Genomic DNA, 212,430 nt, shown 5'->3' with positions numbered 1-212,430 from the left:
CACAATGAGATGGTCTGTTATCGCCTACGGAACCCAACAGTCGTCACAATCAGATGGTCTGTTATCGCCTACAGGATACACACCGAAAACTCGGTTTCGATTCCCCACACGTGTACAATGTGTGAATTCCATTTCTGATGTCCCTCAAGGTGATAATGTTAGAATATTACAAAAAGCACTGTAATAGCGCACACACTCCTTGTAACCCTGAACTCGTTGGGTAATAGACATCATAAAATATTACACTTGACATGAAATGGTTTCATTCTCAGTTGAATAGTGCTCTAAAATATTGACAAACCCAAATTTTCAAACAAACTTATTTTAACATATAATTTGCATGAGATCGGTTCGTTACTTGAAACCTTAAGTCTTATGTTAATGGAACAATCAGACTGAAATTAGAAATCAGTTTTTATCGTGCAAACACAACTGCGGAGGGTCTTCTTTCCATTATCGAGACAGACATGTAGCAAGAAATATGATTAATGGGAGACAATCGTGTATGTCATATTGACGGAGTGAAGCGCATTTCTTCTAATCGAAGACCGCATAAAATCATAATCTGCAGCTGGACACAATTTCAGTCGTCCTCTATAGGCCCTCTGTAAATCTTGAATTTAATGCGACAGTGAGTTAAATGCGGAAAGTGGTGTTTGTACTGTTCCATGTTAAGCACTAATGTGCAAAGTAACAAGCGTCTGAAAGAAAACGACAGCTCCGAAGTGATTTGAAACCCTTGTATAATACATATCAAAACAGAAAGCATATTTTGTTTAAGAAACGAACATCTTGATGATGCTTTGTTATTCCAGGCATCCTGTTTTCGTAAATAGAAATGTTTAATCAATGCCTTGTTCAAATCAATCTTTGCTATGCGGTGTGTCAATGTTTATAGGAAAAGTTGGTTATAAAGTCAACTAGGGTCGACTGGCAACGTCACTACAGTCATTCCACGAATCGTATGCTGCATCAAGGCAATAATTTTATTGATGTTACTTCCTTTATTAGGATGACTCGACCGTACTTTCGGTGTACTAGTATATTCCTACTACTTCGTCAGACAAGAATATACCCCGATACGTTGTGTCTCTAATATTCTTGCCTTTATGTGTATCGCTTCTAAATGTCATTCGAAGACTCTATACGCTGCATCAGTAGGCACTTGGTCCGACGTAAGGCTTCGAACATACAAGACCAGAAACAAGGCTGACATAATCGTAAATTGACGTGTGCTTGGTGTCATGTTGTCAACAAGTGATGCTCAACAAGTTGATGGTAAAGAGAATAATTATGTTCACACTGCATTGTTTTCAAATATCGGTCTAAACTATTTAATTACAACAACACTCACTTGTTCTTCAGTGCCAGCTACTGTAGTATGTATATATATGGACGTTTGTAGAGCGCAATAAAAACTCCACACCTGAAGGGCATGCTCTTTGCGCAACAGTAAATATGTACACTATATACAGATAGAAGTATTGTAAGTTTTAGTTGTGTTAAAGAATGCTTTAAGTCTTGATTTAAAGATGGATATGGAAGGCGATGACTTGACATGAAGAGGTAGTGAGTTCCAGAGGGAAGCTGCGTGTACACTGAAAGATCTGCCGCCAAAACTTTGCAACGTATTTTGGGACTCTGCGAAGACCTTTGTCTTGAGATCTGAGAGACCGTGCTGGAGAGTAGGGTGTTATAAGATCTTGCATGTAGGAGGGCAATGAACTATTTAGTGCTGAATGTACAAGAGACAATGTTTTGAATTTTGTTCTTTCTCGAATGGGAAGCCAATGGAGTGACTTAAGTATGGGAGATATGTGACTTCTGGATTTGGTTCTAGTGACAATTCTTGCTGCTCTGTTCTGGATCTTCTGAAGTCTGTCTAGCTGTTCAGAAGTGATTCCTGCACAAAGACTGCAGCAATAGTCCAGTCTGGATAAGATTAGGGATCTTGCCAGCGTGGCAGCAGCAGCAGTTGTTAAGAGATGGCGGATGGCGCCAATGTTCCTGAGATGTCATGTCATGGCAATGTGACTGCCACCACCATTTTTCAGACCAAACCTATACATGCCCATTGGACGATACATGACGTTGCCAGCTTCTGGTGTATGACACTGACGGAGAACATTCATGGTAGAAATATGAATATCAGGAAGACTATTACACAATGTCACAGCGTATAACTGCACACAAACAGTAAATCATGTATTTACGTGGAATTAGCCATCAAACATCATGCTTGAATATTCAGTGTATCAAATTCAATAATTTGCCTCGTTGGATGTGAGCCCGATTCGCCAAATAAACTGCTGTCCGATCAAATCACCTTGCCGAAATTTTGTTCGAAGTTTCAGATAAGAATGACGGTGGCTGTGACGGGTGATATCATTTCCTGTATAGATTAATATATACAGGATATTTAGACTTAAAACACTGTATAACTGAGGATGACATGATACGCTTAATTCATAACGCTATTTTTTTCTCAGAAAGGAAATACCCATGTCTCTTGTATCAATAATCAAACCGACCAATAATGAATTAATCCCACAAAGTGTATCCACCCAGAGCATCCCCATGAGTGTCACGTGTGTGACGTCAGAGATGACTTAAATGGTGATTGGTTGATCACCCTAGTCCCTTTCACAAAAGCTGAATGCTGGCTTGTTATTATAGATAAAATGTGTGAATAACGACATCTGGGGAGATGTCTTTGTGAAACATGTTTGTCGTCGTACAAACTGATCGTAGCAATACAAGGTGATGGTAACTCCCATACCATTGTTTTGTTGTTGCTATTTTCACGTTTAACACTGCATTGAGCAGTACTACGGGCTCACCTATGTGGAGATAATCGAGTCGGGACCAGACAGCCAAGTGATCAAAAGCATGAGCATAGATCTACACGGCCAGCCACGTGAGCGAGCCTGACCACCCGACCACCTAAGCACGGGCTGATTGCGTGTTCCCCTACACACTGATGACTAAAAAGGTGGCTTTTAGTGAGTGAATGTGTTTAATTTTGCGCCGCACTCAACAATATTCCGGCTCTAGGGCGGAAGTCTATAAATAACCAAGTCTGGTCAACAGCATGAGCATCGATCTACACAACTGGGATATGATGACATGTGTCAAGCAGGTCAGCGAGCCTGACCACCTGATCCCGATAGTCGCCTCTTTCGACAAGTATAGTCGCCTTTTGTGGCAAGCATGGGTTGCTAAAGGCCTATTCTTACATTGATCTTCGCGCATCTGTGTCATTTAAACAACAGTGGACGTATGTTCCGATGTGCGAAGCCATTTCTGGTGTCCACCGCCGTGATATTACTGGAATATTTCCTAGAGCTACGCACGACCTCAACTTACTCACTGAACCTCCTTATTTGTAGTACACATACACCCACGGTACGTTTACGGTCTCTTCTGAAGAGGTCGTTGTTCCTGCTGTCCATCACTGTTTTGTGTTTCTTCCACTGTGTTTACATGACTTCCAGTCGTAGTAATATAGATTAACCAGTGTTGGCTTTCCATGAAAGAACATGCACACTGTGTTTATAGACAAATATGATTACAATTCACGATTCAGACACACCTTCTTCGGCAATCGATCATTTTCATGGATCATGTTTAAAAAAATATAACACAGAACTGAATATTGACGGGTAAACACTGACTGGTCCTCGACGTTATACATCTATCCACATTGTGTTGGGCAGACCTATAGTGCTGTCTTGTTTTAGTTATTTGATTAATGTCTGCAGGTTTCAGGAGTTAAGTCAATTGTGCCAACATAATGGGGGTTTTGTGAGGACGGGAAACATAATAACTGTCGCACTGTTGAGTGTGAGCTTAATAGCCGATACGTGAGAGCATAAATATGTCACTTTGGCAGGGAAAAAGTGCACGGTGTACGCGACGTAGACACGAGGAGAAACTCGGTCAAAATGATTTCCTACAGGGAATTCCTTTGCCGGTCACAATTAATAATTACATCTATATCTCGTCTAACGGAGGAAATGCCAATCATACCTGCCTACAAATAGACATATCATCCGCTCAAGCCTACTATAATGCACTTGTACCAGTATTGTACTCTGTATATACTCCCGTATAACTTGAGTGAAGGGACGATTGTATTAGGCTTATGTTTTCAGCAATACTCTACTTATGCTTGTTTGTTGTTACGACCCGTGAAGGTCCGGAGTAGAATAGGTCTTCAGCAACACATGCTTGCTGTAAAAGGCGACTCAGCTTGTCGTAAGAGGCGACTAACGGGATCGGGTGGTCAGGATCGCTGACTTGGTTCACACGTCATCGGTTTCCATTTGCGCAGATCGACGTTCATGCTGTTGATCACTGGATTGTCTGGTCCAGACTCGATTATTACCAGACCGCCACCATATGGCTGGAATATTGCGGCGTAAAACTAAACTCACTCACTCATTTGTTGCTACCATGCACTAGCTCAGCTATACTATAATACACTTAGAATTGTGTTCTACATATTGTCACGATATCATATGCATGTTTGTTCCGTGTTACGATGCTCTTACTGATATCCCCTACCAGCATGTGAAGATTCGGGTTAGAAGGTCTTCATCAACTGTTTTACCCATGCTTGAAAGAGGCAACTAACAACATCGGATGATCAGACTCGGTTACTTGTTCGACACTTGTCATCGTATCCCAATTCAGTTGCGTAGATCATTGCTTATGTTAATAATCTCCCGATTGTCCTGTCCGGACTTGATCATTTACAGACCGTCGCTACAGAGCTGTCACATTGCTGTGTGCGGTGTAAAGCAACAAGCAATTATATCCCCATACGAGGGCGATTAATACGTAAACGGGTCTTGACCAGACGATCCAATGACTGCCATGAGCACTGGCCTACACAATTGTATACTGCACCATGAATGAATCAAATCGGCGTATGACCACCCAAGCACTTCTGGTGGCCCTCACGGCAAGCATCGGTTGTTGAAGACTAGCTCATTCATAATGACTGTACATGGACACCAACATTACGACTTCCATATAATGTAGATCCAAAGGGACGTTCTGAGTAATACGGGGCGGTGGAATAGACTAGTGGTTAAAGCGTTCGCTTCTCGCGCTGAAAACCCGGTTTCGATTCTCCACTTGGGTACAAAGTGTAAAGCCCATTTCTGTTGTCCCCTGCCATGATATTGCTGGAATGTTGCTAATATCTTGGTAAAACTAAACTCACTCACTCACTCGTCACCCGGGTTCGACTCCCCACTTGGCTACAATAATTGCGTGAAGCCAATTTATGGTGTCCCCCGCTTCAATATTGCTTTAATAATGATAAAAGCGGCGTAAATCTCAATTAACTCCCTCAAAACGATAAATATCGAGTGCTTACTATACATTCACTCATATAACCATGGCAAGACAATGACAGTTGTGTTTGGTATTCAAGGAGAGTGTATAATTGATGGAAAACGTGTTTCAGCTAAATTCTGACAAACCAAAAGAACGTTTTGCATGTTATGGAAAGGGCGTTATCTTTATTATAATGTTAACTTCCTTACAGTCTGAGTAAAATATAAACATATTATGATAACGCACATAATTTAAAAAGTGATTTTGATCTAAAGTTGAACTTTATCATGGAAACATAAATATAACCCAAACCCTAGCTGTGCTGTGAATATTCTTTTCATGTTATGCTTTCAGTTAACATCCGGCGGAAGCACGTTTTAAGTAAAGTAACAAGTACTTCTTTCCACAAACAATGTGGGAGAAAAATCAAGATATCCGCGATAAATTTTAAAATAGGAAATGCAATGTTCGAGTGTATGTTACACCATACAAGACTACTAAATCATTTGTTAGACATATTCATAACAGTAGCTGCCGAGCAGGACTATATGGGTTCTCAAGAATCTAATTGTCGTATGAGTAATACAAGGATACCAGCTTGAAACGATACAAGAATCTTTATCGAAACGTCGCATCATCTGAATAAGCTCGTCCTTATATTACTCCCCAACTTCTAAATGACGCCACTCAAGTTGTCGTATGAGGTTAGTTGGTTGGTTGGTATGTTGTCGGGGGTCTGTAAATAATCGAGTCTGGACCAGAAAACACAGAGGTCAACAGCGTGAGTATCGATCTGCGCAATTGGGATACAATGACATGTCAACCAAGTCAGCGAGTCTGACAACCCGATCCCGTCAGTCGCCTTTTACGACAAACAGAGGTTGCTAAAGGCCGTTGCTCGGGATATCAATCACTGGATTGTTTACTCCAGACTCGACTTTACACAGACCGCCTCCAAAGGACTTAAACATATTTTAATATTAAATACAAAAGACTTTTAAAACAATGACACATTACAAAACACAACAAAACACAAAGCCACTCCCGCTTTTCCACAAACCAACATCTGCGCTTCTACTCTCGTGTATCACAATTTATAATCAAGATGAAGAACCTGAGATTTGATGAGGGCCTACGTCATCGCCAGGTGAAAACATGCATCATTTACAGGTAACCTGCGTAATATACATATCCCATTGTCACTCAGCGTCTGTTGTTACGTGTTGATAACAGTCTTCAGTATGAGTTGATTGGCATCTTTCTGACATTTTCCATTTTTACAATGATTGTAATCTCTAAGATTGCCGATAGGGTAAAATGCATCTTAATCCCAGATACATGAACATTCCGCTCACACTGTGGCAAAGTAAAACAATATGTTTATGTTAATTCGACAAATCACACGGTGCCGTGAGCATTCTTCACATAATAATTTGAAATGTATGAAAAACAGTCGTAAAAGCATTCAAGTGTCCACCCTGCCCTCGCCATTCAACCTTCCTTCCTCGTGCGTGTATTGTTTTCTTCTGATTATCAATTTAACAACATACGTTATCTATCCAGCAACGCTGGATTCACCGCGAATTTAGAAAGTATACAGGTACACACACAATAACCGTCAGTTTCAAAAACGAACTGCTGTCTGTGTATATCTTAGCCAGATATTTACATAATTTCTAATATCAAGTTATGTGCAGTATTTTAAGTTTCTCGGGTTACCATACATTGTGACGCAATCGTCCATGTTTTCATTTTATATAAACTATTGGTCATTACATATTTTGGTCTCATGTGTAGTGTATTACAAACATTGTTTTTTTACTAAAAACATTACCGAGGGTTGACGCTTTATCATGTAAATTTAAATTTGAATTCAAACTTCAACACAGTATTGTCAATGACAGTGTAAGTCACTTGGGGCTTACAAAAAATACCAATTGAAGAAGACTAACAAACCTATCTATCACCAATGGGGGTATCACCCACGTGTAACTACTTAATGCTAATTCTCTTGTTTATGTCGTAACGGTGTTTCCGAATACCTTATCATTGAAAAAAAAGATTAAGAAGGTGAGCCGATCCTTAGCTCTCTCCCAGTTTTCTCGCCCTGAGAGTATTGAGTTTGTTATCTGCCCTTTGTGACGACAGACGCTCCTCTGTATCATTCCGCCTTGTTTTTGTCAGCACACATTTTACGCATATGTCACCTTATACATTATGCCATACAAGTAGACGTCCTGCCATAATCCCATCTGATGTTCAACTAACTCACCAAATCATGTGTGTTTGCACAACAACCACGGCAGCACGGAACTATATTTTGCCTCCGAGGTCGACCGCCTCTCTCCTCATCGCTCCGCTAATTACTCTTCTGAAGACCGCAATAGACTGTCGGAATATAGCGGCTGGACAGTCAGAAGTCCAGCGTTGTTTTCTTTGATTGGCTTTTCCTCCACGGACATATAACATGGCTTTTTAGCAGTTGATGATATTTACCTTCATTGTTTATGTGATTATGTGGGACGCAACACAACCTACCTGTATGTCGGAGCGTGCGAAAGCTTGGTGACAGGTTTACCTGCCAATATATTGTGGTCATCCCATTTGGAATGTAAACACCCAACATGGCTTCTAAGTGTCGAAAGTTTGTGCCTAACATTTTCAATAAGACGAAGTGTCAAAACTGCTTTGGAGCTAAGGAAAACCATTCCGCAGAGGCTTTGGAAAATAATAAGGTGAGAATATTATCGTAACCCACGATACGGAAAACGATGTGTTTGAATCGTATTCGCATGTGTCAGAATGTTTTATTGCATGTGCATTTCACATGTTGATTGTTTGTGAACTACGTGATCAGTAGCTGTTTCTATTGCAATACCCTCATAGCCAGCTCAATATACAACAATCGGTTTCATTCGTGTTAATCCTAAACAACGTGCTGTCAGCAGTTTGATGGGCGGTCTTATGTAAACAAAACAATATATTAACCTTCGTAATTGGAAATTTTACATAGTTGTACAAATTGATTCTGAATGATAATAAGTCGACCATTCCCATTGTTGACACACACTTGGAGAATGTTACACCCCGCGTATTAGTTAAACATTGTTATGAAAGGGGTGTGTTAACTTTGTATTTCACATAGGAGTGACATGTGCCTTTTGATATATGGCCTATCATAACAAATGAGTCAGTATATATATTCATTTTCACCTTAAACTGCTATCTCAGGGAATGTGATAACCATAATACCTTCACTGGTAGATGACTTAGATTTTCAAACCTTAGCTCATGTGGTACATGTTTCCTTCTTGTGATTGATTCTTAACACACATGAATATGTGCCTTGAAAATGCTGACGTACAAGATTACGTCTTTGCTGAATTGAATTTCCTTCTCTACAGAAGCTGAAACAAACAGATCATGGTCAGCCAGAGTACATGTAGATGTGTTGGGTTAAGAATTTGAACGTTTTACTACATCCCTACTCCATGGAAATAAGCACTTGACATGTGAACTATCAAAAATCTAAAGGCGTTGTACTTTCACAAGGTTTCTAAAGGTCACCTATGGGTGGAAATGATCTCTTGACTTACAAAAAATTCTTGAAGATAAAATGAAAAAGAGTTTGCCGAAAATGGGCTGCATGCCAAATGATCTTGGTTGCAGGGATGCACCAAGTGTGTCTCTCCTCAAAGGCGAGTAATTATTATAGCATAGTAGACATGCTAGAGACCATACGATGCGGTGGTGTCTACACCAGCAGCTTGCATTCCTTGTTCAGTTGTTGCTCCTGGACTTGTGCATTGTATGCTGTCACTGGAGGGCGCCAAAAATGTACCATTACATTAACAAGATGTTTCAAGGATACAGCACTTTGATCATGATGATGCTAACAAGATGTATTTTAAGAGACTCTGTCCTGTGATGTAGCTGAGAAAGTTTCCCTCAGCCTCTTAAAGGGACCCTCCATCCGTAACCCCTTTGGCCCCTTCTCAGGTGAAATGTGTTTCTATTTCTGAGCTAAATACATCTGTCTGTTATAATTTTTGGCAATATACACTACTGATGGATTGTTTTGGTACCACCTGGTTTCAGTGAATACAGTACATCACTTATACCAACAAACCTTATTAGTAAATGAATACCTGTTATCATATTATTGCTTGCAATATGCATGTACTTGACACTTTGGTGTGGCAATGAGACTTTATATCAACATAGTTTACATCATTGCTTTGATGATGCTGGTGGTAAGAGGGTCTGTTATTGAAGGGTATCATACTTTGATGATTACAGGGTAAATATTAAGGGATAAGTGAAAGGGGTAGTGAAAGATGTATTACAATGTTATGAGATCTGTACACAGCTGTATGTGAAGATCTGTTCCAACATTGACTGTTTTCTCGATAAGTCGGTGTTCATTAATAGCCTCAGAGTCGCATAATACTATGAAATGTTTATGGATGGACAACTTCATAGATGTGTAACAATGTTTCAGAGTACATTCATGCTACAGAAGGGCAAGCAGTATTCCTGACAGCATAAACAATAAATAAAATTGCCATACATAAATGTTTGTTGTCACCATTTACTTCTTTTGGAGAAGTCTGGTAGCTTACTGGTTGAGTTGTTTGCTTAAGGAGACTGCTCAGGTTCGATTCCCCACCCTGATATCATGTGTCATACCCATTATAAATATCTCCCTATGCTTATCAATGACTTACCACAGGCCATGTAGCTGCACTCTGGAAGCTTGCACTATGTACATATGAGATTGAGTGTCGCTCTTGTATGGTAATGGATAATTTAACCCTTCCACATTTTAATGTGACCTTCTATAGCAAGTCAAATGGGGCATAACCATTGTCCATTTTTTAATCTACATGTGAAGTTTATTGCTCAGAACCTGTCACAGGTGAAGTATTTGTGAACTACTTGTAACATGGACCAGGATCCTAATTTACATTCATCAGGAAAGTTACCTAAGCTATCTAAATGTATCAGTTTTCGTGTCCTGATGCTTGAGGGTAGGAGGGAATCAAACATTGTGTAACCAGGCTCATATATCAGTGGGGACTATGAAGAGAGGAGACTTAATCCTAGGGTTAGAAGTAGGCCTGTTTAATTCCTGATTTCACTGATAAATGCACCAAGACGATCACATGATATTTTCCTGGACCTGTTTGTCAGGTTTTAGTTGAAAGGTCGGTGTGTATAACGTCAGAGCGGATCTGACAGACACATCTGGTGTCTGACCTTTGCCTCACACTGACCCTTTCTGATGGCCTGGATGGTCAGTGTGTGGGAGGAGGGGAGATGGACACCCATGTGGGAGACATGTGGCGGTGGAGGGTATAGCCTGACCAGACTAACCAGAGACCATACATCGGTATATGGTCTCTGCACTGTCCAGCCCAGTTGGACTCTCTGACCAGTGTTAGTCTGTCTCACAGTCCCTAAACCACATTATTTTCCTACTGCCAGACCCTTTCAGCAGTGCTAAGGCTCAAAATGAAACAAAGTCTAGTTTTCCTCGGGTTCTGAATCTCTGGTCTCCTTGGGTCTCCCTGTTAATTTGCAATGTAAAATGGATTTGTAACTATAGTAATTATATATTTTCAGAGCTTTAGTGGAAGACCTCTCTCTCTCCTCTCTGTCTCTCTCTGTTTCTCTGTTTCTCTCTCTCACACACACACATTCTCTGCACTTGTGTGTGAGAGGGGTGGGAGATAGACAGCCGTTTTGGAGAATGAACACAGGCAGACTGTCTTTAGCATGTCAAGATTCTCTGAATGTGATCTGAATGTCAGTGAGTTTTATGTTACACGCATTTCAGTGTCTGTTTAGGAAATTTTACAAAAACTACTGGAAAAATGAAACTCACATTATTAATGTGTTTTTAAAGAAAAAATGAGAGAGTCCCGTTTCTGTAAGTGGAGTTGTATTTTTTTGTGTAAAAAGGTGAAAACGTCAGTTTCAGACGTTTCCAATGTAATGAGGTCCTGAAGTTACCTCTCATAACATTGTCGGTCTGTAAGTTAACATATCCTCCCTCACCTTGACATTTACAACATTTGTACAGCTTCATCCCTAGACTTACACAAGTCTCTAAGGTAAAAATAAATAGTTTAAATAATAATTTCTAAAAGATAATGACAATAAGCAACAGGATTGGGTCCTTAGATTCAATGTCTATTTATCTAGACTTGCTTCCTTAAAGGATAGAATTACAATACATCATGGGCTCAGCATTCAGTACAGCCTTGGAGCAAGTCTAGTTCATCCCCACACCTTACTGCCTGTCCTGCACATGTCTCCCCCATTCCCCAGCAGCATCCTTCACTGAGCACACTCTCTATGGGGCGCTGTCAGATGCATGTGCATTACATGTTCCCCTCTGGTTTGGGGCCCAGACAGATCAGGCCATGTTCCCCAGGACAGCTGTTTTTGTTGTATTGGAGTATCCAGCTTGTGCATCTGTTCTGGGTTATCGGGCCTCTCACTGATTAGTGGAGAGAAAACATATGTAAAGCGAAGGAGGAGTGTGCACAGGAATGGTCTTGTTGATAGATACATGGACATTTTTGTCAGCATTACACATGGATATATGTATCTTCTGAAATATATATACAGAAATATTTGCGTATCTTAGACACAAATACATGGATTCATGTTTTACTTAGATTGTTGTATAAGGTCACATGCAGCAATATCATTGCTTTATTACAGTATGAATTTTACAATGTCATTTAGATAGTGGTCAGATGTAACAGATGTTACATTTAGGATTACACATTCTCAAAGTTATGGTGGGTTAGGTGCATGACTGTGAGGATGTGGATCTGAGGCTCAGATATGACTTGACCTAACAAAAAGTACTAGAATCTGAAAAGGTGCAATGGCAAATATAGCATATGTTTATTATAGTGGTCTGTAAACATTTGTGTCTGGACCAGACAGTGCGGTGACTGACATGCACAGGGATATATACAACCATGATTATACAGTGTACTGGCATCAACCATGTCGATAGGCGTGACCACTTGATTCCGTTAGTAACCTCTTAAAACAAGCATGGGTTGGTGAAGATTATCTTCAAGTGGACAAAAAAACTAGAACAATGCTTGAGTAGTTGTGTCCTATGCACCCCATTGAGCAGAACGTCTGGTTGCCTCAGACTGTGTTGATGGTGTTTCCAATCCAACAGAGAAAGAACAATATCAATCTAATGTGCAGATTATAGTTAATTAGGAGCCTAGGTGATAACAATTTGATCCAACCAACTAGATCCCATGCAGACATTAAGCAAGAATAAACATACTTCAGTAACTAATACAAACTTTGTGCATTATATTCCCATTATATACTGCATTATAGGATTTAAGGACCACCCATTTGTTCTTAAGACTATAGTTAGTGTGTCATTATTCAGGACAGAACAGTATATATACCACAGTGATTATTTATGACATATTTGTATATCCACCAAGGGATCTTAGAAGGAATTGTTATCTAAAGTTTTTGTGAGGTGATGTAAAGGTGGTTTGAGATTTAGTTGATTACATGTACATATGCCACACTTGTGTGAGACTGTGTTTTTACTATCAATCACTGGTTTGATTTCTAGTCTGATTACTTGCAGAAACTTGAAGCCAATGGACATGGCAAAGAAAGGAATTTCATTTGTACACAACAGTATAATGTACACAAGTTTCAAAAAAGTGTAATTTCATAAAATTAAGAGTTTGTGTTTATGTATTCTGTTTAAAACCTGAAAAAAAACAGGGTTGTGTTTCTTTTCCTGTTAAAGTATATACAGGGAACCAATCACAGACTTGCTGAAATGAAAGCTTGACTTGCCGCAACTTGTTATTCAACTTTTGAACAAATAATATTATTTTTAGTCTATGCAAATGTACAAAATTTTGAAATTTCCTGTTCTAATTTGAGTTGTCTAGACAAGTGTTGGCTCAAAAGCTGCAGGTATATTAATGAGTTCCTTGATGAAAGTTAGAAAAAATACTTTCAAGAAGTCTTTATGAGTCTTATGTCATGCCAGGTTATCTGTGGGGAAAGATAATGAGTGTGGGGTGTTGTTGGATGACGCTAATTAATGGCTGGAGTGCACATCACATGCTGAGATGAGTACATGTAATCCTTGGGCTGTTATCAACATCTGTCATATTGTGGCAATATATGAAGATGCATAACACTCCATCTTCATGGTGTCTAACATGATGTATTTTACCGGACTTGTTACTGTGTCTGGAGATAAGTAGGCAACCAACTCCAATGCTGAGAGATTGTCTGGGTGTATTGATGGATGGTTGGGTAGCCTAGTGGTTAATGCATCTGCTCATCACACCGAAGGTCCTTGTTTTATCTCCCCCCGTGCTTACAATGTCTTAAGCCAATTTGTTTTGCCCCTCGTTTTGTATACATTGAACTTTTCTTATATCACTATGTAAAACTCATTATGAATTATTTATGACAAATCATACTAATTTTGTTTGTTGGTACAGTTCATGTCATAGTACCCATTGCCTGATTGGGATACTGCTGAGTGCAGCATAAAATTAAACTCACTCACTCTCACTCATGCATTTCGATAAAACAAAATTTTGCTGAAATGTACACGTTATCGTGAAGTGAAATTATTCTACCTGAACAAATAAGGAAATCAGACCATCCTGATTACATACTGAATAATCTAAGATAGAATATGTGTTTTGCTCAAACTGAGATGATGCTTTTAAATTCACTGCAGGGACAGTTGAGTGTACATATACTGGCATGTTATTCTCATTGTACACCACACTTAGTGTGAGTCAGCACCATGCCCTGGGGATATATCTGAAATATTGCCCCAGAGGTTCATATAGCTGGAATGACATAAATGTTTATTGACAGGACTGATCACCAAGGCTGTCAGCATCCACCCTGTTTATGGGTCATTTAAACATGATACACAAATTCACTGAAATGACCTATTTATGTTTAGAGATGGTACTGGGAGATAATACGTCAGTGTGACTGGGGTTGAGAGGCTTTGCAGTCAGAGAGCACATGTTAGAGTTATAAACACTATTAAGTTCGAGCACTAAGCTTTGATGGGAGGGAAATTAAATGATTTAGAAACATTAGATTCCTAAATATTTAGAAATGGATGTGATATGAATAATTTAGCTGATATGGAAACTGTAATATGGAAACTGTTAGTTTGGTAAATGTTGAGTGAGTCTGTAAATATTGCTTTAAGTCACATCAGCAATAGTGCTGTTATTAAAAGATGTATTGATTAAAAGTCTGGGGAATATTAATATAAATTAACAGTTTAATTATCTTGATTGACATTTTTGTAAAATATATTCAGGTTAGCTACATATTTATTCAGGAAAGCATAGAATTTAGAAATTTATTTTCTGTAGAACCTTTCATCATTTTCTGTTAACATTTTAAGTCTGTATATCATGGCATTCAAAATGTGTGAAGATATGTTAGACCTGTGTATATCACAGTATATAGGGGATATTGTTTTTGTATAGATAGGCCAAATCATTATAACAAAGTTAAGTTGTTTTGCAATGTTAACCCTTCATTTCAAAGGTTGGTGTGATAGTTAAAGCATACACTCATCATGCTGATGATCCGAGTTTGATTCCCCACATAGGTACAATATGTGAAGTCCATTTATGAGATGTTGCTGCAATAGTGCGAAAAGCGGAGTAAAACCAAACTCACTCACTCAAGCTGTACAGACTTCTGTGTGAATATGAATAAGAAACATTTTGGAACACATGTCATAGAGGTTATAGCTTATTAAAGCATTCAGTAGGTGATTCAAGCCTATATGACACTCACAAAAACAACCATACAGTCCTGTACAACTGACAGGAAAGGGGATAAACTCACTCACTCACCCTACAGTTTGATAGGTAACATTATCCTTGGTTGTATTTATGTTTAACAGCAGGAGATTCTCCATAAAAACAAACGCCAGATGACAGGGACTGTTTATGTGTGTAGTAATTGGATAGTCCTAAATTACACTGTTAATTATACACCTGGGACTTGCGGGGGGGGGGGGGGGGGGGGGGGGGGGATGTAACACGATACTGAAGCTTACTTTATTACACAAAAGTCCATAGGACCACCAGGTAATGATCAGTTACCAAACAAGTCAAATATTATGTGTAACCGTACTCCATCTTGGTAGCTACCTAAAGTCTTCCCAAGAACACTGCTTTGATGTTTAAGTAAATAAACCATGTGTGTAGAAATGTCTGCTTAATTACAAGATTTCTGAGATAGGAAGTGTGATGACCTTTTCATGACACAGATCCTATATGAGCGGACACTTCAACGATTCTGGCTTACTCAGCTTTGTGCTGTGTTTAAAGAATACTTTTGAAGGAGTGTTTATGTTCATATTAACATTAAGATCATATCTTAGTAGATTTGGGAATGTGATATTTAGGAGAGGAACAACATTGTAGAAAATGGTAGTGTCACCATTCTGAATATGCAGCTTTTCTGGCAAAATGATCTATTGGAATAGTTTCACCTTTTCATATTTTTACTGCATCTTCTTGTCTGTCACTTGAAGTCAAGAAATTCCAGGTTTAGCTATAAATCATTTTGTTGACATCCATGCCACATCAAGGCATGGGAAGGGAAATTTTTAAATTATACTGACAGTGACTGAACATTTTACATAAAAATGACACAATTTCATGCTGTCATTCTGTTGGTGGGTAGCCTGAAAGACAGTATGTTTACACGTGGTAGGGTAGCGTAGCGGTTAACACGTTCACTTGTCATGCTAAAGACCCAAGTTTGATTTCCCACTTGGGAACAACATGTGGAACCCATTTCTGATGTCCCCTGCTATGATATTGCTGAAAGCAGTGTAAAGTTACACTCACTCACTCACTCACCCACCCACCCACTCACTGTGTGAGACGTACCCATTATCGTTGTCATGGTCTTGTCCAATTTGTATCCTGTGGTTAGCCAAGTGGTTATGGCATTTGCTCATCACTGTGTTCAATTCCCAACATGGGTACAATGTGTGAAGCCTATTCATGGAGTCCCACGCTGTGATATTGCTTGTATATTGGTAATAGTGGCATGAAACTGAACTCGCCCACACCATTTATGCTGTCCCCCAGACCTTACTATGTATGTTTCCTTCTTGACTGTAATAGACATTGAGAGTTTGAGAAACTAAAATTGGATCAGTTTAGATAAAACCAAAGTGTCAACGGAAGATATTGTCGAAACTCCTAAGCTGAACGAGTGATAGAATATACGTTAAATGGGCTTCCCTTGAATGATGGTTATACTTGAATGGTTCATTGACACTTGGCAGGCAGCTAGTCTGGTTTGTGGGTTTAGCCATTCGGCAATACACTATTGTATTATATTGCCACAGTCACCCACCAAAATTATCCCGGATTTACCCTACGGAATGTGGAATGTACGAGCCAGTGAAGTATTCATAAAGTTTTCACTTGGGCTAAGAAAAGAACATAAAGAAGTTTAAGCCAAATATTAAATGGAATATGTAGTGCCCTCTCCTTGCAATGAAATATACTGCTTGAAAGAAGTTAAGGAACAGGATATGACAGATTACCTGGCTATAGACCTATAGGCCTCTTCATGGGAAAACATTCAAGTGTTAGTAGTAACTTCAACTCCTGTAAGTAGTATATTGTAGGGATATCATGCTGTGTTTTATGATCACAGTAAGAGACAATTGGACTAATGTGTCAGACTTGAATTGTTCGTAATTTCAATAAATTTTTCCATCCTCTTTTAAACTGTAATAGAATCATATAGAATTAGGATCTTAGCATCACACAGCATCTTAGCACAGTGTAATTGAGAACATGTGTAAAGTATTTGATAGGCATTTACAAGGTTATGTGGGAAACTTAGTTTTTTTTTAACAGTGTTTATCTGTACTCACACCAATTCGTCCGCACACCTGTACAAGATTGTAACTACACCTGTACAAGAGTTTAACAGTGAACACTAGTCTCCCAGACTCTAGAAAATATATTCAATAGGAGACCTACTCAAGTCAGGATTACCTGATTACAATGCCTAATTAAGGACTGTCATGGGCTCCATTTGAACATGTTTTCAAGAAAATATTTTTATCGTGTGTTTAAGTGAGATGGCATTATATTGGGGGCCGAAATATGGGTCTAAGAGAACATATGTATGAGGACTTTGATAGACATAAAGAAAGGGGAAGAGCATGAATTCAGGAAGCTTTTAAAGGATTTTTGTTGTATTGTAAAGTCTTTGCCTTGCCCGTTCATCTTTACAAAGAAGTTGTCATCCTTAAGTAGTGTCATGTGCTCTACATTTGCATGAGGGATGTCTCTGAAAGGCCATGATGAGCCAAATGTTCCATCGGCTTATTGTCGGATGTGATTATGACATATATTATTGATGTCCATGTCATTTATCATTGTCCAATGCATTAATTAATCATGATCAGAATTGGGTGCTCCTTAATTAGCACCTGTCTACCTGCTGGTGCCATGGGCTGGGCTATTGCAGATCTCTAGGTGGTTTAATTAACACAGAGTCAACAGTTCACTGATAGCTAATCAGACTTCATTAGAAGGAGAGAAATACTTGGATGGTTACAAACATGTGGATATTCAGACTGATTACTAACAATTAAGACATAGCTGATCATTCTCTATGGGACATTCTCAAAGGATATATTAAAAAGTAATTATCACTGAGTACCTTTTTTAATGAAGACAGCATTTAGGTTAATGTTAAGTTGATCCCCAGTTGTTTCGTGTTTTGTGTTTCAACATTGAAGCATTGTGGAATTTTACGGTACATGAATAAGAGTGATGTTTTGGCTAATTTAAAAGAAAATGCCAATGACATGTCATGCTTGGCTTTCATCTTGATTTCATCTTGACATACATAAGTGGTAGGATAGCCTGGTTGTTATAGCTTTCAGTCATTGTGCCAGATGTCATTTTTGCCTTCCCCACTGTGATATTGCTTGAATATTAAACCCAACTAACTCCCAGGGTAGAACAGGCCTTCAGCAACCCATGCTTGCCACGAACGGCGACTATCCTTGTCGTAAAGGTGACTAACAGGATCGGGTGGTCAGGCTCGCTGACTTGGTTAGCACATGTCATCGTCTCCCAGTTGTGCAGTTGATGCTAATGTTATTTACAGATTGCTGCCATGTAGATGGAATATTGCTGAGGGCTGTGTAAAACTAAACTCACTCACTCACTCACTCACTCACTCACTCACTCACTCACTCACTCACTCACTCACTCACTCACTCACTCACTCACTCACTCACTCACTCACTCACTCACTCACCCACTCACTCACTCACTTACATACAGTCATATGCAATGAAAATTTCAAAGAGTTTCAATGAAACACTGTATATTCATATCAACTACAAATATTGTGCCAATGGAGGTTTCAGAGTTTCAAGATTTGTCAGGATAGCAGTTGGCTGAATCTATTTGTGTAACGTGTCTCATGTTAAGTTTGGGAGACTTCTTAAGGTTTATGTTTAATCATGGTCTTGCAGGACCAACTCTGTAACACTTAAGGACTCATGGTCACTAAAGAATGTGTGTACCTGTCAGTATTTCCTGACCTCCGATTACAGTATTTACCGTGTTAGGAAAGCAGCTTTCAGCCTGTTTGTCCGTTAAGGAAAAAAAGCAGATGAGGAAGTTGTTTTGTCTATTGACCATGCAGTTTTTACCAGCTCCTCACTCCTGCAACATATGTTTCCTCGTTGATATGTCTTCAAGTCTTTACTTCAGAATGCCAGATAGTGTGAATGTAAGGTGATCGCTGTGATGTGCAGATTTGGTGCCAATTAATCCAGGCAGAGATGAAGGTGCAGTATCTCCCCAGGTGTTGAGGAGCTCCTGGGGTCATCCTTGGGAAGGGAGCTGAAGGGGTGAGGGATCCTGGCAGATGGGAATGGCTCTTTAAAGTTTACCATCTGCAGATAGTTAGATTATAAAGGTGAAACAGATCACCTGAATGAGACATCGGACTGTGAGAATCCTGAGTTTGAATGATGATTTCATAAAACTTGTGAAACATGTTGCCTGTGTGTACTGTCATGGTTATCAGTTTCAGCTGTGTCAACACCTGACTTTGGTTTCATCATGTCTTTAGGTTTTGTTAAAAGATTTTGGGATTGTGACGGCAGGTATATTAAGATTTTCAGTGCTTTTTAATTAACTGTCAACATATATGATGTACATTTCCATAAAACCCTCTTTATTCCATACTGTATATCTGTAGTATTATATGTTCTAAAATAATACCAACTGTACAAGAGATATTAACTCACTCTCTGCACAAAGTTGTTTGAAAAGACATCTGAAAAAATATGTTTGTTTAAGTGTCATTCTATAAGTTGGTGGTTTAGAGATGACAAAACTGTATTGATGATTAACATCTTTATTTTGACAATGGTGATATTTCAGTACAGATTCTTATGCTGTCGTTAAGCATATGCTTGAAAATGGTACAAGAATCTATCATCTGTAAAGTGTTTTCATGGAGATATATCCAAAAATATAGTTATTCTTAATGCTATACTGTTCATTTTGTGATAGGGATATGTCAGGTGTTTTTAAGCAATAGTTTGCCAAATATGAAAATCATCATAATATATCATGCAAAGTTTAATTATATATCCCTATCAGTGTTTGAGTAGTATTCATTGACTTTTATCTGTGATGTTCAGTCAGGACTACCAGGGACAGGATTATGCACACATACACCAATGCTGACCATTTAGGAGCAAGTGAAGGGATTAGACCTCACTTATGAGGTATTAGGACCATCCCAGGAGTGGGGTCCTGCTGTTCTTTTGTATGGAGGAACTGTTAGTTAATACACTTCAGGCAGTGCCATGTGTGTGGAGGTCCATAGAGCTTCATTACTTGTGAGGAATGTTAGTAAATATACAGATCTTGGACTTCCATGCTGAAGGAGGGTTTGTAAGACTTTGCACTCTTGACCTTTAGTAATTTACATATTACTCACCAACCTAAGCACCCTGACCTGGGTTTGAGTGGGATCTGGATGGGATTGATGTCAGGTGTGGGATTAGGGGTGGGTAGAATGCAGATGTTTTTTAGACATGAAATGTCTTGTGGAGTTTACCTGTGATTTACTCTAAAAAAAAGAGGGAGTGTTTTATGAGAGACATGTTTTTGTCAAAGTAGCTTTCTTAGCTTTGAAGTATTTCTTCCCAAAGCGCCTTTGAACATTTGTATTTTTTAATGAAAGAGGTCCATCGTGGGAAATAATAGTATAACTGAAAATAATGAAATTAAGATGTAGAACAGAAATGTAAAACTATATGTATTCTGGGGACATAGTTACTTCAAGTACGGAACGTATGACAAGTCATCCACATAGCATAACTCGTATTATATATGAGAATACAATTTCACAGTAAAATACAGATTCTTGTGGGGCATATGTTAAACATAAGCTGTATGTATTATGAATGATTAATTCATCGGAGCTGTGGTAATGGAGTCAAGGATGAACATCTCTTGTATTTATGAATAAAACATGATAAACAACAGAATAACTCAAAGTATTGTTCAGTTGATTCCCCTCTGTGTTTCTGATGCATGGACCCTCTGAATGAACCAGACTAACACCACTTCCTTCATTAAACAAGCATTGTCCATGTCCTATGCCTTGTTAAACTATACTGTGTTTATACTATTCATGAAACCCATGAACAAACACTCAAGACAAGCTGTACCTGTACAGCACAGGCACTCGAGTGTTAATTAACACTGATTGTTTAGACAGGCAGGCAGACAGGTGAGCTGCTGTAACAGGTGAACTCTCCCAAATGACCACTTAACCTTCCTAGTGACATGCAAGGGTTACCTTCCTTTTAATCTGGGTTGAACATCAACATGCTGTGGCTTTTCATGATTTGAATTAAACCTGCTTTCAGGGTTACTGTTCATTAACATAGTTGACATATAGTCATCAGTTACACAAAAACACCTTGGTTTGATTCTGTGCATTTCTGAATGCAGTTGTTGATTTGATAATGCCTTGAAGAACTGGGTTGGAATTGATCGTCAGTAACTCATACTTCTCAAAAGCAGCAATTAACTGTATATGTGGTGATCAGATTTGCTTTCTTGGTTGGTGTATAAACATCATATTCCATTTTTGTGGAATAAATTGATTATTTACAGGCGTCATATTGCTGAAATATAGCTGCGTGAGGCATCAAATAACACGCAAAACTGCTGCAGGAACATGAATAAGCCAGTGGATAGAGTCAGTGTTACCTGGTTATTCAGATGGTCAGGGTATATATGCCATATGGACACCTTATGAGAAAACCACCCTTTGCATCTTCCATAGTTTCATTGCTATTAATGCAAAGGAAGATAAGTGGGTGTGTGGGTAGTGCAGAAAGACTTCAAGGAAAGACATCAGAAAGACTTTGGTGAAACACCATCAGGATTTAGCAAGATTTACAGAAAGACTAAGGGAGGTCAAGTACATTAAGAAAGTCACTAGTTTCGAAGAAAATGGAATCTCACAAAAATAAGCATTCATGTTTGTGTCTTCTATTTGGAAACTTGACAAAAGCCATTGTTGCATTACTTTTGCTGTTCAGTATATTTACATGCTGACTGAAGGGAATTTCTTTGACTTTTTCTTTTTCGCTTTACTAATTCAATTCACGTTTTGGATTTGCCACTCATAGTATTTGATATTCTGACTTCAAAACCAGAGATTCACTTTCCTTATATGATAGTAACATGTAGGAAGAAGTGGATTAGTATACAGTAAAGCTTTTGATAGACATTGAAATCATATTTATTATCTTCTTGGGGATAGAATATTGTTTGGGTTCATTCATTTTCTACATAATCCATATGATAATATACCAGGTATGTTTCATTATTGAATGTTCTGCATCATGTCATTCTTGTGCTAACTAGCACCCCCTACTTCAACTGTTCTCCAGAAGTGTCATTTCGCTGTCTTTACCTGCCCACTTCACCTGGTCGTTGTTTCCTCTTAATCTGACCACAGGTCAAATTTGACCCCTCTTTCACCTGACCACAGGTTTATGACTGAGTTGTGTAGACATGAAGATTATAAATGTGGACAGAATCGTAAATTGGGCCTATGTACACATTATACATACACCAGCCTATGGAATGTGTGAGAAAGGTATTTGAGAGCACCTGCATATTAACTGTCCAGGGGCACCTGCTTAATGTATTGGCTGAACAGCTCATCAGTGTTCTTTTCCATACCTTGAAAGAAGAAAACAATGGGTTAGCTGGAATGTTGATGTTGCCATGGTAACAATTATATGCCTCTGACAGGTTTATTTCTCCCCAGTCAAAGATGTGTGGATTTGTAAGACTGGATTATTGTATTCTTCAGATGTAAATTTCAAGCCTTAAACTACTTTGGATTGTCTTTAAGCTGACTGTGTTATTCCTTGTTGGTTCTGTAGTCTGACCCAGATAAAGTTATATGATAGTGGATGTAGACTGTATGTGGACAAAAGATGGATGGTTTTCTTATAATTATTTACTAGATTAAGACATGGAGTTATGGATTTATGCCATATCGTTTAGATGTAACAAATAGTCTGCAGTAAAGCTTTCATTCATAGGCGTATTCAAAGGCTTGCGAAAAGGCAGATGAAGAGTGTACAAATATTAGATGAAAGATCTGTTTGACGACAGCAACAATTTGTTTCAAACAATATTGTGTCACCTCCCTGTGATATTTTTGGCAGTGGTCAGTGTTGCCATTGTCCCTTTTTCTCTCTTGACCTTCGCAAACACACTCCATGAGGTGTCGCCATGTTGTGTTACGCTGGCCGGCTTGTTCTCAACCCAAAACTCACACCAGAATGAAGTGACTGTAAGAGGAGAGGGTGTGACTAAATACCGATTGTCACACATTCAGAGATGAAACTGATTGGGAGAATGGCGTGACCTTGAAGATGACTGACTTGACTGTCTTCCTCCTCCTGTCAACATGAAGAATGACGTTGTTTTGTCAGTGTTCAATCAGCCTCTCTGGGACCACTCCGGCACTGTTGTAAAGAAATATACCATTTAAAAGTAGGAGAAATTGGATTCACAAAAATAATAAAATGCCAATGATGAAGCCAAGGAGGAAACAGATGAGGAAGAGAAATTAAGGAAATATGTGACAATTTTTTCCATTCCTTTGAAAAGGTTTCATACTTTTTCTCATATGCATTGGTATTGGCTAGTGGTATGCTTGCAAAATGGAATGTCCCCTACGTGTTTTGAATGGTTCATTTGTGAAAGTTAGTGCTAAATATTGTTGTAAAAGTATGAAATAAAAAGTGTTGAAAATTCAGTAGATCAACAATGTCTTTTGGTTTGTTTTGACACCTGTGTCAGTTACAACCAACAGATAGAATAACACGATTGTTTGAAAAAGAACTTGGACACTCAATGCCAGTAACTATTTGAAACAGACTGTTCTAGGTAGTTATGTGTGTTGTGGTGAAGTATGTTGAAAAACCAAAAGCCATTTCAACGTGGAAACAGCTCAGATGCTGTCCGGTTTACTTCATGGGACCTTGCATTGACTAGCGCTGAGTCTCTGAATATATATAGTTTTGAATTCTATCAGATAAACCCTCTTAAATTGAAAAGGAGCTCCAGTGTCCTGGGAGAACCTGAAGAAATCTAGGCTTGCTTCAGTTGGAGCTTTTGCATTGCAAAGATCATGGCTAGGATGTTGTGAAAATAATGTGATTCAGGGACTGTGAGACACTAGACATTGCATTGTGATAGGGCTAACTGATTAAGTGAGAGGGTAGAATGGTGGTGTACTTTAGTCATAGTTGTAACAATGTAAAGGAAAGTTTGCCGATATTTTAAAGGTAAGAGATGACCATACTGGTTGTTCGAAGGTTTGGACCTCCAATATAAAACCTAAGTCACTCACTCACTCTAAGCTGATGCTGCCACTTGCTTTAATGAGCAAAGGTGATGCATGTGTTATTACATACATGTGTAAGTGACATAGTTACTCCTGTATTTTGCTTAAAAGCATTTCACCTTCAAGCATTGGCTTAAAATTAGTCAGCCTGATTTGAAGTATTGATTTTTTTCGCAAAATCACCACATATAAAATTTATTCATTTTTACCCTTCTTGTAGATCAATGGAACTCTTTCCGTTATGCCATTCATGTCATATCTATTCGTTGGGTTGGTGTGACATGGCGTAAATATTGCCGACTCGACTCTCATATTCTACTTTTCCAGTCTAATGTTGCTCAGACATTAATATGGAAGTAGATCTCTAGACAAGTCCCTTGTAAATGTCAGACTGAAAATATAATCAAGTCACACTTGCAGGTGGAACTAAACATGGATTAAGTTCTCTCAATCACATATGTTTATGTGATGGTGGTAATAAAATTCCAACATGACTGCTAGAGATTACATTTCCAGGCATAATTCTTCAAAAGCATATTGGGGCAGTGGAGTGGAGTAGCCAGTTGGTAGAGTATCCTTGGCTTGTCACACTGAAGACTCAGGTCAATTCATCACATGGGTACTATGCATGAAGCCTATTTCTGTTGTCCCTGCTATAACATTGCTGGAATATTGCTAAAAGCGGCACAAAACTAAGCTCACTCAGTCATAAACATAGTCATGAACCAGGTTATAAGCTAATTCTTGAAACAGAAAACTTGTAGCTAGTAGCAGTTCCATTATACAGTAAAATCCTGATGAGTCGAATCCTGGCGTCTGGAATATTATGCCGAACTCTTAAGTATCTGTCTGTCCTGACCATTTTGCTACCATCATAGACATACTTATGTCTCAAATACATTGATAAGTTGAATTCATTATTTGGCCTTGTGATTCAATTCATCGGAATTCAGTTTTAGGTCAGACCAAGTTTATTTCTTGATTTACAGATTTTTTTTCACTGATTACCGGTGAAAGTAAGATTCCTTATAAATACTAAAAGTATTTTATTTTAGGCAATTTGTGAAGTCTATATGGGGCTAAGATCAGTCTAAAAGATTCTTGTAAGTGTACAATATTTGCCCCCCAAACCATTAAGATTTTATTTTTTTCAGTGGGGGGAAATTATTTTTAACTTTTTTTTTCTTATTCTGGATAAAGTACGGTTTACAGATGTGTAAAACATGACCTTACATTAACTATACATGCCAGATTTGACTTTGCTTGTATTTCTATGTGCATTTCTAATGTTGACCAATAAAATATTAATAAAATAGGGGAAAATATATACAGGTATGCATTAAACTCATTTGACAAAAGCATGCTTCAATATTTGTTGCACTGGTCAGTGCTAATATCAACTGGCTTGGTGATCTCCTCACTGTTACAATTGCCCATTCACCTGAGCTAGCATGTCAACCCTGAAATATACCCAGTGTATAACATGCATTAACCTCCCACCTCCTTGTCAGTTTAATCTGTTGGCATATATTGTGTGATATACACCAGGTTTTATTGTCCTGCTGTTGTCCCATGTCCCGATTCTGCCTCTTTCACAAAACAAAAACAAATATTTCTTCACTCCAAACAAAATACACTGAACAGCAAAAGAAACAAAAGTTTTGAAACAATTAGTTCTCATAAAAGTAAAAGGCTAAGTTGCATTTCTTTTGCCATTCATTAAAGATTCAATTTTTTGTGTATGAATTTTCCTTGGCCAGGTGACTGAGAGTAGATTCAGTGCTACCCTTATCATAGTCAATAAGTGTGGTTAACTTGTATGGGTCATTAAGGGATTATGTCAGGAATGTGCTATGGTGGCAGTTAGGCCACATGATTTGGTCAGGGATTATCATGCGTAATGTCTTATTTAAAGGAATGCTGTTTGGATATTTCTGAACTTGATTCCCTACTTATGTGTTATGTCATGTTGATCAAGACCTTGAAACCAAGACTTGTGTAGTACTTAAGTTTAATGTGACTTGACAGATGTGATTGGGTGTGTTAACAGAAGATCTGTGGTGTTTTGCCATGTGAATTTGATGTAGAATTTATTAGGTTTCAGTTTAGAAGTAGAAGAACAAGTGAAGTGAAACGCATGCATAAGAGTGTACCATTTGCACGCATGAATTTGCACGCATGAATTTGCACGCATGAATTTGCCAGTTTTGTTCCCAAATTCAGTGTGATTATTGTCCTTGGCTCCACACACAACCCAGAGCTTGTTAGTTTCCATAAGGTGCGTGTATCAATTTGAACAATCTCCCCATATTAGGCTGCTTTAAGTGATGGACTGTTTACTGTGGTGTTAAACCATATTTACTCATTAAAGTAATGTTGGCTGGAAATATATATTCTTTATGTTGACATGGGTGGCCCAGTATCCTGAGGTGGGGCAAACAGTTGTACAGGGTTACATTTCCTGGGCATGCATTCTAGGTTTGAATCCAGGTTAACCCTATTATATTTCTGGACACATAGTGACAACTTTTAACTGTTGTAGTATATAAACCAGTGTTATAACCCAACTCACTGATAAACAAGATATCAACCTACCATTTTCTGAAGTGTCAACATAATAAAAACTAGCTAACAGATTTGACGCCAGCAGTAGACTAGAGCTACTGTGGTTATTAGATGCCTGGTGTATAAGTGGTCATACTTCCCACTTGTTAGTAGAAGGCTGTATTCATTAAGCTGAGATGTCTGTACTATCAACACTTGAGGAATCAGTGCATGAACGTTGGTGAACAGCTATCAATAGTTTTGTACCCAGTGACAGAACTAAGGGTAAAGATGTCTATTGTAAAAGGCCATTGTGGAGCTTGGATTGAGTGGCAGTACTCTTTTCCCACCTCTAGAGGTAACTGATGAGGATGGGGAGGAATGTATAACATAAAGTCTCTAACCTATTCTTAAAGTCCTTTAAATCTAAACAAACGACCAGTTGCAGCTCTCATCAATATTACTTTATTATAGCCTTATACTAACAAATTGGTTGAAACAACATTACTGTCAGTGTATGCAATTACACTGGACTATTTGTTGTTCTTGTTTGACACTATGATCTTTGTACCACTGAAAATAATGTCAAACAAGACAGGGTGCTCTATTAACTTGAAAACATACTTTTATTGACATACTGTAATTAGTCTTATAACTGCTCTTTGTAGGTTTATGTAACCAAGTTACTTTTTGATTCTTTTGAAAAAGTTCATTTCCTTGTGCATTTCAGGCTTGGCAGTATTCAGTAACAGTAATATATGTTTTTGTATTTATAAGAAAGGATGAAATCAAGGCATAGTGAATTATATTCTCAGTCCCTTTAAAAACCTACATTATGTTTTGATGGCTTTCTACCCTTGTTCATAATGTGAACCGTTGAAAATATATTGATGTAGGATTAAATGATAAATGTGGTGCAGGGTTTGGGTGGGAGAGTGGCTGTCTTTTTCTTCTTCTTGCCTGACTGAATCCTGTTGCACTGAATTGAGGACAGAGACCTTGAGGTCTTCTACTGGAACCAATTAGCCTTTAGCTGGTGACCTCTGACCCTGTGTCTTGTCTGATGTGAAGCGAGTATTTTTCTTTTTATCAAGCAGAATTAACCTTTTAACTTCCCACATATAGCATGCTTGACAATTTAATCTCCACTCTTGAGCTCCCATCCAGTCAGATACAGTTTTATTAAGGGAACATGTAGAGTTATTGTCTGTGGCCTTGGCCATTTTGACAGACAGTGGTGCCTTGACCACTTCAGCTCCTTTGAAGTGTTGTATATTGTGCCTATCAGTGGCTACCTGATCATTTGGGTTCACAGTTGGTGTCTCATCATATTGAAAGAGTATGTCGTAGTGAAATGCTATTAGTGATAGTGAAATTGATGCTGGTAATTAATTTGTTTTAAATATTGCCATTGGTTTGCCATTGCAGCACAGTAGAACATTGTTCATTGTTTTAAAAGTAAAATCACAAGCTGAAAACATGAGTTATCTTCTGATCTTAACATAACACAAACAAAATTATGTGTTAAACCTTCTTAGGAAGCTTTTGGAAATGTTTGCTGAAAGCAGAATCTTTTGTATAGTGCCAGTGATAGTGTAAGGATTTGTTTACAAGTAATGATCAACTCCTCGATTTGCCTTGATACTTTTCATTGCTGTCAGAGAATAGTACCAGGTAATTATGTGTTTTAAAACATTCAGGATTTTGTAAAACTTGACCATATTATTGTTCTTTGAATGGCATTTAGAAGTGATACATGTGAGGAATAGAGTTTTATGGATGTCAGCTTCTTTGTTATCTCTTGTATTGTGTACCTGATCTGATGAAAAATGTACATTTAAGAAAATTCATTTACTTGACAGTCATGAGTACTGACTTGTGTGAATGATATATTGCCCTGACAATGTGTGAATGTCTCCTTATACTATGCCTATTGTAGTTATCTCATCTTTCAGTTTGGAGCTGAATGACAGGCCATCATTAATAAAGACAATGTCCAGACCTGGGGTTAGAGATTAGACAAGGGAGATAACTGTTGACAAGTCATGGTGATTACCTGGGGGGTACTTGATAGCATCACCTGACCTGGTCTGTCTGGATTGGCCATTGTCCTGGCCTGAACCTGTACACACCTGATAAGCTTGCATAAACAATACTTCCATCTTGATAGTATCACAATACACTATAGAACAGTGCCTGGGATTAATAGTTAGAATATGTTGTATCTAAAGAGTGGAGTCATCTGCTTTTAATGAGTAACTGATTTCACAAATACACGAGAGTCACCTTAATTTTCTTCCTGACAATTCAGTGCCTCGATTTTTGAAGCTCTCATAGCGCTAAGATAGTCCTAATAGCCATATACTGACACTAACTTGCGACTATCTTAGCGTCCATAGAGCTTTGGAAATCTAGACCCAGGGCAAGTTGTTGATGCTTCATCAGGTCAGAGAGTTAGGATACAGTCAGTAAAATCATAATCATCAGGAATGAGTTAACATGAGTAAAGTGTTTTTAGTTGTTATTGGTGTGCCCACTGCCACTAGAATCCTGTTTGCTAACGTGCCATTAATAGCCATATATCCACTGATTCAGTCAGACTGGGACCAAGCTAGCTGTTCTCAAAATGTTCATAGTCATATGAACTTCGTATACCCATTCTTAACACATTGGCTGTGGTCAAAGTTAAGAGGTTTTAGGGTTGTTAATGTTTCAAGATTGAGGCCTCTGGGCCTAGGTTTTGATGCTGTCTTAGCACTAAGATAGCCGTACATTAAGATAGTGCCATACAAAGCCATTAACTATGTTCGTTGTAAGAGATCTTAAAAAATCTGGGCCCTGGTCCATACAGTAATCTTTGTGCTAAAATATTAGTATCTACCAACATGTAATAAATAAAGTCTTAATTTTTTAAAAACATGTAATGAAATCATGCAAAAATGTCCTGGACCTTCTGCTGAAAATAAACGAGCAATGGCTAATTTATGATATTTCAAAGTCAGTCAGTTTTGTTTTGAGACAGGATCAGTCTGTCAGTATCCATGGTTTAATTATCCTAATGACATAGACAAGGTATTCGTATTTCACGCATGGCAAAAATTACAGCACAGAGGCCTATGTTGGATGTGGGCACCAGGCCATGGGGCATATGCTGTCTGTCTTTCTCCACCCTTCAGTTTCAAGCAGCACTTTTAGCTACACATGTGCTGTGTGCAAGCCTAGTCTCTTAAGATGTGAGAGCCTATGTATAATACCAGATTTACCTTCATTCCATGCCAATCTCCTTTTCAGCAACACTACATGAAGACTAAAGGGTGCATATAACCTCCCTCTCTCTCTCAGTCTCTCTCACTTTTTCTCTCTTTTTATCTCACTCGTTCACAATGAAGATATATAACATTTCCATTATGGAATTATATCATTAAAATTTTGAGATAAAATATCTTTATTGCAAAAAGAAAAAACAACTCATAACTAGATTTCAGGTACTATGTATTTGTCTGTCCACATGCTGTCTTTCCTGTTGAGAAATGCATTGCAAATCACTCTGAATTGATTCATTCTCTGTTCAATTAGATACACAGACTACCAGATTAATGGTTTTCTCCCAGATGTGTGATGTGGTTACATCCATACATATCATCCTAATGAACCATTGCACTAGGAGAGCAATATTTTACATACTTCATGTTTTTTTCATGTGAATGCATTACTTTCGTGATCTGAAATGGTCGTGGAAGAAAATAGTGTAATAAAAACGTTGGATTGATGGGAGTATGATTTATTACAACTGGCAAATCTGTCTGCAGTGTCAGTTGTTTTGCTATTTGCTTCATGATGGAGAGATGAAAATGATAACTGGGATAATATTCGGAATATTAAATATTGATTTTATTCTCAAGAATACATTTGATTTTTGCTTTGGGTAGTGGGGACAAAGTAATGTTTCTTCAACTGTCGGAAAAGTTCTAACAGACGTTTGACAAGAAAAGAAAGACAAGGGTGCTTTTGTTCTCCATCCAATCTGATGTGGTGATGCATATTATTCAGTCACTAACTCAAATGATCGAACTGAAAGATAGTTGTCAGGTGTTTTGACTTCATGGTGTGTGATTTTCTTTTGACTGTAGACCTGTGAGTGTACATTGATTAAATATGATCATCATTCTGTTCCTGTCTCTTATATACTCATCCTTCTTCAGCTCTGAAATTAAGGGACTTGTGGGTTCCTACAAAACTGGGGCATTCCCTTTTCGATTGATATATTTAACCCAGTACACTGGTTGAAGTTTCATGAATGGGAGTTATGATGACTCTCTTTAAATGTGTTGGGGAGTAATTTTCTAATTTTGTGAGTCATGAAGATATTTAAAAAAAAAAAATTATAATTCTTTTTTAACTTTGGAATAAAGCAAGGACTGTGAAGGCATATTGTGTAGCATTGTCCTCTATCTTAGTAAGTGATCTGATGCAGTGCATGGTGACTTAATTATGGTGGAATAGACAGAAAATATTACCTATCACAATCTAACTTATTGTTACATCAGGGTGGGTGGGCTAGCCCAGTGGTTAAAGTGTTCTCACATCATGCCAAAGACATGGGTTCGATTCCCCACATGGGTACAATGTGTGAAGCCAATTTCTGGTGTCACCTGCCATGATTTTGCTGGAATATTGTTAAAAGCAGCGTAAAACTAAGCTCACTCACTCACTCAAAGTCCTACTCTCTGCATATTTGTGAAACAAGACCATAGGGCATATATATGTCATCTCTGATACCCAAGCTACAACCTCAAATTGGTTCTTCACTGTCACAAATAATCTTTCATACAGACAATGAAACAATTATACACAATACAGCCAATGCAAGTCTAGAAATCTTGGCAAGTCAAGATTACCAGTTAGTCTGTCATACAGACCCTGAAACAAATTTACCCATTGCAGCCCATGCAAGTCTAGAATGTGTAGCACATCTCTGAGTTACCACAGTTTCAGGTCCTGAAAAAAGCGAAAATCTCTTGGTTCCTTTTTATTGTATTTTATTAACATAGTTTAAAAACTGTTCTTTTCTGTAAAATATGTTTAGTTCAAAGACAGAGACTAGATGTTAGCCTACATCACAAAGGAACAGCCTGGATAATACTTTATGTCATCTATTTTCTTCACAAACTCTGTGGTGATGTCTGAACAGATCTGACCAGCTCAGGTACCCAGATAGTTTGTCGTTTGTTCCTGGACATCACTGCCTGCCTGTGTCAACATCTGTGCAGATCTGGCTTGTCTATTGAACTAGGCTGTGGACCTGACCAGAATAGCTTGTCAGCTACTCATTTATTACAACCTGACATTCTCCTAGGGTATGATTAGTTGCTAATTTGACAGGAAGTAAAGTGGTCAGTTTTGGTTTATGTGTTGTAATATTACCATATTTTGCCCATAAGGTGCACTACAAGATAAAGGTGAAAAGGGTGGTATTAAGGATAATGTCAGTAGTCTAGAGTATGATGTGTTTTATCCTGAGATATATTGATGGAAGTTCGAGTGAACTGATCCAGCTAAGCTATATATGATGCAGGTGTTCTTGGTTTGTCACAAAACATTTCTCTTTTCGAGTGATTACGAACAAAGGAAATTTCAACCTTCATACCCTTTGGCAAGCTCCAAGTAATGTCAGCATGATGTATACTACTCAAGAAAAAATCTGGCCTGAATAGAAAATCTTGTACTCTTTGGTGTAGGATGTGTTTAAAGAGAAGAGAAAACCTTGCAATACCTGTGTAACAGGACCGCTAGTTCAGTGTTATGTGCTAGATAGGTGGAGCACAGTATGCAATGTGGATAGTGTCTGACCTTCACCAAGACAAAATGTCCATCAGTAGATGGTTTCCTTGACCAGATTAGCTGCAAGATGTTGACTGTGGGATGTAAAGTGCTCATGTTGAAAGGTGTCTGGGCCTTCCACCAAGGGTGTTCCCCTACAGATTAGCCAAGTGATGTCAACTCACTACTTGAGGGATAAGTTGACTAGTGCCAGAGTTGGTGAATCCATTTCAATTAAAGAGATTTGGGCCTGGATTTGTCCACTGCTCACCACAAAGCTTGGCCATATAGAACCAGGATGCAAGTAAATACCACATGGAATGTGTAAGTTGACTGTATTACAAACAATTCAACATCGGGCAGGAAGAGAGAAGACACGTGTTGACTCAGCAAGAAGTTGTGGGAATTTTGTCAATAGCTTTCACACCTGATCAGGTACTTTGTCCCCTCCCTCTTCCTGGACTCAATGTCCAGCAATTCCTTACATCTCTTGAACACACTATATAAACCTAAAGTGTGCTTCTCACTATGTATTAGGTCATCTCTTGTTTTCCCAGAATAACTGCATTTGAGGTTTTTGTTTTGAAGGGACAGGTTTTGCTTTTCGTTAGTAAGACCACCTCCCAGGGTTTACTTTTCCTAACTTTATATGAACATCAACATTCAAATGATACATGGATGTTTGAAATCAATTGAAAAAGATTGTCCAAGCTTAAAGTCACAATACAAAGGTTTTCTGTAGGAGGATTGGAACTGCAGTTCTCTCATCCGTAGGCAAACACTCTACCACATGACCACCGTGCTGATGAAGGTGGAGGGGTTAAATTATCTGCTTACAGTTACTATTATTAAATTGATTTTACACGCACTTCAGTTATTGTTATGTAGCTTCATTAAATGATCATCTACATTGTAATTACTCATCATTGGCAGTATATATGATAGAGAAGACACTTCTCCTTGGTTTTGGTAGACAATGTAAAACCATCGGGGTCGGGAAATCCCAACGGGCTCCACCCCTCTGGATTTTCATCCCCCTCCAGTTTTACATTGTCTACCAAATCTCGGAGGCGTGTTTTCTCCTATGCTTAACAATAATGGACTATGAAAATTTGTTACATGTATGTGTGGATGTAGTGTTCTATGATTCCTTACGTTGGTTTCATGCAGATATTGATATTGTAGTACTAAGATATTCCTCACCCTTAATGAGTTTGTGTCAGAATTGGAGTTGTATGTTTAACAGGTTACCATTCTGTTGAAGGGATGGTGGGGTAGCCAAGTGGTAAATGCATTCGCTTGTCACGCCAAAGTCTCGGGTTCGATTATCTGTTTGAGTACAATGTGTGAAACTCATTTCTGGTGTCCCCCATTGTGATATTGCTGGAATGTTGCTAAAAGCAGCGTGGAGCCATACTCACTCACTCATTCTGTTCAAAGAAAACTGTGTTTCATGTGTATTTTGAAGTCTGATCACAAAATTTTTGAAATTTATTAAAAAATCATTTCCATATAAAATTCTTGATATGGAACTATAGATATTTGAATAATATCACATTTCTTAACACCTTTTTTAAACAAAATATCAAACTATTTAAGGAAAGCTTCAGAACTATGCATGTTTTAAAACACATGAAGAGGTGTCAGCAATTCTGTGCAGCAGCCAGCATCTTTTTTTCACCCATTTTCATTTGGAGACAAATATTTGAACCTTTTCGCAAATATCACTTGTATTTGCTTTCTGGTGGTTTCCCTAAATTGGCTAAACTTTAGGTAACTTTCACCCAAACAACTGAAATGTCGCACCACCACATAGACATTGCCCAGCCTTGTCACAAGTAATGTGGTTCAGAGTCAGACAACGACTTCCAATGGTTTCAACTACATTCATTGCGCAGCTTTGTTTTTTGGCCTTTCTGGAAACAAGTCCTTTAGAGGCATGTTCTTAAAAGCAAATTTTAAGGAAATTTGTTAAAAACATAGCTTTCCTTCTATTTTGGTTGAAGATGTGACCTCCAACTGTGTAAATGTGAAATGAACATCCTCTTGTGTAATGTTACCTTGGTTACAGAATGTTATTTTGGAGTGAGGTATGATGATTTATCAAGTAAGGGTGTTGTAGTCAGTTTGATTTGTACTCCTAGGGGAATATTGTGTTTACCAGATTATGTATCACAAGTGTGTAATGGAATACACACATTATTGTTTATGTGTTGAGCCAGACACTATATTGCTATGTAATCATTTTTCATTTGATTTACACCCATATTAAGCTTACTTTCTCATGTCCATTTCTTGGCTTTTTTCAAAAGTTTTATGCTTGTTTGTTTTCCTGTTTACTTTGTTTTGTAGTCTGTGACTGACTATTAAAAGAATTTACTTTTATTATATTTTTGGTAACCACTGAAATGTCTTGGTGGACATCATGAGTTCCTGATCATGATTTGCCTTGACTGTATTTGTTTAACTTTCAAAATGACATATGGTCGATACATGGAGGACATATCCAGTCTTAATTCATCACTGAGGTAAATGGTGTTTCAAGTTATTCCTTATTCAGACTTGTATCAAATGTTCCTGTGCTTTTTCAAAGGTGCTGTTGACATGTCTTTTCATGTGATTATAACAAGTGCCACTGACAGTGATTCATAAACAAATGTGATTTAGTCTAAACTGTGCTATGCACTCTGCTTTTAGTTTAGATTTCTTTTAATTGTAGTTTTTCTTTTTCCTTGATATGATATTTGAGAAAAATAACCTGTAAACCATGCATGTAAACCTGTAACCATGCATGTAAACCTGTAAACCATGCATGTAAACACCTGTAATCTATGTATGTAAACCTGTAAACCATGTACGTAACCTGTATAACATACATGTAAAACTGTAAGCCATGTAAGTAAACCTGTGAGCTATGGATGTAAAAGAGTGATACTGTAGTCTAGCACTGTGAAAAAAATGATATTGATCTACTTGTCACTGGAATTCATTATCTAAACAGAAATCTCAAATACAATATAAGTCAGTGTATCATACATAACATAACCCGTGCCATGTTCAGCATCTCCCCATTAACCTTTATGAATGCATTGTGTCACAGTACAACAACAGAAACAATTGTTTCTTGAGTTGAAATTTACTTCTCATGTTTTATGTCAGAGTTGAAACACACACATGAAAATGGCCTCTTTGGCACTTGTTGCACCATACTGTATTATGTTAACCACAGTTAGCACAGCCTATTTGATATATAGTATTTCAGGTAAACACCGCCAGTCTGTCACAATGGCAAATGACGATAATAGATTATTATGACCGTTGAGTCTATTTCCAGATGGATATTTATTTACCAAGCATGCATGTCAATATGGTTAAGCCAACAAGGCATGGCACTGCTAAAGGTTATAGTTGAGGAAGCATGTGTGCTTCAGTGATTGGTGTGTATATCAGTGTGACTATTGACACTGACATTTGACTGGCCAGGTATCATGTAAACAAGGGTCCTGTCAGGAGGTTCTTGTCATGCACCTTGCACTGACCACCCAGGTGTAGGCAAGTCTGTAGGCTGGTCCCTTTTGTGTATGGCACTGCATGGCATGGAGTGGTTGGGGGTGGGGGAGGGGTGTGTGTGTGTTTACTCTTTGCAGTAGATTTGGAAAGATTTAAACAAAATGTTTTATTTTGATGTAGCTTTTGTAAGTGAAGGTTTTAACTGTTTTGATGGTAATTTAGTTCTTTGTTATGCTTGTCACCATGTTTTTTCTGCTCTTCAGTTGATTTGGAAAGATAAGAATAAAATGTATTTTTTAAGATGTGGATTTGCTAAGAATGGGTTAGAATTGTTTTGTTGGTAATATAGTTCTTTCTTATAGTTGTGTAAGACACGTTATATTTTCCATTTCCATACACTTTGAATGGATGTAGAATCATTGTGCTAATGGAATCCTTCTGAGATTAGGAAGGATAAATATATTGTATGTATAAATCCATTTGGGTTTGGGGAGGAATAGTTCAGACATTAGCCATCAAATATGAAATGACTCTATACACGGGGAAGGAAACCTTTCAAGATTTTCCTCTAGACCACAGGACCAGTAGTGGACAATGATTTACTAAGTGGACCTGTGTAGATTTACTTAACAATGCAAAATTCACTTGCCACCACTTGCCAAACTCGTGTATTGGTCCTGATGAATTTTAACTAGCCGGGCACCACAGGCCCAGCGTAAATTTTCCATGCTGATACATTATGTAAGACATAATGTACTTGATAATGTTATCTTGATGGAATCTTTCAGCATTTTCCCCAGAACCCTGAAGAATAAATGTTTTAGGAGTCCTGCTCAAGTCTAGACTGCCTCAGCTCAAGAAATTTAAGATAGTTATGGCTAGATAATGGCTTTTTGGACAGTAGTAAACAAGACAGCTTTACTCCTGAAATTATCTATCAGTCTAGAAAACTGAACATTTCAGACATGCTGTGCATAAGTGACAGGGAGTATGGTAAAGGGTTCATTCGAATTTCCTTATGTACTTCACTTGTCTCATTGTGTGAGTACATTTGATTTTGCTGAGAACTTTTATTTATTAGCAAAACATTTCATTTTCATTTTGTTGGTTTCAAAAGGTTGTGTACGATATATTTGTATTGTTCATGTATGTTTCATTTTTTCATTCTGATGAACAAAATATTTTTTTGGCTCAGAAACTCGCTTCAAAATAGTCACAGGGTTTCAGGAATGTAAACAATAGAACTACTTCATTGTGTTCTGAACACCTTAAAAATTTCAATTCAAGTAGCAGTAAAAACAAACCAGAAGCTGTAGGTATGCCGACAATGTTGAAGTGATTTTGCTGCTTAAGGTGGTGCAGAAGCAAGGTGACGCCACTATACGCACTGAAGTGAATGTAACAACGTTAAAGCTTTTCCGTGTTCTTCCCATTTGGTTTGATGTGCTGTGGGAATCAAAGCTTTGATAACTGTACGAGATGAAGATGTTTTAGCTTCTGCCTCATTTCATTCAGCATGTTTGCAGCTCCGTAATTAGCATTCAGTTGTCATAGTATGGCAGGAAGTATCAGCATTTAGAAGCAAGAGAATATTGATTCACTGTTTCTATTTCATTAGGAACTTGTCCGAGTTGTATTTAACTCAAAACACAACATGGAACTGAATGACAAACGTTTTTCAAATTTAATGCTGAACAAGATCTGAAGCAAGGTTATTTCATACCATGATGGGTCAATAGATAATATCAACATGGGGGAAATTGTTATAAGTGCGATCACTCACAGACAGGAAGTAGGCACTGAACAGACTGTGGCGGTTGACCACAGGAATCCACTATCATGATGCAGTCCGGAATGTTCCGTCAGTGGATGTGTGTCAGGACACACACCTGTACCATAGTGTGGATCGGCCCACACACTCACCAGGTCATGGCAGAATGGGCAGGTTCACTTCCAATTAGGGAAGGGCAGAATCAGTTGATTCTCGATGGATGTATCCTAACTGAATAAATACAGAACTACCCTGATTAAATCTAAAATCCAGAAACAAATGATTGTGCTATAATAGAGGATAATGAATGGCTGAAAATGGTGTTATGGCTGAAACAGATGGTGAATGAGTGAGCTTGTTTGTGGTTATTCCTAGCAATAATTCCAGCTGGCAGTAGTAGGTTGATAAAATCTATTTTGTATTATTTTTAAAAAAATTCAACCAATGTCTTTTGCACTTGATGAGCCAACCTTTGCTGCTGAGTTACACTCCATTTGCCCAGTGATGAATATATAAACAAATGAAGAGTCAAAAGATAGCAGATGAGAGCCATTAAAAGATAAATAAGTAAAAACCTAGAAAATATGTGAATAAACTGATAATGAAATAATAAAGTGGGAGACAAAAAAGTCATGCAGATATTATCATGTGAACTCAAATGGGACATTTCCACAATATCCTGACACTATACAAGCAGGATGTTTTTGATTTATGTAAGACTTATGTTTTCTGTTAGACTGCATTGTTTATTTGTCATGAACATAACGAATATGTTATTTGTTTCAGGCATCACGGAAAGTGTCAAAATGCGGATACTTGTTTGTGTCTCCAGGCTTCGACTTCAACAACCCCCTTGACAGAACTAGGGTAAGTTGCTTCAAACAATTTACCAAGCTAAACTAATGAGTGTCACAAAGTGAAATAATGACTTGTCTCATCGTATTCCCCATATCCATGGGGTGTCCTGGCTGTGAATTGTTGCTGGTAGTTATTTCTAATGCAATATAGATTTATTCAATGCTGTCAAGATCAATACCCTTCATTGTAAATAAAATGGAAAAATAAGAACTTTTAGTTTATTATTCCTTGACAGTTACCGTTGATTATTTGTCTCGCTGATAATTTAGGTTGTTGGTGTGTAATTGATTTTCCAAGTTTTATAAATATTGTAATATCACTTTGAAAAATTGTTTATCATTCTGAAAAAGCCTATCAAAGGAGACCCATGAAGGTCCAGTGGTAGAATAGGCCTTCAGCAACCCATGCTTGCCATAAAAGGCGACTATGCTTGTCGTAAGAGGCGACTAACGGGATCGGGTGGTCAGGCTCACTGACTTGGTTGACACATGTCATCGGTTCCCAGTTGCGCAGATCAATGCTCATGGTGTTGGTCACTGGATTGTGTGGTCCAGACTTGATTATTTACAGACCGCCACCATATAGCTGGAATATTGCTGTGTGCGGCGTAAAACTAATCTCACTAACTCACTCATTCCTATCAAGGTATTGTGAAGTGATGAGAATGTATGTGAATAACAGACCAAATGATCAACTGACAGACTGTGACAAACATTTAGGAAATGAATTGGATTGTGAACATATGTTGAATTTGGAAAAATTCCTGAACTATGTCAAAATTAGTTGAAAATGTATCACAAATTGTCTGTTTGGTCTGAGCACATAAACATTTTCACACAGACATGTAATCACTAGCATAGGTTTTGAGACCTGCAGGTAATCTCGGGCCAATACAAGCCATCCATGTGAGTAGTTTTTAAACTTTGTGAACTTATTTAAGTTCTACTGGGTCTGTTTTGAATTATGTTAAATTTATTGTTTTGCACCAAAAAACATGATGTTATTTTGTACTCTTGGAAACAGGAGCCACGTTTTCTTTATTAAAGTTCACTCCATATGTTCCACAAACCAATATTATTTTATACCACATGACCAACTAAATAACTGTATTGCCGACAGGATAAACTCCTCAAGTTGATGATAAACAGTTGCCCATGTTATCTGGTATGATTACCTGTCTGACATGTGGATGTGCTGTGTAGATCTACATGGTAACTGTTCCTGCAGGGCTGCATTCTACATGGCTAGCTGACTGCTTTATGTAGGGGTGAGATAAACTGTATATGCCATGGCTGTACCATCTTACATGTAATGAAGGATCATTGTAGGGGTTGAGATGAAATAGGAACATTAAGAGATGTTATCCTCATACCAACAGTTTAGATACACCTTGTCCCCTTCTGTTCTGTGATAAGCGTTTAATGATAAGCATAAATCTGTTCCCAGTTGTTACTCTTAGAGACCTTGAGTTATCTCTTTGCTACGATTAGCATATGTCAGTGTGAAGAGTTACGACATTGGTCTTTGGTCACTTTGAACAGGGTTACCCCTTTCACAACCAGTCAGTGCATTGTTGATAAGACGATCATCGCACTCACATTACTCATCCCATGGGCAAACCAATTGACATGATTTTGTAATTCATATACTTTAACATGATGTGAATAGGTGACATTAAGTCGCGAGAGACTAGTTGGATGGCTTGAGACTTAAGAATTTTCATTATCTTCTGTACTACCCCACATTGTAGCTCACTTGAGGTCTCGTTTGTCAGGTGACTGTTCAAAATAGCATTTATCCAGCACAAGGAATGGTGGTTTGATGCAAACATTAAATGGGTACTTTTGAATCTTTAGATGATATCCATGGTCTAACACACGACCATCATGGTTGATTGTCTTAATGTTGTTTCCTTTTCAGTTACGAATTGTTTATGTCAGACACATTTGTTTACTTGTCAGAGTCAAGGTGCTGCCGTCTTTCCTGAAATGTATACATAAAACATGTCATATTATCTGCTACAATTTCCTTTCATAATCTTGAGTATGTGTTTAGAGTATAAGTGTTGACAGGAGGGCGTATCTTTAGCTTCCACAAAATAGACGGACTCAGTCAGAATGTAATGTTTATTATATACAAGTGTTTCACACATAACTATTTGTTTACAAAAGTAATTGGCAGATTTACTATCTGCAATATTTCTAGTAAACTAAAAAATGCTATCATCTCTACCTGTTAAAATGTGTCTCATGTACTGTGTAAACAGATATGAATTATGTTTTGTCAGCTGTAAAAACATGTAGAAGTTTCAGTGTTTCCACATATTCTGTAAATGTTGAGACTGATACTGACAGAAATATGTTATGGGAAATAATCCTGTGTGTTTGCAGCATTCTTCTAGGTGTCTGTGCATATAGTATAGTTTTTTATACAGAGTAGCCTCCCTTTGTCATGCCAAGATCTGCTTATCACAAGCAGTCTCATGTTTGCCTTTTGTTGTGATCCTTTGTCATCAGTATTTTAACCACAAATGCAAGCATTTTTCAAAATGTCCTGAAGTATTCATGACATTGGTCCATCAGTCAGTTGATGAAATGTGGCGTTCTGTTTGAACAGATATTCCAGTCAAATACTTGACTGTTGTTTGAGTAATGGCAAAAACACATTGCATTTTGGCTAGTTGTAATTTCAAAAAGGAAGTCATTACCCTTTTTTAAACAAATGGCTTCAACAAAAACTAGTGAGTGATGAATGTTCTCTGACAGTTAAGTATTATCAACCCTAGGCAAATAGACATTTTAAAGTCATTTTACTTTTGAATTACAAACTATGGGAAGAAAATTTCCATTGTCATAATTTTGTGAACAACTAGCTTTGTCTCTTATTATCCTTATTTGATAGTAATGCAGAATCAAATTCCTATTTTTTAGTCAAACGTGTGCTTTGCTAGAGCTTCTTATGATTGTAGAAATATAAATACATTTTCTAAAATGTTTGTTTAGCAATTTGACCGATTATTGGCCCATAAAAGTGGACTTACCAGCAGAGGTGAATTCCTCAGCAGTGGTAAATTTTGCAGATTTGGCAGCTATATAAATCAACTCATTTTCTTTTCATTGTTGTTTTTAAAGAAGCTGCCAGTGAAAAAATACGACAAGGGTAATGATAAGAATGGTGTTGGTTTCCTGCCATTAATTATTTAACAACTCCTCTGGAAATATTGTATTTAAAAAATAGACTAGTTTCATCTTTAAAAATTTAAAGTTTCAGGATATTGATATCAGTATTTCCAGTCCTTTCTGTTTTCCTGTATTTTCTGTCATAAATATAGCATTATTTCTGAAAAAACAATACATTTGAGACTCAAAATATTGATCACAGGATTGTTCGGACTAGATTTTAAAACTATAAAGCATTAATGTTACTGTGTGTGGCAATAAAGTAACAAACACTGAAGTTGAACCAACAATACGATGAGTCAAGCACATCAATGGTTCTTGTGTAAGTAGATATTTATATATCGGACATCCTGATGTTATCTACTTGAACTGACATCTGTCAGAAACAGATTCTTGGTGACCATACAAGCAGGATGTAAAGAGCAGTTCATTCGTTTTGATTGCTTCTTACAGCTGTGAACATGGTTGTAAAAGTAATTTATACTGATTTGAGCAGATGATGTTTAATGAACAAATACATTTCTTCATTAAATGTAATTGATAGCAGGTTTTCCAGGATAAGCAGATTAAAAGTAGAACCAAATGAGATGTTCTCCATAGATTTCAGTGTGATAAATATTTTTGAAAATATGTTTGAACTGCTGTTGTGAACAAAGTATATCAGTGATCTTGCACATGTGAATTGATATCTTGTAAATGGTGTTTTTGGTGTCTGTGACTGAAATATAAAGCATATTAAACAGCCACACAAACATTTTAATGCATATTGTTACATTTGTGATGTAATTCTTTGTTTAATGCTTCTCTTGGGAATATTTCATCATTAGGATAGTGATCAGTAGTTAATTGAAACTAGACCAGACAATCCAGTGACTGACACTGTGAGTGATAATGTATGCATCAACCAAATACTAGAACCTAAACACAAGCAGAGTTTGCTGAAAAAAGTTTCTAACCGAAAAGTTTACCTTATTTTATCACAACTTCAACAATTCTAGTCTTTGAAGGGCATTTAGAAGTGAAATGCATAAGAATGAAGATTTTATGGATATCAACTTCTTTACATGAGAACACAACGTTTCGGAGTTAATGCTTACTCCTTCATTAGGTATGAAGGAGTAAGCATTAACTCCGAAAGTTGTGTTCTCATGTAAAGAAGTTGATATCCATAAAATCTTCATTCTTCAACAATTCTGTTTACAAAATTCCTGTTGTTTAGAAATTTGGAAATGACCTCTAAACAATACTCCCTCGTTTTAGTCGCTTTTACATCTCTCTCATCATACCACCAGCTTGTTACTGACATATGAGATGACCATCTACAAAATATTAGATTATTTTTAGAAGCAATAAACATTCCAATAAAGCATTCATCCTACTTGGAGCATACTGGTCATTCCATCACTATGAGGCTGTATGGAGAGTGCCTGATTTCAGGCCTGTGTAGGTGGATGGTTTAATAGCCTGAAGTGTGCTTCGTTTATCTTGAAATATGGCAAAGTTTCAGAATTGATGCCATGAGGCATTGCCTGACCTATTGTCCTCAGCTTTTTGTATAGGTTAGATGGTGGAGATAGTCAGCCTTGAGTTCTTGCTTCACAACTTTGTGGCATGCGATGGGGCAAAAGGTCTAACGATTTCATCTCTAGCTTTTAGGCTGGCTGTATTCATCTATGAGACTCTTTTTGTAAAACCTTTTTCATTTAAATGTTGCCCCAGATTGTGTTTGTATTTTTTTCTTTCTCCAAAAGTATAATTCGAATGTGATGAAGTTGATATAGCATGTTATGGTTATATGAAATATGGGTGAGACTATTAGTCTAATGTTAACATTAACCGAACAAATGATACAGTTACAAATTAAATACATATAATTTTTTTATTCATAACAAATCGTTATAATTTTCGTTTTGGTACTGAGAGGTGAATGTGAATTTGTTATGACTTACCTTTGTATGTTATAGTGATGGGTGCCACTTGTAAATGTTTCACCTGTTTGTGAACATCGTTCTATGGTTATTCATGAAGTCATGCTTAAGATCTGTTTGGAATCATACAGTGGACATACATTATAGTGAGAATTTTTCTTGATTTTGGAAATCGTATTTGTCTTTAACATAGAGATTTTCCAGGGTTACATCTTCTTGTTGTATTCATGACGACAACGTTTTAGGACTTGTTCTAACCCCATCATCAGGTAGAGCTGAACAGTAAGGCTCAACAGTTAAGCATTACATCATATAGCATCTTCTAAATGCCAGTCAAGCATCTAATTCTTATTTGTCTTGCTTGTTGTATCTTCTGAACATGTACAGACTCAAGTTATGAGCTCATTTCTAGATTTTGAATGGTAAATAACGGAACTGAGATGAACATTTTTTTGTAACATGCCATTAAGGTTAATAATAGACTTATTGCCATGCCCCCAACAGGATGTTGTTAAGTTATTCACCTGGCTAGTAACACCATATATTACAGCTGACAGGCAGTAAATGTACAACAGTGCATAGTTCAACAGCTAATGTATATTACCTCAGACACACATTCTCTTGCCGAGTTCTCATTTGTTTTCTTACCTGCTTTCCATATATAATTCATTGCATAATGGTTTAAGTAGGGAGTGATACTCCGTCTGGGGATTTGACAACATAACTAGCATTCCATTGTAAAGTATACCAAATCATTTCTCTAGATAGTTATCACTTCAGTCCTTTGTTTCTTTGTCTTGATGAGTGGTTCTTGCTTTTTTCATGGGATGGCCAAATGTCTCATAAAAACTTCAATACCGCTGGTGCCTTGGTATTGGTATGCCAAGGTAGATTCCTTATGCATAGACAACAAGCAGGGGTTGTGATGAGGGTTCTGTGGGATGGTTAGTGGTGTCATCTGTATCCATTATGGCCAAATGAAAACAATTGTCACGAATGTCTGTGAATGACATCACAGTGAATGACATCACAGTGACAACTGATTATAGTACTGAGCAGGAATAGATGTTGAGTGCCACTGAAGAGCAGTTGATTTACATGCCTTTTTCGTATTGCTCAATAAATAAAACATCAACTCTCGCTTGATTAGCTGTAGGGGATGTATTTTTGGAGGGACAGATCTTGTGAATTCCTTTCTGATTTTAAGTATCATTGAACAAAACATTAGTAACATATTGAATAATATAGATTTAGCAGACATAAACATAATAATTGAATTTTTCAAAACAGACTGACTCTCTTCTGCTACAGTGACTAAGGTTGACATAATCTGGAAACCAACCAATTCCTGAACTTGCTAACACTGATTTCATTTGTTTTCTTGCAGTTTTTCCCAACCATTATATCTTGTGCTTCCTGCTACATGTATTTCGTTGAAATGTAAAGTTCATTGTGTATATCCTCAAAATCAGCTTAGAGCAGTCGGGTAGCTTTGTGGTTAAAGTGTTCTCTCGTTGTACTAAACACGCGGGGTCAATTCTCTACACGGTAGAACATGTGAAGCCCATTTTTGGTGTCATCCGCCATGATATTGTTGGAATGTTGTGAAAAGTAGTGTCAAACTAAGCCCACTCACTCTAAATCGGCTTGGTCCTGAAAGTGTTAAAAGGCAAACCGGCTTGTTTATGATAAATGATTTTCATCCTCAACACAAGTCATTCTGATTAAGTTTTCAATTGGCCATGTCTCTTATGTAGATGCCTTGTCATCAGTTATATGTGTTATCACACTTTACAAGCTGATCACAGCCGTTATCTGCTGAAGATATCCTCTCCATTTCTTCTAGTGATAACAGTGTAGGGGCTATTGAAGGCTTACATCAACTGCACATGGAGCCCCTGCTTGTCAGTGCAATGTGCTGTTGATCATAACTGCCATGGTCTGGGGTGATGTGGCAGATTAAGCCCTACATAGTGCATTAAGAAAATCTTGATGATGGTTTTGACAAGTTCCCCCTCAGGAGAAGACAGAACCTTGCATTAACATAAACGTCTGCAGAGCAAGATTGTCCCCATTTGGAGTACTGGAAGAAGGTGCTCATTGGAAACAAAACATTCTTTAAGAGTAAATTACAACAAAAATGTCTAAGGATATTATGGCAGGGTCGAGGTTGAAATGTTTGTTATATCAGCACTTCGAAATAATCTCAGGACTTTGATGATTTCTGTGAATGATTGACAGTTATTCCAGTTTGACTCTAATAAATAGGTATTCATGACGCCATTACTTTCTTTTGATGCCTTTACTATAAGATGAAACCATAGGAGTAGGTGTGAATGAGTGAGTGAGTTGGGTTTTGCACCATTTTACCAATGTTGTCGCCATTTCACTATGGAGAGCGTAGAAACTGACATTTGGAGAAAAGTCTTGATTTGAAAATCCTGGAAGAAAGTGCTCATTGGAAACAAAACATTCCTGTTTAGATTTCAACAAAAACATCCAAGGATATTCTGGCTGGGTCAGTGATGGAATGTTTGTTATGTCAATACAAATAAGCTGAGAACGTTGATGGATATCTGTGATTGATTGATAAGTTCTTCATTTTGACAGCAATAATAATGAGGCCATTAACTATGGTGGATCCTCATACTTTAAGGAGAAGCCACAGGAGTAGATGGTTTTCACACTGTTTTTGCAATATTCTTGCAATATCATAGTGGGATGAGCCCAGAAATGGGCTTCACACATTGTACCCTATCAATGTACCTATCATACCTGATCTTCCATGTGATGAGCATACACTTGAACCTTTGGGCCTCCACACCTCCCCCATATGTGAATAATTGAGCTGTTATTGTGGAATCAACCTTCAGCTCATCTTGTGTCACCTTGTCAACCAAAATAAATGTAACAAGGATAAAGGTTTATTAGCCCTTTATGTTTTGACACGAAAAAAGAAAGACCTGTTTCTTGTAATTGTGTAGATCGGTTGTATCAAGCGAAGTTGTAACATGTCAAATAGTGAGTGGGTGAGTATAGTTTTACGCCGCACTACGCAACATTCCAACTATATTTTGGCGGTCTGTAAATAAGCGAGTCTGGACCAGACAGTCCCTTGATCAACAGCATAAGCAGTGATCTATGAAATTGGGAAAGGATGACATGTGTCAGTCAAGTAACTGAGCCTGACCATCTGAGCCTGTTAGTTACCTCTTACTGCAAGCCCACACAAGTCTAGATTTTTGCCCCCTGGGAAACCTATTTATTAGATTTTATTAAAATAGTTAAAAAGGCGGGGGGTTTTCACTGTAGAATGATGTTGTTTTTCTTTTCAGAGACAACATTTTGGTGAAGATGACCTGCACCAGATAGCTCAAGTTTTTTTTTTTACTTTTAACAAAGATATTGCATGTGGATTAATTAAACTAACCTCACTTATTTCACTTAAAGAGTTGAGTCCAAGACATGCCATGTGTGAGATAGATGTGTATGATAACCCTTACTCATTTTCCATGTTTTCCAGAGATGGCAGAGGAGATTCTTTGTGTTGTATGATGATGCCGAACTCACTTGGTCTGTGGACGATAATGTAAGTTCAGTTGCAGACTATTTTTGTTTCCTCTGTTTTTTATGTTTTTATGATTTTATACCATGTCATTATGGAAGTATCATTTTGATGAACATCTTGATTTTTTGACATCTTAACAAAATGTTATTACTGTTTCCATGATTTTATTTTTGAACCAAAGAAATATACAACTCAAAAGGTGTAAAAGAACATCTAGTTCTTTCATACAGTTATTGTCATGGAAATACCTGCATCTGTCAAAACATGATTCATTCATATTACTGTTATAGACGTGACAGAATGACTGTAGTTCCGTGAAACAATTGAGTCTTCCTTAGCCTCTCTTGAGAAGTATATACACAAGGTGAATGTTTCATGTGAGCATGTCACACCTATTGTTAGAATGGCAAAGGTGGATATTATTCAAACCACATACAAGTTTTGTCATGAGAATGTTGGAAAGTGTTTCTGGCTTTTAGTTACTTTTTGATTATATTTGTCTGAAGATGAAGGGATTGTGATGTGATGTTATGTTGCAGCCTGACACAGTACCACAAGGCACGATCGACATGAACAAGTGTTCCGATGTCCAGGAAGCAGAGAAGGTGACTGGCCACATCAACTCTGTGTCTGTCATGACCCCGGACAAGACCATCTACATCAAGGGAGAGTCGAAAGAAGAGTCACAATGGTAGGTGATGCAGTCTCTGACATGAACCTTCAGACAGTTTGGTTGGAATATTCCCTTCTTTCTTTGTCATGGATGTTGCACTGGTGTGCTCGATTATGGACAAAGTCTGGTGTGAATGCTCTCTTTCTCATCCATTTCTGGGGCAGTGGGTTAGATTAGTGGTTAAAACATTGGCTCGTCACGCTGAAGACCTGGGTTCAGTTCCCCACATGGGTACAATGTGTGAAGCCCATTTCAGATTGCTGTAAGGTTCCTTTAAGGTATTAACATACTATGTGACAGTGGTAGGTAGGCACTGGTCTGTTCAGTTGTTTATGGACTGTTGTGTGATCAGTTCATCAGTTTTGCAGTTTGTAATCTGTGAACTCTTGGATTATACCTCTCATCGCCATCATTAGAAACCCTATGGATTTGGGGCAAGAAAAGGTGCCTGGTAAATCATTTCTGGGCAAGACAAATAAGTGATTAACATCAAGAGCACACAGTCAGCCAGATCCTTATATTAATCACTTTAATCAATAAACATGAGATACTGGAAACCTATTCTGAACTGGAAGATTAAGAAATATGCATGAAAAAAACCCTAAAATGTCAGTTGAGTCCAGGTGAAGGTAAACCCAAGTATGTCTCATTATTGGTTTGTGAGCGAAACCTCCTAATGGCAAGAATGACCACTGTCCTATGCATGCAATCAAGATATCAATGATAACTGGTAAAGCTGTCTGACTCCACAGGGTTGTAGTAGGCCTGGTGGTGTCTAGACTGCTAGTTATGACAGAGACTATACAGAGGAAGACATGACCTCATATCAAGTTGATGGATTTCACGCATCTAGGCACTTCTGCCCTTCTGCAAAGACTTGGCTCCTGTCTGTAAAACATAAACACTTCTCAGTGCAGCATTAGGGGTATCTGATGTCAGGGAACCAGTTTATCTCTTTTCAGGAACTTTTTTCTCTCTTGGTGTAACAAAGAACTCAATCGTAGATTGTAATGCTGACTCATCATTCTGCTTCTTTTATTTTTCTTTCTTCAAAAGTTTATGTTCAACTTACTGTGGGGTCTTTCATCAAAACAATCAGCCATGTGATGTTGAATTTTATGTGAAAAAATGAATAGAGCTTTCATATTATATTTTTTATGCAGTAATAAAACTAATGAGAACAAATGCTCCTTTGTCAGAAAGAATATTTGTATGGTGTAATTTGTTGCTGGATTGCATGTTTGAAAAAAACTTTATCAAAAACGTATGATAAAAAATTAAATATAATTTGGCAGAGAGGAACTTTAAGTGTTTATATGAAATAATGATATTCGTTTCGTTTGAAGTTGGGAAGGTTAAACACTGAACGAATGTATACAATAAAACTGTTATGAGCAGGTTTGGGCGTTGTGAAAATGCAAAGGTTGTTTTTCAAAAGTACAAATGGGGATGTAATCATCTGCTTTACTGGAGCTGCTCAAGAGTGATGGGAAGAAAGGTATTACCATATGGCACAAGTCACGATCTTTATCACATGCTTTTTCAGCCCCCATTTTTGAAGGTAGATTATCTTTTGCTTTTACTGAAAGAAAACTACGAAAATGGCTGTTTGTAGGCATCTTGATAGTCCGAGATGCTGATGATTGTGTGTGATGATTCAGAGGTCTGAGTTCGCTTGCACCTTGCCATGACTCCATGTACTTAAGTTGGTTTCGCAGTCAACTGCTTGCTTTTGTGTTTGGTGCAATGACATTTTCTGTTTTTAACTAAAAATGTAATAAATATGTATCCCTTTAAAATAAAACTCTTTTGTACCCTGGACTTAAAATGGTCGTGAATGCAGAAAGTTATATGTCTAAAGTTACATTTTGCATTCTCTGCTAGCATGAAGGCAGTGAATTAGCCTAGTTTTTATAGCATTAGCTCATCGTTGACCTGGGTTCTATTCTCTACATGGGTACAATGTATGAAGCCCAGTTTTGGTTCCCCCTATCATTATATTGCTGTAATATTGCAAATGTGGCATAAAAGCAGGCTCATTCTTTGACTCTGCTGGTGTATGTTTTCATAGTTTATTGAGAACGTTTAGTGGCAGCAAGAGTTGTATACTCCCCAGGGAGTTAGGATTGGTAATATGACGTTGAGATTGATATCAAGTGATGGAGGGAAACAAATACCAGTGCCTTGAACAAGCATGGATATGTGCACTTTATGAATATCCCATAATTAGTAGTTAACCATTAAAATTGATAATGATACCAAGATTAGAATTATCACGGATCAGGCTGAATGAACAGTTAATTAAGAATCTGAAGATGAACATGAACTGTAGCATACAGATCTTTGTGTCAGATGAGTTTGGATAAAATACCAAACATATTTTAATAATTACTGTTTGGTTTCAGAATTTTACGTCTTGTTACAATGAACATGAGAGTGTCATCTAGCCGTACTATATTCTCCTGAACAATAGTTTTATTCTAATCTGTATAATTGAAACTTTAGGGTTCATATGCATGTCACACATCAGCTTTGATAAAATGCTTAACATATTTTCTGAAGTACTGGTTTTCTTTTGTTTTCACAACTTGATAATAGCATTGTGTTGTAATGAACATGTTCTCTGATTAACATGGTGCAATATTTTTATTCTGATGGCCTGGGCCCCGTTTCACAAAACGCTCGTAAGCCTAAGAACTCGTAACTTTCCTCGTAGCATTTACACCTCCTATGTTACAGTATGCCAGGTACAAAAGCTACGAGAAAAGTTACGAGATCTTAGGCTTACGAGAGTTTTGTGAAACAGTGCCCTGTGTAATTGATTTTGTGTTTAGTTGAGGACCAAAGAAGTTGAGGCGTACACCTTTGTGTCTGTCATGCATGGTGGAGGTATTTAATGGACCTGCTGGAGTTCATGGCCAGGTTGCTTTAGAAATTTTTTTGATCACAGAGCATGGGAAAGTTGGATGTGGATTTCATAAACTGCGTCTGTAGACATGTTTAAGACTGTAAATCAGCTGGATGCACCATCATTTTTCTCGTCAAATTATTATCACATTAACTGTCGCCTGTGGAGATGTGGGTTTAGTGTCGGTCTCCAGCAGACGATAATGGATCGGGGTAGTTAGGGTTAGTAAAGGCGTGAATTGTTACTCATTACGTCTATCACTGGATTGTCAGGTGACTGGAATATTGCTGTGAACAATGGACAGGAACATAATAACAAACAAATAATTTTTTTAAATCAGTTATGGGGTTTTTTTTAGCATCTGCGCATGGTTTTTTAAATATTGTCAGCTTCTGAAGGATGAAAGAAACTAGTTCATCATTGTTGGTTTCCAAGAGGAAACTGGAAACAGAAAATAAATATGGAATAGTGCTGTATTTTTGGTAGGTAATATTGAGAGAGTAAGGTGTAATTATGGGGTTAGAGCTTGGTAGGTACTGAAGTAGGGATGATTGTGGAAAGCAGGATTTTGTTGAGATGGATATAGTTTTTAGTTGGAGTTGGATTTTATCTGTCTAAAGTTTTGTTTTGATAGTAAGGTCTTGTACGGTGGAAATTTTGGTCAGTTTTACTTTAAGTCCTGATATCTATTTATTACACACATGCACCTTATTCAAATTCAAATGAAGTCAGTTGACATGAAAATACTGTAAGGTCAAGTACTGTTTGACACAGGCAGTTACACCCACACCCCTTCTCAACCCTACACCTCATACACATACACACCTTATCGATAAATCAAATTCAAATTCAGAAATACTTCAGCTGACAAGAAAACATTTTGTGAGGTCTAGTGATGCATGACTGATAGTCTTTTATCACTTTGCTTGTCAGTGATGGAAACCCTCCTGTTGAGATCACTTCAAAGCCTGACTGTGATCACATTGTATATGCCCTGTGGTCAGCCTCCGATGTACAAAATCTCCCACAAAATCCCTAACTGTTTTTAGTGGGGGCCAACACTGCAGGGGAGAGCTTTTATCTATTTCTCTGATAACCAAGTTGAATGCATTACCCTGTTGATTTTCTGTATCAACATTTCGCACCCCACTAGCAAAAAGTACTTGGGACATAGTGACAGTTGAATTTTTATCAGCTTTTAAAATTCAAACTTTATCATTGTTGAAACCACATTTTCTTTCAGCAGAGGGTCGTTAGGTTGTGGCTATTGTGGTGTTGTTTACTTTGGTGGAGCTAATGGCTTTACAGCAGGTTTGAATGTTGATAGTACAAATTTCTCTTCCAAATCTCTGGAAAAAAATATGATATGTTGACATCATTGAGTCATGATATCAAATATTTTGAATATGTAACCAGTGATACATTTTACTGAAGAAAACAACATAGCGAAATGAGGTTGGAGTGTATCCTGTGCATTGTTGTACATTACAGGCCAAACAGTACAGAGTATGTCAGTCATGATAAATAACACTATTGTCCTTTTGTCCTATTTGTACTTGGAAGGATTGTTTGTGCTCCCAGACACAGCAGCACAAACAGAATGCAGTGACACAAACAGCTGATGTCACAGCGGAAGACAACTTAATCAGAACATGATGCCACATCCCAGCTGGGGAATGGCAACTGATATAACAGTGGTACTTGTCATGAGACAGAGACTAGTATAGATGGGTATTTGGGACATGTAACATAATTGTTATGCTTTCTGTTGGTGCACAACTGCTTTTCTGTAGGACATTACATAGATGAAGATATAGTAAGAAGCTGTCAGGGCCATGAGTGAATTTAGTTTTACACCGCATTTATCAATATTCCAGCTATATGGCGGCGGTCTGTAAATAATCTAGTCTGGACCAGACAATCCAGTGACCAACAACAAGAGTATCGATCTGTGCAATTGGGAATCGATGACATGTCAGCCAAGCCTGGCCACCCTATCCCCTTAGTCGCCTCTTATGATAAGCATAGTTGCCTTTTATGGCAAGCACGGGTTAAAGAAGGACTATTCTACCCCGAGTCTCAGCCATTCCCTATCCACAATTCCATGTCTTGTCTCTGAATACATCCTTCATAAAGCCATCCCCTTCAATTTCTTCCCCACCCCTTCTACATTACAAGGGGTGGTGGGGTGGCTTAACAGTTAAAGTGTTTGCTCATCATGTCAAAGACCCGGGTTCAGTTCTCCTCAGGGGTATGTGTGAAACCCATTTTGGGTGTCCATCCTAGATATTGTTGTTTTTTTTCTAAAAATGGTGTAAAACCATTCTCACTCACTCAATTCCCTGACAATTTCATCTATCTCCAACTGCACACTCAGATTCTTCCATCCTTTGTGTAGCACTCTCCCTGTATCCAACCCCTTCTCATATCTAAATTCTGTCTGACATTCAAACTCCTTCCATCTCTCACCCAGAACATTCATGTTGCCACCTCTTGTCTTTCTCCCAACACCTTTCAATTTCCAAACCCTTTCCTCTTTCCAAACCCATGTCAATACAGCTAGCTTTGGCCTCAAACCTTTCCCTCTTTCCAAACCCATCTTAGTACAAACATCTTTGGCCTCAAACCCTTTCCTCTTTCCAAATCCATCTCGATACAGCCAGCTTTAGCCTCAAACCCTTCCCTCTTTCCAAATCTATCTCGATACAGTCATCTTTAGCCTCAAACCCTTCCCTCTTTCCAAATCCATCTCGATACAGTCATCTGTAGCCTCAAACCCTTCCCTCTTTCCAAAACCATCTCAATACAGTCAGCTTAAGCCTCAAACCCTTCCCTGTTTGCAAACTCATATCAGTAGTCATCCTTGCCCTCTTTCCAAACCCATCTGAATGAAATTTTACCTCCAATTTTACCCCCTACCCCTGACCCTTACCGATTACCTAAACCCAATCCCAATGCCAATCCCAGCTTTAACACTTATCCAGTCTCAGCCTTATGGACCTACTTCTAAGTTTCCTTGACATCTTCCTATGTATTCGTGTCAGACCACGATGACTAACTTCATCCTTCATCATAAGACAGTGTTTTGTTTGGGTCTAAAGGCAGCTTTGTTTGTGTCTAGTTTGTTGAGTTGAGTCATCCACACTGAGGCTTCTTCGTGCTGGTAGGGATTACCTACATACAGTCCACATTGTAGACTTACATTCTTACGAGCCCTAGTACTTGATGTTGTATTGTTTTCACTGGAGTCTGTTTCATTTCATTGTGTTACATAGTGCTTTGTGACTCAGGGGTTTTGATGGTGCAGACTGTGTGCTATTTTAGATGGTGAAGGAAAGCAGAAACAAACAAAAAATATTGCAGATTCACATGTGTTTCATGCTGTTTCTGTTACTGATTAAATCAGATAAGTTTTGTTAGACGCTTCAGTTCCTTTTTGCTCCACAACTGTTCTTTGAGTGTTTACAGATGAAATAATCTCATCTTGGTACATTTGGAAAGCAAACAAGCCAGGTTCTGACGCTGAAAAGTAAAATGCGTTTATGAGTAGACGTATGTAGAGGGCACACATGATATTCCATTACTCCAGTGACTGGTTCTAGAGTACACAGTGCAGTCATTGCACAGGCTTCACCTTGAAAAACTCGTGTGTTTTCTCATTAATTGGACTTGAAATAGTCAGCACTGTACCCCTGGGTGTCTAGTCAGGAGGGGCGGTAGGGTAGCCATCAGCAGAGATTAATTTCACTTGGCATGTATATGACTTATTTCATCTTTTTTATTGGATGTCATAAGGGTCATTTAGTAATAAGGTATTGGGGTAGTCTATTGGTTAAAACATTCCTCGTCATGAAGAAGACCTGGGCCGATTCTCTTTCTGGATACCAGAAAGGTACACAGTATTTCACGACTGACATAAAACCATGAAGATCCAGGCTAGAATTGGCCTTCAGAAACCCATGTTGGCGTTATAGGTGTCTAAAGGGTTTTTTGTTTGCTCAAACTTCCTGTCTTGGTTGACACATTTCATCATATCCCAGTTGTGTAGATTGATGCTCATGTTGTTGATCACTGTATTGTCTGGCCCAGATTCAAGTACTTACAGGCCGCTGGCATATAGCTGAAATATTGCTGAGAGCAGCATTAAAGAAACATTGACTGACATGAATGCCTCTAAGGATTCCATATCAAAATAAAACCCCATCATCATGTGCTTGCTGTGATGATGATTATTATTATCATTATTCTTGAGGTTCTAATTACATTGCCTGTGAAGATCCAAGTTAGAACTGATCTTCAGCAGCCCATGCTTGTTGTAGGAGGCAACTAACGGGTGGTCTGACTTGCTGACTTTATTGACATGTTATTGTATTCCATAGGCATAGATCGGTGCTCATGCCGTTGATCACTGGATTGTCTGGTCTAGACTCGATCATTTACAGACCGCCATCATGTAGCTGCAGTATTGCCGAGTGTGGCCTAACCCTATCTCATTCACTCTAGTCATAGTTCTGGACATCTGTCTTGAAGCTAATTTTAATCTAATTGATGCCATTAAAATTTTTTTTTCACTTTCCCCAACTGAATCACCGCCTTCATTTTTTGTGATGCTCCATTCCTGTCTCGTTAGGCCCTCATCTCCACTCTCATTAGCAGTGACAGGCATCTGCTTTCATAGCCATACAGCCATGGTATTCTCCTTCCCTGTTCGTGATTCATGTTGTTTGTGCAGTTGGCACTGGCTCTCCCTAGTAGGACAAGATGTAACATTTTTAAAATCTACCTCCACTCTGTGTGAGTAATGATGGTTATCACTGAAGATAAAGTACTTGCTGCAAGTAGTAGGCTGGTCACATTAGCTTGTTAGCACTAAGGCTGAAAAACAAAGATTCAATGCACACAGTTTTGTCAGCTTGTCAGTTAAGATCACAAGAAATTATAACCTTTAATCAAAAGTTTCTTTTGAAACTTTTTGCACCATTGTGGTGATAAACACATTTTTGTTAATTGTAGAGATTATAAAACAGTAGAGGTTGTTTCCCTTTACAGCTTTATCTGTGAACATGCATCTAAATGAGAGCCTCATTATCTGTAGTCGGTGTGGTTTGGAGCCTCTGTGATTGCTTTCACAAGTTAATGTGAGTTTGATAGCGTGCATTGATTGCATGTTCAACAGCTGTGGAGTGCAGTGTCTCCTGGTGCAACAGGTAGCAGTTCAGACAACCTGTGGCTGCAAGACAAGGGATGAGGTGCAACACATGACCGAACTCATAGTGAACTCAGTACATATTCAACTGCCATAAGTGAATGAGTTTAAGGGGACAAAGAACTTGACCTATCATAATATGGACATTAAATGTATCATGTATAGGCATGTATAAATGCAATTTCAACTGAACAGTCGGGGATAGGGAGGGACAGAGGAGGCTGAAGCAAGTACAGAAACAGATATGGGAGTCTAACCTTTGAGGATATAGGTGAATAGATTAAAGGGAGGTTAAATTGTGTGGCAGATCAGGAATAGATTGATGCAAGATTGAATTGTGTGTCACAGCAGGAATAGATAGAAGGGGACTGGAATTTGGAGAGCAGGACAATAACAGGAAAAGAATCCTAAATTTAAGGGATACAGGAGGAACGTAGGAAAGGAGGCAGAATTGTGTGGTGGAACAGGAATAGATCAAGGAGACTTTATTTTGGATGGCAGAACAGGAAAAGGAGACTAGATTTGGGGGATAACTGAGTGTCAGTGAGTAAAAGTTGAATTATTTGGCCGTGCATTAATAGAGGGAAGGAAGGCTGATGTTTTAGGGGTCAGATCAAGAAGAACAGAAATGAGGGAGGCTGTGTTGTGGGGATATAAGAGGTACAGAAGAAAGGAAGACTGGGTTGTAAGTGGGGGATGGGAGATGCAGAGAAGGAAGTGTGAGATGTTTAAGTGCACAGCCATCAGAAACAGAGAAGGGTACACACAGTATGGGAGGAAACACAGTACGGGAGTATGAACATCTTCTGCATTGCCTTGCTCTTAGCCTTTAGTCTTTGATCATGAAAAGCATGTGATCAAAGGAACATAGCATGTGTGAGAAACTCAGATAGGTATGTTATGTCATTATGCACTCAGAAAACCAGCTTCTGTCACTGTGAAACTGACTTGAAAGGTCTCATTGAAGAGAAGGCTGTGAAAAGGTAACAGATACTGTTGGCATATTTGTGCATCTTCCCAACTTGGATGTGAGGAAGCATGGTGTCATGTGTGCAGTGCTATACAGCAGATGTCAATGAACCTCAAAAAACACAAGACCAGTGATGTGGAGATATTATGTTTCATGTCACTCTATCTCAGCAAGAACTGCTTTAGAATTGCTAGTCATTGTGACAAATACACTTTGTGACATGTACACTTTTGCTTGTGGTTGCATGAATGCCCCACAATCTGGCTTCCTGCTGGCTTCCTGCAGTACTGGATAGTGGTGTGAACTGCAATGTACAGGATGCTATAGGTACATGCTGACTTCAACACTTTGATGCTGAAATGTCATGGTAGCTAAACATAGGGTGTGAAATTTACACAAGTCTACCTCAGCATCTTGCACAACAACTGTGGCAAGCATTGACGTGTGTCTATGACTCCATGAACAGACGTTAAAATGTGCAGGCAGGTAAATTAGCAGGCATGAAGGTGTCCTTTCAGGTTAACAATCGTGCAGTTGAGTGTGGGATGATGTGCTTCAAGGTGGGCACAGGTAAACATGGATGTTTGTACCAAGGCATGTGCAACAAGTCGGGATCATCTGAGAAGAATGAAAGTTGGTTTGTGGCTGTCTTGCTAAAACACAATAAAAAAAATCATTCAAAGACATTTGACCTTCACAGAACAGGGTCAATGACACATTGTATTTGACTGCCAACTTGACAACATCTGATCAGTTCTTGCATGACAACAAACACAAACCACTCAAGATTTGCTAAGGACCAATTCTTTCATGCAAGATGACGATTTTGGACTTTAACAAATATTGGATAGTATATTTAAACCACATTTTTATTCTGCTTCAGGATTGAATTTGTGTTTAATCTTAAAACATAAAATGCTGCTAATCAATATTTGTGATGGTGTTCAGATTTTTGTGTTAAAATTCGGTTTTTGGCCAGATATTTCACTGATAAGCACATTCAAATAAATGTCATTTCCACATCACACAAAGTTCTTCAGAATTTAAATGAAGGAGTCCGTCAATTACGTTCAGAATTCATTTCAGGTTTAAGCCTCCTAACTATATATAAAATCTGAAAGAAGCTAAGGATCACTTTATTAATTCATATTGAAGGGATATCTGTCATGCTGGATCAACTGTTGTGATATGAATAGCATTTGAACTTCTTTTGTGTAGCATATGCATTCATACAAGACAAGGTAATTTGCAAGTGTGAGATATAGGTTCATTACTACATGGTAATAATCTACTCAAGCATATAAGGATAAAACACTGTCATTGTGGCCGGGCTGGTAAACTACTTGTCTGGTGATGTGTGCCAAACAGTACTACGTTGTGATGTATCTCCTATCTACAGGGAACACCCTGAAAGGTCTTTGTGACATTCTGGACTTTTTCCAATACTTGCTTAAACATCACAGATAATTTTTATGCCTGAAAGCGTTGCTTCTAATATTCTCCATAATAAAAGGTCTCAGTGTGTGTTTTGAACCGATATCTTAGCTGCATCTAAAGCATGGGGTAATCAGTGTGGAATGGGGGTTTGGAACAGCTAGAGACATTCGTGTATTTGATAGGGTGTTTGTGTGAGGTGGAATGTCAGTTTTAGGGCAAGCAGTGTTTTGAGTGGTAATGATAGAGTCAGGGGCATTGTCAAGTGTGTATGGATGTGTGATCAATTTCAATTGCTGCTCCGATAATACCTGTCTTATGTGTCTGTGTTATTCCCTGGTGCAGACATTGATCCGGGGATTTAAACCCACACATGGGGCACCAGGATTTTGTGTTGTTAACATGAAGGCAATATATACAGGATAATGTGGTTTTGAAAGTAAATCATATGTTATCGATCTTTGCTCCTTTGTCTGACCTGAGACATTGAAATAGGATATAATCAAATGAGATTTGATAAGAAAATATTATTGAAATTTTCAACTGAATTGACTTCAACAGTAAATATTTGCTCATAATTTTGCTGTCAAATTTTTGTGGAGTAGTTGTGAAACTTTTACTAAAATTATTAATGATTTTAATCTGTACCCTTAGAGATCAAGGGTAGGTCCCTATCAACCAATGCTGATCATAAAATGCTCCCTAATGGATGAAGTTATAAGTTGGCTGCGAGTCGTTCACAGTATCAATCACCAATTTGTTTGTTTGTTCATTCCACATCGGTACTCGACTGTATTATATAATTCTCTGGATAAGTACCTTCTGACATTTTATTTCAAGTTAATGTTTACTGAATGAACCATGTTATTAACTTGGCACAATTGATTCATGTAGTCATATTGTTGCTGGGTCTTTGTACATCAGTACTGGGGACAAGTGAGGCCTTGTTCAACACATAGTGGACTGGTGTGAGATTCTATGGTCAACAGATTGGTTAGACTTGCCTTGTGGACAGCCTCATTACAACCTAATAACAGGAGACTGAGGTATAGCTGTGTTCTGAAGGGAATACTACCATTATATCTCTAAAATGTTAGATATTTTGGGTGCTAAAAGTAAGATGTTTTCAATGTAACCAATATATTCATTAGTGCTGACCATAATTTGCCATCCAGGTAACAGTTCATTTGAACATATTCCTTTACCAGTAAATATAACTGCTGAAACTGATCGCGTTTGTATCAAAGTTTTTAGAACAGAACAAATTTCACATCTATTGCTGCCCTTATCTTTGTTCTGATAGGTAAGCATTTGATGCTCCCAAGTTTTCAAAGTTCTGTTGTTGAGCATGTTCTACCTGAACATGTTTTATTTTATTCTTATAAGTAATGTGAATACTTTTCACAAAACAATGTGATCTTAATACTTTTACTCAGAGTGTGTGAATGTTTGCAATGTTTTACACGGCAAGTACCATACTCAGTCTATGAATAGACTTGAAGGTGTACAAAGCAAAAAAAAAAACAAAACGAAAGGACAAAGCAAAACCAGAAGCAACATAAAGCACATAGCAGGGAGGTATGATTGAGATACGATGAAGCTTGGTATATAAGGGCACCTGATGCAGATGGGATTTACCTGTGTTGGCTCACTTCATTCCCTTCACGTCCCACTGCTCACTGTCATACGTGATAGTGGTTCTTGATGGAGAGTGAATCAGTTTTGTTGCGGATACAATTCAGGTCATTTGTGATCTGTCAAGTGGATACTAGCCTGGTGAACCCAGCTTCAAAAGTCCCTTTCATAAGCATACTATGTGTTGGTTTTGGGCCTGGTAGATGGTTCAATATTTGAGGTCATCTGTATTCATTGTGAAGATAAATAGCCGTCAACGGTTGACATTTACTGCCATGGATTTATTTACTGGAACCACAGTCATATTTATAGACCAAGCTTGTTTCAGCAGCCTGTAAACTTCCTTCGTTGAAATATTGATATACTGTCAAAAACAACACATTAACACCTTATCTATTTCACTTTTCTTAATTTTTCAAAGGAACAACAGTTCCATGATTTAAGAAAATTGACTTTGACAGCCATTGCGTAAATTGTAGGATTGTTAAACATCAGTTGGTTAAAAAACCTTATTCAGGAAAAATTTTTACCAATAACAAACCTGAAAGTCTCTCTCCCTGCCTCCCTCTCACTTTTTTCTCTCTCTCTCTCTCCCTCTGTCTCTGTCTCACTCACTCACTCTTCCTATAGGTGAGAAAAGCTGCAAAATTGCCGATGCGGCATAAAGCAACATTTACTCACTCATTCACTCCACTCACCCCTGACAGGAGTTACCAAATTGTAAAATCCATTCTCCCTTTTATGCAGCTGTATGCAGCAGTTGAATCTGACAGCAGGAATCAGATGTCTGTCAGATGTCTGTCAGATGTCTGAAGACTGCAGTTGTGTGACCAGGAACATGCTGACATTACTGAAGGATGAATGTTAATGATGATGACAGCGTGTTAAGCTGAGTACCAGAGCTGTATTTTGAGAACATCCAACACCAAAACAATATGGCAAGTAACAGAGATGATGATAGACATTGACAAATCGCTGCTATCATATGTGCAGAGTCATGTGCCGACATGTAAAAACGCACTTGCAATACCCAGTGATTGTGTTAACGCGAGTCAGCATCCATGTAGAAACAAACCATCATCAATGAACAGGGGGCACTCAATATGGAGGATCTTGTCTGACATTCGATGCTCTCTGCAGATATATACAGTCTGCCTGTAGCACTCAGTGTCTGACTTTTTATGGTTTTCTCATGACAAGATACTGCAATTAGGAATTTTTAGCAGTGTGTCAAACCTTTCATAATTGTTTTGCAAGTTTTTATTGAGGGTTCATGTATTACCTTTCTGTGGTGGTGTCTTGTGTTTATGCTGATGCCCATGGCAGATGGTCCAAGCTGTCTACTGAATCACTGTTTCTTCTGTAGTGGCATTAGTCAGCAGACATATCATAAATCAGACTTTCCTCACAGCACAAGAAGTGTGCAATGGATAACTTTGGCGTGAATAATATTTTATTTTTTAAAGATTGATAGGTTTCCTTGAGGATGGGTATAAATTTGTTTATTTTTTAGTGAAAGATACCAGCAAGAACTGACACATTTCTTTGTGGTCTGAACTTGATACAGGCCCCTTCAGTTTGTAGAATTGGTTGCTGTTTGAATAAATCTTAATAAAAGTTAGTAGTTCAGTGAACTGCTGTACTACAACTCATGGAATTAGACTAACTCATTAAAGTCTCTGAATATATATAATTTTGATGGTAGCAAACAAACCCAAATATATTGAAAGGAGCACCATGGTGACCAGAGATCCAGAACTGGGGGATGTCTAGACTTGCTTCATTTAAGGCTTTAGCATTATAGAGAAGGCTTGGCAGTAGGGAAAATAGTGTGGTTCAGGGACGGTTAGACAGACCAACCCTGTGGAATCAGCCTAGCACTAGCAGTAATTTTGATCACTTGTGATTTGAACTTGAAGCATTTCCCACAACAACATCATGTACAATGGCCTGTTCTGTGATATGGCAGGAATGCTACTTGGATAATCTCACTCACTCACTCACTCACTCACTCACTCACTCACTCACTCACTCACTCACTCACTCACTCACTCACTCACTCACTCACTCACTCACTCACTCAACCTCCCATGAATGCACCCACTCACCCATTCTTTAATCAAATACAGTTCAGTTTTGAAATGCTGTCTCTGATCTGTAAAATTAGTTTATATTGACAACATTACCATATGCTAGAACAGTCATGTCGACCACAACGACAACATTGTCCTGAAGTTCAGTGCAGCTGTACACTATCTATATAATTATCCCAGTTGGATAGTTCCCATCGAAGCCATTAAGATATAAGATGCATCAAAGCACCTACAATTATCTCCATGGAGTCCTTGTGTGGCAATGAGTACTTAATCAACAAGAGTGCTGCTGCATCTACACCAGTCCTGGGTTACAATATTCCAAGTGACTAGTTATCCAGTATCTGACACCAGGGTCGGGAGATACTGCCGCATAACCCCTGAAGGGGGCAGCCAGGACTAGAGTCAGAGTGAAATGGGGAGCATTGGAGGATGGGGGAGAAAAACATGTTTTGTGGGTCAGAGCCATAAAACTGTGTGAGTTGACTTACCATCTTGCCTCTTATACATACTACCTTAAACAATGATATGGAAGAGTAACTTTTGTAGCATTGAAGAATTGGTTGTTTTTAAACAACTTTTGAGTTGAAGTACTTCAACATCCTGATTTACCTGTAGGGTCATGAGTTGGAGACTATGATCCCACATGTCTTTGTGGGAAGTCAGTTCCTGTCATAAAGAGTGAAATGGATTTAGCACAGAAATGTGTGATATTTTTTAGATGGGAATACAAGAGTATAACCACCTTATTAAGTCGCCTGTTTAAAAGAGGCTCAAAATATGAATAAAAATGTTTTGGAACAGAAAATCTGTGTGAAGATCCTTCACTGTGGAAAAGATAACAGAACTTGAAAATTTAAGTTTTGAATTATTTAGTTTTGTTTACATATTGACGCCTTTTTTTTTGAAAAACATATTTTCAAATTTCTAGAAAACATTGTACAGTGTGTATTTGATACAGCTGTTATATATGACAGGAGTGGACATTGTGTATACCTTGATACGATTGGCTGGGGAACATTTAGTCATGCATAACTCAACAATATAACATGTGTCAGTCACACAGATTGCTTTATTCCCTGGTGCATGGTGTATATTCTAACATATCACACAGTGAACATGATATATTGAATCTGGTTCTATATAAACCACATCTACAGGCAAGAGCTGTTATGTAATAACGTTGTATTTATGGCATATCAATGGAGAGGCAACAGTATATAAAGTGAGGCAGGTATTGTAGTCGTGTTTCAGCGAATTGACCTGTTTTGTGAGCCCTGACAGGCAATGATTATGCAGCACTTGTCGTTCTAAAGACCCAGCTTGTACCTTCACTGAGATTACATATTGTGTGTGAGTGATTTACGGTGTAAAGGAAGAGTGTGATAATATTATGGAATGCTACAAACACCTGGCCACATAAACCATATCAATTGGACAGAGGGTTGGCTTATTAGCATGTGTAACAACTGTAACCAGTGGTGACAGAGTTTAATACCAAAAAAAATATGAATTGGCAAAAACAATGTACACTGAATGTTAAGGTTAATGGTTGGGTTATTGACACCTAGAATTTTCTAGGTTAATGTGTGCTCTAGTTTCCTCCAGTTATTATGCATCTATTTCCTGTGTGATTCTGATTCATGGTTTTGATAACTGTTGCAACCAATACAATGATGGTATTTTTGAATTTGGGATGTATCAGACTCATAACTGACAGTCATGGATTACTGATAGAACACTAAGTAGGCCCAGGGGAATCACAGATCTGATAACTGTACTTGTGATCAACTGGAGGCTTCTGATAGTGTAGGATACCCACTACCTCCTGTCCGTACCTCCAGTACCCCCTGGTTGTCAACAGCAACCACAGTGACAGTCACTGGTCTCAGACTTTGACCACCCCCTGTACCTCAAACTGATTGATGTGATATGACTGTTATTAGCCCTGGGTAAAGTGTTAGTCTGTCTCACAGTCTCTAAACCACAATATTTCCCTTCTGCCCAGTGCTGATGTTCCAAGTGAAGCAAGTCTAGGTTTCCTCAGCTTCTGGTTCCTAATCTCCCATATCACTTGGACTCATTTTATATTTGTATTATATATTATATTTGTACATTAATACTGTAAACATAGATAGGTGATATGATCGTTTCAGGAATATTATTGCTTTGTGTTAACGCCTAGAACCATAATATCATAAATTGTTACTCACACCATCAATCCTCCTTTCTGCATGTAGACCGACATCATAACAAAATACATTAATCCCCTAGAGCTGTTGAAACATTTGCCAGACATGGAACGTCCATGGTCAGTACCATGAGTAAGAAAGTTTAGGATTTCACAAAAGTGTTAAATGTCTACATCAGTAGTTCCCTTCCCCATTAATATGTTATTTTAAGTAATCAGCGTATGTTGTTTTAAGTAATCAATGGAGAAAGGCCACTACATTTATACCTGAAAACCAAAATATTATATCATAATTAGTGTATGTTACTGAAACGTGTCAGTTTGGCTCTTTGAGGCAGGAAATCTAATATACAGAAACCTAAGACTTTGTTTATCATGAAGAGTAAAGATATTAAGCTGGGATAGATTTACACTGCAGGTGCTTGTTAGGATATTAAGTAAGCTGTCAGAAATGTGTAGATATGGGCTTATGATGTGTATGAAATGTGTGATGATCATGATGGCTGACAATCTACTGGTGTGTTATCAAGTGGACTGTGAAAGGATAATCCTGTTTCGAAGTAGTATACCAGAGTAGGATTTGACTGGGAGGTTAAGGATTATGGTAAAGTAGTATACCAGAGTAGGATTTGATTGGGAGGTTAAGGATTATGGTATAAGTGCTTGCTCTGCACCTGTGAAGATTCACATGACAAACACTGTCTTGTATGATTCATAAACTATATTCCTCCTACCACAAGGTGGGCTTCCTCTGTCCATCCTTGAGAATTAATTGTCCTAATTTGATTTTAAGACTGTCGTTAACTTGAACAAGAATCATTGGAATCTATTCTATGTAATGTTGTGAATTTGTTTGAAAATCACCCTATGACTTTTTTTATTATTATTTTGCTCAAATGCAAAATTGATTTCAAGAACAAAGCTAGTGAATATGCTAACATGTCTTCAATAAATTGTGTGACTTACATGGATTGGTGCTCATGATATCGATCAGTTGATAGTCTGGTCCACCCTTGTATTATTTCCAGGCTACCACCATAAAGCTGTTTGAGTGTGTCCTGCAAATGCAAAGATAGAGAGACAAGTTCATTTCTTCTGTTGCTAACCGACATATTTATTTTGCAGGTGGTATGATGTCCTAATTGAGTTTCCTCGATCCATGAATGCGATTTTGAAACCACGTCGAAAGTCAACATTAGGCCTGTGTAATAAAGAAAACGTGCAGGTGAGTTGAGCATCTACCCTTTAGACGTCATATACTGACCCAGAGCTGTATACCCGCTAATACTACTACCTGACCCAGCCAACACTTGCTTACCTCCCCTTAATGTTGTCTCAATTTGAAAATGTGCAAGAGTATTTATTAATGATGAATGCGAAACTCTAACTCTTCTGACTCTACTATTTACCATTCTAGATTCTTGAAGGTTCAGAGAAGGTAGGGACATTTTCTAAAATGTTTCAAGATTTTCTTGGTATATTGGTTCAGAAATCTTTCTGTCTTCTGTATTTTTTGGTTTACTCAAGATCTGTGTTGATGGTACTTCAGAGAGTTGGTAATCTTTCTGACTTTTAGAAGTAGCATGTATTAATGTTGTTTGACCTACTCAAACATGCAGATAATATGTTTGGAATGGAAAAGCTAACCCTTTCTCCTACAGCCTGAGGGATCCAACAAAAAGGTCGAAGATGGCAAGGATATCCTCAAAGGGAGGTTTGAGGTTGAGAAGGTGAAGGGAAAGTCGGATATGCCAACATTTTCCACTTTTAAGGGGGTTCGTAGTCTGAAGCACAAGTATGACAAGAACTACCAGGATGGCTTACGTAAGAGTAGCAGCTTGCACGACTTGTCTTCAGAGGACAAAAAGGTTGATAGTGATTTGGTGTCATCACGATTCCTCAGTCGATCAGGTGATCGTCTTGACTATGTCAGCAAAAATAACAGTCTGTACAACATCTCAGGTCATTCGAAGATCCTGTCAGATTCGAAATACACAAGTAACCCTTATTTCACCCTACCTCGTGTCAACCGCTCCCCGGCACTCCTCCTACCCAAACCCTATCCAGGAGCTACGTCCACTCCAGTGTCATCTGCTACCGCCCACTCCAACAGACGTAGTTCTTTTGATGACCGACCACAGAGGAAGAACCCCACTGCCGCAGAGCGTGCCCGGCAACATCGGGAAAGGTCGACCAGCATGAAGGACTTCCCCACCCAGCTGTCCCTTCCCCGGGATGACGGGTCAGGGGAAATATTGTCCAAAGTGCAGGACGATGGCGCCAGTGAAACCATGAGCACTGATGAGACAGAGAGCAATGAAACTGATGAACTTAAAGTAAGTACTGGCAGTGTCGATTGCTGTGTTCCACAAACAAGATCCATAATGTTTATTGCCATTCAAGTAATGAATCCCAAGGCATGATAGCATTGTAATAAATATTTCAGATCATCTTGTAGTTAATTTACAATTATAGTTTTCAGATAAACAATTTGAAAGAATTATATTCTCATTTGCACCATTAAATATTGGAAAAGAATATCTTGATTAAGAGGTGCATGTAATGTTTTTTCATCTTTTAAATTTTTTTTCACTTATTTCTTTTCTTGAATTTTCTAATTGCATGATCAATTTATTTCAATTTCACTGTCTTGTGTATCAGTGTTGTTCATCCTCTATGATATGCTTTTGTCTCTGTACCCTGCATCACACCACTGTCTCCTGTATTACCTATACTATACATGTAACTCAGTGATGAGGGATATAACCCTGGACTACTCCCAACGTTCCCATGTGGTTCCCTTACCCTTCAACTGCCTCCTGAACAAATACAGACCCGCCCTCTTTTGCCAAACCAATACGATGTGAATGATTTTATCTCACTTGTCAGATATGACAATAAGTGGTTATCTTGTGAAAATTTTGCAAAAGAGTTACTTTTGTCTTTTCAGTTTGATTATACAAGTCTTTACTTGTATATTGAGTATAGGAGTCCTTATTTTTATACATTTTTTAGTATGTAAAGTCATTTATTCATCAATGAATGTTTGTATTAAACATGTTTCAAACCAAAATGGTTAACGTCTGTTAATTATCACCGTTATTTGGGTTCTCATATCATTTGAAATACTTACAAAATGGTTATTTTCAGTACCCTGAATTCCACCCAGGGTGTTAAGGCTGATGAACCATAGTTATACACACACAGTCACAGCTGGTGTGTTGTAATGCAAATGAGAATACCAGTAATCAATGTCTGATTTGCTTGTTTGTTTTTTAGTGCCAGATGTTGAAACTGGATATTTATGTTAAGTGATAGGAGTTTTTTAAGGTCAACGTAACCCTCTTCAGTTATTTGAAACAGTTGAGAACCCTCTTCTGTAATCTGAAACAGTTAAGAGCCAACAGTATTCAGGAATATATAATGTTTTTGGTAGTTTTGAAAATGTGCACAAATCAGTTCATAGTTTGTATTTTGCAAGTTTATCATTGCTGTCTATTCTGACACTGAGATAAGCTGCGAAAAAAAGTAAACGAAACTGGACGTTTTTTTTCTCTCTGACATGTTGTATGAGCCAACCTAAGGGTAAGCTACAGTGCCTCATGACCATTTTTCTGTGGATTTAAGCTCTATTCAGTGAAATGAAAAAATCCACAGTAGACATATGGTCAGTAACACAATGAGAAATCACCTATTTATATTTTTTATAGGGACAGCAAGGAAGCCTAATGGTGAAGCATTTGCTCATCACACCAAAGACCTGAGTACGATTCCCTACTGTAGGCAATTTAAACAAATTCCTTGTGTCTAGTATATTCATGAAGGTATGAACAAATAGTGGTGATTTAGGAATCCCTATGGTACATTGTAGATGGCCCGCAGTTCTGAGATGAGTGCTGTTAACAGAGCCCATTCCCTAGCCTCTACCCCAGTCAGTCCAGACTCCAAGGGAACTAAATATGAGGCAAGTATTTTAGTCAGGGTTTGCAGAAATTGTTCTTGTAATCAGCTGAGAACTAAATAAGTGACACTAATCGTATATCAATTTTGTAACGTTAATGCGTATCTGTTCGCTTGAAATTTTGTTACGTTTGTTTGATTCATGATTTTAGTTTTGCATGTAAATCCCTTTTTATGTTGAACTAATTGTACTATATATGTATTTTTCCTGCACTGATTTTGAATTTTACCTCAGAAAAGGAAATCATGTTCAAACATTCTTTTCATTATGTAGATATAAGTGAAAGGTGATTTTCTTGTAAGTTGAATTTTTCAGTAAAAAGATCGATTTGTTCTGAGGTAGAAAAAGACATTTCTTATGTTGCTTCTGCAGTCATGTGACCATTTGTTTTGTCTCTCCATGGATTCTGGAGTTTCGTACACAAATGATTTGCAGTTGTCCTGGCCAAACTTGGGTATTGTTCAATGTTAAATTGTTTTTTGCTTCTGGAATGTATGTCATTCGAAATGAGCAAATCATTCCAGCACATTTCCGTCAGCCAGTTGTGTACAAAGCAACACCCAGTCTTACTCCAAACAGGTGCTCCTCAGTTGACAGCATAGAGAAAAAATGTCTTGAAATAGCTTCCATCACATTAAAATAGATCTAGTCCTTCCAGCATACCTGTCTCAGTAGGGCCTTCACTAAGGCTTGTAGCTATGAGTTACCGAAGACATATCCGCGTGGAATTTAGACGGATTATGAGAAATGAGAAGGTAACATCTGCTGACTTCTTTTAGACTTGTTAGAACAATGAAGCAAAATAGTTGCCATGTCTGATTTCTAAAGGACTGCTGAAAAGGACTGGTTGTCATTTCAAAATTCTAATTTTTTAGGTCCTGTTTTAAATTTGAGCGTGACGGTTGACTGAATGAGAAAATGCACAGTATTCAAGCGTGACTGATTTAAAGGTTATTGACGGGGATATCATCTATTGTTTGTTGTACCTGCAGGACCTGGTCTACATGAAGAAGGGCTGGCTCATCAAACAGGGTCCTCTCGATAAGGTGAGCAACGTGTTAATGACCACAGGTGGATTGTACTGGGGGATTGTCATAGGAGGTTTGTACCTGGGGGAGTTAAGATATGTCTCTGCCAAATTCAGTTACTTGAAGCAGGTGACTAAGCGCATGAGGTGACCAGGCTGATTGATTCGAACTATTGCATATCATCATATCCCGATGGGATGGTGGAGTAGCCTAGTGTTTAAAATGTTTGCTCGTCATACTGAAGACCTGGTTTCAATTCTCCATAGGGGTACAATGTATGAAGCCTGTTTCTGATGTCCCCTGCTGTGATATTTCTGGAACTGAACTCACCCACTCACTCATATCCAGACACTGTGGATTGTTTCATAATATCAATCACCAGATAGTCTGATCCAGGGTATGAGCATTTACCAGCCAGCATCCAATAGTTGGAATATTGCAGAATGCAGCATAAAACGCCCAACAAAACTCATAGATTATTGTCTTATGCTAGGGTAGACCTAGATTGTCGTCATTTGAGGTAACATAATTCTCTTGACAGAGTTACATCCCTTGGTCATACAAGGATCAGTACCCTCATGTGCTCTGTCGACACAAATGTGAATGGATGGTTTTACCAAAGTGGGGAACACCTGCTTTACCTAAAGTTCATGTTAAAAGCAACATTGAACCAAACTCCTTGACTTCATGCTTGATATATGTGAGCTAGGAGACCATTTGAAAGTACTGTATTTCCAACGTTAGTGTACAAGCTCTGAAACGTAAAGGTTTTCTGGCTTTTGTATGCAACACTATCAACCATTGTAGCCAAGATTCATGACGGTTTCCAATCCTTTTCGATTTGGAACTTTTTAGTTTTTTTTTCTGTTTTCACCTTTAAGACTGCTATAGTATGATTTGAATGACAGTTTGATAGATATCAGTTTTATAAAGATATTTGTCTTCTGGCAACAGTACATCTCATGTATAGCAGAGTAAAATCAACATGATTCCCGGAACTCTATTAGCCACTTGACAATACTTGAACTGTTTACTTTATCAGAGTTACCTCCCTTCCTTTACAGATCAGATTCTAATGCTGTGATGTATTACATTCAATTCTTTCTGTTATGATATTAATAGATTGAGGCAGTTTTAGGAACAAAGTACTTTTTCAAGTTGGTGGTTTCCTAGATTAGATTTGTGTTATGTAGTGAGCTGTCAGTATAAAACATTTTGACTGGATGCAGTGAGCTATATATAAATTTGTTTTTAAAAAGCCTAAAGACTTGTTTTCTTGTACTGTTTTTTCTTTATGGTATAGCTGAAATGTTGCATACACATGGGCAGTCTGTGACTCAGTGGGAATATAGTGTTTCAAATAAAACATATAATATTGTACAACAATTCTAGTGTGAATATTATTTAGGGATTGGTCATTTTGTTATTAGTGGTGGGACAGGAGTGAGGATTCAGATCATCCAAGGAATGTTACCAGGGGGGATATAAAATTATAGATTGGGTGCAGGGGTGTGTACCCCCAATTTTGGACTGAAAGTTTACTAAATGACCACTGTAAATCTCATGAAAATGGGTAAAAGTAACTGTGCAGTTTTTAAAAGAAATACTGTATCATGCATGTGTTCTTGGAGGGAAGGAATAAATGAGATATAAATGAGAGTGAGCTTGTATTTATAAAATATGTTGTAGGTGAAGACACATACCCCTGTAGTCTGTGATACTAACTATTCTATGAAACATAGACTGTGAGCTGAAATATGGGTGCCAAGGATGTAAAAGAACTTGTGCAGTGTCATTTTTCTACAGATCCAAATAATGTAGTGGTTCCTTCTGTTTTTGAACAGGACATGAAGAAGCACTGGTTTGTTCTGGCTGGCAACTCTCTCCGCTATTTTCGTGATGCTAAAGCTGAAGACATGAATAGTCTTGATGGCCGCATTGACCTTTCAACCTGTTACGAGGTGTCAGAGGTCAACACAGCCAGGAACTATGGTTTTAAGATCAAGGTAATTATAGAATGATATATTGTTTAAAGTGACACATCACAGGAAGGAATTATCTGTCAATATTAACTGCTTTTGTGGTATATATGACCCAGTGGTTGATGAAGCTAAATTTGCAGAGTTATGTCCCTTAGGCATGCCCGGCTCTGAGTCTAGGTTTGAATCCAGGATTCACTATGGTTATGATCCTTGGTTTTCAACACCATGTCCGTTTACTTATGGTTTTCCCTTTGAGCTTCCCTGTCACATTCAACTCACAAACCATGATATTATTGAACTGTGGCTGCAGTCCTCGGTAACATTTATTGCAGACCTTATCCACATTGTATCCTGTTGTGTTGCAGATCTCACCAACATTGTACCATATTGCATAATAGACTTTATCAACACTGTAGCTTATTGTATTGAGGACTTTATCAACATTGTAGTTTATTGTATTGTAGACTTTATCAACATTGTAGTTTAATGTACTGTAGACAGAATCAGCATTGTAGCTTATTGTAGGCTTTATCAACAGTGTTGCTTATTGTTTTGTTGTCATTTTCACAGTGGACCATATTCTATTGCAGACTCGAAATGGGGAATACAACTTGGCGGCCATGACATCAGGGATCAGGAACAACTGGATGAAGGCCATCCGCCTGTGTATGGACCTACACAGTTCCGGTCGGACACACAGCATGCCATCGTCAACTCTTACAAGCAAAAGTCTGACCGGGGCACGGGCTGTTGATGATTTTGATGTTGCTGCCACGTCTAGTCAGACCACGACAGTGACCGGGTCAATGGGTGAAACTGCCTTCCAGTTGGTGGGACGGAGAGAACAGACCAAGAAAGACACCAAGAACACAAGGAGGCATCATTCTGATGTCAATCCCGGGAATGTCAGCAAAGCTTTCTCAGTCAAGGAGTTTTCATCCAGCCTTGACCAAGTCCCAGCCGGCACTTCATCCAGCAACCAAAGCATCGGTAGCGATCGCAGCACACAAAGTATGGAATATGAACACTCCAATGTAGAGAGTAAGGGATCACCTCGTCTGTCCCGGGGAACAAAAATACCAAGACACCATATTCCTCCTCAGGATCTTACGTGGCAGAGTGGCAACAACCCACCACTGAAACGATATGTGGAGGGCAGTGACAACGCACCCACTGCGCCAGGTGGTGATACAACTCGAGTTCCAAAACGTTCTATCATGAGCGAGAGCAGCAAGGAAGAAGAACAGAGAGAGAAAATGAGACGTGGGATGTCGCCGAGTGCAAGGGTGAAGGAAAAAACCCGACCTGCTAAAGCTGCCCGCATGCATTCCCCTCCCCCTTCAGATGATCCATATCACTTCAATCTGTCCAGCTCTAGTAAGGAGACGTACTCAGGAGACTCAGATAATGACGAGGTCGATATGGGGGACCGGAGTCTGTCACAGGTAGGCTGGGTGATATATCACTACATTCACTGTCTCCTTGAACAATATTGTAGAGACATGATAATCATATTTTTGTTGTTTTTTTTAAATATTTTTGTGCAGTTATTTCAACTCTATTGCACTTACGTGACACAAGTGGTTGCAATTTCCTTAGCAGAGTTGTGTCCCTTGGGCACAGAAAATGATTGTTCACCTTTGTTATGTTGCTTGGTTGATCAGCACCTATCTGTGCTAGTGGATCACTAATGTAGCAAATGTCTGAGACCTTCCAGTGGTATTAAACCCATCTCACTCACTTCTTTGTTGTTATAGAAAAATAAGACATAGTTTTTCACAGTGGTTTTGCTCAACTCAGTATTTTGTACATTGATAGAGCATTGATGAAATTTAGTATCTGTTATCCTTCTGTTAGTAGGTCTGTTTTTCATATCTGTGACTTACTCTTAATCTTATTATTTTGAAGATGCATGTGAATTTTTTCAGTTGTTTGGAAATTGTGTTTTGTACTAATGGTTGTAATTGAGCCTGAAGCAAAGTATGCAAACCCTCACCAAAGCACATGACACCTGCATTTACACTGATGATTTACTGCCCCTATTCCTGCTGCCTATTCCATGTTTCCTTGAATTATCTTCATGTCAGCTGGAATGTCTTTGAAATTTTAAGATAATTAACACTAACATTGAGAGTAACAGTGACAGAAATATAGCTGTGTCTCAAATGCACGTCGGTCATGGCACTCAGTAATCAAAATGCTGTAATATGTAATAGATATTTATTTAATATGTGTGTAATAAATGTTACCCTTTCATTGATTAAATGTTGTGCTGAAATATGATGATGATTCTTGAAAGTTTTTATCATTATTAAATTAAAATGTGAAAAACACCAACCTATTGTAATGTTATCTTGCCCCAGCTAAATTGTAGGGTAAATAATTTGCCTGGTATGACTCTATGTAAAGTAGACTCATTCTATTTCAAGTTTAAACATATCAGGATTGGAGTAGGTTCGTGTATGTTTCAATACATTGTTTGACATGCAATTGGAGAGCACGTATGTGCACATTACAAGTGGTTTGTATTATGGTGCTGGTTTGTCCTTGCCAGGTGTAATATGATACCCACTTGTGAAGCATATGTATGCATTTTGGAAACTGTAAATCACAGACTAGCATTCGTTTAAAGGTCGATACTGTATTTTGAAATCTAATTTTTACTCTTTTATTAAAGTGGAATTTGATATAATATCAACATCATTGAAATAATAAAATGACAAAGTTGCATGATGGAATAAGGGAGATAACCCTGTTTTAGGATCAGTTCAATGATGAACAGATGCGATCTGAAGATGATGACAACATGATGGGTGGAGCTTCGTCAGGGTCCATCAGCGATGGAGGAGGTGTTCTCGTGGAGTTTCTGGAGACAGAGGTAAATATTTTCATGAAACTCGGATCAGACAGATGGTTTGCTGTAACATAAAGGCTTAAAAGAAAGGGCCCTTGTGTTAGTTTAGTTTTATGCTGCATTCAACAATACTCTAGTTATTTGTCAGCAGTCTGTAAATAATTGAGTCTGGAACAGACAGTCCAGTGATCAGCAACACGAGCATCAATCTGCAATATGTTCATTCAAGTCAAAGAGCTGTTAGTCGCCTCTTACGACAAGCATGGGTTACTGGAGATAGCTTCTAACCCGGAACGTCACAGGATATGTTATTGACTGAGCATATCCTACAGTGACGAACCTCTGAGGCCATGAGACCCTTCCTTCTCACTATTGGTGATGTTGTAGTTCCTGTGATAGTATCCTGTGAATAATGGATTCTGAATCCTATGGACCAGTGATTGACAGCAAGAGCATACATCTACACAGCAGGGACATGGTGACATACACATGACCACTTGATCTAGTTAGTCACCGCATACACCCTTCCTTAGAAGCAGAAATATAATGATAAAATATCTGAACATGCTTGTGAGGTTTATTGATGGATGTCTCATTAGAGGAGGGAGTGTTACACTATATAAGGAATTCCTTACATCCCAAGCAATGTTGTTTAAAGGACGGGGTTTAAACAAACTCAAAGGGTCTTCTAGTTTTAATGTATTAATGGTGGTTGGGTGAACACATTTTAACAGAAATATTCAGGGTGTGTTGGGAACAAAAACACCCAGTCAGAAATATTCAGGGTATGTTCGGAACCAAAAATACCCAATCCATTATATCTAGAAAACGTCTTCACATCACCATGCTTGTTGTCATAACAACGATGGTGTCATTAGTTGTTGTGACATATGACTAAATGATTAGTAGGGAGCACTGTTAACGAGACTCAAAACTCATATTGTTTACCGGTCACTATAGCTGTTTTGCACTAACGCCAATAGTCAACATGTACTCTCTTGCACAGCTGAAGATTTTTGTGAAAGAATTTTGTTCATAAACTTGGGTATTGTGTTGAACAATTATTATACTAGATTATATGCACTATTCACTGAACACTCTCCTTGGCAGGACGATGGTAATACTCTCTAACACACCAACAAAGAGGATATGCTTTTAAACCTGCAGGAAATTTGTCATTGTGGTTTTATGATAACTTCCTCCTTTTGGTTTTACCTCATTATCTAAAAGAACTTACTTAGCCTTATGCCAGTGAAGGTGATGCTCTGCCTCATATTGTGATTCGATGTTCGCTAGAGTGATATCGCTCTTATAGTCTGATATCGCTCTTAGTCTGATGAATCCTGTTCCTTTCAAGAGAGTTAGACTCGGGTTCATCTGCTACATTTTGTTATCTGCTGATGGTAACCAAGTGGTTGATGCCTTTGCTTGTCGTCGTAAAGACCTGGGTGCAATTGTTCAAAGCAATTCTACCTTCAGCATCTACTGACAGTTGTCTTAGTGCTAAGGTTGTTCTGTACAACTGACACTCTGGGTTTGGTGTCTGAAGGAGTGGTGGGGTGGCCAAGTGGTTATGGTATTTGTTCATCGCACCAAGTCCCAGGTTTGATTCCCCACATGGTACAAAGTCTCATGCCTATTTGTGGTATCTTCTGATGTGATATTGCTGGAATATTGCTAAAAGCAGCATAAAACCATACTCACGCAGTTGGTATCCGGCACTGTCGGTATCCCATGTTATGAATTAAATAATACTGAACTGACATAAAACTGAACTCAACAATTGTCTGTGATATTTTGTCCTTATGTGTTGTCTGTATTAAATGGTATTGTGTGGTCCCAGGTGGAATCCCTGAAGGATCGTCTGGAGAAATCTCAGCACGACCTTGCCAAGATGCATGAGACAAATCGTGACCTGAAGAGTCGTCTTCACACCTCAAGCTCACAGGTAAGATCTGAGTATTTGTATATATCACCTATACTGGCTACAGTCTGGCTCCAGGCCAGCTCCAACCTGGTTCATGTGCATCATGAAAAGGTCACATATGCCTTTTCTCCTATGATTGGTATTGTCTTGACAAATCGCATGTTCTGCACTGGAATTCTTGTCAATATGACTCATATGACAATGTTCACTAGGATTGCTGAAAAGCTGACCTTTGCTGATACTGTAGTGCTTTCTGTAAATGTTGGATCATACAAATGTTTTGTCTTGTATATGGCTCAGCTGAAGAATGATTGTTCTTAATCATACAAATATTTTTAAAATGGCCAAACAAGAAGAAACACAACTTCATTGTATTTTAGGTTTGAAACACATTTGCCCTGAAACAAATATTAAATTACTGACATTTGATGTGAAACCAGCAGACCTTCTGAAAGGACAAACATATCTGTTAAATTATTGATTAAGGTGATTTGGTAGCTGGGTGCAAACCAAGAGCTAATCACACAGGAGTCCTTAGTTCGACTCAACACAAGCATACAATGTGTCAAGCCCATGTCCTTTGCAGTGATATTGCTGGTATATTACAAAGTGGCCTAAAACACTCTCACTCACTCACTCATATTTCACTGACACAATATCTCCACTAGAACCTGTGTTTGTTTTTAACCAACAGAACCTCTTGTTCAACCAGTGCAACTGTCTTGTAGTGATACAGGTTTTGCAAAGTGACATACCTCTTCTTTTACTATCTCATAATGTCAAGTATTTGTGTGAGTACTTTACTCAAAGGAGTATACAGTTGAAGAAATGTTCGCTAAGGTTAGATATGAGGCCCACTTTCAAACAGAGTTGACTCGTGCCTGTCAGAAGTACCTTTTCCTTTTAAAAACTCTGTCAAGTACATGCTGAAACCAAGGAGGACTTCACTGCAAGTTTTTCTTCTTCGGTTGTAACTTGGTGTAACGTGACTCCTTACACAGCAGCTAGAGCTCTTTGAAATTAATCTGCATGGTTTTTGACAAGGAACAAAGCAATAAAATGACTATGTATAGATTATGTGGCAGCTTTTTGAAGTTGCTCTCCCACATGAGTGAATTAATGACCCATGGCATAAAAATATTACCATATGTGTTAATTCCTTGTCTTGTGAACATTTATTAGCATGGGCCTGTATCTATGTACAGTGAAATATGAGCTTGTTGATTTGACTATGAGCCCAGGCCAATATCTATGAACTCTGATCTGGACGACTTGATTATACACCTTATCACGTAACCACATACAGTTAGGTGTTTGACTTAATTATAAGCATAGGCCTGTATCCATGTACACTAAGTTGGTTGACTTGTTTATAAGCAGAGGCCTGTATCCATGTACACAGAGATGGTTGACTTGATTATAAGCCCAGGCTTGTATCCATGTACACTGAGATGGTTGACTTCACTAGTTCAGGCCTGTATCCGTGTACACTGAGATGGTTGACTTGACTAATTGAGGCCTGTATCAGTGTAAACTGAGATGGTTGACTTGACTAGTTCAGGCTTGTATCCATGTACACTGAGATAGTTGACTTGTTTATAAGCATAGGCCTGTATCCATGTACACAGAGATGGTTGACTTGTTTATAAGCAGAGGCTTGTATCCATGTACACTGAGATGGTTAACTTGACTAGTTCAGGCCTGTATCTGTGTAAACTGAGATGGTTGACTTGACTAGTTCAGGCCTGTATCCATGTACACTGAGATGGTTGACTTGACTAGTTCAGGCCTGTATCTGTGTAAACTGAGATGGTTGACTTGACTAGTTCAGGCCTGTATCCATGTACACTGAGATAGTTTACTTCATTATAAGCCTAGGCCTGTATCAAAGTAAGTGTTCTTCAGTTTGACAGGAAACATGTTATATGTGTATGTCGTGGTTTACGCTATTTGCTTCAGCAGTTCACTTGGGGCACTGGGACAAAATGCAAATGTTGCAGCATGTGATATAATGATCTATAATGTACTGGTGTGTTGATGGTGCCAGGTGTTGTGTGGATTGTATATCTGTGATATTACCTCCTGCCTGGATGAGCTCCACTGTACAGTCACGTTCTAGCAGGACCTAGGTAAGGTGCTTGTGTTGTCTGTAGTGCTTGTGCAGTATGAGTGAGTAAGTGACTCTGTGAGTGAGTGAGTGAGTGAGTCAGTTTATATATTTGATGTGTGATACTTGTGTTTGGGGGCTTCTGAAATGTGTGAGTAAGTGAGTGTTATGTGTGAACAACATATATGTCACGTGTTGATGCTGCTGACAGTCATGAACCATGAGCATATGTGTTCCTGTTGACTTCACTTGCACTGTTATTAATAACGGTTTGTACATAGTAATTTCAAACTACTGTCAGAAATAACGTAAGGACGATGACCCCAGGATATTTATCCATAATGTTCAACAGGTTCACTCAATCTCATTAATCTGTATTGTCAGTTGTTATGGAGTGACATGAGTATGTCACATATCTACATTATATTGGAAATCATGTTAGGTCAGATACTTACTGATGGAATTAGATAAGGCAACATAGCAAGATACAAACGTTCCTTTATATGTTCTCAGAATGGCAAAGCATGCCAACAAACCTTTGGAACAATAAAGGTAGACATGTTTGCCCTTACTTCTTTCTATTAAGATATTGAAATCCCATGGTATGATGTGAGGTCTGTCTTGTTTGTGGAGGGCACATCTGTTCACCTGATACCTTCCAGTCCCAGATTCTGCAGATACCATTAAAAAAAGCAGAGGATATTCTGAGCATACCACTAGATAGTGCAGATGCATGTGAGAAAAAGTAATATGTACGTACAAATGAAACATTTCCGAAAGAATGGAATAATTGTCACATTTTCCCTGATATTTCTCATCATCATCTGTTTCCTCCTTCATCATCTGTTTCCTCCTTCACCATCTGTTTCCTCCTTCATCATCTGTTTCCTCCTTCATCATCTGTTTCCTCCTTCATCATCTGTTTCCTCCTCCTTCATCATCTGTTTCCTCCTTCATCATGTTTCCTCATTTACATTTTATCAATCTTGTAAGTCCAATATCCCCTACCTTTTCTACTGGTATATGAGCTTTTGATAGCTTCTGCATTTGTAATCTATTTACAGATTGAACTATAAGTATATAACCTCATATTACAGGAAAAAATGACATTGATTTCAGCCTGTGAAGATTTGTATTCTGAGTCATTTGAAGATTGCAGCAATTTCATTCGATTTGAGGAATAGTATAAGATTTGAAGGTTGGGCTAAGTGTCATTTCCTCTTTGGACTGTTTCATTTTATGTAAACAATGGCATGCTGCAAGTTTTGTGATTTTTTTCAGCTTTGTCTAGTTGTCTGGGTTTCCTTCTTTTGTTGCATTTAAGAGCATTTGTATGTCAAGACAGCCATGATGTATATGACATATTTGCTTTGATGTTAGTGATATTTATGCAGAGATGGCACAAATGCTTCATTATCAATCATGTTTTTTCTGAGTCAGCCATGTCAAATATACCATTGGTTTATTTAAATACGTCTTTTCAAGCGTACACGTGTTTTACATAATAGTGTTGAATAGAGATAGTATCACAAGCAGTTATCTGAAACTGCATGTAAAAGTAAGATCTGTTAGTAAATATGGGACTTAAGTCTGTATATCATTAACCCTTTATGGTATGTGAGGCTCTCATCCCTACATGAATTATGCGGATTGTAAGCTGGCACAATTAGCAAAGTAGTATGTTCAATGGAAGCTATTAGAAGTATTAATATTTTTGCCATAGAGACGCATTTTTATTTGTGACCTTCCTCTGCCGTGTAGGGCATGTCATCTAGCACTGAAGCAGGTTGAAATATACCTGTAGCTGAATAATGTGTATTTGTGCTGCACTATCCAGCCTGTTTGTTCAGAGCTTACATTTGAGACAACAAACACATATATGAAGGTGAGGTGTGATGAGTTCAGTACCAGCAGGTACAGTTAGAGTTGTTAGGTACAAGTGCACACCATATGGACATGTCCGTTTTTACCTTCTCTACTGCAGTGCTCTGCCAAATTAGTATATGACTGTAATAAAACTTTGTTCTGACTTGCATTCTTTTCCCTGTGTGTTAAAAATGCTTTGATATGAATACTGAACAGATCCAGACCAAACACCATTAAGTTCACATAAATTTCATAATACACATTTTCACCATTACAGCCTTTCCCATTTTACCAGAAATGTCATTTAATGTATTTTGAACTTATCTTTGTAAAACTTACTCTAAAAACATGTTCCAAACATTCAAAATTTGTTATTAAAGTATTTTGTGTAGTTGAAATTCCAATCCAATTTACATTCAGAGCTTGTCCCAATTGTACCCTGCTGTTATCCCCTGTGATCCTGTCATTATCTCGTCAGTCTGCACATTCAACAACTGGCAGGTGTGGAGGGGCTGGAGGGAGGCTTTCTGTTGGCTAACCAGTGTTAATTTGTAGCAGGAGGATCAGGTGATGGCAACATTTCTATGTTCCTCGATCTGCTGTGACATTTACACACCTGTGCTGGGGTTAGTTTCCCCGAGCAGCACGCACCTCCACTCCTGCTGGCATTGCCCACATACAGACACACAATCTGACGCAGTTGTGGAAGGATTGTACACTGCTCTAGTGAGCTGATCCACTTCTAAAACTTCATAAATAACATGAGGTAATATTTTAAATATTTTAGTCATGATTTATGATTTTTTCAACAGTAATGAAGTCATGTGTTGTTTCTTACTGTAGAAGTGTTATCTGAAATCTAGCCTGATGTGCTGTTTGATTTTTGACATGCATGAGATAGCATTAGCATGATGACCCAGGCAGTTCATCAGTAATTACAGTCATTGATAACCTTGACCCAATTTTGGGATTGAAATAGTCATGTATTTGTCTTGTTGAGTTCCTGCCATTCTCATTAGGAGTCGCATGTACCAAGAAGTCACATTGGAAATGGTAAAAATCTGTGCCCACAGCCTCAGTGATTGGTGGAATGTTTCATGCATTACATGCATGATTGAACAAAGAAAGTGGCTTCTCTATTCATTGACACTTTCATATTTCAAACATTGGGGCGTTACGCTACGTTATTTTGAATTATGTTGACAGAGTGGAAGGAGGGAGAGCAATGTTTTGGAGTGATGTGCATGTTTGCATATTTGTTTTCACAGATCATGGGCTAAGTGGCTTGGAGGCCACGGAATAGATGAACGAACTTGCAACCACTGATGTAGTAGCTTCCTGCTGCGTAAAAATCAATGTTGCATCACATGCTAAAACGCTTGCATTGTTGATGAATTTTTTACACGGAATCTGGATTTATAAGGTGCTATTGTCTCATGAATGATTCAAACATGGAAGTTGTGTAACTGAATTTACCCTGTGTTTGATGTGAGTGAAGCTGGGTGTTGTACTGCGGCCACAGAGGCAGTTTAGCTGGTGTAGACTTCACTGTTCTTTGTTAGACGTCTCTGTGGATTTAACATGGAGAAGAAGAGAGGACTCCACTCTAAGAAGGTACAGGCATGATATCATCCCTCATCTTACTCATTCAGAGATTCAGATGGATTTCAGTATGTTTGGGTCAGGTTTCCAATAAAAATTGAAAATGATCCTTTTTCAGAAATATTGATGTTGGACCCAGATATCACTCAGAAATTACTGTCAATATTGCTGGAAGGGTAGGTAACTAAGATTGCCATGCATCAAAGAATTGGAAATGCTGTCATTCTTGACCAAATAGTAATGATAGCTCAGCAACAGAATTATTGCTCATTCTCTTGGTTATGATTTTCGTACAGTGTTCTTAGTCGTTTAATTTTATGCTGTTGTAGGCAACCTTTTTCTCTTAACAGTGTTTTGCAGATGTAGTGAAAGTTGTCTACCTTCCCCATCTGTTCATTTAGCATATCTTCCTCCATTAATCTTACATGCGGTTATATGAATGAATTACACGGTGGAACCAAACTCTCAGAACTTGCTCTGTTGCATTTTATATTGTGTTAGTGTTTAGAAGAAGATCGTGTGTTTAACGCAAGAGAGATGAGGTTGTTTGTCTAACATTTATGTAGGGTAGAATTCATAAAGCAGTATGTGGGCTGTTTCTTTGTCATGGTATTTTCTCTAGTATAATTTGATTACAAAGCCGTGAAGGTTTGTTGTGGAAAGAACATGAATCCTTGAATGCATCACAACACTTGAATAATGGAACTGCACTGACTGTCACTGATTACCAGTCTCATCTGTGCAGGAAGGTTGTGTGTCAGTATGGCTGAGGTCAGGGTTATAATGGTCAGTGTAAACCTGTGCACATGTCATGTATTCAGATAGTCCTTCACTGAACATGGGAAGAAGTACTAAATGTTTGAATCAGCTGTTTATTGAAGAGGGAATAAGTATTTTTCTGTGTGGTTTCTCATATTTATCATAGTTCACTTGCATTTTTTAACCCTACCACCACCATTTGTTCACTCCTGTCATGCTCCCTTACCAAATCTCAACTCTCCTTTCACCATTTTCACTCTCCATCTACTGCTTTCCTATAACACAATGCTCCCCGGGCACTCCCTGATTCATAAGCTTCCCACTGTCCCCATCTCCCAGTCACTTGAACTCCAGAGATCCCATTTTCCCTCATCTACACGCCTCATGCTCCCTTCCCCACTAACCCCCTCTTTTCTACATCACCAACGTGAAGATCCTGATTACAGTATTGGCCTTCATTAGCCTATGCTTTTAGTAACAGGTGATTAACAGGATCATCATTGGTTCCCAATTGCATGGATCAATGCCCATGCTGTTGATCACTGGATTGTCTGCTGGTCTAGACTCGATTACTTACAGATTGCCACCATATAGCGGGAATCTACCTGAGAGTGGCATAAAAATAAACTCACTCACTCACTCACTCTACATGCACCACCTCCCCCTCTGCATGTCCTATCCTTCCATCTCCACAAGACCAAATTCTTGTCACTATCTGCCACCACAGCTCACCACAGCCCACCACCTTTATTCTCCACTCTCTTTATTCCATATTCTTCATCCTACCCATCGAATAAGCTCTGCTGTCTATAATCCATTTCTTTTACCCATTGAGTTTCACATGTCCACCCTCATTGCTACCCAAGGACACCCACCATGCTCCAAATGGCCGACCCCGACATCTTGTCTCTACAAGTCCCACCTTCAGTTGTTATCATCATGTTCCTTCCACCACTCCAACTCCTTAAACCCACCTCCCATACTAGAAACCAACCTCTGTCTAATCCCATGCAACATGTCACACACTGAAGACTGAGGACTATTTTTATGGATGTACAGCTTCTTTATTCTGTATAGGCAACATTTCAACATAGATTCTAACATTGTTGTCAAGCAAGTGTTGCTTGTTAGAGACGTTGCCTATACAAAATAAAGAAGTTGTATATCCATAAAATAGTCCTCATTCTTCATCTACCCAACTTATAAAATGCCAGTCAAAGAAGAAATATCCAACCCGCACTACTCCACATGTCCAACCCTCTGTACTCCACTAACCCAACCCTCACTACTCCACGTGTCCAACCCTCTGTACTCTAATAACCCAACCCTCTCTACTCCACATGTCCAACCCTCTGTACTCCAATAACCCAACCCTCACTACTCCACATGTCCAACCCTCCCTAATCCAGTGTCCCACCCTCACTGGTTACTTGTCCAACCCTCTGTACTCCACTAACCCAACCCTCACTACTCCACATGTCCATCCCTCACTACTCCACATGTCCAACCCTCACTAATCCACATGTCCCACCTTCCCAATTCGGCTAACCCAGCCTTCCTTAATTCAGTGTCCCACCCTCCCTACTTAACAAGCCAACCCTTCCTATTCCTTATGCCCAACTAACACCAACCACCCCCTCCATACTCTGTACACATCCCCTCACCCCCTCCTCCACTTATCTGACCTCTCTCACCCTCCCATCTCCATGACTACCAATGTGATATTTGACAAGATGTCCCTGACCAGTGCCCTCTGTGTCACCTAGGGGCTGCCCAATGACATCTGATACCCATCTCCTTGCTAATAGCCTTGGCCATAACCACACGTCCCAGCCCATGTTATGTATCGCCCCAGTCATAATCCCATCTTCCCACTGCCCTGTCCATGGTATGGCCATTGATAGCTGACACTGACACAGGACACAGCTCTACCTTGGTAAGTGGTGCACACCTGTCTACTCGACAAAGTGAAGGATTTCGCTTTGTGATGCTTTATAGATACTTTTAAGAACTGTAGCATTGGCCCAGGTTTGCTACTTGTTATTTTAATGTGTGTGTTGGGGACGTGTTGACTTGTGAAAAATGAATTCGAACGGACAATGCTATATCTAGTGCAGGAGGAAACCATTGTGCTTGTATGAAAGAGGACACTTTTTGGTGCATATTTTCATCCAGATAATGAAATTACATTAAAGGAAAATACGATCAACTTGTTAATCCAGTCTTCATTTATCCGACAATCGGCTTTATCCAATGCTTTTGTTGGTAACAAATTGAATAAACATAATTTAGTCTTATTTATTTAATCTGACATCCTCATTAACGGGACAATTTCCTGTGCATCCGACAATGTCGGATTAACGAGACTTGACAGTAGTTCACTTTGCTCAGTAAATCTGAACCCTCTGTTAGTTTCTGAACTTCGTCTTATCTTATTCTTTGATACCTTTCGATGTCTGTTGTACCAATGAATAAAAAAAGATGAAATCCAGAAAATGTTTTATGTTCATCGAATAGAATCCTCTAAAATGCCACTCAAACATATTACTATTGTAGGAAGCAAATATTTAGAATTATTCATGTCTGTTCTCTTCCCTCTGTCCCTTATCTGATGCACTGTATATCACTTGGTATTTAGATAATTTTGAAAACACCTAGGGGTCATGGCATATGATTTATATGCGGGTCATATATTTTGCATCAGGTGGTATTTAAATAGAAGACTTTTGTACTCTTTTTACAGATAGTGGAGTGTTTTTGAAGGACAAGTGTTCTTCATACTTGACTGATTTATGTCTCTTCGTGACAAGAAGAAAGGTGGAATATGTCAGAGGAAATCCTTCTTGAAAACCTGTCACTTTCAGTTATCAGATTGTAGGATATTATGGAATTATTTTAGTTTCCAGAGTTCCTTGTTTGGCATTAGCATCAACAATGGGGTTTGTGGTAAGGTGATATATTCCTCATCAGCTATACCTGTGTGTGGAGCCTCGGGCTAGGCTTTGATCTGTATTGATAATAGGGAAGGTCATCAATCACTGCTGTACTAATAGTGTGAGGAGCTTACACTGGTCAGTTATGGTCACAGTATGCTGGACACTCTAACAACATATGATCCATGGTGTTGCTATGGTGATCTTATCTGTAAGATGAAAGAGAGGCTGATTTCTATCATAAGTTGCATGGCTGGTCAAAGATTGCTTCTGATTTTATAACATTTTGTGTAACCAAATATTGCTTATTGATTTCTTGCATGGTTGCTGGTTTGATAACTTCATGTTATCGTCTGGTTTAGAGTGTGTAGAAGTCACATGTTTTACTCCACATGAATGTGACAAGAAAAACTAGTTTTGTTTGCTGTTTGATAATATTCCGGCCATATGATGGTTCCGGATGTAAGTACTTGGAGTGGTTAGGTAGCGACAAGGGTTCAGTTCCCCACATGGGTACAATGTGTGAAGCCCATTTCTGGTGTCCTACTTCATGTTATTGCTGGAATATTGCTAAAAGTGGCATTAAACTAAACCCATCCACTGTAAGTACTTTAGTGTAGACCAGGCAATCCAATGGTTAATATAATGAGCATCAATTCACTTGTGATCCAGTGGCACACAGCCAGGCAAGTCACTGATCCTGATCCCCATTCCATCTGACAAAGGCATTGGGATAGTCTAGTGGTTCAAGCGTTTGCTCATCACGCAGAGATGCAGGTTCAGATCCCCACATGGGTGCAGAGAGTGAAGCCCATTTCTGGTGTACCTTACTGTAATATTTCTGGAATATGGTAAGAGTGGTGTAGAATTAAACTCACTCTCTCAATCCACTGTACAAGGGCTGATATGCTCATCAAGAATCATACCTTCATGTAAAATAATTTAGTTTCATTGGTCTATGACGTTTTAACAATGGAAAAAATATTACCCGCTGCATTGGTAACCACAAAGCTCGCTGTCTGAGGCGCTAACAATCGTATGACGTCATTATATGACGCATGCCAGTGACAGGAGTTCGAAAAACATTCAGTGAGCTGTTCATTTTGTGTTCACTTTGTACAGATTTGTTTTACCAACTAGCACTGGTTAATTCAAACTGTTTTATACATTGAGTGGTTTGCACACTCAGCTTAAACATAGTAAACAATTTTTACAGCAGCTATATGCTTCAGAATATGTTTCACTGATGTTAAAAATCATGTCGAGAGACATGCCATTTTGTTTGGTTGTCATATAGTCGGTAGCTATTTTTGAGATAACATGAAATGAAATGATATGTTGTACATTTGACATTGCAGTAAGATAAATACATTGTATGCTACTCCCTCAGGTAATACGGTCTGATGTATGCCTCATTCTAGCAGTGCCATCCCTCATCAGACCGTATTACCCCCGAGAGAAGCGTACAACTTATATAGTGTGACTGGAAATGACAAGTGAAGTAACATTTTATTACAAACGAGCTGTGACTATTGAAGTGCAGAAGTTGAATTAAGGATAAAAGAAATAATCCTGTAAACCTGAATCATGGTAGACAGAATTAATGGCATAATTGGATGTTTTATTATGAAAATATCAGCCTGTATTACCTATAGCTGCTTGACCTACATTGTGTTATGTGCCAGCTGATTGACACTGACACAGGTATGCTTATTGGCCTGTCATTCACTTGAGTAGTCACTTGTCATGCAGGTCTTGCCTGCAGGCTAGGAGGATGTGCATTTCACCGTGCTGGCAATAAGCTACCATACACTGAACACTGCTAGGGAAATATTGGCCCATATACACCATAATACATTGTAAACTAGCATTTATTAACATGTCAGAACAGTGTTAAGGATGAATTGTTGATAAGTGATTGTTACACCTGTGATAATATTTTGAAGTAATTACACCTGTTTATTGAACAGAGATAGCATGAATGGAATAGTTCATGGTTGATACTGGGTCATGTGTTAAGTGAATCTATCAGCTTGGAAATGACCGATTATTGTATTTTACCACAAAAGGGTATAACACAGACAGATATGGGAGTGATTGTTAGGCTTTCCTGTCTCCATGGTGACTGTTAAAAATTCCTTTAGATCTGTCCACATCCCCACTTGTACCTACTTACCTGGACAGTGTGGAGCAGTGACTCCAATAGTCTGTTTATGTCTACCATACAGCCCGGGTTATGTGATGGCTGGGTGTAGTGGAGAGGGGGTGTGGTGCCCCTTTAGTGAGTGTCTCATCCACTGACTGGGTAGTGTGTTTTGGATTTTATGGACAGGTAGATTTGTGTCTTTTTGCCGAGACACAACCTTGGAAATTCATGTGCAAAAAGAACCTGCTTTTTCTGATGTAATGCACACATGCCCTCCCAGCCATTTAATGCTTGATCGAAAAGAGAGACACATGTGCAGGGTTAACATTCGCTTTCCAACATAATGCACACATGCCCACCCGGCCATTTAGTGCTTGATCGAAAAGAAGGTTGACTTGACCAAAAGATATGTGTCCTGAAAGGGATGTTAGTGTTACACGATTAAATTTGTTTAATGTATGGGTAGATTGTGTCCCTACAGTTCGTATCCCTGTACGCTACTGGACTGTTCAAGGGTAGGGTTTTCTGCAGATAGAGTGGTGTCAGTGTGGTGAGTGTCCCAAAGTTTGGTTTTACACCACATCAGCATTATTTCAGACATAAAACGACTCTACAGTTTGGCCAGTTCAAGGGTAGGGTTCAGTACCCTTTAACTTACAGATCGCTACTGACTAATAGACAGGTAGAGTGGTACTCCTATAGTGAGTGTCCTGCACACAGACTAGGGACTGTTAGGGATGCTTTATTGGACAGACTGTACCGCTACAGTGAGTGTCTTACACACAGACTCAGTGGTACTCCTATAGTGAGTGTCCTGCACACAGACTAGGGACTGTTAGGGATGCTTTAATGGACAGACTGTACCGCTACAGTGAGTGTCTTACACACAGACTCAGTGGTGCTGCTATGGTGAGCGTTATAGACGTCGGCTGGGCATTTGGGGGCTCAGTTTAATGGACAGGTGGGGATTAGAATGGTCATATGACAGCAACACTGTTACTGTGACAGGACACACAATGGCTGTTTTGAAGAAAGACGTTCATAACAATACAGGTTTGTGGCGTATTTCGCCACTGGTACAGATTGAATTATCAGCTTATTGTTGAGGTTAGGTGAAAGTAATAGACTGTCAGTCTGACCTAAGATTGTTGTCAGGATTGTTCTTTACACTGAATGTAAGTGATTATCCTCAGATGTTTTTCTGTATACAGATTTGAGTGACTTGGGAAAATATCCACAGTTAGAAAATATAACAAAAGTACAGAAATATTGTATGTTTAAAAAAATAAATTACTTTTTACTTTATGCATTTCTATTTTGACTGATCAAATTAGGTACTTGAAGAAATGTATTTACCCTAAACTATTTGAAGAGTTGTCTGTGAATGAGTGAAAGTTTCCAATCTGTGGTATACTTACTTGGAAACAAAATGGAAATATAATTTTAACCACTGGAGTTGATTACAGGAGAGGTGTTATGCAGAGGAAAGATAATTCATGGCTTGAATTAAGTCACTTCTTGAACTAAGATATTCACAACAAAAACCGTCAGCTAATGCGACTGTGATTATGAGACCAGTAGAGCGTCCATCTCTTCATGTGTATGAATCCCATGACAACGTGCAGAATTCCTGCTAGGTCACAGCAACGGCTGCTGAGGCTGTCGTGACTCATATCCTAGGATTATCATAAATATTGGTGCCTGTGCAGACCAGAAAATACCATCGAGTTTGTGGCTTATTGCAGTCCCTCCAGAGATGACCAATGGGTGGGTATTTGTCCTTGTATGGTTCTTTAGTCAAGCTCTGTCAACGTCCGTGGGGATTTAGGAAGATAAAGTGCTGAGAGGATTACGTTGGTTGGACAATGTTGTCACAGACTTCTCAATCCCCAGATTCCTGTGTCGATGGATCCCAGGACAGTGTCTTGTGATGAGTGCTGCCAATATGGTGCTACCTATCCTGAAGTACTACGTAGCAGTTTTATTAGATTCAAGGTTATGGCTCCTGATCACTGACATTTGATAATTTAATTCTAGGAGTGATGGAAGATTGGGTGATGTAGTTGATTGATTTTTTAATTACCAACATCATTTTTAAAAAAAATTTCATAATAGCTCTATGAATTACCAATTCCACATTTTAATTTGCCGATATTTTCTCTTCCTTATTGGTACCTTGTATTAATCATGGTGTGTGCATGATCTCTGTGATTTGGCTGTAAATGTAGTGTCAACAAGCAAATGCTTTAACTGCTGTGAAAGCCACCACTTTGTTTGGTGCAACAGAGAATAAGTACTTCAGTCTTTCTAATCCTTAAAGATAGTCAGAGGGATTTTTTATGTTCAAGGAATGTTATTTCTGATATCCAAGGTTTGTTGAGTGTTGCCCAAACTTCTATGGTATACCTTTTCAAAGATCGTTCACATAAAGATACCTATCGTCATGATGCTGAAGATGCTTGTAGACATTGTAGACTTGCTGTGTGTGTCAAAGGAAATGCTCTAATGTATTCTAACAGAGCCTTTGAACAGCTTTTAGAATTAATACACATAAAGATTGAATTTTTGGATGTCAACCTCTTTATGATGAGGAACACAACATTTCGGAGTATAAACTTACTCTTTTATTAAATGTGTGTCTCAAAATAAAGATGTTGGCATCCACAATTTTTTCACCTTTATGTTCTAAGTGTTCTTGTAGTATGCACTTTGTAACATTTATTGCATATTTGTTGGATGGTTCTAAATTTGTACACGGAAATTGCAGCTGTAACAGGTTGTCATCCTCATGTTTAAATGTTGACATACATGTCATCCGTGGCGCCATAGTTAACTCTGCAGAACTGCACCTCTTAGTCATACCAGAGACTTACTGTCAATCTGTATTGTCCTGACCATGTTAATTTGTTTGTCAGCTATCCCAGTGTTGGTCCATCTCACAGCCCCTGAACTGCATTATTTTCCCTACCGACAAGACTTTCTGCAATGCTATAGCCCTAAATGAAGCAAGTCTAGATTTCCTCCATTTGAATCTCACTGGGGCTTCTTTTCAGTTTAAATCATTGGTTTCTATCCAAATAAGTGTTAGTCTTTCCCTCTGTGTGTTGTGTGTTAGTCTATCTGTCTGTGTGTTGTGTCACCAGGGAATTATGTATATTCAGAGACTAAGTGTTAGTCTTACCCTCTGTGTGTTGTGTGTTAGTCTATCTGTCTGTGTGTTGTGTCACCAGGGAATTATGTATATTCAGAGACTAAGTGTTAGTCTTACCCTCTGTGTGTTGTGTCACCAGGGAATTATGTATATTCAGAGACTAAGTGTTAGTCTGTCCCTCTGTGTGCTGTATCACTATGGCGGTAAACTGCTATAATCTACACCACTTCAACATTTTCCTGAAATCCTGTTCGAAGAAGAATCAATCCAAATTCACCAACTCTGAATATAACTGACTATATTTGTGAATGTCGTGTGATCTGAGTCGTGTGCACTTGAATGTTCCACACCTGATCCAAATTCACCAACTCTGAATATAACTGACTATATTTGTGAATGTCTTGTGATCTGAGTCATGTGCACTTGAATGTTCCACACCTGATCCAAATTCACCAACTCTGAATATAACTGACTATATTTGTGAATGTCGTGTGATCTGAGTCGTGTGCACTTGAATGTTCCACACCTGATCCAAATTCACCAACTCTGAATATAACTGACTATATTTGTGAATGTCGTGTGATCTGAGTCGTGTGCACTTGAATGTTCCACACCTGATCCAAATTCACCAACTCTGAATATAACTGACTATATTTGTGAATGTCGTGTGATCTGAGTCGTGTGCACTTGAATGTTCCACACCTGATCCAAATTCACCAACTCTGAATATAACTGACTATATTTGTGAATGTCGTGTGATCTGAGTCATGTGCACTTGAATGTTCCACACCTGATCCAAATTCACCAACTCTGAATATAACTGACTATATTTGTGAATGTCGTGTGATCTGAGTCATGTGCACTTGAATGTTCCACACCTGATCCAAATTCACCAACTCTGAATATAACTGACTATATTTGTGAATGTCGTGTGATCTGAGTCATGTGCACTTGAATGTTCCACACCTGATCCAAATTCACCAACTCTGAATATAACTGACTATATTTGTGAATGTCTTGTGATCTGAGTTGTGTGCACTTGAATGTTCCACACCTGATCCAAATTCACCAACTCTGAATATAACTGACTATATTTGTGAATGTCGTGTGATCTGAGTCGTGTGCACTTGAATGTTCCACACCTGATCCAAATTCACCAACTCTGAATATAACTGACTATATTTGTGAATGTCGTGTGATCTGAGTCGTGTGCACTTGAATGTTCCACACCTGATCCAAATTCACCAACTCTGAATATAACTGACTATATTTGTGAATGTCGTGTGATCTGAGTCATGTGCACTTGAATGTTCCACACCTGATCCAAATTCACCAACTCTGAATATAACTGACTATATTTGTGAATGTCGTGTGATCTGAGTCATGTGCACTTGAATGTTCCACACCTGATCCAAATTCACCAACTCTGAATATAACTGACTATATTTGTGAATGTCGTGTGATCTGAGTCATGTGCACTTGAATGTTCCACACCTGATCCAAATTCACCAACTCTGAATATAACTGACTATATTTGTGAATGTCGTGTGATCTGAGTCATGTGCACTTGAATGTTCCACACCTGATCCAAATTCACCAACTCTGAATATAACTGACTATATTTGTGAATGTCTTGTGATCTGAGTTGTGTGCACTTGAATGTTCCACACCTGATCCAAATTCACGAACTCTGAATATAACTGACTATATTTGTGAATGTCGTGTGATCTGAGTCATGTGCACTTGAATGTTCCACACCTGATCCAAATTCACCAACTCTGAATATGACTGACTATATTTGTGAATGTCGTGTGATCTGAGTCGTGTGCACTTGAATGTTCCACACCTGATCCAAATTCACCAACTCTGAATATAACTGACTATATTTGTGAATGTCGTGTGATCTGAGTCATGTGCACTTGAATGTTCCACACCTGATCCAAATTCACCAACTCTGAATATAACTGACTATATTTGTGAATGTCGTGTGATCTGAGTCATGTGCACTTGAATGTTCCACACCTGATCCAAATTCACCAACTCTGAATATAACTGACTATATTTGTGAATGTCTTGTGATCTGAGTCATGTGCACTTGAATGTTCCACACCTGATCCAAATTCACCAACTCTGAATATAACTGACTATATTTGTGAATGTCGTGTGATCTGAGTCATGTGCACTTGAATGTTCCACACCTGATCCAAATTCACCAACTCTGAATATAACTGACTATATTTGTGAATGTCTTGTGATCTGAGTTGTGTGCACTTGAATGTTCCACACCTGATCCAAATTCACCAACTCTGAATATAACTGACTATATTTGTGAATGTCTTGTGATCTGAGTTGTGTGCACTTGAATGTTCCACACCTGATCCAAATTCACCAACTCTGAATATAACTGACTATATTTGTGAATGTCTTGTGATCTGAGTTGTGTGCACTTGAATGTTCCACACCTGATCCAAATTCACCAACTCTGAATATAACTGACTATATTTGTGAATGTCGTGTGATCTGAGTCGTGTGCACTTGAATGTTCCACACCTGATCCAAATTCACCAACTCTGAATATAACTGACTATATTTGTGAATGTCGTGTGATCTGAGTCGTGTGCACTTGAATGTTCCACACCTGATCCAAATTCACCAACTCTGAATATAACTGACTATATTTGTGAATGTCGTGTGATCTGAGTCGTGTGCACTTGAATGTTCCACACCTGATCCAAATTCACCAACTCTGAATATGACTGACTATATTTGTGAATGTCGTGTGATCTGAGTCGTGTGCACTTGAATGTTCCACACCTGATCCAAATTCACCAACTCTGAATATAACTGACTATATTTGTGAATGTCGTGTGATCTGAGTCGTGTGCACTTGAATGTTCCACACCTGATCCAAATTCACCAACTCTGAATATAACTGACTATATTTGTGAATGTCGTGTGATCTGAGTCATGTGCACTTGAATGTTCCACACCTGATCCAAATTCACCAACTCTGAATATAACTGACTATATTTGTGAATGTCGTGTGATCTGAGTCATGTGCACTTGAATGTTCCACACCTGATCCAAATTCACCAACTCTGAATATAACTGACTATATTTGTGAATGTCGTGTGATCTGAGTCATGTGCACTTGAATGTTCCACACCTGATCCAAATTCACCAACTCTGAATATAACTGACTATATTTGTGAATGTCGTGTGATCTGAGTCGTGTGCACTTGAATGTTCCACACCTGATCCAAATTCACCAACTCTGAATATAACTGACTATATTTGTGAATGTCGTGTGATCTGAGTCATGTGCACTTGAATGTTCCACACCTGATCCAAGTTCACCAACTCTGAATATAACTGACTATATTTGTGAATGTCGTGTGATCTGAGTCATGTGCACTTGAATGTTCCACACCTGATCCAAATTCACCAACTCTGAATATAACTGACTATATTTGTGAATGTCGTGTGATCTGAGTCATGTGCACTTGAATGTTCCACACCTGATCCAAATTCACCAACTCTGAATATAACTGACTATATTTGTGAATGTCGTGTGATCTGAGTCATGTGCACTTGAATGTTCCACACCTGATCCAAATTCACCAACTCTGAATATAACTGACTATATTTGTGAATGTCTTGTGATCTGAGTTGTGTGCACTTGAATGTTCCACACCTGATCCAAATTCACCAACTCTGAATATAACTGACTATATTTGTGAATGTCGTGTGATCTGAGTCATGTGCACTTGAATGTTCCACACCTGATCCAAATTCACCAACTCTGAATATGACTGACTATATTTGTGAATGTCGTGTGATCTGAGTCGTGTGCACTTGAATGTTCCACACCTGATCCAAATTCACCAACTCTGAATATAACTGACTATATTTGTGAATGTCGTGTGATCTGAGTCATGTGCACTTGAATGTTCCACACCTGATCCAAATTCACCAACTCTGAATATAACTGACTATATTTGTGAATGTCGTGTGATCTGAGTCATGTGCACTTGAATGTTCCACACCTGATCCAAATTCACCAACTCTGAATATAACTGACTATATTTGTGAATGTCTTGTGATCTGAGTCGTGTGCACTTGAATGTTCCACACCTGATCCAAATTCACCAACTCTGAATATAACTGACTATATTTGTGAATGTCGTGTGATCTGAGTCGTGTGCACTTGAATGTTCCACACCTGATCCAAATTCACCAACTCTGAATATAACTGACTATATTTGTGAATGTCTTGTGATCTGAGTTGTGTGCACTTGAATGTTCCACACCTGATCCAAATTCACCAACTCTGAATATAACTGACTATATTTGTGAATGTCTTGTGATCTGAGTTGTGTGCACTTGAATGTTCCACACCTGATCCAAATTCACCAACTCTGAATATAACTGACTATATTTGTGAATGTCTTGTGATCTGAGTCGTGTGCACTTGAATGTTCCACACCTGATCCAAATTCACCAACTCTGAATATAACTGACTATATTTGTGAATGTCGTGTGATCTGAGTCGTGTGCACTTGAATGTTCCACACCTGATCCAAATTCACCAACTCTGAATATAACTGACTATATTTGTGAATGTCGTGTGATCTGAGTCGTGTGCACTTGAATGTTCCACACCTGATCCAAATTCACCAACTCTGAATATAACTGACTATATTTGTGAATGTCGTGTGATCTGAGTCGTGTGCACTTGAATGTTCCACACCTGATCCAAATTCACCAACTCTGAATATAACTGACAATATTTGTGAATGTCGTGTGATCTGAGTTGTGTGCACTTGAATGTTCCACACCTGATCCAAATTCACCAACTCTGAATATAACTGACTATATTTGTGAATGTCGTGTGATCTGAGTCGTGTGCACTTGAATGTTCCACACCTGATCCAAATTCACCAACTCTGAATATAACTGACAATATTTGTGAATGTCGTGTGATCTGAGTTGTGTGCACTTGAATGTTCCACACCTGATCCAAATTCCCAGGTGGTTATGCAGAAGTACATAACCTATAAGACAAATTACTGGTCCTCCTGATAAGATTATTCACATATTGATTCTGAAATTGAAAATCATTTTCTTTTTGAGTGCTCTGTTCATACTTCTTTAAGCCTCTCAGTGGGAGATTGTCCTTCAAATATTTCATTCTGAAAGTTCAGACAGTACTTTTATTTTGAGATTGAGTGGCAAATCGGTAGACGGCTAGTTAGTAGTGTTGTTGTTTAGCTCATAAAAGTTGATTTTAAAACAAAATTGTTTATGGTAATGTAGCGAGAGCGACAGTTATGCCTTCTTTAAAAACTGTTCTTGTTTCTTGTCACTTTTGTAAAATATGTGTTGGGCGGGCATATTATATTTTTATGTTTCATTTTTATTTCATGTCCCAAACTCCTTGATTTCTAATGAATTTAACATTTTTTTCTGATAGAAAATCAAGGCATAGAAGTGTGGTAAAACATTTTGAGAGTCAAAGTTAGTGTGAAAAGTGCACACAAAAAAATCTTTGGGTCGCGTTAAGTTTTTGGGTCAGGCGGTACTGAGAAACTAGAACATTTTTATAGTTGGCTTAAAAAGAAACTTAATGTTTTGGAAGTCCATCTAATCTTCAACTGAAAGTGTGTGTTTGAGACTGATGCACCTTTTATATTGTTAATATTTTACATCATTAGTATACTTTTTAATAGCTTTTCCCATACCACGCAACCCTCTTTCTTTTTAGATGAACCCAATGATAGGTGTGAATGCATTTTCCTTATCTTCAGTCATGAATACTTCATCAAAAGTTCATAAAAATTCACAGTGCATGGCTGTGTATATAAAGTTCCCTCCATCATATCAACATCAATAGAGAGAGTGTCTGACTTTTCATCCAACACAAAATGATTGGCACCTGCTTTGACATGAAGTTGAGGGTTATAATTGCATCTGTGACCAACCACAAACAGACAATGAAGACCAGACACTCTGCACAACCCCCCCTCTCCACATGGCTACCTGCTGCTCCAGCAGAGTGGGGGACTCATGACACACGAACCCATGACAATCTGGGTCAGTCTTTTTACCTGCTGGCAGTGAAGCAGTCACTCTACTACGCTGCTCACACAGGAACATTGTTACAGCAATCCTCGTGTGTTCATTAGCTGCCTTTCTTGGAAATACTTGGACTTGTGCTAGAAAGGTGTAAAATCTCAGTTGGACGTGTTTCAAATACAACTGAGATGCTATTCATGTGGTCCTGGAGAGTTTTAGCTGGCTTATAACTGCTGTAGCATGGAGAGCTGCACTTATGTTACTTACAGAACTTTCATGATTAATCTTATGCTGTGTTTGAAGTCAAGTCATCTCTGTTTACATATGTGACATCATAAAACTGCTTAACTTACAACACAACAATATTTGCAGTGGAGTACCTGTGTTTTTTCCTTTCAAGGAGATTACATCAATGGAGACGTTGAAATAGTCTACATTCTTCTCTTATCTATAAACAAAGACCAATTGTGATGAGATGGAATAATGACAACTTGTTATTGGGAATGTGGACCCTGATTTCAAGGTTTTCCTGAAGGAAATGCCCCACAAATGTGTGTGTGAGTGAAGTAGGTGACTGTTTAAGTGGACTGCAGCTGTTTGTAAATGAGCCTTGTCTTGTGTGTGGGGGAGGGTACCTGTGTTGATTGCCCCCTATCCTGGTGTTTGTGCTGGGCTAGCACACAGACATGACTTGGGACGACTCCTCCATCATAGAACTGATCCCCATTCAAATAATAGCCTGGTAATGTACCAAAAACAAATTTCCCTGGCTCTACTCACTTTTGTTTATTTTGTTGAATTTTTCTTGAGGAGCGTGTTTTCTTACAGATGCCTTTTTGTTTGGAAATGTCGTTTCTGTCTACCTCATGATAAATAATCAAATTCAATTTTGATAAAGTGTGTTATTTAAGTTGAAACAGAGATTTTTATAGGATATGTTTACTTTTTGTCAGACTTGTTCCTTGAAGAAGAAAGATTAGATTTTGCTCACTTGATATATGTCATTTAAATGAATTTTTGTGTGTGAGAAAAACACGAAAGAAAAAACACTGGTGACATGGAGGCCAATATCAGCCGAAGTAAAAACAATGCACTGAAACTACCCATTGTTTCAGTGTAGAAAAACGAGCACATTAATGTTTGATGTGTCTGTAACAGTATGTGGACTTACTGGACATAAACACGCAATGGGAAATAATCACAGTCCATGTTTCGTAGCATTACTGGACTATGGGGCCTATTTGCCTCATTAGCGCAGGGGCTGGCTATGTCAATGTAGGTTAACCTGGGCATAAATCCACGTGTCTCCTTGTGTGATATAACACAAGATACTTACAAGGTGGACAGAAATATGATCCTTTATACCATAATGTGTGGACAAACGAACAAGGACACGCAATGCTGAAGGGAATTCACAAGTGTTATTCTTGAAGCATCTTGATGTGTGTGGGGTGTGGATTATGAGAAGGGAGGTTTTATCATATGTTGACCCACAGGACAATAAGAGCCATATCATGAGATCACATTGCTGATAGAACTACTGTTTAACAGTGTGTTCTTTTGTTGGCTTCGGTTCTGAAGACCCCATCAAGCAGTGTTGAGGGGCATATTTTGCCTGTTGCTTGGAAACTTCGTATGGTACAAGGTATTCAAGAAGCAGGAACAATAATGACTTGCTGCTTTGAATAGGGTGATTTAATAGTTTCACAGCTATTTGAGGACATAATACTTGGAGTTTTAAATGTCGGTTAATTAACATTTGTTTAACCTAGAATCTAAGTGCTCTTAGTCATTATGTTTGAGTCGGTTAAAATGCATACTAGTGAAAGGCCCTTGCAATTTTGTCTTGCGTATAAAACCTGTGCTTATCATTTTTAAATCATCACCTGGTTCATTTTAACACAAAAAGTTTCAGCTTCATCTTTGCCTTAAACGGAAAAGAAAAGAATACATTGTGAATTGTGAATCTGTGATTGAAATAATTTCATGCGTAGGTCGTATATATTGATATCATTGATATATTTTACCTGAAGGATCAAAAGATAAGTATAAGACAGTTGACATATGATACTGGGTGACCCTGATACAACTTATGTTTCAGTGTAAGATTAGCTAGAGTGACATGTTGACATCACAGGGGTAATAAATTGACTCAGTACATCAATGAATACCACAAGAGGTATCCTTGACTTTTAAGGCAAACAGAAAATAGCCCTTATTTACTGGTGTAGGTGTGATGTCTTCTGTGTAGTTTAGACCCTCTGTGACAGATTCTACATCTTCGATGCTGGAACCACTATATGGCCTAAATGTTTGCAGGAATTGGTGACACAGTTAACATTGACATATGTCTGTATTAACAACACAGTTACTGCTTATAAATATATTTGAGTATTACATGTAGAGATAAATGTTTAGAATGGCATTGATGTATGTTCTTATTCAAATATTTGATGTATAACCATACATCCTTTGTCAAACTTGATGGCTTTTGAACCCTTTCCAAAGTCACCCTGTCTTAAAATGTGCTGAATGTTTGTGTCCTAAAGCAACATACATTATACATGTAACATGTCAGACCCTTTCCATAGAGTTTGACACTCCAAATAAGCGATAGTGATTCTGACAATTTTGATGAGCAAATCCATCTTGTAATGTCAGACATCTATGTCTTGTTTGTATTTTAGTTATGTAAGTAAGCAAGGCAGAATTGTGTCATTAGATGTGGAAAGCGACGTGGTATCAATAGCAACATTGCACCATTTAATAAGAGGTGACTAATGGGATAGGATGGTCAGGCTCAATGACTTGGTTGACATATGCTATTGGTATGATGTGCTGATCAATGCTCATGTTATTGATCACTGCTGATCAATGCTCATGTTATTGATCACTAGATTGTCTGGTCCAGACTCAATTGTTTACAGACCGCTGTAAACGAAGTCTTGAGAAAACATGTCCCCATTGCTAAGTATGTGCAATTCATGATTATGTGGAAAACATCATTTTGTATATTTTTCGTATACCATGGCATAAATGTAACCTTTGTTATATTGCAGAGTCACCACATGGAGAATCCCTATGTGAGCGGAGGGCGTTGGGGCCAACAGCAGTCACAATATGATGCTTCACAGGTACGTTGTGAAATCTGCACCCCTTGACTCTGGAGGAAGTTTGTGACAAAAATACTTGTTCTAGATCTACTGATCTACAGTTATTCAATATTGTTATCATTTGCTTGAAAACTAGTTGTAATAACTTTGTCTATTTACAGTGTGATTGTGTTACTTGACTTGTAAAATGTATCCTAAGAAATTTTGCTGAGAAATATGTGGAACAAAGTAATGAGTGAACAGCATCAGCAATATGTCATCATTCTGGAGTTAAACAAGGTTGTAAAAACTGCATTGGATATGAGTAAAAATAAGGCATGTACAATCTTTGAATTAAACAACTTTTCTGTTTAAATGTATGATGTTATATTGTAACAGTAAGTCTCATCAAACCAAGTTATGAGCATATATGAACTCTTTACCCCAGGCTTATGTAATATGTTGACTTAGTATTTTTCATTGCAATGTTCTTCTTGCAGGTCCAAGGGATGAAGAAACAGATGAAGGATGCCAAGGACACTGTCCAGAAACAGAAGTCCGAGATTGACAACTTAAAGTCCAAACTCGACATGTCAGTTTCCAAGCTCACAGGGACAGAGAAGGCTCTTTCGGAAGCCTTGAAGAATCTTAAGCAGGAGAAGGATCGGTTCATAAAGCTGACAAGTGAGTGGAACCGACGAATCAGAACCCTGGAAACTGAATTGAAGGATAAATCATTGAAGCTAGAAAGAAGTCGTGAGAGCCTGTTATCAAAGGAGCGTGAATGTCAGCATCTTGAGTCTGATGTTAAGGGCCAGCAGCAAAAGTGTCGAGAACAAGAAAGGGAGATCCTTAGGATGAAAGCAGTTGAATCTGAGTATAAACAATTGAAAGAAAAACTGGAGTCAAAGGAAAAAGAACTGTTGGCCATGCAGAAACTGCTGAAAGAGAAAGAATTGGAATGTAAGAAGGTGGCAGAAAGTTATGAGAAGCAGATAGAAGAGATGGAGAAAGAGTATGGTCATGAAAGGGATGACCTTGAGAATCACCTTGAGCAGATGAAAGCTCAGTTGTGTCAGGCTCATGAGAGGCAGACCACAATGAAGGATTCTATCACCAGCAACATTTCTGATCTAATGAGAGAGAAGAATGAGATCATTTCACAACTGGAGGAAAAGTTGATTGAAAATGAGAAAAAGATGGAAGACATGAGTGAGAACTTCCAGGCAATGATGGCCGAAAACACAGAGCTGGTACATAGTATAGAGTCTCTACAGGATGAGAAGACAAGGCTTCAGGACAAGCTTGGAGAGATGGAGAAATACCTGGATGGACTTCATGACAAGATAACACACTATGAGCCAGACAATGTGTCTCTCAGGAAACATATGGATGAACTCAGGAAAGAGAACCAGCTTCTCTCAGAGAAGCTCAGCTCTGAGAAAAAGTCCTACTCTCAACACCAAAGAGAAAAGGAGGAGCTTCAGAAGACAATACAAGATTTGAACAAACAGATTCAGGGACTTCAGTTGAGGCTGATAGAGAGGTTTGAGGACATTGACCATGCTCATTTGAGCAGGTCTTCCTCAAGGGGAGATAGTCAGGAACTCCTCCATAGTGTACTTATCATGGACGCGGAGCTCAAGGAAATCAATGCAATGCTTCTTGAGCTGCGGCAAAATTTCGATGCATATCTGGACTCTCTTCAGGGAGAAAGCCGTACAAAGTTTACGAGTTTGGCTGATATGATTGAGGACATTGGCAGAAAGTGTCATTCTGTGCAGGAAATTTTAAAGGACTCTGTTGACCCCTCACTTGCAGAGTCTGTAGGTTCTGATTACAAACATGATATTAAGGTAGACTCTTCTTCAGAGAGCCATGTGATAATGACTGAATATGGTAGCCTCAAGGACAAATTTGACTGTGCTGTGGCAGAGTTGAAAAAGTTGAGGAAAGAGGTGAATGATGTGTACAGGAGTTGTGATAAACTTGAGTCAGAGGATCAGAGGCTAAGGGAAAAGGTGAAGAAAATGGAAGAAGGATACAAATCTCAATTAGAGCAGGTGATCAAGAAGGCTGATATGCTTTCTGCTCAGGTTGGTGTGAGGGGAGGTGGAAGATTGTCCCAATCTTCCAGCCATGAAACCATTCCTTCAGATCTTTCTGCAAACATTGAACAACAGCTGAACAACCTTGAACAAAAACTTTTACTTGTTGAAAAGTCAATTACTGATAATGAAACAAAAGCTAGCTCAGGTACTGTTAAGACCCAGAGTAGCTCAAGGCTCTCATTGTCTCCTGGTGATAGTCAAAATATTGTGCAGAAACTCAAAGAAATGAAAGCTCAATTAGAAAAGTCAAATTCTCATTTATCTTCAATAGCCAAAAGTATAACTATAAATACAGACAAAATGGACACTAGTGAAACTGCAGGTGCAGAGTCTTTACAGTCACGGATTGATAAGTATGGCAAGAAGATTGACAGTTTAGCAAGTAAAATAGAACAAGGATCAAAGCAAATGTCAGGGAACCCACATGGGGTAGGTGGTCCACAAGACAGTGCAGCTGTGGATGAGTGTTTCAGGGAAATCAAGGAGAAGCTTCAGGAGATCAATGAGCAGCTAGATGGCTTAGAAGAAGACTCTGATTCTGATGATGAGGAACAGGAGCAAATCACAGTGGAGGATGTGAGAGAGAGGGTAGCTAACCTGATGGGCTACCTCGAACAACATTCCAACATGACTCAGGCAGACTGGAACATTCTTGGAATGTTGCAGAGACAACTGGTGTCATCAGATAAAACCACAACCAGCACTGAGGAGCTTAGTTCTGGAGACAAGCTCCTCTTGTACTCTGATCGTCTTGCTATGGAAGCTGTTATCTTGCAGGAAATGTCTGTTCTTCTTTCAGATGAATATGGTGATGAGAACAGAGATACTGTGTTGAAAGAAATTGATGCTCATAACTGTCATATGCTGTTGACCCAGCAGATGATAGAGAAAGAAACACAGTCAATGCATATAGAGAGAAAGGAAGATGTGATGAGATCCTATGCTTGTCTTTTGGCAGAAAAGATAGTTCTTGAGGATCAGTTATTGTCACCAGCTGTTGATCAGAATGAGTCCATGGAGGATGACTCTAGTCTTGGACTTAGTCGTCCCAGAGTCCTTGCAAAAGAGGCTCTAATAAGATCTCAGTTGGATGCCCATATTAATAACTGTTTGGAGAAATCTCTCAATGTCCTTGATCCAGTCTCTACTCATATGATCACCAAGTCACTGATTCAAGGAGAACTCACTTATGCACTGAATACAATCAAAGAAACTCTTGTGTCTTTCGATCGTCAAGGAGGTGTTGACATGTGCAAAAAACGTAGAGATTTCTTGTATAGGCAAATGAAAGCCAGGGAGAGAGTTTTAGTGAACTTGGTGGAAGAATACCAAGTTCAGATGGTGAAATCATTAGCTGTGATTATTGCCAAGGAAGGAGAAGAAGTAACTGTTTTCGAAGGTGCTGAGAGTGTTCTTGAAGACGTCTGCTCTGAGATCTCTACAGTGATGGAGAAACACATTCAGAGTCACAAAGAAAATGTTCGCTATGCTGAGGACACAGAAACAGCCCACAAGCATGATTTGATTGTAGACACCTTAAGGGCAGATAGAGAGAAGGTGTTAGCTGCAATCAGGTTAGAACATACCAATTATGCAAGTCAGGAGGAACCTAGGAGTGATGATGTTGAACTCCCTTTGCAATCAGTTGACACTACAATAGAAAACTTTGGGCAAATCATGGTTCAAAATGCAGTCATGAAGGCAACATCTGTGTTTGTGAGTGAATTGTATGCAAAAGAAGACTTGTCTTTAGATGTTGATTCTAGTGATGATGAAAGTGTGGTTTCTGAGTTTGAGGCTGATAAAAGCATAAACATTTTTGTGAAGTCTTTGAGTGGCATTTTAGCAAAGGAGGCTTCCTCCAAAAGAACTTTGGCAGCACAACTTGCAAATAATACCCCAGAAACACCAGGGAATATAGTTGGAAGGATACCTGACGTAAGTAAATATCCTCCTCGGTTATCTAGGTATGCTGACTCAATAGTGAGAGAGTCAGTGTTCCAGGCTCAACTAACCTACACATTGCATAAAGCAAAACTACAGCATGATAGTGAACTTGAACAATTGAAGCATGACTATCCATTAAGGAAACCTGAGATCATGCACGAGGAAAGTAGAGACTCAGATATTGACTTCCATGGTGTCCTCTTGCCTCTTGAGGAGGTTATGGAGAACAAGTATGAGGATGAGCTTGAGGTCCTGCAGGTGATAGACAAGCAGGTGACTGTGCTGAAAGATGTGGTTAAGGATGCAAAGTCTCGGAACTGGTCCCAGGTTGAGGACCAGTTGCGACTACTAGAGGAAACCTTCCAGCATCAAATGGTGGCAGCTCAGGAAAGACATGATGTCCAAATGGAAGTGTTCAAACAGGAACTGATGAAGGTGGAAAGGATGTGGGAGGACAGAGAGAATGAGCGTGTTGGTTTCGAAGGAGAATGCGGTCAGCTGCATGTGTACCTGGAGTCCATGCGTGCCAACCATGATGAGGAGGTGGAGAGGATGAAGCAGGATGTGATGACTGCTGTCAGTGCCATCAGGGCAAACGAGGAAACTCAGATGATTGCTCAGGTCCAGAAACTCAAGGAACAACTGGCTACACAGACAGAGAACCTCAAGGTTGGTTGTAGCTGTAGTTTATAGATACATGTGATAGAACACCCATGTGTAGAAAGTGGAAATCAGGAATCTTCCTGGTGATAATTTCCTGTAGGGTTAGTAGTAGTTTCACATGAGTTGTCTCAATAGGTTAAAGAATTTGTTGTATATTCAGTTTATTTCTGCAGGTAATTATAAGGGAATAAGATTTAGTTACTACATTCACAGAATAGAAAACTACATGTGTAGACAAGTGAAATGATGAAGCATGTGAAGAATTTCTTTTTGTGATAATTTCTTATGAGTACATCATGTCCCACCTGACCATTGAAGAGATAATCCTCAACAGATTGTTTGTATTTGTGTATTCAGTTTATGCAAATATGGAAACCTTTCCTGAAGGTAGTTATAAAAGAATAAGATTTCATTAATTTGTTCTTGTAGACCTTCCTCGAAGATGTGAAAAAAGAATCTTCAAAGGCCAGTCAACCTGACCTTGTCCGCAAGGTGGAACAGCAACTGGTCCAACTCCATTCAACAGCAATGTCACTGGTAAGCCATCGACCAGTTTTTTATATATTCTTGGTAGATGGACGGAAGATGTTTCATGTAAGGACTCACCATGTGAGTATGTACTAGTAATTAGTGTTATTAAAGAATATTTTGTTCTGTTATTAAGGATTTGGAGACGATCCCTGTGATGCCCAAGCCTTCTGTTCCTGACTCTGCAGAAGGAAATCAACCTGCTGTCAATGTGTCTCCTACTGTGGAGGCAGGGGTAAGTTCATCAGGATCTGATCGGACAGGTCTTGATTGTCATAAAATGTATTGTTAAAGATAGCATGTTATTTCTTTGTGCCATAAATGACCAGTCAAAAGAAAATGTTAAGAAAATCATGGAAGCTGAGTTAGATATTAATTACAGATTGGTCCAGTATTGATGTGTGATGTGCAATAAGTGTTGTCATCATGTTAATCTGAGTGTGATACTGCTTCCAACCCAAGCCAGATTCTAGAATAAAATAGTTCCACAGATGCAACCAACTGTATTTGGAGATCAGACTTGGCTATTTGGTTAAGAGAATATCATCATTGATTGTTGCTCACAGTATCTGTCACTGGATTGTCATGTCCACACTGGCTGCTGTCAGTAAACTAGAATACTGCAGCATGTAGCATGGAAAAAACGATGTTGATTTTTACATTTGTAAGTGACTATTGGACATGACAAGACTGCTGTGTGCTCCACAGAGAGGTGAAAAGGTGATGGACCTGTGCCAACATGACAATGAGTTCGAGCAGCTGAAGCGTGAGAAGGAGGAGGCACTGGCGGAGGAGATGAGGAACACTAAGGCTGGTGGGTGGTTTGTTGGGTAGCAGTGAAAAACTATGCCATTTAATGGATGTCAGCTTCTGTGGTATGAGGGCATTCTGAGGCATTCTTGTATGTGTCATGATTTATGTTGTTTGTTAATCATCATAATATGATATTTTTTATGTATGTGTGTTAAGATGAGGATATCTGGTATCTGGTTATATCTATTTCTCAAATCATGCATTGCTGTTTTCAGCCTTGGATGCCATGAGGAAAGCCTATGAGGAGGAGCTGGGCGAGGAGAAGGAAAAGTACAGGGAAGCTCTCATGACCATGTACACTGATGACTATGTCAATGAGTTCAAGAGCAGGCATCAGTGAGTATATATCACATAAAGAGAAGTTGTATAACACATCATATAAAGGCATTAGATAATAGTTCATCTCTGTGGCCAATCAAAATCAGAAAGGGCTGGATAACTGCTGGATTAGTATTGACAATTTTTTGTAATGTCAGTAATAATAGAACTGTTGTCCTGAACATTTTCACTGTGATTCATTGTATGTTGGCATAAGCCATTGGTTGATGTCAGTGCTTAGTCCACCTGAGTTAGGATTTGAGTACTACTGGATTGGCATGAACAAGTTAAACGTCAGTAAAAATATACTGGCTGTAAGATTATTATATTTCACATATTTTCATGGTGATTTTGGCTCTTGTGCTTCTTATGTCACTAGCATAGGCTCATCACACAGAAACTCAGGTTGGATTCCCCACATACGTACAATGTATGAAGCACCTCCATTGTCCCTGCTATGATAATTCTTCACTACAGCACACACTGGCTTAAAAGCATGCCCATTCCCTCACACACTCTCAATGCTTGTGAAGTTGATCACTGGATTTGATTGTTTACAGACCACCAGCATATAGCTGGAATATTGCTGAGTGTGGCATAAAACTATACTCACTCAGAACACCACTCACTAACTCCCTTCCTCACTCACTCACTGCCTCACTCACTCACTCACTGCCTATTCCCTTCCTGTAGACATGAGATGGAGAAGATGAGTGAAGAGCTTGCCCAGGTCCAGATGCACTACCAAAGCAAGTGTGAGGACTACAAGCTGCTGGAGGTGAAGCTGGAGCAGACCAAGCAGGAGTATGAGAACCACTACAAGCAGCTCATCCTCAGGTAATGATAATAATGATCATAATGATGAGTATTTATAAACCATGGTATCCATCCACCGGGTAGATGCTCAAGGTAGGTGTATTATGAATTTTCAACAATTCAGCTTGTGGAAATGGACAAGTATAAGAGCCACTACAAGCAGCTCATCAATTTAGTCCATGGTCAGTGTAAAACATGTGATTGTACTTTCTTAGTAAAGTACAGATTTAGAACGCCTCTTAGGTTGAGTCCAATCAATGATTCGAGCCCACACCCTCAGAGTCAGGCACCATCAGTCAGGCTCATTCCTCATTCCACTTGGATTGTGAAGTGGAAATGGATAGATGGGTGTGTGTTGTTTATAAATATCTGATTGAAGAAGGAGATTGGTTCATGAAGGGGTTACAGAAAGTCTCCTCACCCAAAAAGACATTCTACTGAATTTGAAAGGCTTCTTTATGTGCAGGCAAAACCCAGCATTCACAAGCACATAAAAGAACATGTTCATAGTTAAAAAGGAAGATAATGTCTTTTATAGAGGCAAAGAGAAGGTAACGTTTTTCATAGGTAAATATGAAAAACAATTCTGTGGATATAGAGGTTCACTTCCAGTGGTATCTATTGCAGTAATGACCACCTGAACATGATGCTGAACAAGGAGATTGATGGCCTCAAGGATTTCATCCGTAACAAGCCCAACATGTCAAGCGGAGGTGGCACAATGGAGGAGGACCTCTTTGATGCTCAGGTGAGACACACAAAGTCTCTCAACAGTCTCTCAACGCAAATTCACTTTACTCTCTTAGTGTCTTCATGTGTGTGAATGTGTCTGTTTTTGTATATGCGCCTATAAAGGTATACAGTGGAAGCTGTCAAAACCGGCATCTGTCCAAACCGACAAGTTGTCAACACTGGTGTAAAATCTCAGTCCCATCCATGGCTTGTACATTTATCACCAGCTCTACAATCTGGCACATTGTCTAAACCAGATTATTTCTTCAGTCCCAAGAAATGGAGGTTTAGGCAGCTTCCAGTGTATTTAGATAAGACCCTTAACTGTGGTTGCAGTTTTTGGTTGCGACATATTACTGCCATAGTATGTACCAGTGTTGTTCACTGTAAATGTGAAGGAGGGAAGGAGAGCGAACTTCCTCTGTCTGTGCTTGATACATTATCAGTTGTTATATACATCTTACGCATGTTTCTGATGTAGATATTTTGCTCAATGGCCTCAACTTTTGAAAGTTCTTCAAATAACCAAATAAACTATTTGCATACTGTGGGGCGTTAAGTAACTGTAAATATGTCTGTTGTATACTCTGGTTTCTGTTTCAGATCTTGATCCGGGTGAAGGATGCTGAGCTGCAGAAACTCCGATCTCAAGTTAAAAACTTTGAAAACAGCTTGCAGAGAAGCACAGAGGTAAGCTGGTAAAGTGCTTTGGAAAATGCCAGTGTGTTGTAAGCTGAGATGTACATAAATGCTTACAGGTTGAAATTATGAATTCTGTTAAAATACCGATCTATTACCGCAGAAAGGCAGGACTCTCTATTGACCAGTGTAGTTTGACATTACAGGTTACAATGCAAAGAGTAGAATAAGGACTTAAAAGTATCATTAGGAATTAATACAGTATGTATGAAATCTTAAGAGGTCAGTAAGGATGGATCTAAGACTGCACCTGTATGTCTTTAGGAGCACCGCCAGGCCATGACCCAGTACCTGCAGGTGCTCAAGGAGAACCACGAACTCAAGGCTCAGGTGCAGAAAGAGAAGCATGAAGAGTCCCATGAGTCCAGCTCCAAGCGACCAATCAGGAGAAGTAAGAACTAATCTCATTCCATTTCTGCTGCGCATAGAAATAGCCAATAACATTTTTGTAACTTTCATATTTCATAATTTTGGTTGGAATTTAAGAACACCTTTGATGAGAGTGATGGTCAATTTACAAATAAACTTGACTTGGCAAATTATACCATAATAAAGTGCTGTTCCATTGAACATTTTTAACTTAATTTGTATTGTAGTTGCTCACATGCCTTCTTTAGGCCACACCTAAACATCTCTTTTAATAATTTACAGTTTTTTATTTCAAAATGCAAAAAGGGAGTTGATGCTCTTAAGAGTTGTATATCTGTAACTAGAGCCACCCTTGCCAGTCGGTGGCATCCTGTTTAGACCCAAGACTCCACTGATAGATGCACTGACTCTACACAAGAGTGGAGGATCTGCTAAGTAAGATGGCACCAGTGTGGACCTCTGGTAATTTGATCATGTTTGTGTGTGTCCCCCTACCTTCACCCCGCTCCTGTTGCAGCCCCCTCCTTCCACCAACGAGCACGCAGCCCCAGCCCCCAGCCAACTCAGACCAGCAAGAAGGATTCGGAACACTCCAGTAGAGATTCACACAGGAGGCGCAGGATTGGACCCCAAGGTGAACACTCGGGAACAGAATTTAAGGGCACAATTTCACACATTTTCAACAATATTTTGGCCTCTATTATATACATTTGGACATATGTACTCAATTTAGCTGTCTGTTGATGCAGTGAAAGATTCGTTATCCCTTACAACTTACCTGAAATCGATGTTTGAAAATATAGGTGAACAGCTTTCAAACAGATAACTCTTGCCATATATGGACTGTAAACAATTGCACATCAAAAACTGTCGCATGGTGTTGTTGATGTTTGCTGAACTGGTTTCAGTCACTATCGCATAGGATATTCGTAAAGAACACTCCAAGGGATGTAACTCTATAGGTTTAGCTTGAAATAATGTTTGGCCATTGTAATGTGTGCAAGAGTTGATTTAATGCACTGTTACATTAATTCATTCAAACGTATTATTTTAATCTAAATGTGTATATCTTTTTTTCCTTTTAATAAATTGTATGGTAGCTTCACTGGGGGCTGTTTATTGCGAGAAACACATTTTTCAATTTTAGAAACGTGTGAAATAGTACCTTTAAACAGGTTTAGGATGATCTGCACACGAAGGAGAAGGGAATTTCGAGAAAGAATAAGACATCCTCTTCAATAACTTGGTGGGGTCTCATTGCTCATTCATTCAGTTTGCCTAGGTCAGCCTTATTTTACAGGACACAATAAGGCAGCTGGAACATTGGTACCAGTGCTGTAGAGCTTAATGTTATGGACTATTTAATGGCAGTTCTGAAATGCTGATGGTTCTGATTTGGGATTCTAGGTCTATATTCTTCTGCAAGAACAGGGCATGTTCATGACATCTTTTCTCAGTATGTATTATGCACCTACTGGATGAAGCAGTTCATTTGTTCTGTGAATGATTTGGGTTGAACCAAGTTTGGCTGCTGTCTTGATGATTTTATTGCTTTTTAGTGGCATAAAACCCAACTGCTTATTTGCATGTTGCCATTAACTGGATATTAACATGGCAAAGGTGTGAAAGTAACACTCATGGTTTTATTGCATACTCATGCATTCAGATCTATCATGTCATTGTGATTAATGGTGTCAGGGTAGCCTAGTGGTTCAGGCATTCTCTCGTCATGTCGAAGATCTAGGTGCGATTCCCCTTTTGAGTACAGCGTGTGAAGCCCGTAGGTCATTTGTGATATTGCTGGAATATTGCTAATAGTGACGTAAACCGAACTCAGTAAGTTTCATTGTGATGAACATATTAGCAGGCTCATACTAAATTGAAGAAACAATCTTATTAAAAATAATTACTTTTGTTGTCAACATTAACTGATATCTTTATTGTGACAATAACTTGTAATGAAATGGACGATGGCTCCACAAACCACCAGATTCTTGTGGGGAATACAGGACAAGGGGTCAAGGGGTAGCACTAAACTGGGAGATTTTACAGACACTTCAATCAGTATTGTTTTCAGCTTCAAGAAGAGCTATCAAGCTTACGCTACAGGTCAAGATTAATGAGTTGGATCCAATGGGTGGTAGGGTAGCCTAGTGGTTAAAGTGTTTGCACATCATGCTGAAGACCTGAGTTTTATCCTCCATATAAGTATAATGTGTGAAGAACTTTTCTGGTGTCCCCTGCAATAACAATGCTGAAATATTGCGAAAGGCAGAATAAAACTATGCTCACGCTTGTAATGGGATAAAAATTAGCAGGTTCTTAACAACAGGTTAAGTGTTCAAGTGACATTACTTCCTCTTTATGTTTTCAGATTTGAGAAGATCCAAGAGTAGTCCTTCCCTTCCATATGTCTTTGATGCCAAAAGCCTGCGCCCAAAAGATGCTGGGAAAGCTGCTGCTAAATCCACGGGAAAGGAAGCAGCAGGTCGATCCCCTCGTGGTGTTAAGGCAGGAAAACACTAGTTCCTGACTTCCAGCCCAGCATCAAACTCCCAATTCTTCAAATGACCACGACATGTCTTTTAAACTTCCATCTACATAAGCTGTTTTATCAAAATTTCTACGTATTTGAACAGAATATAGCTCTGCAAATTTATTCAATCCAGATTTTGTAACAGTCTTAATTCATTTTGGAAAGGTATGGATTTGTTTGTATTCTTTGTTTGAACAAATGTGAAACTTGTATTGTGGCCTGTTTAAAAACATACTTTTGTATCCATTTGAACAAGGTTGGTTGAGAATTGTTTTAGCTGTGAGATACTATGTTCAATCTCATTCTTGTGTGTTTCATAGGTAGAGCACTAATATTACAGTTATTTTCTCCCCACTGTTGCTATGCATCATTTTATCACTGTAACTGGCAAAAACTAATTCTTGCATTTGCAGATCACAGCATGCAATAGTTTATGTGTAAAATGTCAAGAGATTTTGTATGCAATTTTAGTGTGTTTTATATTTTGAGTTCATCAAGTTTAAGAGACACGTTCAGCAGTGTTGTATCCTTGTTCCTATACTGTAGATTAGAGAAGTGTTCACCGAGAGGACAAAAAATTGCAAGAAATGCAATTTGCACACTATTTTGCAAAGGCCCTTTTCTTTTAAAAAAAGGTTTTGCAATAAAACTGACACACATTGCTTGTAAAATGTTGCAAGGTGAATTAGTAATTTATTCAAAATAGAATATTTCTCTAGAGCCAAAGATTTTAAGTTAGAGTTTTAAATTATTTATGTGGCCATTAAGGTGCTTATGATATAAATCAAAATGTTCAGCTGAATTTTCAATTGGAACTTCAGTCTTCCGATGATGGACCAACAATGTGTCCAATACTAGACATTGTACTTGTCTCCACCATGAAAATAAATGTCTTTAAGCAATAAAGAACTGAAATAGCTTGATCTGGAGTGCTAGATCAAGACTTAACAAGGAAACAACAACACATCTTCCAGTAAACAATCGTCCTTTGTACTATGCACAACATTCCATTCTTTCCATTACAGAATGCCAATATGAACCACAATGTCAAATGTCATGATAATCTTTTCTAAATGACTGCATCAAAGAATGAGTCAGCACCTTTTCCATCAATACAAATCAAAACAAAAAAACATTCATTTTTCTAGTGAAACCTAATTGGATGTAAGGCGGTTCCCTACATACTGGAGACTTGTGTGAATCAAAGGCTTTTGAAATGGGTACTGTGCATTTTGAGAATACACCTAAATTTATTTAGCGGTATATTACCTATTAGTTGTCATCTGCTGTCATTTCCTCATGCGATGTATTATGTACTTAACAAGTCGAATGCCAAATTTGAACACTACCACCATGAACAAATTTCGTCCCTTGTAAGTTTTACTGTCAAGTCTTGCCAAATGAACAACTATACAGGAACTAAATGTTGCAGGTAAATATCATTGTGAACCTGCTGTCAATGATTGTTAGAAAACACTGCTGAGTTCGATGAACTGTGAAAAGCACATTGTCAATTTTGCAATAGCATTTTGTGAGTAATTTATTATCGATATTTGTTTATTTATTGAACATGGTAATATTTGTATGGAAAACATGAAGACATCAAATGGTCAAATACATTGACTTCAAAAGTATGACAAAGCACTGCAGTACTGTCACACCTGGGTAGTGATAAGGAATATATGATTAGGTCTTGAAGGGATGTATTTTATTGGATATTTGTCCAATCAACATCTAATGCCCTTTACTTCCTGAGTTTGTTTTTTTTGTTTTTTTTGCAAGTCCATGGTTGTGAAGCAGGAGGCACAAAATTCCTTTGTGACCGACGTGTACAACATTTGCTCATTATTGCAATACAGACTAGTTTACAGGTATATTTGTAGACTAATCTAAGTGAGCTTTCAATATTCTACATATCAAAAGGGAATTGCAATCGACTTGCCAATCAATTATTTTCAGGGAAACAGACTTTCAATGATTGTAACATAATGTAGATTTCCTATTCTTGAACAAAACCCATGTAAAATAATGGCATGTTTTAGTAATTTATTTGAAAATATATCACATTACAGAATTGTGGAGAGTTGAATTCTGAATAAAGGATGGGACAACTTAAATGATTGTATCTGCTGTTACCCATGATTATTTTGTATAGTCTTAAAACCCTGTCAATATTTAATGTTTGTTTGTTTTGTTTATTACCAGAGTGTTATTCTCTCATATGTCCAATGTTGCCATATCCCCTGCTTACTGCTGTCAGTACAGTGGTGAATGATAGTTATCCCACATTTTTCTGCTTGAACTTCAGGGACTGCAATCTAACGATGCTTATTGTTCTACATATCTGTACATTGTATAATATTAGTGTAATTTCGTCCGCATGTTTTACCATTGTTTACCACTTATACATATTTGCCATAGTTAGACGTTCTCAAGCCTGTTGTAAACAGCGTGTACAGCGAGGGGGAAGGAAAATGCAATCTTTTAATTTTTTTTTCAATTTTGCATATATATACAGCTATACATATCTATGTACTAACTTGTATACAATACAGCCAAATACATATATTTTGGAAACGAGAAATCAGTTTTGTTGTTTCTGATGCTTGACCACCAGTGAGGTTTCTTGGCCTACAGTTTCCACCCCATTCAGTAAACAAAGACGTATATTTTGGAAACAAGAAATTTGTTTTGTTGTTTCTGATGCTCGATCACCATTGAGGTTTCTTGGCTTACAGTTTCCACTCCATTTAGTAAATATGATGTCCTGTTGATCGCATGATCAATTTCCCATTCTACTTCGACATAAAGACACCCGAACTGACAAGTCACAAAGTGTACTAATGAATCATCAGTCTTAGAACATGCCAACACATGCTCAGAAATACCACTGCGAGTAAGTAAATAAATATTACGTTAACTTCTCAACACAATACTAATATGTGAAGTCTATTTTTGTTCCTATAAGCGCTCTTTTTTTTTTCATTGAACATTGCTGACTGGCATGAAACCTGTCTCACTGACAACTCCTATTGTGCAGCAACCATCATGGTATTTGAAGCTCATGTCATATAAAATTATCCCGATGACACTTACTATACTACCGACAGAAAATAAGGGAACCAAGAAATTGAATGTAAATGACTTTGTCTGTGACAGGGTCCATTATTGTGGCGTATCTCCCAAACGCAACATCCAATGACAATGGAATTTTGCATAATGCATGTCCAGCACGTGCTACACGTGCATACAGAAGTTAACTCCTGTAAATGTACTGGAGAAGTCGCAATCACTAATGCAATAGAGATTGACACTTACTGACAGAAATGCCTCCGAGGCAGTATCTCGGTGAAGCAACAAAATGGAGAATTGTGGGGATGATAGAGGGGGGGACATCATTATGTGAAGTTGCCCAGCAGATGGGTAAATCAAAAAGTGTAATTTCACGCCTGTGGGATAAGTACCGTCAAACGGGTGGGGTTGCAACAAGACCTGGGCGTGGTAGACCAAAATCAACGACACCACGACAGGATCGTCTCATTACGTTAATTGCTCTAGGCGATAGGTTTAAATCGGCCCCTGCCATCAATAGAGAATTCCGCACACTCACTGGAAGATGCATTTCAACCTCAACCGTTAAAAACCGACTCTATCAAGCTCGTCTGAAAACAAGACAGCCTTTTAAGGGTGTCACCCTTTCAGCTCACCATAAGCGCCAAAGATTGGCATGGGCTAGGCAGCATCAGGGACGGGCTATGCGCCACTGGCGTTACACCATGTTCTCTGATGAGTCAAGGTTTTGCCTACGATTCACAGATGGCAGAAAACGTTGTTGGCGTCGGAGCGGGGAGCGATATGCCAGAGCAGCAATTCTTGACCATGATCGATATGGAGGTGGTAGTGTCATGGTGTGGGGTGGGATTACACATGACAGACGATCAGATTTGGTCATCATTAACGGAGCCATGACTGGTCAGCGATACGTTGACCAAATATTGCGTCCTGTTGTGGCTCCATTTCGAGTTATCGGCCGAAATTTTGTATTCCAAGATGATAATGCCAGACCACATCAGACCCGAACTGTCTCCGCTTATCTCCGACAAGAAGGTATCCAGACATTGGACTGGCCCTCTAAGTCCCCAGACCTGTCCCCAATTGAACATCTCTGGGACGTTCTTGGTCGAAGGGTGTACGCCAGGGACAAAGGACCCGCCAACCTGGCCCAGCTTGGTGCATGAGGAATGGCGGGCAATACCACGGGCAACCATCCGGAAATTGATCAACAGCATGCCATCAAGGTGCCATGAATGTGTTGCCCAACATAGTAGACACACCTGATATTGAACTTGACGCCTAAAATTGATTTAGTGGATATTTAAAGCAGTTTCAAATTCGCTATTATTTCATTAGTTCCCTTATTTCTTGTCGGTAGTATATCATGGATCTGTCACAAGATATTAAGCTTCTTCCACTGCTAAAATGAGATCCCAAGCACAAACCAACTTGATTTTCATAGGTGGAAACAAGTCTCGGCTTCACCAGTTTTCTGAAGTAAGATTTTATCAGCTCTTAATGTGCAAAGGCTTCAATGTCACTATAATATGATACACGTACTCTAATATTTTGATTTTAAAGTTAAAATCATTAATTTGGTGGTAACAGAGAATATGTCCAGTTTGTAATTTGTCAATTTCATAGCATACAAAATCCATACATATTACTGGCACACTCATTCATTTTGATGATTTTTACAAAAATATTGTAATTGGGCCAAAATGGTGTTAGATTTCTCAAACTAGAAGAGAAGAAATAGCAACTGAAGTGTTTTAACATATTTATGCAAATTAAATTGTCCTCAACAAACCAAATAAACAAGGCATAAGGGATCCAAATCCACTGGTTTTATTTTTGACCTATAATGTGTAGTTAAATATATCCATTCACTGGTCCTACTTAAGGTTACGGATCTGGTCCCCAGTTTGAAGCAGAACATGAACCCATTTCTAGTGTCCCATGCCATATGAATGGATACCTAGAAATGATGGGAAAGCCACATTTACTTAGTGCCCCTGGAAGGCTTCAAGAGTTGTATGATCCCCAGGGAGTTGAGACATCCAACTTCAGCCACCCTCAAGACTTCCTAACACAACTGTTGTCACAGAAGTCATTTGATGAATTTACTAGACCACTCTGGTAATCAGGCACCCAGTGAGTGAGCCTAGTTTTATACGATGATCTTAGCAATATTCCAGTAATCGCACCATGGGGGACACCAGAAATGGGACTTCATACAATGAACCCATCACCAGAATTATACCCTCGTCTTCGGTGTGACAAGCGAACGCTTCTACCACTAGGCCACCCCACTGCGCCTGGTACCGCCGTGAGTATGATAGTAAGTTGCTCTGAGCAATATGGGGAATCAAACCAAGATCTTCAGCATGACAAGCTGATGCTTTAACCATTAGGCTACCTCTATGCCCCAGATATCTATGAGTTGTTTGCAATTCACATGGTCAACACGATGTTCCATCTCTTTGTGCACAACTATGACAGGTTACATATTACAGGAATAAAACATGTTATATATTATTTATTACAGTGAATCATACAAACACATCCATACCTCAACAATGATGAAATGTCAACAACTACATTAACAATATCTTCAAGGGAGGTAACCCAATGGCACAATGCTTGATCTGCTCAGGGCCACCCTGAAACAACTCGGTAACTGCCTAACTAAAAATGTCTCATGGTGCCAGCATATATGATGCTAATGCGTTGATACTCTTGTGTAACCTGTAACTGATATGATGCATATCAATAAGCATGTAACAGACTTCATGGGTTAAAACATCGTGAGGAAAGAACAGTAAAACCCTATTAGAAGGACACCAGTATCCACATCAGAACCATGTGAAATTACTTTGGAACCCTTTTGCTGAACATGAACACACACAAACACAATTTCAAGTGTATACAGTTTGACAGATTTATACCTCAAGACTAGTAACCAATAATAACAAGGCTACTAATGTGGAAAATGACTGCTTCCATATTTTCAGCTTTGTGCCATGTGTACAGATCCTCTTTTTCTTTTCAAACTACAGGCCAAATTAAAACAGTTCCTCCATACATGTACACTAAAGAGTTCTCTGGGCAAACTACACATTATCACAATGCTCTTCCTTTCTCCTCCCCATGTTTGTGATGACTCCACATACATGCACACACACACTGTACTCTAGTTACTACTTCTGTCCTGGCATCATCATCCCAGCCATCCCTGGCATCATGTTCTGGCCACCCGACACTGCAGCATTTGGACCCAGCAAGATCTGGAACAAGAGCATAGTTCAGCATGCTCTGTGCATTACTACAAGCATACTCCATATAGGTTGTTATACATAGACAGGATGATTTACACCATGAAAGGTGGTAAAGTAACAGATTTATATACCAGTAGAGGGTGATAAACCACTTTGACGGTGAAATATTCCATACAGGGTGAAACAGCTAAGACTTAGGATATACCACATACAGGGTGATATACCCCCAGACAGAATGATATACCACAAGACTCTGGATGACAGAGCAAATACAGGGTCAAATACCCAAGACAAAATGATATAACTGTAAGACCCAGGATAATAGGGTGGAGATCTGCATAGGTTTTTGTTTGTTAAGCTGGAGAAACAGATACCCTAACACCACTCTAAAAATGATCATATGCCAACACAAACCATTTGCAGCACAGATCAGACAACGTAACAAGTCATTGTATGACACTTAGACACTGGCTGTGCAACTGGGATAATGTCTTACATAGGTTTGTCTACACCATAAAGTCTGATCTTGCAGAGAACAGACAAACTGGCATTAAAAGACATGAATCACGCTGCTGGCAAAACCAATTTGTCAAAACCTCTTAGACTAGAGCATGCTTTGGTTTATTAATATGATGGTGAAAGTAAATATACCTGTCGCTGTTGCTGTAGTTGCTGTTCATGTTGCTGTGCCCGCTCAGATTCAAACACTATTGGAAGCACCATAATAGCTGCTGATGAAGACGCAATCCAGAGGGCGCTGCGACTGAGACTGAAGCCAACTTTGATTCCGGATAATGTGAAGCTGCTGATGGCTCCACACACATTCCGCACTGGCTCTGGGAACATCTCTGTCAGGCCCCATAGTCTTTCACTCAGTGTCTCATCAATGTCCTGTCAAACACAAATGATACATGAATCATCTCTGCTACAGATACATAAGGCTGAATTAGTGGTATGCAATAAATATAACGATAATTGTTTACAATAGATATAATTATATTTCAATTCTACAATGACCAAGGGATGGAACAAGATATTGTAGACAACATAAAATGTGTTTTTTCCTTATTACACTATCAATACTGACCTTCCTACACGATATGAACAGAAATGGTTTAGCAAACAAGTAAAATTCAAACAAATGGCTGCTGTAGTCTAGCAAACTCTCTAAGACATGTGATTTGTCAATGTATATGATCCCTTTGTATACATCATAATATGACATTTTAAGTATTACAATGGAGATTATGGCTAAATGATAAGGACCCATAATTTTTTAACCTATGAATATCAGCATCACAAAAGTTGAGGTGGTGGACTTCAATGGAAAGTTGCTCAGGCTCTGCGAATCAGTTATGTATGTGGACATGTCCATGACGTGTTCTTTATGGGGTGAAATGGTATACCACAGTATTATGCCTATGGTTCAGTATACCACAATGCAATAACAACAATCGGTATTTTCGGTTTTCGTAAGGCCATTTTACTAACCTTTATAATCCTTTTCTAAAATAGAATTATTCTGTCCAAACATATGAAATTTGTTGCTAGATGACCACCTTTTCTTATCCAAACAAAACAGACCAAACCAAAGCACTAGTACTGCAATATGTACCCAGTCTTTGTCTCTTCACTGACAGATACAGTAGATGTGCAGACGGGCCCTAACCCCTTTATTGTCAGACAATCTACATGTTAACCATACATCTGACCAAAAGGACATATCTATGTGTACCACCACCTTACCAATACTTGATATTCCTGTCCTTATCTCACAAGTCCTCACCAGATGTTCACACTATACTCACACCATGGGGTTATACAACACTTTGCTGGACAGCTGATGTGATAACAGATTAAGAGTAACTGCTATAGTCTGTTTTCAAAGCGTTATTGTCACCCATGGTCTCATTTCGGGGGCATGAGCGTTTGGCAGACATGTTTGAGTACTAACTCATTAATTACAATGCAGCAGTTTGTTTTGAGTGAACTCGATTTCTAGTAACCAATTTGAGTGAATTCACTGAATATATTGGTTAAATTGAGTGAAGTGTATTCAAATGATTATTTCTGTAATTTTGCCTGTACACATGGTAAATAAAGAATGCAGACATGGTTCTCTCATCACAAAATGGCAAAGGCATGGGTTTACATCCAGTTCATTCCAAATTCAAAGGGACGTAGATAATTAATCTATCTAGGTCACAAGTTTAGGGTTAAGATCACAAAAAGGGATGTACGAAATGTGCATTTATGAATTTTTACCATAAAGAGAAAACATACTTATTGCTTAAGGGATTATCATGCATCAGTGATTGTTTATCAAGAACAAAAGCATCGAGAAAAATGGGAAAACCAGGGTTCACACATAATCCTTTTCTAATCTGTGATTATGTGGGATAATCCAAGCTTAAGTAGCAAGTTGGATGTATTCACTGATAACCAACACAGTGGAGCCTGAGGGTTGCATAATGTGTGCACAGGCAATGTTATGTAACATCAACATGATAAATATTCTGTATTCCTAATGTTTCGCGTCTTGGAAAGATTACTCTGTGAGTAAGGGAGATAAATGCACATCAATTAAAGTAACAGGCCCCAAACAATGTATTTCCATAATCCCACCTGTCAAACAATCAGGAAAACCTGTTTTATGCTCAAAAATACCAATGTCCATATTTCTAAAAATAGTAAAAAACAGAATTTGACTAATTCTTAGCAATGTTGTCAAATTATGTGCATAATGTGTACATAAGGTATGTGATGTAACACAGTGTAGCAGATTTTAGCAAGATTCCAACAATGGCACAACAGGGGACACATTATAGTTTGTACCCATCCATGGAATCTAATATGGATCTTCAGCACAATGTGCGAACACACGATTACCCCATCATTTCTATATTGTATGAACACAAATTGGCAATCTATGTATTTTCATTGAAGAAGATTAGTACAATTACCCCAGCACTGGAGGTTCAACACAGCCTGGGATACTAAATGCAACATAGGTTACTAAAGATCAATTGTCATCTGGATCTTCGCCATGTTCAGAGGTCTTTTTTTACCTGAAGTCATAAAACCTCCTCTGATACAAGATATTCTCTGTAATTCCATGCTACTCTAGAAAAAGTTCTTTGAGACCTGCATTTAACAATATTTGAAAAATCAAAATCAGGAAATAGTCGGTGTATGCCTTGGTAGGAACACGACCTTTAGCTAGCTGAACTAGAAATAATGACAAATACGTGTAAATGGTGATGATGAAATAGGTGTTTGAGCGAATCTTCGATAATTTTAAAAGAATGGAAGTCTTAATATTGTGATTATTCTGCAAATTAGTGCAATGTGTGCCGAAAATGTTGCGTCTTCTTGCCTGGTATAAGTCGGAATATTTCGGTGCCATTTACAAGCCATGGCTGGCAATCAACCGAAGATGTCATCACAAACCTCGTCATCGTCATCCTCGTCGATTTGCAAATCTGCTGGACGTTGTATCTTTTCAATTACACCTTCAACACCAAGTGCCATGTTGCAAATAATTAGAACCTGTGGCACTAATCTAATCTAACTCAATGGTAATCTTTCTCGATGTCTCGCTTTGCTGAGGGGCAAACGTGCTAACAGAACTTAATTTGTTTCCGGTTTGCATTTTACGACATAGCAGAATTGCTATCGCTATTATTAATTACACACGAGACAAGAGAATTCAAATATAGCTCCTAGTGATATGTAACTGTTGTTGTTGTACAAATGTAATTCGTTAATCTTCATTTTACGACATCTAAAAATTATGCAATTTTATTAGCGCTTCACTCAATTTTACACTGCCCATCTCCCGTGTGTGTGTGTATGTCACTATGTGTGCATACACAAACTATACATATCGCTCTGAAAGCTAACTCAGTTAAACCAGGGCCCAGGTTTACTTCAGACCAAAACAGGTTTGCGACATCAGTTTCTTACAAATCGTTAACTAGATTAGTAATTTAGAGAAACATAACGTTTAGATTTGATAGGGAACATACAGGTTTATGGATTACAACTTCTTGTTTATTACGGTGAGCGACGTTTCGATGTAGATTCTGACATCGTTTTCAAGCACATTTAGCTTGAAAACGATGCCAGAATCTACATCGAAACGTCGAGACATGAAGCTGTAATCCATAAAACTGCATGTTCCATTTTTGACTCACCAACTTCTAGAATGCCCATTAAACAATTAAGTAGATGTGATATATTTCTCGTCATGGTAAAATAAACTGCAGAAATGTTCCGCTAAAATCAAGCATGTCGCTTGTTTAAGTACAGAAATCATGTGGCCGACGTATTATTTGTATCTTTTCATACCGTTGAGAAGACAAACAAAATCCCCTAAAGACATATTCAGATACCACACGAAACGTCTAAGAAATGTTTGCAAGATATATAAGAAAACTGAACACACTGGCAGTGGCATCAAATTCAGTGAGCGCCAATGTTGCGAGTTGCGACTATTACTGTGAGTTGTTTGTTATATCAAATGCCTATCAAGCACCAGTCATTGGTATATGGTGTTGCTGTGGTATGAAATAACACCCTCCAAACGCAATCGCAGATGTCCTCACATGTTAATTAGCAGGGCAGTGTAACAAATTAACACACATGTACACATATCATAACCTATACATTTAGACGCCTTAACGTGCAATGTTTTGCACACACCCGTTGTGTGGTGTATATATGCAACATACTCCTCATATACGCTTGGAGAAAGGGGAGGAGCGTGGAAATGAAATCACCAGCTGTCTGGTTGATTCAAAGAAGACGCAGACGATTCAAAGGGTGAGTAACTCTAATTTCACTCCCTGCCAACCTTAACACTATACTGCCCTTGACCTGAAATAAAAACAAACGTGAGTGGGATCTGGTGCTATCACGTATACGTCAGTTCAATGGGCACCGTACAGGCATAAACTAATCCGCGTTGTTTGGGAGGAAGGCAACATTTTGCAGGGAAACGCGGAAACTCAGTTGTGAAAAGGAAACACAGAGACATCTCCATCGGAGGAGGGACACATCCAAGCGAACAACACTAGAATGGCTGACACAAAGCAGAGGCTGGGGAGATGGTATTTTGGGGGGTTCGCCAGTGCCGGTGCAGCCTGTTGCACCCATCCGCTAGATTTATTGAAGGTGAGAGAATAACATTGTCAACAGGTGTTCAAATGCTGTTCTACTGAAACCGTTTGTATATATACCATTATATACGCGAATACGGAAATTTAGTTTCGACTATTCCACGTCTCTTATTCCGTTTCAAAATATTTTACTTTTATGAAATTGTCCACGTGAGGTGACATTTAAAGGCAAAATGACCAAAAAAAATCAATTCTGACAGTTGCAACATAGGCATGTGAAAGTTACGTATTTGTCACGTTAGCTGAAATGCTATCGGAAACGATACACGTGTTTTATACAGGTCAGCACACATTAAGTTGATTAACAGAGAGGTCAAATCGCACCTGTTTTATATTCTTATCACGTCGACCCATATACCTGTAGAGATACATATATGTCAATATGTCATTGCCATAACAAAAATAAGGACTTTGAATTGTTGTAATATTTCAAGGAAAGAGTTCCACCTGTACCCCCTTCTTTTTTACATGGAATATTTCCACCATCCCCAGTGTAACATTCCAACACTGAAATAAGTTCTCTGAATGATTGTATAGCTATTATAGCTATATATGTGTTATAGTTTATTGAATGTGTATTTAGGAAGAGGTATGCTTGTCAGTTTGTAATTTTGGCTTTTGATTGGGGTGGTGGGTAGGTTTGGAACTCTTACCTATTTAAGTTAGAGTAGACTTTTCAGTGGCTTAACACATGTAATAAATATAATAATGTATAATAAATATAATGTTAAATCATTAGAAAACTGCATGCAGCATTATTGCACAACAATGGACTATTGAATAGGTGGATGTGTGAAAATCTGTGTACATGTATTAATAAGTACATCTGCAGGCTGAAGGTTTCCTGAAAAGACAATTCTAAATATCTTTGAGGGTATAAGGAGGATATATAATAGTGTGAAATGAATGAACTATATATAGCTTACGTAGTGTATACAGTATTATTCAATGCCATGTAACTTGGAGTAATATTTAACAAGAGATTTAAGGTCTTGCATAGGGTTATTCAACTGTTTGTACAGCCATGGCAATTAGGCAACATTGTTAGAAGCTGTCACACATTTCACACTTTACTGTTATGGAGCTTAAAGCTGATCAGATGCTAGATGGTCACGATTCTGTTGCTACAATTTTTAAACATAAGGGCAGGTGGTATAGCCTAATGGTTAAAGATGTGCTTGACAGGGTTCGATTCCTCTCATGCAACATACAAAGTATGCAGTCCATTTCTCGTGTCCTCTGCCTTATATTGCTGGAATTTTAATGATTGATTGATCACTACAAGCTTAATAAGTGTTCAAACAACTAGGCCCATTGCCCACACACTCATTCACTCACTACATATATAAGTACCGATATATATCATTAGAGAATTATGTGGAACATTTTACAGAAATAAATGTACCACATTTGATACTGGAATAAGATTTCCATACAGTATTATGATTAACTTATATTATTAAACTTTCAACCTTGGCAGAACCTAGTGTTATGAACCTTTATTGAATTTTACCAGAAATAATTTGATACAAATACAATATTGTAAGATCAGTCTGAACTATGTAATACCAACCTCATTCTAGGTACGAAAAACGCATAAAACTCATAAAATTATACACAGGTATATACGGTATTTTGTGACAGACTTTGATGTACACTGAATTAACATGATGAAGTGATTGGTACACAAATGCAGTGTGGGACATTTTTGATAGGCTGAGAGCATTAGCCCAGGGCAATTCTGGTGATTCATGTGTTTCAATATGGAGACATGTTGCCTTGATGTAGTGATGATGTTGTTGATTATACAGGTTGCAACAATGTACCTGTGATATTGCTGATTATTTACAGGCTGCCACATTGTAGCTGTAACATTGCTGGTGCAGTATAAAACAAGCTTCAAACAGTTCATGAATCACCACTACTGAACCTTTCAATAAACACCATCAATGTAAGACTATTACTATTACAATGGAGATGATCAAAGTTTTCACATTAATGTTTAAACTGAAATGTCCACAGAAGTTGCTTAATATAATTAAATACTTTACTGTTTATTGTTACTTTCCAAAATATCCAGAGTCATCTGTAGCTAAACAGTGAGTTTAGTATTTGCAAAATAGGAATTGTAGTCCTGAATTTGAAGCAGAGCCAGCTGTTGCGAGTGAACAGTCATCAGTATGTGCATACACATGATATGCATTTTAGATTCATGGTTTATCAGCTGGTCTCATTGTTTTTTAACAAAGGTAAAAAAGTGCTGATTACTGACAGTGACAATGCTTCACTGATAAGTGACTTGGGTCTCCCATCAGGACCCTCTTAAACTGTCAAGACTGACTTCCCATGACCTGTGTCTCACCGCTGGCAGGTTAGAGCTGTCTGTAGTAGCCTCTCTTGACCTCCCCATGATAGTGACCTCACATGTATTTTGGTGCAGAGGGAAAAATCAGTGAGAGCAGCAAGATGGCATTGAGAGCTGTAGAAACAGGCATTTTTGGCAGCTCAGTTTAATAGTTGTTCTAATGTGTTATTTGATGTCCTCAAATCTCTGTTTGAAGGCAGCTCAAATAGGATCTATTTCAATGAGATTGATTTAAGTGGGCTTTTTTTACAAATTTATACATCATACATGTTCACTCTCTCAGTGAATGAAATAAGGCCTGTCTGAACCACACAAAATGGGCTAGGTTTCAGATGGATGATTTAGATTTACACATAGCCTGCTCTATGATCCAATAAAAAGGCCTGTCTGAACCACACAAAATGGGCTAGGTTTCAGATGGATGATTTAGATTTACACATAGCCTGCTCTATGATCCAATAAAAAGTTTAGATAACATGTTCCATACATCTGAATACATTCACCATATCTTAAAATCTATGTTTCAAATTGAGCTTTGCATTTAGGCTAGACAGTTACTGTCTGAACATTGGACTATCATATCTCAGCCTAAAGCACTCCATTGACGTATATTATCACTGAAACAGGGACACCTTTTGCAACTGAAATTATTTTCTTAGGATTTTCAGGTCTGATTAAATCCATTTTGGGACTGTAACATTTTGAAGTTACCATCCCAGATGTCTGGCTGGATTTGGGGCTTATTGCGTGCACTTCTCTGGTTAGAGCTGCAAAGTATAATCTGTAAAAGCAATGCACATATACTGAAAGCTACTGCCAGTTCTAGTTTACATGTTTTGTATTCAATTTTTTCCTGTAGTTTCACATTAATAATTAATTTTTAACTATCATGATTATTTTTTTTACCTTTTCATTTTTTAAGAAAGGGTTGTAACATTTGTCATATTTTTTTCTATGTTTGAATGTTAGAATAGAACACACAACAACAGATCACACAGTCTTCACTGTGCATAAAGATCTTCATTGTCATGATATAGAAGACAACTCCATGTGTCAGGACAAAGAAACATCATTATGGTACATATATATCAGGATATTTCATTTCATCACATACAATATTTTTTCTTTCCTTGTAGCCTATGCTAAACTTTATATTAGTTAGCTTTAAATTTTCATTTACTTTTATCCTTTGAAAATGTCGGATGCCAAAGCCCGAAGTTCTTAATATTTCTGCCAGTGGATCTATGGGTGACTGAGTCAAAAGTACAATCTGATTTATTTTTTTTCAATAAATTGTTGATTACATGTCATATTTGGTGTACCAGTTCATAAAATTCTTGATATGCTCATACATTTCTCATGGACAATTTAAATTTACATTTAGCCAGCTCGATCATATGACAAAAATTTAAGATAGCATGTTCCTTCCATCTTAGTAAATTAAATGAATTTTCCAAACTGAGCTTTGCTTTGACACCTAGTTGTATTTCAGCCCTAAAATAAGATAGAGAGATCACCCTGATAATGGAATGGAGACTCACTTCTGAAAAGTCTCCATGATAAAGAATGACCTAACCATTGACAACTTAGTCAAAGTTGCAACACTGAATGGTAGGGCAGGCTAAAGGTATTGATAATCAAAATATCTATGATAGGAAAAATTATTAAAGATTATTGATGTGATATCTACATTATGTTCAAGATGCTATGTTTTTAGTAACTGATGCATAGAAACATGTCACCGCTTGGTTGTGTGAAATATGTAACTTTCTTGCAGGTGTTTTTTACATTTTTGCTTAAATTTTCCTCTCCAAAACTAGTATTTGTTGAGTGATATTTAGTAGACGATTTTCAATCTCCATGATCTATGTGAATAGCCAGCATCTTAGTAAATTCATGAATACGTGAAATGATGAAATGAACTCTGAAATATCTGATAGACATATTGACGGTAAGATTTCAGCCTGAAAATTGTATGCCTAGGAAAGAATAAGCATAACAATGTCTGGTTACTATGGTATTTGTTTTGTAGGTTCACCGTCAGACACAACAGAAGGAGAGGATTGGTCTGGTGAAGATGGCTGTGAGGGTGGTCAAGTCAGATGGCGTGTTCGGACTTTACAATGGACTCTCTGCCTCTGTGCTCAGACAGGTGTGTATTTCTGCACACAGAAATGTAATTTGTCTTTACATTCAGTAGATTCTACTCTTGGCATATCTACTAGGGATGTCACAATTCATCGATGCACTAGTGCATGGTCAGCCAGCTTTGCATGATACAATACATGATTCATGTCATTTCATATCGATTCATGTTTTTACCATAGTTTTAGCACTATTCTGAGTCTAAACACATTTGTCTCTTGTATTTTTAACACAAAACACCAAATGTGACTTGGTGAGAGCTGATGGGTAGGTTTTCAGGGAACTATGGTTTCAACATCAGACAACTTACCATCAAGGTAATAGCTGCTTGTTATGCACAAAATGTCAAAAATGATCAATGACATACATATCGTGACCTTAATATTGAGGTACGTATGGTATGGTGAGGCATCTGTATCATGACACCCCCAATATCTACAGCCATCAATTGGTATTTGCTGGACCAGAAGACATTTTGCCAGACACTGACTTTAGGCTGGTGTGTATTTTGTCTCACAGTCTCAGAAATGCATTATATTCAGAAGTCCTTTTTGCTTTGCCATATCTGCATTTGTAAAACCCTAAATGAAGCATGTCTACATTTCCCCAGGGTCTGAATCTTCCTTCTCACTGAGGCTCCATTTCAATATGAAAGGAATTATAAGACAAGTATATGGATGACAACTTATTCTTTGTTGTATACCACAACGTTTCTAGGCTACTACTATAGATTACAAAGCATACTATAATTCTAGCATATATAATATACGTATATTCAGGTATTCATAGTGTGTTTTGTAATTTGTCATCAATCACCTGAATAAGGGGCAAGAAGTAGTCCAGAAATGTTGTGTCGTAAAATAAAGAAGAAGTTGTCGTACATATATTTGTCTTGCATGTTTACCAAGAATCTCATGAAAGGACTTGTTTGTTCCTATCAAAATTATGCATATTCAGAGCCTAAGTGCTAGTCTAGCTTGTGTCTAAAGTTGCAGCCTGTGGATAAGGCAAGATAATTGTTGGAACATACATTCTTACTCGTCGTCAAAATTTAGATAATTTTAGCAGAAAGATTTATATTTTATGAAGATGATTTTCAGGACAGATTGTCTTGTCTGCACTTTTCATGACTTTAAGTTGTCCTGTTTGCAGCTGACCTACTCCATGACAAGGTTTGCCCTGTATGAAACAGTGAAGAAGAGACTGGCAGCTGATGGCAAGACAATGCCGTTTTATCAGAAAATTCTGGTAGCATCAGTTTCCGGAGCAACAGGGGGGTTTGTGGGGACACCAGCAGATATGGTCAATGTCAGGTATGACAGTTCTTCTGTACTGCTCCCATTTGTTTATATTTGTTTCGACACACAGTCATTCAAACTCATCAGTTGAATATAATTTAGGTTAGAACAATTTATTATTTGTTTTATAATCATGGTAAATATCTAAGAAGAAGATCTGATCTAAGGGATATGTCAAACAATGGAGGCTCTGAAATGATGTTTGCAATACAGTATTTGTAATTTTCCATTTGGCCATCAGTGTCTTCTGCCACCTGCAGGCTTTCTACGGGCCCTGAATGAAATCTGCAGGCCCATTTTGTTAAAGTTAAATCAATGAAAAGAAAATAGACTACACTGTACACAGTTTCACATTGTTTCTACAACATCAGATAGCAAAGCCTATGACACACAGGGAAGCGTTTATTTGTTAAAGACTGGTGTTGACATTCCGGGCACAAAGGGCCGAAATACAACGGAAGTGAAACTATAAGCTATGATATCAGGATGGATCATTGATGATTCCTGAAGAAAGAAAAAAAAATATGTGACAGATTCCAGTTGGAGAAAATGACAGCTAATTTACTGAACATCACAAGGGTCTGCAAATGTTTGAAACTGCCAGCTCAAAACAATAGCAAAAGGTGCAGGGCCTCTGGTCTGGTGATTGTTTCGAATGCTGCTCTGCAATAGAACCAGCAGGGCCTTATTCCACAAAGCGGTCATGGTGCTAAGGTGATTACAACTTCCTTACTTTAGCATAGACTTCTTAGCTTTGTGGAACGGGGTAAAGTGGTCTAGTGCCTGGCCTCATTTCATGAAGCAATGTTAGGCCTAAGACTGATGTTGGAATATGTTTACCAGGAGGTATGGGAGCTACTATCGTCCCAGCATCAAGATCATTGGAAAAGATGGAAAAGGTCCCTGAACTGACAACATTTGACTGGTGTGCAGTATATACTATTTGTTGGTTGCACTGATTGCAGATGATCTTTGTTTCAGAATGCAGAATGATATCAAACTACCCCCTGAACAAAGGAGAAAGTAAGTAGCACATTATATTTAGTGTTGTATTTTTTTATGAATGTTGCGTTTTTGAGGCAAACATTCGTCCACTAATATTTATATTTTGCTTTTTAAAAGTAATTTTTATATTTTTAGGTTTTATGTTTTATTATTGAATTTTTGTACACTGCATGCATGTTAGGTCCCCCATGATACGTATCTGATATACAAAAGCAGGGTGGTTTCTAAGTTGAGATTTTCTGTTGGTATGAGTCAAAGTAGCTCATATGATTTTGTTTTCTTAGTTTACAAGAACTATAAATGGACTTGATATAAGTGTCAAAGTGTATATGTCATTGTTACAAAACGCTTTCATACAGCATTACAGGTTTGATTTGTTTTTTGTTAAATGCCACACTTAGCAATCTCCCAGGTTTGTGGTGGTGGTTTGCACATCATAGAGTCTCGACCAGACAATCCAGTGATCAACAACATGGATATCGATCTGCACATTTGGGATGCGATAACATGTGTCAACCAAGTCAGTTAATCTGACCACCCGATCCCGTTAGTGACCACTTATGAGAAGCATGAATTCCCGAAGACTCTCAAAACTTTAGTTTTCACTCAAATTTCAGCCTGAGTTTGAAGATTTGAAACAGCAGCATTTTTACTTCAACTGGATTTTAAAAATAAAAGAGTCCAAACAACCTAAGTAATCTATCCACCAAACTCAAACTGTCTGCTGTGTTTGTGTTTAATATTGATTTCGGTTTATTCTGAGAAATGCAATTTTCTCCATTTTCTCAAATTTGAGTAATAGCTCTAACTTAATTCAGATTTTTGTTTGCTTCGAGAAATCAAGGTCATTTGTAACCTGAATCATCATGGGTCCTCACATACAGGAATTCCCACACACTGGTAGCACAATCCATGTGATGCTTGTGTACCAGCAATTGTGTGTTTACTCACTCACTTACTGCAGTATGTGTGAAATTCTCCATCTCAGTCAGTGTTAATGGTTCCCTTACAATGATTACAATGAGACTGATGTGAACAGAACAGTAGAGGTCATAAGGTCAACCACACCATAGAGCTAATTAACCTCCACCTGTCATCAAAGCTGCATGACTTACCAAGCGGAAAACCCATGTGATACAGAATTGGTCACTGTGTCTGACAGCTTCACAGATATTGCCAAATTAATATTGTTCAGGTCAATATCCATTCCATTAAGGGATATTGTTTTGCATCTGTACCATACCCTCAAGAATGACCTACCTCTACCCCTACCACTATGCCCCCCCCCAAAAAACTGATGAAATACGTCTGGCAGTACATACAGTGATGACTAGGCATGTATCTCTAGTATTAGATGCAATTTGTCATTATTGTGTAAGTATATTGATTGAAGAAACCTCATATATCTTCTTCTCTGATTATATTTCATTTTAATTGGTTGTTCAATTTAGCCTTTGGTTAGTTGACTCAATATCAGTGTCTAATAGACAGGCTATTTATGTCCATGGTTTGTATGGAAGCTTAATGAGCATCATGTTTGACAGCTTGTGTCACAGCTGAAGCATGCTTTATACCATTGCATGTTAAAATCTGTTTCCTGTAACAGATCTCTGTATGTTCTCTTTGTCTTGTCTCTTTGTATGTGTTTTGTATGAATGTCAATTGTTATGTATAAGGACAATCACGTCAATGTCTTTAAAATTTGTGCTCAGTCCATTTTCTTTGTGAATAATGTGAATCGAATCTGTTCACCCAGCAGAAAATGGGTACCCGTTGGAATCAGTCATGTAACCACTAACCTTCTAGTGCTTAACAGGCTGCTTGTGATACTCGAGGTAATAATAATCAGATTTGATTGGCGCTTCGAGCATGCATTGTGCATGGAGTAATGCGCATGATACATGGACTATTATTATTGTGAATAAAATATACTGGACAAAATAAGTTAGGGATATTGGCATTTTTATGATTGACATTTCATCAGTATGTCAATTATAAAATAGATGATTATTCATAATTTCAAAATTTCCTATATCCCTAACTATTTTTGTCCAGTATAGGTTTAATTGAAAACAATTTACAAATCAGTTGTCTTGCCAGACACATGCGATTTCCTTATATCCAGGTTATAGGTATGGTGAAAATGCACCCATTGCCCAACTTCCTATCCAGTGTTGTTTTTTATCCACCCGGCATGTAATGTGGGGGGATATAGTCGACGCCTCGTCTGTCTGTTTGTTCATCTGTCTGTAATCATTTTGTTTCCGGAGCATAACTCAGAAACCGTTCAATATTTTTAGACCAAACTTGATAGATATAGTAATCTTAGCCTATGGTTGTGCCTTTTGCTATTTACAGATTTTTGGCATTTATATTTTTTTTTGTTTTTCCATGGAACATTTTGGTGTTAGTCTTATGGTGGGGTGGGCTTTGTTTCTGGAGCAGAACTCAAAAACCATTAAATATTTTTCTGCAAAACTTGGTAGATATTGATTTTTATCCAATCAGAACCTAAAGTGGTGCCTTTTGCTATGTACAGGTTCTTGTGATTTATTATTTTCTCGGTTTCTATGGAAACGTTTTGGACATAGTCTCAAAAGTGAGTGGTGTGTTTTGTTTCTGGAGCAGAACTAAAAAACTGATAAATATATCAGTCAGAGGCTGAAGTGGTGCCTTGTGCTATGGACAGGTTTTTGTGATTTATTATTTTCTTGGTTTCCATGGAAACGTTTTGGACTTAGTCTCAAAATGGAGGGATTGCCTTTGTTTCCAGAGCAGAACTCAAAAGCCATTCAATATTTTTCTGCAAAACTTGGTAGATATATCCATCTGAACCTATAGTGGTGCCTTTTGCTATTTACAGGTTTTTGTGATTTATTATTTTCTCAGTTTCCATGGAAACGTTTCAGACATAGTCTCAAAAGTGAGCAGTGTGTGTCGTTTCTGGAGCAGAACTCAAAAAACGTTTAATATTTTTCTACAAAACTTGGTAGATATATCAGTCAGAACCTATAGTGGTGCCTTTTGGCATTTACAGGAGTTTGTGATTTATTATTTTCTGGTTTTCCACTTTGCCTCAAAATGGAGGTATGAGCTTCGTACCCAGAGCACAAATCAAAAACCATTTGATATCTTTCAAGAGAGCTTGGCAGATCTTGAAACTGTGACTTTGCTGATTACAGATATATGGCATTTATAATTTTCATGAATTCCATGGAAACAATTCAAACTTAGTCTTAAAAAACAATGAGTAACTGTCAATGATTTCTGCTTTCAAACTTGTTGGGGTTGGGGAGATATCTCATCTTTACATGTGCCACATTTTAAAATGTATTAATAGTGTTAAAGTTCCAATGTATATGCAAAAACCTTTATTCATAGCTTTCAGACATGGAAACCTTCCCAGGGGTTACACAGGTGTGTTCATAAACAACTGATCAGACGACAGTTGTTGAACTCTTGACCTTTTTTAAGCCTTGATTATTAAGGCAGAAAACATACTGACATTCTTACAGTGACTAACTGATGGTTACATAGACTGACATCTTGTGAATGTACAGAAATGCCATTTTGTAAACTGTCATCATAAAATACAGCATCATAGAGAGGGACTGAGAAACTTGCTTCATTTTCAGACACTGTAGTAGTTCAGATTTACTGAAGACAAATAGTGTTGACTTGTATGGACTGTATTGTGTATATTTTTTTCTTAATCTGGTATAACTAGTAGTTACAATGTGTTATTATATGGTGACTCAGGAAAGGGCCCCAGCAAACCCTTTGTGTTGATAGAGAGAAAGAGAGAATTTTTTTTATTTATGTGTCACATGTTATAAACATATGAAATATATATACATAATTTAAAAACACTGATATAGCATCCGTCCATATGGCCTACGAGACACAAGACACTACAGAACGTATAGTAGTGCATGAAGTGAATAATCTGTCACAGAGCTATCATAGAGCTCTTTAGGGACAATAGTCTGGTGATTGCAGTGTGTGGCCTTTGTGTTTGCACACTGCACACTGTTGTTCACTGCGCATGCTGCTTTCATAGGTCTATATTACTTCCTGCAACACAATTTGGACACAAGCTCTGCAGGTACATTTTGATACAGAACAAGAAAATGACATAGTGTATTTACAGATTGTTTGTATTTCAGCTACAAGCACGCTATAGATGGCCTGTATCGTGTGTTTCGACATGAGGGTGTCATCAAACTGTTTTCAGGGGCATCCATGGCCAGTTCCAGGGCCATCTTTGTTACTGTTGGGCAGGTAAGAGCACTTTATCAAAGAATTTCTGTTCATAGGTTTACTGTTGTCACTACTATGATATTATGTTACTTCTGGATACTTAATCTGGGGACCCGTGAAGGTCCCGGGGTAGAATAGGCCTTCAGGAACCCATGCTTGCCATAAAAGGCGACTATGCTTGTTGTAAGAGGCGACTAACGGGATCGGGTGGTCAGGCTTGCTGACTTGGTTGGCACATGTCATCGGTTCCCAATTGCGCAGATTGATGTTCATGTTGTGATCACTGGATTGTCTGGTCCAGACTCAATTATTTACAGACTGCCGCCACATAGCTTGAATATTGCTGAGATGGGTGTAAAACTAAACTCACCCACTCACCCACCACTTAATCTGGGTACTTGGTTTAGGCTCTTAAGTTAATGGGGTGTTGGGGTAGCCCAGTGGTTAAAGCATCCACTCATCACCAGAGACCTGAGTTCGATTCCCCACATGGGTATAATGTGTGAGGCTGATTTCTGGTATCCTATGATATTGCTGGAATATTGCTAAAGGAGGTGTAAAACCAACTCACTCACTCACTCACTCGCTCATAAGTTACTGTACCAAGTTACATCAGTTTGGGCTCCCAGAAATATATGCTTATAGGTTTGATTTTTATCTAAATCTTTAAATGTTTTAGGTTTAGGTTTGACAGTTCCATACCCATGGAGACATTCATCTCCTTTGGCTTTGTGCCACCGATGTGCTAACTATAGGCCTCTTTTCACTTAAAACACTCACCATATGTGTGTGTGTGTCTATATACATCAGGCATCATATTGCTGCAAATATCGTGCATGTGAACAGCTGCATTGTGGTGTAAAGTTTTGTTAAGAACTCACCAATGCTCACTGATATTCATCAAGTATTGAACTCAAAACAATAATCCTTACAACGTTAGAGATTTGTTGTACAATACATCAGTTCATGTGTAAACAGTACCTTTAAACAATATGACACATTTTGCAAACTTCAGTTTAGAAGAGTCAGCTAAAGTAATATAAGTGACTATGTTCCAACTAGTGAGTCTAAACGTTTGATGACAAGTATAGGATACTGTTTGCAACATGGCTATAGCTAGCTTGTTCACCTTCCTCTATGAGTTCATTGGTGGGGTAGCCTAGTGGTTAAAGTATTTGTTTGTTATGCCGAAGAACTGGATTTGATTTGCAACATTGAGTCTCGTGTCCCCCACCCTGATACTGATTGAATATTGCTGAATGTGGCGTTACTCTCAACTTGCTCACTCTCTTATGATTTATGCTTCAAGACGACTTGTTCATTATGAGGAGTATAAGTTACAAAGTGTTTGAATTGGAAGTTGGACCTGTCATTAATGATAAGATATAACCTGTATAATCACTTCTTTCAGTTTTTGTACCCACTTCTTGATAATGGTTGGCTACAAAGTGTGAAGATCGTTTCTAGTGTCCCCCACTGTGATATTGCTGGAATATTGCTAAAAGTGGAGTAAAACTATACTCACCCACTCATTTGATGATGGCAGCAACATTAGGAGCAAAAATTAAGAATAGAAGTAATATGAAATCCACCATATACTGGACAAAAATAGATAGGGATGTATGTAAATTTGGAATTATGAAAAATTATCTTTTTATTCATTGACACGCAGATGAAATATCAACCATAAATATACCAATATCCCTAATTTTTATTTTGTCCTGTATATTATGTCACTGGTGACTGGTGAAACAGGTGCTTGACTTACTGAAGAGGACCATGAAAAGGGATGTAATTTGGTGTCTTGGGTGGAAATTATAACTTTATTTTATCACAACTGTTTATGTGTCATGAGTTTTCAAATAAATAATCAACAGTAATTTTTACTGACACCAATATTTCTGATTAACAATATTTTTAGCCAGCCTACAATAAAATGCTACAATTGCAGGGAAGTAGCCACATTGTGAGGTCATCATTTTCAAGTACAAGATATATAATATACAGGAGATCACATATCCAACTGAAAGTATTGGTTTTTTGTTTCAGCTGGCCTGCTACGATCAGATTAAAGGGATACTGTTGAACACTTCAGTGTTTGAAGACAACCTTATCTTACATTTCACATGCAGTGTTATGGCAGTAAGTCTTCACTTCTGTTCTAGTGATGTAGTAAATGGCTTCTCCACCAGGCCATGCAGTCATCATTTGTTTGTCACATAAAGGTTGTGGTAGTTCAGCCTAGTGGTTAAAACGTTTGCCTGTCATGCCGAAGACCCAAGTTAGGTTCAATTCCCTACATGGGTACAATGTGTGAAGCCGATTTCTTGTGTTCCCCACCATGATATTGCTGAAGTATTTCTATAATTAGTGTGAAACTAAACTCACTCACTCACTCACTCACTCACCCACTCACCCACTCACCCACTCACCCACTCACCCACTCACCCACTCACCCACCCACATTTTAAACATCATATTCTGACATATTGTAAGACAGTCACAATATTTTTACTGAAGTTAAAATGATCCCAGTAACCTGTGTTTGTCAGAGTAAATGAATATCATTTTATGCCACATCAGCAGTGTTGTAGCTATTGGTGGCTCTGATCAAAACAAAGGGTGAGATGGTCACATAGATGACTGCTTTGTTGTGTGTGGAAATGAACATTTGTCCACAGTATTAATTATCAGAGTGTCTGGCCTTGTCCTCATGATTTTGAGGCCTCTATCATTTAGCTACGCCAAACTCAGTGCAAAGTTTTGCAACAAAAAGGCATTGAAACATTTTGTAATGATATATGTTATTGACAATGGATGTGGTTTTTCTCCAGGGTACTATAGCAACGTTTTTGACTCAGCCTCTTGATGTGATGAAGACGAGGATGATGAATGCTAAACCTGGCCAATATAAAGTGAGTCATTCGACTAAACTGGGTTAGAGACATTGCGACCAAGAAAAACTCTTTAGAAATGTACACATTTGCCCCTCAAAGTAGTTGTTACTACCACTAGAGAGTCTGAACAGAATTGTTCATTGCTTAGATTTTTTCGTGTGTTTATCATTGTTTGTTCGATTAATAATTGTCTTGAGGACCACCTTCCACTTCAGTGTCCTGTATCTTACGCCCTTGATGAAATTTAGCAGGAAGTGATTTTTAAAATATTTTTGTATGGGATGATAATGAAAGGCAACTATGCTTGTTGTAAGAGGCGACTATTGGAATTGAGTGGTCAGGCTCGTTGACTTGGTTTACACACATCATCAGTTCCCAGTTGTTCAGATCGATGCACATGCTGTTGTTCATTGGATTGTTTTGTCCAGACACGATTATTTACAGACCATTGCCATATAGCTGGAATATTACTGAGGGCGGCATAAAACTAAACTCACTCCCTCCCCTCTCAAATGTCTGTATCACATTGCATCAGAATGATGCCCTGTCTAAGTGTTGTTCCTGTGTGGATATTGGAATAGTCTTGTATTTTACTTTCAGAATTTATTAGCCTGTTTCCTTGATATAGGAAAGATTGGACCTCTAGGATTTTTTAAGGTAAGAAATCTTCAAGAGAAGATCATTTTTGTTTGTTCAAATTATAGAAGATGTAACGAAAAAAATGTTGATACCTTTCTGTTGTTGTATAACAGTGATATATATACATGTAGTATATCACTTTACAAGTATGTGATCACTTGTGTACACCCAGTTTATCACTTTACAAGTATGTGATCACTTGTGTACACCCAGTTTATCACTTTACAAGTATGTGATCACTTGTGTACACCCAGTTTATCTCTTAACAAGTATGTGATCACTTTTGTACACCCAGTGTATCACTTTACAAGTATGTGATCACTTGTGTACACCCAGTGTATCACTTTACAAGTATGTGATCACTCGTGTACACCCAGTTTATCACATTACAAGTATGTGATCACTCGTGTACACCCAGTGTATCACTTTACAAGTATGTGATCACTCGTGTACACCCAGTGTATCACTTTACAAGTATGTGATCACTCGTGTACACCCAGTTTATCACATTACAAGTGTGTGATGATATGAATGTGCACACCCTGTGTATTACTTTACAAATGTGTGATAACATGAATGTGTACATTGTGTACTTACTTTAAGAATAGCTCAAGTGAGATTATCCAGCCTCATGTAAAAATGTCATATTTTGATTGGTTCATGTGACTCAGATAAAATACCATGTATACCCATCATGATCCGTGAGCAGGGAGTACAAGTCGTATCATCTTGCCACGCCTCTGACAGAAGTGAGAAAAGCATGCATTGCCATGCCTTTAGCATGACATATACTGCATTTAGGTCAATCGATCAGCTGGTGTCAACGTGGCAGCAAGGAAACATTTTGCCTGAACTCAATTTGTTTAAAAACAACAGGTAGATAAAAGCGTTATCACATTGTGATTTTATCAGTCCTTAATCTTACTCAGTACTGATAAAACCCTGTATTTCCCAGGGCAAGATGTGATAACTTATAATGGCAAGATTTGTGGTAATCCCTTCAGAGGCAGCATTTCACCATGCAAATAAGTCTTACAAATCCACCAAACATGCCCAGCCTTCTAATTTGCTGAAACTGATGCTTACATGAGTTTTGATGATCATACTGGGTCCCTGTAGACAAGCTCAGTGGGGTAAGACTCTACGTGTGGAAGTAAGGCAGCAAGGGTCAAACTGTTGTTGGCACGTGCCTCTCTAACACTGTTACATGTGTATGCGTTTTTGTTACAGGGCTTCGTCCCAGCGTTTGTAAGACTGGGACCCCATACTGTACTTACCTTCATCTTCTTTGAGCAGCTGAGGCAGAACTTTGGAGAAATAAAGGCATGATCTCATTTTGCTGGAACAGGTGCTTGTCAAGAGAGTGAAATCTCAGGGTCACCTCCGCAGTTGTATTTAGGTTGCCTTATTGTACAGTTTTAAGGGATGTAGATATGGAAAGGCCAGACCAGTGGGTTTTTTGTGTGATTTGGGGAATTTAAAGCAGAAAATGCCAGTGCCTTTCATTTGAGAAAAAAGAACAATTGAGGCAGGGTAGACTGGAGATTATTTGTAATGAGTATAGAAGTATAGTAGTATAGAATCTTCTAAATAAATATCACAATAATTTGGGAGAATATTTTTAGAATGTCTGTCGATCAGAAGGAAACTTTTTCTGTTTTCAAGGAAGTATGTATTTGGGTTAAATTTGTTTTATGTTTAAAGCAAGCAGGTAGTGCTATTTTGGCAAATTCGTTGGTAACTTCTCAGTGTCACAAGAAACAGAAGCTGGTCTGGTCGCAATGCCTTTTGTTATTATGCAGCAATACATCAGTTCTCATCACATGTCCATGGGAGACTATTATCATCACAATGATTAGAAGCCTAATCAGATTGCAGTAAGTTTTTACTTTGATTTGACTGCCAACACTGCCTTCAATGATTTGTCAAATGCCTTCTACACAAACTGTTTTACATCAGAAATTATTGTTCTATGTGTCCTAGAGAGTTTTAGCACATCTTGAATCGATGAAGGATTTTAATAGAAAAGTGTTTTATGAAATTAATATTTAACTTGTTACGTACCATCTCTTGAATGGGTTGGAAAAGATCAGTGTGTCGATGTGTAAAATAGCCTTAGCACTAAGTTGATGTTAACATTGATAGTCTTAGCGCTACGGTTATTTTATTGTTAGTAACCAGGCATGTTACATCCCCACAGGTATGAGTCTTTCTTTTTATGTGTCTCTCCGTGTCGTATGTATGTATGTACTATGTCAGTCAAAGGTCAAGGTCATTTTTGAGGTTATTGTGAAACATGTTTGCTTGATTTATTGATGATTACTGTTACACTTGTAATTCTTTAATCTAGAGACCTGGGTAATTGTCTGATCATGTGAAGTTATGTGATCTTGACTGAGGTGAAGGTGTTGAAGTGAAGTTTTTTGACTGGAGGTAAATGGTTGTAGATAAAGATTTTCACATTTGTGCAAACAAATGAACTTTACAGTATATGACTCATACATAAATATACACCATATGTTGATTTAGTGGTGCAAGTATTGCAATTCATCCATATTACAATGCATTGTGAATCCATTGAAAACCATTATGATCCATGAATTTACCATTCAACAATGGGTTAAGAGTAGAAAGTAGTGCTATTTCATAAAGTGTTTTGTTATGGTTGTATGATGGATGTATGATTGATAAATATATTGATGATTGACTGAGAAATATATTGAATCATTTTAATTAAACAGTGTGTATAAGAGTGCCTGGATGTATTTTACACTATAAATACTGCCTTATGTACACATGTATTATGTCAGAAGGCTGTTGCAGATGAAAGTTACCTCCCTTGGTTGTTGGTTATTGGTTTGCACAAATGTGCAGCAGCAAGTTTTGGTCTTTACTTATTACACATCAAATATTTTAGTGTATACATGCATACATTAAATATTCTCTTACGTATTTGAAAAATTTGAAGCAATTTTATTGTTACTACTTATGGCAAATTATTCAAAGCAGTGTTCTTACATATAGGAAGTGTGAGTATGTTTTTGATGTATAAATATGCATGATGTTTTAAATATCTTATTTAAGTGTACTGACCTACGCATGTGGCCGTCCTTCTACCTCTGCCACAGGCCTGTGATGACTGGTAACATCTTACCCAGTCCAATCAAAATACTGTGAATGGTTTTCATTTTCCAAGAATCTACACATTCAGAAAAAAACCGTATCTCATTGAATGCTTTTATTCCTTGGTAAAATATCCTAAAATATGAAAAAGCTTTATGTTGGTGGCATGGCTCCAGGTGGTGTTATGTGGTCTGGTGATCTGTTGCTGTAATGTATGTAGATAGATATATTGCCATGCCATTGCTGTTTTACTGTTGTAGTGCCATTGCTGTATAATTATACAAAAAGATATGGACAGCACACAAAAAGGCTTTTGTTTGACAATTGTCCCCTCATTTCAGAACAGACAGGTTTCTCAAACAGATACTAAGAACTGTCACATGATATTTAAATTAGCCTTTAACAGTTTGTGTAATGGAAAGCCCTTCCTACACTGGCATGCTGTGTAGCGCTAACATGTGATCTGCTGTTCTTACTACTGAAAGTTGTTGATGTTTTTGTTAAATTGTACACTTAGGATGTATTGACTTCTTTTACAGTCTTACCATTGATTTTCCAGATTTTCATCAACACAGATTTCTTCTACATTTCAGTGACAGCAATATATCAAAAACTTTAGAATTCTTGTATAATCTAACCTTTTATAAGGTTCATTTCGATAAAGTGTAAATGTTTAAGAAGCTAGAGAGACTTGCCTTCTTCTACAATATGCTAGTTATATAATGGAGGCTGTATATAGTCAAATCTGTGACAGACAAGTCTTGAGGAGGAGGCACATTCCGTAACCTGGTGAATCTGCAGGACAGTCATATACTGTATCTTCTTTGACTGGCATGTTAGAACTTAGGAAAACTACTAATGACAGCTGATAACAACTCCTTTTATGTTGTGATGTTTTGATACTGTTGCCGTGCTTGGCAATGGTAGAAGAAATTGTCATCCATCAAATTTGTCATTATTGTAACTGTCCAAGTTAAAGGGAGTCCATGCTTCCTGTCCTACTGCTCTGGTGATTGGTAGCGTGTTAAACAAAGATGTTTCCTCTTTGAATTCTTTGAATAACTGGGTAATGATTAACTGTTACATAATTTTATTTGAATTTGCAGACAGTGTAGTGATTAAGTGGCTAGGATTTGACATGCTAGGATTGGAAACTTAAGAGTATTGTAGGACTTTTTGTCATTCCTGAGTCACGATTTTTGACAAATTATTATGAGAATAAGGGCTGTGATCCTTTGTTTTTTATCTTCATTTGACTGGAGCAGGTTCCTCCATCTATAAGTACCCATGCATGTGATGGTGTTAGTAGACAGGACCTAGGTATTAACTGATGAAGTTACTGGACAAGGGGTGGTGACAGACCTCAGGCACGATATATTTCATTATAATACAGTATGTAGCCTGTCAGTGTTATCCTGTAAGATAAATATGCAAGTGAGGTTGTCCAGTATTAACAAGTATTAGAAAGTGTAGATGTGATACCATCTTGCTGTTGCAGAACTTTCTCCAAGAGCTTATTCATATTTCCCCATATGAGCAACGTGATTTCATGCGATCTGGCACTGTATAACAGATGGTGTCATTCACTCAGGCATTGCATGTGCTGAGATCATTGCTCATGCAGTTGATCACTGGATTGTCTGGTCAAGAGTCGATTATTTACAGACCACTACCATATAGCTGGAATATTGCTGTGTGCACCTAAAACTATACCCATTCACGTATTGTATTCCTACACCACGCTTTCTGAAGTTACTTTCATGAATGAAAATTTTTTTTTTTCTTTTTTGGAAATAATTTGTTTATTTAACTAAGCATTAACATGGTTGGGCATGGCAGCATATTTAGGAGAAAAGAGCGTGGCAGGGTGACCAAGCCTTATTGAAATCGTCCCTATTACAGTTAATGACCGAGGTATACTTTGTTAACTTATGAATAAAAATATGTCCTAAGCATTTTACTTAATGACATTTAATTTAATTATCATGATGACAAAGGGGTATAATCCATGTGTTTTTTCCATAACATAATTACATTTTAGCAATAGAAAGTAGGTATAATGTTTGCAAAAGATGAAAATAATATATATATTTATGTTGTGAAAACTCTTGGCTATTGATTTCCCAGATATTGTAGAATTTGATAATGTCGTATCATGTTGATAAGGTACTACTTACTGGTTCCTTGTTTGTTGCTCTCATCTATTCATGTATGAAAAACGTAACAACTGCAGACAATCAAAGATCTGTATATATTCCATCAAATTATCAATCATTTAAGTTGACCTAACATAGTACATGTATGACATAGGATTCATTAAGTTCCTATGATAAAACATTGATTTTCAAAAAAACCCTTCATACAATGAGTCACTGGATTGTCTGGTCCTGAGTCAGTTAGTTACAGACCTCTGCCATGTAGCTGTAGTACTGCCGATTGTGGCGAAAAACTTGCTGACCCATGTCAAGACGTAGTAAAAATGCAGCTATAACCATTGTTGCAAAGGGGCATAACTCTTGATACCCTTTCATGTTTCTATTTAAACTTCCTTAATCAAACTAACACTAAGTTAGTTAAGTGTTGGGTGCATATAGGCCATTAAGACTTATGGTTGCCCTCACACCATACCTACCTCGTTTTTCTAGTATTTCTCTTTCATGACCCTCACATGGGTTTTAAGTTAAGGGTGAAAATGATGTCAATATTTGTTTTGGGTAAGTAATTAGGTGATGCACGTCATAGTATCAATTTTAGCTTGTTATTTTGCAAGTTGAATGAATGTTCTACTCAATGAAATCCCCTAAATTTCTTGAAGCAGATGATGCAGAAATAGAATTTTAGCCAATGCCAGTTCTGATGTTTTTGTTTGTGTTTACACTAGGTCGTTTAGCTTTATTTTCATAGAAGTGCTGTAGTAGTGTAGGTTCATTCAGTAGCTAGAATACACTTGTCATTGTTGGTACAACTGTTAACATTCTGTTAACTTGCTCGTTTGTTTTATTGTACCATGTATGGGTCATAAAGTTGTTTTCATTGTCTTGTTTTATGTACTGTAAGTAAGTTTGATGTGTAGGAACTGAAATAACCATTCAGGTTTACAGTTTGTCCTGGATGACAGTAAGGAAGTGTGTAAGTGTTTATTTCATGCTTCAACTGAAATATTCCCAGCTATATCATCAGTGCTGTGATCAGGGTGAATTCGCTGATTTGTGTACGCACGGAAGAGATATTATGTCTGACTTCACCTTGGTCACAGCTTTCTCTTGTATTTGAAACCAGGTTTAACCATGAATTATTTTAGGGCGTACATGCAGCATGACCCATTTGCTGATAATGCAGATTCAACTATACTTGTAATCTTCTTGTTGCTTACATAAACATTTCTGCTTACTTTGTCTTGAAGAGCAATTGAGCATGGAAGAGTGATTGTTTGACAGAGTGCAGTATAATCTTATTCAGTATGCTAGGTGTGGAATAATTTTATACATTTCCTTGAAAGTATACCAGGTGTGGTATATTGCAGTATAGTTTCCAGTAAGTGTATATGGCATACTTCTAAGATAACTCTCATGGTGTATGTGTGGAAAATGATTTTATTATATTCCTAAATGTAAATGGACACCATTTTTGTGCCTACAGGTAGGTGTAACAATTCCATCCCTTCTAATGTCATAACAATCCTGGATTGTTCCTTGAAAGTATCTGTGTCTGGTTTTAACTCCATGTTGTCCTGTCATTACAACACGTAACCATGTTTACTGCTCTCCATCCCCAGTTTTTATTGATCTACACACTTTTGAAAGCTGTTGGAGAATGATGTGTTGCATACATAATGGTATATTTTACCAGCAGTTTGTGTAGAGTTATGTCAAGTTTGTTGTGCGTTTCAGATTTTTTAATCTTCTTGAGTTAGTCTTCTTTAAGAATTTGCAGTGTATACTGGAATTATCAGGTTATATACTTCTACACAGCTTATATACATCTGTATTTATATTTACAAGGTTCCCAAATTGTAAAATGTTTAAAAGTTAATCTTTGTCAAATATTATTAAGCTCTTTGCCCTTCAAATAATCAAAAGAAAAATGAATGATCACACTTGAAAGAACCAGTAGAGGATAAGGAGGTTACATCATCATAAAACATTGTAACACAATATTGATACTGTGAATCAACATGGATCAGCAGACTTGTTATACTTGTTGATATAATTATGGGTAAAGGTAATGTTCATATCCCATGGTTTGATCACCTGTAAAACAAAGTTCCAAATTTGATTTTATGAAATAATACTTTCATGAAAGAAAAACACAAACACCAAGTGATATCAATCCTTTTTATGCAAATTTCTCATAACACAGGCAATTGATTGTACTCTCCTATATGATCATATTATGCCCTGTTTTATTTTTCAAATATACAGAAACTTCATAATTTATCATTGTGTAGAATAAAATTATAGTGATACCTTCCAAGTGACTAATCAACAATGTGTACAGTGATCTGTGGCCTCCAGCTAGCTTGCTTTAATTCCCCAATGCTTTGACATCTAACATTTTTAACCCCTAAAAATGCATATGGAAAAGCGGATAGTTTAATTGAGTACCATTGTGCTTGTTAGTGTACACTTACGCATACAGATTTTTAAGAACTTGGAGACATTGTGTACTTTAGATTTGGAATATTTGTATTAACAAATTGTTTGAATCATGTGTTGTGCGCCTGTCTTCAAAAGTGATTTACATGCATCAGCAAGATTACAACTATAATACCATTTATTTTGTATTTATCAGGCATATGAAGAAGGGAACACATTCAACAGATTTCACCATCTCAGGATACTGGGAAGAACGTCTTGTAGTTAATTTCATTGATAATCCCATGTGTTTAATATCAGTGCAGATGGCACGAAATACTTGACTGGATATTGGAAACACTGGGCATGACAGCCATGCTAGTAAATGATAGACGGTTGTATTAAATGGTCAACATACATGAAGTTACTTATGGCAAACTATTCCCTTGTTTCCATCTGTTTATTATCTCCTGACACTCCTAAGAAATACCGGTAGTAATTGATCTCTTCTCAGTTTTCAGATATATATATCATAGTTTTAGAAGTTTGTTGTTTCTGAAATACTTCAATAACTATTTCCCCTCATAAATCTGCATGTCCGGCTGTACAGAATTCCATTTGATCTTCCTTATTTTTCTTGTTCTTGAAAATTTGTGCTGACAGGTATTCAACTGATGAGAAAAGTTTTCATTCCGTAGGAAACTTGATGAAGATAATGGACAGGGATCATAGGGCATCATCCTCAGTTATCAAGGGTATTTTGTTTCCATTCCATCATGAGATATACCCTGGGCACATCAACCATCAGAAATAACATTATCCAAATTACTTATTACAAACTTAGATATGAATTTGAAATCAACAACCAAGTCAGTCTCATCTAAACTCAAGTTCCAAATAGATCTTCTTTCAAAATGTAGCTCTTGACATCTTCAGATGAAACAGAAAACTATTATGAATAGTCCTTTCATAGTTATGCTGCAAATATTTGAAACAGGGCTCAAAAGTCAGGTTCAGGATCTATTGATTTGCTTCTTGTTTTAATCCTGTAAATTCTATGATGTTCTGGACATCTACTTTTAGCGCTGTTTCAACAAAAGACCTCCTCTTAACTTAGATTTGATGACAATTGAGTTAAGTATTTTAGTCCTAACATAATGGATGAGCAGGGGCATGTTAGATCTAGTATGCACAAAACATTGTTTGGGCAACATCAACTTCTTACTTACATGTTTTTAGCTATTGTGCAATATGACAAATTATTTGTGGTACTCCATGTAGTACAGTTTGTTAGTAAGGCAACTATATTAATGTTAATGGTTATTTAAGATTGCAACTTGATACTTGTATCGCATTTTTTGTGCTGTCTGACACATCTTTCATTTGATCTGTGATTGTTTTCATTCCAATGCTGTCATAATAATCGTTATCATGTTAATAGGTAAAGATGCATACAAATGGTTTTACCTGATGCTGTCGGATACAGGCCATGCTGACTGTGCAGTTTGATGGTGTGTGGCAGAATAATAGAAAACTGACTTGCTAATACTTTGGAAAATGGTTTGTAATATTACAAAAATGACAAATGAAATAAAAATATATTTCAAGTACACTGTGTGGTTTATGTGTAACACAATCTTCAAAAGTACTACTTCTGCAGAAATGTCATGTGAACTATACTGGGGACATGCATAGGAGTGTCGTGATTTGTTGTGAAGAGTTGCCCCCCTTTTTTGTGCCAGGAACATAGGACTGTTAGTAGGATTACCAGATTGACACAGGTTATGACTGTTAAAGCCCCACAGCCATACTCACTGGGTTTGCTCTCAGACTATAGTTTCAAGTTTGTCAGCCCCACTATACTCATTGGGATTGTTCTTAATGACACTTGCAAAACACCTGCAAATTGGCTGTGTCAAGACTGTATAGGACAGTTGTGGTTTTATCTGTCAGTGTGGAAGCTGCACATATCCTGATACAAATCGGAAGATAGTTTCGAATATTGGTACTGGTCTGTTGTATGTTACAGTAAATCTGCACTGTATATGGATTGAAGAGAACTACTTGATGAGTCATGGCATTAAGTGAGTAAGTTTGGCTATATGCTGCTTTTAGCAATATTCCAGCAATATCATGTTGGGGGGACACGTGAAAATGGGCTGAACACATTGTACCCATGTGGGGAATCGAACCTGGGTCTTCAGCGTGACAAGCGAACGCTTTAACCACTAGGCTACCTCACCTCCCCACTGCATTAAGGACTAAGGTAGTAGAATCTCAGATTCATGTCTATGCTGTCTGTTCAATGAACATCTAGAACTTAAAATACCAAGACATGCTTGACAACATATACTGGCCCATTCTGTTGTAAGGATGATGAAGTGTCATGGATGAAACAGCTTGAATAAATATTTCTTTGTTTTTCAGTGTTACACGATGATGACTACCTTTGCAACACACGTGGCAACCCCATCCATCATAGTCCACAATATCATATTTACTTTCTCTCATAATACACAGCCATAGCTTCAGCAATGACATTGCCACTCATTTTTGAAACTCATGTTTCAGAGCATCTTTAGTTTTCTTTTACCATATGAATGAAATTTGATTTGGAAATGTTCAAAGGTAGTAAAGTTGGGTCCAGGATGTCAAAAGTAGTATGCGTCTCATTCATTTTTCAGCTGAGCAATAGACTGTACGGAGAGTATCCGAGATGCATGAACAGAGAAAGAAACTGATATGGACTGTTCATGGTTCTGTTTGCATTAAGAGCTATTTAGAAAATATGAAAGAATACACTGATTCTAATGTTGGATTTGAACTATACCTTGCAATGAGGAACCAAAGGACACACATTATCAACTGTTCAAGTTACTTAGAGGGCCATATATTTTGTTTTCCATCAATGGAAACTTCAAGCTCATGTTTTGTTATGTTTCCCTCATGCAAAGTACACTAAATGCTCATTCCTGAATGTCCTTGACGTGAAATTGGATATTTTGTAATTATGTTAGGATATGTTTAAATTCATCTAACATACTCTGAGAAATGAGTGATGAGACGCAGCTCCTTAGCTCTCTGTTTATCACAGTTGCAATTTTGATTGTTGTTTTCACACTGGAAACCCTAACCGATACTGGTTTCTTCACCAACTGTCTGGAACACTATTGAAACTGAGATTAGTTCCGTGATGCTTCTATGGAAATAATGATATCCAGTCTCAGGCCAGTGTTACTGACACATAGACAGGCTAGGCCAACATCAAAGCTATAAGCATGAGGGTCCCGATACTGTGTATCCTGTCGTAGGCCTTCAGCAGCCTCACCCCAGCACCTAGCGCGTCAATCTCGGCATCATGGGTGTGGTCAAACTCATCCACGTGGGCGGGGCCTACCAACCTGCAGTAAGATGGACAGGGTTAAAATTCATTCACCCATTAGTTGAAATCATAGTGGCTATATAAACATGTACTCAGTTTGCAGTGAAAACGTACTGATGAATTTCACTTTAAACAGTAAACCCAATAAAGTGAAATTAAGATCGCAAATCCTCATAATTTTACCTTGCCAATTGAAAATTTAAGTCTCCGAATTTTATTCAACATAGGATAAAAGTTGTTTAATAAACGATAAAAAATTCAAATCGTTTTTGTTAGTTTGTATTAAACAAGGGGTTAAGCGCAGTAGTTGGAACAGTGAAAAAATACACATGCAGTACTAGATGAGACTTAACTTAGATCAACCCTACTTGTTCTCGGTGTTTCATTTAATGTGCATACCTCTCTTAATACAAACAAATGAAGCGATATAAAATATGTTCACATCCTGGGAGCGTAAGGGTGCACTGTGACCAGTGCCTACACATCAGTTTCCACAAACACATGGGCAGTATTATGTAGATCTTTCAAATACAAATTAATAACCGACATTTAGTGTGGAACATTTATTGTCATTTCTGATGTTACATATGAGATATTCAGTGAATCTATAAGATTGGTTTGAAGACTAACTTGGTCCTAACACAGACACTATATACACTTACACATACCTTCTAATTATCTCGCAGCCAGCAAACCCAGCCATCTCCGATATCAACTTGGCTTGGTAGATTTCAAGGTCTTCTGTAACGCTCGTCATATGTTTAAAATATTCATCAACTGTTGGGATGATAAATGATGCGATTTCAAAATCTACTTACAGAATATATGAGAATCACATATTCATTATCTCATAAGTGCAAGCTATTACCTATGCTTATGAACGCCAAAAATATGTTAGAATAAAAAATTGAAATCTTTTTGGTGCTTTCTCTAGGTAAAGAGACGCCGAGTCACGATCACCGTAGCATTCGTAACGTTTCGACCCGTCGTAACTCTATAGTTTACCATATGCTTAGGAATGTCATAGCTACGAACGCTTTATGAACGAGGCTCCCGATCCTTATCAGAAATACGTATCAAACCATCTAATAAAAACTACGCATACGTTTAACGGAGAGGCTAACCTGTCTTGTTGCAGATGTCGACAACCCTGTAAGCGAAAACCCTGTGGTTGTCGTTGTCGTCGGGGCAGAGGAGGTGACAGTAGTACGTGAAGATGTAGTTGGCCACCAAGAGCCCAAGGTCGAGGGAGCAGGGGCCCACGTAGCTACACCCGGCGTTAATTATCTGCCATAAATCATGGTCATCATAAACTACAGACCCATAAAAAAGTATTCGGACACTTGACGTAATTTCAACAGACTTACATGTTAATTTAGTGTAGCATGAAAAAAAATTTCATGAATATATTTTTAGAAAAAGACCCAAGTCAAATTTGGCACTTTTGTGGGGAATCATCTTACCTGGAATCTCATAATTTCTGTTTAATTTTCCGTTGCTTTTTATCGAATGCCGACAATTTAATGAACGTGTTCAGTACCGTGAACTCCTTTAACATGGCGGCCTATGGGATTGTGCATCGTGGAATCATATACATACATTGATAAATGTGATGTCATTAGTTAAATAGTGGTCGGAAAATTGAACTGAAATTATGTACGCAGGGCAGAGATGACTTCCAATTTGCCACTCAAATTTTACGAAGACCCACCGTAAATTCACTCCTTGAAAATTATTTATGTTACACTGAAAGAGCATGTAAGTCCATGGAAATTACGTCAAGCGTCCAAATACGTTCTGCATGAGTCTGTATGTTCCTGCAGGTCTAGAGCAGTCGAGGACATAACATCTATTCATATATGTAAGATAATCATTGTCGTTGTAATCCCACAAATATATACACAAGTCATGAGGTAAGAGTGAGTTATGGTTCTAGGCCGTACTAAGCAGTATTCCAGCAATATCACGGTGGGGAACACCAGAAATGGGCTTCATGCATTAACAAAATCTCGATAGTTTTCTATTTATAACATCTAAACACTGTCGCACATAAGCCACCTGTTAATATCTATAGTAAAAACAGAGCATCACCTAGATGTCTCAGATACAATCTGATCCCACATTTAGAGCACAGGACCGGAAGTAACAGAGTTTGACCGGAAGTATGAGGTCCCGGCTCCTTCTCTCACCTTGGAATCTTTGTCTTTGACCATTATCGAACCAGTGTGGAGATCACCGTGTATCAAAGCTTCCTTCTTCTCCAGGAATATTCGCTTCATGTCCGCGGCTGCCCGGAGCACCTCCTGGTCCCCATAGAGCCAGTCAAGCCTCGCCTTCACAGCATCGGAACACTGGTTGCTAGGGTCGCCGGGGGTGAAGGGTGACGTGAACAACAACTGCTCTCGCAGCGTCAACGTCGTCGCATTTCTGAGGCCAAGTGAGTATGTTATCTTTCTTTCGCTAAGAGAGTCACCATTACAATATCTTGTTTATGTTACGGTCAGACTGTAAAATAATTCATTTCGTGAAATAACAAGATTAATTAAGTGAAATTTCATGAAATGACTGAAGTATATTGATTGTTGTTACATAAAATGATGCCAGATGGCTCACGCTTTTAGTCATTTCACGAAGTGACTGATTTCACAATCTGACAATTTGACGTGTGGCATTTACAGCAATCAAGACGTGTTTTACAAATCGTGTCAGGGAGTGGCCCTGAGTCGCAATATTCCAACGTTACCACTCCGTCAGTGAGAGAGAAACGGTGCTCTTATATTCCAGTAATATCACATCAGGGGTAACCCCCCAAAAATGCACCAAGAGGAGAATCAAACCAGGACATTCAGTGCGACAAGAGTACTGTGTTAACAGCTAGGAACATTGACCTTCAATATCAAAAGCTTAGTATCGTAAGAAAAAAAACCCAAAAAAATCCAAAACACTGTTTAAGAGAGATCACACTTTGTTTACACCTGAAGCGTACGTCATGCCACGGCAGGCAATACCAGAGTGAGTGAGTGAGTTCAGTTTTAAGTCAATATTATCATAATATTCTAGCAATATCATGGTCGGGGACACCAGGAATGGACTTCACACATTGTACCCACGCAGGGAATCGAACCCGGGTTTTCGGTGTGACAAGCAAACGCTTGTAAGTTTTATAAGTCTTGTAAAGATGTACATAAAATGGACAAAGGTCAACGTCCACCTACTGAAACTCTTTATCCAGCTGCTTAATGGCGTCCTCCCCTATCTTGGCGACGTGGGTGTCTCTGTGTATGATGGCCACGTCTCTCGCCAGTTTGAGGGCAGCGTCGTCGTCGAGATGACCGTTGATGAGGGAGGTGCGGTAGATAGCGTAGTCGCGGAGGTCCTCAATACACACTGGTATTAAAACATACAATATTGTCCTGAAACTGTTTAAGCTTTACAATTGAAAAGAATTGAGGGAATTTAATGATTGTATTTTAATTGATGCTTGTGTATGCAACTTTATATTCACATAACTATTTTCAGCACTACCTACATATTTTCGATTCCGGATCACAGAAGACTGGTTTGACTGCACTGCCAGGTGCCAGGCAGTCGAATTTGATGAGAGTATTAAATTCCAGTTGAGCATTGTCTCTGTGTGGTTCTTTCTGTGCATATACAAGACAAAGAGGAAGGTTATAAGATATGGGTGGGCAACAACAACGGTAACTCGAACAAGTGATCAGACACAAGCTTGACTGTCTATTGATTATATCGCTGTTATGTGGCTACACAATATCATGTTACCTCAGTGATTTCACAAGATTGAGTTTATGTCTATTTTTTTCGAAAGAAAATCATTTTCAATTTGCAATGAAACGTGAATGGAACTGTAATTGTAGCTTTAAATCTAAATTAAATATATTATTTTTTTTATCATATGTCAGGCTGTTAAAATGTCATCAGTACTGTTACATATCCTACCGCATCTGTTGGCTTAGCACACTGCACGACGATGACGCTGCTGTCACTACCGTCGAGGCACACTCTGAAGACGTTGCAGCTGCCTCCGTTTTCTATTTTCAGCTTTGAAATGTCACCTGCCCACTGAAAATGTACCGAGATTTCTTAACTTAAGAAAAGAATCTCATATTGTTGGATGCTGTTCTGCTCTCAATACAAGACGATTTGAAGGCAGTTTAATTCATTGAAGGGTAATACCCCAAATTTCTGTAATCAAAATTATCAGATCAAGACGAGAAAGAATGTTTGAACAGTGCGGACACCTATTGTGTCCGTGCATCTAAGGCTAGTTTCATCCCCTTGGATCCAATAATCGTGTGTTTGAACCCCTGGTTCACCCGTGACTGGACTTTTCTAGACTTTTCTAGTAAGTTTAGTTTAGTTTTACGCGCTTTCAGCAATATTCCAGCAATCGGCTTCACACATAATATCCAGTCGAACCCAGACGACGTGACGACCGATAGCCTCACCCACTATCATCTCGCAACATGATTCAAATACCCCAAATAACTGTAATACGTCTCAGTATGGCACTAATTAATTATGTGAGCCATTTTGTATCATCTGTGATTGGTATGTGCAAAGATGCAGGTAATCAGTCAAATACGTTTGGTGTCATCCGTGACAATCCGGGTTAGAAATGGTCTTGAGCAACCCATGCTTGTCTTTAGAGGCTCGCTGACTTGGTTGACACGTCATGGTATTTCAATTGCTCATGCTTTTGGACACTGGATTGTCACTGATAGCAGGGATATTGCGGAGTTCAGCGTTAAATAATAAGCAAACAAAACGTTGATGTCGTCCGTCGCAAAGTACATGGACAATATGCTCGGAGCTGCGTGAAGTTTTACGACTCCAAAGAAACCTTTGAGCAACATGACACTCATGTGTAGACTCGAGGGAAAGAATTGTGCCTTTTCATGGACGTTACCGCGAAGCAAAATGTTCATAGGTTCTAATTGGCAGTGAGTGAGTGAGTGAGTGAGTTTAGTTTTACGTCGCACTTAGCAATATTCCAGCCATATGGCGACGGTCTGTAAATAATCGAGTCTGGACCAGACAATCCAGTGATCAACAACATGAGCATCGATCTGGGGAACCGATGACATGTGTCAACCAAGTCAGCTAGTCTGACCACCCGATCCCGTTAGTCGCCTCTTACGACAAGCATAGTCACCTTTTATGGCAAGCATGGGTTGCTGAAGGCCTATTCTACCCCGGGACCTTCACGGGTCTCTCTAATTAGCAGGGAATCGACTTCGACGCTCCCCAACTTCCATACGACAATGGCGCCAGTGCTTGTATATACGCTGTAACCGCAATTAATACTCAGCAGTTGCCAGGACTAAGGATTCGGGCATGTGTGTGACGATGGGGACATGAAATCTGCCTTTCAGCGCTTACATTCATTTTCCACTTATACAATATGCTTGCATATACCTCCCTTAGAGGTAAACATGTAGACGCTACCCCATGGTAGGTCGTCCTCTTTCAAAACAAAATTTACCTATGCTTGTGTTGTACTGCTGCTATACTATGTGACGTTTTAACGTTCCTGGGGCCCGTTTCACAAAGTTCTCGTAAGCTTAACATCTCGTAAGTTTCCTCGTAGCATCCCTTCCTCTTGTACTGTAATATAGGAAGTACCAATGTTACGGGAAAAGCTACGAGATTTTAGGCTTACGGGAGCTTTGTCAAGGCAAGATTCGAACTTTAAAGTTTTAAACTACTTAGTGGTGAAAACCTAAGGTCAGATTATGACGGACTATTTCCTAATCGTAATTCCTTGATAGGTTCTAGTTTTGCTGTCGAATCAACTGTCTCTGAAGAAACGTTTTGATTTTAGAATGTGTAATATACAATTATACTTCCTTGATCTTATTTACTTCTATCACCATCGCCTTGATATCGTGTGATGGGGGACACGAGATGTGAACCGATGACTTGTATGTCCCTTGAATTCTGTATTAATGTGTCGCTGCAGTCTCTCGTGACGGTCACGTGTCGTTGACTTATAACTCGTTTCAAAATGTGTCGAAGTCGCTTACGTTCGTCAGAAACCATCACTTCATGCCACAATATACTGACATCTTGACATTGCATTAACGAAAATGAATCAGACCAAAACAACATTAAATCCAACACAGTCAATCGATACAGATGTTTTGAGACAAATACATGGTATGACAGGCATTCGTGTAGCAATGTCTGCTTATCATTAGACCTGCACAAGTCTTTCAAGTAAATATTAATAGTTTATATGATAATTTATATAAAAAATAATAAACAGCACACTTGGGTCCTCAGATATCTACACATGTCTCTTCGAAAGATAGAATTACTATGCACCCATGGGCTCAGCATTCAGTACAGCCTCGGAGCAAGGCTAGCTTATCTATAATAATCGGTAGGTTTCTCGACGGGAAAACGACAACGGATGAAGAAAATGTAAGACAACAACTGTAAGAGATATTAGTTTCCAGAAACACATGCATGATAATAATGTGCGAATTGGGGTGGGAACACGACTGGGAGTGAAGTGTGACAACAGATCATGATCGGCAACAATCTGATGGAAAACAGGGTTAGATGAGGCATTTCAAACTTGACAATTTTGGGATCCGTAATGCCGCCACGATTTGCCAAACATGCATTCATTCTATTGCGAACTGAAAAAGTCTGACCCTCCCTAATGTCAAGTTCAGCTAACGCGTTGGGCGGTCAATGACGCCGATGCACAAGACTCCCTATCGTGTAGAAGACGTTGTCAGTCGGGGGGAGGTCATGGCTCAATTCCTGGCAATGATCATGTTTGTAATAAGTGGCGAGTAACTGGGTGGTCAGACTCGCTGACGCATGTCAACGAATCCCAAAAGCGTAAATCGATGCTCATGATGTCAGTCACTGGATTATCTGATCCAGGCGCTTTTGTTTTTGCAGACCGCCGACATACATTGGAACACTGCAGTATGCGGCGACATTAAAAGTACAGCAGTTAACAATAGTAATGTCGAGTGACCCCTCGATTCTCTCCTACAAAGTGGTGCCACTTCACACCTAAACCGAAACACGGCTTCATCTGTCACGAAGTTTTAAAGTGGCTCTGCCTGGACGGAGTCTTTGGACATGGCCGCGGCCACGCCTATCATGGAACGGAGATGTGACTCAGGCTATCTGAAATGATGACACGTGACCATCGTCGACTATTCCACCTTCGACGTTGTGGACATCAATGACGCATGTTGCCAACATGTAAATATCCACAAAACACAGATGGTGTACCGTGAAAATGAGCTCTGTCGTGTACAGTTAGTGTCGTTGTCCTAGGACGCTCTAAACGGCCTCTGTCGTGTACAATTCGTGTTTGCTCGTACAGGTACACACTAAACGGCGTCTATCGTGTACATTTCGTGTTTGTTCATATAGGTATGCTCTAAACGGTGTCTATCGTGTACATTTCGTGTTTGTTCGTACAGGTATTCTCTAAACGGTGTCTATCGTGTACAATATGTGTTTGTTCGTATAAGTACACTCTAAACAGCTTCTATCGAGTACAGTTCGTATTTGTTTATACAGGCACACTCTAAACGGCGTCTGTCGGGTACAGTTCGTGTTTGTTCGTAAAGGTACACTCTAAACCGCGTCTATCGTTTACAATTCACGTTTGTTCACATTAGTACGGAGTCAACGGAGAATATCGTGTACAGTTCGTGCTTTTTCAGACAGGTGCTCTCTAAACGGCGTTTATCGTTTACAATTTGTGTTTGTTCGTAAAGTTGCGCTCTAAAAGGGGTCTATCGTGCACAGTCCGTGTTTGTTCGTATAGGTACTCTCCAAACTGCGCCTATCTTGTACAATTCACGTTTGTTCGAATAGGTACGTTCTAAACGGCGTCTGTCGTGTACATTTCGTGTTTGTTCGTATAGGTACTCTCTAAACTGCGCCTATCGTGTACACTTCGTGTTTGTTCGTATAGGTACTCTCTAAACGGCGTCTATAGTGTACATTTCGTGTTTGTTAGTGTAGGTACACTCCAAACGGCGTCTATAGTGTACATTTCCTGTTTGTTCGTGTAGGTACACTCTAAACGGCATACAGTTCTCAACAAGGGTCTAAAAGCCGAAACTCGATAAATACAGCGTTTATTCCCAGCAGAGGGTATGATGTATATGACACTCGTGTCACAACCTCTGTTGACAACTTCTCCCTGTGGTACCATCCCATCTCAAGCTTTCAATTATTCAGTACCGATTAGTATGGGTGGTGTTCGTTACACATACGTGGTGTCTTTGGTATTTTACAGTGTGTGATACTATTATATTGCTACGGTCAATAAATGTCGAGTAACAAACAATAGAGACGACGTTTGTGTGCAGTAATGATGTCCCTTACCCCAACACATTGATAACGTAACAAAATATCCTTTTATTACTCGCCCTTTGAAGATACTGCAGTGTAACATTTTTACGGCAATACTGCACTAGTGTAATATCGCTTGACTTATGACGTCCAAATGGTTCAAAGTTGTTACGTCACAATGCTAATGCCGATGTCGCAATTTTACTAGACCTTGCTTAACTTGCGGAAAGCTGAGTCCTCACACTGTATGGAATTTCGCGGCAGTTTCTGTCAATTTATGTTGGCGAGTAATAAACAGAATACTAAACTCGCTTCCGTGAAATATCATTTCTATTAAACTCGTTAAAGATTTCGCATCAAACTCGCTTTCGCTCGTTTGATACCAAATCATTAACTCGTTTAATAAAAATGGTATTACACGAAAGGTCGTTTTGTATCCTCTATGCATTGTATGATTACGTCACAAAAGTAATGACGTAACGAAGCAATTATATATCTCATTTCGAACATCCGCAGGAGACATACAAAGCATGAAACATTTTCCTTTTCCTTATCCTTATCCACATGTTGTTCAGAACAAATTATATATAATATGCCATGGCTAATATAAAGAGATCAAATATAAAACTGCTTCAATGATTTTATACCAGCTCATATATCAGAGCTATCATCTCTTATGTGGGCGTGTTAATGGCGGCTACACGATCGTGTCATAAGCTGTCCATGCATGGAAATTATTCCAAGAACGTCTTCTTGCACGGCCTAGTGATATTATAGCATCAGAATAACAACGAGTGATTTTCTACTATTATACCATTTACAAATCAGGTCCGGGCTAGCGCTACTTAAGATCCATGTACCACGCGACTGCACACTCCACAGCAGACATTCACACATCATGTGTTGAAACAGCTGTCTCTAACACTACACAAACTGCCACAAACTTGCCTTACTGTAATCAACAACACGTTCATCAAATGAAATATTGTACCAGTCATTGTACATGTCAAGCTGAGCTCATAAAACCACACTGATTAATTTCTAAGTCCATCCAATCACAATTCTAACGTGGAAGATAATGTGCAGCATGTATCGGTCTCGATAACCATCGACCAATTGTAAATCGATCCAACGAATTCACGTCTATTTCAAACAGCGGGTGTGATATGTATCTCGCTGCACTGCGGGCAGTTTAGCTTCTAATTACACCTCGTAGCGTACGTATGAATTACAAAGACGCACTGACAAGTAGTAATCAAAAGAAGCAAGAGTATAATTATAAGAATGTATTTTTCGGGTGGTTATCCCAGCACATATGTGGTTAACAGGATGTTTCTCAAAACTCATACCTGTAGTTGTTCCAAATGTGAATATTTCGTGACAACTTTCATCACGCTGTCTCGTATCTCGGATGAAGCACATGCCGCGTTGGAATGAGCCATTCTGTACAGCGATCCCCTCTTACTGGAGTAGCTAATCACACACGGTTTGTTTTTAAATTATGAGCCACACATCCAATTTAAACGTCCTCATGTGCCGACTCCCTATCGCGGTGTCATTGTCAAGTACGTCCTCATGATAGTCGTCACATAGACGAGTGTCGGCGTTTGTGACAGATTTAAGACTCCATTTACCGCTGTTTCGTTGTTGCTTTATGAAAGGAGTTAAAATGGGTAAACAAAGCGGGGTGACCCAGTTTGAGGGCGAGATTGAGCAAGGGAGGTAACTCGCCAAATGCTGTCGTTTACTACCATCGTGACATGTTTTCGCTTTCGATCCACATACAGCATGCATTGACAAGATGTTTTTTTCTTGTGAACTCTCAGATAATTTCTGCTTATGGAGAAGTGTTTACGTTCACGTCGGTAAGCAAGTTCATCTGTATTTGAACTCTCAAAGCTCTTTATCAACAATATTCGTGACTGCCTCGGGGTTCGTATGCTATTTTAGACAGGAGTGGGTGGGGGTGTTAGCACTTTTTCAACATGCAACACTGAAGATCTAAACCCCTACCCTATCATTGCGAGGGCTCTGAGGCTAGCACATGAAGAAGGGTTTTTCAGACACATCACAGGTTCAACTGCTCCTAGCACAACCAAGGGAAGCAACTTGGCAAAACGTGCTTCGATACTTTGATCGAATGGACAATTCGTGATTTGAGGTGAGCGCGATGTCTGAACATGAGATGTAGTTGTACATTTGTGTATCACGATTTTTCCAAACATATATTTTAGCAGACCCATGGTCTGAAAACAATAACAACGAAACAAGGCGCACGTGTTACTAATGATTGTTCTTCATCAGGATCATAGCATATTGAGACGCCAGTCTTTACACAATGTCATGTAAAAACACCCATGAATACATATACTGTCAGCATGGGTTCATAATTACAGGGCTTGTGCCTTGGCAGCATGGAATCGTTTGACAACTGAATTTCCTGAGGCATTTAACCAATCAAAAGTATTCTCATTTTCCTAAACGGTAATAAATGAGAATCCCCTGATAGTATTGTTCATTCATTTTTGAAGGGTAATCTGCATACCATATGTCTAGGAACCCATTCAGGCCAACATCAGAGCTATAAGCATGAGGGTCCCGATACTGTGTATCCTTTCGTAAGCCTTCAGCAGCCTCACCCCAGCACCAAGCGCGTCAACCTCTGCCTGGGGGGTAGTGTCGAACTCCGTCACGTGGGCTGCACCTATCAGCCTGGGAAGAATAGCAAACTTTTACAAATACAGAGGTAAGACGTCAAGACGTGGTTATTGTCCACGAAATCTGACAAGCACTGACGTTCAGTAACCCATGCCTAATATATGCTGAACAGACACTTAAAGCGATCGGTTGGCCGGCTAGTTGTCTTGGTTGGTGCATGTCATCGCATCCCAGCTGTATACATAGATGCTCATAATGTCAGTCACTGGATTGTCAGACTCATGGGTCACCATTCTGCTCATAGCTTGAATAGCGCTGAACGTCAATCATTAACAATAAACCCTAACAAACAGTATCGTTTCACCCACCCTCTATGCATCTACCGACACCCGTGTCCTCCTACTGAAGAACTGGAATATTGCTGAACGTTAAACAAAGAAACGTAAACCAAACAAACAGTATCATGTCCCTTCCCCACTCTATCTACCTCCACCTGTGTCCCAATAACTGCTTCGTATAACTGGAATATTGATGTGTGCAGCGTTGAACAACAAGCAAATATACGCTTACCTTCTGACAATCTCGCAGCCAGCAAATCCCGCCACCTCTGACATGAAGTTGGCCTGGTCTTTGTCCCCATCAAAGCTCGTCATATGTTCCAAATACTCAGTGACTACATGGACAAGGTAGATAGCACGATAAGTGATAGTGTTAATTTATAATGGCTTTGTAAAAAGTTACAGCATCATTACCTAGCAACAGAATAGGCTTCATGTAAGGAAAGGTATTATTCTCTACCGTCATGCTGCCGTTAGACTAACCCTTAGTCTCTGATAGTAACAAATAAACCCATTTAAACTGAAAAGGAGCCTCAGTGAGACCAGAGATCCTGAACCTGAGGAAGTCTAGACTTGCTTCATTTTGGGCTTTAGCATTGCAGGGAAGGCTGGGCAGTAGGGAAAATAATGTGGTTCGGGATCTGTGAGACAGACAGAGCTTCTGTCGGCGGCAGAGCGTGTCTACCTGCCCCTCACAAGTTATTTTTAATCACCTTAAGTAAGAGTCTGTGACATGATGTACCACAAATAAATTCTTTAAGTGTCATCGCTTAAAGCAAATTAGTAAACTGAGGGTTTCATTTCATAGCTCCATCAGAGAACGATCTAAACGAGACCTTGAACTGAAAGGAACGTGTGTGAATTTGTCAGTATAGGCGACATTGTCCCACGAAACTATTAATATTCCAGCCTAATTAATCATCGAGTTGGACCAGGCATACCAGTGATGGAAGTAGTGACTGGTCCATCCAAATAGGAACAAAGAAAAGGATGACGCGCCAAAATGTTTTCCATGGATTTGTATTGTTGAAACCATCACCTGTTTTGTTGCAGATGTCAACAACCCTGTAAGCGAAGACCCTGCGGTTGTCGTTGTCGTCAGGCTGCAGGAGATGGCAGTAGTAGACGAAGATGTAGTTAGCAACGAGGAGCCCAATGTCAAAGGAGCAGGGGCCCACGTAGCAGAACTCACTGTCGAACACCTTACAAACCGGAAGTAAGTTACAGGTAACCATTTATCCACGATTTCTTGCATATCGTTATAATCAGGTTATGATGGTCGCATAAATGCATAAATATAGTGAGTGACTGTTGTTTATCGCCGCAGCTTGGACCGGCTAGTATTGGAGACGCAAGCCACAGTGTACGAATAAGATGGCATACGATCAAACAAGGCATTATGCGTGACAATACTAATAGTTTACCGCTGAATATTTTTAACCATGGGGAGTATAATATGAAATGGCAACTATTTCAAAATGCAATATTTGAGAGTGTAAGTAATCTAGCAAAATAAACTCACCCGAACAAATGGCTGGTCATTGTTCGGTGTTTATTAAAATGGATATTTCTTAAAAGGCGTGCTTTCCAATATTTGTTAATACTGTATAAGTGAGTTATTTTCATTAGCATCGGGATTGCAGTTATCTGTTGTTAATTAATTATCAACCTAAATGTGCGAGGGTTATAAAGATTAACGCGTTGGCGATAACACTGGATGTTCCTATGGAAACAGACAAGCGCACTAAGGCATTGTGTGAACCATGCTGAAAGTGCAATATCAAACGCACCTCATGGATAACAGCTTCTGTTTTTCGTGAGTGCGAGTCTTGTAAATACCTGCTTGGCAACAGGACAATACCCTGTATCGAAACGTCGCACTCATGAAATAAAAGAAGTTGAGTGTACATAGAGTGTGTTTAATATCGTACGTCCCCACTTCTAAAATGCCACTCAACGATATTAGGCTGAAAGTGAATATAAGCCGAGAGCTAACCTTGGCGTCTTTGTCCTTGACCATTATGGAGCCAGTGTGCAGATCACCATGTACCAAAGCTTCCTTCTTCTCCAGGAAGATCTTCTTCATGTGGGCGGCCGCCCGGAGCACTTCCTGGTCCCCATGTACCCAGTCCAGCTTCGCCCTCAAAGACGGCGAGCACCTGTTGGTCGGGTCATCTGGCGAGAAAGGCCCCGTAAATATATACCTCTCTGTCAGCTGTACCATTTCACGGTTCCTGAAATCAGTTTATGTCAGCCTGTATTTCTTTTTCGGTCAAACCTTGCTTAATTTCCTGTTCTTTAGCATAGGGAATTGAACGAAGCGAGCAACATACAGCAATCGAGGGAGTTGAGTGAAGTGTATTCATTCCTGTTTTGGGCACCAACACTTCAACCACTTGACTACCCTAACCCACCAAGAACAACAGAAAATATTTTAGTTACCCCATTCAAACAAACTTTTTACTATAAACACATATAACAAATTTCATCTTCATAGGACGAAACCTACTGAAACTCCTTATCCAGCTGCTCAATGGCGTCCTCCCCTATCTTGGCGACGCGGGTGTCTCTGTGTATGATGGCCACGTCTCTCGCCAGTTTGAGGGCAGCGTCGTCGTCGAGATGGCCGCTGATGAGGGAGGTGCGGTAGATTGCGTAGTCGCGGAGGTCCTCCATACACACTGGTGCCATCCATTAAAGTGTTTAAGTATGTTCAAAATAACATACACTGTCCAAAGCATTTACCTTACATGAACTGTCTTCGGCGTACACCTTGAAACACCCTTATGACGAAGTTGAAGGGACATAAATGAATACATCCAATTATCCTTGATTTAACAAAACCGAAAAAAATCCAAATAAAGAAAGAATGGGAAGGAACCAAGCTTTTACTTGGGGGTAACCGTTATTTCGACACATCAAAGTTTTCTACATACGGCATTTGATTGTATTCATCAGCAATATCAAAACGCGCTAGAGAAACAAATTTAAAATTGAAAACATTTATTTTTATTTAATGGCCAAAATGACGCCTGTGATTGGTTGATGCGTTAGTTGCTGATTTAACGCGGTACTTAGCACTATTCCAGCTACGTGGTGACCGCATGTAAATAATCGAGTCAGCACCAAACAATACAGTGATCAACAGCATGAGCATTGAGTAGGAACCGATGACATGTGTCAACCAAGATCCGCGATCCTGAACACCCAATCCCGTTAGTCGTCTCTTACGTTTCTGGCTAGCTATTCTCGAAACGTTCGTGGCCCTACGAACTTCTTAAGCCCGTTCTTAACACGTTGGCTACGATCAAAGTTAAGAATTCTTAGGCCTACGAACGTTTCTTGAAAAAAGGCCCTGAAGACTAACTCTAACCCACATGTTCACGGGACGCCTCTCGTGAAACGCCTCTAGATAACGATGGAGGAGTATTTAGTTCACTTCACACGTAAGTGGTGACCAACTTACTGACTCTCAAAGAGCTGTCGTAGAATATTGGTTTGGGGACACTTCCTGGAGCGATACTGTGAAATTTGCACTGAGCCTTGTATTCAAGCCCTCCCCTTTCTTCGTGGAGCGGGAAATCTTTCCCCAAACACTGCAACAGAGGAAAGCGGTTTGAAGAGAATACCACTAAGTCTTTCAACGACGTCATTTCTAAACAAGTCAGATCTCAGTTCTCGTTACCTCTGAACACCGACCCATTGCCATCCAATTAAATGTCACGCAGAACATCCTTCCGACCAATCAGGGCTTCGCTTACTAGACCCGGAATCATTCGTGACCCACGATTCGGACCCACTCATTATTCCGGGACAAACCGAAAACTGAAAGTGTACGTCCGAATGTGTTTTCTAACCGTGGAACCTGGAAACGTTAACACGAGGTAATCCAAGTCACAAGCATGTTGTACGGCTGATTGATGTGATAGGAGTACAGTCATATACAATCTGATACATCTATATTCCGTGTCTTTCTGTTGTTCACTATGCTTTTAACTTGAGGATGGAGACGTACGTCAAATACCCAGCGCGGGATGACGTTACGTATGATATGGTATCCTAAGTTTACTCATACGAGATGAAATAAGAAAATACATCTTTTTCAGGTAGGAAACTCATTTAGATAAAATAGCTGTTGTAGATACTGATTATCCATTATCTGATGGAACATAAACACTCCATGACAATGTTAACTGTTGCGTAACACCATTTCATTCTTGCTGATTCTCCCCTAATTAACATATGTTTGCTCGTGGATTGAAATGGGAATTTCTTCTTGAACTGCTTGAAACAAATGAAAAGTGCCAAGAAACGTGATTCAAAAATGAGGTCGATGTCTTCTTTGAGTAGCATATATTGTCATCCTTCATTATGAAGTCGATGACCTTTTACTGTTCATCAAACACCATATATGTAGATTCCTTCCAGTGCTTTGCCTTCCTTGGAGTCACTAGAAGTCTCAACAGAAATGTCTGTAATGTACTCTGAATCATTTACGTTCCCTTTTGTTGAGAAAATCCTACACAAGTATGGCTTACTGTGGTTGATTAAATATACATTGATTGGTTGATTGGTTGATTGGTCGGTTGGTTTGTTGTTTAACGCCACACACAGAATATTCCAGCTAGATAGGGACGGTCTGTACATGATCGAGTCTTGAACAGACAATCCAGTGATCGACCTAAGCAATTAGGATACGATGACATAAATCAACCAAGTCAGCGAGCCTGACCACCTGATCCCGTTAGTCGTTTGTTAAGACAAGCATTACTTCAACATTGCAGATCAGTTCTAATCCGGATCTCAGATGTCACTCTATGACAAAGTCATGCAGCATGCTTGCTATGCTAACCTCAGATATCTCACACGGTAAATGCATGGTAACTCACTTTGATGTATGGCGGTGCATGTTTCACAATAACGCTGTTACTCGGATCTTCACTTGGGAAAGCTCGGAACACATCGTTCAGGTTCCCGTCACCGACCTCCGATACCTTTACATTGGACGTACATTCTGCCCACTGTAATGAAGACGTGGTCACTGATTTGGTACTGACATGGTAGTGCAAAAAACATCGATAATGAACTTCTTCAAAGGCATTTAGAAGGTGGTGAGGTAATACAAGACGCTATTATGGATGACAACTTCTTTAATTCTTTTAACACGTTTCAAGGCTAATGCTTGCCCCTTCGTCAGGTGAAAGATAATGTTCAGTACAACCGAACTCGACTATCCACTGTTATGTACGATACATGATGCAGCGTGCAAAATAGTGTCCATATTGTTCTAGTTAGTCGGGCTAGCAATGCCTCAAAGCACAGGGGCTTGTAACGCTGAAAACTGCCATCAAGGTATATATTGTCCAGACTGGGTATTACTAACTATAGTAGTTAGTAATACCCATTCTGGACAATATATAGTTAGTAATACCCATTCTGGACAATATATAGTTAGTAATACCCATTCTGGACAATATATACCTTGATGGCAGTTTTCAGCGTTACAAGCCCCTGTGCCTCAAAGTATGACCACAACAGTATTAAACTAGCCCAAAATTTGAATGTAGAAACAGGTTATATCATTAAGCTGCTGATAAATTTTTATCAGGTCATAATCCTGCATGGTTTAAAAGAGTATCATACTTTAACAAGTCTGAGAAAGTCATTTATTTACAAAATGTCCCCAGGAAAATGTACTAGTCGTTCGGGCCAGTGACTATGGAGATGTACTGGCCCGATTGGATTTTTATTGGACACAGGCTAGAAATTCAGTGGCTATTTCGCAAACTCGATACATACCACAGGGGCTTGTATCGCTTTGAAACGGCGTTCGAAAGACATATATGAGTATAGACCCTACCCTAGTACTATATAAAAGGATAGACCCTACCCTAGTACTATATAAAAGGATCCTTTTATATAGTACTAGGGTAGGGTCTATACACGTATATGTCTTTCGAACGCCGTTTCAAAGCGATACAATCCCCTGTGCGTGGGACGGCACTTTGGTTAAGCAGTCACTTGTCAAGCAGAGGGTCTGGGATCGATTCCGCACAACACAAGAGTAAAATGTTTGAAACCCATTTCTGGTTTACCCTGCCACGATATTGGGATGACGATAAAACAACGTAAAACCATTTCACTCACTCACCCAGTTGAGATAAGCGTGATGTCACATGGTGTAAATAACATGATGTGACCTTCACGCCATATTTGTTTGATGTGTGAATGGTATACAACATCTCGAGGGTGTCTTATCATAACACGTGACGCAAACATAACGAGAGCCAGTGGCCGGGTAAATACTACGGGGCCAATCTGACTGGTCTTTCCGTTGCTTGTGTAATAAAAAACAACAACAAAAAATCCGAACAACGAACAATAGAAGGGTTACTGAAAGAGAAGATTTTTGTAATCTGAAATCTTTGCTAACTTTACATGGAACATACACTCTATAGCAGTTTGTAACAGAAATTAAGATTTTCGAATACTGGCAGATGTAGACCGGACATTTCTAACGGGGAGCCGGTGGCGATGTGATAGACTGTCACAAGTCTCTAAGGGGTTAAATTAATTGTAAGATAATTTCTGAAACATAATAATTTAAACAACAGACTGGCGTCCTTTTCTCTTATCTAGATTTGCCTTTTTTCAGGGATAGAATTACTAATATACATCATAGGCGCATTATTCAGTACAGCCTCGGAGCAAGAATAGGGACATGGTGACACTTAGAAATAGCTGATAAGGAATGATAGTGTGTGTGTACCACCGCTATCGCCTAGCATACCTTTCTGAAAGATGTAATAGTTACAGTGACATACTTGCAGGTCGACCAGGTGGGAATGTTTCTTCAGAGCTTCTAAAACTTTCCCGTGTATGTCCGTTTGCGATACATCCTCATCAGCCATCGTCACGGCACACACCACTGCAGGAGGGTGTGTACTACCGTGTATTATTTCTCACTGGGCTCGCTTTACCCGGGGTCAGAGGTTAAATGTTGATCAAGGTCACGACATGGTGCTCTTGTCTGTTGCCCCAAGTTAAGTTGAAATATGAAACTGACAGCTGTGCATCAGAGTATGATAATGGGACACAGAGGTCCTTATGTGCCTTCAAATAATTATCCAGTACGGTACGCCTGGTGAGTTGATCGCCATGTCGCCACACAGCCGACTGGACGCCTGTCTAGTAGAGAAATGGTTATGAGCCAATAGCTACTCGCGCTTACGGTAGTGTGAGCGATAAACGCATTCATGACCAACTCGTGTTGTTCCGGGACGAGCCGAATAGCGATTACGGAAAGGCGCGAGTGCGATGAACGACAGGAAGGCGTGTTCACGTAAGTACAGAGTTATGCTCCTTGGCAAACTACTCTGGTATTTCTGCAGGTTGTGATATTAACAGTCCTACCTGTAGCGAAACTGTATTAGCCACTCTTAAATGATAATTGCTATCTGCCTATCAAGATATGTGTAAACATGTTTACCCACGCGACGCGTATTTCGGGGGATATTAAAATGCGCTTCTCCCGTGCACATTCAAAATTGTTCACTATTTCTTCACCAAACTTTATATATTCTTTTTTGCGTTTCCATGGCAACAAGTTTAACTTTGACTTCAATATTTCTTTACCAAAGCTGCCATAGAGATTGGTTTGGTGGTGTACTGGTGGCATTTGGTAGTTTTGGAATTCTGAATTAACTTGGTTTTTTTTGTTTGTTGTTGTTTTGTTTGTTTTGTTTTGTTGTTTGGGGTTTTTTTTGTTTTTGTTTGTGTGTGTGTGTTTCTATGGCAACTAGTTTCACTTTGACTGAGCGTAGTAGTGCGCTTTTCCGGAGCAGAACTTAAAAACATTTCAATACTCTCCTCCATTTTGTATTGTCAGACTTGATTGGCATATGTCATGGTGTCCCATTTGTGTAGTTAGATGCTCATGCTGTTGATCACTGGATTACTTGGTCCAGAATTTATTTTATTATTATACAGACGGCCGGAATACACATAAACACATTTGACATAGTCGTATTTACATCTGCTGACTGCTGATAAACAGTTACTCCCTCTGAGTGGTGCTGTCAAATAGCGTTATTCCATCCATGCACAACAGAATGTTGTGAACCTCTTTTAGTGACATTTAGTATCTGGGAAGTACAAGACAGACAAACTTCAAATTTTGGATAGCAACTTTATTTCGTGAGTGCGACGTTTCGATATAAATTGTTGTGCCGTTGTCAAGCAATTCAAACGATCAACTGATAACCGACGTAAATGTTCTCATAAAAAACTGTTGAATGACTCCTTCCGTGTGGGTCCCGGGGCGTCCCATGTGCATCGCCCGAAATCGATCGTACGGAAAATCGCATTCGGAATCGTTCGGGTACAAACCTTTTCGAGGTAAAAGTTCAAAAGGTATGTGCGAATGTCCACGTTTTGGTAAGCTGTGTTCTGATTGGTCGATCTCAAAGGTTACCCCTCCTACTAGGATTTGTTAGACTCAGTAGAGGAGTGTAACGAATTATACTGAGACTATGTTGACTTAGACTTGGAAACCCATTGCCGTGGATGATGTTTATGATATCAGACCCAATATATCAGTCATACAGGTTGAACATTGCTGACAGCGGCACAAAACAACATACTTGTGTGCTCAAAGGCTAAAAGTATTGTGACAGTAAGAAAACAGAATCTGTGTAAAGGCTTTACTGCCGCGAACGAAATGGTAAGCCTATGGTAAGCGCATCTGCATGTGCAAATGAACCACGCCACTGGAGGGCGACATTTCGTGGGCAGGATTCATGATGCCAGCTCTAGGGCTACATCCAACAGTGTCTCAATGTTGTGTATTTGTTGATGTGCCTTCAAAAGCCGCACCCCGGCTTCCAGGACGAAAACCTCAGCATGTGGGACGTTCTGTAGTTCCGGCATGGTGGACTCCCCAACCACCCTGTAGAAAGAATATCAGTATGTAATCTCATTTGTGATCTTTCATAAATACCTCCAGTACTGTATAATGATAAATTGATACAACCTGTGCCTGTGAATGGGCACTTATGGCACCGCAATGTTAATTTGGGGTGAAAGGTTGCTGTTCAAACCTGTTCTTGTGATGGTAGGAATCCACTATTAACTTGATATGTGGCCATATTTTATGGGGCTATATGCTCACAAAGTCATGGAACGAACCATGGTGATAACTAACTTTCTGACAATCTCGCAGCCCACAAATCCTGCCACCTCCGCCATGAAGTCGGACTGGAACGTCTCTTTGTCTCCAGTGACGCTCGTCATGTACTTGAAATACTCAGCAACTGCATGAACAAGAGTGAGTGAGTGAGTTTAGTTATACGCCTCCCTCCGCGATGTATCCGCGATATGGCGACGGTCTGTAAATAAACGAGTCTGACCCAGACAGTCCAGTGATCAACAACATCAACACTGACCTGCGCAATTGGGAACCAATGACATGCGTCAAACAAGTCAGTCAACCTGACCAACCGATCCTGTTAGTCGCCTCTTACGATAGTCGCCCATGAACAAGACAGTTCCTAAATACAGAATATTGGTATTTGCGGTGAATGCTATTGTTGGTCGTATCTGTAAGTCTTGTTCAGGAAGCCAGATGTTGATAGCGCGTCCAATGCCACTTACACAGTCAGGCAAGGTGAAATGTCAGTGACCTCCGTGTTAAGACATCTCGTAGTTGGAAGGAACCTTTTCACAAAACTACCGTAACGCCATGACAGCTGTAACGCCCTGTACTTTAACATAGACTTACGGCAATAGTACGACCCTTATGTTAGACATGACCCGGCCCTCGTATTAAACCCTTCATGTCGAGCACCAGGTAGGTGGTGACAACACGGACAATGATTTAGACACTCCGGTCCCAACCGAGACTCTGTATTCACAAGCTATTACGCACTCCGACCAACATCATAAAAATTGGTTTCATTTTCACCCGCTGTAACTCTGGACATGGGCACAGTTGAGATAATCAGACTTTAAAACTTGGAATATCATGGATTCGATCCCGAGACTGATCGGAAACGATAGTGACCTTGACACTGACAAAGCAATTTTAGGGCGATTCTGTTCCATATTATCTTATAGACTGACAATAATCTTAGCGCTGCGATCAGTCCCTCAGCGTCGAAGCGCTAGCGCAAGCGCAACAGACCCAGGGAACCAGGCAGCCAAAATAGTTCCCGAATCTCATATGTTTTCTGCTACATCCACATACATTACATTACATATTTAAGAAAACACATATCCATCAGGGAATACCACACCTGTTCGCCTACAAATGCGGATAATCCTGTCAGCAAACACCCGGTGTCTAGGATCGTCCTCTGTACTGAATGAGTGACTGTAGTAGACTAAGATGTAGTTGCGGACAAGGAAGCCGACATCAAAGGAACACGGCCCTACGAACGCACACTCGCAGTCTATCATCTGAAGGAAAGAATAGGTAAAGTATAAGACTGAGGACGGATGATCATTATATATATATATATATACGTTTTGGTGTGTTGTAGGTAAGGTAATACTTGGCTCACTGCACGTCAACCTTCCCTGAGTCGTTCATCTTGTCAGTTAATGACTGAAATTTTACACGGCGTCACTACCGGCGCATTAAAAAAATACTTATCTAAATGTTTAGTTATTTCAGGTAATGTACACACAAAAGAATATACGACGACAACAACGCCGTCGTTGTCGTTGTTGCGTCACCATATCTGACACAAGAAATCATAAACTTGACCCACTCACTCATAAAACTCCAGCAGTGTGTTTAGTTCTTGGAGTATTGAGACAGGTGGGCCAACTCTTGGTAAACCTTTCATAAATGAATTTATCTAGCCTCATGTAAGAATGTCGAGTTTTGATTGGTCCACGTGACTCTGATAAAATACCATGTACATCCATCACGATCCGAGAGCGGGAGTATAAAAGTCGTGTACTCCCGCTACGAAAGTCATAATACCCCGGTACGCCTCGATGACGATGCGAAGTGAGAAAAGCGTGCGTGTTGTTTTGTTTTGATTTACTATACTTATTTTTATTTTGTATACTAATAGCATACAGCTTCTGGAAACGTCAGCATAAGTCTTCTACGACCTCTTATTGTCCTTACAGGCTGGACAGCTCCGTTTGGAATGTAATACCTTTATGTCTTTGTCTTTAACCATGATGGAGTTGTTGTGCAGGTCGCCGTGGATAAGGGCTTCCTTTTTGTTGAGGTATATGTTTTTCATGCGACTGACCGCGTGAAGCACCTGTTGGTCTCCGTAAACACAGTCCAGCTTGTCCTTCACGGTCTCCGACCACTTGTTCCTGGGATCATTCCTCACGAAGGGCTGGGTGTAGTGTATTCTCTGAATAACGTCCATCATTTCAAGGTTCCTGGCAATCAATAATGAGTGAACGCTTTAACTGTTGGGCTACCCTACCGCCCTGGCAATAAATAAGGGTATACATGAGCCAACTCAAAAGATGCTGGGGACGATGGGTTAGCCCAGTGGTTAAGGCATTTGTTGTCATGCCGAAGACCATGGTTCGATTCCCAACATCGGCAAAATGTGTGAATCCCATACTGGTGTACCCCGCCGTGATATTGTTAGGACTGCTGAAACGGCGTAAAACTTTACTGACTCAATCGATAAATGAGATTCACAGTATACATACATACATACATACAATGACAATGACGTAACTACTTTAAGTGGTATCATCATAAATTACTTGATACAGAAACCAACTGAAATTCCTTGTCCAGCTGCTTAATGGCGTCCTCCCCTATCTTGGCGACGTGGGTGTCTCTGTGTATGATGGCCACGTCTCTCGCCAGTTTGAGGGCAGCGTCGTCGTCGAGGCGGCCATTGATGAGGGAGCCGAGGTAGGCAGCATAGTCGCGAAGGTCCTGTATGCATACTGGCACGGAAATAAGTAATATGAATCATAAAGAAGTATTAATCATCTTGTGGCGGCGTTAAACATATCCCTGCCTTATGAGAAAAAATAAATTTTAAACAGGTAACAAATGCATGGATCCAAATACCCCATGAAAGCCACTGAAGACACCTGGTTCCTGGTCCACAGGCAATTTTCACAATTAAACATTTCTTACGACAGTCGCTAAGATCTCACTGTGAATGGGGGCGGTGTGAACCTAATTAAAGCGTTCACGCTGAAGACCCGGGTTCGATTCCCCACTTGGTACAAAGTGTGAAGCCCATTTCTGGTGTAAGTCGCTGTTGCTGGAATATTGCTAAAAGCGGCGTGAAATCAAAGTCACTCACTCATTCACTGTTTGTGAACCGAGACCCCGGTAGCACAGATAGTAGGTAAATGTCAAGGTCTATCACTCTAGGCAGTTCCACCAAGCAGTCGTTTAGCAAGTACCATATTGGGGCAAATCTGTAGGTTTCTTTAGCGGAGGTGGCGATTGAACCGAAGCGAGGGACGTGCGTTGCTAAACTTTGCTCGCTTCGCTCGCAAATATGAAGACTGGTCATAGTCTCTATGCTGCGCAATCCCATTTGCGCTACAGTTTGCCTGTGAGTGGACGGACCTAAAACCTCGAACGTCTGGAGCAATTAAGACAAAGTTACCGTTAGACTACTTACAGACTCTCAATAAGCTGTCATAGAAAACTGGCTGAGGCACACATCCCGGCGAAAGGTTTTGAAATTTCAACAAGGCCTTAAATTCCACGTGTCCTCGGTCCTCATGAAGTTCCAGGTCCCTCAGTGCCTGTAAATTATTCAAGTTCACATTGGTTCTAACTGCCAAAATACAAAATGATGCTTGGCGTATCAGTGCTATGAATTGCTAAAGAGTTCTCTTTTTTGTGAAGAAGATACGAAATTCATTATAGATGTCTGACTTGTCATCACAACCCATTTACATAATAATCCTTCAATCTTTTTAACATTCTTATAGCTTCTCGTCTTTGTATTCTTGAGGTGCTTGGTGTTTCAGCCGTAGAGATGACTGAGATATGATAATTATTGATCTTCCTTATATACGAGATATCACCTGGTAGTTTCCGGGTTACATTCCCCGTGACCATGTTTATCGGTTGTTGATTGCTCATAGTATTAGTCGGATAACCATATTATTTATACTTTATCCCAAGATATTTTATCTATTTTATGGTCTACAATCTATTTATCTATCATTTTTATATATTTATAAATCATATATGGCACACACCCATCTGCTATAAATGGTAAGACGCAAATAACATATTTTTTACTTTATTGTATTGTACCACGCTTGAATTTGGGTGAATACAGCATTAAACAACAGACATCCATCGTTTCACAGTCTCCACAGACCCCGGCATTGGTGGCTTCATGTCTCACTTACTTTGAAGTAAGGTCCTGCATGTTTGATAATTACACTGTTACTACAGACGTTGTTGTTATCGTCGGTGTCGACACGGAACACGTTGTTCATTCTTCCTCCCTCCAGCCCATTCAGGTGCAGTTGAGAAACGTCACCAACCCACTGTTTAAAAATCAGGAAGTGGTAAATTATATAAGATCTGTCTGCTAAAAGAATACATATTGATAATGATTCCAAAACATGGACATTTGTAGTCTTAGTATCAATGACGCCGAAGTACTACGGGGAACAGAAACTTTCTGTGACAACAATAGCTGGACGTTGTAGCTCACTTGTAGATACCTTGGAGTGAGTGGTATAGGTGGATCCGGGGTGGATGTGGGGTTTGCAGGGCTGCGCACCCCACCTTTATTCCTGAAGTTTTAGTAATAACTTTTCAAACACGCCCCTTTCAATAGTGTGCAACCCCCCAACCCCCTTTCTCGTTAAGTTGTATCCGCCCCTGAGTGTGTTTAGTTTTACTCAGATTTTTGCAATATTCCAGCAATATTCCAGCAATATCACTAGAAATGGGCTTCACACATTGCACCCGTGAGAGGGTCTTCGGCGTGACGGGCGAACGCTTAAACCACTCGGCTGTCCAACCTCCCCACCCAACAATTTAGAGTGTTAACAGAGACACTCACGTAACATTGTGTGAACATTGATTTTCAAACACTTCAAAAATAATAACTACCTTACTGAAATATATACGTAATAAAGGTTTACCAAGATGCCTAATTGCTATATTGAACATGCGCACTCATGCCGATTTTCCCCCCAATGTTACAAAATATTCTCAGAAACTGTTTGCTTCTTTAAAGTTAAATATACCATAGTGCCATACGGCTTTGTATCTTCTCGTTGCCAATATCAAAAAGGTTAAGAGGTTCTGGTTTCTATGTTTGCTGGTTCCAAGAAATATAATAGATATTTTCATTATTAAAGCGGCGAGTGAGTCAGTTTAGTTTTACGCCGATTTTAGCTACTTTCCAGCAATATCACGGCTGGGGACAAAACAAATGTGCCTCACACAATGTACCCACGTGGGGAATAGAACTATGGTTCAAGATGTGACATTTTAACATCGAGGCTACCCCACTGCCCTTAAATGTATGTTGAGTTGCGTTGAGTTGGGTATTACGTCACATCGGGATTATTCCAGCCGGTAAAATATATGTATTACAATAATACCAGCGTAAGGATCTGGACACAGTAAACAAACGCAAATACACATCCCACGGGTCGGCTTGATAACTGAAGCAATATCTAGCCAAATGTGCGCACGCCAGTCTGCCACAAAACAAACTTATTAGCTTAATGTTCACGACGCACAACGAAATGATCATTCGCCTGAAAGTGGATAAACAGGTCAAAACAAACGCTCACTTCACCTTCAATCAGCTGAGGTAAAAATGCCTGTCACGAACTTATAACAGAAAATACCCACCAACGTTAACAATGACGAAATCAGCTGATATGCATACTGAATAACGTCCCTACAAAATGTGCACGATGTTCACTCATCCGGAATAAATGGAGTTTGGGGGCCTCGAATATTAAGAAATACGGATTGTCATTACCAACAAGTGTGTCAAATTCAACGTAAAAGCAGACTACAGCGAAACCTATGGCAAAGTGACGGGGAGCTGTTTACTCACTTCATCCACGTGCTGGTCATTAGTCACAATGCAGTGGATATCGGCGACTTACCCTTAACTCTGACAGGGTTGAATGTTTCCTCAAAGCTTCTATGACTTTTTCTTGCACATAGATATCACCCATCTTCTTTTCTTTTAAACAGAAAACCGCTGAAACAGGATTTAACGGAAACCCGCTTTCAAACCCCACCACGTGATATATCTATTGTAAGGTATACGCAAGACTGATTACGTAAACGAGCGATATTTAGCGAAGTGGACTCGAGGTTATGAGTGGAATGACGCCTTTCAATATAACTTTGGCCGAAATGAAATACTGAATTGATGAGTGAGTGAGTGAGAGTGATTGTCTAATAACCTGTGCGCGTGGAGACGAAGTCACGTGACTATCGTGACGACCTATGTGGCGGCTGTCGTTTACCGCTGTAGAGAGTACACTAGAACATAAGACCACAAGGTTGTGTGAGTCGACTCAAGCCTTTGTTCCAAGTCACACCCTGCACCATATCTAACAATACTTATAGGACTGTTCATCTGTTCATAACTTAGGGGGCTTGTGTGTTTTGGGGGGTGCGGTGGCGTTTATTTTCATATTTTTATGGAGAGGCATATGCAATGAGATCGACACCCCTCTCCCATCAGGTCCCTCACGTGTTATGTTTACTTCTATTGTAAATACTCAAAAAGAAAAAAAATAGAAGAATAACCCTTTACTGCATGTCCAGCGTACAATAGGCCCGCAGCAACCCATGCTTGTCGTAAGAGGCGACTAACGGGATCAGGGGGTCAGGCGCCGACTTGGTTGACGCATGTCATTGGTTCCCAGTTGCGCACATCGATGCTTCTGCTGTTGATCACTGGATTGTCTGGTCCAGATTCGATTATTAACAGACCGCCGTGATATAGCTGGAATATTGCTGAGTGCGACGTAACACTAAACTCACTCACTCACCTTACTGCACAAATATACTTATGAATAACAACTCTTTCCATATCATAGCTGTTTTTAGGTAAGATGTATCACTAGATTTTCCAAAATCAGTATTTTTACCGCCGCTGAGGTAATGACGTTTTGATTTAAAGTTGAAGCGTCACAGTAAACTTGATGGACACTTCTAAAGCAATATACCAAACAAACATAAAAGGCAAAGTAGTTCACATGAAAACATAAAATAAATACTTTGTACTTGAAATGTGGCTGTAGCGGTAATTGATATTTTTGTGGCTTTCCCGGGCAGACACTAAATGGACAACACTCTCCTACGGTAAACTGTGTTGATTTGTGTTCCTGTGTTCTTTTACCGTGTTACTGCAGCTCTAATCCAAATTGAAATGTACAAACACTCACTCACACTTGTTTATATATGCCTCTCAATCTGTTCATCACTTGACTGATAACGGTGTTAGAACCCACACTATAACTTCAGGTCTAACTGTAATAAAAGATGTTATTCATCCATTGATTGCCATCCTTCCATCCGTCAGTATCGTGTTATCATTAAAATCAGATCTAATATGCTCGCTACGTGCTCTGATATCCATAAGACTACATGTGGTGCAAGGTATAAAGATATGTCCCAACTTGTTTGAGTAGTATATAACGTTAAGGTAGGCGTCTACCTGATCTCCTCCTGTTAACATGTACAGTAATGAGTGTACGCTTCGAGATTTGTATGTAATACTACCGTGTGTCTGTATGTTATGTCGTTTGTTGTCAGGAGATGATTATATTAGCATCGTAGTTTAAAATCTCTTACCAACTGAAGATCCGTGATATGTAACACCGCCCTATGGTAACTCGTATCGAGGTCTGTTGATATTAACCATTCTCAGCTGCTGTTGACACCATGTCTGGTGTCTATGGCGACGATATACATGTACATACAAAATTACATACTGCTAAAAAAGAGGTGATTTGTCTGTGCATCCGTCCCTCCATTCACCCAGGCACCCACACACAGACACAACCATCCATCAACCCATATATTTAGATCCTACCAACAGAGACCCATGAAGGTCCCGGGCTAGAATAGGCCTGCAGCAACCCATGCTTGCCATGAAAGGCGACTATGCTTGTCGCAAGAGGTGGTCAGGCACGTTGACTTGGTTGACACATGTCATCGGTTCCCAACTGCGAAGATCGATGCTTCTGTTCTGGATTTTGTCTCGTCCAGACTCGATTATTTACAGACCGCCGCCATATAGCTGGAATATTGCTGAGCGGGGCTTAAATCTAAACTCACTCACTCCTACCAACATAGAGATTTTATGCTAGGTACATACTTCCAAACATTTAATCCTAGGAATCAATCTGATCTTCTGTAGTCAGGTACTGGGCACATCGTATTAGCTATATATGTAGTAACTGAGATACCATTTAGATGTTCACATGCCTGTTTCGACCCAGTCTCCATTCAAGGGGGACAATCCTTGCAGTGTTGAGGCGAAATCATACCGCGGGAAAGTTTACCAATGGCTTGACTTTGAACGCGTCTCTTAAATCAAAATGAATATATAAGGAAAGGAACCATACACTTATCACATAGTCTACACATGCGTGGGCTTTCTTGGATATATTTGTTTCAGGGTCAGTGCGACTAATTAATCAATCCATGGCAAACTTACTTTGCTAATTATGTGAGTCGGGGATATTCGCTTACTTAAACTTGCTATTTTGATGCGCTTTCTTCACAGAAATGTTTCTATGCGTTCATGTTACGAGTTCGTGCGAGCGCTAAGGTGTTCATGTGACTTGGCTGCTCGTGATGTTGTTCTTCACTGTCACATCTCGTTCAGAATTTGTGACCAGATATTTGCCAAGACCAATTTCAAACAGTCCACCCGTCGTTGTTTTTTATGTTGTGTCTGCTGTCACAACATGAACCTAACACGGACTGTCCTCTTATACTCACAATATCAGCTTTCGTTAATGATCAAAACGGTCATATCAGTTGGATCAACACATAATGTCACATGAGTTCGTTTCACACATACAAAAATAACATATAAAATAACCCTTGTAGCGACATAATGTTGTAGTCTCTCCTTTCCAGCGTCATTACAAGTCACGACATCAGGTGTCACATCAAGAGTCATGTTTAATGTCAAATCCAGTTTCCAGTCCGATAGTTCAAGTCATGTTGCAGCTTGAACGGCCACCATCCCTCATTTAGGGACACTTCTTCAGAGGCGGATAGAGCGCATTTCACTTTCACACGTTTTCACGAGTTTCAACGATCATTTAATGCACTTTCAGAACAAAAAGAGGATGCGCATCCGTCAGTGCTTCTGTGTGACTCCTGCAGGCCGGTAGACCGTAGGTTTCCGGTAGCCATACACGGTGAGATTGTTAAGAAGAAAGTGCATCGCTCTCATATCGCCATGCAACGCAAAGTGGAAACTAACTGACACATTGCTTGCGACGTTATGACGACTCTGAAACATAAAAAGTGTAAGACTGATAGCATGATCTTCTAGGAGGGTTTTTCTAACAAAGATTAGAGTGAAATTAGAGTAATGTTTTCGTCAAATACAGGTTTCAATCGTATGCTTTCTGTTGCCGACCAGCACATATACTCACATGCATAAGAAACGCAACGTTTTATCCAAATAGGAAAAAAATCGTAACAATAGATTCATAACTGAGTTTCTGGCATACGGTGAAGACTGATGGTCTTTGTTAATATTTGTTGCGTTTTTGAAGGCCCGAGTAAAAACACATCATTGAAAGGAATCACTAAAACGCACCAAACCAATGAACATGTGGATGCACACACGTCTCGTGCAATCGAACATATACGAATTGCCATTAGTGGGTATAAGATACAAACTTGGGTCTATCACTCCTTGGTCAACAATGAGAAGCTTAACTCAGATTGAAAGAAACCAGACTATCGGACGTTCGGAAGCTGGAGTGTCTGCCCAAGATGGTGCCCGCCAAGTAAACATGACCATCGTCTCCAGAATTGATACAATGGTACAGAGACCACAGATGACCTTCCTCGGAGTGGTCGTTCTAGCGTCACCACCGACAAGATCGTTATTACCCGTCAACACCAGCGAGATACGTTCGTGTCAACCGCTTTACCTCTAGAAAACCTAATAGTGTCATCAGTCTTGGTAACCAATGAAATCTCTTCACTCAGTTTCGTCTATCTGTCCCTGCTTTTATGTCTTATATTCCATGTTGAAAATCTCTCTCTCTCTCTCTCTCTCTCTCTCTCTCTCTCTCTCTCTCACACACACACACACACACACACACATACTTTGTTTTATCGTTGACATCTCTAGCCACCAGCTTCTAGAATGCCTCATAAGCAAATCGTTATGTTGAGGCACTAAAAACAATCTGGTGAAAATCAGATTCACGAACTTGTGACCTAATCTGCGTACAAAGACCAAAGTCAAATGGTTCTTACACACTTTAAGGATGTGTGCAAATATGACTAATATCACTTGGACAATGAGATGGTCAATGACACTGAACTGTTGTTGATAGTATAGACGAATGTCTGGACAATAAGTATGACACTGATGTTAAATGATAATGACCATATTGTAAACTATGATGCTGCCCATGAAAAGATTGAAGCTGCTGTAAAATATTGTAAATGTGTTAAGGCTGCTGGCCCAGACGGCATCATGCCCAGAGGATTATTTGTTGAGTTCGGGTGTGCGTGAGTTGAGGTTTACGCCGTACTCCGCAACATTCCAGCTATATGGCGGGCGACCTGTAAATAGCGTTCATCTGATGTACTCATTTGCTCTTTCATCTGGTTTCATACACATGGGGGGCGGTGGGGTAACCTAGTGGTTAAAGCGTTCGCTCGTCACGCCGAAGACCCGGGTTCGATTCCCCACATGGGTACAATGAGTGAAGCCCATTTTCTGGTGTCCCCCGCCGTGATGTTGCTGGAATATTGCTAAAAACGGCGTAAAACTAAACTCACTCACTCACTCACTCATCCACATGGGTGGTCAAATGGTAGAATACGAAAAGTAGTGTAAATAATGTTGATAATTATCGGGGCATCTTGTTAATAGATGTTCTTGGTAAAGTCTTTTGTTTACTAATTAATAATCGTCTTCAGCGATCATCAGGTATATGATAGGATTCCGGAGGCACAAGCAGGGTTAAGCAAATGTTATTCTTCCACAGATAGTAATGTGTACATTGTGATGTCACTTTTTGAAGTGTCTTCCTAAAGGTGGAGGCCGTTTTCATTGTTTGTTGATTTTCGAAATACCTTCGCTTACGTTAAAAGTGCATTACTTTGGTATTCACTTTTCAGGAAAGGGGCGAGAGGCACATAAATTTCAGTTTTAAGGGACACGCATTCTAAAATATTGTTTCAGTTCGACAGTGACTCAACAGTGGAGTGTAACGAAAAAGTACGGAGACTAAGTTTACATAGATTGCATGATGTGCGTTTATGGCCGAACGTAACAGAGACTCCTGATGTGACCTTATATATGTCAACATGCCTCCAGTGCCAAACAACGGATAACTGGATACACATAAGATATAGTTTGTTTGTGTTTCATGTTACACATGATTCATAATGGCTGTATGGCGGCGAATTGTCAGCAGCTGTATTCAGTCAGGAAGTTATATTGTGAGCTTTGATTCAGGGGAACGAACAACATACGATCAACAAATCTGACCACCCAATCCATCGAGTGGTCTTACACAGAAAGCCGAACCAACCCCAGGAGCCGGTGTTATAGGGCTTTAAGTTAGTTTCACGGTCTATTCCCAAAACGTATGATTGCGTCTATCAGTTACTTACCCAGAATGGTTGCCTTTTGATCACCCAGTTCGGAGTGGTCTCTGTGAGTCCCAACAAGAACATATACAACGAGGACCAGTGGAAGACGAAGTGCCCCTGTTGATCGACACTGTAAGAAGGAAGGATGCCAAGAGAGTTCAAGCATCCCCCAATCGCCGCGTCCTCTGCTCCTTGCATTTTACAGTCCGTTGACTTATTTATGTTTTGAACAAATCTCCTGAGAACATTCCTGCTCATTACGTAGCCCCCGCCACCACTGTGATAGTGAAGACGTTTCCCCTCGAGTTTACATCCATAATACACCGGTGCATCCGGGTCTTTGGTCCTCAGGAAATGACGTAAGTTTTCGACAATGATGAATGTGTCATCATCAGCTTTTAAGAACCAGTCGGCTTTGTCCGAATAGACCTTGTCAATGTACTGCAAAGCAGCTCTAACCTTCTTGACTAGGTTCCGTCTTCCCTCTGGTATACCTAAGCCTATTGTGGGAAATTGTTTATCTGTAACGGAACTGAAATACAGAGTGATGTCACAGTTACCTCCCCATGTTTCTTTGACAGCAAGAGTCCTGTTCCTCAAATTCTTAGGTTGGGTAAGTATCCAACACAATATCCGTTGTCCTGGAAACGACAGTGGATTATTAATACCACTCAACCGACTGGTAGCAAAATCGTACAAAAAAACCAACAGTTGTTTAAGTGAATTGTCACCAGAATGGTTGAATCTCTGAACTACCTCTTATAGAGGTAACAAGACTGGAGAGGATCACTTATTTCAGTTTCAAACTAAAATCAGATTAAGACTTTTTCTTACATTAGATTTAGTATCTTGTACCTTTGTCAATAGTGGGTACTGCATGTAGGGCGTATTTCAAACTATTTAGCACATCCCGTGGAAATAGATCACCCTTTCGTCTTGAAATATTCAGTTTGGTGATAACCAAAGTCAGAACAACTACGATTCCTGCTAGCATTCCGTAGCACAAAGCCCAGGATGCCTTCATTCTTGAGTTTCCTACAAAATAAAACGAAAAGTGGTATGTATGAAATAAGAGTAAATGCGTGGGATTTATGTCCGAGTGATACATTGTAACTATGTTTAATATGAGACTTATTCAAGTACCACGATCAACAAAACAGATACGTCTCACTACATTTACATTCTAAAATATGGTATACAGAAACTTTACAAGCATGTAAGATTTGGCACCATAGGAATATATTACAACACCACTCGTATGCAGTTTTGGGAGACGGTACAAACATTATTGAGTGACATTGTGTTTTGTAGGACACCTATTATCATGAGAAATCGATAATGATTCATAAACACATGAGTACGATATAGTCGGAGTTGTACAGTTCGTCATGGTTATGGGAAAATCGTACAAATTATATAGCACTGATATCTTTCCTTATGTATGTAAATTGAATTGTTGTACCCGATTCCACAAGCCATTCTACACCACTGCTTGTGGTGAAATCCAATTTCAAAATTAAACTGACATGCCACAATATACTAGTTATAGAAGTACTGTTTAATGGAGCCATATTCAAAGCTCGCTGGTACGCCCAGAAATAATCTTCACCCGTAATTCGGTTATTTTTGAGTATTTGTTTGTACTGGTGCACTCATTAACTAATTGTTTCTTATTGTCAAACTGTACGTCACTGGCTAACTGTGAGACGTTGTGTATCATTGGCTACCAATGCGACATTGTGTGTCACTGGCTGTCTGTGTGATAGTGTGTGTCTTTCATTACGTGTGCGTCGTCATGTTTCTTTGGCTGTTTGGCTGTGTGTGTCATTGACTAACTGTGTGACAGTGTGTGCTATTGACCTCACCATGTTTCACTGGCCAAATTTATCATAACTGGATGGACGCCTTCGTGTGTCACTGGCTGAACTTGGTGCATCATAGTGAATCCCCCGGAAGCATACTCTCGCAGTGCTCACAATATTGATGAATTGCCTGTATTTATATACCCACTTTAATCCATACATTATGCGTATGTTGTTTACTGAGTCGTTGCAATACCAATATTCCCGTTCATCGATGCAGTAAAGCGTTGATTAGTAATGTGCATGTTACGATCAATTCAATGAAGAATCAATCTTTTCAATCTGAATAATTAACTTCAGCAGCACATTATGGATTACCGTACATGGTGTGCATTGGCGTGTTAGTAAACACGAGGATTTGGTATAGATTTCGACAAAGACGTTATATACATGAGCATTAATTAGGCACCTCCTGAATTAAAGAATAGAGTTAATAACTTTGGCCTAAACAGGCAACCATACCTGCAACCTTACTGGAATACACTTGCGATGCACTTTCTTCACACAATATCACAAAAGCTAAGACTCTTATGTTCACAGGGTGCCCACTGCGGGAAGTTCATGATCGTAGTAAGTGCAATTTGCGATAGGCGAGACGGAGACCCGACTTACTTCCGGTACCAGATTTCCTTGGGCAAGCGTATATTCAAGAACCAGTTATGGTTCCAAATTGCTCAACCGCCCAAAATGACTATACTAGACTGGACCAAGTGTACAACCATGCTTGGCTGTCACAGCAGTTGACAGTTGGCTAATTTAATAGTTGGCCAATTTGGAGATTGTCAGAGAGGAAATGTGTTATTCCTACAAGGGTTATCGTTTCCTTACTGTCAACTGACAATAATGAGGCTTTTCGAAAAGATTTGCCAGAAGACGTTCGGATTACCGAATGTTTTAACAATGTATTCACAATAATCACATGCTAGATTGGTATGTCGGGGTCGGTATGTGACAATGTCGGATTAACGAGAGTAATTATCACTGTTTAATATGGTTTTCTGATTTTGTGGACGGATTAAGGCGATTGTCGGATTATTGGGTGTAGGATAGACGAGAGCTGACTGTACTGAGGTGTCGCGAAGTGCCCTGACCTACTTGTGGGCCGCACAGAGACGTTTAATGAGGCATAACAGCATGAGGTGAACCAAGCCAGTGATCCCTTGGCTGGTGGATAAGTGACGGTACATGGTTGTGTTTTGTGGTTGGATCTCAACGCACAGAGAATGTTATCAACAGGAAGGACAAGATACCGCCGTCGTGCCACATTAAAAAAACCATCCAATTGTCTGTGGTCCAATATTCATGAATGACAAACCCCAGCTTACACCCGCATCGCCCATTTACAGAACAACGTCATCGAAGCATTATTTTGGTTCGCATGGAGGTCTTTAGTGCTTGTTTCAAGTACATATAAGGAGATTGGCAGCGGTGGCTACAAGGAGAACTGATCACCAGTGATAGGTCATGCAATCACAACTATTATTTATGAACTGAACGAAAATCAGACTGATGGAGTAGTCATGGTGACCACGCGTTCCAGTTTTGTTGATGTTCACGTTTTTGTGTGTTATTGTCAAATTTCAGTTTCATGTCTTTGTTTGTTTTCATAGAATATACAGAAACAGTGTTTTCGTAAAAATGCAGATGGTGCTTAAGTAATGCGCATGTGTATATAAACAGAAACAGAATGATTCGTGCAGTTATGAAGGAACCCATACCAAACCTGTGCAACAGATATGATATACAATCAACAATCAATCTAAAGCGTTCATTAAAAAATCTTACCTTCACATCAAATTATTTGATACAAACCCCCAAGACGCATCCCAGTACACTCTAGTAAGCGTGTAAGAGTACTTGACTGGCACTCGCGAACATTATACCTTCCTTACATTTAAATTTTCTATGTATCAGACTCACTATGAACAAGCTGCTCATACCTTAATGATATGATCCCAATGATTACTGCCTGATTACAAATACAGGACGGCCTTCAGAGTGGCAACAGGTTTCGCAAAATCGTAACCTGATCGGACCTGGAGCTTTAGGCACTTCACATGGTCGATGTACATTGTGTACATATATCTCCCATTATATTTATTCCATCACACGTGTGTTTGTGAATGCGAAATTAGAGCAAGAAAAGTTCGTAGTTCTTTCCATATCTCTAAGAAATTATTTAAAGCTTGAAATATAATTTTTTTTATTTACGTCAGCACTTTACATATGACCACTACAGAAGCGTGTACAATCTGTTTGAAAGGGTCATCAACGCTCCATTTCTACAGCTTTAAACTTGTGGAATAACCAGATGGATCAGGTCCAAAGATATATTTCAGAATATAACACTCCTTAAAAACAGGGGTTATTTGGACATCGGTTCAAATGTCCAATTTGTTTAGAGATATTTATTACTAATTATATTTCTATTCAACTTCTACCGGATATCTAGTTCCTGTAACTGTTTGTAAAGTGTGAACGTAGATACTGTGACCGCTAGAAACCTTGATGGACGCAAAGGAATTTAAAAAATCGATGCTTTTGATTTAGTGAGTAAAACCGCCACGGACAGTCAAACATTCATTCTGTGGGGTAGCCTAGTGGTGAAAGCGTTCGCTCGTCGCGACGAAGACCGGGGTTCGATTCCCCACATGAGCAGTGACAATTAGTGCACGGTAAGCAGGCACCTTGCAAACAGTGCAACGTTGTCAACAGTGTCATTGTGCTACCCCGACCCTTATTGCAGGGTCAGTATGACTGACCGAATCTCTAAGCTTGATACTGTGGTTCTGTGAGTCATAGTGAAGCTTACCCACACTTTAACCACAGGCAAACTGTAGGCTAGCGCAAATGGGGTGGCGCAGCATAGAGAATATGACTAGTCTTTTTATATGTGAACGACCGTTGGCAACGTACTACCTTCGCTTCGGATCGAAAAATATTTTTCATGTCAAAATAAAATATCCCCACGGTCAAAGGTACACTCCCATTTCCTCACTTGGTTGTGCTCTCACATTTCCTAGCCCATTTTCGTAACATTTATCCTACATAAAAACACAGGGGAGGTAACTGTAAGCATTCCATATGGAATAATACCCCCTGTTCCTTCACTCCGTTGAGGCTGGAAGGGGGAATGGAGGCGAAGAACGGTCTGATACACCTTCGTTTCGCTTAAAATGTTAGATAAAAATATTTCACGTGAGTCATTGTTCAACATGGGGTTGGAAATGTGACAGTACAACCCAGTGAAGTAATGGGTGTATACCTTTGGTGGTGGCGATATTATATTTTGACATGGAAAATATTTTTTGAACCGAAGCGAGGAAAGTACGTTGCCAACCTTTGCTCGCTTCGCTCGCATGTAAGAAGACTGGTCATTTTCTCTATGCTGCGCAACCCCTTTGCTTTAACCAATCCACGGTCACTATAAGCTCCCCAGCAGGCAATTGTTTGGGATTCAGTTCATCGTCGTCACAACCACGCCTATTACGATATGCAAAATGAAACGTTCGTCTGAAATCCTGATAACCCAGACGCGCATTGGCCTCTGTTGTCAATATGAACTGTCTTAGGAGCGTCACAACACGTGCCTGTCGACCTGTAAGCCGCATGTTGATGGTTTCTAATCATCTGACACCAGAGGCCCGAATGAATGTTTGCAACATTTTAATTCCCTTTTCTCTTAAACCGGTTTTGGATGAGTAGATCATGTACTCTTGTCACTGACCTGGTAGTCGAATCATAGACTATGAGTGTGTGAGTGAGAGAGTTTCGTTTTACAAGGCACTCAGCCATATTCCAGCTATATGGCGGCGGTCGGTCTGTAAATAACCTTGTCTGTACCAGAAAATCTAGTGATCAACACCATGACATGTGTCAACCAAGTCAGCGAGCACGGCCACCCGATCCCGTAAGTCGCTCCTTTCGACAAGCATAGTTGCCTTTTCTGGCAAGCATGGGTTGCTGAAGCCCTATTCTACCCCGGGATCTTCACGGGTTTCACAGACTACGAAACTCCACGGGTTTCAAACAGATTACAGGTGAGCAGAATCAAGAAGATTGACAGAAACACTGAGCTGTTAAAATCAACTATGTAATCCTACCAAGCTGCGTGGCGCCACATTACTGAGTCATGTTGTCTATTGAAGTATTAATATGCTGGGTGAGGCTGTCAGATCTCCACACTGGCTAAACAGTAATCCAAGACATGCCGTGTACACATGGAGACATCAATACAACCAGCTGCTGGTGATGACAATACAGGGACTAATGGAAGGGCACTGTTTGTTCACAGTACATACAGCAGCGTGTAGGACAAGACAACATCACCATGACTATGAAGCCGGACATGCATTGAGTCCGTGTGAGCATCAAGACACCCCAACATGACCGCATCTTTTCGAGGTGCTGCTGTTGGTCTTACAGTTGTGCTTCTTTCTTACAACTTGAAGCTTCATTGGAGGAGCAGCGAGGAAGGTCGTCGTAACAAGCAAATTGTGGTGCACACGCGGGACTCGGGCCAAACAGAAAACAGAGGAAGATGTACGTATCATGCATACAGTTGTAGAATTCAGTTTAATACCTAAGTATGGGAACACAATAGTTATTGAAGATTCCTAAGTAAAATTCACAATAAGAAAATGCGGTTTTGTATCTCTTGTCTTGGGGTGTGGAGAAATGTCGTACTAAAGCAAAGCTATCTTGTAGCCTCCCCAATACATGTTTCTATATCCATGCCAGTGGAAAATATAAAATGATCAGTACCAAACTATCGAGACTGTACGTACTCAGCAGACAGCCAGTAAATTCAAGGGAGGAAATTATCCTTCTTGTGGTTTTTTGGGGGGCAGGTACTGTTGACGGCAGCTGGACTGTAACCATGTCTATTTATATAGGTACATTCATCTTTAAGGCTTCAATTTATTGAACCTTAATAATACAATCCTGAAACCTTTATACAACGCATTATATTTCCAAAGTGAGTGAGTGGGGTTAGTTTTATTCCGCTTTTATCAATATTCATTCAATATCAAGAAGGACACCAGAAGTTCTAGTGGGCTTCACACACTGCATTATGTTTCTTTTCGACGTTTTAGATACGTGTTCTTGTACCGGTTTGGAGATCAGTATCGAATCTATATCGAACATGAGATCGGTACAAGAATCTGTATTTGAACCTTAGATAGGTACAAGAATCTGTATTGAACCTTAGATCGGTACAAGAATCTGTATTGAACCTTAGATCGGTACAAGAATCTGTATTGAACCTTAGATAGGTAGAAGAATTTGTATTCAGCCTTAGATCGGTACAAGAATCTGTATTGAACCTTAGATCGGTACAAGAATCTGTATTGAACCTACGATCGGTACAAGAATCTGTACTGAACCTTAGCCGGATCAGGCTCGCTGACATAGTCAATGCATGTCGCTGTATTTGCGTAGATCGATGCCCATGAAGTCAATTACAAGATTATCTATCTGGTCAAGACTTGATTATTTACCAACCGCCGTCATTATAGCTTAACATTGCTGAGTGCGTCGTTAAACAACAAACCCAAAGTCTGCATATACTGTAAAACATATACTAGGGACATAAAGTCACTGTGGATTATTTGGAGTGTTAACCACTGTTTAACTGTTGGCAGGATAAGATCAAATCTGTATGACTTGACACTAGGCATCGTGACACGCCCTTGAAGTGATGTGGGGCAAAAGTCAGTTCACAAATTCATCATCATGCTGGTCCCTCATTGGTGTTGATACAGGTTTGACATCGACGACGCCTAGACGACACTAAGCGATTGGAGAAAGCTTGGGGAATGATGTTCTATGTCTGAAGCAACGCTTGTTCAGTTAATGGCTGATTCTGGGTTAGACGTGAACGTCGCTCCGTTTCGTCCCAGACATGCTCAATAGTGAACGATCCGGAGAAACAGTTGGCAGTGGGAGTTCAGGAGTCTTTTTCTACCTCAGAAAACGACCTGTGGAAGGGACTGTCATGAAGTTACGTGCCCTGTCCGTGAATGAACGGTTGCACATGGGGTCCTATTATCTCATCTCTGCATCACAGTCCGTTTGCCACTGACGGTGACAAGTTGTGTTGGACCATGAAATGTCATGCCACCTCTTACCTTATAGCTTTTCCTACAAAACTGTCGACGTTGAGCAACGCGTTACCGTTGAAAAATGCAGCTTCTCCGCCTGCACACATTTGTAATGACATCTGAGCTATCCAGAAGAAATCTCCACTCGCCACTGAACTAAACACTATCACAACCCTGTTTCTTATGCCGTAGATGCTGTAAGCACCAGGGAAGACGTGACTGTCGGTGATCTTGGAAGAAAATCGGACGCTGTGCCACTCGGTCGCTTCCGTACACACTGTAACTGATTGGACGTAAACCAGGAATGGTCGGAGCAGTCAAACTGGAATTTCGTCTGGAATTGATTCGTTAGATGGGTAAAGCGTTGTCTTGCTCATGTGACGTCATGCTTGTTCCCGTAATGCTGAAAACGTCTCCATAGAGATGAGAAACATGTTTCGATGGAAACCAAAATCTCTGGCCAGCGGAAACGCTGATTTTCTGTAAGTCGTGGTATACGCGCAGGGCTCAGTAAACCTTAAATTATAATTAAGGTTCGAAAAAAACTACGTATACTTTCTTCTGCCTGTAGCGGCGGTAGGTTCGCTCGTCACGCTGAAGACGCGTGTTACGTTCCAAGGTACAGTTATTGCCATGATATTGCAAGAAAATTGCCAAAAGTAGCGTAAAACTACTCACTCACTTGTGCCGTTCGCTGCACGTCAAGTTTCTATCCCTTTGGGGTAGCCTAGTGGTTAAAGCGTTCACTCGTCCCGCCAAATACCTGAGTTCGATTCCCCACATGGGTACAGTGTGTGAAGCCTAGTTTTGATGTCCTACCCCGTGATATTGCTGTAATATTGCGACGGCGTAAAACTAAGTTAATTCACTCACGTATTCTATCCCATTGCAATATGTGATCTGTTGTAGACAATTTTTTTTTATCATTGCGAACTCGTGTCTCACACAGCTCCTCGAATATTGTGCTGGATACTGACACAACCAAAGAATCTCAAAAACAGAACTGCTTCGGTGAAAGAAACATGGGCAAGAGAGTGTGACACAACTCTCTTCTTCAGCTCTTTGAATGACTCAACATTCCCAACAATCGGTCTTGGTTTTGAAGAGAAACGTAGAAATCTAATCAAGAAAACTATGGGTGCATTGCGTTACATTTTCAAAGATTACATACACGAAGCTGATTGGTTCCTAAAAGCAGACGATGATACATATGTCGTTGTAGACAACCTACGTCACTTCCTGAAAGACAAGAACCCGGATGAGCCTATATACTATGGTTCCAAATTTATTCTGGAAGATTTCACCTATCACAGCGGAGGAGCAGGTTATGTGATGAGCAGGGACTTGGTAAAAGACATAGTGCTCCACAGTAATGAGAAACAAGAGTGCGAAGAAAAGGGCGCTGAGGATAGACGGATCGGGATGTGTGTAAAGGCCCTTGGTGGAGTAACCGGAAACAGTACAGATCATAATAATCTGGAAGTCTTTCACTGGTCGTCTGCTGAGTACTTTATGATTGGACAGACTGTCACCACACCTTCTTGGGTGCACATGCGACAGCCATTTTGGGTAGGTGGATTTTCGGGTGTTTGCTCAAACATATACCTTCGAGAAGGCATAGAATATCTGTACAGGAGAAATTTTATGGATAGCAACTTCTTGGGTTTATTTTCATGACGTTATCCTAGCCCCCTTATCAGGTTGAGCTGAACTGAACAGTAAGGCTAACTGTTAACTCTGCCCAACAGTTAGCCTTACTGTTCAGTTCAGCTCAACTTGATGAAGGGGCTAGGATAAGCCTCGTAACGTCATGAAAATAAACTCAAGAAGTTGCTATCCATGAAATTTGTCCAGTATTGCTACGCCAACTTCTAAATGCCTTTGAAGAATCACATAGAATATCTGGCCTTTAGCTTTTGACGTTTGGGACAAACGTTATGTTTTCATTGTAATGTCCCCTTAACCAGATTAATTGCTGTGTTGGATCAAACATCCGATACAGGAAATAATCTTCACCTTTCAAGATTGAAACAAAGGATTTTAACTGGTTTCCTTGTGCTGTTTGTTGAGACATATGCCTTCCAGAATCCATAAAGTCTCCAGTCTGTAGCTTTTCCCGTCTGGGATAACTTTAACTCACTCTAATGTGTTCATAACGAGTGGTAGTTATGTGCTATAGAAAGAAAGCCTACACGGTGAACGATTCTAAGCTAAATGTGCACAATCATCACTTGACATTGTCACCTTACCCTCGCGTGATTCTAAAAGTGTTTGAACAAAGTAAAATATTATTCCAAACAGGAGTAAGTTTTGCTAATTATTTTGGGGTTACTATTTTATGCTTACCGTATATTTTGCTTTTCTGATTCACAAGTCAAGCAGGTCCGTATGAGTATACCGATCATATCATCCGAGAGAGTGGTCAATACACATGTCCATGTTTTGAAATGTACATACTGTGTTTTACAGAAATCAAACAACAGACTGAGCGACGTATCAGTATCGTTTCACTACATGAATCAAGGAGACATGCGGGCAATACATTACCTCCTGAACAACCTGATCGTTCATGGATTCCATAAGCCCAACACATGCAGGTAGCACGTCGTGGTGCAGGGTGCAGTTTGATCCTCCGTCGGTCTCAGAGGTAACACATAGTGAGGTCATGTTTGTGCCTCGGTCATATCAGCTGCTCTCTACAGAAACAAGGACAAGCAGGGGCAGTGCTCTTTTGTGGAGATGATTGTGCGTCTGTGATATCAATTGCACATTACAGAAACAAAGACAACCAAGCGCGGTGCTTTTGTGTGACGATGTTTGTGTCTCTGTCGCATCAACCGCTTCAAAACTCCGAAAGTTAAGGAGAATATGGACCAGTCGTTCACAAGACCTCAGTAAGGACCATTCCGTAAAGCATGGTGGATATACCTGATCCTTGCTGTAAAGCATTACACATTAACAGTGAATAATTTAGACGTGCAGCCAAATATATAACAGCAAACCACTCACACACACCCCGTTACCCTAGACGGTTTTATTCCATTAGGATGAATACCTAAACCCGTTGTAATACCGCTGAATGCGCCGTCAAAAAGATACATACTCTACTACATACAATATAGTCAGAATTGTACAGGCGACCCTGATTTCATACAGATGTAGAAAGGGCTTTGCCTTTTCTATTTACAAACATTTTGGCAGTTGGGTGCTTAATATTCAGAGTTTGGCCGTGGAATTTTGCCTGACAAATACGGTTTAATCCATTTCCTGTCTTGCTTAGAAATGAAACTTTGCAGATACAAGACTATGGCCACGATGACTGTGAAGAGTCATTTAGTTTTAGTATTGCTGGATTTGCTCCAGTATTGTTTTCTTGTTTATAAATTTATGGTCGTTTGATCAACCAGAAATATGACACCTATACCATATGTTGCAAATTGATTGACGTGTTGTCATAAAATCCATAGAGCAGATGGTCGTATTGGACTCCAAAGGCTCAATACTTATTTGAAATCAGCTCATGAAACCGCAGCCTTCTCTGAACAAACATGAACACAATCATGTATATTGTCAATTCATCATTATCCAGACGTGTGTGCATCACTCATTGATCATGCAGTGTTCGGACGAATAGACTTATTAAAGGTAGTCATTGATCGTACATTTCATCGTACGGTTTTCGTGAAGGCTTTCAAAGACACAGGATATGATGTGTACTAGAATGTGTTGTTTACTGAATATGCCGATTCCTTCTTGTGACATGTCAGAGAGAGGATTCGCAGTCGGCCACATGTAACCTCCAGGCTTTTGGAATGGTTCCAAAACAAAGAACCTTTAGCTATGTTATCAAATCAAAATTACTGTAGCTTTCGATGACGCTGTAATGATTGATGAACAGTTGTGATAGGGGCCACGTAGACGGGTGAGGAGTTTGATGTAGTTGACTACAGTTAGTGAGTGAGTGAGTGAGTGAGTGAGTACGTTAGTGAGAAACCCATGAGTACTGGTATCATATTAGAAACGTGATAAGGTGATATCACGGATCATAAGTTTCCTAAGGTAGGCAACTGTGTACTGCAAATATCCACGAAGGCCTTGTCAAAATACAGTGTGAAAGCCTCGCTTCCATGCAAACGTTTCACGAGAGGTCGCCGCAAGGACTCATTCAGAACTGAAAATATACTCATGGAAACGAAAAGGAAAGTATACGTGTACCTTTATTTATTTCCAGAATTTCACACACAGTGGAATACAACTAAGACAAAATGCCCAAACCAATCAACGGGTTGTTGATTCAAGTTGGCCAACAGACTTTCTACTCAGATTTTAAAGCAATGTTGAAACATGTAACTACCTTTTCGGGTTGACACTTTGTTCCCAAATCCGAAATAATGAGATTCCGAGATAAAGAGCCTTTTCAGTATGACAAAATAAAGATTACATCGGGACCCGAAGTTCAGTCCGGTATATACAACAGTCCGAGAAAGACAGAGTTCGAGCTGGACAGAGTAACTGTACATACCTGGTGAAAAACCTCGGAGAGGAATTCAGGAACACTTGTACTTTGAGTTCCATTCTTCGTTTCCATGAGTATACATAGAATAATATACTACTCAAAGAAAGATTGTTATTAATTTACACACTTAAGGTTCAGCAATACTGGGCAGTCCTGAAGAAAACCTGAAGGAACAACGGTCCAATGCTGCAAGAAACTGTTCGTCACAAATGACAAGTGTTCCAAGGTCAAGGTATAATAATATGATGCATGTAATGCATGTCAAAACATTGATTAGAGAACAGTCTCGTTTCCGGTTTACTTGGTTCCGTCCTATTGCGCAACTTAGTGCGATAACCAGTCCAGAATTTTTAGACTATGTCAGTTAACTGGATGCATAAATATTAATCAGTATGATTTGATAAGTCTATGCACTTGAATATTGCAACACTAATTATAAGGTCCTACTAATCCTAGCAAACACGTCGTAGGGCATGCTCTGTCGTAAAGCGAGCTCTGACAAGCGGAAACCTGGAAATCGTGGAAATCTCAAAACGAGGCTCTGCCGCTAAAAAAAATTGGCTTTCTCTGACGGAACTGATATTACACGAACCTCGTTGTGCCTTACAGAACTGCCCTGAATAATCTCAAAAAACACATAACAGTTTTAACCAGTGAGTCAGATGCATTGTGACTCATTTTACGACCTCATCCAACATGGGCAGTCTGCAGTTTAATAGTTAAGGTATGCTGCCTGAACCTCGACATATAGAAAGACGGTGTTATTAAAGTTTATAATTACTATTCATTTATAAATATCATTTCCTTATAAAACAAGGAATTGGAATTCAGTTTAACTAGAATTGTTTGAGGTGTCAATTTACACTTTTACACGAGAAAATTCGGATCGGCTGACAAATAGGGCAGTGTCTGAATAGGTCAATGAGACTTATGTTTCGGTATGCCAGTTTTGGCAACGTAGATCTGGATGATTTAGGAGCGATGTCGATTTTAGTCCTTATGAACTACGTAACATGACAGCAGCTGGTTTCAAGAAATATTATTTGGGTTTGTGACTGCACCAAGTACAGAAGAAAATACGGTGGCGTTTAGACGACGTGTAAGTGTTTGAATTCACAAGTAAAATGGCGGGGCGGCGGGGTAGCCTAGACGCTGGCTTGTCAAGCCGAACACCCGGGTTCGATTCCACACATGGGCACATTGTGTGAAGCCAGTTTCTAATGTTTCCCGCCGTGATATTGCTGTAATATTCCCTGAAGCGGAGTAAAACCATACTCACTCACTTCAAGTAAAATGATAATCTTTGGTCACGGGCGCTATACCCGCCAATAAGAATAAGGACAGAATCTATGACTAATAAACAGATAGTAATTACTTTTGAAGAACACGTTGTACCCTCAATAATATTCATGGAAAACGGTAAAATACCAAATGATAGAAGTAAAAGATCAGTCATATGTACAATACTATGAAATTTCCACTAATTGTATAATGTGATATTTGTAGTGTGCAAAATGGGCGGGTATCATATCTGGTGCATTGGCCAATGAGCACTCGTTTATCTTGCCCTGCATAGTTCTCTCCTAAGCATCTTGTTAGCCGTGTACTCTGTTCTGTTTCTTTGTGTTTTTCAAGCTCATCAGTGCAGGGTGTAAATGATGGTTCAAATCATTGGTTATAAGCAGCATCTCTGACTGTACACGCATCATGGCGTTACGACGATTCAGGAACTCCCAATCCGTACGATGGACTGTCCACTCACAAATAAATCATAATAACATATCTGATTTGTTCTGTATTGTATGAGTGAGTGAGTGAGTGTATGAGTGCGGTTGAACATCGCCTGGGACACGGTGTGAATGAAAGTGTGTTGTTTTACGTCGCACCCAGCAACGTTCCAGCTGCATGACGGGCGTGTGTTAAAGCCGAGTCTGGACCAGATAATCCATCTGATTGACATCATGGCCATAGTCCTGTGCATTTGAGACAATGAGACGTGATGCACGCCGAGCAGGACTGACCACCTGACCACGTCAGACGAGTGAACGTAGGCTGCTACAGACCAGTCTAGTCCTGGCCGAAAACGAAAGCCGTAAACGGTGCACGTCTTTGGATTTTATTACGAGGGACGCGGTGCTGATAAATCAAGACTAACACATTAATTAAGGTGAATTTCGATCACACGATGAGAAGATCTTTGCATCTTTCTGCTGTACAGAGCACACACTAGGAACTAACACTTGTTCTTAAGCTTTATTACTTCATATGTTTCATCTTTCAGTACGACGGGGTACATTGCCACAACTGACCACTGATCGTGATCACCCGTTTCTCAGTGTAGCCCCTGTAACAAGTATTACTTATTATTATTGGATATTTATATAGCGCACATACCCATGCAACTATTGCTCAAGGCGCTGGTGTTTGTTTCCCCCGATCATTGGATGTCCGTCTCATCGTATTATCAATCTCAACTCCTTGGGGAGTATACAACCCTTGCTGCCACTAGGCGCACTGAGTTTATTGTGGCTCTCTCATCCTAACAAAGTACCCAAAGTCACAGCTGAGTGCACTGGGACACATAGTCACAGAACTTTGTCCAAGTTTACTGCACGTTGGTGTACCCGCAACTAGGTGTATGCACGTATGCATGTAGCCATCATCTGGTCATATCGCAACGGATTCGTGGGTTCGTTTAAGTGCACAGGGCTGTGTACTGCACATTAGGGGTTGTGACAACACGGAAAGAGTCTGCACACAATGTTTTTACACCCGGTTTGGCACAGGTGGACATTTTCAGTGAGTTAAGCTTTACGCCACACTAACAATATTCGGTTTGTAAATAATCGAGTGTGGACCAGACAATCCATGCAATGATCAACAGCATGAGCATCGACCTACTTTTTTGGGTTACGTTGACATGTGTCAACCATGTCAGCGAGTTTGACCATCCCATGCCTTAAGTTGTCGCTTACGATAATCACGGGTTGCTGAAGATCAAACCAACGTGATGTATAATACCGTTAGCGGTGAGCGGTTAGACGAATGGATATGTGTGCTAATTCAGAGAGTGTGTGTTTGAATTCCGGATGGGGGTTAAACCAACAAAAGTACCGCGAAAATGTAATCCCAAATATGAGATGCGTCATATTTAATACTTTCTATACTGCATTGTATGATCATAACCAGAAGAGGCTTCAAGAGGGTATGCACCTAACCAGGGCCCGCTTGCACAGAGCAATCTTAGTTACAATCAATCTTAAGCCCCTACAATCAACTTTACAATCACCGTACAATTGCCCTAATCCAATTCGAACTCTTCAACGTTGGAGGTAGAAATTTCTTAAACTGGACTACTGTCTACAGGTGTCTTCAAGTGCGCATAGCATGCAGCGCAAATAAAACGTGGAACTTGTTCCCGCACGCAAATGACATTCCTTCTTTAATCGTACCTTGCAGATTTTTCATGAAAACAAAACAAAACCAAAAGAAAAAAAACAAACCCAAAAACCCCTACCCACAAATCTTTGAAGGAAATGATAACGTTGAAGAAGGAAGCGATAACGTGGAAGGTAACATGTATAATCACTCGTACCTCAGGGGTTATTCTCTAATCTTTCTACATTCTAATTTTTTATGAACTAAGTATGTGATACTGCAACCACAGAACTATCATGTTTATGCAAGTATTGAAATGCAAATACGTTAACAGATTGGGCCTTGAGTTATTGACCTAATAATCATGAAATTGAAAGATAGCACATAAATAAAATTTCCTTATGATATAACACCTCAATGTACCATGGCTGTCAGTTGAACATAGTTTGGCATCGGTGTTATTTGGAGTAAAATCCCATATATATCCCACAAGCATTAGATTTGTAAAGATATGAAAGTGTGACATGACTGTGGGAGTGTTTCTTGATAATTATTATTCGCTTTGTTTAAAAAAACGTTTTATGCAAATTTCACATACCCCAGCTAGTGTATTTTTCCCGTTTGAAAAATACTAATCTTGTATTATATTAAAAATGCATAGATTAAAACTCTTGTCTCTCGTCAGTAGAAAAAAACATAATTTTGTACTTTATCCAACTGTAGATTATTTCAATGATAAAGAAAGACAAAATCATTCACCGAAAAGAAATATGTGGATATCTGTTCTGTCACAACAGAACATGCACTGTATTAATTTTGGGCACAGCAGATTTTACGGCAACGGCATGATATGCAGAGGGAAACCACACCCATCTTGCGTAAAAACTAAGATTAGCTGCCCTTGAGTTATTGAAAAGGTCATGGCCACTGCTAAGCGCATGCAGACATCTTCGTTACTATCCTTTCCTTGTTTATCAAAAAGGTAGTGTATGATGTTCATACCGTTTTCCAACACTGAATCGGGTGAGAATTGTCCTCTATGATAATCGACTCGATAATGATGTTGTTCACTACCTCAAATAACGATATTTCTGACGTTAAATCGATGTTGCACTCTCCGTGTTGTTGAAGTGTCGAGGCGAATCATACAGCTTTATGCAGTATAAAAGCAATCCCCAAACCTAAAGCTAATTATTTGCGTGAAACTTACACCAACTTGAACGCCATTTTGCTACTGACTACAATGATCTTAGCTCCTTACAATTGGTTCCTACCAATTGTAAGTTTTGATTGTAACTTACAATGATCTTAGCCTACAATCACTTTGTGCAAGTGGATGGCAATTGTAGCCGAAGCGTAAGATCGAGATCTTAAGGATTTACAATAATTGTAGCTCTAAGATCGTTTTGTGCAAGTGGGCCCAGGGTGGAATGGCACTGAGATATTCTAAATCACGGCTGACCATACATTTCCATTAAAGCCGCTTGCAGTCTTTATGAAAAAACATCGTTTTATTCAAAGCAACCGAAATGGTATTTCCTCTTTATTTGAGGTGTTCCTCGTGGTGCTCTTGGCCACACACTGCAACATTGCAAAGGCATCGAGATGTCCCTTGCATCGCTGACTATTGTTGTTATGTCCGGCTGTTTCTGGTTACTAAGGCTACAGTTTCATGCCTACGTCCATGACAAAGGCAGCCTAACTCAGCAGTTCCACGCTGTCAGCTCCCAGCAGGCCACGACCTCCTCACCTCGTGTCAAACACTGCCTCACTACAAGAAATCAAACATTGTTTGGAAACTTGGTTCAATCAAACATTCTTTTGAAACAATTTGGTTCAATCGCCACAGCTGGGGACATGACCGGTGTATCGACTTACAAATTGAACTGTTGAACTATTTATCCCGTGAAGGGGCTACCTGCCCATTATACATTTACCATATGCAGGAACACATCAAACACATCGATGCGGCACCTTATCAATGAACAAAATGTACATCGGGCAGTGACAAAGCTGCGGCTTGTATATTGTTATATTGATGATACGAACATAACACAGACTGGATAATGAATCTTAAATATATCTCTTTTTTAGATAATGACATTTAAGATAATATCTGGTTTGGTTACAAAAGATTACAATGTTAATGTCAGTTCAGAGTGGAATATACACTCTTCAAAAGAAGAAACGCAAAATGAAATAAAAAAAATGACAATTCCAATTTTGTACACATACGTTAACTCAAACATTTTTTAGGGTTGCACATTATGTCTGGAATGTTTTAAAAGATCATGCTTGACCAAAGGCAACCAAAAGCGATTTTGAACGGTTTTATCAATCAGGATTGTCATGACGTGCGTGGATGTCATGCAGCACAAATATCAGTTACAATGATTGTTTCTCACGTGCACAACATGAGTAGAGCATGTGACTAATAAAAAACCCAAATGAATCTCACAATTTCATCTACGATCTTTGCAAGTACTGTTCATTCCACACAATAAGTCGATTGTGGGAACGATTTCGTCAAACAACATCGCCAAATGACCGTCCAAGATCAGGAAGACCTGGAGTTACATCACACCTGCCCAAGATCTGTACATCCGGGCAACCCACCTACGTGACCGCCATCGTACCGCCTGGGACAAAGCACAAGAACAGTTTGGAGCCCGAAGAGTGTCCAATCAGACAACCAGGAACCGTCTCCGAGAAATAAGAATATGAGCCAAACGTCCACAAGTTGTCCCCTCTTTGACACGATTACATCGATGTCGACGAGCGAGATGGTGTAAGACGGTGCTGGCATGGAATCTGGCAAACTGGAGGCGCATATGGTTTAGCGATGATTCCCGTTATCTCCTCAGGCGACGTGATAGTAGAGACGATGTCCACAGACGACGTCATGAACGTTTTGCTCCTAACTGCATCAGTCAGGTGGACAGAGTCGTTGAAGGGAATGTTATGGTGTGGGAAGTGATCTCATACATCCGCAGATCAAAACTTGTGCTTGTCCAAAGCAATCTGACGGCCAATCGATACATCGACCAGATTCTCCGTCCGCACGTCCTTCACCTTGTTGAGCGTCAACGGGAGCTCTTCCAACAGGACAACGCCTGGCCCCACACAGCACGTACCACCGTGGACTATCTGGCTAATCCAGATCCCCGGATCTAAACCCAGTCGAACACCTTTGGGATCAGATCGATAGACGGGTACGTCGACGTCGTAATCCACCACAGAATCTTCAACAGTTATTCCACATGCTGCTAGAGGAATGGAGATTCTGAAGGATTTCACAACAAAACCTCCAACGACTGATTCGATCTGTACCCAGGAGGTGTCGGGCAGTGGTAGCAGCTGGAGGTGGTCCTACGAGGTACTGACTTGAACACCACCTGGTGGACAGCAGTAATGACTGTGATGACTGTTATTCTTATGAAATATCGACAAGATAGCGATGAATTGCTCCACAAATTACATTCATGTATCTTTGTTTTCCGCTGATCTACACGTCCGTAAGAGAGTGAGTGAGTGAGTGAGTGAGTTAATATTTCACGTCACGTCGGCAATATTTCAGCCATATCGTGAAATAGTTAATATATAATTATGTTAATATATTTTATGTCAGCATATATGAAAATATGTTTATCTCGAAATGGTGTCACAAGCCATTTTGGGAAGTCATACTAGTATTCAATCACCCCACGGTGACACAGCAAACCGAAAAAAATGGAACCACGGAACCATGGATTTTTTCTGAATCCATACACAAGAGTGATCACAATTAGTATTGGCTCCATGTATATATGCAATTCCAACATAATTACACGAGCTCCCTTCACTATAACACTTTTATGATAATACATGCTTAAATCATCATTAAGTTCAATGTCGTCTTTAGTCATTATCAAAAGGCGGGGGGAGTAGGGATTCTCAGATCCGCCAAAGCATTGGTGCATTATGACTTTCGGAATCGCATTCCAGTTCTGAAAAAAAAGGTGTTCCACGGGTGCGCCTACTAGTTAGGTGAATGGAGTAAGTAAAGAGGACGTCCGTATACCTCGTTCCAGACATGGTCAGTTTTAGACAGATCGTGGTATAATGAAGATTTTCAATGTTCCCAAAGTATGGAAACGAGCGGGATGAAGGGAAACGCTTAATGATGCTCTTTGAAAACATCGCAGTTAGACTGGGCATTATCAAACTTCAAAAGACGGGAACACTTAGAATATCATTGGAAGTATAGGAGAGGGACTAAACCAAATATTACGTTATCCATCTTATACAAATTCGTGTTCATTCTGATACACCAAGGCATACATGTGCATTTTAAACAGATGAGGTAGTTTTGTCACTTGTATTTCGTTGGGTAAATTTGTGGAAGGAATTTGTTCATGTGTCCTTTTAAAGGATGCTTTATTCTAAAGTTGACCTCCGGGTGAAATTCCCGATCATTCATTCCGACTAGTATGCAGCACATGGGTTGGTAAGGCGGGTCGCAGATGTAGGGCCAGTGGAGATGTCCACGTCTTGTGGAAATACCCTAATCTGAAGCTATGAGGATGTCAAGCATTCTGAGATAGTACATTTCAGATGAAATATGGTGTAAATGTTGACAAATCGTTCGGAACCTTTGACGATAGAGATGTAACTAGAGTTATAACTAATATATCAGTTTTAATGAGATATAAATGAGATAATTTTGATTTTATTCGACAACCATCAAGAATAAGCTCTACTGCAATGCTAGAAATGGAACTAGTGAATTCGGTATACATTTTCAGCATACGATTTATAAAACAAAAACACTTAAAGTGATCGTGAAAAATAAGATTTAATTCAAAGCAACACATACATGGAATACGAACCCCAGATAAGGTATTATTGACAGGGCGCATGCTCTGTAGTGGCAAGGATGTAGCCCTACAGGACAGGTAGTCCTTAGATCATTGTAGTTGTGTCCAGCCGTTTCTGGTTAAAGTAGCTACAGTTTCATCACTCCGTCCATGACAAAAGCAGCTTTACCCTGAAGTTCTACCCGGTCACCACTAAGCTTGACTCTGATCTCGCCACCTCGCGCAGAACACTGCCTCGCTACAAGAAAGAAGATTGTTTAGAAACAATTTGGTGCAATGTCCACAAGGACGCGACGCGGAAGCAATGCTAGGGACACAGATAATGCTTACACAGTTAATATATTATCCTCTAGACCGGGGTGGTATACAGCTTACCTATGCAATACACGACTATCTTCAGAGGCAGTATTATGGCAGGCAGAGGCAGTATTATGTTTATAATCAAGTCTCTTTCAGTATGATTTTTATAGTGTTATTTGTATCTTGTGCTGATTTACTCACGCCACGGTTGTACAATTGTCGATTTGTGGATAAACCAAATCTGGTTCACCCTGGAACTGAGCTCGTAACATGATATGCATGAAATAACAAGCATGTCACATTGAATGTGGTCTCCTTATTATTCAAGGAGAGCTATAACATAAATTGTATCTTTCATTTCACCTAACAGACTTACTGAAAAAATCATTCTTTCTTAACTGTTGTGCCCAGTAATGCGCAAGAACTGTCTGCGCAGATCCGGTAACAGGGTCTTCGGGTACATCGTCCCAGGGAACAAAACAACGGGAAACAAAGTCGTAAGGGGCGCCATCGTCACTCTGGTAACCATCACCGGGAGGCCCTCTGGTGGTGACAATGACAAGAACCACTCTATCGGTGGATCTCTTCATGGCCGATATATCGGGAGTCCAGGTCTCAAATTCTTCTCTATGATGATAAAGAAAAACAATTCTGTACTTTCAATAAGCTTTTGCACTAAATCAGCTCTCAATTGTCGAACATCCATTTCAAATCCATAGATACTAAAAATACATGAATGTTATTTCTCTGAATGAGAAAAAGCCATTCCATAAAATTATCTTAAAATTTTGAAAGGTCATAAGGAGATGTCAAAATTTTGAGCCTTGCATAGAAAAACACAAAATATTGGTGTGAACCACATTTATTTTTCAACATAGTCCCTTTGTGAGTCAAGACACTTGTTCCATCTATTCTGCCAGGCGCTGATGCCATCTCTGTAGAAGGCGCCATTTTGGTCCTCAAACCAAGCCTCAGTAGCAGCAATAAGCTCATTATCATCCTGCAATCTACGACCACGCAAGTGTTTCTTGAGATTTGGGAAGTGACATGTGTCCATTCTATGGATTTTTGTTTGCTCTCAGGATCATAGTGGTGGATCCAGGTTTCATCACAGGTTACTAGCCTAAAGCGAAAATCTTCTGGATTCTTGTTCTATCTGGTTAGCATTGCGTTGCTTATGGTGACCCTTGTTGGCTTCATTTCATCTGTAAGGATTCTTGGCACCCATCTTGCGCACACCTTAGACATGACGAGATGCTCATGAAGAATTGTCTCGATGGATCCGTGTGAAATGCCTGGGGTCTCCTCTAACTCGTGGAGTGTGATTCGACGATTTTCCAGCACAAGTCTATGCACTCTGTCAATGTTTTCTTGACTAGTGCTTGTTGTTGGGCGACCTGGACGGGGGTCATCTTCAAGACTCTCTCTACCATGCTTAAATTCATTGACCCATAGTTTGATGATAGCAGATGAAGGGGAAGACTTCCCATAAACTGCTGAAAGCCTTTCTTCAATGTTCTTCGCCGAGTTTCCTTCAAGAACTAAAAACTTAATTACTGCTCTATACTCAATTTTATTCATTTTCACTGCCATGAGGGGGTCTCTTTCTGTCAATGTGAGCTGTTCAATAACTTTTGAGAGTAGGATACCAAAACTTATATATCACATCAGCCACACCCCAAGGTTCAATGTCGTACCATAGGGTGTGACATCTGGGTATGAAAAATGCTCAAGGCTCAAAACTTATTGACATCCCCTCGTATGAGGACATGGACCTCGTCGGCAAGAAGTACAATGCTTATAGAGTGAGCTCCTTACCTGGACCAACCATCGTGAAGTCGAACAAGTAGATATCGCAGGGAATCGCAGTAGACGATGTCGCTCACACCCGATACATCCCCTAACGACTGAAGTGTACGTGTTAGCACATGTGTTACAGTGAATGTTGTAAGTACATGCGAAACCTGTGAGGTCTATCAAAATTAATGTTTCATGATTGAGTCAAAAATTAATCTAGTATATTTTGTGTAGACTCAGTTTAATATACGTTGCATGTTGCTGTAGGACTCTGGATCGCATTATTGACGGTGTGTACACTGATCGATCCTACTGATGCTTGACATCCAACAAGCAATATAAAGCAATATAAAGCAATATAAAGCAATATAAATGAGCAATGTTTGGAAAAAGATTCATTTAGAAGAATACATACCGCTACTAACAACTCATGTTGACTTTGATCCTGAAAATAACCCCAGAAAAACCTTCAAACCTCAAAACAAAAATTGAAAGTTACTAAGCATCTCTGCAGAATTTGATCCAGTTTATAACCATTAAAGCATCTACACTAACAGGCTAGACGCTAATTATGGTGAAAGGTATTCTAAATGGCGAGACTTAATAAGAACACTCGAGATTTAGTGTTTATCCGATATCCCAAATCATATCTTAGGGGAATGGGTGTCAAAGCAGTCCCAGTAGTTTGTGCAATTACATACTGAATTAGGATTATCAATTCTATCGTGGGTTCTAATGTCAGATTCATCTTCATTATGATCATTTGCGTCAATACGACAATCGTGACCGAAGGTTTCACACTCTTAGTGCTATGCTGATATCAAAACTTGCACCCCTTCATGTTTCCCTCCGCATGATGGTAAAATGTCAGGGAATGTTATTTCGAGGGAGAAAGTATGTGTGGGGTTCTGCCCCCTGCATTCTCTCACGCCTTCTTATAACAAATGTTACTCAAAGTGGCGTTAAATCTAACTCATCCGCATATGACCTCGATGTTGACCTTCATAATACGACAATACCACAGTATATCGAACCCACCTCTTTCACAGCGGCGCCAACGGGGAAATCCATGTGAATCCACTCCTCCTCACGTTTGACGATTAAATCTCCACTCAGTGTCTTAAACACGATACGATCCTGCTTGTTGTCTGAATAAATGAAATACAGTTCAGTTTGATTTTGAATATGTCTTGTTAACGAGCAGTTACAGTTTCTGAAACTAAAAAGGGACGGAGAGACTTCCTCCATTTACAAACTTGCTGAATATTATAGTGAGTGAGTTTAATTTTATGCCGCACACAGCAAATATTTCAGCTTTATGGCGGCGCTAAATCGTACATGTGTTCGATATATTTGTTCCAGGTTCTGTAAGACACACTAACCGGCTAACACACTAACACACTATATACAATATTGCTTAGTTCACACCCCTGTGAAGATCCGGGTTGGAATTGATCTTCAGTAAACCATGATTGTCGTAAAGGTGACTAACGGGATCGAGTGGTCAGGCTGGCTGACTTAGCTGACTCACGTCATCGTATCCAAATTGCCTCTAAATCGATGCTCATGCTCTAGGGGGCGGTGGGGTAGCCTAGTGGTTAAAGCGTTCGCTCGTCAAGCCGAAGACCCTGGTTCGATTCCCCACATGGGTACAATGTGTGAGGTCCATTTTCTGGTGTCCCCCGCCGTGATATCGCTGAAATATTGCTAAAAGCGGCGTAAACCCAGACTCACTCACTCACTCATGCTCTAGGACTTGATCACTGGATTGTCTTGTCCAGATTCTACTATTTACAGACCGCCGCCATATGGATGGAATATTGCTGCATGCGGCGTTAAACCGTTTCGGAGTTCATGTTTTCTACTTACCCAATTTCCCGAACAAAACAGCTGCTGATGCCAAGGTAGCATGGCCGCACAGTTTGAATTCTTGTTTCGTTGTGAACCACCTCAAACCAAACGTACTACCTATCAAGACACATAATAATGCACTCAGTTATCGATTTTGTTGAATCGGCAATGCAAAAATATCATGTTAATACATATCCATGGACATGCGAAGGAGACTCAATGAAAAAGTTGTTTTTGTTAAAAACATGCTCTTTCACGTCAGTTATTCTTTGGCCGTTGCGAAAGAATGGAATTATAGACCAAATACAGTGAAACATTGCTTTTACTCTACTAATCTCCCTAGTGAGATCTTGTCAAGAATAAATCATAAAAACATCGTGGTAAGCGACTGTATATATATCTCGTGACATTCATCGTCAACGATGGATACCTGTCCATATGAAAACTTACTTTCCTTAAAACTATCCGATTTGTCCTGAAGTTTGATAAAAGCAGTTTCAGACAGGTTCATCTCCATGGCGATCTTCTGCAGGGTATCATCGTCTAAATTCTGTACACCAATTACCGTGAAATGTATAAAAGCACCGTCATGTGGACACAAAAAGAAACTAAAACGCAGTTTCACTATTGGGCAAAGAACATATTATGTCAGTGAGAGTTACCTGATATATCGTGGTAACAGTTACTTAAGGCATTGTTGCTGACACTTACTTACAGTGTCAGCGTAATGGTGACATAATGCATCGGAGTGATATATAGTTATTTAAGATACTGTTGCTGTGATATGGTGACTTAATACATGGGAGTGATATATAGTTATTTAACATACTGTTGCTGTGACAGTTACAGTGTTGGTGTGATATGTTGACAATACATCGGTGTGATATATAATTGTTTAACACACCGTTGCTGTGACAGCTATAGTGTTGGTGTGATATGGTGACTTAATACATGGGAGTGATATGTACTTATTTAAGATACTGTTGCTGTGACAGTTACTTACAGTGTCGCTGTGACGGTTACCTACAGTGTTGCTGTGACAGTTACGTACAGTGTTTCTGTGACAGTTATACAGTGTTGCTGTGACAGGTACTTACATCGTTGATGTGATGGTTACTTATAATATCATTGTGATAGGTAGTCAATGCATTGTTGTTGTGACAGTTACTTGCACTGTGTTGTGGTGTATTATTGCAGTGGTAGTCACTACACGGTCGTGGCGATAGTTATGTAACACACAAATGCACAAAACAGTAACATTACAGTAGACGAAAATATTAGCAGCGTGTTATTGGTTGTTCTAGAGCTTTCAGGGAGGACCATGACCACTACGCAGCAGATGAATAATCTGTGAACAGCAAAATTGAATTGAGGTCGCGTGGGAATGTGTGACAAAGGTATTAGAGTTACCTCCCTTCAATACTCATCTGCTCGTTTACTCTGGTTTCTGCAAGTGATTGAAATTAACCTCACACCTGGGGACTAGAATTGTTTTTGAAATAATGAACAGACTCTTAACATACAAATATAGACACCCTTCTGTCTTCAAGTGACCACTATAACACCTGAACAACATCACTGTTATCACAAGAAAGGCCTGGCGATTGGTTCTCGTTGAACTTACGATGCCATCAGTATCGACATAAAGAGGATAAACTTACAACTTCGGACGGCAAGGGGCAGACAGCAGCCGGATTGCCTTTGAATGGGACGTCAGTGAAGGCATCGACTGTGTAGAGGTGGAGGGTGACACCGGCCATGTTTACTGTTGTACACAACGGACTTTGGAGGCTGGGCTCTGTGTACACGTATGCACGGCCTGACCTAGTTTATCCTCGATAGGCCACGCCTTGGAATCCCATTCTGAACAGTGCCAGCTAGCATTTATAAGATCATCAACTTTTTTAATATTGCCACTGATTTAAAGATGTGATTATTGGTCAGAGGTGTTATTTAATGATAATGATAATGTAGTTTGCTTTCCTCAGATCATCAGTTCTTTTATGTCCGTAAAATGTTCCTGATGACTAATGCTTAAATAATATCTAGAAAGAAATAATGATATACTTTACACTTCAACATCATTAAATGAACAAACCGACATCATTCCTCCCTCCCTCCCCTTATCGATCCACCATAGAGGTTTTTAGTACTGAAAGATAGCCATGGGTTGGGTCAGTAGTGCGGTTTCGACTATGATTTTGAATGAATATCTAATAGTATTGATACCAGATGTTCGCGAACAGGTGCATGTGTCATGGCACAATTCAAAATATTGACTTGCAAATGGAAACCCGTTCTGTCTGAGATTACGTCTGAATCGTTTCCATGGAAGTCATAAAAAACATAAAGGCCATATATCTGTAAACAGCAAAAGGCACCACGTCAAGATTTGTCTCATATATCTGCTAAGATCTGAAATGGTTTTCTCCGGAAACGAAGCCTATCACTCCATTTTGAGACTAAGTCAGAACTGTTTCCATGGAAACCAAGAAAAATGAAAATGCCAAAACATTGTAAATAGCAAAAGGCACCACTTTGTGGTCTGCCTCAAATATCCGCCAGCAAAGTTTTGCTTTTAGATATTGAATAGTTTTCGAGCTGTGCTCCGGAAACGAAGCCCATCCCTCCATTTTGAGTCTAAGTCCGAAACGTTTCATGGAAACTCAGAAAATTATAAATCACAAAAATCTGTAAACAGCAAAAGGCACACATATCTACTGCACCAACGTTTGCAGAAACATACTGAACGGTTTTTGAGTTCTGCTCCGGAAACGAAGCCCATCCCTCCATTTTGACACTAAGTCCGAAACGTCTACATGGAAACCGAGAAAATAATAAATCACAAAAACCTGTAAATAGCACTTTAGGTTCTGATTGATATACTGAACATCATTGAAAACGCACCACCTGTAAATTTTGAAATAAGGCAATAGAATCTTTTGGAAATGGAAAATTAATGGTGGGAATTTTGATAATAACACACTAGATCGTAAATAACGCTCTACAGTAAAAAACGGATCGTTCGAACACATCACATGAAAACAACAAAATTCATGCACATCACACACGAAGGGCACAAATTGCATGCAGAAAGCATGCTGTTCAGGGGTATAAATGACCTTCGGCACAAAACCGTTCTCATTTTCGCAGTACTTTCGTAAGTAAAGTTTTTTCGCCATGCCAAGATTGTCACCAGAGGAACGAGAACAGGCCTTGGGTATGTTGCAGGTCGGTGCTTCAAGCAGAAACATTGCACGACGATTTGGGTGTCATCATTCGACCATTCTGAGGCTTGCTAACAGATACCAACAAACAGGAACCAACAGGGACCGGCAACGCCCAGGTCAGGCACGTGTTACCACCCCTCGTCAAGATCGAGACATTGTACGGCGCCATATTCGGGATCGAACCCTGCCCGCTGCCAGAACCGCCAACGCTGTCCAGGGTCGACGTGGTTTGATCAGCGCTTCCACCGTCCGACGCCGTCTCCGTGCGGCAGGGTTACGTTGTCGACGCCCTTACGTTGGACCCATCCTGACTGACAGGCATCGCCGTGAACGCCGACAATGGGCTGAACAGCATCGTGTGTGGTTGTTACGACGTTGGCATGGTGTGGTGTTCTCCGACGAGTCGCGTTTTCACTTGCGAAATGCTGACGGGCGTCTATGGGTATGGCGTCGACGGGGTGAACGTTATCATCAGGATTGTGTTGTGCAAACCGATCGGTGGGGTGGAGACAGCATTATGGTGTGGGGAGGGATAAGTTATCACCACAGAACCGCTCTGATTGTTTGTCGTGGCAGAGTGAATGCCGTTTACTACCGTGACAACATTCTTCAGAACAACGTCGTTCCCTTCTTTCACCAGCATCAAGATCTGCACACATTTCAACATGACAATGCACGAGCCCACACTGCACGTGTTTCGATACAGTATCTGGCTAACAACAACATTCCTCTACTTCATTGGCCTGCATTGTCACCAGATTTGTCACCCATCGAACACTTGTGGGATTACATCGGCCAACGCCTCGCACGTCATCCGCAGATCAACAACCTTGGGGAACTCGACAATGCCTTGCAGCAAGAGTGGAATGCAGTGCCTCAGGACTTTATTCAGAGACTTATCCGTTCAATGAGGAGACGTTGCACAGCTTGTGTTGCTGCTAACGGGGGTCATACACGCTACTGACTTTCCATTTTGACCCCATCTTTATTTCATTGTCAGCTGCATTAAATCTTCACTGTTTTGCTTGATTGTTTTTTGCTTCTTTTCTTTATCAAACATTGGTCTACACAAATATGTAAAATTTACATAGATTGCTCACTTCTGCCCTTAGAAATCCACAATTTTAGGGGTGGTGCGTTTTCAATGATGTTCAGTATATATCTACCAAGGTTTGCAGAAAAACATAGAATGGTTTATGAGTTCTGCTCCGAAAACGAAGCCCATCCCTCCATTTTGACACTAAGTCCGAAACGTCTACATGGAAACCGAGAAAATAATAAATCACAAAAACCTGTAAATAGCACTTTAGGTTCTGATTGATATATCTACCAGGTTTTGCAGAAAAACATAGAATGGTTTATGAGTTCTGCTCCGAAAACGAAACACACCTCTCACTTTTGAGACTATGTCCGAAACATTTCCATGGAAACCGAGAAAATAATATATCACAAAATCTGAAATTAGCAAAAGGCACCACTTTATGTTCTGATTGATATGTCTACCAAGTTTTGCACAAAAATATTGAACGGTTTTTGAGTTCTGATCCGGAAACGAAGCCCACCCCATTATTAGACTAACACCAGAATGTTCCATGGAAAAAAAAAAATAAATAAAAAATTAATTAAAAAAATGCCACAACTATAGGTTGAGATTACAATATCTATCAAGTTTGGTCTAAACATACGGACGGACGGTCGGACAGACCGACGAGGCGTCGACTATATCCCCCTGCATTACATGCCGGAGGGATAATAAGGGCCTGAGTACAACCACCTTAAACCAAACAACTGGTGAGCGAAAGTCGTTTGGCAGTCTTGGCCGCGTTCATATGCCATCAATATACTCAAATGAGTATATTTGCTCACATAAGCAAACTTGCTTACAAGAGTAAAAGCAAAAATACCACGCGTTCACATGAGACAATAGTGCCAGGTGAAAACTATGTTTACTTATATGAGTATTGGTATTTTTATCGTCATTTGAGAGCATACCATTCATCTAATAACATGCAGGCACTGCTTGTAATAAAAAAAAATGTCGCGACTGCCCTTATTCTTTGAGCACAGGTCTGCTTCTAGGGCTTACAAGACAGAATGCGATATGGGTGAAACCCAGATCTCAGCATCGGTGGTCAAATGTTGTCAAGAAAGATTCACAAGCAAAGAATGGATAGAGACGCCTGAAAGGTAGATGGCATTGTCTTCAGAAGCACTTATACACTTTTCATGAGTGTAGTGGTCATTGCGTGTGTTGTCCTGCATAATTTCTGTGAGATGCACCGTGAAACATTTGGCCAAGAGGACAGTGGTCTAAAGGACCAGGAGGACGTGGATGAGGTGGATCCAGAGGACGACGAAATCTTTAGCGCTACAACTCTGCGCAAGGACTTGGCAGAATATTTTTTTGCGTTGTAGTGTACCTTCCATTCAATATATCGATTGTGAATATGATATGTTGCAGTGAACTTTCCATTCATGAGTCCATATCGTTTTGTGAACAATAAAGAAATTCAGTACATCTCAATCCTTATTGCTATTGTATAATGCCCCACAAAGTGACAGTTCACACACTTTTAAGAACCAAGAAGGAATGAAAAGACCAGAGGATCAGGTTATATATCACCATGGAATAATACTCATACATGTTAAATTGAACAAACATATTTTACAATAATTCCAAAAAGAAAAGCGTCTCTTAGTGGTGTGCATGAACAATTATGAAACACAGACATACTCAAACAACAAAAGTCATTAATCACATTCTTAAAGTATGAAGGTAATAAGTGAAAATGAACAAAATATGATGGTCAATGTCTTTGGTTATGTGAGGTGAGTACGTCCATACACTGGTTAAAATAACTGAAATTTCACATGTTATAATATGAGTCCCCATAAGAGTTCTCAGTACAAGGTGGTGTACCACCCCAGTGTGAAAGAGCTGCAGTAAGTTGCTGTTGAGACTGTGGAGCCATCCTGTCCAGGATCATCTGCATCTTCCGAAATTGATGGTCTCTCTCCTCGCGCTTTTGTCTTTCTTCTTATTCAATCCTTTGTTTTTCGAGCTCTTTTCTTTTCATTTCGGCCTCTGCTTTCTTTGTCTGCAAACTCAGGAACATATTCTCAAATTTTGTATTACCATCAGTAAAGTCTTTCATAACTGATCCAAGGGCCATCTACAAACGAGTTTTTCCTCTCGCTTTTTAGGTTTCTTTCTCTCTGTATCTTTAGTTTCTTCTGTTTTCTCATCACTTTCAAAATCTGTTTTCACTCCTCGCCTCCCCCTTTTGCATTGTGCACTGTGTCTTTTGTCTGTTGTCTTTTCAACGCCATGACATGGACATGCAGAAGAGACGTGTTGCTTAATGGCTGTTCTATTTCTTTCAGGATCTTCCAACTGTTCTTCAATGTCTTTTCCTTTCCATACAGACAGAAGTGTCTCTGTCTCCTCATCAGTCCAAGAATTTCCTATTCTTCTCATTTTCT

The 212,430-nt window shown here is 39.2% G+C and overlaps 9 protein-coding genes across 12 annotated transcripts; 3 read left to right on the top strand and 6 right to left on the bottom strand.

Moving 5' to 3' along the window:
• Positions 1–7,687: 7,687 nt before the first annotated feature.
• LOC137284796 (uncharacterized) lies at positions 7,688–114,262 on the top strand. Of its 2 annotated transcripts, XM_067816777.1 has the most exons (24): positions 7,688–8,081; positions 38,807–38,887; positions 47,509–47,574; positions 48,093–48,244; positions 65,789–65,888; positions 66,325–66,999; positions 68,535–68,627; positions 69,617–69,670; positions 71,497–71,658; positions 72,225–73,079; positions 74,396–74,512; positions 76,332–76,436; positions 100,114–100,188; positions 100,647–104,873; positions 105,297–105,404; positions 105,532–105,630; positions 106,104–106,209; positions 106,424–106,544; positions 107,220–107,363; positions 107,970–108,090; positions 108,678–108,764; positions 109,038–109,164; positions 109,660–109,776; positions 111,517–114,262. In XM_067816777.1, the coding sequence occupies exons 1-24, from the start codon at positions 7,971–7,973 to the stop codon at positions 111,666–111,668; spliced, it is 8,055 nt and encodes a 2,684-aa protein (XP_067672878.1). In that variant the 5' UTR covers positions 7,688–7,970; the 3' UTR covers positions 111,669–114,262. The 2 variants fall into 2 exon arrangements, with proteins under 2 accessions (XP_067672878.1, XP_067672879.1); XM_067816778.1 differs by lacking the exons at positions 66,325–66,999; positions 68,535–68,627 and having other exon boundaries at positions 7,727–8,081.
• Positions 114,263–117,258: 2,996 nt separating this feature from the next.
• LOC137283557 (mitochondrial import receptor subunit TOM22 homolog) lies at positions 117,259–121,658 on the bottom strand. Its single transcript, XM_067815122.1, has 3 exons — positions 121,461–121,658; positions 118,662–118,901; positions 117,259–118,019 (listed from the first exon to the last, which is right to left on the bottom strand). Exons 1-3 carry the CDS (start codon positions 121,539–121,541, stop codon positions 117,933–117,935), a joined length of 408 nt encoding a protein of 135 aa, XP_067671223.1. The 5' UTR covers positions 121,542–121,658; the 3' UTR covers positions 117,259–117,932.
• A 1,210-nt stretch (positions 121,659–122,868) lies between these two features.
• LOC137284774 (mitochondrial dicarboxylate carrier-like) lies at positions 122,869–141,047 on the top strand. Its single transcript, XM_067816741.1, has 9 exons — positions 122,869–123,185; positions 127,588–127,707; positions 128,853–129,013; positions 129,980–130,021; positions 134,170–134,284; positions 136,313–136,405; positions 137,098–137,178; positions 137,761–137,817; positions 139,030–141,047. The coding sequence occupies exons 1-9, from the start codon at positions 123,090–123,092 to the stop codon at positions 139,126–139,128; spliced, it is 864 nt and encodes a 287-aa protein (XP_067672842.1). The 5' UTR covers positions 122,869–123,089; the 3' UTR covers positions 139,129–141,047.
• A 4,195-nt stretch (positions 141,048–145,242) lies between these two features.
• Positions 145,243–158,911, bottom strand: LOC137284772 (methylthioribose kinase-like). The gene is made up of 8 exons (XM_067816739.1): positions 158,586–158,911; positions 152,839–152,961; positions 152,408–152,522; positions 152,094–152,265; positions 151,068–151,305; positions 150,003–150,165; positions 149,547–149,655; positions 145,243–148,897 (listed from the first exon to the last, which is right to left on the bottom strand). Exons 1-8 carry the CDS (start codon positions 158,676–158,678, stop codon positions 148,750–148,752), a joined length of 1,161 nt encoding a protein of 386 aa, XP_067672840.1. The 5' UTR covers positions 158,679–158,911; the 3' UTR covers positions 145,243–148,749.
• Positions 158,912–159,511: 600 nt separating this feature from the next.
• Positions 159,512–167,447, bottom strand: LOC137284769 (methylthioribose kinase-like). The gene is made up of 8 exons (XM_067816736.1): positions 167,057–167,447; positions 165,122–165,253; positions 163,699–163,828; positions 162,742–162,913; positions 162,229–162,466; positions 161,272–161,434; positions 160,465–160,567; positions 159,512–159,948 (listed from the first exon to the last, which is right to left on the bottom strand). The coding sequence occupies exons 1-8, from the start codon at positions 167,141–167,143 to the stop codon at positions 159,801–159,803; spliced, it is 1,173 nt and encodes a 390-aa protein (XP_067672837.1). The 5' UTR covers positions 167,144–167,447; the 3' UTR covers positions 159,512–159,800.
• Positions 167,448–168,403: 956 nt separating this feature from the next.
• On the bottom strand, positions 168,404–177,700 carry LOC137284770 (methylthioribose kinase-like). Of its 2 annotated transcripts, none has more exons than XM_067816738.1 (8): positions 177,569–177,700; positions 173,607–173,747; positions 172,862–172,988; positions 171,995–172,166; positions 171,401–171,638; positions 170,525–170,687; positions 169,435–169,543; positions 168,404–169,179 (listed from the first exon to the last, which is right to left on the bottom strand). In XM_067816738.1, exons 2-8 carry the CDS (start codon positions 173,694–173,696, stop codon positions 169,029–169,031), a joined length of 1,050 nt encoding a protein of 349 aa, XP_067672839.1. In that variant the 5' UTR covers positions 173,697–173,747; positions 177,569–177,700; the 3' UTR covers positions 168,404–169,028. The 2 variants fall into 2 exon arrangements, with proteins under 2 accessions (XP_067672839.1, XP_067672838.1); XM_067816737.1 differs by lacking the exon at positions 177,569–177,700 and adding an exon at positions 175,338–175,494.
• A 143-nt stretch (positions 177,701–177,843) lies between these two features.
• On the bottom strand, positions 177,844–184,875 carry LOC137284773 (glycoprotein-N-acetylgalactosamine 3-beta-galactosyltransferase 1-like). The gene is made up of 4 exons (XM_067816740.1): positions 184,701–184,875; positions 181,909–182,088; positions 181,075–181,694; positions 177,844–178,720 (listed from the first exon to the last, which is right to left on the bottom strand). Exons 2-4 carry the CDS (start codon positions 182,075–182,077, stop codon positions 178,565–178,567), a joined length of 945 nt encoding a protein of 314 aa, XP_067672841.1. The 5' UTR covers positions 182,078–182,088; positions 184,701–184,875; the 3' UTR covers positions 177,844–178,564.
• Positions 184,876–187,096: 2,221 nt separating this feature from the next.
• On the top strand, positions 187,097–192,687 carry LOC137284341 (glycoprotein-N-acetylgalactosamine 3-beta-galactosyltransferase 1-A-like). Its single transcript, XM_067816115.1, has 3 exons — positions 187,097–187,457; positions 189,969–190,588; positions 191,489–192,687. The coding sequence occupies exons 1-3, from the start codon at positions 187,301–187,303 to the stop codon at positions 191,618–191,620; spliced, it is 909 nt and encodes a 302-aa protein (XP_067672216.1). The 5' UTR covers positions 187,097–187,300; the 3' UTR covers positions 191,621–192,687.
• Positions 192,688–201,728: 9,041 nt separating this feature from the next.
• On the bottom strand, positions 201,729–207,532 carry LOC137283655 (phenazine biosynthesis-like domain-containing protein 1). Of its 2 annotated transcripts, none has more exons than XM_067815264.1 (8): positions 207,379–207,532; positions 206,168–206,267; positions 205,736–205,834; positions 204,905–205,014; positions 204,282–204,311; positions 203,888–203,976; positions 202,446–202,696; positions 201,729–202,007 (listed from the first exon to the last, which is right to left on the bottom strand). In XM_067815264.1, exons 1-8 carry the CDS (start codon positions 207,475–207,477, stop codon positions 201,898–201,900), a joined length of 888 nt encoding a protein of 295 aa, XP_067671365.1. In that variant the 5' UTR covers positions 207,478–207,532; the 3' UTR covers positions 201,729–201,897. The 2 variants fall into 2 exon arrangements, with proteins under 2 accessions (XP_067671365.1, XP_067671366.1); XM_067815265.1 differs by having other exon boundaries at positions 205,736–205,830; positions 206,164–206,267; positions 207,379–207,519.
• Positions 207,533–212,430: the final 4,898 nt, after the last annotated feature.

This window comes from Haliotis asinina, chromosome 5 (genome assembly GCF_037392515.1).
Source record: "Haliotis asinina isolate JCU_RB_2024 chromosome 5, JCU_Hal_asi_v2, whole genome shotgun sequence".
NCBI lineage: Eukaryota > Metazoa > Mollusca > Gastropoda > Lepetellida > Haliotidae > Haliotis > Haliotis asinina.
This window is presented reverse-complemented; position numbering and strand designations above follow the sequence as displayed.

Coding starts and splice junctions, on each gene's coding strand:
- LOC137284796 (XM_067816777.1), top strand. CDS start 7,971: ATGGCTTCTAAGTGTCGAAAGTTTGTGCCTAACATTTTCAATAAGACG. Junction 69,671..71,496: donor AACAGGGTCCTCTCGATAAG/GTGAGCAACGTG, acceptor GTTTTTGAACAG/GACATGAAGAAGCACTGGTT. Junction 71,659..72,224: donor ACTATGGTTTTAAGATCAAG/GTAATTATAGAA, acceptor ATTCTATTGCAG/ACTCGAAATGGGGAATACAA.
- LOC137283557 (XM_067815122.1), bottom strand. CDS start 121,541: ATGGCACTTGGTGTTGAAGGTGTAATTGAAAAGATACAACGTCCAGCA. Junction 118,902..121,460: donor ACGAGGATGACGATGACGAG/GTTTGTGATGAC, acceptor TGTGTTTGACAG/GACATTGATGAGACACTGAG. Junction 118,020..118,661: donor AACTACAGCAACAGCGACAG/GTATATTTACTT, acceptor CTCTTGTTCCAG/ATCTTGCTGGGTCCAAATGC.
- LOC137284774 (XM_067816741.1), top strand. CDS start 123,090: ATGGCTGACACAAAGCAGAGGCTGGGGAGATGGTATTTTGGGGGGTTC. Junction 127,708..128,852: donor CTGCCTCTGTGCTCAGACAG/GTGTGTATTTCT, acceptor TCCTGTTTGCAG/CTGACCTACTCCATGACAAG. Junction 137,818..139,029: donor GACCTCTAGGATTTTTTAAG/GTAAGAAATCTT, acceptor TTTTTGTTACAG/GGCTTCGTCCCAGCGTTTGT.
- LOC137284772 (XM_067816739.1), bottom strand. CDS start 158,678: ATGGCTCATTCCAACGCGGCATGTGCTTCATCCGAGATACGAGACAGC. Junction 152,523..152,838: donor GTGCTAAGCCAACAGATGCG/GTAGGATATGTA, acceptor GTATATGCACAG/AAAGAACCACACAGAGACAA. Junction 148,898..149,546: donor GGCTGCGAGATAATTAGAAG/GTATGTGTAAGT, acceptor ATCTTACTGCAG/GTTGGTAGGCCCCGCCCACG.
- LOC137284769 (XM_067816736.1), bottom strand. CDS start 167,143: ATGGCTGATGAGGATGTATCGCAAACGGACATACACGGGAAAGTTTTA. Junction 163,829..165,121: donor ATGCACCGCCATACATCAAA/GTGAGTTACCAT, acceptor CCTCTGTTGCAG/TGTTTGGGGAAAGATTTCCC. Junction 159,949..160,464: donor GGCTGCGAGATTGTCAGAAG/GTAAGCGTATAT, acceptor TATTCTTCCCAG/GCTGATAGGTGCAGCCCACG.
- LOC137284770 (XM_067816737.1), bottom strand. CDS start 175,409: ATGGGTGATATCTATGTGCAAGAAAAAGTCATAGAAGCTTTGAGGAAA. Junction 172,989..173,606: donor ATGCAGGACCTTACTTCAAA/GTAAGTGAGACA, acceptor AATAATTTACAG/GCACTGAGGGACCTGGAACT. Junction 169,544..170,524: donor CCGCATTTGTAGGCGAACAG/GTGTGGTATTCC, acceptor TTGTTCATGCAG/TTGCTGAGTATTTCAAGTAC.
- LOC137284773 (XM_067816740.1), bottom strand. CDS start 182,077: ATGAAGGCATCCTGGGCTTTGTGCTACGGAATGCTAGCAGGAATCGTA. Junction 181,695..181,908: donor AGTACCCACTATTGACAAAG/GTACAAGATACT, acceptor TGTCGTTTCCAG/GACAACGGATATTGTGTTGG. Junction 178,721..181,074: donor TCAAAAGGCAACCATTCTGG/GTAAGTAACTGA, acceptor TTTATGTTTCAG/AGTCGTCATAACGTCGCAAG.
- LOC137284341 (XM_067816115.1), top strand. CDS start 187,301: ATGACCGCATCTTTTCGAGGTGCTGCTGTTGGTCTTACAGTTGTGCTT. Junction 187,458..189,968: donor AACAGAAAACAGAGGAAGAT/GTACGTATCATG, acceptor TGTCTCACACAG/CTCCTCGAATATTGTGCTGG. Junction 190,589..191,488: donor ACATGCGACAGCCATTTTGG/GTAGGTGGATTT, acceptor TGTGTTTTACAG/AAATCAAACAACAGACTGAG.
- LOC137283655 (XM_067815264.1), bottom strand. CDS start 207,477: ATGGCCGGTGTCACCCTCCACCTCTACACAGTCGATGCCTTCACTGAC. Junction 204,312..204,904: donor TTGGCGCCGCTGTGAAAGAG/GTGGGTTCGATA, acceptor GGTTATTTTCAG/GATCAAAGTCAACATGAGTT. Junction 203,977..204,281: donor AACATGAGTTGTTAGTAGCG/GTATGTATTCTT, acceptor CGTACACTTCAG/TCGTTAGGGGATGTATCGGG.